The 288,358-nt window shown below is 45.9% G+C and overlaps 3 protein-coding genes across 6 annotated transcripts in view; 2 read left to right on the top strand and 1 right to left on the bottom strand.

Annotated features, from left to right (window-relative positions):
- Nucleotides 1–78,510: 78,510 nt before the first annotated feature.
- On the bottom strand, nt 78,511–170,093 carry tmcc1b (transmembrane and coiled-coil domain family 1b). 3 transcript variants are annotated; one of them, XM_067999030.1, is made up of 5 exons: nt 170,005–170,093; nt 166,816–167,562; nt 94,840–95,765; nt 87,025–87,160; nt 78,511–81,491 (listed from the first exon to the last, which is right to left on the bottom strand). In XM_067999030.1, exons 2-5 carry the CDS (start codon nt 167,380–167,382, stop codon nt 81,177–81,179), a joined length of 1,944 nt encoding a protein of 647 aa, XP_067855131.1. In that variant the 5' UTR covers nt 167,383–167,562; nt 170,005–170,093; the 3' UTR covers nt 78,511–81,176. The 3 variants fall into 3 exon arrangements, with proteins under 3 accessions (XP_067855131.1, XP_067855132.1, XP_067855133.1); XM_067999031.1 differs by lacking the exons at nt 166,816–167,562; nt 170,005–170,093 and adding an exon at nt 130,157–130,457; XM_067999032.1 differs by lacking the exons at nt 166,816–167,562; nt 170,005–170,093 and adding an exon at nt 116,046–116,131.
- Nucleotides 170,094–170,847: 754 nt separating this feature from the next.
- abhd14a (abhydrolase domain containing 14A) lies at nt 170,848–274,251 on the top strand. 2 transcript variants are annotated; one of them, XM_067999029.1, is made up of 6 exons: nt 170,882–170,967; nt 182,332–182,604; nt 262,512–262,797; nt 265,852–265,967; nt 271,258–271,493; nt 273,265–274,251. In XM_067999029.1, exons 3-6 carry the CDS (start codon nt 262,535–262,537, stop codon nt 273,445–273,447), a joined length of 798 nt encoding a protein of 265 aa, XP_067855130.1. In that variant the 5' UTR covers nt 170,882–170,967; nt 182,332–182,604; nt 262,512–262,534; the 3' UTR covers nt 273,448–274,251. The 2 variants fall into 2 exon arrangements, with proteins under 2 accessions (XP_067855129.1, XP_067855130.1); XM_067999028.1 differs by lacking the exon at nt 182,332–182,604 and having other exon boundaries at nt 170,848–170,967.
- Nucleotides 274,252–286,819: 12,568 nt separating this feature from the next.
- rpl32 (ribosomal protein L32) overlaps nt 286,820–288,358 on the top strand; it is an 8,000-nt gene continuing 6,461 nt past the window's right edge. Inside the window, exon 1 of the mRNA XM_067999026.1 lies at nt 286,820–286,922. The gene's annotated coding sequence lies outside the window, so the exon portion shown is untranslated. The remainder of the gene's footprint in view (nt 286,923–288,358) is intronic.

Here is a 288,358-nt window from a genome sequence, read left to right as displayed (position 1 = left end):
TGTGGTTACATCTTGAAAACACAGAGATTAGGACTTGGAGTTAGAAATTCCAGTCTGCAGCCCTGCGTACATCTGTATGTGGGAGAGACAGTGTTTATTTCAGACAGGCTGCGTGCTTCAGAGAGAGAGCAAGAGTGGAACTAGGCAATTTCTCTCTCCTGTTTTGTTTTCTAAATTTGTTTCGGGTAAAGGGATTATTCCTTTGGATAAATAAATAATAAATGAAGATTTGACAAATTAATCACTTGGGCTCTCAAGAAGAGCCGCAATGGATTTTCTGTTTCTTTTAAAACAGGTGACCCTGGTTTTTTTTTTGGGACCACGTGAGTGTTGATGGTGCAGGATTACCAAGAGTAGTTACAAAGTTACGGTGCAACCTTTGCTGGAGAAATTTGGTGCAGGAAACGATCCAGTGGTGTTAAAGATTTAAGACTTTAGCTGCAGACATCAGCGGATACCAAATGTCACAGCGTGGTGATATCAACCTGATTCTCTTCTTTTGAAAACATTTTGATTTGTTTTGTTTTAACCTATTTGTTGTCTTCCGAGACAGAGTGCTCGAGGTGGGGAGATATGGGAATTTCTCTAAAGTCATTGAATTGGGCATGATAAAAAAATCAATCTGGCATAAATATACAATCTAGTGGAAGTCAGGAAAGTGTAGTTGAGAATAGTAAATTGATAGCTTTCTCGTGGAGATATTTGTGTCCTTGCCTATAATGAATAATGAGAAAGCTACACTCAATAGCCTGGCCACTACCCTGACATCGGGACCATGCAGGGGGAGATAAGCACTCTAGACACCCCTGATCTTTTTGATAAGATAACCTGAAAACCTAAGAGTGGCTACAGTGGACATAAAAGATACAAATGTATGTTGCCATCATCTGAAACGGAGATCAGGATGAAGAACATGATTACAAAGCTATTGCAACCACTCTTTAAACAAACCAGTTGCTTTTACAGGACTGAATCCTGCAGGACATACGATGTGTGCCATGGAAAATGTTCGGAAATACCATGAGGAAGAAGAGACTGGCCAGCAGAAAGTTAATATCCAAGAACACTAAGCTCATTCCTATGAGATGCTGCTAGTATGCGGAGATACATGAAGAAGATACAGTGAAGAATGAGTCTCAGACAGGCTCAGTTACTTGACAACAGCACAATAGGAAAATGGTTAATGTGGTCCAGGCGAGTGAGAAATCCTTTTAAACAAGGCACTGACACATGGTCCATAGAGAAACCAACTAATTAATGAAACAATCAGGAAACACTGGTATCAATCAAAAGGACTGAAATTAAAGTAAAGAGGGACACAGTAATTTGGATTTCCAAAATTCAGGGTTAGGTTCCCATCAGTTAACAATAAAATTGGGAGAAACAATATTTAGAAGATATCCGCACGATGGATACAAAATTACAAGATTATGAGGGGCCCAGATAAAGTAGACAGGAAGTACCTGTTTCCCCTAGCAGAGGGTTCAAGAACTCGAGGACGTAGATTTAAGCTGATTGGCTGGAACAAAATTAAAGGGATGTGTTACTAGACATGCTGTCACTGTGTGTCCACATAGTGTTGGACACAGCCTAGAAGCACAGTGTGGGTTTAATAATACCGGTACCAATCCGGATATTAACTGTACCATGGAGGCCCTAGAGGCGGATCTAAAACCCACTTAAGTGGTATATGCCGGAGAGGGCGAATACTGTGTTACAACTAATTTGAAAACGTTTAAATATGCCAATCTAACTTGTGATATTTTAAGTCCAGAGTTCTACTCCATTTCTGAAGTCCTGGTTCGGATTGGACCCGAGGAACTGGTAGAGATACACCGGCATAACCTCACCACCTTACAAGTTTCTGAGAATGTCCGAAAGGACTTCAAAGAATATCAGGACACATTTGGGTATCTGACACCCCTGTTGCCTAAATATTTGAAAGCATTGCGAATGGAGATACGCCTCTCCCAGAAGGTTTATTATAACCTACAACAGGACAATAAAAAAAATATTAAGCATGACATTGACCAAATTACAGTCACCACCTGGTGAAATGACCTCTGGAATTTGGGACTGAATATACAGATCCATCCTTGGATTAGATTCATTTCATATGTATTAGTCGTAGTGCAGTTTGTTGTAATGTGCTTCTTGATTTTCATTGCATGTAATAAATGTAAGCAGAGGATGAAGGGTTTGGCAAAGATAGTAAAACAGAGCCTGGGTGAGAATGTCCCCATTGTCTCTGTGGTTTCAACTAAGAAAACATCTTAATGGTACCAAGAGTAGCACCCGCTGGGGTAAGGTGCATGTAAAAGGGAAGACAATTATAGTTTGATAGGATTATCAGATGCTCTGCCTCTCTTCCACCCGGACTGGTGGCCAACACGAAGGGAACCTGGTTATGATGAGGAACAGCATCTAACGGGATATTGTAGGGAGAATTTGGATTAAGGGATATAATGGGGAGGGCACCAATTCACAGGTGTAAAATGGTCTGAAAGGTACCATTCAGTCTAGTTAGGCTGGAAACAAAATATAAAGCACCATAGGATATTTGACTATGTTAGCCTTTTCAAACTAACATGAATAGGTTTAGCTGACCAAGGACATTCGCAGCCTACTTGAGAGATGTTTAGAAGGAGTCTGTTCCTGAGAACAGATAAGATACAAAGGCGTATTGATGAAACATGTCTCTGTTCTATTGGGACTTCTCTAGTTCAGGGGCTAGTCATATTCATTGTTATAACTCTTATAGTTTATTGCTTACTTAAATGTTGCTGCGCTGCAGAACCTGCAGAACCAGTGAGCACCGTAATAATTGGTTATCATGAAATGATAAAAGGGGGGAATGAGAATCCCTACGTGGTCAGTTTTCGGTAAAATATTAAAATGCCTACGTGGCAAAGAAGCAGAATGCAAAATGGTTAGAAAGGGTTAATTAGTTAGTAACTGAGATTGGTACAGGTGGCCTGGCCTCCTGCTGGGCCATATGTTTGTGTAGTCAGCAGGTTTGCATGGTCTTAGCAATGTAGAGTCTTTGATGTGATTCAAGGACTGGTCTGAATGGCTCCATGTTTATGGTAGATCAATATAGGTAACGAGCTTAGCCAAAGTTGAAAGACATTCCAGGTTGGGAGATAAGGAACAGAAGGGACAGGGAAGAACATTCCAAGTTGGAAGGTGAGGAAGTATTCCCTTTGATGTCTAACAGCAACATGGTCAGCACATGGATGATTTATGATTGGCCGGAAATAATGTAACCTCGCATGGCAACCTATGCCCGGCTTATGATTGGTGTTGACCCTCGTTAAGTATGTTCTAACCCTATTGATTTGTATAAAAACGTGTGGATTTCTGTATGTTTTTGTTCTTGCTCTGCCAGCATAGAGGGACTCTATCAGGAGTCCAAATCAATGCTGCAGACTAAGAACCCTGCTATTAAAGATGTGTTGAACTTTAAAATGTATTCGACTTCAGTTTTTACTGAACCAGACTGAGGGGAAAGAATCCGGATCGTCACGTGCAGGAGTGACGTTAGGAAATGCTTCTACATGCAAAGGGTGGGAGATGTTTGGAACGCTCTTCTGCAGACGGCAGTTGATGCTAGCTCACTTGTGAAAGTTAAATCTAAGATTGATAGATTTCTGTGAACCAAGGGTATTAAGGGATATGGGGCTAAGGCGGGTATATGGAGTTAGGTCACAGGTCCACCATGATCTCACTGAATGGTGGAACAGCCACTGCCACTTGCTGCCTCCTGCTATGCGCCACCTTCTCCTGCAAGAAAGCGGGACGTGTGTCTGGGTGATGTGCCTGTCATGGTTGAATAGCTGCCAGTGTGTGTGGCCTGTGAGTTGTGAGTGGGCGGCTTGAAAAAGTGGTAATGTGTGAGGGTGAGAGGAAGCATCTGATTGGAAGAGTTGAGTACTGATGGAAGGAGTTTATTGGTATGTGGGTGATGGGGGTGCAGTGTGTGGAGCAGTTGGTCGGAGACGCCACTTGACAGTTGACCTCACTCACCTTGACTACTCATGTCAAAGCATTGAACTTCTTCCTGCACTGGCAGCTATTCAACCATGAGGAAACTCACATCCTGTCCGTGCCCAAAAACAGCCCTTATCCATTTTTGCCCCCTCTATGCCCTGTGGTTCCTACCAGTCGCGGAAGGCCCCAAAACACGGGCATTGCCTGTTAGTGCCGGGTATTGTACAATAAGATGAGGACTAAACAGGTTAAATTATAAGGGCAGGTTGCATAGATTGAAAATTTCAAAACTGATATTGATAAATTTTTGTATCTTAACTCTTTTACCTGTCTTGGTTCTGTAACCCTCGATACTCTTGTCTAACTAAAATCTATCAATCTCTGTTTTGAAATTTTCAATTGACCCCCAGACTCAATAGCTTTTTTGGGGGAGAGAGCTCCAGATTCCCACTCCCCTTTGTGTGAAGAAGTGTTTCCTGACATCACCCCTGAACGGTCTAGCTCTAATTTTAAGGTTATGCCCCTTGTTCTGGACTCCCTCACCAGAGGAAATAGTTTCTCTCTATCTACCCTATCAAATCCTTTTATTTATCTTAAACCCCTCAATTAGATCACCCCTTAATCTTCTATAAGGACCCAATGGTTTCCACCCCAGGGTATGACAAGTAGGTGGGGAAATTGTAGATGTGTTAGTCATGATCTTCCAAAACTCTCTCCATTCAGGAATTGTCCCTTGGATTGGAAAATTGCCAATGTCACCCCATTATTTAAGAAGGGTAGAAGAGATAAACTAGGAAAATATAGACCTAGTCGTCTAACGTCAGTTGTGGGGAAGTTACTACAATCTGTTTTCAGGGACAGAGTGACTGAGCACTTGGACAAAGATGAACAGATCAGAGAGAGTCAGCATGGATTTGTGAAGGGTAAGTCATGTCTAATGTACCGAGTTACATATTTTGAGGAGGTAACTAACGTGGTAGATAAGGGAGTGTCCATGGATGTTATTTATTGGGACTTCCAGAAGGCGTTCGATAAGGTTCCACATAAGAGATTATTGGCAAAAATGAAAGGACATGGAATTGGAGGCAATCTATTGACATGGGTTGGGAATTAATTGGGAGGTAGGAGACAGAGATTAGGGATAATGGAAATGTATTCATAGAATCATAGAATCATAGAACATTTACAGCACAGAAGGAGGCCATTCGGCCCATCGTGTCCGCTCCGGCTGAGAAACGAGCCACCCAGCCTAATCCCACTTTCCCGCATTTGGTCCGTAGCCCTGCAGGTCACGGCTCTTCAGGGGCAGATCCAGGTATTTTTTTAATGAGTTGAGGGTTCCTGCCTCTCCCACCCTTTCAGGCAGTGAGTTCCAAACCCCCACCACCCTCTGGGTGAAAATATTTCTCCTCAGCTCCCCTCTAATCCTTCTACCAATCACTTTAAATCTATGCCCCCTGGTCACTGACCCCCCCCCCCCTGCTAAGGGAAATAGGTCCTTCCTATCCACTCTATCTCGGCCCCTCATCATTTTATACACCTCAATTAAATCTCCCCTCAGCCTCCTCTGTTCAAAGGAAAACAACCCCAGCCTATCCAATCTTTCCTCATTGCTAAAATTCTCCAGTCCTGGCAACATCCTCGTAAATCTCCTCTGTACCCCCTCCAGTGCAATCACATCTTTCCTGTAATGTGGTGACCAGAACTGTACACAGTACTCAGGCTGTGGCCTAACTGGTGTTTTATACAGTTCTAGCATAACCTCCCTGCTCTTATATTCTATGCCTCGGCTAATAAAGGAAAGTATTCCATATGCCTTCTTAACCACCTTATCTACCTGTCCTGCTACCTTCAGGGATCTGTGGACATGCACTCCAAGGCCCCTCTGTTCCTCTACACCTCTCAGTATCCTCCCATTTATTGTGTATTCCCTTGCCTTGTTTTCCCTCCCCAAATGCATTACCTCACACTTCTCCAGATTGAATTCCATTTGCCACTTTTCTGCCCATCTGACCAGTCCATTGATATCTTCCCGCAGTCTACAGCTTTCCTCCTCACTATCAATCACACGGCCTATCTTTGTATCATCCGCAAATTTCTTAATCATGCCCCCTACGTTTAAGTCCAAATCGTTAATGAATACCACAGAAAGCAAAGGACCGAGTACCGAGTCCTGCGGCACCCCACTGGAAACAGCCTTCTGCTTGGTAGGATGTGATAAGTAGTGTCCCCCTGGGGATCTGTACTGCGGCCTCAGTTTTCCACTATATATATTAATGACAGATGATGGAACAGAACATTGCATATCCAAATTTGCAGATGATACTAAGGAGGCACAGTAAGTTGTGTAGATGGGAACAGGAAGTTACAAAGAGATGGACAGACTAAGTGAATGTGCAAAACCATGGCGGATGGAGCAATGTGGGAAGTGGGAAGTATGAGGTCATTCACTTTGGAGCCGAGAAAGAAAATCGGAATATTTTTTAAACGGTGAGAAACTAGGAGCTGGGGAGCAGCAAAGCGATTTGGGTGTCCAAATACATCACTAAAAGCTAGAGCATAGATACAAAAAGAAATCATAGAATCATACGCTACAGCATGGAAGATGGCCATTCAGCCCATCCGGTGCATAGATACCAAAAGAAATCATAACGGATAATGGAATGTTGGCCTATACCTCGGGGGCTGGAGTATAAAAGTGAAGAAGTTTTGCTTCAGTTGTACAGAGCTCTGCTCAGGCCCCGTCTGGAGACTGGGTTCAGTTCTGGGCACCGCCCCTCAGGAAGGATATATTGGTCTTGGAGGGGGTGCAGCACAGATTCACCAGAATGATATCAAGGTTAAAAGGGGTACATTATGAGGACAGGTTATAGAATCATAGAATCATAGAAGTTACAACATGGAAACAGGCCCTTCGGCCCAACATGTCCATGTCGCCCAGTTTATACCACTAAGCTAGTCCCAATTGCCTGCACTTGGCCCATATCCCTCTATACCCATCTTACCCATGTAACTGTCCAAATGCTTTTTAAAAGACAAAATTGTACCCGCCTCTACTACTGCCTCTGGCAGCTCGTTCCAGACACTCACCACCCTTTGAGTGAAAAAATTGCCCCTCTGGACCCTTTTGTATCTCTCCCTCTCACCTTAAATCTATGCCCCCTCCTTATAGACTCCCCTACCTTTGGGAAAAGATTTTGACTATCGACCTTATCTATGCCCCTCATTATTTTATAGACTTCTATAAGATCACCCCTTAACCTCCTACTCTCCAGGGAATAAAGTCCCAGTCTGTCTAACCTCTCCCTGTAAGTCAAACCATCAAGTCCCGGTAGCATCCTAGTAAATCTTTTCTGCACTCTTTCTAGTTTAATAATATCCTTTCTATAATAGGTTGTATAAACTTGGCCTGTATTCCTTTGAGTTTATATTGAGGTGTTAAAAAGCTAGGCCATTTAGGAATGAAATCAGGAAACACTTTTTCAAAAAAAGGGGAGTGGAATTCTGGAACTCTCTCCCCCAAAAAGCTGTGGATGTTGCATCAGTGAAAATGTTCAACACTGAGACCAATAGATTTTTGTTATGAAGCTGATGGCTGATCTGCACCTCAACTCCATTTACCCATGATCGAATTGAATGGTGGAACAGGCTCGAGGGGCTGAATGGCCTTCTCCTGGTCCTCTGGTACTCAGCTGTATCTGGAAAGTGCTGTTTCTGAAGAATGAATTGTGCGATGTGATCAGGGAATACAACAGCGCTGGGAACCACAGTGGTGTGTTTACTGAGAGGTGTGTTTACTGTGTTTACTGAGAGGTGTGTTTACTGTGTTTACTGAGAGGAGTGTTTACTGTGTTTACTGAGAGGAGTGTTTACTGTGTTTACTGAGAGGTGTGTTTACTGTGTTTACTGAGAGGAGTGTTTACTGTGTTTACTGAGAGGTGCGTTTACTGTGTTTACTGAGAGGAGTGTTTACTGTGTTTACTGAGAGGTGTGTTTACTGTGTTTACTGAGAGGTGCGTTTACTGTGTTTACTGAGAGGTGTGTTTACTGTGTTTACTGAGAGGTGTGTTTACTGTGTTTACTGAGAGGTGCGTTTACTGTGTTTACTGAGAGGTGTGTTTACTGTGTTTACTGAGAGGTGCGTTTACTGTGTTTACTGAGAGGTGCGTTTACTGTGTTTACTGAGAGGTGTGTTTACTGTGTTTACTGAGAGGTGTGTTTACTGTGTTTACTGAGAGGTGTGTTTACTGTGTTTACTGAGAGGTGCGTTTACTGTGTTTACTGAGAGGTGTGTTTACTGTGTTTACTGAGAGGTGTGTTTACTGTGTTTACTGAGAGGTGTGTTTACTGTGTTTACTGAGAGGTGTGTTTACTGTGTTTACTGAGAGGAGTGTTTACTGTGTTTACTGAGAGGAGTGTTTACTGTGTTTACTGAGAGGTGTGTTTACTGTGTTTACTGAGAGGTGCGTTTACTGTGTTTACTGAGAGGTGCGTTTACTGAGAGGTGTGTTTACTGTGTTTACTGAGAGGTGTGTTTACTGTGTTTACTGAGAGGTGTGTTTACTGTGTTTACTGAGAGGTGCGTTTACTGTGTTTACTGAGAGGTGCGTTTACTGTGTTTACTGAGAGGTGTGTTTACTGTGTTTACTGAGAGGTGCGTTTACTGTGTTTACTGAGAGGTGCGTTTACTGTGTTTACTGAGAGGTGTGTTCACTGAGAGGTGTGTTTACTGTGTTTACTGAGAGGTGTGTTTACTGTGTTTACTGAGAGGTGTGTTTACTGTGTTTACTGAGAGGTGCGTTTACTGTGTTTACCGAGAGGTGTGTTTACTGAGAGGTGTGTTTACTGTGTTTACTGAGAGGTGTGTTTACTGTGTTTACTGAGAGGTGTGTTTACTGAGAGGTGTGTTTACTGTGTTTACTGAGAGCTGTGTTTACTGAGAGGTGTGTTTACTGTGTTTACTGAGAGGTGCGTTTACTGAGAGGTGCGTTTACTGTGTTTACTGAGAGGTGTGTTTACTGAGAGGTGCGTTTACTGTGTTTACTGAGAGGTGTGTTTACTGTGTTTACTGAGAGGTGCGTTTACTGTGTTTACTGAGAGGTGTGTTTACTGTGTTTACTGAGAGGTGTGTTTACTGAGAGGTGCGTTTACTGAGAGGTGTGTTTACTGAGAGGTGTGTTTACTGTGTTTACTGAGAGGTGTGTTTACTGAGAGGTGCGTTTACTGTGTTTACTGAGAGGTGTGTTTACTGTGTTTACTGAGAGGTGTGTTTACTGAGAGGTGCGTTTACTGAGAGGTGTGTTTACTGAGAGGTGCGTTTACTGTGTTTACTGAGAGGTGTGTTTACTGTGTTTACTGAGAGGTGCGTTTACTGTGTTTACTGAGAGGTGTGTTTACTGAGAGGTGTGTTTACTGAGAGGAGTGTTTACTGTGTTTACTGAGAAGTGCGTTTACTGTGTATACTGAGAGGTGCGTTTACTGTGTTTACTGAGAGGTGTGTTTACTGAGAGGTGCGTTTACTGTGTTTACTGAGAGGTGTGTTTACTGAGAGGTGTGTTTACTGAGAGGTGAGTTTACTGTGTTTACTGAGAGGTGTGTTTACTGAGAGGTGCGTTTACTGTGTTTACTGAGAGGTGTGTTTACTGTGTTTACTGAGAGGTGTGTTTACTGAGAGGTGCATTTACTGAGAGGTGTGTTTACTGAGAGGTGCGTTTACTGTGTTTACTGAGAGGTGTGTTTATTGTGTTTACTGAGAGGTGTGTTTACTGTGTTTACTGAGAGGTGTGTTTACTGTGTTTACTGAGAGGTGTGTTTACTGTGTTTACTGAGAGGTGCGTTTACTGAGAGGTGCGTTTACTGTGTTTACTGAGAGGTGCGTTTACTGTGTTTACTGAGAGGTGCGTTTACTGTGTTTACTGAGAGGTGTGTTTACTGAGAGGTGTGTTTACTGAGAGGTGTGTTTACTGTGTTTACTGAGAGGTGCGTTTACTGTGTTTACTGAGAGGTGCGTTTACTGTGTTTACTGAGAGGTGTGTTTACTGTGTTTACTGAGAGGTGCGTTTACTGAGAGGTGCGTTTACTGTGTTTACTGAGAGGTGTGTTTACTGTATTTACTGAGCGGTGTATTTACTGTATTTACTGAGCGGTGTAATTACTGTTTTTACTGAGCGGTGTATTTACTGTATTTACTGAGCGGTGTATTTACTGAGCGGTGTATTTACTGTATTTACTGAGCGGTGTATTTACTGTATTTACTGAGTGGTGTATTTACTGTATTTACTGAGCAGTGTATTTACTGTATTTACTGAGCGGTGTATTTACTGTATTTACTGAGCGGTTTATTTACTGATTGGTGTATTTACTGTATTTACTGAGCGGTGTCTTTACTGTGTTTACTGAATGGTTCATTTATTGTGCGGTGTATTTACTGTGTTTACTGAGCAGTGTATTCACTGTATTTACTGAGCGGTGTATTTACTGTATTTACTGAGCAGTGTATTTACTGTATTTACTGAGTGATGTATTTACTATATTTACTGAGCGGTATATTTACTGTATTTACTTAGCGGTGTATTTACTGTATTTACTGAGCGGTGTATTTACTGAGCGGTGTATTTACTGTATTTACTGAGCGGTGTATTTACTGAGTGGTGTATTTACTGTATTTAGTGAGCGGTGTATTTACTGTATTTACTGAGCGGTGTATTTACTGAGCGGTGTATTTACTGAGCGGTGTATTTACTGAGCGGTGTATTTACTGAGAGGTGTATTTACTGTATTTACTGAACGGTGTATTTACTGAGCGGTGTATTTACTGAGAGGTGTATTTACTGCATTTACTGAACGGTGTATTTACTGAGCGGTGTATTTACTGAGCGGTGTATTTACTGTATTTACTGAGCTGTGTATTTACTGTATTTACTGAGCGGTGTATTTACTGAGCGATGCATTTACTGTGTTTACTGAGCAGTGTATTTACTGAGTGGTGTATTCACTGTATTTACTGAGCAGTGTATTCACTGAGCACTGTATTTACTGAGCGGTGTATTTACTGAGCGGTGTATTTACTGAGCGGTGTATTTACTGTATTTACTGAGCGGTGTATTTACTAAGTGGTGTATTTACTGTATTTACTGAGTGGTGTATTTACTGTATGTACTGAGCAGTGTATTTACTGTATTTACTGAGTGGTGTATTTACTGTATTTACTGAGTGGTGTATTTACTGAGCGGTGTATTTACTGTATTTACTGAGCGGTGTATTTACTGAGCGGTGTATTTACTGTATTTACTGAGCGGTGTATTTACTGAGTGGTATATTTACTGTATTTACTGAGCAGTGTATTTACTGTATTTACTGAGTGGTGTATTTACTGTATTTACTGAGCAGTGTATTTACTGAGTGGTATATTTACTGTATTTACTGAGCAGTGCATTTACTGTATTTACTGAGCAGTGTATTTACTGCATTTACTGAGTGGTGTATTTACTGTATGTACTGAGCAGTGTATTTACTGTATTTACTGAGTGGTGTATTTACTGTGTTTACTGAGCGGTGTATTTATTGAGCGGTGTATTTACTGAGCGGTGTATTTATTGAGCGGTGTATTTACTCTGTTTACTGAGCGGTGTATTTACTGAGTGGTGTATTTACTGTGTTTACTGAGCGGTGTATTTACTGAGCGGTGTATTTACTCTGTTTACTGAGCGGTGTACTTACTGAGTGGTGTATTTACTGTGTTCACTGAGCGGTGTATTTACTCTGTTTTCTGAACGGTGTTTTTACTGTGTTTTCTGAGCGGTGTATTTACTGACTGGTGTATTTACTGTGTTTACTGAATGGTTCATTTATTGAGCGGTGTATTTACTGACCGGTGTATTTACTGTGTTTACTGAGCGGTGTATTTACTGTATTTACTGAGTGGTGTATTTACTGAGTTTACTGAGTGGTGTATTTCCTGAGCGGTGTATTTACTGTGTTTACTGAGAGTTGTTTTTACTGTGTTTACTCAGCGGTGTATTTACTGTATTTACTGAGCGGTGTAATTATTGCATTTACTGAGCGGTGTAATTACTGTTTTTACTGAGCGGTGTATTTGCTGAGCTGTGTATTTACTGTATTTACTGAGCGGTGTATTTGCTGAGCGGTGTATTTACTGTATTTACTGAGCGGTGTATTTGCTGAGCGGTGTATTTACTGTATTTACTGAGCGGTGTATTTACTGTATTTACTGAGCGTTGTATTTACTGAGCTGTGTATTTACTGTATTTACTGAGCGGTGTATTTGCTGAGCGGTGTATTTACTGTATTTACTGAGCGGTGTATTTACTGAGTGGTGTATTTACTGTATTTACTGAGTGCTGCATTTACTGAATTTTCTGTGCGGTGTATTTACTGTATTTACTGAGCGGTGTATTTACTGATTGGTGTATTTACTGTATTTACTGAGCGGTGTCTTTACTGTGTTTACTGAATGGTTCATTTATTGAGCCGTGTATTTACTGTGTTTACTGAGCAGTGTATTTACTGAGCTGTGTATTTACTGTATTTACTGAGCGGTGTATTTACTGAGCGGTGTATTTACTGAGTGGTATATTTACTGTATTTACTGAGCAGCGTATTCACTGTATTTACTGAGCAGTGTATTTACTGAGCAGTGTATTTACTGAGTGGTATATTTACTGTATTTACTGAGCGGTGTATTTACTGTATTGACTGAGCAGTGTATTTACTGTATTTACTGAATGGTGTATTTACTGAGCGGTGTATTTACTGTATTTACTGAGTGGTGTATTTACTGTCTTTACTGAGTGGTGTATTTACTGAGCGGTGTATTTACTGTATTTACTGAGCGGTGTATTTACTGAGCGGTGTATTTACTGAGCGGTGTATTTACTGTATTTACTGAGCGGTGTATTTACTGAGCGGTGTATTTAATGAGTGGTATATTTACTGTATTTACTGAGCAGTGTATTTACTGTATTTACTGAGCGGTGTATTTACTGAGTGGTATATTTACTGTATTTACTGAGCGGTGTATTTCCTGTATTTACTGAGCAGTGTATTTACTGAGCGGTGTATTTACTGTATTTACTGAGCGGTGTATTTACTGTATTTACTGAGCGCTGTATTTACTGTGTTTACTGAGCGGTGTATTTACTGAGCGGTGTCTTTACTGTGTTTACTGAATGGTTCATTTATTGAGCGGTGTATTTACTGAGCAGTGTATTTACTGTGTTTACTGAGCGGTGTATTTACTGAGCGGTGTGTTTACTGTGTTTACTGAATGGTTCATTTATTGAGCGGTGTATTTACTGAGCAGTGTATTTACTGTGTTTACTGAGCGGTGTATTTACTGAGCGGTGTGTTTACTGAGCGGTGTATTTACTGAGCGGTGTATTTATTGAGCAGTGTATTTATTGAGCAGTGTATTCACTGTATTTACTGAGCAGTGTATTTACTGAGCGATGTAATTACTGTATTTACTGAGCGGTGTGTTTACTGAGCGGTGTATTTACTCTGTTTACTGAGCGGTGTATTTACTGAGTGGTGTATTTACTGTGTTCACTGAGCGGTGTATTTACTCTGTTTTCTGAACGGTGTTTTTACTGTGTTATCTGAGCGGTGTATTTACTGACTGGTGTATTTACTGTGTTTACTGAATGGTTCATTTATTGAGCGGTGCATTTACTGACCGGTGTATTTACTGTGTTTACTGAGCGGTGTATTTACCGAGCTGTGTATTTATTGTATTTACTGAGTGGTGTATTTTCTGAGCGGTGTATTTACTGTGTTTACTGAGAGTTGTTTTTACTGTGTTTACTCAGCGGTGTATTTACTGTATTTACTGAGCAGTGTATTTACTGTATTTACTGAGTGGTGTATTTACTGAGTTTACTGAGTGGTGTATTTCCTGAGCGGTGTATTTACTGTGTTTACTGAGAGTTGTTTTTACTGTGTTTACTCAGCGGTGCATTTACTGAGCGGTGTAATTATTGCATTTACTGAGCGGTGTAATTACTGTTTTTACTGAGCAGTGTATTTACTGTATTTACTGAGCGGTGTATTTACTGTGTTTACTGAGAGTTGTTTTTACTGTGTTTACTCAGCGGTGCATTTACTGAGCGGTGTAATTATTGCATTTACTGAGCAGTGTATTTACTGTATTTACTGAGCGGTGTATTTACTGTATTTACTGAGCGATGTATTTACTGTATTTACTGAGCGGTGCATTTACTGAGCGGTGTAATTACTGTTTTTACTGAGCGGTGTATTTACTGTATTTACTGAGCGGTGTATTTACTGTATTTACTGAGCGGTGTATTTACTGAGCGGTGTATTTACTGTATTTACTGAGCGGTGTCTTTACTGTGTTTACTGAATGGTTCATTTATTGAGCGGTGTATTTACTGTGTTTACTGAGCAGTGTATTTACTGAGCGGTGTATTTACTGTATTTACTGAGCAGTGTATTCACTGTATTTACTGAGTGGTGTATTTACTGTATTTACTGAGTGATGTATTTACTATATTTACTGAGCGGTATATTTACTGTATTTACTGAGTGGTGTATTTACTGTATTTACTGAGCGGTGTATTTACTGAGCGGTGTATTTACTGTATTTACTGAGCGGTGTATTTACTGAGTGGTGTATTTACTGTATTTACTGAGTGGTGTATTTACTGTATTTAGTGAGCGGTGTATTTACTGTATTTACTGAGCGGTGTATTTACTGAGCGGTGTATTTACTGAGAGGTGTATTTACTGTATTTACTGAACGGTGTATTTACTGAGCGGTGTATTTACTGAGAGGTGTATTTACTGCATTTACTGAACGGTGTATTTACTGAGCGGTGTATTTACTGAGCGGTGTATTTACTGTATTTACTGAGCGGTGTATTTACTGAGCTGTGTATTTACTGTATTTACTGAGCGGTGTATTTACTGAGCGATGCATTTACTGTGTTTACTGAGCAGTGTATTTACTGAGTGGTGTATTCACTGTATTTACTGAGCAGTGTATTTACTGAGCACTGTATTTACTGAGCGGTGTATTTACTGTATTTCCTGAGCGGTGCATTTACTGTATTTACTGAGTGGTGTATTTACTGTATTTACTGAGCGGTGTATTTACTGAGCTGTGTATTTACTGTATTTACTGAGCGGTGTATTTCCTGAGTGGTATATTTACTGTATTTAATTAGTGGTGTATTTACTGTATTTACTGAGCATTGAATTTACTGTATTTACTGAGCGGTGTATTTACTGAGCGGTGTATTTACTGTATTTACTGAGTGGTGTATTTACTGAGCGGTGTATTTACTGTATTTACTGAGCGGTGTATTTACTGAGCGGTGTATGTTCTGTATTTACTGAGCAGTGTATTTACTGAGCGGTGTATTTACTGTATTTACTGAGCGGTGTATTTACTGTCTTTACTGAGTGGTGTATTTACTGTCTTTACTGAGTTGTCTATTTACTGTATTTACTGAGCGGTGTATTTACTGAGCGGTGTATTTACTGTATTTACTGAGCGGTGTATTTACTGTATTTACTGAGTGGTATATTTACTGTCTTTACTGAGTTGTCTATTTACTGTATTTACTGAGCGGTGTATTTACTGAGCGGTGTATTTACTGTATTTACTGAGCGGTGTATTTACTGTATTTACTGAGTGGTGTATTGACTGTATTTACTGAGCGGTGTATTTACTGAGCGGTGTATTTACTGTATTTCCTGAGCGGTGCATTTACTGTATTTACTGAGTGGTGTATTTACTGTATTTACTGAGCGGTGTATTTACTGAGCTGTGTATTTACTGTATTTACTGAGCGGTGTATTTCCTGAGTGGTATATTTACTGTATTTAATTAGTGGTGTATTTACTGTATTTACTGAGCATTGTATTTACTGTATTTACTGAGCGGTGTATTTACTGTATTTACTGAGCGGTGTATTTACTGAGCGGCGTATTTACTGAGTGGTATATTTACTGTATTTAATGAGTGGTGTATTTACTCTCTTTACTGAGCGATGTATTTACTGTATTTACTGAGCGATGTATTTACTGAGTGGTATATTTACTGTATTTAATGAGTGGTGTATTTACTCTCTTTACTGAGCGATGTATTTACTGTATTTACTGAGCGGTGTATTTACTGAGTGGTATATTTACTGTATTTAATGAGTGGTGTATTTACTCTCTTTACTGAGCGATGTATTTACTGTATTTACTGAGCGGTGTATTTACTGAGTGGTATATTTACTGTATTTAATTAGTGGTGTATTTACTCTCTTTACTGAGCGATGTATTTACTGTATTTACTGAGCGGCGTATTTACTGAGTGGTATATTTACTGTATTTAATGAGTGGTGTATTTACTGTATTTACTGAGCATTGTATTTACTGTATTTACTGAGCGGTGTATTTACTGTGCGGTGTATTTACTGAGCGGCGTATTTACTGAGTGGTATATTTACTGTATTTAATGAGTGGTGTATTTACTCTCTTTACTGAGCGATGTATTTACTGTATTTACTGAGCGATGTATTTACTGAGCGGTGTATTTACTGTATTTACTGAGTGGTGTATTTACTGAGCGGTGTATTTACTGTATTTACTGAGCGGTGTATTTACTGAGCGGTGTATGTTCTGTATTTACTGAGCAGTGTATTTACTGAGCGGTGTATTTACTGTATTTACTGAGCGGTGTTTTTACTGTATTTACTGAGCGGCGTTTTTACTGTGTTTCCTGAGCGGTATTTTTACTGTGTTTACTGAGCGGTGTTTTTACTGTGTTTACTGAGCGGTGTTTTTACTGTGTTTACTGAGCGGTGTTTTTACTGTGTTTACTGAGCGGTGTTTTTACTGTGTTTACTGAGCGGTGTTTTTACTGTGTTTACTGAGCGGTGTTTTTACTGTGTTTACTGAGCGGTGTTTTTACTGTGTTTACTGAGCGGTGTTTTTACTGTGTTTACTGAGCGGTGTTTTTACTGTGTTTACTGAGCGGTGTTTTTACTGTGTTTACTGAGCGGTGTTTTTACTGTGTTTACTGAGCGGTGTTTTTACTGTATTTACTGAGCGGTGTATTTACTGTATTTACTGAGCGGTGTTTTTACTGTATTTACTGAGCGGCGTTTTTACTGTGTTTCCTGAGCGGTATTTTTACTGTGTTTACTGAGCGGTGTTTTTACTGTGTTTACTGAGCGGTGTTTTTACTGTATTTACTGAGCGGTGTTTTCACTGTGTTTACTGAGCGGTATATTTGCTGTGTTTACTGAGCGGTGTATTTACTGTGTTTGCTGAGCGGTGTATTTACTGAGTGGTGTATTTACTGTGTTTACTGAGCGGTGTATTTACTGAGTGGTGTATTTACTGTGTTTACTGAGCGGTGTATTTACTGAGTGGTGTATTTACTGTGTTTACTGAGCGGTGTATTTACTGAGTGGTGTATTTACTGTATTTACTGAGCGGTGTATTTGCTGTGTTTACTGAGCGGTGTATTTACTGAGCGGTGTATATACTGTATTTACTGAGCGGTGTATTTACTGTATTTACTGAGCGGTGTATTTACTGAGCGGTGTATTTACTGTATTTACTGAGCGGTGTATTTACTGCATTTACTGAGCGGTGTATTTACTGAGCGGTGTATTTACTGACTGGTGTATTTACTGCATTTACTGAGCGGTGTATTTACTGAGCGGTGTATTTACTGCATTTACTGAGCGGTGTATTTACTGTATTTACTGAGCGGTGTATTTACTGTATTTACTGAGCGGTGTATTTACTGAGCGGTGTATTTACTGCATTTACTGAGCGGTGTATTTACTGACTGGTGTATTTACTGCATTTACTGAGCGGTGTATTTACTGAGCGATGTATTTACTGCATTTACTGAGCGGTGTATTTGCTGAGCGGTGTATTTACTGTATTTACTGAGCGGTGTATTTACTGCATTTACTGAGCGGTGTATTTACTGACTGGTGTATTTACTGCATTTACTGAGCGGTGTATTTACTGAGCGGTGTATTTACTGCATTTACTGAGCGGTGTATTTACTGTATTTACTGAGCGGTGTATTTACTGTATTTACTGAGCGGTGTATTTACTGAGCGGTGTATTTACTGCATTTACTGAGCGGTGTATTTACTGACTGGTGTATTTACTGCATTTACTGAGCGGTGTATTTACTGAGCGATGTATTTACTGCATTTACTGAGCGGTGTATTTGCTGAGCGGTGTATTTACTGTATTTACTGAGTGGTGTATTTACTGTGTTTACTGAGCGGTGTATTTACTGTGTTTACTGAGCGGTGTATTTACTGTGTTTACTGAGCGGTGTATTTACTGAGCGGTGTATTTACTGAGCGGTGTATTTACTGTGTTTACTGAGCGGTGTATTGACTGTGTCGAGGAGAGGGAGGATTTAGCTAAGGAGCGACAAGAGGGAAGAATTCAGAGGAATTTTGACTGTATCAATATCCATAAAGTAGAGACAGAAAAGACTTCCTTCGAGAGAAAAGAGGGATCGATTATCAGACCACAAGTATTTTGAAGGGTGAGGGAGGGGTTCGGGGACAGCCTCCCCCTTTTTTCCCCCCAAATATGTAGTGAGGCTTCCGACTCTTGCTCATGAGAGAGTTAAGGGGGAAGGAAATATCATCAAAGAGGATGCAGAGCGACTCGGAGACAGCGTCAGATGGAGGTTGAGTGGAATGAAGACCAGGAGATGGAGTATTTGCAATGTGCTCTTTATTAACTTGTATTGGTTCTAAATCTGCTCGATCAGACCTGAGCAGGGAAGCTGCATTGGAGTGCAGACAATAGGAAGGTTTTTAAAAAAGCATTCAGACTTTAAAAACAATGGGAAGTCCTAGAGACCTGGGCTGCTGAGCTGAATATAATAATGTACAATATCCTCACAACATGGCAGTTTAGGAGTCTTACTGTCGGACTCTTACGGTTTTACCACAAAGCTCAGGTCGGAATGATTCGCCCTGTTCAAATATTCGCCACACAGTTGAAAAGTTCCACTATTTTATATCGCTTGGACTTGTTTTGGTTTTAAAATCTTGGGTCTTAAAACCTCGACACAATCAGTTCATTTGGAAGATGCAGCTTGGACGCGATGTGCCAGCCTCCTGCTTGCTCGATCTTGCGGAGCTGGGGTTTTATGCAGGGGCCACCTGGCTGGAGGAGACAGAGGAAGCCTCTGTCTTGCTGGCACTGGCCGAGGTGGACTCTTCCTCTTCGAATGGATTCTTGCCACAGCAAAGGGTGGTGATCATGCAGTTACGGAACTAGGAGAGAAAAAGAAACAGAGTCACTCTCGGTCTGAGCAGGCGTACGGCTAAAGGAAATTACAGAGTCACTCTCGGTCTGAGCAGGCGTACCACCAAAGGAAATTACAGAGTCACTCTCGGTCTGAGCAGGCGTACAACTAAAGGAAATTACAGAGTCACTCTCGGCCTGAGCAGGCGTACAACTAAAGGAAATTACAGAGTCACTCTCGGTCTGAGCAGGCGTACAACTAAAGGAAATTACAGAGTGACTCTCGGTCTGAGCAGGCGTACAACTAAAGGAAATTACAGAGTCACTCTCGGTCTGAGCAGGCGTACAACTAAAGGAAATTACAGAGTCACTCTCGGTCTGAGCAGGCGTACAACTAAAGGAAATTACAGAGTCACTCTCGGTCTGAGCAGGCGTACGGCTAAAGGAAATTACAGAGTCACTCTCGGTCTGAGCAGGCATACAACTAAAGGAAATTACAGAGTCACTCTCGGTCTGAGCAGGCGTACCACTAAAGGAAATTACAGAGTCACTCTCGGTCTGAGCAGGCGTACCACTAAAGGAAATTACAGAGTCACTCTCGGTCTGAGCAGGCGTACCACTAAAGGAAATTACAGAGTCACTCTCGGCCTGAGCAGGCGTACAACTAAAGGAAATTACAGAGTCACTCTCGGTCTGAGCAGGCGTACAACTAAAGGAAATTACAGAGTGACTCTCGGTCTGAGCAGGCGTACAACTAAAGGAAATTACAGAGTCACTCTCGGTCTGAGCAGGCGTACAACTAAAGGAAATTACAGAGTCACTCTCGGTCTGAGCAGGCGTACAACTAAAGGAAATTACAGAGTCACTCTCGGTCTGAGCAGGCATAGAACTAAAGGAAATTACAGAGTCACTCTCGGTCTGAGCAGGCAAACAACTAAAGGAAATTACAGAGTCACTCTCGGTCTGAGCAGGCGTACAACTAAAGGAAATTACAGAGTCACTCTCGGTCTGAGCAGGCGTAAAACTAAAGGAAATTACAGAGTCACTCTCGGTCTGAGCAGGCGTACAACTAAAGGAAATTACAGAGTCACTCTCGGTCTGAGCAGGCGTACCACTAAAGGAAATTACAGAGTCACTCTCGGTCTGAGCAGGCGTACAACTAAAGGAAATTACAGAGTGACTCTCGGTCTGAGCAGGCGTACCACTAAAGGAAATTACAGAGTCACTCTCGGTCTGAGCAGGCGTACAACTAAAGGAAATTACAGAGTCACTCTCGGTCTGAGCAGGCGTACAACTAAAGGAAATTACAGAGTCACTCTCGGTCTGAGCAGGCGTACAACTAAAGGAAATTACAGAGTCACTCTCGGTCTGAGCAGGCGTACAACTAAAGGAAATTACAGAGTCACTCTCGGTCTGAGCAGGCGTACAACTAAAGGAAATTACAGAGTCACTCTCGGTCTGAGCAGGCGTACCACTAAAGGAAATTACAGAGTCACTCTCGGTCTGAGCAGGCGTACAACTAAAGGAAATTACAGAGTCACTCTCGGCCTGAGCAGGCGTACCACTAAAGGAAATTACAGAGTCACTCTCGGTCTGAGCAGGCGTACAACTAAAGGAAATTACAGAGTCACTCTCGGTCTGAGCAGGCGTACAACTAAAGGAAATTACAGAGTCACTCTCGGTCTGAGCAGGCGTACAACTAAAGGAAATTACAGAGTCACTCTCGGTCTGAGCAGGCGTACCACTAAAGGAAATTACAGAGTCACTCTCGGTCTGAGCAGGCGTACAACTAAAGGAAATTACAGAGTCACTCTCGGTCTGAGCAGGCATAGAACTAAAGGAAATTACAGAGTCACTCTCGGTCTGAGCAGGCATACAACTAAAGGAAATTACAGAGTCACTCTCGGTCTGAGCAGGCGTACAACTAAAGGAAATTACAGAGTCACTCTCGGTCTGAGCAGGCGTACAACTAAAGGAAATTACAGAGTCACTCTCGGTCTGAGCAGGCGTACAACTAAAGGAAATTACAGAGTCACTCTCGGTCTGAGCAGGCGTACAACTAAAGGAAATTACAGAGTCACTCTCGGTCTGAGCAGGCGTACGGCTAAAGGAAATTACAGAGTCACTCTCGGTCTGAGCAGGCGTACAACTAAAGGAAATTACAGAGTCACTCTCGGTCTGAGCAGGCGTACAACTAAAGGAAATTACAGAGTCACTCTCGGTCTGAGCAGGCGTACCACTAAAGGAAATTACAGAGTCACTCTCGGTCTGAGCAGGCGTACAACTAAAGGAAATTACAGAGTCACTCTCGGTCTGAGCAGGCGTACCACGAAAGGAAATTACAGAGTCACTCTCGGTCTGAGCAGGCGTAAAACTAAAGGAAATTACAGAGTCACTCTCGGTCTGAGCAGGCGTACAACTAAAGGAAATTACAGAGTCACTCTCGGTCTGAGCAGGCGGACCACTAAAGAAAATTACAGAGTCACTCTCGGTCTGAGCAGGCGTACAACTAAAGGAAATTACAGAGTGACTCTCGGTCTGAGCAGGCGTACCACTAAAGGAAATTACAGAGTCACTCTCGGTCTGAGCAGGCGGACAACTAAAGGAAATTACAGAGTCACTCTCGGTCTGAGCAGGCGGACAACTAAAGGAAATTACAGAGTCACTCTCGGTCTGAGCAGGCGTACAACTAAAGGAAATTACAGAGTCACTCTCGGTCTGAGCAGGCGTACAACTAAAGGAAATTACAGAGTCACTCTCGGTCTGAGCAGGCGTACAACTAAAGGAAATTACAGAGTCACTCTCGGTCTGAGCAGGCGTACAACTAAAGGAAATTACAGAGTCACTCTCGGTCTGAGCAGGCGTACCACTAAAGGAAATTACCGAGTCACTCTCGGTCTGAGCAGGCGTACAACTAAAGGAAATTACAGAGTCACTCTCGGCCTGAGCAGGCGTACCACTAAAGGAAATTACAGAGTCACTCTCGGTCTGAGCAGGCGTACAACTAAAGGAAATTACAGAGTCACTCTCGGTCTGAGCAGGCGTACAACTAAAGGAAATTACAGAGTCACTCTCGGTCTGAGCAGGCGTACAACTAAAGGAAATTACAGAGTCACTCTCGGTCTGAGCAGGCGTACCACTAAAGGAAATTACAGAGTCACTCTCGGTCTGAGCAGGCGTACAACTAAAGGAAATTACAGAGTCACTCTCGGTCTGAGCAGGCATAGAACTAAAGGAAATTACAGAGTCACTCTCGGTCTGAGCAGGCGTACAACTAAAGGAAATTACAGAGTCACTCTCGGTCTGAGCAGGCGTACAACTAAAGGAAATTACAGAGTCACTCTCGGTCTGAGCAGGCGTACAACTAAAGGAAATTACAGAGTCACTCTCGGTCTGAGCAGGCGTACAACTAAAGGAAATTACAGAGTCACTCTCGGTCTGAGCAGGCGTACAACTAAAGGAAATTACAGAGTCACTCTCGGTCTGAGCAGGCGTACGGCTAAAGGAAATTACAGAGTCACTCTCGGTCTGAGCAGGCGTACAACTAAAGGAAATTACAGAGTCACTCTCGGTCTGAGCAGGCGTACAACTAAAGGAAATTACAGAGTCACTCTCGGTCTGAGCAGGCGTACCACTAAAGGAAATTACAGAGTCACTCTCGGTCTGAGCAGGCGTACAACTAAAGGAAATTACAGAGTCACTCTCGGTCTGAGCAGGCGTACAACTAAAGGAAATTACAGAGTCACTCTCGGTCTGAGCAGGCGTACCACTAAAGGAAATTACAGAGTCACTCTCGGTCTGAGCAGGCGTACAACCAAAGGAAATTACAGAGTCACTCTCGGTCTGAGCAGGCGTACCACTAAAGGAAATTACAGAGTCACTCTCGGTCTGAGCAGGCGTACCACTAAAGGAAATTACAGAGTCACTCTCGGTCTGAGCAGGCGTACAACTAAAGGAAATTACAGAGTCACTCTCGGTCTGAGCAGGCGTACAACTAAAGGAAATTACAGAGTCACTCTCGGTCTGAGCAGGCGTACAACTAAAGGAAATTACAGAGTCACTCTCGGTCTGAGCAGGCGTACCACTAAAGGAAATTACAGAGTCACTCTCGGTCTGAGCAGGCGTACAACTAAAGGAAATTACAGAGTCACTCTCGGTCTGAGCAGGCGTACAACTAAAGGAAATTACAGAGTCACTCTCGGTCTGAGCAGGCGTACAACTAAAGGAAATTACAGAGTCACTCTCGGTCTGAGCAGGCGTACAACTAAAGGAAATTACAGAGTCACTCTCGGTCTGAGCAGGCGTACCACTAAAGGAAATTACAGAGTCACTCTCGGTCTGAGCAGGCGTACCACTAAAGGAAATTACAGAGTCACTCTCGGTCTGAGCAGGCGTACCACTAAAGGAAATTACAGAGTCACTCTCGGGCTGAGCAGGCGTACCACTAAAGGAAATTACAGAGTCACTCTCGGTCTGAGCAGACGTACCACTAAAGGGAATTACAGAGTGACTCTCGGCCTGAGCAGGCGTACCACTAAAGGAAATTACAGAGTCACTCTCGGTCTGAGCAGGCGTACAACTAAATGGAATTACAGAATGACTCTCGGCCTGAGCAGGCGTACCACTAAAGGAAATTACAGAGTGACTCTCGGTCTGAGCAGGCGTACAACTAAAGGAAATTACAGAGTCACTCTCGGTCTGAGCAGGCGTACCACTAAAGGAAATTACAGAGTCACTCTCGGTCTGAGCAGGCATAGAACTAAAGGAAATTACAGAGTCACTCTCGGCCTGAGCAGGCGGACAACTAAAGGAAATTGCAGAGTCACTCTCGGTCTGAGCAGGCGTACCACTAAAGGAAATTACAGAGTCACTCTCGGTCTGAGCAGGCGTACAACTAAAGGAAATTACAGAGTCACTCTCGGTCTGAGCAGGCGTACAACTAAAGGAAATTACAGAGTCACTCTCGGTCTGAGCAGGCGTACAACTAAAGGAAATTACAGAGTCACTCTCGGTCTGAGCAGGCGTACAACTAAAGGAAATTACAGAGTGACTCTCGGTCTGAGCAGGCGTACCACTAAAGGAAATTACAGAGTCACTCTCGGTCTGAGCAGGCGCACAACTAAAGGAAATTACAGAGTCACTCTCGGCCTGAGCAGGCGTACAACTAAAGGAAATTACAGAGACACTCTCGGCCTGAGCAGGCGTACAACTAAAGGAAATTACAGAGTCACTCTCGGTCTGAGCAGGCATAGAACTAAAGGAAATTACAGAGTCACTCTCGGCCTGAGCAGGCGTACAACTAAAGGAAATTACAGAGTCACTCTCGGTCTGAGCAGGCATAGAACTAAAGGAAATTACAGAGTCACTCTCGGTCTGAGCAGGCGTACCACTAAAGGAAATTACAGAGTCACTCTCGGTCTGAGCAGGCGTACGGCTAAAGGAAATTACAGAGTCACTCTCGGTCTGAGCAGGCATAGAACTAAAGGAAATTACAGAGTCACTCTCGGCCTGAGCAGGCGTACAACTAAAGGAAATTACAGAGTCACTCTCGGTCTGAGCAGGCATGGAACTAAAGGAAATTACAGAGTCACTCTCGGCCTGAGCAGGCGTACAACTAAAGGAAATTACAGAGTCACTCTCGGTCTGAGCAGGCATAGAACTAAAGGAAATTACAGAGTCACTCTCGGTCTGAGCAGGCGTACCACTAAAGGAAATTACAGAGTCACTCTCGGTCTGAGCAGGCGTACGGCTAAAGGAAATTACAGAGTCACTCTCGGTCTGAGCAGGCATACAACTAAAGGAAATTACAGAGTCACTCTCGGTCTGAGCAGGCGTACCACTAAAGGAAATTACAGAGTCACTCTCGGTCTGAGCAGGCGTACCACTAAAGGAAATTACAGAGTCACTCTCGGTCTGAGCAGGCGTACCACTAAAGGAAATTACAGAGTCACTCTCGGCCTGAGCAGGCGTACAACTAAAGGAAATTACAGAGTCACTCTCGGTCTGAGCAGGCGTACAACTAAAGGAAATTACAGAGTCACTCTCGGTCTGAGCAGGCGTACCACTAAAGGAAATTACAGAGTCACTCTCGGTCTGAGCAGGCGTACAACTAAAGGAAATTACAGAGTCACTCTCGGTCTGAGCAGGCGTACAACTAAAGGAAATTACAGAGTGACTCTCGGTCTGAGCAGGCGTACAACTAAAGGAAATTACAGAGTCACTCTCGGTCTGAGCAGGCGTACAACTAAAGGAAATTACAGAGTCACACTCGGTCTGAGCAGGCGTACCACTAAAGGAAATTACAGAGTCACTCTCGGTCTGAGCAGGCATAGAACTAAAGGAAATTACAGAGTCACTCTCGGCCTGAGCAGGCGTACAACTAAAGGAAATTACAGAGTCACTCTCGGCCTGAGCAGGCGTACCACTAAAGGAAATTACAGAGTCACTCTCGGCCTGAGCAGGCGTACCACTAAAGGAAATTACAGAGTCACTCTCGGTCTGAGCAGGCGTACAACTAAAGGAAATTACAGAGTCACTCTCGGTCTGAGCAGGCGTACCACTAAAGGAAATTACAGAGTCACTCTCGGTCTGAGCAGGCGTACAACTAAAGGAAATTACAGAGTCACTCTCGGTCTGAGCAGGCGTACAACTAAAGGAAATTACAGAGTCACTCTCGGTCTGAGCAGGCGTACAACTAAAGGAAATTACAGAGTCACTCTCGGTCTGAGCAGGCGTACAACTAAAGGAAATTACAGAGTCACTCTCGGTCTGAGCAGGCGTACCACTAAAGGAAATTACAGAGTCACTCTTGGTCTGAGCAGGCGTACCACTAAAGGAAATTACAGAGTCACTCTCGGTCTGAGCAGGCGTACAACTAAATGGAATTACAGAATGACTCTCGGCCTGAGCAGGCGTACCACTAAAGGAAATTACAGAGTGACTCTCGGTCTGAGCAGGCGTACAACTAAAGGAAATTACAGAGTCACTCTCGGTCTGAGCAGGCGTACCACTAAAGGAAATTACAGAGTCACTCTCGGTCTGAGCAGGCGTACAACTAAAGGAAATTACAGAGTCACTCTCGGCCTGAGCAGGCGTACAACTAAAGGAAATTACAGAGTCACTCTCGGTCTGAGCAGGCGTACAACTAAAGGAAATTACAGAGTCACTCTCTGTCTGAGCAGGCGTACAACTAAAGGAAATTACAGAGTGACTCTCGGTCTGAGCAGGCGTACCACTAAAGGAAATTACAGAGTCACTCTCGGTCTGAGCAGGCGCACAACTAAAGGAAATTACAGAGTCACTCTCGGCCTGAGCAGGCGTACAACTAAACGAAATTACAGAGACACTCTCGGCCTGAGCAGGCGTACAACTAAAGGAAATTACAGAGTCACTCTCGGTCTGAGCAGGCATAGAACTAAAGGAAATTACAGAGTCACTCTCGGCCTGAGCAGGCGTACAACTAAAGGAAATTACAGAGTCACTCTCGGTCTGAGCAGGCATAGAACTAAAGGAAATTACAGAGTCACTCTCGGTCTGAGCAGGCGTACCACTAAAGGAAATTACAGAGTCACTCTCGGTCTGAGCAGGCGTACGGCTAAAGGAAATTACAGAGTCACTCTCGGTCTGAGCAGGCATACAACTAAAGGAAATTACAGAGTCACTCTCGGTCTGAGCAGGCGTACCACTAAAGGAAATTACAGAGTCACTCTCGGTCTGAGCAGGCGTACAACTAAAGGAAATTACAGAGTCACTCTCGGCCTGAGCAGGCGTACAACTAAAGGAAATTACAGAGTCACTCTCGGTCTGAGCAGGCATGGAACTAAAGGAAATTACAGAGTCACTCTCGGTCTGAGCAGGCGTACGGCTAAAGGAAATTACAGAGTCACTCTCGGTCTGAGCAGGCATACAACTAAAGGAAATTACAGAGTCACTCTCGGTCTGAGCAGGCGTACCACTAAAGGAAATTACAGAGTCACTCTCGGTCTGAGCAGGCGTACCACTAAAGGAAATTACGGAGTCACTCTCGGTCTGAGCAGGCGTACCACTAAAGGAAATTACCGAGTCACTCTCGGCCTGAGCAGGCGTACAACTAAAGGAAATTACAGAGTCACTCTCGGTCTGAGCAGGCGTACAACTAAAGGAAATTACAGAGTCACTCTCGGTCTGAGCAGGCGTACCACTAAAGGAAATTACAGAGTCACTCTCGGTCTGAGCAGGCGTACAACTAAAGGAAATTACAGAGTCACTCTCGGTCTGAGCAGGCGTACAACTAAAGGAAATTACAGAGTGACTCTCGGTCTGAGCTGGCGTACAACTAAAGGAAATTACAGAGTCACTCTCGGTCTGAGCAGGCGTACAACTAAAGGAAATTACAGAGTCACACTCGGTCTGAGCAGGCGTACCACTAAAGGAAATTACAGAGTCACTCTCGGTCTGAGCAGGCGTACCACTAAAGGAAATTACAGAGTCACTCTCGGTCTGAGCAGGCGCACAACTAAAGGAAATTACAGAGTCACCCTCGGCCTGAGCAGGCGTACAACTAAAGGAAATTACAGAGTGACTCTCGGTCTGAGCAGGCGTACAACTAAAGGAAATTACAGAGTCACTCTCGGTCTGAGCAGGCGTACCACTAAAGGAAATTCCAGAGTCACTCTCGGTCTGAGCAGGCATAGAACTAAAGGAAATTACAGAGTCACTCTCGGCCTGAGCAGGCGTACAACTAAAGGAAATTACAGAGTCACTCTCGGTCTGAGCAGGCGTACCACTAAAGGAAATTACAGAGTCACTCTCGGTCTGAGCAGGCGTACAACTAAAGGAAATTACAGAGTCACTCTCGGTCTGAGCAGGCGTACCACTAAAGGAAATTACAGAGTCACTCTCGGTCTGAGCAGGCGTACAACTAAAGGAAATTACAGAGTCACTCTCGGTCTGAGCAGGCGTACAACTAAAGGAAATTACAGAGTCACTCTCGGTCTGAGCAGGCGTACAACTAAAGGAAATTACAGAGTCACTCTCGGTCTGAGCAGGCGTACAACTAAAGGAAATTACAGAGTCACTCTCGGTCTGAGCAGGCGTACCACTAAAGGAAATTACAGAGTCACTCTCGGTCTGAGCAGGCGTACAACTCAAGGAAATTACAGAGTCACTCTCGGTCTGAGCAGGCGTACAACTAAAGGAAATTACAGAGTCACTCTCGGTCTGAGCAGGCGTACAACTAAAGGAAATTACAGAGTCACTCTCGGTCTGAGCAGGCGTACAACTAAAGGAAATTACAGAGTGACTCTCGGTCTGAGCAGGCGTACCACTAAAGGAAATTACAGAGTCACTCTCGGTCTGAGCAGGCGCACAACTAAAGGAAATTACAGAGTCACTCTCGGCCTGAGCAGGCGTACAACTAAAGGAAATTACAGAGACACTCTCGGCCTGAGCAGGCGTACAACTAAAGGAAATTACAGAGTCACTCTCGGTCTGAGCAGGCATAGAACTAAAGGAAATTACAGAGTCACTCTCGGCCTGAGCAGGCGTACAACTAAAGGAAATTACAGAGTCACTCTCGGTCTGAGCAGGCATAGAACTAAAGGAAATTACAGAGTCACTCTCGGTCTGAGCAGGCGTACCACTAAAGGAAATTACAGAGTCACTCTCGGTCTGAGCAGGCGTACGGCTAAAGGAAATTACAGAGTCACTCTCGGTCTGAGCAGGCATACAACGAAAGGAAATTACAGAGTCACTCTCGGTCTGAGCAGGCGTACCACGAAAGGAAATTACAGAGTCACTCTCGGTCTGAGCAGGCGTACAACTAAAGGAAATTACAGAGTCACTCTCGGCCTGAGCAGGCGTACAACTAAAGGAAATTACAGAGTCACTCTCGGTCTGAGCAGGCATGGAACTAAAGGAAATTACAGAGTCACTCTCGGCCTGAGCAGGCGTACAACTAAAGGAAATTACAGAGTCACTCTCGGTCTGAGCAGGCATAGAACTAAAGGAAATTACAGAGTCACTCTCGGTCTGAGCAGGCGTACCACTAAAGGAAATTACAGAGTCACTCTCGGTCTGAGCAGGCGTACGGCTAAAGGAAATTACAGAGTCACTCTCGGTCTGAGCAGGCATACAACTAAAGGAAATTACAGAGACACTCTCGGTCTGAGCAGGCGTACCACTAAAGGAAATTACAGAGTCACTCTCGGTCTGAGCATGCGTACCACGAAAGGAAATTACAGAGTCACTCTCGGTCTGAGCAGGCGTACCACTAAAGGAAATTACAGAGTCACTCTCGGTCTGAGCAGGCGTACAACTAAAGGAAATTACAGAGTCACTCTCGGTCTGAGCAGGCGTACAACTAAAGGAAATTACAGAGTCACTCTCGGTCTGAGCAGGCGTACCACTAAAGGAAATTACAGAGTCACTCTCGGTCTGAGCAGGCGTACAACTAAAGGAAATTACAGAGTCACTCTCGGTCTGAGCAGGCGTACAACTAAAGGAAATTACAGAGTGACTCTCGGTCTGAGCAGGCGTACAACTGAAGGAAATTACAGAGTCACTCTCGGTCTGAGCAGGCGTACAACTAAAGGAAATTACAGAGTCACACTCGGTCTGAGCAGGCGTACCACTAAAGGAAATTACAGAGTCACTCTCGGTCTGAGCAGGCATAGAACTAAAGGAAATTACAGAGTCACTCTCGGCCTGAGCAGGCGTACAACTAAAGGAAATTACAGAGTCACTCTCGGTCTGAGCAGGCGTACCACTAAAGGAAATTACAGAGTCACTCTCGGTCTGAGCAGGCGTACAACTAAAGGAAATTACAGAGTCACTCTCGGTCTGAGCAGGCGTACCACTAAAGGAAATTACAGAGTCACTCTCGGTCTGAGCAGGCGTACAACTAAAGGAAATTACAGAGTCACTCTCGGTCTGAGCAGGCGTACAACTAAAGGAAATTACAGAGTCACTCTCGGTCTGAGCAGGCGTACAACTAAAGGAAATTACAGAGTCACTCTCGGTCTGAGCAGGCGTACAACTAAAGGAAATTACAGAGTCACTCTCGGTCTGAGCAGGCGTACCACTAAAGGAAATTACAGAGTCACTCTTGGTCTGAGCAGGCGTACCACTAAAGGAAATTACAGAGTCACTCTCGGTCTGAGCAGGTGTACCACTAAAGGAAATTACAGAGTCACTCTCGGTCTGAGCAGACGTACCACTAAAGGGAATTACAGAGTGACTCTCGGCCTGAGCAGGCGTACCACTAAAGGAAATTACAGAGTCACTCTCGGTCTGAGCAGGCGTACAACGAAATGGAATTACAGAATGACTCTCGGCCTGAGCAGGCGTACCACTAAAGGAAATTACAGAGTGACTCTCGGTCTGAGCAGGCGTACAACTACAGGAAATTTCAGAGTCACTCTCGGTCTGAGCAGGCGTACCACTAAAGGAAATTACAGAGTCACTCTCGGTCTGAGCAGGCATAGAACTAAAGGAAATTACAGAGTCACTCTCGGCCTGAGCAGGCGGACAACTAAAGGAAATTACAGAGTCACTCTCGGTCTGAGCAGGCGTACCACTAAAGGAAATTACAGAGTCACTCTCGGTCTGAGCAGGCGTACAACTAAAGGAAATTACAGAGTCACTCTCGGTCTGAGCAGGCGTACAACTAAAGGAAATTACAGAGTCACTCTCGGTCTGAGCAGGCGTACAACTAAAGGAAATTACAGAGTCACTCTCGGTCTGAGCAGGCATAGAACTAAAGGAAATTACAGAGTCACTCTCGGCCTGAGCAGGCGTACAACTAAAGGAAATTACAGAGTCACTCTCGGTCTGAGCAGGCATAGAACTAAAGGAAATTACAGAGTCACTCTCGGTCTGAGCAGGCGTACAACTAAAGGAAATTACAGAGTCACTCTCGGTCTGAGCAGGCGTACGGCTAAAGGAAATTACAGAGTCACTCTCGGTCTGAGCAGGCATACAACTAAAGGAAATTACAGAGTCACTCTCGGTCTGAGCAGGCGTACCACGAAAGGAAATTACAGAGTCACTCTCGGTCTGAGCAGGCGTACAACTAAAGGAAATTACAGAGTCACTCTCGGCCTGAGCAGGCGTACAACTAAAGGAAATTACAGAGTCACTCTCGGTCTGAGCAGGCATGGAACTGAAGGAAATTACAGAGTCACTCTCGGCCTGAGCAGGCGTACAACTAAAGGAAATTACAGAGTCACTCTCGGTCTGAGCAGGCATAGAACTAAAGGAAATTACAGAGTCACTCTCGGTCTGAGCAGGCGTACCACTAAAGGAAATTACAGAGTCACTCTCGGTCTGAGCAGGCGTACGGCTAAAGGAAATTACAGAGTCACTCTCGGTCTGAGCAGGCATACAACTAAAGGAAATTACAGAGTCACTCTCGGTCTGAGCAGGCGTACCACTAAAGGAAATTACAGAGTCACTCTCGGTCTGAGCAGGCGTACCACTAAAGGAAATTACAGAGTCACTCTCGGTCTGAGCAGGCGTACCACTAAAGGAAATTACAGAGTCACTCTCGGCCTGAGCAGGCGTACAACTAAAGGAAATTACAGAGTCACTCTCGGTCTGAGCAGGCGTACAACTAAAGGAAATTACAGAGTCACTCTCGGTCTGAGCAGGCGTACCACTAAAGGAAATTACAGAGTCACTCTCGGTCTGAGCAGGCGTACAACTAAAGGAAATTACAGAGTCACTCTCGGTCTGAGCAGGCGTACAACTAAAGGAAATTACAGAGTGACTCTCGGTCTGAGCAGGCGTACAACTAAAGGAAATTACAGAGTCACTCTCGGTCTGAGCAGGCGTACAACTAAAGGAAATTACAGAGACACACGCGGTCTGAGCAGGCGTACCACTAAAGGAAATTACAGAGTCACTCTCGGTCTGAGCAGGCATAGAACTAAAGGAAATTACAGAGTCACTCTCGGCCTGAGCAGGCGTACAACTAAAGGAAATTACAGAGTCACTCTCGGTCTGAGCAGGCGTACCACTAAAGGAAATTACAGAGTCACTCTCGGTCTGAGCAGGCGTACAACTGAAGGAAATTACAGAGTCACTCTCGGTCTGAGCAGGCGTACCACTAAAGGAAATTACAGAGTCACTCTCGGTCTGAGCAGGCGTACAACTAAAGGAAATTACAGAGTCACTCTCGGTCTGAGCAGGCGTACAACTAAAGGAAATTACAGAGTCACTCTCGGTCTGAGCAGGCGTACAACTAAAGGAAATTACAGAGTCACTCTCGGTCTGAGCAGGCGTACAACTAAAGGAAATTACAGAGTCACTCTCGGTCTGAGCAGGCGTACCACTAAAGGAAATTACAGAGTCACTCTTGGTCTGAGCAGGCGTACCACTAAAGGAAATTACAGAGTCACTCTCGGTCTGAGCAGGCGTACCACTAAAGGAAATTACAGAGTCACTCTCGGTCTGAGCAGACGTACCACTAAAGGGAATTACAGAGTGACTCTCGGCCTGAGCAGGCGTACAACTAAAGGAAATTACAGAGTCACTCTCGGTCTGAGCAGGCGTACAACTAAATGGAATTACAGAATGACTCTCGGCCTGAGCAGGCGTACCACTAAAGGAAATTACAGAGTGACTCTCGGTCTGAGCAGGCGTACAACTAAAGGAAATTACAGAGTCACTCTCGGTCTGAGCAGGCGTACCACTAAAGGAAATTACAGAGTCACTCTCGGTCTGAGCAGGCATAGAACTAAAGGAAATTACAGAGTCACTCTCGGCCTGAGCAGGCGGAAAACTAAAGGAAATTACAGAGTCACTCTCGGTCTGAGCAGGCGTACCACTAAAGGAAATTACAGAGTCACTCTCGGTCTGAGCAGGCGTGCAACTAAAGGAAATTACAGAGTCACTCTCGGTCTGAGCAGGCGTACAACTAAAGGAAATTACAGAGTCACTCTCGGTCTGAGCAGGCGTACAACTAAAGGAAATTACAGAGTCACTCTCTGTCTGAGCAGGCGTACAACTAAAGGAAATTACAGAGTGACTCTCGGTCTGAGCAGGCGTACCACTAAAGGAAATTACAGAGTCACTCTCGGTCTGAGCAGGCGCACAACTAAAGGAAATTACAGAGTCACTCTCGGCCTGAGCAGGCGTACAACTAAAGGAAATTACAGAGACACTCTCGGCCTGAGCAGGCGTACAACTAAAGGAAATTACAGAGTCACTCTCGGTCTGAGCAGGCATAGAACTAAAGGAAATTACAGAGTCACTCTCGGCCTGAGCAGGCGTACAACTAAAGGAAATTACAGAGTCACTCTCGGTCTGAGCAGGCATAGAACTAAAGGAAATTACAGAGTCACTCTCGGTCTGAGCAGGCGTACCACTAAAGGAAATTACAGAGTCACTCTCGGTCTGAGCAGGCGTACGGCTAAAGGAAATTACAGAGTCACTCTCGGTCTGAGCAGGCATACAACTAAAGGAAATTACAGAGTCACTCTCGGTCTGAGCAGGCGTACCACTAAAGGAAATTACAGAGTCACTCTCGGTCTGAGCAGGCGTACAACTAAAGGAAATTACAGAGTCACTCTCGGCCTGAGCAGGCGTACAACTAAAGGAAATTACAGAGTCACTCTAGGTCTGAGCAGGCATGGAACTAATGGAAATTACAGAGTCACTCTCGGCCTGAGCAGGCGTACAACTAAAGGAAATTACAGAGTCACTCTCGGTCTGAGCAGGCATAGAACTAAAGGAAATTACAGAGTCACTCTCGGTCTGAGCAGGCGTACCACTAAAGGAAATTACAGAGTCACTCTCGGTCTGAGCAGGCGTACGGCTAAAGGAAATTACAGAGTCACTCTCGGTCTGAGCAGGCGTACAACTAAACGAAATTACAGAGTCACTCTCGGTCTGAGCAGGCGTACCACTAAAGGAAATTACAGAGTCACTCTCGGTCTGAGCAGGCGTACCACTAAAGGAAATTACAGAGTCACTCTCGGTCTGAGCAGGCGTACCACTAAAGGAAATTACAGAGTCACTCTCGGCCTGAGCAGGCGTACAACTAAAGGAAATTACAGAGTCACTCTCGGTCTGAGCAGGCGTACAACTAAAGGAAATTACAGAGTCACTCTCGGTCTGAGCAGGCGTACCACTAAAGGAAATTACAGAGTCACTCTCGGTCTGAGCAGGCGTACAACTAAAGGAAATTACAGAGTCACTCTCGGTCTGAGCAGGCGTACAACTAAAGGAAATTACAGAGTGACTCTCGGTCTGAGCAGGCGTACAACTAAAGGAAATTACAGAGTCACTCTCGGTCTGAGCAGGCGTACAACTAAAGGAAATTACAGAGTCACACTCGGTCTGAGCAGGCGTACCACTAAAGGAAATTACAGAGTCACTCTCGGTCTGAGCAGGCGTACCACTAAAGGAAATTACAGAGTCACTCTCGGTCTGAGCAGGCGCACAACTAAAGGAAATTACAGAGTCACTCTCGGCCTGAGCAGGCGTACAACTAAAGGAAATTACAGAGTGACTCTCGGTCTGAGCAGGCGTACAACTGAAGGAAATTACAGAGTCACTCTCGGTCTGAGCAGGCGTACCACTAAAGGAAATTACAGAGTCACTCTCGGTCTGAGCAGGCATAGAACTAAAGGAAATTACAGAGTCACTCTCGGCCTGAGCAGGCGTACAACTAAAGGAAATTACAGAGTCACTCTCGGTCTGAGCAGGCGTACCACTAAAGGAAATTACAGAGTCACTCTCGGTCTGAGCAGGCGTACAACTAAAGGAAATTACAGAGTCACTCTCGGTCTGAGCAGGCGTACCACTAAAGGAAATTACAGAGTCACTCTCGGTCTGAGCAGGCGTACAACTAAAGGAAATTACAGAGTCACTCTCGGTCTGAGCAGGCGTACAACTAAAGGAAATTACAGAGTCACTCTCGGTCTGAGCAGGCGTACAACTAAAGGAAATTACAGAGTCACTCTCGGTCTGAGCAGGCGTACAACTAAAGGAAATTACAGAGTCACTCTCGGTCTGAGCAGGCGTACCACTAAAGGAAATTACAGAGTCACTCTCGGTCTGAGCAGGCGTACAACTAAAGGAAATTACAGAGTCACTCTCGGTCTGAGCAGGCATAGAACTAAAGGAAATTACAGAGTCACTCTCGGTCTGAGCAGGCGTACAACTAAAGGAAATTACAGAGTCACTCTCGGTCTGAGCAGGCGTACAACTAAAGGAAATTACAGAGTCACTCTCGGTCTGAGCAGGCGTACAACTAAAGGAAATTACAGAGTCACTCTCGGTCTGAGCAGGCGTACAACTAAAGGAAATTACAGAGTCACTCTCGGTCTGAGCAGGCATAGAACTAAAGGAAATTACAGAGTCACTCTCGGTCTGAGCAGGCGTACAACTAAAGGAAATTACAGAGTCACTCTCGGTCTGAGCAGGCGTACAACTAAAGGAAATTACAGAGTCACTCTCGGTCTGAGCAGGCGTACAACTAAAGGAAATTACAGAGTCACTCTCGGTCTGAGCAGGCGTACCACTAAAGGAAATTACAGAGTCACTCTCGGTCTGAGCAGGCGTACCACTGAAGGAAATTACAGAGTCACTCTCGGTCTGAGCAGGCGGACAACTAAAGGAAATTACAGAGTCACTCTCGGTCTGAGCAGGCGTACCACTAAAGGAAATTACAGAGTCACTCTCGGTCTGAGCAGACGTACCACTAAAGGGAATTACAGAGTGACTCTCGGCCTGAGCAGGCGTACCACTAAAGGAAATTACAGAGTCACTCTCGGTCTGAGCAGGCGTACAACTAAAGGGAATTACAGAATGACTCTCGGCCTGAGCAGGCGTACCACTAAAGGAAATTACAGAGTGACTCTCGGTCTGAGCAGGCGTACAACTAAAGGAAATTACAGAGTCACTCTCGGTCTGAGCAGGCGTACCACTAAAGGAAATTACAGAGTCACTCTCGGTCTGAGCAGGCATAGAACTAAAGGAAATTACAGAGTCACTCTCGGCCTGAGCAGGCGTACAACTAAAGGAAATTACAGTCACTCTCGGTCTGAGCAGGCGTACCACTAAAGGAAATTACAGAGTCACTCTCGGTCTGAGCAGGCGTACAACTAAAGGAAATTACAGAGTCACTCTCGGTCTGAGCAGGCGTACAACTAAAGGAAATTACAGAGTCACTCTCGGTCTGAGCAGGCGGACAACTAAAGGAAATTACAGAGTCACTCTCGGTCTGAGCAGGCGTACAACTAAAGGAAATTACAGAGTGACTCTCGGTCTGAGGAGGCGTACCACTAAAGGAAATTACAGAGTCACTCTCGGTCTGAGCAGGCGCACAACTAAAGGAAATTACAGAGTCACTCTCGGCCTGAGCAGGCGTACAACTAAAGGAAATTACAGAGTCACTCTCGGCCTGAGCAGGCGTACAACTAAAGGAAATTACAGAGTCACTCTCGGTCTGAGCAGGCATAGAACTAAAGGAAATTACAGAGTCACTCTCGGCCTGAGCAGGCGTACAACTAAAGGAAATTACAGAGTCACTCTCGGTCTGAGCAGGCATAGAACTAAAGGAAATTACAGAGTCACTCTCGGTCTGAGCAGGCGTACCACTAAAGGAAATTACAGAGTCACTCTGGGTCTGAGCAGGCGTACGGCTGAAGGAAATTACAGAGTCACTCTCGGTCTGAGCAGGCATACAACTAAAGGAAATTACAGAGTCACTCTCGGTCTGAGCAGGCGTACCACTAAAGGAAATAACAGAGTCACTCTCGGTCTGAGCAGGCGTACCACTAAAGGAAATTACAGAGTCACTCTCGGTCTGAGCAGGCGTACCACTAAAGGAAATTACAGAGTCACTCTCGGCCTGAGCAGGCGTACAACTAAAGGAAATTACAGAGTCACTCTCGGTCTGAGCAGGCGTACAACTAAAGGAAATTACAGAGTCACTCTCGGTCTGAGCAGGCGTACCACTAAAGGAAATTACAGAGTCACTCTCGGTCTGAGCAGGCGTACAACTAAAGGAAATTACAGAGTCACTCTCGGTCTGAGCAGGCGTACAACTAAAGGAAATTACAGAGTGACTCTCGGTCTGAGCAGGCGTACAACTAAAGGAAATTACAGAGTCACTCTCGGTCTGAGCAGGCGTACCACTAAAGGAAATTACAGAGTCACTCTCGGTCTGAGCAGGCGTACAACTAAAGGAAATTACAGAGTCACACTCGGTCTGAGCAGGCGTACAACTAAAGGAAATTACAGAGTCACTCTCGGCCTGAGCAGGCGTACCACTAAAGGAAATTACAGAGTCACTCTCGGTCTGAGCAGGCGTACCACTAAAGGAAATTACAGAGTCACTCTCGGTCTGAGCAGGCGTACAACTAAAGGAAATTACAGAGTCACTCTCGGTCTGAGCAGGCATAGAACTAAAGGAAATTACAGAGTCACTCTCGGTCTGAGCAGGCATACAACTAAAGGAAATTACAGAGTCACTCTCGGTCTGAGCAGGCGTACAACTAAAGGAAATTACAGAGTCACTCTCGGTCTGAGCACGCGTACAACTAAAGGAAATTACAGAGTCACTCTCGGTCTGAGCAGGCGTACAACTAAAGGAAATTACAGAGTCACTCTCGGTCTGAGCAGGCATAGAACTAAAGGAAATTACAGAGTCACTCTCGGTCTGAGCAGGCGTACAACTAAAGGAAATTACAGAGTCACTCTCGGTCTGAGCAGGCGTACAACTAAAGGAAATTACAGAGTCACTCTCGGTCTGAGCAGGCGTACAACTAAAGGAAATTACAGAGTCACTCTCGGTCTGAGCAGGCGTACCACTAAAGGAAATTACAGAGTCACTCTCGGTCTGAGCAGGCGTACCACTCAAGGAAATTACAGAGTCACTCTCGGTCTGAGCAGGCGTACAACTAAAGGAAATTACAGAGTCACTCTCGGTCTGAGCAGGCGTACCACTAAAGGAAATTACAGAGTCACTCTCGGTCTGAGCAGACGTACCACTAAAGGGAATTACAGAGTGACTCTCGGCCTGAGCAGGCGTACCACTAAAGGAAATTACAGAGTCACTCTCGGTCTGAGCAGGCGTACAACTAAAGGGAATTACAGAATGACTCTCGGCCTGAGCAGGCGTACAACTAAAGGAAATTACAGAGTGACTCTCGGTCTGAGCAGGCGTACAACTAAAGGAAATTACAGAGTCACTCTCGGTCTGAGCAGGCGTACCACTAAAGGAAATTACAGAGTCACTCTCGGTCTGAGCAGGCATAGAACTAAAGGAAATTACAGAGTCACTCTCGGCCTGAGCAGGCGTACAACTAAAGGAAATTACAGTCACTCTCGGTCTGAGCAGGCGTACCACTAAAGGAAATTACAGAGTCACTCTCGGTCTGAGCAGGCGTACAACTAAAGGAAATTACAGAGTCACTCTCGGTCTGAGCAGGCGTACAACTAAAGGAAATTACAGAGTCACTCTCGGCCTGAGCAGGCGTACAACTAAAGGAAATTACAGAGTCACTCTCGGCCTGAGCAGGCGTACAACTAAAGGAAATTACAGAGTCACTCTCGGTCTGAGCAGGCGTACCACTAAAGGAAATTACAGAGTCACTCTCGGCCTGAGCAGGCGTACAACTAAAGGAAATTACAGAGTCACTCTCGGTCTGAGCAGGCATAGAACTAAAGGAAATTACAGAGTCACTCTCGGTCTGAGCAGGCGTACCACTAAAGGAAATTACAGAGTCACTCTCGGTCTGAGCAGGCGTACGGCTGAAGGAAATTACAGAGTCACTCTCGGTCTGAGCAGGCATACAACTCAAGGAAATTACAGAGTCACTCTCGGTCTGAGCAGGCGTACCACTAAAGGAAATTACAGAGTCACTCTCGGTCTGAGCAGGCGTACCACTAAAGGAAATTACAGAGTCACTCTCGGCCTGAGCAGGCGTACAACTAAAGGAAATTACAGAGTCACTCTCGGTCTGAGCAGGCGTACCACTAAAGGAAATTACAGAGTCACTCTCGGTCTGAGCAGACGTACAACTAAAGGGAATTACAGAGTGACTCTCGGCCTGAGCAGGCGTACCACTAAAGGAAATTACAGAGTCACTCTCGGTCTGAGCAGGCGTACAACTAAAGGGAATTACAGAATGACTCTCGGCCTGAGCAGGCGTACAACTGAAGGAAATTACAGAGTGACTCTCGGTCTGAGCAGGCGTACAACTAAAGGATTTACAGAGTCACTCTCGTTCTGAGCAGGCGTACCACTAAAGGAAATTACAGAGTCACTCTCGGTCTGAGCAGGCATAGAACTAAAGGAAATTACAGAGTCACTCTCGGCCTGAGCAGGCGTACAACTAAAGGAAATTACATTCACTCTCGGTCTGAGCAGGCGTACCACTAAAGGAAATTACAGAGTCACTCTCGGTCTGAGCAGGCGTACAACTAAAGGAAATTACAGAGTCACTCTCGGTCTGAGCAGGCGTACAACTAAAGGAAATTACAGAGTCACTCTCGGCCTGAGCAGGCGTACAACTAAAGGAAATTACAGAGTCACTCTCGGTCTGAGCAGGCGTACCACTAAAGGAAATTACAGAGTCACTCTCGGCCTGAGCAGGCGTACAACTAAAGGAAATTACAGAGTCACTCTCGGTCTGAGCAGGCACAGAACTAAAGGAAATTACAGAGTCACTCTCGGTCTGAGCAGGCGTACCACTAAAGGAAATTACAGAGTCACTCTCGGTCTGAGCAGGCGTACGGCTGAAGGAAATTACAGAGTCACTCTCGGTCTGAGCAGGCGTACGGCTAAAGGAAATTACAGAGTCACTCTCGGTCTGAGCAGGCGTAAAACTAAAGGAAATTACAGAGTCACTCTCGGTCTGAGCAGGCGTACCACTAAAGGAAATTACAGAGTCACTCTCGGTCTGAGCAGGCGTACCACTAAAGGAAATTACAGAGTCACTCTCGGCCTGAGCAGGCGTACAACTAAAGGAAATTACAGAGTCACTCTCGGTCTGAGCAGGCGTACAACTAAAGGAAATTACAGAGTCACTCTCGGTCTGAGCAGGCGTACCACGAAAGGAAATTACAGAGTCACTCTCGGTCTGAGCAGGCGTACAACTAAAGGAAATTACAGAGTGACTCTCGGTCTGAGCAGGCGTACAACTAAAGGAAATTACAGAGTGACTCTCGGTCTGAGCAGGCGTACAACTAAAGGAAATTACAGAGTCACTCTCGGTCTGAGCAGGCGCACCACGAAAGGAAATTACAGAGTCACTCTCGGTCTGAGCAGGCGTACAACTAAAGGAAATTACAGAGTCACTCTCGGTCTGAGCAGGCGTAGAACTAAAGGAAATTACAGAGTCACTCTCGGTCTGAGCAGGCGTACAACTAAAGGAAATTACAGAGTCACTCTCGGTCTGAGCAGGCGTACAACTAAAGGAAATTACAGAGTCACACTCGGTCTGAGCAGGCGTACCACGAAAGGAAATTACAGAGTCACTCTCGGTCTGAGCAGGCGTACCACTAAAGGAAATTACAGAGTCACTCTCGGTCTGAGCAGGCGTGCAACTAAAGGAAATTACAGAGTCACTCTCGGTCTGAGCAGGCATAGAACTAAAGGAAATTACAGAGTCACTCTCGGTCTGAGCAGGCATACAACTAAAGGAAATTACAGAGTCACTCTCGGTCTGAGCAGGCGTACAACTAAAGGAAATTACAGAGTCACTCTCGGTCTGAGCAGGCGTACAACTAAAGGAAATTACAGAGTCACTCTCGGTCTGAGCAGGCGTACAACTAAAGGAAATTACAGAGTCACTCTCGGTCTGAGCAGGCATAGAACTAAAGGAAATTACAGAGTCACTCTCGGTCTGAGCAGGCGTACAACTAAAGGAAATTACAGAGTCACTCTCGGTCTGAGCAGGCGTACAACTAAAGGAAATTACAGAGTCACTCTCGGTCTGAGCAGGCGTACCACTAAAGGAAATTACAGAGTCACTCTCGGTCTGAGCAGGCGTACCACTAAAGGAAATTACAGAGTCACTCTCGGTCTGAGCAGGCGTACAACTAAAGGAAATTACAGAGTCACTCTCGGTCTGAGCAGGCGTACCACTAAAGGAAATTACAGAGTCACTCTCGGTCTGAGCAGACGTACCACTAAAGGGAATTACAGAGTGACTCTCGGCCTGAGCAGGCGTACCACTAAAGGAAATTACAGAGTCACTCTCGGTCTGAGCAGGCGTACAACTAAAGGGAATTACAGAATGACTCTCGGCCTGAGCAGGCGTACCACTAAAGGAAATTACAGAGTGACTCTCGGTATGAGCAGGCGTACAACTAAAGGAAATTACAGAGTCACTCTCGGTCTGAGCAGGCGTACCACTAAAGGAAATTACAGAGTCACTCTCGGTCTGAGCAGGCATAGAACTAAAGGAAATTACAGAGTCACTCTCGGCCTGAGCAGGCGTACAACTAAAGGAAATTACAGAGTCACTCTCGGTCTGAGCAGGCATAGAACTAAAGGAAATTACAGAGTCACTCTCGGTCTGAGCAGGCATACAACTAAAGGAAATTACAGAGTCACTCTCGGTCTGAGCAGGCGTACAACTAAAGGAAATTACAGAGTCACTCTCGGTCTGAGCAGGCGTACCACTAAAGGAAATTACAGAGTCACTCTCGGTCTGAGCAGGCGTACAACTAAAGGAAATTACAGAGTCACTCTCGGTCTGAGCAGGCATAGAACTAAAGGAAATTACAGAGTCACTCTCGGTCTGAGCAGGCGTACAACTAAAGGAAATTACAGAGTCACTCTCGGTCTGAGCAGGCGTACAACTAAAGGAAATTACAGAGTCACTCTCGGTCTGAGCAGGCGTACAACTAAAGGAAATTACAGAGTCACTCTCGGTCTGAGCAGGCGTACCACTAAAGGAAATTACAGAGTCACTCTCGGTCTGAGCAGACGTACCACGAAAGGGAATTACAGAGTGACTCTCGGCCTGAGCAGGCGTACCACTAAAGGAAATTACAGAGTCACTCTCGGTCTGAGCAGGCGTACAACTAAAGGGAATTACAGAATGACTCTCGGCCTGAGCAGGCGTACCACTAAAGGAAATTACAGAGTGACTCTCGGTCTGAGCAGGCGTACAACTAAAGGAAATTACAGAGTCACTCTCGGTCTGAGCAGGCGTACCACTAAAGGAAATTACAGAGTCACTCTCTGTCTGAGCAGGCATAGAACGAAAGGAAATTACAGAGTCACTCTCGGCCTGAGCAGGCGTACAACCAAAGGAAATTACAGTCACTCTCGGTCTGAGCAGGCGTACCACTAAAGGAAATTACAGAGTCACTCTCGGTCTGAGCAGGCGTACAACTAAAGGAAATTACAGAGTCACTCTCGGTCTGAGCAGGCGTACAACTAAAGGAAATTACAGAGTCACTCTCGGTCTGAGCAGGCGTACAACTAAAGGAAATTACAGAGTCACTCTCGGTCTGAGCAGGCGTACAACTAAAGGAAATTACAGAGTGACTCTCGGTCTGAGCAGGCGTACCACTAAAGGAAATTACAGAGTCACTCTCGGTCTGAGCAGGCGCACAACTAAAGGAAATTACAGAGTCACTCTCGGCCTGAGCAGGCGTACAACTAAAGGAAATTACAGAGTCACTCTCGGCCTGAGCAGGCGTACAACTAAAGGAAATTACAGAGTCACTCTCGGTCTGAGCAGGCATAGAACTAAAGGAAATTACAGAGTCACTCTCGGCCTGAGCAGGCGTACAACTAAAGGAAATTACAGAGTCACTCTCGGTCTGAGCAGGCATAGAACTAAAGGAAATTACAGAGTCACTCTCGGTCTGAGCAGACGTACCACTAAAGGGAATTACAGAGTGACTCTCGGCCTGAGCAGGCGTACCACTAAAGGAAATTACAGAGTCACTCTCGGTCTGAGCAGGCGTACAACTAAAGGGAATTACAGAATGACTCTCGGCCTGAGCAGGCGTACCACTAAAGGAAATTACAGAGTGACTCTCGGTCTGAGCAGGCGTACAACTAAAGGAAATTACAGAGTCACTCTCGGTCTGAGCAGGCGTACCACTAAAGGAAATTACAGAGTCACTCTCGGTCTGAGCAGGCATAGAACTAAAGGAAATTACAGAGTCACTCTCGGCCTGAGCAGGCGTACAACTAAAGGAAATTACAGAGTCACTCTCGGTCTGAGCAGGCGTACCACTAAAGGAAATTACAGAGTCACTCTCGGTCTCAGCAGGCGTACAACTAAAGGAAATTACAGAGTCACTCTCGGTCTGAGCAGGCGTACAACTAAAGGAAATTACAGAGTCACTCTCGGTCTGAGCAGGCGTACAACTAAAGGAAATTACAGAGTCACTCTCGGTCTGAGCAGGCGTACAACTAAAGGAAATTACAGAGTGACTCTCGGTCTGAGCAGGCGTACCACTAAAGGAAATTACAGAGTCACTCTCGGTCTGAGCAGGCGCACAACGAAAGGAAATTACAGAGTCACTCTCGGCCTGAGCAGGCGTACAACTAAAGGAAATTACAGAGTCACTCTCGGCCTGAGCAGGCGTACAACTAAAGGAAATTACAGAGTCACTCTCGGTCTGAGCAGGCGTACAACTAAAGGAAATTACAGAGTCACTCTCGGTCTGAGCAGGCGCACAACTAAAGGAAATTACAGAGTGACTCTCGGTCTGAGCAGGCGTACCACTAAAGGAAATTACAGAGTCACTCTCGGTCTGAGCAGGCGCACAACTAAAGGAAATTACAGAGTCACTCTCGGCCTGAGCAGGCGTACAACTAAAGGAAATTACAGAGTGACTCTCGGTCTGAGCAGGCGTACAACTAAAGGAAATTACAGAGTCACTCTCGGTCTGAGCAGGCGTACCACTAAAGGAAATTACAGAGTCACTCTCGGTCTGAGCAGGCATAGAACTAAAGGAAATTACAGAGTCACTCTCGGCCTGAGCAGGCGTACAACTAAAGGAAATTACAGAGTCACTCTCGGTCTGAGCAGGCATAGAACTAAAGGAAATTACAGAGTCACTCTCGGCCTGAGCAGGCGTACAACTAAAGAAAATTACAGAGTCACTCTCGGTCTGAGCAGGCACAGAACTAAAGGAAATTACAGAGTCACTCTCGGTCTGAGCAGGCGTACCACCAAAGGAAATTACAGAGTCACTCTCGGTCTGAGCAGGCGTACGGCTAAAGGAAATTACAGAGTCACTCTCGGTCTGAGCATGCATACCACTAAAGGAAATTACAGAGTGACTCTCGGTCTGAGCAGGCGTACCACTAAAGGAAATTACAGAGTCACTCTCGGTCTGAGCAGGCGTACCACTAAAGGAAATTACAGAGTCACTCTCGGTCTGAGCAGGCGTACCACGAAAGGAAATTACAGAGTCACTCTCGGCCTGAGCAGGCGTACAACTAAAGGAAATTACAGAGTCACTCTCGGTCTGAGCAGGCGTACAACTAAAGGAAATTACAGAGTCACTCTCGGTCTGAGCAGGCGTACCACTAAAGGAAATTACAGAGTCACTCTCGGTCTGAGCAGGCGTACAACTAAAGGAAATTACAGAGTCACTCTCGGTCTGAGCAGGCGTACAACTAAAGGAAATTACAGAGTGACTCTCGGTCTGAGCAGGCGTACCACTAAAGGAAATTACAGAGTCACTCTCGGTCAGAGCAGGCGCACAACTAAAGGAAATTACAGAGTCACTCTCGGCCTGAGCAGGCGTACAACTAAAGGAAATTACAGAGTCACTCTCGGTCTGAGCAGGCGTACAACTAAAGGAAATTACAGAGTCACTCTCGGTCTGAGCAGGCGTACAACGAAAGGAAATTACAGAGTCACTCTCGGTCTGAGCAGGAGTACAACTAAAGGAAATTACAGAGTCACTCTCGGTCTGAGCAGGCATAGAACTAAAGGAAATTACAGAGTCACTCTCGGCCTGAGCAGGCGTACAACTAAAGGAAATTACAGAGTCACTCTCGGTCTGAGCAGGCGTACCACTAAAGGAAATTACAGAGTCACTCTCGGTCTGAGCAGGCGTACAACTAAAGGAAATTACAGAGTCACTCTCGGTCTGAGCAGGCGTACCACTAAAGGAAATTACAGAGTCACTCTCGGTCTGAGCAGGCGTACAACTAAAGGAAATTACAGAGTCACTCTCGGTCTGAGCAGGCGTACAACTAAAGGAAATTACAGAGTCACTCTCGGTCTGAGCAGGCGTACCACTAAAGGAAATTACAGAGTCACTCTCGGTCTGAGCAGGCGTACAACTAAAGGAAATTACAGAGTCACTCTCGGTCTGAGCAGGCGTACAACTAAAGGAAATTGCAGAGTCACTCTCGGCCTGAGCAGGCGTACAACTAAAGGAAATTACAGAGTCACTCTCGGTCTGAGCAGGCGTACAACTAAAGGAAATTACAGAGTCACTCTCGGTCTGAGCAGGCGTACCACTAAAGGAAATTACAGAGTCACTCTCGGTCTGAGCAGGCATACAACTAAAGGAAATTACAGAGTCACTCTCGGTCTTAGCAGGCGTACAACTAAAGGAAATTACAGAGTCACTCTCGGTCTGAGCAGGCGTACAACTAAAGGAAATTACAGAGTCACTCTCGGTCTGAGCAGGCGTACAACGAAAGGAAATTACAGAGTCACTCTCGGTCTGAGCAGGCGTACCACTAAAGGAAATTACAGAGTCACTCTCGGTCTGAGCAGGCGTACAACTAAAGGAAATTACAGAGTCACTCTCGGTCTGAGCAGGCGTACCACTAAAGGAAATTACAGAGTCACTCTCGGTCTGAGCAGGCGTACAACTAAAGGAAATTACAGAGTCACTCTCGGTCTGAGCAGGCATACAACTAAAGGAAATTACAGAGTCACTCTCGGTCTGAGCAGGCGTACAACTAAAGGAAATTACAGAGTCACTCTCGGTCTGAGCAGGCGTACAACTAAAGGAAATTACAGAGTCACTCTCGGTTTGAGCAGGCGTACAACTAAAGGAAATTACAGAGTCACTCTCGGTCTGAGCAGGCGTACCACTAAAGGAAATTACAGAGTCACTCTCGGTCTGAGCAGGCGTACAACTAAAGGAAATTACAGAGTCACTCTCGGTCTGAGCAGGCGTACCACTAAAGGAAATTACAGAGTGACTCTCGTTCTGAGCAGGCGTACAACTAAAGGAAATTACAGAGTCACTCTCGGTCTGAGCAGGCGTACCACTAAAGGAAATTACAGAGTCACTCTCGGTCTGAGCAGGCATAGAACTAAAGGAAATTACAGAGTCACTCTCGGCCTGAGCAGGCGTACAACTAAAGGAAATTACAGAGTCACTCTCGGTCTGAGCAGGCGTACCACTAAAGGAAATTACAGAGTCACTCTCGGTCTGAGCAGGCGTACAACTCAAGGAAATTACAGAGTCACTCTCGGTCTGAGCAGGCGTACAACTAAAGGAAATTACAGAGTCACTCTCGGTCTGAGCAGGCGTACAACTAAAGGAAATTACAGAGTGACTCTCGGTCTGAGCAGGCGTACAACGAAAGGAAATTACAGAGTCACTCTCGGTCTGAGCAGGCGTACAACTAAAGGAAATTACAGAGTCACTCTCGGTCTGAGCAGGCATAGAACTAAAGGAAATTACAGAGTCACTCTCGGCCTGAGCAGGCGTACAACTAAAGGAAATTACAGAGTCACTCTCGGTCTGAGCAGGCGTACCACTAAAGGAAATTACAGAGTCACTCTCGGTCTGAGCAGGCGTACAACTAAAGGAAATTACAGAGTCACTCTCGGTCTGAGCAGGCGTACCACTAAAGGAAATTACAGAGTCACTCTCGGTCTGAGCAGGCGTACAACTAAAGGAAATTACAGAGTCACTCTCGGTCTGAGCAGGCGTACAACTAAAGGAAATTACAGAGTCACTCTCGGTCTGAGCAGGCGTACCACTAAAGGAAATTACAGAGTCACTCTCGGTCTGAGCAGGCGTACAACTAAAGGAAATTACAGAGTCACTCTCGGTCTGAGCAGGCGTACAACTAAAGGAAATTACAGAGTCACTCTCGGTCTGAGCAGGCGTACAACTAAAGGAAATTACAGAGTCACTCTCGGTCTGAGCAGGCGTACAACTAAAGGAAATTACAGAGTCACTCTCGGTCTGAGCAGGCGTACCACTAAAGGAAATTACAGAGTCACTCTCGGTCTGAGCAGGCATACAACTAAATGAAATTACAGAGTCACTCTCGGTCTTAGCAGGCGTACAACTAAAGGAAATTACAGAGTCACTCTCGGTCTGAGCAGGCGTACAACTAAAGGAAATTACAGAGTCACTCTCGGTCTGAGCAGGCGTACAACTAAAGGAAATTACAGAGTCACTCTCGGTCTGAGCAGGCGTACCACTAAAGGAAATTACAGAGTCACTCTCGGTCTGAGCAGGCGTACAACTAAAGGAAATTACAGAGTCACTCTCGGTCTGAGCAGGCGTACCACTAAAGGAAATTACAGAGTCACTCTCGGTCTGAGCAGGCGTACAACTAAAGGAAATTACAGAGTCACTCTCGGTCTGAGCAGGCGTACAACTAAAGGAAATTACAGAGTCACTCTCGGTCTGAGCAGGCGTACAACTAAAGGAAATTACAGAGTCACTCTCGGTCTGAGCAGGCGTACAACTAAAGGAAATTACAGAGTCACTCTTGGTTTGAGCAGGCGTACAACTAAAGGAAATTACAGAGTCACTCTCGGTCTGAGCAGGCGTACCACTAAAGGAAATTACAGAGTCACTCTCGGTCTGAGCAGGCGTACAACTAAAGGAAATTACAGAGTCACTCTCGGTCTGAGCAGGCGTACCACTAAAGGAAATTACAGAGTGACTCTCGTTCTGAGCAGGCGTACAACTAAAGGAAATTACAGAGTCACTCTCGGTCTGAGCAGGCGTACCACTAAAGGAAATTACAGAGTCACTCTCGGTCTGAGCAGGCATAGAACTAAAGGAAATTACAGAGTCACTCTCGGCCTGAGCAGGCGTACAACTAAAGGAAATTACAGAGTCACTCTCGGTCTGAGCAGGTGTACCACTAAAGGAAATTACAGAGTCACTCTCGGTCTGAGCAGGCGTACAACTCAAGGAAATTACAGAGTCACTCTCGGTCTGAGCAGGCGTACAACTAAAGGAAATTACAGAGTCACTCTCGGTCTGAGCAGGCGTACAACTAAAGGAAATTACAGAGTGACTCTCGGTCTGAGCAGGCGTACCACTAAAGGAAATTACAGAGTCACTCTCGGTCTGAGCAGGCGCACAACTAAAGGAAATTACAGAGTCACTCTCGGCCTGAGCAGGCGTACAACTAAAGGAAATTACAGAGTCACTCTCGGTCTGAGCAGGCGTACAACTAAAGGAAATTACAGAGTCACTCTCGGTCTGAGCAGGCGTACAACTAAAGGAAATTACAGAGTCACTCTCGGTCTGAGCAGGCGTACAACTAAAGGAAATTACAGAGTCACTCTCGGTCTGAGCAGGCATAGAACTAAAGGAAATTACAGAGTCACTCTCGGCCTGAGCAGGCGTACAACTAAAGGAAATTACAGAGTCACTCTCGGTCTGAGCAGGCGTACCACTAAAGGAAATTACAGAGTCACTCTCGGTCTGAGCAGGCGTACAACTAAAGGAAATTACAGAGTCACTCTCGGTCTGAGCAGGCGTACCACTAAAGGAAATTACAGAGTCACTCTCGGTCTGAGCAGGCGTACAACTAAAGGAAATTACAGAGTCACTCTCGGTCTGAGCAGGCGTACAACTAAAGGAAATTACAGAGTCACTCTCGGTCTGAGCAGGCGTACCACTAAAGGAAATTACAGAGTCACTCTCGGTCTGAGCAGGCGTACAACTAAAGGAAATTACAGAGTCACTCTCGGTCTGAGCAGGCGTACAACTAAAGGAAATTACAGAGTCACTCTCGGTCTGAGCAGGCGTACAACTAAAGGAAATTACAGAGTCACTCTCGGTCTGAGCAGGCGTACAACTAAAGGAAATTACAGAGTCACTCTCGGTCTGAGCAGGCGTACCACTAAAGGAAATTACAGAGTCACTCTCGGTCTGAGCAGGCATACAACTAAAGGAAATTACAGAGTCACTCTCGGTCTTAGCAGGCGTACAACTAAAGGAAATTACAGAGTCACTCTCGGTCTGAGCAGGCGTACAACTAAAGGAAATTACAGAGTCACTCTCGGTCTGAGCAGGCGTCCAACTAAAGGAAATTACAGAGTCACTCTCGGTCTGAGCAGGCGTACAACTAAAGGAAATTGCAGAGTCACTCTCGGCCTGAGCAGGCGTACAACTAAAGGAAATTACAGAGTCACTCTCGGTCTGAGCAGGCGTACAACTAAAGGAAATTACAGAGTCACTCTCGGTCTGAGCAGGCGTACCACTAAAGGAAATTACAGAGTCACTCTCGGTCTGAGCAGGCATACAACTAAAGGAAATTACAGAGTCACTCTCGGTCTTAGCAGGCGTACAACTAAAGGAAATTACAGAGTCACTCTCGGTCTGAGCAGGCGTACAACTAAAGGAAATTACAGAGTCACTCTCGGTCTGAGCAGGCGTACAACGAAAGGAAATTACAGAGTCACTCTCGGTCTGAGCAGGCGTACCACTAAAGGAAATTACAGAGTCACTCTCGGTCTGAGCAGGCGTACAACTAAAGGAAATTACAGAGTCACTCTCGGTCTGAGCAGGCGTACCACTAAAGGAAATTACAGAGTCACTCTCGGTCTGAGCAGGCGTACAACTAAAGGAAATTACAGAGTCACTCTCGGTCTGAGCAGGCATACAACTAAAGGAAATTACAGAGTCACTCTCGGTCTGAGCAGGCGTACAACTAAAGGAAATTACAGAGTCACTCTCGGTCTGAGCAGGCGTACAACTAAAGGAAATTACAGAGTCACTCTCGGTTTGAGCAGGCGTACAACTAAAGGAAATTACAGAGTCACTCTCGGTCTGAGCAGGCGTACCACTAAAGGAAATTACAGAGTCACTCTCGGTCTGAGCAGGCGTACAACTAAAGGAAATTACAGAGTCACTCTCGGTCTGAGCAGGCGTACCACTAAAGGAAATTACAGAGTGACTCTCGTTCTGAGCAGGCGTACAACTAAAGGAAATTACAGAGTCACTCTCGGTCTGAGCAGGCGTACCACTAAAGGAAATTACAGAGTCACTCTCGGTCTGAGCAGGCATAGAACTAAAGGAAATTACAGAGTCACTCTCGGCCTGAGCAGGCGTACAACTAAAGGAAATTACAGAGTCACTCTCGGTCTGAGCAGGCGTACCACTAAAGGAAATTACAGAGTCACTCTCGGTCTGAGCAGGCGTACAACTCAAGGAAATTACAGAGTCACTCTCGGTCTGAGCAGGCGTACAACTAAAGGAAATTACAGAGTCACTCTCGGTCTGAGCAGGCGTACAACTAAAGGAAATTACAGAGTGACTCTCGGTCTGAGCAGGCGTACAACGAAAGGAAATTACAGAGTCACTCTCGGTCTGAGCAGGCGTACAACTAAAGGAAATTACAGAGTCACTCTCGGTCTGAGCAGGCATAGAACTAAAGGAAATTACAGAGTCACTCTCGGCCTGAGCAGGCGTACAACTAAAGGAAATTACAGAGTCACTCTCGGTCTGAGCAGGCGTACCACTAAAGGAAATTACAGAGTCACTCTCGGTCTGAGCAGGCGTACAACTAAAGGAAATTACAGAGTCACTCTCGGTCTGAGCAGGCGTACCACTAAAGGAAATTACAGAGTCACTCTCGGTCTGAGCAGGCGTACAACTAAAGGAAATTACAGAGTCACTCTCGGTCTGAGCAGGCGTACAACTAAAGGAAATTACAGAGTCACTCTCGGTCTGAGCAGGCGTACCACTAAAGGAAATTACAGAGTCACTCTCGGTCTGAGCAGGCGTACAACTAAAGGAAATTACAGAGTCACTCTCGGTCTGAGCAGGCGTACAACTAAAGGAAATTACAGAGTCACTCTCGGTCTGAGCAGGCGTACAACTAAAGGAAATTACAGAGTCACTCTCGGTCTGAGCAGGCGTACAACTAAAGGAAATTACAGAGTCACTCTCGGTCTGAGCAGGCGTACCACTAAAGGAAATTACAGAGTCACTCTCGGTCTGAGCAGGCATACAACTAAATGAAATTACAGAGTCACTCTCGGTCTTAGCAGGCGTACAACTAAAGGAAATTACAGAGTCACTCTCGGTCTGAGCAGGCGTACAACTAAAGGAAATTACAGAGTCACTCTCGGTCTGAGCAGGCGTACAACTAAAGGAAATTACAGAGTCACTCTCGGTCTGAGCAGGCGTACCACTAAAGGAAATTACAGAGTCACTCTCGGTCTGAGCAGGCGTACAACTAAAGGAAATTACAGAGTCACTCTCGGTCTGAGCAGGCGTACCACTAAAGGAAATTACAGAGTCACTCTCGGTCTGAGCAGGCGTACAACTAAAGGAAATTACAGAGTCACTCTCGGTCTGAGCAGGCGTACAACTAAAGGAAATTACAGAGTCACTCTCGGTCTGAGCAGGCGTACAACTAAAGGAAATTACAGAGTCACTCTCGGTCTGAGCAGGCGTACAACTAAAGGAAATTACAGAGTCACTCTTGGTTTGAGCAGGCGTACAACTAAAGGAAATTACAGAGTCACTCTCGGTCTGAGCAGGCGTACCACTAAAGGAAATTACAGAGTCACTCTCGGTCTGAGCAGGCGTACAACTAAAGGAAATTACAGAGTCACTCTCGGTCTGAGCAGGCGTACCACTAAAGGAAATTACAGAGTGACTCTCGTTCTGAGCAGGCGTACAACTAAAGGAAATTACAGAGTCACTCTCGGTCTGAGCAGGCGTACCACTAAAGGAAATTACAGAGTCACTCTCGGTCTGAGCAGGCATAGAACTAAAGGAAATTACAGAGTCACTCTCGGCCTGAGCAGGCGTACAACTAAAGGAAATTACAGAGTCACTCTCGGTCTGAGCAGGTGTACCACTAAAGGAAATTACAGAGTCACTCTCGGTCTGAGCAGGCGTACAACTCAAGGAAATTACAGAGTCACTCTCGGTCTGAGCAGGCGTACAACTAAAGGAAATTACAGAGTCACTCTCGGTCTGAGCAGGCGTACAACTAAAGGAAATTACAGAGTGACTCTCGGTCTGAGCAGGCGTACCACTAAAGGAAATTACAGAGTCACTCTCGGTCTGAGCAGGCGCACAACTAAAGGAAATTACAGAGTCACTCTCGGCCTGAGCAGGCGTACAACTAAAGGAAATTACAGAGTCACTCTCGGTCTGAGCAGGCGTACAACTAAAGGAAATTACAGAGTCACTCTCGGTCTGAGCAGGCGTACAACTAAAGGAAATTACAGAGTCACTCTCGGTCTGAGCAGGCGTACAACTAAAGGAAATTACAGAGTCACTCTCGGTCTGAGCAGGCATAGAACTAAAGGAAATTACAGAGTCACTCTCGGCCTGAGCAGGCGTACAACTAAAGGAAATTACAGAGTCACTCTCGGTCTGAGCAGGCGTACCACTAAAGGAAATTACAGAGTCACTCTCGGTCTGAGCAGGCGTACAACTAAAGGAAATTACAGAGTCACTCTCGGTCTGAGCAGGCGTACCACTAAAGGAAATTACAGAGTCACTCTCGGTCTGAGCAGGCGTACAACTAAAGGAAATTACAGAGTCACTCTCGGTCTGAGCAGGCGTACAACTAAAGGAAATTACAGAGTCACTCTCGGTCTGAGCAGGCGTACCACTAAAGGAAATTACAGAGTCACTCTCGGTCTGAGCAGGCGTACAACTAAAGGAAATTACAGAGTCACTCTCGGTCTGAGCAGGCGTACAACTAAAGGAAATTACAGAGTCACTCTCGGTCTGAGCAGGCGTACAACTAAAGGAAATTACAGAGTCACTCTCGGTCTGAGCAGGCGTACAACTAAAGGAAATTACAGAGTCACTCTCGGTCTGAGCAGGCGTACCACTAAAGGAAATTACAGAGTCACTCTCGGTCTGAGCAGGCATACAACTAAAGGAAATTACAGAGTCACTCTCGGTCTTAGCAGGCGTACAACTAAAGGAAATTACAGAGTCACTCTCGGTCTGAGCAGGCGTACAACTAAAGGAAATTACAGAGTCACTCTCGGTCTGAGCAGGCGTCCAACTAAAGGAAATTACAGAGTCACTCTCGGTCTGAGCAGGCGTACGACTAAAGGAAATTACAGAGTCACTCTCGGTCTGAGCAGGCGTACAACTAAAGGAAATTACAGAGTCACTCTCGGTCTGAGCAGGCGTACCACTAAAGGAAATTACAGAGTCACTCTCGGTCTGAGCAGGCGTACAACTAAAGGAAATTACAGAGTCACTCTCGGTCTGAGCAGGCATACAACTAAAGGAAATTACAGAGTCACTCTCGGTCTGAGCAGGCGTACAACTAAAGGAAATTACAGAGTCACTCTCGGTCTGAGCAGGCGTACCACTAAAGGAAATTACAGAGTCACTCTCGGTTTGAGCAGGCGGACAACTAAAGGAAATTACAGAGTCACTCTCGGTCTGAGCAGGCGTACCACTAAAGGAAATTACAGAGTCACTCTCGGTCTGAGCAGGCGTACAACTAAAGGAAATTACAGAGTCACTCTCGGTCTGAGCAGGCGTACCACTAAAGGAAATTACAGAGTGACTCTCGTTCTGAGCAGGCGTACAACTAAAGGAAATTACAGAGTCACTCTCGGTCTGAGCAGGCGTACCACTAAAGGAAATTACAGAGTCACTCTCGGTCTGAGCAGGCATAGAACTAAAGGAAATTACAGAGTCACTCTCGGCCTGAGCAGGCGTACAACTAAAGGAAATTACAGAGTCACTCTCGGTCTGAGCAGGCGTACCACTAAAGGAAATTACAGAGTCACTCTCGGTCTGAGCAGGCGTACAACTCAAGGAAATTACAGAGTCACTCTCGGTCTGAGCAGGCGTACAACTAAAGGAAATTACAGAGTCACTCTCGGTCTGAGCACGCGTACAACTAAAGGAAATTACAGAGTGACTCTCGGTCTGAGCAGGCGTACCACTAAAGGAAATTACAGAGTCACTCTCGGTCTGAGCAGGCGCACAACTGAAGGAAATTACAGAGTCACTCTCGGCCTGAGCAGGCGTACAACTAAAGGAAATTACAGAGTGACTCTCGGTCTGAGCAGGCGTACCACTAAAGGAAATTACAGAGTCACTCTCGGTCTGAGCAGGCGCACAACTAAAGGAAATTACAGAGTCACTCTCGGCCTGAGCAGGCGTACAACTAAAGGAAATTACAGAGTGACTCTCGGTCTGAGCAGGCGTACAACTAAAGGAAATTGCAGAGTCACTCTCGGTCTGAGCAGGCGTACAACTAAAGGAAATTACAGAGTCACTCTCGGTCTGAGCAGGCGCACAACTAAAGGAAATTACAGAGTGACTCTCGGTCTGAGCAGGCGTACCACTAAAGGAAATTACAGAGTCACTCTCGGTCTGAGCAGGCGCACAACTAAAGGAAATTACAGAGTCACTCTCGGCCTGAGCAGGCGTACAACTAAAGGAAATTACAGAGTGACTCTCGGTCTGAGCAGGCGTACAACTAAAGGAAATTACAGAGTCACTCTCGGTCTGAGCAGGCGTACAACTAAAGGAAATTACAGAGTCACTCTCGGTCTGAGCAGGCATAGAACTAAAGGAAATTACAGAGTCACTCTCGGCCTGAGCAGGCGTCCAACTAAAGGAAATTACAGAGTCACTCTCGGTCTGAGCAGGCGTACCACTAAAGGAAATTACAGAGTCACTCTCGGTCTGAGCAGGCATAGAACTAAAGGAAATTACAGAGTCACTCTCGGCCTGAGCAGGCGTACAACTAAAGGAAATTACAGAGTCACTCTCGGTCTGAGCAGGCATAGAACTAAAGGAAATTACAGAGTCACTCTCGGCCTGAGCAGGCGTACAACTAAAGGAAATTACAGAGTCACTCTCGGTCTGAGCAGGCATAGAACTAAAGGAAATTACAGAGTCACTCTCGGTCTGAGCAGGCGTACCACTAAAGGAAATTACAGAGTCACTCTCGGTCTGAGCAGGCATACAACTAAAGGAAATTACAGAGTCACTCTCGGTCTGACCAGGCATACAACTAAAGGAAATTACAGAGTCACTCTCGGTCTGAGCAGGCGTACAACTAAAGGAAATTACAGAGTCACTCTCGGTCTGAGCAGGCGTACCACTAAAGGAAATTACAGAGTTACTCTCGGTCTGAGCAGGCGTACAACTAAAGGAAATTACAGAGTCACTCTCGGTCTGAGCAGGCGTACCACTAAAGGAAATTACAGAGTCACTCTCGGTCTGAGCAGGCGTACAACTAAAGGAAATTACAGAGTCACTCTCGGTCTGAGCAGGCGTACGGCTAAAGGAAATTACAGAGTCACTCTCGGTCTGAGCAGGCGTACAACTAAAGGAAATTACAGAGTCACTCTCGGTCTGAGCAGGCGTACAACTAAAGGAAATTACAGAGTCACTCTCGGCCTGAGCAGGCGTACGGCTAAAGGAAATTACAGAGTCACTCTCGGTCTGAGCAGGTGTACAACTAAAGGAAATTACAGAGTCACTCTCGGTCTGAGCAGGCATAGAACTAAAGGAAATTACAGAGTCACTCTCGGCCTGAGCAGGCGTACAACTAAAGGAAATTACAGAGTCACTCTCGGTCTGAGCAGGCGTACCACTAAAGGAAATTACAGAGTCACTCTCGGTCTGAGCAGGCGTACAACTAAAGGAAATTACAGAGTCACTCTCGGTCTGAGCAGGCGTACAACTAAAGGAAATTACAGAGTGACTCTCGGTCTGAGCAGGCGTACAACTAAAGGAAATTACAGAGTCACTCTCGGTCTGAGCAGGCGTACAACTAAAGGAAATTACAGAGTCACTCTCGGTCTGAGCAGGCGTACAACTAAAGGAAATTACAGAGTCACTCTCGGTCTGAGCAGGCGTACAACTAAAGGAAATTACAGAGTCACTCTCGGTCTGAGCAGGCGTACAACTAAAGGAAATTACAGAGTCACTCTCGGCCTGAGCAGGCGTACAACTAAAGGAAATTACAGAGTCACTCTCGGTCTGAGCAGGCGTACAACTAAAGGAAATTACAGAGTCACTCTCGGTCTGAGCAGGCGTACAACTAAAGGAAATTACAGAGAGAGAGAGAGAGAGCGAGAGAGACTGAGAGAGAGAGAGAGCGAGAGAGGCTCAGAGAGAGACATGGAGAGAGAGAGACATAGAGAGAGAGAGAGACTGAGAGAGAAAGAGACTGAGAGAGAGAGAGAGAGACTGAGAGAGAGAGAGACTGAGAGAGAGAGAGACTGAGAGAGCGAGAGAGACATAGAGAGAGAGACTGAGAGAGAGAGAGAGAGACTGAGAGAGAAAGAGACTGAGAGAGAGAGAGACTGAGAGAGAGAGAGACTGAGAGAGAGAGAGACTGAGAGAGCGAGAGAGACATAGAGAGAGAGCGAGAGAGAGGGGGAGAGAGAGAGAGAGACATAGAGAGAGAGAGATAGAGAGAGACTGAGAGAGAGACATAGAGAGAGCGAGAGAGAGAGACATAGAGAGAGAGAGAGAGAGACTGAGAGAGAGAGCTAGAGAGACTGAGAGAGGGAGAGAGACATAGAGAGAGCGAGAGAGAGAGAGGCATGGAGAGAGAGACAGAGAGAGAGAGAGAGACATGGAGAGACATAGAGAGAGAGACAGAGGTGGACAGAGATCGAGAGCAGGACAGAGAGAGTGACAGAGATAGAAAGAAAAACAGAGACAGAAAGAGAGAGAGACAGAGATGGACAGGTAGAGAGAGAGAGTGAGAAGGACAGAGAGAAGACAGACAGTAAGAGACAGAGAGATAGTGACTGATAGATAGAGACACAGACAGAAAGAAACAGTGACAGAGACAGAGATAGAGAGGGAATCAGAGACTGATAGATAGAGAAACTGATAGGGAGAGACAGGTAGAAAGAAATAGAGATAGAGAGAAACAGGGACTGATATGAGAGAGAGAGAGAGAGAGAGAGAGACTGAGCCCTGGTTCTGCTGCTCCCACCCCCAGGACAGAGAGGTGAGAGGAGCTGGGACCAGCCTGCGCATTGCCTGGTGTGGACCACCAGCTCGTGGAAGGAGCTGGTAATGACAGTCCAGCCCACATTTCTCAATCCACAGGCAGCCCACAGTCGCCACCTGCAGGGATTGTGCTCCTGAACCCCGGGGGCTTTTCCCTCTTTGTCCCTCCCATTGCCGTGCCACAAGATGGATCGTTTCACACCTTGCTGCAGCAAACATGGTCAAGAGAAAAAGTATTATACATGTTCGAAATATAAAATCAAACCAGACTGTGCAGGAATTCAGTGCAGTTTTGCAGGTATCTCCACATAAAGAAAATTAACCTTCAGGTTGGGACGCGGAGATCGTTAAAGACAGATGCTCAACCTGTATCTGTTACATATTTCACCAGTCCATCACATGGCATTGTACACAGCCAGTCAGGGAACAAGACACTCTCCCGGTCTCTGATAACTCCCTGTCCCTTCAAATTATTCCCTCCCCTTCACTCTGCTTTTTCCTTCTCCCTCACTCTCTGCATCACTCTGTCTTTCTCTGCTCCACTCCATTCCAGTGGGAGGTGATGGGTGGGGTGGGACATGATGATGGGGAAAGGAGTCAAGCTGCACTCGGGAACAATGTGTCGCGCAGCAGAACCCCCGCACTCCCTCTGTCACTCTGACTGTTCCCCATCCCTCGCTCCCCCGTCACTCCGACTGTTCCCCATCCCTAGCTCACCCGTCACTCCGACTGTTCCCCATCCCTCGCTCCCCCGTCACTCCGACTGTTCCCCATCCCTCGCTCCCCCATCACTCCGACTGTTTGCCATCCCTCACTCACCCGCTCCCCCGTCACTCCGACTGTTCCCCATCCCTCACTCACCCGCTCCCCCGTCACTCCGACTGTTCGCCATCCCTCACTCCCCCGTCACTCCGACTGTTCCCCATCCCTCACTCACCCGCTCCCCCGTCACTCCGACTGTTCGCCATCCCTCGCTCCCCCGTCACTCCGACTGTTCCCCATCCCTCGCTCCCCCGTCACTCCGACTGTTCCCCATCCCTCACTCACCCGCTCCCCCGTCACTCCGACTGTTCCCCATCCCTCACTCACCCGTTCCCCCGTCACTCCGACTGTTCCCCATCCCTCACTCACCCGCTCCCCCGTCACTCCGACTGTTCCCCATCCCTCACTCACCCGCTCCCCCGTCACTCTGACTGTTCCCCATCCCTCACTCACCCGCTCTCCGGTCACTCCGACTGTTCCCCATCCCTCACTCACCCGCTCCCCCGTCACTCCGACTGTTCCCCATCCCTCACTCACCCGCTCCCCTGTCACTCTGACTGTTCCCCATCCCTCACTCACCCGCTCCCCCGTCACTCCGACTGTTCCCCATCCCTCACTCACCCGCTCTCCGGTCACTCCGACTGTTCCCCATCCCTCACTCACTCGCTCTCCGGTCACTCCGACTGTTCGCCATCCCTCACTCACCCACTCCCCCGTCACTCCGACTGTTCCCCATCCCTCACTCACCCCCTCCCACAGTCACTCCGACTGTTCGCCATCCCTTACTCACCGCTCCCCCGTCACTCCGACTGTTCGCCATCCCTCACTCTTCCAGGTTCTGTGGCCAGAGGCAAGGAGTCCTCTCGCTCTCCACCAGTTTCCCGTCATAGTTCCACCCTCCCTTCTCTTCCCCGTCTTTCGATCCATCCCTGTTTCTGTAAACAGCTCCGTTCAGTCTGAGCAGAAGCAGTATACCGAAGTACCCAGGTTGCATCAATATCATCCTGTCAGCTGGACTAAGGGGATATTTCCCTCCACCTTTTGCACTGCCGGTCCTTCAACTAATCGGTGAGAAAAAATTAGATTCCCTGTAACACACGGTGTGAGATTCTATAATATATATAGGAGACACTATTCCCTGTAACACACGGTGTGATATTCTATAATATATATAGGAGACACTATTCCCTGTAACACACGGTGTGATATTCTATAATATATATAGGAGACACTATTCCCTGTAACACACGGTGTGATATTCTATAATATATATAGGAGACACTATTCCCTGTAACACACGGTGTGCTATTCTATAATATATACAGGAGACACTATTCCCTGTAACACACGGTGTGATATTCTATAATATATATCGGAGACACTATTCCCTGTAACACACGGTGTGATATTCTATCATATATATAGGAGACTCTATTCCCTATAACACACGGTGTGATATTCTATAATATATATAGGAGACACTATTCCCTGTAACACACGGTGTGATATTCTATAATATATATCGGAGACACTATTCCCTGTAACACACGGTGTGATATTCTATAATATATATAGGAGACATTATTCCCTGTAACACACGGTGTGATATTCTATAATATATATAGGAGACACTATTCCCTGTAACACACGGTGTGATATTCTATAATATATATCGGAGACACTATTCCCTGTAACACACGGTGTGATATTCTATAATATTTCTAGGAGACACTATTCCCTGTAACACACGGTGTGATATTCTATAATATATATAGGAGACACTATTCCCTGTAACACACGGTGTGATATTCTATAATATATATAGGAGACACTATTCCCTGTAACACACGGTGTGATATTCTATAATATATATCGGAGACACTATTCCCTGTAACACACGGTGTGATATTCTATAATATATATAGGAGACACTATTCCCTGTAACACACGGTGTGATATTCTATAATATATATAGGAGACTCTATTCCCTGTAACACACGGTGTGATATTCTATAATATATATAGGAGACACTATTCCCTGTAACACACGGTGTGATATTCTATAATATATATAGGAGACTCTATTCCCTGTAACACACGGTGTGATATTCTATAATATATATAGGAGACTCTATTCCCTGTAACACACGGTGTGATATTCTATAATATATATAGGAGACACTATTCCCTGTAACACACGGTATGATATTCTATAATATATATAGGAGACACTATTCCCTGTAACACACGGTGTGATATTCTATAATATATATAGGGGACTCTATTCCCTGTAACACACGGTGTGATATTCTATAATATATATAGGGGACTCTATTCCTTGTAACACACGGTGTGATATTCTATAATATATATAGGGGACTCTATTCCCTGTAACACACGGTGTGATATTCTATAATATATACAGGAGACTCTATTCCCTGTAACACACGGTGTGATATTCTATAATATATATAGGAGACTCTATTCCTTGTAACACACGGTGTGATATTCTATAATATATATAGGAGACTCTATTCCCTGTAACACACGGTGTGATATTCTATAATATATATAGGAGACTCTATTCCTTGTAACACACGGTGTGATATTCTATAATATATACAGGAGACTCTTTTCCTTGTAACACACGGTATGATATTCTATAATATATATAGGAGACACTATTCCCTGTAACACACGGTGTGATATTCTATAATATATATAGGAGACTCTTTTCCTTGTAACACACGGTATGATATTCTATAATATACACAGGAGACTCTTTTCCTTGTAACACACGGTATGATATTCTATAATATATATAGGAGACACTATTCCCTGTAACACACGGTGTGATATTCTATAATATATATAGGAGACAATATTCCCTGTAACACACGGTGTGATATTCTATATTATATATAGGAGACACTATTCCCTGTAACACACGGTGTGATATTCTATAATATATATAGGAGACTCTATTCCCTGTAACACACGGTGTGATATTCTATAATATATATAGGAGACACTATTCCCTGTAACACACGGTGTGATATTCTATAATATATATAGGAGACACTATTCCCTGTAACACACGGTGTGATATTCTATAATATATATAGGAGACACTATTCCCTGTAACACACGGTGTGATATTCTATATTATATATAGGAGACACTATTCCCTGTAACACACGGTGTGATATTCTATAATATATATAGGAGACACTATTCCCTGTAACACACGGTGTGATATTCTATAATATATATAGGAGACACTATTCCCTGTAACACACGGTGTGATATTCTATAATATATATAGGAGACTCTATTCCCTGTAACACACGGTGTGATATTCTATAATATATATAGGAGACTCTATTCCCTGTAACACACGGTGTGATATTCTATAATATATATCGGAGACACTATTCCCTGTAACACACGGTGTGATATTCTATAATATATATAGGAGACTCTATTCCCTGTAACACACGGTGTGATATTCTATAATATATATAGGAGACACTATTCCCTGTAACACACGGTGTGATATTCTCTAATATATACAGGAGACACTATTCCCTGTAACACACGGTGTGATATTCTAGAATATATATAGGAGACACTATTCCCTGTAACACACGGTGTGATATTGTATCATATATATAGGAGACACTATTCCCTGTAACACACGGTGTGATATTCTCTAATATATACAGGAGACACTATTCCCTGTAACACACGGTGTGATATTCTATAATATATATCGGAGACACTATTCCCTGTAACACACGGTGTGATATTCTATAATATATATAGGAGACACTATTCCCTGTAACACACGGTGTGATATTCTATAATATATATCGGAGACACTATTCCCTGTAACACACGGTGTGATATTCTATAATATATATAGGAGACACTATTCCCTGTAACACACAGTGTGATATTCTATAATATATATAGGAGACACTATTCCCTGTAACACACGGTGTGATATTCTATAATATATATAGGAGACACTATTCCCTGTAACACACGGTGTGATATTCTATAATATATATAGGAGACACTATTCCCTGCAACACACGGTGTGATATTCTATAATATATATAGGAGACACTATTCCCTGTAACACACGGTGTGATATTCTATAATATATATAGGAGACACTATTCCCTGTAACACACGGTGTGATATTCTATAATATATATAGAAGACACTATTCCCTGTAACACACAGTGTGATATTCTATAATATATATAGGAGACTCTATTCCCTGTAACACACGGTGTGATATTCTATAATATATATAGGAGACACTATTCCCTGTAACACACGGTGTGATATTCTATAATATATATAGAAGACACTATTCCCTGTAACACACAGTGTGATATTCTATAATATATATAGGAGACTCTATTCCCTGTAACACACGGTGTGATATTCTATAATATATATAGGAGACACTATTCCCTGTAACACACGGTGTGATATTCTATAATATATATAGAAGACACTATTCCCTGTAACACACAGTGTGATATTCTATAATATATATAGGAGACTCTATTCCCTGTAACACACGGTGTGATATTCTATAATATATATAGGAGACACTATTCCCTGTAACACACGGTGTGATATTCTATAATATATACAGGAGACTCTATTCCCTGTAACACACGGTGTGATATTCTATCATATATATAGGAGACTCTATTCCCTGTAACACACGGTGTGATATTCTATAATATATATAGGAGACACTATTCCCTGTAACACACGGTGTGATATTCTATAATATATATAGGAGACACTATTCCCTGTAACACACGGTGTGATATTCTATAATATATATAGGAGACTCTATTCCCTGTAACACACGGTGTGATATTCTATAATATATATAGGAGACACTATTCCCTGTAACACACGGTGTGATATTCTATAATATATACAGGAGACACTATTCCCTGTAACACACGGTGTGATATTCTATAATATATCGGAGACTCTATTCCCTGTAACACACGGTGTGATATTCTATAATATATATAGGAGACTCTATTCCCTGTAACACACGGTGTGATATTGTATAATATATATAGGAGACTCTATTCCCTGTAACACACGGTGTGATATTCTATAATATATATAGGAGACTCTATTCCCTGTAACACACGGTGTGATATTCTATAATATATATAGGAGACACTATTCCCTGTAACACACGGTGTGATATTCTATAATATATATAGGAGACACTATTCCCTGTAACACACGGTGTGATATTCTATAATATATATAGGAGACACTATTCCCTGTAACACACGGTGTGATATTCTATAATATATATAGGAGACTCTATTCCCTGTAACACACGGTGTGATATTCTATAATATATATAGGAGACACTATTCCCTGTAACACACGGTGTGATATTCTATAATATATATAGGAGACTCTATTCCCTGTAACACACGGTGTGATATTCTATAATATATATAGGAGACACTATTCCCTGTAACACACGGTGTGATATTCTATAATATATACAGGAGACACTATTCCCTGTAACACACGGTGTGATATTCTATAATATATCGGAGACTCTATTCCCTGTAACACACGGTGTGATATTCTATAATATATATAGGAGACTCTATTCCCTGTAACACACGGTGTGATATTGTATAATATATATAGGAGACTCTATTCCCTGTAACACACGGTGTGATATTCTATAATATATATAGGAGACTCTATTCCCTGTAACACACGGTGTGATATTCTATAATATATATAGGAGACACTATTCCCTGTAACACACGGTGTGATATTCTATAATATATATAGGAGACACTATTCCCTGTAACACACGGTGTGATATTCTATAATATATATAGGAGACACTATTCCCTGTAACACACGGTGTGATATTCTATAATATATATAGGAGACACTATTCCCTGTAACACACGGTGTGATATTCTATAATATATATAGGAGACACTATTCCCTGTAACACACGGTGTGATATTCTATAATATATATAGGGGACACTATTCCCTGTAACACACGGTGTGATATTCTATAATATATATAGGAGACACTATTCCCTGTAACACACGGTGTGATATTCTATAATATATATAGGGGACACTATTCCCTGTAACACACGGTGTGATATTCTATAATATATATAGGGGACTCTATTCCTTGTAACACACGGTGTGATATTCTATAATATATATAGGGGACTCTATTCCCTGTAACACACGGTGTGATATTCTATAATATATACAGGAGACTCTATTCCCTGTAACACACGGTGTGATATTCTATAATATATATAGGAGACTCTATTCCTTGTAACACACGGTGTGATATTCTATAATATATATAGGGGACTCTATTCCCTGTAACACACGGTGTGATATTCTATAATATATACAGGAGACTCTATTCCCTGTAACACACGGTGTGATATTCTATAATATATATAGGAGACTCTATTCCTTGTAACACACGGTGTGATATTCTATAATATATATAGGAGACTCTATTCCCTGTAACACACGGTGTGATATTCTATAATATATATAGGAGACTCTATTCCTTGTAACACACGGTGTGATATTCTATAATATATACAGGAGACTCTTTTCCTTGTAACACACGGTATGATATTCTATAATATATATAGGAGACACTATTCCCTGTAACACACGGTGTGATATTCTATAATATATATAGGAGACTCTTTTCCTTGTAACACACGGTATGATATTCTATAATATACACAGGAGACTCTTTTCCTTGTAACACACGGTATGATATTCTATAATATATATAGGAGACACTATTCCCTGTAACACACGGTGTGATATTCTATAATATATATAGGAGACAATATTCCCTGTAACACACGGTGTGATATTCTATATTATATATAGGAGACACTATTCCCTGTAACACACGGTGTGATATTCTATAATATATATAGGAGACTCTATTCCCTGTAACACACGGTGTGATATTCTATAATATATATAGGAGACACTATTCCCTGTAACACACGGTGTGATATTCTATAATATATATAGGAGACACTATTCCCTGTAACACACGGTGTGATATTCTATAATATATATAGGAGACACTATTCCCTGTAACACACGGTGTGATATTCTATATTATATATAGGAGACACTATTCCCTGTAACACACGGTGTGATATTCTATAATATATATAGGAGACACTATTCCCTGTAACACACGGTGTGATATTCTATAATATATATAGGAGACACTATTCCCTGTAACACACGGTGTGATATTCTATAATATATATAGGAGACTCTATTCCCTGTAACACACGGTGTGATATTCTATAATATATATAGGAGACTCTATTCCCTGTAACACACGGTGTGATATTCTATAATATATATCGGAGACACTATTCCCTGTAACACACGGTGTGATATTCTATAATATATATAGGAGACTCTATTCCCTGTAACACACGGTGTGATATTCTATAATATATATAGGAGACACTATTCCCTGTAACACACGGTGTGATATTCTCTAATATATACAGGAGACACTATTCCCTGTAACACACGGTGTGATATTCTAGAATATATATAGGAGACACTATTCCCTGTAACACACGGTGTGATATTGTATCATATATATAGGAGACACTATTCCCTGTAACACACGGTGTGATATTCTCTAATATATACAGGAGACACTATTCCCTGTAACACACGGTGTGATATTCTATAATATATATCGGAGACACTATTCCCTGTAACACACGGTGTGATATTCTATAATATATATAGGAGACACTATTCCCTGTAACACACGGTGTGATATTCTATAATATATATCGGAGACACTATTCCCTGTAACACACGGTGTGATATTCTATAATATATATAGGAGACACTATTCCCTGTAACACACAGTGTGATATTCTATAATATATATAGGAGACACTATTCCCTGTAACACACGGTGTGATATTCTATAATATATATAGGAGACACTATTCCCTGTAACACACGGTGTGATATTCTATAATATATATAGGAGACACTATTCCCTGTAACACACGGTGTGATATTCTATAATATATATAGGAGACACTATTCCCTGTAACACACGGTGTGATATTCTATAATATATATAGGAGACACTATTCCCTGTAACACACGGTGTGATATTCTATAATATATATAGAAGACACTATTCCCTGTAACACACAGTGTGATATTCTATAATATATATAGGAGACTCTATTCCCTGTAACACACGGTGTGATATTCTATAATATATATAGGAGACACTATTCCCTGTAACACACGGTGTGATATTCTATAATATATATAGAAGACACTATTCCCTGTAACACACAGTGTGATATTCTATAATATATATAGGAGACTCTATTCCCTGTAACACACGGTGTGATATTCTATAATATATATAGGAGACACTATTCCCTGTAACACACGGTGTGATATTCTATAATATATATAGGGGACTCTATTCCCTGTAACACACGGTGTGATATTCTATAATATATATAGGAGACACTATTCCCTGTAACACACGGTGTGATATTCTATAATATATATAGGAGACTCTATTCCCTGTAACACACGGTGTGATATTCTATAATATATATAGGAGACACTATTCCCTGTAACACACGGTGTGATATTCTATAATATATATAGGAGACACTATTCCCTGTAACACACGGTGTGATATTCTACAATATATATAGGAGACACTATTCCCTGTAACACACGGTGTGATATTCTATAATATATATAGGAGACACTATTCCCTGTAACACACGGTGTGATATTCTATAATATATATAGGAGACTCTATTCCCTGTAACACACGGTGTGATATTCTATAATATATATAGGAGACACTATTCCCTGTAACACACGGTGTGATATTCTATAATATATATAGGAGACTCTATTCCCTGTAACACACGGTGTGATATTCTATAATATATACAGGAGACTCTATTCCCTGTAACACACGGTGTGATATTCTATAATATATATAGGAGACACTATTCCCTGTAACACACGGTGTGATATTCTATAATATATATAGGAGACTCTATTCCCTGTAACACACGGTGTGATATTCTATAATATATATAGGAGACACTATTCCCTGTAACACACGGTGTGATATTCTATAATATATATAGGAGACACTATTCCCTGTAACACACGGTGTGATATTCTATAATATATATAGGAGACTCTATTCCCTGTAACACACGGTGTGATATTCTATAATATATATAGGAGACACTATTCCCTGTAACACACGGTGTGATATTCTATAATATATATAGGAGACTCTATTCCCTGTAACACACGGTGTGATATTCTATAATATATATAGGAGACACTATTCCCTGTAACACACGGTGTGATATTCTATAATATATACAGGAGACACTATTCCCTGTAACACACGGTGTGATATTCTATAATATATCGGAGACTCTATTCCCTGTAACACACGGTGTGATATTCTATAATATATATAGGAGACTCTATTCCCTGTAACACACGGTGTGATATTGTATAATATATATAGGAGACTCTATTCCCTGTAACACACGGTGTGATATTCTATAATATATATAGGAGACTCTATTCCCTGTAACACACGGTGTGATATTCTATAATATATATAGGAGACACTATTCCCTGTAACACACGGTGTGATATTCTATAATATATATAGGAGACACTATTCCCTGTAACACACGGTGTGATATTCTATAATATATATAGGAGACACTATTCCCTGTAACACACGGTGTGATATTCTATAATATATATAGGAGACACTATTCCCTGTAACACACGGTGTGATATTCTATAATATATATAGGAGACACTATTCCCTGTAACACACGGTGTGATATTCTATAATATATATAGGGGACACTATTCCCTGTAACACACGGTGTGATATTCTATAATATATATAGGAGACACTATTCCCTGTAACACACGGTGTGATATTCTATAATATATATAGGAGACACTATTCCCTGTAACACACGGTGTGATATTCTATAATATATATAGGAGACTCTATTCCCTGTAACACACGGTGTGATATTCTATAATATATATAGGAGACACTATTCCCTGTAACACACGGTGTGATATTCTATAATATATATAGGAGACACTATTCCCTGTAACACACAGTGTGATATTCTATAATATATATTTCGGAGACTCTATTCCCTGTAACACACGGTGTGATATTCTATAATATATATCGGAGACTCTATTCCCTGTAACACACGGTGTGATATTGTATAATATATAAAGGAGACTCTATTCCCTGTAACACACGGTGTGATATTCTATAATATATATAGGAGACACTATTCCCTGTAACACACGGTGTGATATTCTATAATATATATAGGAGACTCTATTCCCTGTAACACACGGTGTGATATTCTATAATATATATAGGAGACTCTATTCCCTGTAACACACGGTGTGATATTCTATAATATATATAGGAGACTCTATTCCCTGTAACACACGGTGTGATATTCTATAATATATATAGGAGACACTATTCCCTGTAACACACGGTGTGATATTCTATAATATATATAGGAGACTCTATTCCCTGTAACACACGGTGTGATATTCTATAATATATATCGGAGACACTATTCCCTGTAACACACGGTGTGATATTCTATAATATATATCGGAGACTCTATTCCCTGTAACACACGGTGTGATATTGTATAATATATAAAGGAGACTCTATTCCCTGTAACACACGGTGTGATATTCTATAATATATATAGGAGACACTATTCCCTGTAACACACGGTGTGATATTCTATAATATATATAGGAGACTCTATTCCCTGTAACACACGGTGTGATATTCTATAATATATATAGGAGACTCTATTCCCTGTAACACACGGTGTGATATTCTATAATATATATAGGAGACTCTATTCCCTGTAACACACGGTGTGATATTCTATAATATATATAGGAGAGACTATTCCCTGTAACACACAGTGTGATATTCTATAATATATATAGGAGACACGATTCCCTGTAACACATGGTGTGATATTCTATAATATATATAGGAGACACTATTCCCTGTAACACACGGTGTGATATTGTATAATATATAAAGGAGACTCTATTCCCTGTAACACACGGTGTGATATTCTATAATATATATAGGAGACACTATTCCCTGTAACACACGGTGTGATATTCTATAATATATATCGGAGACACTATTCCCTGTAACACACGGTGTGATATTCTATAATATATATCGGAGACACTATTCCCTGGAACACACGGTGTGATATTCTATAATATATATAGGAGACACTATTCCCTGTAACACACGGTGTGATATTCTATAATATATATAGGAGACTCTATTCCCTGTAACACACGGTGTGATATTCTATAATATATATAGGAGACTCTATTCCCTGTAACACACGGTGTGATATTCTATAATATATATAGGAGACTCTATTCCCTGTAACACACGGTGTGATATTCTATAATATATATAGGAGAGACTATTCCCTGTAACACACAGTGTGATATTCTATAATATATATAGGAGACACGATTCCCTGTAACACATGGTGTGATATTCTATAATATATATAGGAGACACTATTCCCTGTAACACACGGTGTGATATTGTATAATATATAAAGGAGACTCTATTCCCTGTAACACACGGTGTGATATTCTATAATATATATAGGAGACACTATTCCCTGTAACACACGGTGTGATATTCTATAATATATATCGGAGACACTATTCCCTGTAACACACAGAGTGATATTCTATAATATATATCGGAGACACTATTCCCTGGAACACACGGTGTGATATTCTATAATATATATCGGAGACACTATTCCCTGTAACACACGGTGTGATATTCTATAATATATATAGGAGACTCTATTCCCTGTAACACACGGTGTGATATTCTATAATATATATAGGAGACACTATTCCCTGTAACACACGGTGTGATATTCTATAATATTTCTAGGAGACACTATTCCCTGTAACACACGGTGTGATATTCTATAATATATATAGGAGACACTATTCCCTGTAACACACGGTGTGATATTCTATAATATATATAGGAGACACTATTCCCTGTAACACACGGTGTGATATTCTATAATATATATAGGAGACACTATTCCCTGTAACACACGGTGTGATATTCTATAATATATATCGGAGACTCTATTCCCTGTAACACACGGTGTGATATTCTATAATATATATAGGAGACACTATTCCCTGTCACACACGGTGTGATATTCTATAATATATATAGGAGACTCTATTCCCTGGAACACACGGTGTGATATTCTATAATATATATAGGAGACTCTATTCCCTGTAACACACGGTGTGATATTCTATAATATATATAGGAGAGACTATTCCCTGTAACATACGGTGTGATATTCTATAATATATACAGGAGACACTATTCCCTGTAACACACGGTGTGATATTCTATAATATATATAGGAGACTCTATTCCCTGTAACACACGGTGTGATATTCTATAATATATATAGGAGACACTATTCCCTGTAACACACGGTGTGATATTCCATAATATATATAGGAGACACTATTCCCTGTAACATACGGTGTGATATTCTATAATATATATAGGAGACTCTATTCCCTGTAACACACGGTGTGATATTCTATAATATATATCGGAGACTCTATTCCCTGTAACACACGGTGTGATATTGTATAATATATAAAGGAGACTCTATTCCCTGTAACACACGGTGTGATATTCTATAATATATATAGGAGACACTATTCCCTGTAACACACGGTGTGATATTCTATAATATATATAGGAGACTCTATTCCCTGTAACACACGGTGTGATATTCTATAATATATACAGGAGACACTATTCCCTGTAACACACGGTGTGATATTCTATAATATATACAGGAGACTCTATTCCCTGTAACACACGGTGTGATATTCTATAATATATATAGGAGACACTATTCCCTGTCACACACGGTGTGATATTCTATAATATATATAGGAGACACGATTCCCTGTAACACATGGTGTGATATTCTATAATATATATAGGAGACTCTATTCCCTGGAACACACGGTGTGATATTCTATAATATATATAGGAGACTCTATTCCCTGGAACACACGGTGTGATATTCTATAATATATATAGGAGACTCTATTCCCTGGAACACACGGTGTGATATTCTATAATATATATAGGAGACTCTATTCCCTGGAACACACGGTGTGATATTCTATAATATATATAGGAGACACGATTCCCTGTAACACATGGTGTGATATTCTATAATATATATAGGAGACACTATTCCCTGTAACACACGGTGTGATATTCTATAATATATATAGGAGACACGATTCCCTGTCACACACGGTGTGATATTCTATAATATATATAGGAGACTCTATTCCCTGGAACACACGGTGTGATATTCTATAATATATATAGGAGACACTATTCCCTGTAACACATGGTGTGATATTCTATAATATATATAGGAGACACTATTCCCTGTAACACACGGTGTGATATTCTATAATATATATAGGAGACACGATTCCCTGTAACACACGGTGTGATATTCTATAATATATATAGGAGACACTATTCCCTGTAACACACGGTGTGATATTGTATAATATATAAAGGAGACTCTATTCCCTGTAACACACGGTGTGATATTCTATAATATATATAGGAGACACTATTCCCTGTAACACACGGTGTGATATTCTATAATATATATCGGAGACACTATTCCCTGTAACACACAGTGTGATATTCTATAATATATATCGGAGACACTATTCCCTGGAACACACGGTGTGATATTCTATAATATATATCGGAGACACTATTCCCTGTAACACACGGTGTGATATTCTATAATATATATAGGAGACTCTATTCCCTGTAACACACGGTGTGATATTCTATAATATATATAGGAGACACTATTCCCTGTAACACACGGTGTGATATTCTATAATATTTCTAGGAGACACTATTCCCTGTAACACACGGTGTGATATTCTATAATATATATAGGAGACACTATTCCCTGTAACACACGGTGTGATATTCTATAATATATATAGGAGACACTATTCCCTGTAACACACGGTGTGATATTCTATAATATATATAGGAGACACTATTCCCTGTAACACACGGTGTGATATTCTATAATATATATCGGAGACTCTATTCCCTGTAACACACGGTGTGATATTCTATAATATATATAGGAGACACTATTCCCTGTCACACACGGTGTGATATTCTATAATATATATAGGAGACTCTATTCCCTGGAACACACGGTGTGATATTCTATAATATATATAGGAGACTCTATTCCCTGTAACACACGGTGTGATATTCTATAATATATATAGGAGAGACTATTCCCTGTAACATACGGTGTGATATTCTATAATATATACAGGAGACACTATTCCCTGTAACACACGGTGTGATATTCTATAATATATATAGGAGACTCTATTCCCTGTAACACACGGTGTGATATTCTATAATATATATAGGAGACACTATTCCCTGTAACACACGGTGTGATATTCCATAATATATATAGGAGACACTATTCCCTGTAACATACGGTGTGATATTCTATAATATATATAGGAGACTCTATTCCCTGTAACACACGGTGTGATATTCTATAATATATATCGGAGACACTATTCCTTGTAACACACGGTGTGATATTCTATAATATATATCGGAGACACTATTCCTTGTAACACACGGTGTGATATTCTATAATATATATAGGAGACTCTATTCCCTGTAACACACGGTGTGATATTCTATAATATATATAGGAGACACTATTCCCTGTAACACACGGTGTGATATTCTATAATATATATAGGAGACACTATTCCCTGTAACACACGGTGTGATATTCTATAATATATATAGGAGACTCTATTCCCTGTAACACACGGTGTGATATTCTATAATATATATAGGAGACACTATTCCCTGTAACACACGGTGTGATATTCTATAATATATATAGGAGACACTATTCCCTGTAACACACGGTGTGATATTCTATAATATATATAGGAGACACTATTCCCTGTAACACACGGTGTGATATTCTATAATATATATAGGAGACACTATTCCCTGTAACACACGGTGTGATATTCTATAATATATATAGGAGACACTATTCCCTGTAACACACGGTGTGATATTCTATAATATATATAGGAGACACTATTCCCTGTAACACACGGTGTGATATTCTATAATATATATAGGAGACACTATTCCCTGTAACACACGGTGTGATATTCTATAATATATATAGGAGACTCTATTCCCTGTAACACACGGTGTGATATTCTATAATATATATAGGAGACTCTATTCCCTGTAACACACGGTGTGATATTCTATAATATATATAGGAGACACTATTCCCTGTAACACACGGTGTGATATTCTATAATATATATAGGAGACACTATTCCCTGTAACACACGGTGTGATATTCTATAATATATATAGGAGACACTATTCCCTGTAACACACAGTGTGATATTCTATAATATATATAGGAGACACTATTCCCTGTAACACACAGTGTGATATTCTATAATATATATAGGAGACACTATTCCCTGTAACACACGGTGTGATATTCTATAATATATATAGGAGACACTATTCCCTGTAACACACGGTGTGATATTCTATAATATATATAGGAGACACTATTCCCTGCAACACACGGTGTGATATTCTATAATATATATAGGAGACACTATTCCCTGTAACACACGGTGTGATATTCTATAATATATATAGGAGACACTATTCCCTGCAACACACGGTGTGATATTCTATAATATATATAGGAGACACTATTCCCTGTAACACACAGTGTGATATTCTATAATATATATAGGAGACACTATTCCCTGTAACACACGGTGTGATATTCTATAATATATATAGGAGACTCTATTCCCTGTAACACACGGTGTGATATTCTATAATATATATAGGAGACACTATTCCCTGCAACACACGGTGTGATATTCTATAATATATATAGGAGACACTATTCCCTGTAACACACAGTGTGATATTCTATAATATATATAGGAGACTCTATTCCCTGTAACACACGGTGTGATATTCTATAATATATATAGGAGACTCTATTCCCTGTAACACACGGTGTGATCTTCTATAATATATATAGGAGAGACTATTCCCTGTAACACACAGTGTGATATTCTATAATATATATAGGGGACACTATTCCCTGTAACACACGGTGTGATATTCTATAATATATATAGGAGACACTATTCCCTGTAACACACGGTGTGATATTCTATAATATATATAGGAGACTCTATTCCCTGTAACACACGGTGTGATATTCTATAATATATATAGGAGACACTATTCCCTGTAACACACGGTGTGATATTCTATAATATATACAGGAGACACTATTCCCTGTAACACACGGTGTGATATTCTATAATATATATAGGAGACACTATTCCCTGTAACACACGGTGTGATATTCTATAATATATATAGGAGACTCTATTCCCTGTAACACACGGTGTGATATTCTATAATATATACAGGAGACACTATTCCCTGTAACACACGGTGTGATATTCTATAATATATACAGGAGACTCTATTCCCTGTAACACACGGTGTGATATTCTATAATATATATAGGAGACTCTATTCCCTGTAACACACGGTGTGATATTCTATAATATATATAGGAGACACTATTCCCTGTAACACACGGTGTGATATTCTATAATATATATAGGAGACACTATTCCCTGTAACACACGGTGTGATATTCTATAATATATATAGGAGACACTATTCCCTGTAACACACGGTGTGATATTCTATAATATATATAGGAGACACTATTCCCTGTAACACACGGTGTGATATTCTATAATATATATAGGAGACTCTATTCCCTGTAACACACGGTGTGATATTCTATAATATATATAGGAGACACTATTCCCTGTAACACACGGTGTGATATTCTATAATATATATAGGAGACACTATTCCCTGTAACACACGGTGTGATATTCTATAATATATACAGAAGACACTATTCCCTGTAACACACGGTGTGATATTCTATAATATATATAGGAGACACTATTCCCTGTAACACACGGTGTGATGTTCTATAATATATATAGGAGACACTATTCCCTGTCACACACGGTGTGATATTCTATAATATATATAGGAGACACTATTCCCTGTAACACACGGTGTGATATTCTATAATATATACAGGAGACACTATTCCCTGTAACACACGGTGTGATATTCTATAATATATACAGGAGACTCTATTCCCTGTAACACACGGTGTGATATTCTGTAATATATATAGGAGACACTATTCCCTGTAACACACGGTGTGATATTCTATAATATATATAGGAGACACTATTCCCTGTACACACTATGTGATATTGTATAATATATATAGGAGACACTATTCCCTGTAACACACGTTGTGATGTTCTATAATATATATAGGAGACACTATTCCCTGTAACACACGGTGTGATATTCTATAATATATATCGGAGACACTATTCCCTGTAACACACGGTGTGATATTCTATAATATATATAGGAGACTCTATTCCCTGTAACACACGGTGTGATATTCTATAATATATATAGGAGACACAATTCCCTGTAACACACGGTGTGATATTCTATAATATATATAGGAGACTCTATTCCCTGTAACACACGGTGTGATATTCTGTAATATATATAGGAGACACTATTCCCTGTAACACACGGTGTGATATTCTATAATATATATAGGAGACACTATTCCCTGTACACACTATGTGATATTGTATAATATATATAGGAGACACTATTCCCTGTAACACACGTTGTGATGTTCTATAATATATATAGGAGACACTATTCCCTGTAACACACGGTGTGATATTCTATAATATATATCGGAGACACTATTCCCTGTAACACACGGTGTGATATTCTATAATATATATAGGAGACTCTATTCCCTGTAACACACGGTGTGATATTCTATAATATATATAGGAGACACAATTCCCTGTAACACACGGTGTGATATTCTATAATATATATCGGAGACACTATTCCCTGGAACACACGGTGTGATATTCTATAATATATATAGGAGACACTATTCCCTGTAACACACGGTGTGATATTCTATAATATATATAGGAGACACTATTCCCTGTAACACACGGTGTGATATTCTATAATATATATTGGAGACACTATTCCCTGTAACACACGGTGTGATATTCTATAATATATATAGGAGACACTATTCCCTGTAACACACGGTGTGATATTCTATAATATATATAGGAGACACTATTCCCTGTAACACACGGTGTGATATTCTATAATATATATAGGAGACACTATTCCCTGTAACACACGGTGTGATATTCTGTAATATATATAGGAGACTCTATTCCCTGTAACACACGGTGTGATATTCTATAATATATATAGGAGACACTATTCCCTGTAACACACGGTGTGATATTCTATAATATATATAGGAGACACTATTCCCTGTAACACACGGTGTGATATTCTATAATATATATAGGAGACTCTATTCCCTGTAACACACGGTGTGATATTCTATAATATATATAGGAGACACTATTCCCTGTAACACACGGTGTGATATTCTATAATATATATAGGAGACTCTATTCCCTGTAACACACGGTGTGATATTCTATAATATATATCGGAGACACTATTCCCTGTAACACACGGTGTGATATTCTATAATATATATAGGAGACACTATTCCCTGTAACACACGGTGTGATATTCTATAATATATATAGGAGACTCTATTCCCTGTAACACACGGTGTGATATTCTATAATATATATAGGAGACACTATTCCCTGTAACACACGGTGTGATATTCTATAATATATATAGGAGACTCTATTCCCTGTAACACACGGTGTGATATTCTATAATATATATAGGAGACACTATTCCCTGTAACACACGGTGTGATATTCTATAATATATATAGGAGACACTATTCCCTGTAACACACGGTGTGATATTCTATAATATATATAGGAGACTCTATTCCCTGTAACACACGGTGTGATATTCTATAATATATATAGGAGACACTATTCCCTGTAACACACGGTGTGATATTCTATAATATATATAGGAGACACTATTCCCTGTAACACACGGTGTGATATTCTATAATATATATAGGAGACACTATTCTCTGTAACACACGGTGTGATATTCTATAATATATATAGGAGACACTATTCTCTGTAACACACGGTGTGATATTCTATAATATATATAGGGGACACTATTCCCTGTAACACACGGTGTGATATTCTATAATATATATAGGAGACTCTATTCCCTGTAACACACGGTGTGATATTCTATAATATATATAGGAGACTCTATTCCCTGTACACACTATGTGATATTGTATAGAATATACTGGGGGTTTTATTCCACACTGTACCTGTTCTCAGTCTCCCCGATATTTATACTCTATCCCCCCCCCCCCCCCCCCCGTGTTCTGTGTCCCGCTCCTGTCCCACTCGGTTCGTTTCCCCACTCCCCTCACTCGTGCTGGGGTAGGGGTTTTCCTGAGTCCAAGCCGCTCTCTGCACCTCAGACCGTGGCCATTCTTGGATTAGCGGTGTGTCGAGTGGGTGTGAGCAGGATGGGAGCAGCCTGTTCTCCCCCAGTGTTCACAGCTCGTTCCCAGCTTGTCACAGGTACTGACTGGGAGTGGGGCTCTGGCCAATCCCCTCCCAGCCAAGAGACACTGAGGCCGATCGCAGCACTTCCATCACCACAGCTAACTGGGGAGGCAGGAACTCAAAGTGGGGCTTTGCTGGTGTGGTGAGTGCGACAGTGGGAAATGTGTCTCTCAGTAATGCAGCACATCCATTGGCGCAAGGACTGGTGGTGGAATCAAGCCTGGATTTGAAAGAGCAGTGAGACCCAGTCAATCGTTCACAAGGACCATTAATGACCGAAGGGTTGATTAATAGCTGAGGTCTTTATTTAATGTACAGTACAGTAACTGCAGCTGAAAGTCTGCAACAATCAACAAGACATGAATGTAATTGGATGGGGAAAAGCAGCTGCAATCTAAACTAGTGTTAATTCCACAAGGGTCACTCGGAGCTCTCCCACACCCATTCACACCCGTTTCACTGAGGCTGTCCTGGTTCTGTCAATGGCTATCACTATGCACCACTCACACACACAATAAACCACTGCAGCCTGGGCTGCCAGGCACCTTCAGACCAGCAAACCATCTTGCCACAAACTGGGCTTACGGTGAACATAAAACTCACCGTGGGGCAGTGCTTTGCATTTCACATTGACCAAACCAATCTCATTCTGAAAGGACGTGTACTCTACCAAACTGCCTCTTAATCCCCATTTATGAAGGGAGATTTACAGCTGGACTGTCCCTGGTGTGTCGGTGGTCCCCTTGCTTTCTCTCTGCTTCACAGCAGGTGGTTCAAGAGACTCTGTTCTACGGAGAGTTTGAGCTGTTTCATCGGGAAGTTCCAGTCCAATCAGATCAGGTATGGAGGGAGTCCGCAACCAATCACCCCTCACACAGACCCCACAACCAACCAATCACCCCTCACACAGACCCCACAACCAACCAATCACCCCTCACACAGACCCCACAACCAACCAATCACCCCTCACACAGACCCCACAACCAACCAATCACCCCTCACACAGACCCCACAACCAACCAATCACCCCTCACACAGACCCCACAACCAACCAATCACCCCTCACACAGACCCCACAACCAACCAATCACCCCTCACACAGACCCAACCAACCAATCACCCCTCACACAGACCCAACCAACCAATCACCCCTCACACAGACCCAACCAACCAATCACCCCTCACACAGACCCAACCAACCAATCACCCCTCACACAGACCCCACAACCAACCAATCACCCCTCACACAGACCCCACAACCAACCAATCACCCCTCACACAGACCCCATGTGCGGGAGAATTTGTCCATCGGCCTCTAACCAACTGTAAAGTAGAAAACCCTGCAGCAGGAAGCAATAGAGACCACCCGAAATATACAGGGGCTTCTCCAAATCTCAGCAATCGTCTGGCAGCTTAGTAGACTACACGCTCCTGTGAGTAAAGCGGGAATGCCTCACTTCACATCAAAGGGAAATGGAGGGGAGGGAAAGGCAGTGGCACTCTCAGGAGATATCCATCAGCAAACTTATAAAAAACGGATTTGGTCGGCGATAGGATGGGCCGGATTCAGTCGGTGATGGGCCGGACTCAGCGATGGGCCGGGCCGGACTCACTGTGTGTTACTTCATTGACTATTTTAAAACATTTTTAAAAATTATTTAAATTAACAAGTTCCACTGCTAAAAATTATATCTATTTTAGAAACAGTAAGGAAGCACTGAGACGCTTTTGAGTGTTACACTCTTCAAGTACGTTAGTTGATGTGTGTGGGGTGGGGGGAGGGGCGGAGTGTGAGGGGGTGGAGTGTGAGGGGGGCGGGGGCGGAGTGTGAGGGGGGCGGGGGTGGAGTGTGAGGGGGGCGGGGGCGGAGTGTGAGGGGGGCGGGGGCGGAGTGTGAGGGGGGCGGGGGTGGAGTGTGAGGGGGGCGGGGGCGGAGTGTGAGGGGGGCGGGGGCGGAGTGTGAGGGGGGCGGGGGCGGAGTGTGAGGGGGGCGGGGGCGGAGTGTGAGGGGGGCGGGGGTGGAGTGTGAGGGGGGCGGGGGCGGAGTGTGAGGGGGGCGGGGGCGGAGTGTGAGGGGGGCGGGGGTGGAGTGTGAGGGGGTGGGGGTGGAGTGTGAGGGGGTGGGGGTGGAGTGTGAGGGGGTGGAGTGTGAGGGGGTGGAGTGTGAGGGGGTGGAGTGTGAGGGGGTGGAGTGTGAGGGGGTGGAGTGTGAGGGGGGCGGGGGTGGAGTGTGAGGGGGTGGAGTGTGAGGGGGTGGAGTGTGAGGGGGTGGAGTGTGAGGGTTTGAAGGCGGGGAGGAGATGACCCTCCAGAAGTCGCGGCACTATCACTATCACTATCACTATCACTCCGCACTTTACCGTCCCCATCAGGCCATGCTCTGGAGGAGGCCGTGACCTACGGCATTAAATTCAAGTTTGTCCCAATGTGGAGTCTCTCAATACACATCATTGTGGCCAGTTCGACAGATCCGAATTAATTTAAAACCCGGAATCCATTCCCTAGAAGGTGGAATGTGCTCTTATTTCACAGTTAGATACTTCTCAATACCGCAGGACCGGGTCAAGTCAAATAAAATACAAAATATTTCTTTTAAAAAAAACAAAGTACGCTGTGCACTAAATTTTAGGCAATTTGTTATTGTTCCCCCCGCTCCCCCGAGAGAGGTTTGGAGATGGAGGAGGGTTAGTATTGGACCGTACAGCAAACTCTCAGTCCCTCTCGCTGCCTCTCCTCCCTCAGTTGTACCTGTGCTGGAGGACAGTACTCATGCAGTCATTACACAAATCACCAATCAATTCGATTCGATCTTCAAATACTATCACCAAGTGTCAGTCAGGGAAAGGCAAGGTGTCGTCTTCATATGTAAACAAATCCACTCTGTGTCCATGTGCACTCCATTATAATGTCTTGTACTTCACGGTGGGCCCCCGAGTCCCAGGCTCGGTGTCATGTTGGGGGCGGAACAAATCTCCCGGCGTAGCCACTGATCATCTGCCAGTTCCTCCACGCCACGCCCACAAAGATCAGAAGGAACAAAGTGCTGAACGTCCTGCTCCGCGTCTTCATCAGTGGCACCAGGCAGTTAGCCAGCGTCGACACAAAGACCAGGAGCACGGCCATCACTGCCAGCAGTATATTGATTAGCTTGCCCAGTAAGGTGCGGGCCGTGCCATTGTCCAGACCCTCCAGCTGCACCACCTGTTGCTGCTGTTGCTGCAGCTCCATCTTGGAGATACGGGTCTGACAGGCTTCCAGGGCCTCCTGCGAGAGTCACAACATCGCTCGTGAGTTACCGGGCTCGAGACGGGAATCACAACATCGCTCGTGAGTTACCGGGCTCGAGACGGGAATCACAACATCGCTCGTGAGTTACCGGGCTCGAGACGGGAATCACAACATCGCTCGTGAGTTACCGGGCTCGAGACGGGAATCACAACATCGCTCGTGAGTTACGGGAAGCGGGACATCTCAGTTATGGGACGCAGGATGCGAGTTACACGTGAGTCAGAGGGGGAAGGGGAACTGGAGGGATCGGAGAGGGGGAGGGGGAAAGCGAGAGGGGGAGGGGGAAAGCGAGAGGGGGAGGGGGAAAGCGAGAGGGGGAGGGGGAAAGCGAGAGGGGGAGGGGAGGGGGAAAGCGAGAGGGGGAGGGGAGGGGGAAAGCGAGAGGGGGAGGGGAGGGGGAAAGCGAGAGGGGGAGGGGAGGGGGAAAGCGAGAGGGGGAGGGGGAAAGCGAGAGGGGGAGGGGGAAAGCGAGAGGGGGAGGGGGAATGGGAGAGGGGGAATGGGAGAGGGGGAATGGGAGAGGGGGAATGGGAGAGGGGGGATGGGAGAGGGGGGAATGGGAGAGGGGGGAATGGGAGAGGAGCAGGGGGATTCATAGAAAGGTTACTGCACGGAAGGAGGCCATTCGACCCATCAAGTCCGCGCTGGCTCTATGCAAGAGCAATCCAGCTACTCCCACTCCCCCATCCTATCCCCATAGCCTTGCAAATTTTTTCCTTTCAAGTAGTTATCCAGTTCCCTTTGGAAGGCCATGATTGAATCTGCCTCCACCACCCCCTCAGGCAGTGCATTCCAGATCACAACCACTCGCTGTGTAAAAAAGTTTTTCCTCATGTCACCTTTGGTTCTTTTGCAATCACCTTAAATCTATGTCCTCTGGTTCTTGACCCTTCCACCAATGGGAACAGTTTCTCTCTAACTAGACCCTTCACGATTTTGAACACCTCTATCAAATCTCCTCTCAACCTTCCCTGTTCCAAGGAGAACAACCCCAGCTTCTCCAGTCTATCCACGTAACTAAAGTCCCTCATCCCCGGAATCATTCCAGTAAATCTTTTCTGCACCCTCTCTAAGGCCTTCACATATTTCCTAAAGTGTGGTGCCCAGAACTGGACACAATACTCCAGTTGTGGTCAAACCAGTGTTTTATAAAGGTTCATCATGACTTCCTTCCTTTTGTACTCTGTGCCTCGATTTATAAAGCCCAGGGTCCCATATGCTTTTTTAACCACTTTCTCAACCTGCCCTGCCACCTTCATCGATTTGTGCACATATACCCCCAGATCTCTCTGTTCCTGTACCCCTTTTAGAGTTGTGCCCTCTAGTTTATACTGCCTCTCTTCATTCTTCCCACCAAAATGTATCACCTCACATTTTTCTGCGTTAAATTTCATCTTTATTTTATTCGTTCATGGGATGTGGGCGTCGCTGGCGAGGCCAGCATTTATTGCCCATCCCTAATTGCCCTTGAGAAGGTGGTGGCGAGCCGCCTTCTTGAACCGCTGCAGTCCGTGTGGTGACGGTTCTCCCACAGTGCTGTTGGGAAGGGAGTTCCAGGATTTTGACCCAGCGACGATGAAGGAACGGCGATATATTTCCAAGTTGGGATGGTGTGTGAATTGGAGGGGAATGTGCAAGTGGTGTTGTTCCCATGTGCCTGCTGCTCTTGTCCTTCTAGGTGGTAGAGGTCGTGGGTTTGGGAAGTGCTGTCGAAGAAGCCTTGGCAAGTTGCTGCAGTGCATCCTGTAGATGGGACACACTGCAGCCACTGTGCGCCAGTGGTGAAGGGAGTGAATGGGGTGCCAATCAAGCGGGCTGCTTTGTCCTGGATGGTGTCGAGCTTCTTGAATGTTGTTGGAGCTGCACTCATCCAAGCAAGTGGAGAGCATTCCATCACACTCCTGACTTGTGCCTTGTGGATGGTGGAAAGGCTTTGGGGAGTCAGGAGGTGAGTCACTCGCCGCAGAATACCCAGCCTCTGACCTGCTCTCGTAGCCACAGTATTTATATGGCTGGTCCAGTTAAGTTTCTGGTCAATGGTGACCCCCAGGATGTTGATGGTGGGGGATTCGGCGATGGTAATGCCGTTGAATGTCAAGGGGAGGTGGTTAGACTCTCTCTTGTTGGAGATGGTCATTGCCTGGCACTTATCTGGCGCGAATGTTACTTGCCACTTATGAGCCCAAGCCTGGATGTTGTCCAGGTCTTGCTGCATACAGGCTCGCACTGCTTCATTATTTGAGGGGTTGCGAATGGAACTGAACATTGTGCAATCATCAGCGAACATCCCCATTTCTGACCTTATGATGGAGGGAAGGTCATTGATGAAGCAGCTGAAGATGGTTGGGCCTAGGACACTGCCCTGAGGAACTCCTGCAGCAATGCCCTGGGGTTGAGATGATTGGCCTCCAACAACCACTACCATCTTCCTTTGTGCTGGGTATGACTCCAGCCACTGGAGAGTTTTCCCCCTGATTCCCATTGACTTCAATTTTACTCGGGCTCCTTGGTGCCACACTCGGTCAAATGCTGCCTTGATGTCAAGTGCAGTCACTCTCACCTCACCTCTGGAATTCAGCTCTTTTGTCCATGCTTGGACCAAGGCTGTAATGAGGTCTGGAGCCGAGTGGTCCTGGCGGAACCCAAACTGAGCATCGGTGAGCAGGTTATTGGTGAGTAAGTGCCGCTTGATAGCACTGTCGAAGACACCTTTCATCACTTTGCTGATGATTGAGAGTAGATTGATGGGGCGGTAATTGGCCGGATTGGATTTGTCCTGCTTTTTGTGGACAAGACATACCTGGGCAGTTTTCCACATTGTCAGGTAGATGCCAGTGTTTTAGCTGTACTGGAACAGCTTGGCTGGAGGCGCAGCTAGTTCTGGAGCACAAGTCTTCAGCACTACAGCTGGGATGTTGTCAGGGCCCATCGCCGTTGCTGTATCCAGTGCACTCAGCCGTTTCTTGATATCACGTGGAGTGAATCGAATTGGCTGAAGACTGGCTTCTGTGATGGTGGGGATATCGGGAGGAGGCCGAGATGGATCATCCACTCGGCACTTCTGCCTGAAGATGGTTGCAAACGCTTCAGCCTTGTCTTTTGCACTCATGTGCTGGACTCCGCCATCATTGAGGATGGGGATGTTTGCAGAGCCTCCTCCTCCCGTTGTTTAATTGTCCACCACCATTCACGACTGGATGTGGCAGGACTGCAGGGCTTTGATCTGATCCGTTGGTTGTGGAATCGCTTAGCTCTGTCTATAGCATGTCGCTTCCACTGTTTAGCATGCATGTAATCCTGAGTTATAGCTTCACCAGGTTGGCACCTCATTTGTAGGTACACCTGGTGCTGCTCCTGGCATGCTCTTCTACACTCCTCATTGAACCAGGGTTGATCCCCTGGCTTGTTCCATTCCACCAGCCTGTCTATATCCTCTTAAAGTCAATCACTATCCTCCTCACTGTTCACTACTCTTCCAAGTGTTGAGTCATCTGCAAATTTTGAAGTTGTGCCCTGTACACCCAAATCCAAGTCATTAATATATATCAAGAAAAGCAGTGGTCCCAGCACTGACCCCTGGGGAATACCACTGTACACCTCCCTCCAGTCTGAAAAACCGTTCACCACTACTCTCTGTTTCCTGTCCCTTAGCCAATTCTGTATCCATTCTGCTACTGCCCCCTTTCATGGGCTTGAATCTTGATGATAAGCCTATATGCGGCACTTTTTGAAAGTTCATATACACCACATCAGCTGCATTGCCCTCATCTACCCTCTCTGTTACCTCATCAAAAAACTCTATCAGATTAGTTAACCACGATTTGCCTTTAACAAATCTGTGCTGGCTTTCCCGAATCAATCCACACTTGTCCAAGTGACTGTTAATTCTGTCCCAGATTATGGTTTCTAAAAGTTTCCCCATCACTGAGGTTAAACTGACTGGCCTATAGTTGCTGGGTTTATCCTTACACCCTTTTTTGAACAAGGGTGTAACATTTGCAATTCTCCAGTCCTCTGGCACCACCCCCGTATCTCCGGATGATTGGAAGATTATGGCCAGGACCTCCGCAATTTCCACCCTTACTTCCCTCAGCAACCTAGGATGCATCCCATCCAGACCGGGTGACTTATCTACTTTAAGTACAGCCAGCCTTTCTAGTACCTCCTCTTTATCAATTTTTAGCCCATCCAGTATCTCAACTTCATCTTCTTTTACTGAGACTTTGGCAGCATCTTCTTCCTTGGTAAAGACAGATGCAAAGTACTCATTTAGTACCTTGGCCATCCCCTCTGCCTCCATGAGTAGATTTTTTTGGTCCCTAATCGGCCCCACCCCTCCTCTTACTACCCGTTTACTATTTACATGCCTATAGAAGACTTTTGGATTCCCTTTTATGTTGGCCACCAGTCGATTCTCAGACTCTCTCTTTGCCCCTCTTATTTCCTTTTTCACTTCCCCTCTGAACTTTCTATATTCAGCCTGGTTCTCACTTGTGTTATCAACCTGACATCTGTCATACGCCCTTTTTTCCATTTCATCTTACTCACTATCTCTTTTGTCATCCAGGGAGCTCTGGTTTTAGTTGCCCTCCCTTTCCCCCTTGTGGGAATGTACCTAGACTGTACCCGATCCATCTCCTCTTTAAAGGCCGCCCACTGTTCAATTACAGTTTTGCCTGTCAATCTTTGATTCTAATTTACCCGGGCCAGATCTGTTCTCATCCCACTGAAATTGGCCCTCCTTCAATTGAATATTTTTACTTTAGAGTGATCCGTGTCCTTTTCCATAGCTATTCTAAACCTTATGATACTATGATCTCTGCTTCCTAAATGTTCCCCCATTGACACTTGCTCCATTTGACCCACCTCATTCCCCAGAACCAGATCCAGCAATGCCTCCTTCCTCATTGGGCTGGAAACATACTGATCAAGAAAGTTCTCCTGAACACACTTCAGAAATTCCTCCCCCTCTCTTCCCTTTACACTATTACTGTCCCAGTCTATATTAGAATAGTTGAAATCCCCCATTATCACTACTCTATGGCTTTTGCACCTCTCTGTAATTTCCCTGAAAATTTGCTCCTCTATATCCTTCCCACTATTTGGTGGCCTATAACTACACCCAGTAATGTAATGGCACCTCTATTGTTCCTTAACTCTAACCAAATAGATTCTGTCCTTGACCCCTCCAAGATACCCTCACTCTCCAGCACTGCAATATTCTCCTTAATCAATACTGCCACAACCCCACCCACCCCGCCTCCATTCTTTCCTTCCCTATCTTTGGGAATGGGAGAGGGGGAATGGGAACTGTAGAGTGTCTGGATTAACTGGAGCCCAGACATCACATTCTGGGATGGGAGTGGCTGGTGTAGAATCCAATGAGAGGCCCCTCAAACTCCCAACGTCCTATCTGAAGAAACTGCTGGCTGAGATCGGAAAGAATTTTTTGGACGTGCTCAGGAGTAAACTACAAGGAATGAGTGTGAGACTGGCCCTGTGGACTGACCTGGATGTCCCGTGCTCGCTCGTAAGACTGGTAGGCAATTTTCTCCTCCATGCTCGCCAGCTCCTGCTTGAGGTTCAGGATCTCGTTTTGGTGAAGCTCTGTCAGGTCATTGAACTGATCCTCCAGCCTCTCACACCTGTCACAGGCAACGCAACACGTCAGTCACCAGATTGGTGCACTTTCCACCGTAAAATAGCAAAGGACACCTCAATTTGAATTAATTTTAAAGGTGGGCTGGGCAGACCGTACGGTGTGAGAAGAAAGGGTAGAGTATCACTGGGGCCCAAAATTCACCACACAAGGACACAATGACCAGATGTGCTGGGGAGTGGTTGAATACAGGTGAGGCACTTCCAAACTCAGGCGAGAGCCATCCCAAGGAAAAGGCTTCCCAGAGCACTGAGTTCAATTGTAGGCGACTTGACTGAGGACAACGAGATGAGTAGAGGGCAGGGACCGAACCTCAGGCTGCCCTGCTCACACAGTGATCCACTGGGTACCTTCTTTGGGGTTCAGCCCACAGCATATAGCATTGCCGAGATTAGAAACTCAGTGGGGCGCGGCACCTCCCCCCCCCCCCGGGTCTGGGGGCACGGCACCCCCCCCCCCACTCCCCGGTCTGGGGGCGCGGCACCTCCCCCCCCGGTCTGGGGGCACGGCACCTCCCCCCCCCCGGGTCTGGGGGCGCGGCACCTCCCACTCCCCGGTCTGGGGGCGCGGCACCTCCCCCCTCGGTCTGGGGGCGCGGCACCTCCCACTCCCCGGTCTGGGGGCGCGGCACCTCCCACTCCCCGGTCTGGGGGCGCGGCACCTCCCACTCCCCGGTCTGGGGGCGCGGCACCTCCCACTCCCCGGTCTGGGGGCGCGGCACCTCCCACTCCCCGGTCTGGGGGCGCGGCACCTCCCCCCTCGGTCTGGGGGCGCGGCACCTCCCACTCCCCGGTCTGGGGGCGCGGCACCTCCCACTCCCCGGTCTGGGGGCGCGGCACCTCCCCCCTCGGTCTGGGGGCGCGGCACCTCCCACTCCCCGGTCTGGGGGCGCGGCACCTCCCACTCCCCGGTCTGGGGGCGCCTCACCTCCCCCCTCGGTCTGGGGGCGCGGCACCTCCCCCCTCGGTCTGGGGGCGCCTCACCTCCCCCCTCGGTCTGGGGGCGCCTCACCTCCCCCCTCGGTCTGGGGGCGCCTCACCTCCCCCCTCGGTCTGGGGCCGCGGCACCTCCCCCCTCGGTCTGGGGGCGCCGCACCTCCCCCCTCGGTCTGGGGGCGCCTCACCTCCCCCCTCGGTCTGGGGGCGCCTCACCTCCCCCCTCGGTCTGGGGGCGCCTCACCTCCCCCCTCGGTCTGGGGGCGCCTCACCTCCCCCCTCGGTCTGGGGGCGCCTCACCTCCCCCCTCGGTCTGGGGGCGCCTCACCTCCCCCCTCGGTCTGGGGGCGCCTCACCTCCCCCCTCGGTCTGGGGGCGCCTCACCTCCCCCCTCGGTCTGGGGGCGCCTCACCTCCCCCTTGGTCTGGGGGCGCCTCACCTCCCCCCTCGGTCTGGGGGCGCCTCACCTCCCCCCTCGGTCTGGGGGCGCCTCACCTCCCCCCTCGGTCTGGGGGCGCCTCACCTCCCCCCTCGGTCTGGGGGCACCTCACCTCCCCCCTCGGTCTGGGGGCACCTCACCTCCCCCCTCGGTCTGGAGTTGGGTACAGCACCTCTCTCACAGTCTGTGCTTTTGATGGTGCCTGGAGGTCAGATTGGGGAGCTTTATAATAATTACTATTTCAAGCCATATACGGAGAAAGAAACAGAGACAGTGCACAGGGATAGGGAGCACAACAAGTGAGGCAGAGAGCACGAGAGAAAGTGGGAGAAAGCACAAGAGAATGTACATGGAGAGGGGAAAAAGCAGTGAGAAATCAAGAGCCCAGAAAAAGCAGAAAGGAGAAGGGGCAAAACAGAGAGATTAAAAGGGAGAGCAGAATGAGAGGAGGAGAGAGTAGAGCAGGTAGAGTGAGTGAGCAGAATGCTGAGGGAGTGCATAGAGCAGGGACAGAGTCAGGGGTGGGAGAGAGAGTACATTTATGATATATTGACAATTCCAGAACAAGTACTCAGTCCCTGAAAGCAATCTGTGTGGTGACGTTAACAACATTTGCAATATCAGGAAACTAAACACTCGGACTGAAAATCTGCATCTTAAAAGCACATTCCAACCTTGTGCAGAGGATCAAGGAAAATAAATGATTCATTGTGAAAAGTGCCTGACTCTGGCTGTAACATAATCCAGAGTATTCGAATCTGGAGAAGGGATTATCTTCAGCAAAGCACTCTCTGTATTACAGAAAGTTACCCACGCAGCACAGGGGGGGAGGGGGGGCGGTAGAGCTCTGAGTGACCTTCACAAACAAGCTGCACACCAACTCCACATGGCCACAACACTCAGGGCCACCAATTAATGCACAGCCCAAAACATCAGCTGCAGCTTGCTGCGACAGCTTGTTTAACAGGCAGCTTCATCAACAATTACTTTCAAGTAACAGTGTTACAAACGTGGAGGGGCAAGTGTGGGTGAGGCAGAGGTGATAAGGGGTGTGAGAATGCAGGTTTGATTTAAAATCACACCAAGTCCTGTTCTCCCATCACCCCTGTGCTCACTGACCTACATTGGCTCCCGGTCCGGCAATGCCTCGATTTTAAAATTCTCATCCTTGTTTTCAAATCCCTCCATGGCCCTCGCCCCTCCCTATCTCTGTAACCTCCTACAACCCTCCGAGATCTCTGCGCTCCTCCAGTTCTTGCCTCTTGCGCACCCCCGATTTTAATCACTCCACCACTGGCGGCCGTGCCTTCTGCTGTCTAGGCCCTGAGCTCTGGAATTCCCTCCCTAAACCTCTCTGTCTCTCTCTCCTCCTTTAAGTCATTTCTTAAAACCTACCTCTTTGACCAGGCTTTTGGTCACCTGTCCTAATATTTCCTTATGTGGCTCGGTGTCAAATTTTGTCTGATAATCGCTCCTGTGAAGAGCCTTGGGACGTTTTACTATGTAATTGCAAGTTATTGTTGTTAGAAGAGTTGCATTTATATAGCGCCTTTCATGGCCTCAGGATGTCCCAAAGCGTTTAACAGCCACTGAAATACTTTTGAAACGTAGTCACTGTGTAGGAAATGTGACAGCCGAGCTCCCAGAAACAGCAATGAAATAAATGACCAGATAATCTGTTTTAGTGATAAATATCGGCCAGGACACCAGGAGAACTCCCCGCCTCATCAAATAGTGCCGTGGAATCTTTTACGTCCACCTGAGAGGACAGACGGGCCTCGCTTTAACATCACATCCGAAAGACGGCACCTCCGACAGTGCAGCACTCCCTCAGTACTGACACCGCGAGTGTCAGCCTGGATTTTGTGCTCAAGTCTCTGGAGTGGGGCCTGAGCCCACGATCTTCTGACTCACAGGGGAGAGTGTTACCCACTGAGTCAAGGCTGACACCTTAAACACAGTCACGATGATGTGAATGGGAAGTGGTCTGGGTGCCAGTACCTGAGCTGACAGTCAGACATGCTGCCCTGGGACACAGACAGGGTCCTTTGACACAGAGTGCTTTAGCCCGTCCTGTCACCGTGAGGAGCTCACCGGCAAGCACTGTGTAAACAGGACCTGTCTGAACATAGAAACCAAAAGTGGGAGAGATTCTTTACAAATAATCATCAAAAACAGGACCAGGTGGGCACACACCCCGGACACCACACACACACACACCCTGCCAATGGGCAAAACAGGACCAGGTGGGCACACACACCCCGGACACCACACACACACACCCTGCCAATGGGCAAAACAGGACCAGGTGGGCACACACCCCGGACACCACACACACACACACCCTGCCAATGGGCAAAACAGGACCAGGTGGGCACACACACCCTGGACACCACACACACACACCCTGCCAATGGGCAAAACAGGACCAGGTGGGCACACACACCCCGGACACCACACACACACACCCTGCCAATGGGCAAAACAGGACCAGGTGGGCACACACACCCCGGACACCACACACACACACCCTGCCAATGGGCAAAACAGGACCAGGTGGGCACACACCCCGGACACCACACACACACACCCTGCCAATGGGCAAAACAGGACCAGGTGGGCACACACACCCCGGACACCACACACACCCTGCCAATGGGCAAAACAGGACCAGGTGGGCACACACACCCCGGACACCACGCACACACACCCTGCCAATAGGCAAAACAGGACCAGGTGGGCACACACACCCCGGACACCACGCACACACACCCTGCCAATGGGCAAAACAGGACCAGGTGGGCACACACACCCCGGACACCACGCACACACACCCTGCCAATGGGCAAAACAGGACCAGGTGGGCACACACACCCCGGACACCACACACACACACCCTGCCAATGGGCAAAACAGGACCAGGTGGGCACACACACCCCGGACACCACACACACACACCCTGCCAATGGGCAAAACAGGACCAGGTGGGCACACACACCCCGGACACCACACACACACACCCTGCCAATGGGCAAAACAGGACCAGGTGGGAACACACACCCCGGACACCACACACACACACCCTGCCAATGGGCAAAACAGGACCAGGTGGGCACACACCCCGGACACCACACACACACACCCTGCCAATGGGCAAAACAGGACCAGGTGGGCACACACACCCCGGACACCACGCACACACACCCTGCCAATAGGCAAAACAGGACCAGGTGGGCACACACACCCCGGACACCACACACACACACCCTGCCAATGGGCAAAACAGGACCAGGTGGGCACACACAGGACATAAATGAAATGTAATCAAACCAGATGCAAATCAACAGCAACTTTAACCAAACTAGATTCAAAGAATCATAAAAAGGTTAGAATCATAGAAAGTTACGGCAAGCAGGCCATTCGGTCCATCGTGTCCGTGCCGGCCAAAAAAGAGCTATCCAGCTTAATCTCACTTTCCAGCTCTTGGTCTGTAGCCCTGTAGGTTACAACACTTCAGGTGCACATCCAGGTACTTTTTAAATGAGTTGAGGGTTTCTGCCTCTACCACCCTTTCAGGCAGTGAGTTCCAGACCCCCACCACCGTCTGGGTGAAAAAATTCTCCCCAGCTCCCCTCTAATCCTTCTACCAGTTACTTTAAATCTATGCCCCCTGGTTATTGATCCCCCTGCTAAGGGAAATAGGTCCTTCCTATCCACTCTATCTATTCCTGTCATAATTTTATACACCTCAATTAAATCTCCCCTCAGCCTCCTCTGTTCCAAAGAAAACAACCCCAGCCTATCCAATCTTTCCTCATAGCTAAAATTCTGCAGCCTTGGCAACATGCTCGTAAATCTCCTCTGCACCCTCTCTATGCAATCACATCTTTCCTGTAATGTGGTGACCAGAACTGTACACAGTACTCAGGCTATGGCCTAACCAATGTTTTATGCAGTTCTAGTATAACCTCCCTGCTCTTATATTCTATGCCTCAGCTAATAAAGGAAAGTATCCCGTTTGCCTTTTTAATTACCTTATCTACCTGTCCTGCTACCTTCAGGGATCTGTGGACATGCACTCCAAGGTCCCTCTGTTCCTCTACACCTCTCAGTATCCTCCCATTTATTGTGTATTCCTTGCCTTGTTTGCCCTCCCCAAATGCATTACCTCACACTTCTCCGGACTGAATTCCATTTGCCACTTTTCTGTCCACCTGACCAATCCATTGATATCTTCCTGCAATCTATCACCACCAACCACATGGCCAATTTTATATCATCTGCAAACTTCTTGATCAAGCCCCCTACATTCAAGTCCAAATCATTAATATATATCACAAAAAGCAAGGATCCTAGTACTGAGCCTTGTGGAACTCCACTGGAAACAGCCTTCCAGTTACAACAACACCTGCCGACCTTTGCTTCCTGCCACTGAGCCAATTTTGGATCCAACTAGTCACTTTCCCTTGGATCCCATGGGCTTTTGACCAGTCTGCCATGTGGGACCTTGTCAAAAGCCTTGCTAAAATCCATGTCCACTACATCAAACGCATTACCCTCATCAACCCTCCATGTTACCTGCTCAAAAAATTCAATCAAGTTAGTCAGTCATGACCTTCCCTTAACAAATCCATGCTGACTGTCTTTGATTAACCCGTGCCTTTCTAAAAGACGATTTATGCTGTCCCTCAGAACGGATTCCAATAATATGCCCACCACCAAGGTTAGACTGACTGGCCTGTAATTACTCGGTCTATCTCTTTCTCCCTTTTTAAACAATGGTACAACGTTAGCAGTCCTCCAATCCTACGGCACCACGTCTGCATCCAGTGAGGATTGGAAAATGATGGTCAGAGCCTCTGCTATTTCCTCCCGAACCATCTCCTCTTTAAAGGCCACCCATTGTTTGATTACAGTTTTGCCTGTCAATCTTTGATTCCAGTTTACCCGGGCCAGATCCATTCTCATCCCTCTGAAATTGGCCCTCCTCCAATTGAGTATTTTTACTCTAGAGTGGTCCGTGTCCTTTTCCATAGCTATTATAAACCTTATGATACCACAATCACTACTCCCTAAATGTTCCTCCACTGACACTTGCTCCATTTGACCCACGTCATTCCCCAGAACGAGATCCAGCAATGCCTCCTTCCTCATTGGGCTGGAAACATACTGATCAAGAAAGTTCTCCCGAACACTTCAGAAATTCCTCCCCCTCTCTGCCCTTTACACTATTACTATCCCAGTCTATATTACGATAGTTGAAGTTCCTCATTATCACTACACTATGGCTTTTGCACCTCTCTGTAATTTCCCTGAAAATTTGCTCCTCTATATCCTTGCCACTAGTTGGTGGCCTATAGAATACCCCCAGTAGTGTAATGGCACCTCTATTGTTTCTTAACTCTAACCAAATAGACCCCTCCAGGACATCCTCTCTCTCCAGCACTGCAATATTCTCCTTAATCAATACTGCCACCCCTCCCCCCTCCTTTCTTTCCTTCCCTATCTTTCCTGAACACCTTGTATCCAGGAATATTTAGTACCCAATCTTGCCCTTTTTTGAGCCATTATTACCACAACATCATATTCCTATGTGGCTATTTGCGCCTGCAGCTCACCAAACTTGTTCACCACACTTCATGCGTTTACACTAGTGAACAGTAAACCTATCTTAGACCTTCTTGTATTTTCTCTTAGTCCGATCCCACCTAATACTGTACTATTTCTTACTCTAGTGCTATCTACCTCTCCCAATTCTTTGTGCACCTTGTTTCTTCTTTCCAATACTACATCCTGGTGCCCATCCCCCTGCCAAATTAGTTTAAGCTCCCCCCAACAGCACTAGTGAACCTCCCCGCGAGGAAATTGGTCCCAGCTCTGATGAGGTGCAACCGGTCCGTCTTGAAAAGGTCCCTCCTGCCCCAGATCTGAAGCCCTCCCTCTTGCCCTGTGTCTCTAGCCAGGCATTAGCCTGCCTTATCTTCCTATTTCTGTACTCACTAGGACGTGGCACTGGGAGTAATCCAGAAATCATTACCTTTGAGGTCCTGCTTTTTAACTTCCTCCCTAACTCCTGAAACTCTGACCGCAGGACCTTATCCCTTTTCTTTCCCATGTCGTTGGTACCGACATGAGCCACGACTTCTGACTGTTCCTCTTCCCCCCACAGAATGTTCTGCATCCTCTCTGTGATGTCCTTTACCCTGGCACCTGGGAGGCAACACACCAACTAGAAATGTAACAGGAGGGGAGAGAGTGGGTGTAGCAGGCAGTTCCCAGCCATGAATGTACCTGTATCGCTCTTCCTGTAGTGTTTGTAACATGAGTGTATAATCCCTCTGATAGTGAGATTTCAGAGTCTCAAATGATTCTTCCAATCGGGCCTGTGTCTCCTTCACTTGGTGCAGTTCCTGGAATATTCCATCGATTCCTGAGCTGGTGAGGTCCAGCGTGTTGCTTTTGGAGGTGGAGGGTCCCAGGGGTGCCCCTGACATGCTGTTGGCTCCCGATCCCGAGGTGCCACTCGAGCAGTCTTCCTCGCTGCCGTACCTGGGGCTGGACTGCAGGTTGCCACAGATGCTCAGGCCCTTGAGGCATTCCTCATCCGGAGCTTCGTCCAGCGAGTCCTTGAGGCCGGGGATGTTGTCAACGCTGCCGAACCTGTTGCGGAAGAGTGAAGCGATCTCCCGTGGCTTGGAGACCACTGCGCCGGCGGCTGAGTGGGTGGCCTGGGAAAAGCTGGAGAGCCCGCCCCGTACACTGCCCACCACGCCCTCGCTGAAGCCTGTCACCTTGGCCCCCACACCCTTCAGGCCCTGCTGCATGTCCCGCAGCACATCCTTGGGCTGTCGGGGGATCCCGTTGTGCTCGATCTCACGCAGCTTACGGTGGTAGTGCTCCAACTTACGCTGCAGCTGCAGGATTGTCTGAGCCGACTTCTGGTTCTTCTTCTCAAAGACCTGTTTGATGCGGGAGCCCTGCTGCCGGTCTGCGTTGTTGGCCAGCTTGAGATACTCCGCCACATTGTCGTCCCGGGCCGTCTGCTCCACCTTCAGCTGCTCCGTCAGCTTCAGGACCTTCTGCTGCAGATGGGCGATGGCAGCTTTCGTCCTCTGAGGGTCCAGGGCACCATCCAGGCTATCCACGCTAATCCCGCCATCCGAACTTGAGGCAATCACACTCGATGGGGCCAAGCTGTTCACTTCCAGGCGTTCAATCTACAACACAGAACCAAAGGTCAACAAATTGTGCACATTAAGTAGCACAAACGGCGAGAACTCTAAATCAGATTGATTATTAGAAATGGTCTAATCCTCCCAACAGCTTTCCTGTTCCAACCTACACTGGTACAAGAGGTTCAGCAGGGGCCTGTTGCTTGCTACAGCGATCAGGGGAAGTCATTTACTCCCACTTTATGTCGCAGTTACCAACAGTGCAGTTTTATGCTGGACACAGTCCACAACACCAGTGGGAACACAAGCACGGGACTCACACTCAGCGCATTCAAACTGAGAAACAGAGACTTTCAGCCCGGCTGCAGGCCCAACCTGTGGCTGCAAAATCCTCCATTTCCCTACGGCTGCAGACCCGCTCCCAAAGGCTGCGGAAGGTCCACACAGGCTGGCGAGGAAGAAATTCCCTCACTAACCTGCACAGGCAGGTTCTGTGGCCAGCCAGCAGTGGGCAGAAGGCGACATGCCTCATATTGCCATCCCTTCATCGTCGCTGGGTCAAAATCCCAGAACTCCCTTCCTAACAGCACTGTGGGAGAACCGTCACCACACGGACTGCAGCGGTTCAAGAAGGCGGCTCACCACCACCTTCTCAAGGGCAATTAGGGATGGGCAATAAATGCCGGCCTCGCCAGCGATGCCCATATCCTATGAATGAATAAAAAAAATACTGGTACCAGGGGGTACAGCTCTTCCCAAAGGATTCTCTTTCTGCGGTTCTCTGCCTCACCAACATCAACCCGTTAAATTACAGCAACTGAGGCTGAAAGTGGGGCAGCAGAGTCCTGCTGGGCCAGTCTCACACCAGATGCAAGCAGCCACTCTGAGACTGGCAGGTGTCCCCTCCTCCACTTTCCAGGTTATAGACAACGTGCAGCAACAGGAAGAAAATATCTTAAAAACTTTCGACAAAGTGGGTACGGTAGTGTCGTAGTTCTGTTACTGGGCTAGTAATCCAGGAGGCTGGAATAACAATCCAGAGAACGTGAGTTCAAATCCCACCACGGCAGTTTGAGAATTTGAATTCAGTTTTAGAAAGCTGGTATCAGTAAATGTGACCATGAAGCTGTCAGATTGTCGTAAATACCCAACTAGTTCATTAATGTCCTTAGGAAAGGAAACCTGCCATCCTTACCCGGTCTGGCCTATATGTGACTCCAGTCCCCACTTCAACGTGGTTGATTCTTAACTGCCCTCTGAAGGGGCCTAGCAAACTACTCTGCTGTGTCAAACTGCTCAAGAAGGCGGCCCACCACCACCTTCTCTGGGGCAACTAGGGGTGGACAATAAATAACGCCCACATCCCAAGACTGAACAAAAAAAAGCACCTAAGTTTGTTTGACATAATAAAAACGTACAGCCCCAAAACATGGTCCCTGAATTTAACACAACTGTTACATTTTCTATGGCAGTATATGTACACAGTGTACCTGCTGCTTCTCGAAAGGATGAGAGAGGGGAAATCAGCCAGGGTTCCTGCTCCTGATCACTGTCCAGTGACCCCTGGGTTAGAGAGAGGGGAAATCAGCCAGGGTTCCTGCTCCTGATCACTGTCCACTGATCCCTGGGTTAGAGAGAGGGGAAATCAGCCAGGGTTCCTGCTCCTGATCACTGCCCAGTGACCCCTGGGTTAGAGAGAGGGGAAATCAGCCAGGGTTCCTGCTCCTGATCACTGCCCAGTGACCCCCAGGTTAGAGAGAGGGGAAATCAGCCAGGGTTCCTGCTCCTGATCACTGTCCAGTGACCCCCAGGTTAGAGAGAGGGGAAATCAGCCAGGGTTCCTGCTCCTGATCACTGTCCACTGACCCCTGGGTTAGAGAGAGGGGAAATCAGCCAGGGTTCCTGCTCCTGATCACTGTCCAGTGACCCCTGGGTTAGAGAGAGGGGAAATCAGCCAGGGTTCCTGCTCCTGATCACTGTCCAGTGACCCCTGGGTTAGAGAGAGGGGAAATCAGCCAGGGTTCCTGCTCCTGATCACTGTCCAGTGACCCCTGGGTTAGAGAGAGGGGAAATCAGCCAGGGTTCCTGCTCCTGATCACTGTCCAGTGACCCCTGGGTTAGAGAGAGGGGAAATCAGCCAGGGTTCCTGCTCCTGATCACTGTCCAGTGACCCCTGGGTTAGAGAGAGGGGAAATCAGCCAGGGTTCCTGCTCCTGATCACTGTCCACTGAGCCTGGGTTATAGAGAGGGGAAATCAGCCAGGGTTACTGCTCCTGATCACTGTCCACTGACCCCTGGGTTAGAGAGAGGGGAAATCAGCCAGGGTTCCTGCTCCTGATCACTGTCCAGTGACCCCTGGGTTGGAGAGAGGGGGAATCAGCCAGGGTTCCTGCTCCTGATCACTGTCCAGTGACCCCTGGGTTAGAGAGAGGGGAAATCAGCCAGGGTTCCTGCTCCTGATCACTGTCCAGTGACCCCAGGGTTCATAGAATCATAGAATTTTACAACATGGAAACAGGCCCTTCGGCCCAACATGTCCATGTCGCCCAGTTTATACCACTAAGCTAGTCCCAATTGCCTGCACTTGGCCCATATCCCTCTATACCCATCTTACCCATGTAACTGTCCAAATGCTTTTTAAAAGACAAAATTGTACCCGCCTCTACTACTGCCTCTGGCAGCTCGTTCCAGACACTCACCACCCTTTGAGTGAAAAAATTGCCCCTCTGGACCCTTTTGTATCTCTCCCCTCTCACCTTAAATCTATGCCCCCTCGTTATAGTCTCCCCTACCTTTGGGAAAAGATTTTGACTATCTACCTTATCTATGCCCCTCATTATTTTATAGACTTCTATAAGATCACCCCTAAACCTCCTACTCTCCAGGGAAAAAAGTCTCAGTCTATCCAACCTCTCCCTATAAGTCAAACCATCAAGTCCCGGTAGCATCCTAGTAAATTTTTTCTGTACTCTTTCTAGTTTAATAATATCCTTTCTATAATAGGGTGACCAGAACTGTACACAGTATTCCAAGTGTGGCCTCACCAATGCCCTGTACAACTTCAACAAGACATCCCAACTCCTGTATTCAATGTTCTGACCAATGAAACTAAACATGCTGAATGCCTTCTTCACCACCCTATCCACCTGTGACTCCACTTTCAAGGAGCTATGAACCTGTACTCCTAGATCTCTTTGTTCTATAACTCTCCCCACTGGCCCAATTTATCAAGATCCCGTTGCAATCCTAGATAACCTTCTTCACTGTCCACAATGCCACCAATCTTGGTGTCATCTGCAAACTTACTAACCATGCCTCCTAAATTCTCATCCAAATTGTTAATATAAATAACAAATAACAGCGGACCCAGCACCGATCCCTGAGGCACACCGCTGGTCACAGGCCTCCAGTTTGAAAAACAACCCTCTACAACCACCCTCTGTCTTCTGTCGTCAATCCAATTTTGTATCCAATTGGCTACCTCACCTTGGATCCCGTGAGATTTAACCTCATGTAACAACCTACCATGCGGTACCTTGTCAAAGGCTTTGCTAAAGTCCATGTAGACCACGTCTACTGCGCAGCCCTCATCTATCTTCTTGGTTACCCCTTCAAAAAACTCAATCAAATTCGTGAGACATGATTTTCCTCTCACAAAACCATGCTGACTGTTCCTAATCAGTCCCTGCCTCTCCAAATGCCTGTAGATCCTGTCTCTCAGAATACCCTCTAACAACTTACCCACTACAGATGTCAGGCTCACCGGTCTGTGGTTCCCAGGCTTTTCCCTGCCGCCCTTCTTAAACAAAGGCACAACATTTGCTACCCTCCAATCTTCAGGCACCTCACCTGTAGCTGTCGATGATTCAAATATCTCTGCTAGGGGACCCGCAATTTCCTCCCTAACCTCCCATAACGTCCTGGGATACACTTCATCAGGTCCCGGAGATTTATCTACCTTGATGTGCGTTAAGACTTCCAGCACCTCCCTCTCTGTAATATGTACACTCCTCAAGACATCACTATTTATTTCCCCAAGTTCCCTAACATCCATGCCTTTCTCAACCGTAAATACCGATGTGAAATATTCATTTAGGATCTCACCCATCTCTTGTGGTTCCGCACATAGATGACCTTGTTGATCCTTAAGAGGCCCTACTCTCTCCCTAGTTACTCTTTTGCCCTTTATGTATTTGTAGAAGCTCTTTGGATTCTCCTCTGCCTTATCTGCCAAAGCAGAGAGAGGGGAAATCAGCCAGGGTTCCTGCTCCTGATCACTGTCCAGTGACCCCTGGGTTAGAGAGAGGGGAAATCAGCCAGGGTTCCTGCTCCTGATCACTGTCCACTGACCCCTGGGTTAGTGAGAGGGGAAATCAGCCAGGGTTCCTGCTCCTGATCACTGTCCAGTGACCCCTGGGTTAGAGAGAGGGGAAATCAGCCAGGGTTCCTGCTCCTGATCACTGTCCACTGACCCCTGGGTTAGTGAGAGGGGAAATCAGCCAGGGTTCCTGCTCCTGATCACTGTCCAGTGACCCCTGGGTTAGAGAGAGGGGAAATCAGCCAGGGTTCCTGCTCCTGATCACTGTCCAGTGACCCCTGGGTTAGAGACAGGGGAAATCAGCCAGGGTTCCTGCTCCTGATCACTGTCCAGTGACCCCTGGGTTAGAGAGAGGGGAAATCAGCCAGGGTTCCTGCTCCTGATCACTGTCCACTGACCCCTGGGTTAGAGAGAGGGGAAATCAGCCAGGGTTCCTGCTCCTGATCACTGTCCAGTGACCCCTGGGTTAGTGAGAGGGGAAATCAGCCAGGGTTCCTGCTCCTGATCACTGTCCAGTGACCCCTGGGTTAGAGAGAGGGGAAATCAGACAGGGTTCCTGCTCCTGATCACTGTCCAGTGACCCCTGGGTTAGAGAGAGGGGAAATCAGCCAGGGTTCCTGCTCCTGATCACTGTCCAGTGACCCCTGGGTTAGAGAGAGGGGAAATCAGCCAGGGTTCCTGCTCCTGATCACTGTCCAGTGACTGCTGCAGCGAATGCAGGGGGTGGGCTCCACCTGTTGAGATGTAGAGGACGTCTGGCAGTAACCTAATTTGGATGGGGGGGGGGAGGGTCAGCGCGAGGGTGGCATTTTGAATTTTACAGACTTACAACACACAGGGCCTGAAAGTACAAAGTGGTCACTCAGGAGTTAAACAAACAAAATCAAACTCACCCTTAAGTAAGCAGACTTCCTGCAGCGCTCCTGGCTCGATCTCACCTTGCTACACCTCCATTGCAACCGTTCCTTCCAGTACATGGCTGCCCATGAAAGGGCCTCTCATCCTCAGCCCAATGCAGCACCTAACCACACTGTCCATTCACCGCTGCCACACAAACTACAACACTTCCAAAACAAGGCAGGCTGATTCAGAGTCGTCGGAAACTGTGGAACGCCCACAAACATCCGACCTGCCCCCGCCCTGCAGGTAAATGATGTCACCCAGATACTGAGCCAAGAAAACACTGTCACCTCAGGCTCAGCAAAGATTGGGAGTTGAAAACTGGCTCAGCGGCCTGCAAGGGGGCGGGGCCAGGCACCAGACTGGCACTGGGACAGGCACCAGACTGGCACTGGGACAGGCACCAGAGTGGCACTGGGACAGGCACCAGACTGGCACTGGGACAGGCACCAGACTGGCACTGGGACAGGCACCAGGCTGGCACTGGGACAGGCACCAGACTGGCACTGGGACAGGCACCAGACTGGCACTGGGACAGGCACCAGAGTGGCACTGGGACAGGCACCAGAGTGGCACTGGGACACTGTACTCAGCAGACAGACCATACCCCAGGATCACTGGTATGTGCATGCTGTATCCAATAGTGTTATTTTGCCAACACTGTTCACTTGTACAGAGTTCGGGATACTTTTCCCCTCCCCTGGGTCTCGCTGTGAGACGTACGCTCTCCCTTGCATGCTATGCCACAGTGCTGAGGCAGAGCAACTCACAGCTTCCATCGCTCACACTGCTGTAGGGAGGAAAAAAACCTCGAGTCTGCCTTTCTACCATGAGATACTGAATCAGAGCAGACCTGGCCTGGCCATGCGTGGATGTCAGTCAATTGCCCTCTCAGCCGTGAGGTGTGCACGGCCTGGGAAAGTAAAGTGAATAAGCCAGGGTGTTAGTAGAATAGATAAACAGCAGTCCCCCGCCATGAATTCCTGAAAATACAGCTCATTCTCAGCTGTACTGAGTGGTAAATCATCACGTTGAGTCAGTGCCAATTACAAAAGACCAATTAATCATTCACCATTTACGGATGTGCAAATGAGAAAGGCTCTTTTCAGATACGCAAATCAAACAAGGCAGCACTGACTCACCGCTGAGAGAGCAGTCAAAATTACATCCAGTCTCACCAGTTGGATCATTTCCACAACATGTGGGGTGTGTGCACGTTTTTCAAATAAGAGATCGAGTCCCATCTCCAATCTGGCGTGCGCCATCTATAACCTGCAGGGTGGGTTACCCTCACCCACCCAGGCCTCTGCCAATCCCGCTCTGAAGGTAGCATTAGAATCATAGAATGGTTACAGCACAGAAGGAGGCCATTCAGCCCATCGAGTCCGTGCCGGCTCTTCGCAATTGCAATCCAGCTAGTCCCACTCCACCGCCCTATCCCCGTACCCCTACAAATTTTTTCCCTTCAAGTGCTTACCTAGTTCCCTTTTGAAGGCCATGATTGAATCTGCCTCCACCAACCCCTCGGGCACTGCATTCCAGATCCTAACCACTCGTTGTGTAAAAAAGTTTTTCCTCATGTCACCTTTGGTTCTTTTGCCAATCACCTTAAATCTATACCCTCTGGTTCTTGACCCTTCTGCCAATGGGAACAGTTTCTCTCTATCTACTCTGTCTGGACCCTTCATGATTTTGAATACATCTATCAAATCTCCTCTCAACCTTCTCTGTTCCAAGGAGAACAACCCCAGCTTCTCCAGTCTATCCACATAACCAAAGTCCCTCATCCCTGGAATCATTCGAGTAAATCTCTTCTGCACCTTTCAAGCACAGTTGGCTAGGTACTTGCCTCAAGGGTCGCCAACTCTGGTTGGACGCAATCTAGGAGATTTTATCACATGACCTCCTGCCTCCAACCGCCCCACCCCCCACTCTCCCGCCATTGGTCACCCGACATGCCCATCCTCACAGAACCCCGCCTTCCCACAGAAAGCAGACTCTTCATTACCCAATTGACTGACAGTCAAGAATCATCCAAACAGCTTTTTCTCCTATCTCCAATATTCTTGTAACCAATAAACAAAAAGCGTTCAAAGAAAATGAAAATAAACCCAGGGGTAGATGTTGACTTTGAGCGATGGTGTGAAATGGGTGACAGTGAATCACAGCCCTGTTTCACATCTCTTCATTGCTTTCAATGGAAATAAAAATGGGGAGAGATGTGAATCGGGCTGTTGACTCGCCATCACCCATTTTACACTATCGCAGAGTCACAATCTACCCCACAGTTTATTTTAATGCCCTGATGGTTTTTCTCCCAGCAGTGTCCTGGAGATTAATCTTCAATTCCTGGGGAGTTGGTAACCTTTCTTGTATCTGCTGGCTGGACAGGTCTGAACTGCTCTGCTACAAACAGCAGCATGACTTTTACTGAGTGTGTCAAAACCCAGAGAGTCAGATTAAGGGAGTTGAACTAGTTATACAAAACACTCCTCTTGACCAGGACTGTTCCCGGAGAAGGACACACCCTTCTTCCTCAAAGAGCGATCTGTGAACATCCATGGTGTAACAGGGGCCCTACCCCTATGGTTAGTCTAAGCCTGCCTCACTTCAAATTACTGCCTTGGGCTTCCCTAAAATGTCTTCTCAAGGAACTTACACATAGCATTACACTGTTTGGAATCCATGTGGGAGTACACTCCAGTGCAGTGCTGAGGGAGTGCTGCATTGTCTTTCAGATGAGACATTAAACTGACTGCCTGCTCAGGTGAATCTAAAAGATATTTGATTAAAGCAGGGGGTTTCCCCCGGTACCCTGGCCAATATTTATACCTCACCAACATCACTAAATCAGACTAACTGCTCACTGATCTGATTGCTGTGTATAGGGCCTTGCTCTGTGTGAAATGGCTGCTGCATTTATCTTCATTATAACAGTAACTACACTTCAAAGTACTTCAATGGCGGTGAAATGCTTTGAGACGTCCCTAGGGCGCTGTATAAATGCAAGTTTGTTCTTTTTTCTATAGCTGGGAAGGTGTCCAGTAATGGCCGACACTGGGAAGTTCCTACCTCAGGGAAGTCCTGTGACAATAGAATAGTCCTGATCTCCTGGAAGGAGTGGGTGTAGTTTGCAATTGGGTCAACAAGAAGTTTCCAATACCGGGGCACATTTCTCAATCCTTCAGGTTGGAGGCACTCGAGCACCCCCATGTTGGTCAATGTTGAATTCTCAGCCCGGCCACTGGTGGTGTGTGTTCAGCAATGGCTAACTTTGTGTAAACACACACATGAGTGTGAGCATCAGTGATCATGAATGGACTGTTGCATTTTGCACAATTGTCAAAGCTGTTCACAGCTTTTATCATATAACCTAATTCAGTGAAGCACTGAGCTTGTTTTTGATACATGTATTAGTCGCAGCTCAGTGGGTAGCACTCTCGCCTCTGGGTCAGAAGGTTCGTAGGTTCAAGTCCCACTCCAGAGACTTGAGCACATAATGCGGGCTCCAAGGCAGTACTGAGGGAGTGCTGCACTGTCGAAATGCCGTCTTTTGGATGTGACGTTAAACCGAGGCCCCATCTGCCCTCCCAGGTTGATGTAAAAGATCCCATGACACTATTTGAAAAAGAGCAGGAGTGTCCTGGCCACTACTTATCCCTCAACCAATATCACTAAAATAGATTATCTGGTCATTAACTCATTGAAGTCAATGGGAATCAGGGGGAAAACTGTCAAGTGGTTGGAGTCGTACCAAGCACAAAAGAAGATGGTAGTGGTTGTTGGAGGCCAATCATCTCAGTCCCAGGACATTGCTGCAGGAGTTCCTCAGGGCAGTGTCCTAGGCCCAACCATCTTCAGCTGCTTCAACAATGACCTTCCCTCCATCATGAGGTCAGAAATGGGGATGTTCGCTGACGATTGCACAGTGTTCAGTTCCATTCGCAACACCTCAGATAATGAAGCAGTCCGAGCCCGCATGCAGCAAGACCTGGACAACATCCAGGTTTGGGCTGATAAATGGCAAGTAACATTCGCGCCAGACAAATGCCAGGCAATGACCATCTCCAACAAATGTAAACAATCTTACAACACCAAGTTATAGTCCAACAATTTTATTTGAAAATCACAAGCTTTTGGAGGCTTCCTCCTTCGTCAGGTGAATGTCAGGAAATCCTTGAACGTTTCGCATATTTATATTCAGAGAACAATACCTGGTGATTACAGATAATCATTCCAACTGCCCGTTGTCAAGGCAATCAAGGTGTTCAGACAGAGAGGTGTTACCCGTTGTCGCAGTGTCTGCATGGTCTCGCCAATGTACCATGCTCCGGGGCATCCTTTGCTGCAACGTATGAGGAAGACTACGGATGAACGGACACCGCGCAACAATCGCCAGACAGGAGGGTTCCCTCCCAGTCGGGGAACACTTCAGCAGTCAAGGACATTCAGCCACCGATCTTCGGGTAAGCGTACTCCAAGGCGGCCTTCGAGACACACGACAACGCAAAATCGTCGAGCAGAAATTGATAGCCAAGTTCCGCACCCATGAGGACGGTTTCAACCGGGATCTTGGGTTCATGTCACGCTACACGTAACCCCACCAGCGAATAAAAGTTATCTGTTTTTAATTCAACGGGTCATTTTCTGTCTTTCTCTTCCTTTCGGATGTTTCTCCCTCTCTCTCTCTGCTTTGTGTTCTGGCCGTTTGTATATTCGGTGGTCCTGTAGGTAACACCTCTCTGTCTGAACACCTTGATTGCCTTGACAACGGGCAGTTGGAATGATTATCTGTAATCACCAGGTATTGTTCTCTGAATATAAATACGAAAGGTTCAAGGATTTCCTGACGAAGGAGGAAGCCTCCGAAAGCTTGTGATTTTCAAATAAAATTGTTGGACTATAACTTGGTGTTGTAAGATTGTTTACATTTGTCAACCCCAGTCCATCACCGGCATCTCCACATCATCTCCAACAAGAGAGAGTCTAACCACCTCCCCTTGGCATTCAACGGCATTACCATCACCGAATCCCCCACCATCAACATCCTGGGGGTCACCATTGACCAGAAACTTAACTGGACCAGCCACATAAATACTGTGGCTACAAGAGCAGGTCAGAAGCTGGGTATTCTGTGGCGAGTGACTCCCCAAAGCCTTTCAACCATCCACAAGGCACAAGTCAGGAGTGTGATGGAATACTCTCCACTTGCTTGGATGAGTGCAGCTCCAACAACATTCAAGAAGCTCGACACCATCCAGGACAAAGCAGCCCGCTTGATTGGCACCCCATCCACCACCCGAAACATTCACACCTTTCACCACCGGCGCACTGTGGCTGCAGTGTGCACCATCCACAGGATGCACTGCAGCAACTCGCCAAGGCTTCTTCAACAGCACCTCCCAAACCCGCGACCTCTACCACCTAGAAGGACAAGGGCAGCAGGCACATGGGAACAACATCACCTGCACGTTCCCCTCCAAGTCACACACCATCCCGACTTGGAAATATATCACCGTTCCTTCATTGTTGCTGGGTCAAAATCCTGGAACTCCCTTCCTAACAGCACTGTGGGATAACCTTCACCACACAGACTGCAGCGGTTCAAGAAGGCGGCTCACCACCACCTTCTCAAGGACAATTAGGGATGGGCAATAAATGCTGGCCTTGCCAGCGACGCCCAAAACCCATGAACGAATAAAAAAAATGTAGAGAAATGGCAGGCAATTATCATCAGTACTTCAAAAGTACTGATGATATTCTAAGGTCTATGGGACAAAAATGGATTTTCGTCCCCAATGAACTTGTTAAAACTTATATTTCTGTGCTGCCAGAATCAACATGCAAGGGGTTATATGCCCAGTGTTAGATCCCAATTTGTGCTTCAGCCCCTTGTAGGTTCACACTCATTTATTTCTGAAGCTTTATTCACTCTTTAGTCGGTTTAGGGAGCCTATGATTGACTGTGCTGAGCCGGTCTGGGTCAGGGTCTCTCCTGTGGGATTGATTTCAATGTCTGACTGGATGGAGCGTGGAATCATAGAATCATACAATCATAGAAGATGGAGATGAGGGCAGAGGTGATTTTTTTGGCGTGGGGGAGCAAGAGACAAAAAGGAACAATGTTACTTTACGGAACAACATGTCCCTGCCCCTCCCTTCTGGTAAGTGAACACGCATGTGCACACCGGCGGAGGCCTCTGTAGATCAGTGACAACCCCTGTGTATATCCGTGAAGACCCCTGTAAATATCCGTGAAGACCCCTGTGTATATCCGTGAAGACCCCTGTGTACATGATAGTGACAACCCATCTATAAGGAAAGATTGAGCAGGCCAGGATGCTCTTTTCTCTAGCAAAGAGTGACCTAATTGAGGTTGTTAAATTATGAAGTAGTTTGATAGGGTAGACATCGAGAAAATGTTTCCACTTGTGGGGGAGACCAGAACTAGGGTCAAAACTTCTTTACCCAAAGAGTGGTAAGAATGTGGAACTCGCTACCACACGGAGTAGTTGAGGCGACTCGCATAGATGCATTTAAGGGGAAGCTGGATAAACACATGAGGGAGAAAGGAATAGAAGGATATGCTGATAGGGTGAGATGAAGAGCAGTGGGAGGAGGCTGGTGTGCAGCATAAACACTGGCATAGAGCAGTTGGGTCGAATGTCCTGTTTCTGTGCTGAACATTCCATGTAACTCCGGTGAATAATAAACAAAGACACCCGATTAGATTAGGGCACATTTTAGAAAGATGAGTGAGTGAGCTAGCTGAGGTGAAGTGGAAAGAGAAATTAGTGCACAGGACTATAGAGCAACAGGGGGATATATTTAGTGACTCACCATCACCTGGGACAGTGCGGTACAGTGACTCACCATCACTCTGGGACAGTGCGGTACAGTGACTCACCAACACTCTGGGACAGTGCGGTACAGTGACTCACCAACACTCTGGGACAGTGCGGTGCAGTGACTCACTAACACTCTGGGACAGTGCGGTACAGTGACTCACCAACACTCTGGGACAGTGCGGTACAGTGACTCACCAACACTCTGGGACAGTGCGGTACAGTGACTCACCAACACTCTGGGACAGTGCGGTACAGTGACTCACCATCACTCTGGGACAGTGCGGTACATTAACTCACCAACACTCTGGGACAGTGCGGTACAGTGACTCACCAACACTCTGGGACAGTGCAGTACAGTGACTCACCAACACTCTGGGACAGTGCGGTACAGTGACTCACCATCACCTGGGACAGTGCGGTACAGTGACTCACCAACACTCTGGGACAGTGCGGTACATTAACTCACCAACACTCTGGGACAGTGCGGTACAGTGACTCACCAACACTCTGGGACAGTGCGTAACAGTGACTCACCAACACTCTGGGACAGTGCGGTACAGTGACTCACCAACACTCTGGGACAGTGCGGTACAGTGACTCACCATCACCTGGGACAGTGCGGTACAGTGACTCACCAACACTCTGGGACAGTGCGGTACATTAACTCACCAACACTCTGGGACAGTGCGGTACAGTGACTCACCAACACTCTGGGACAGTGCGGTACAGTGACTCACCAACACTCTGGGACAGTGCGGTACAGTGACTCACCAACACTCTGGGACAGTGCGGTACAGTGACTCACCATCACCTGGGACAGTGCGGTACAGTGACTCACCAACACTCTGGGACAGTGCGGTACAGTGACTCACCAACACTCTGGGACAGTGCGGTACAGTGACTCACCAACACTCTGGGACAGTGCGGTACAGTGACTCACCATCACTCTGGGACAGTGCGGTACAGTGACTCACCAACACTCTGGGACAGTGCGGTACAGTGACTCACCAACACTCTGGGACAGTGCGGTACAGTGACTCACCAACACTCTGGGACAGTGCGGTACAGTGACTCACCATCACTCTGGGACAGTGCGGCACATTAACTCACCAACACTCTGGGACAGTGCGGTGCATTAACTCACCAACACTCTGGGACAGTGCGGTACAGTGACTCACCAACACTCTGGGACAGTGCGGTACATTAACTCACCAACACTCTGGGACAGTGCGGTACTGTGACTCACCAACACTCTGGGACAGCGTGGTACAGTGACTCACCATCACTCTGGGACAGTGCGGTACAGTGACTCACCATCACTCTGGGACAGTGCGGTGCATTAACTCACCATCACTCTGGGACAGTGCGGTACAGTGACTCACCAACACTCTGGGACAGTGCGGTACAGTGACTCACCATCACTCTGGGACAGTGCGGTACAGTGACTCACCAACACTCTGGGACAGTGCGGTACAGTGACTCACCAACACTCTGGGACAGTGCGGTACAGTGACTCACCAACACTCTGGGACAGTGCGGTACAGTGACTCACCAACACTCTGGCACAGTGCGGTACAGTGACTAACCATCACTCTGGGACAGTGCGGTACATTAACTCACCAACACTCTGGGACAGTGCGGTACATTAACTCACCAACACTCTGGGACAGTGCGGTACAGTGACTCACCAACACTCTGGGACAGTGCGGTACAGTGACTCACCAACATTCTGGGACAGTGCAGTACATTAACTCACCAACACTCTGGGACAGTGCGGTACAGTGACTCACCAACACTCTGGGACAGCGTGGTACAGTGACTCACCATCACTCTGGGACACTGCGGTACAGTGACTCACCAACACTCTGGGACAGTGTGGTACAGTGACTCACCAACACTCTGGGACAGCGTGGTACAGTGACTCACCATCACTCTGGGACAGTGCGGTACAGTGACTCACCAACACTCTGGGACAGTGCGGTACAGTGACTCACCAACACTCTGGGACAGTGCGGTACAGTGACTCACCATCACTCTGGGCAGTGCGGTGCATTAACTCACCAACACTCTGGGACAGTGCGGTACAGTGACTCACCAACACTCTGGGACAGTGCGGTACAGTGACTCACCATCACCCTGGCACAGTGCGGTACAGTGACTCACCATCACTCTGGCAGAGTGCGGTACAGTGACTCACCAACACTCTGGGACAGTGCAGTGCATTAACTCACCAACACTCTGGGACAGTGCGGTACAGTGACTCACCAACACTCTGGGACAGTGCGGTGCATTAACTCACCAACACTCTGGGACAGTGCGGTACAGTGACTCACCAACACTCTGGGACAGTGCGGTACAGTGACTCACCAACACTCTGGGACAGTGCGGTACATTAACTCACCAACACTCTGGGACAGTGTGGTACAGTGACTCACCAACACTCTGGGACAGTGCGGTACAGTGACTCACCAACACTCTGGGACAGTGCGGTACAGTGACTCACCAACACTCTGGGACAGCGTGGTACAGTGACTCACCATCACTCTGGGACAGTGCGGTACAGTGACTCACCAACACTCTGGGACAGTGCGGTACAGTGACACACCAACACTCTGGGACAGTGCGGTACAGTGACTCACCATCACTCTGGGACAGTGCGGTGCATTAACTCACCATCACTCTGGGACAGTGCGGTACAGTGACTCACCAACACTCTGGGACAGCGTGGTACAGTGACTCACCATCACTCTGGGACAGTGCGGTACAGTGACTCACCAACACTCTGGGACAGTGCGGTACAGTGACTCACCAACACTCTGGGACAGTGCGGTACAGTGACTCACCATCACTCTGGGACAGTGCGGTGCATTAACTCACCATCACTCTGGGACAGTGCGGTACATTAACTCACCAACATTCTGGGACAGTGCGGTACAGTGACTCACCAACACTCTGGGACAGTGCGGTACAGTGACTCACCATCACCCTGGCACAGTGCGGTACAGTGACTCACCATCACTCTGGCACAGTGCGGTACAGTGACTCACCAACACTCTGGGACAGTGCGGTACAGTGACTCACCACCACTCTGGGACAGTGCGGTACAGTGACTCACCAACACTCTGGGACAGTGCGGTGCATTGACTCACCAACACTCTGGGACAGTGCAGTGCATTAACTCACCAACACTCTGGGACAGTGCGGTACATTAACTCACCATCACTCTGGGACAGTGCGGTGCATTAACTCACCATCACTCTGGGACAGTGCGGTGCATTAACTCACCAACACTCTGGGACAGTGCGGTACATTAACTCACCAACACTCTGGGACAGTGCGGTGCATTGACTCACCAACACTCTGGGACAGTGCAGTGCATTAACTCACCAACACTCTGGGACAGTGCGGTACATTAACTCACCATCACTCTGGTACAGTGCGGTGCATTAACTCACCATCACTCTGGGACAGTGCGGTGCATTAACTCACCAACACTCTGGGACAGTGCGGTACATTAACTCACCAACACTCTGGGACAGTGCGGTGCATTGACTCACCAACACTCTGGGACAGTGCGGTGCATTGACTCACCAACACTCTGGGACAGTGCAGTGCATTAACTCACCAACACTCTGGGACAGTGCGGTACATTAACTCACCATCACTCTGGGACAGTGCGGTGCATTAACTCACCATCACTCTGGGACAGTGCGGTGCATTAACTCACCAACACTCTGGGACAGTGCGGTACAGTGACTCACCAACACTCTGGGACAGTGCGGTGCATTGACTCACCAACACTCTGGGACAGTGCAGTGCATTAACTCACCAACACTCTGGGACAGTGCGGTACATTAACTCACCATCACTCTGGGACAGTGCGGTGCATTAACTCACCATCACTCTGGGACAGTGCGGTGCATTAACTCACCAACACTCTGGGACAGTGCGGTACAGTGACTCACCAACACTCTGGGACAGTGCGGTACAGTGACTCACCAACACTCTGGGACAGTGCGGTACAGTGACTCACCATCACTCTGGGACAGTGCGGTGCATTAACTCACCATCACTCTGGGACAGTGCGGTACATTAACTCACCAACACTCTGGGACAGTGCGGTACAGTGACTCACCAACACTCTGGGACAGCGTGGTACAGTGACTCACCATCACTCTGGGACAGTGCGGTACAGTGACTCACCATCACTCTGGGACAGTGCGGTACAGTGACTCACCATCACTCTGGGACAGTGCGGTACAGTGACTCACCATCACTCTGGGACAGTGCGGTACAGTGACTCACCATCACTCTGGGACAGTGCGGTACAGTGACTCACCATCACTCTGGGACAGTGCGGTACAGTGACTCACCATCACTCTGGGACAGTGCGGTACAGTGACTCACCAACACTCTGGGACAGTGCGGTACAGTGACTCACCATCACTCTGGGACAGTGCGGTACAGTGACTCACCATCACCGCACCTGGAGCCAATGTAAGTCAGCGAGTACAGGGGTAATGGGTGAATGGGACTTGGTGCGGGTTAGGATACTAGCAGCAGAGTTTTGGACGAGCTCAGATTTATGGAGGATGGAAGATGGGAGGCCGGCCAAGAATGCAATGAAACCCTCCAATCAGCATTAACACAGAAATCATTTTTTAACTTGTGTTTCAATCATTAAATATTAAGAGCAGGTCAAAACTTTGTATGTAGATGAGATGGAGACAGAAAGCCAACGTACAATTTAAAGAGACTGACTAATGTTACGTGGATAGACTGGAGAAGCTGGGGTTGTTCTCCTTGGAACAGAGACGGTTGAGAGGAGATTTGATCGAGGTATTCAAAATCATGAAGGGTCCAGACAGAGTAGATAGAGAGAAACTGTTCCCATTGGCGGAAGGGTCAAGAACCAGAGGGTATAGATTTAAGGTGATTGGCAAAAGAACCAAAAGGTGACATGAGGAAAATCCTTTTTACACAGCGAGTGGTTAGGATCTGGAATGCACTGCCTGAGGGGGTGGTGGAGGCAGATTCAATCATGGGCTTCAAAAGGGAACTGGATAAGTACTTGAAAGGAACTATATGCATGGCTACAGGGATAGGGTGGGGGAGTGGAACTAGTTGGATTACTCTTGCAAAGAGCCAGCATGGACTCGATGGGCTGAATGGCCTCCTTCCGTGCTGTAACTTTTCTATGATTCTATGAACCCTAATCTCTTTTGTAAACCTATAAATAGTAAAAAGGTAGTCAAAGGAAGGGTGGGACCGATTCGGGACAAAAAAGATCTTCTTATGGAGGCAGAGGACATGGCTGAGGTACTAAATGAATACTTCACATTGGTCTTCACTGGAGAAGAGGAAGTTGCCAATGTAGCAGTAAAGGAGGAGGTAGTAGCGATACCGGATAGGATCAAAATAGACAAAGAGGAGGTACTTAAAAGATTGGCAGTACTCAAAGTAGAAAAGTCACCTGGTCCAGATGGGATACATCCTCGGTTACTGAGGGAAGTAAGGGTGGAAATTGCAGAGGCTCTGGCCACAATCTTCCAATCCTCCTTAGATATGGGGACGGTGCCAGAGGACTGGAGGATTGCAAATGTTTCACCCCTGTTCAAAAAAGGGGAGGGGGATAAACCTGGCAATTACAGGCCAGTCAGCCTAACGTTAGTGGTGGGGAAACTTTTAGGGACAATAATCTGGGACAAAATTAATTGGCACTTGGAAAAATATGGGCTAATAAATGAAAGTCAGCACGGATTTGTTAAAAGAAATCGCGTTTGATTAACTTGATTGAGTTCTTTGATGAAGTAACGGAGAGGGTTGATGAGGGTAGTGGGGTTGATGTTGTGTCGATGGACTTTCAAAAGGCATTTGATAAAATACCGCATAATAGACTTGTTAGCAAAATTAAAGCCCATGGGATTAAAGGGGCAGTGGCAGTGTGGATACAAAATTGGCTAAAGGACAGAAAGCAGAGAGTAGTGGTGAACAGTTGTTTTTCAGACTGGAGGGAAGTATACAGTGGTGTTCCCCAGGGGTCAGTATTAGGACCACTGCTCTTTTTAATATATATTATTGACCTGGACTTGGGTATAGAGGGTATAATTTCAAAGTTTGCAGATGACACAAACCCTGGAAATGTAGTAAACAATATGGAGGATAGTAAGGCCTTCAGGAGGACATGGACAGACTGGTGAAATGGGCAGACACATGACAGATACAATTTAACACAGAGAAATGTTAAGTGATGCATTTTGGTAGAAAGAATGAGGAGAGGCATTATAAACTAAATGGTACAATTTTAATGGGAGTGCAGGAACAGAGAGACCTGGGAGTGTATGTACATAAATCTTTGAAGGTGGCAGGACAAGTTGAGAAGGCTGTTAAAAAAGCATATGGGATCCTGGGCTTTATTAATAGAGGCATAGAGTACAAAAGCAAGGAAGTTATGCTAAACCTTTATAAAACACTGGTTAGGCCTCAGCTGTAATACTGTGCTCAATTCTGGGCACCACACTTTAGGAAGGATGTCACGGTCTTAGAGAGGGTGCAGAAGAGATTTACTAGAATGGTATCAAGGATGGGTGACTTCAGTTATGTGGAGAGACTGGAGAAGCTGGGGTTGTTCTCCTTTCAGCAGAGAAGGTTAAGGGGAGATTTGATGGAGGTGTTCAAAATCATGAACGGTTTTGAAAGAGTAAATAAGGAGAAACTGTTTCCAGTGGCAGAAGGGTCAGTAACCAGAGGACACAGATTTAAGGTGATTGGCAAAAGAACCAGAGGCGACATGAGGAAACATTTTTTACGCAGCGAGTTGTTATGATCTGGAATGCACTGCCTGAAAGGGCGATGGAAGCAGATTCAACAGTAACTTTCAAAAGGGAATTGGATAAATACTCAAAGGGAAAAAAATTGCAGGGCTATGGGGAAAGAGCAGGGGAATGGGACTAATTGGATAGCTCTTCAAAAAGCTGGCACAGGCAGGATGCGCCAAATGGCCTCGTCTTGTGTTGTACCTACTATGATACTGTAATAGGTGATCTCAGCCAGGGTAGCAGTATCAGCCTTCGAGTCAACGTCAGATCCCCGGGGCTAGGGAAGGTAATAATATCCCAGGCAGAGCTCCCTCTCCTGATCACTGGATAAGGCCAGAACAGGGCGAGCTCAGCCCCTCCTCTCTCCTGATCGCTGGATAAGGCCAGAACAGGGCGAGCTCAGCCCCTCCTCTCTCCTGATCGCTGGATAAGGCCAGAACAGGGCGAGCTCAGCCCCTCCTCTCTCCTGATCGCTGGATAAGGCCAGAACAGGGCGAGCTCAGCCCCTCCTCTCTCCTGATCGCTGGATAAGGCCAGAACAGGGCGAGCTCAGCCCCTCCTCTCTCCTGATCACTGGATAAGGCCAGAACAGGGCGAGCTCAGCCCCTCCTCTCTCCTGATCGCTGGATAAGGCCAGAACAGGGCGAGCTCAGCCCCTCCTCTCTCCTGATCGCTGGATAAGGCCAGAACAGGGCGAGCTCAGCCCCTCCTCTCTCCTGATCGCTGGATAAGGCCAGAACAGGGCGAGCTCAGCCCCTCCTCTCTCCTGATCACTGGATAAGGCCAGAACATGGCGAGCTCAGCCCCTCCTCTCTCCTGATCGCTGGATAAGGCCAGAACAGGGCGAGCTCAGCCCCTCCTCTCTCCTGATCGCTGGATAAGGCCAGAACAGGGCGAGCTCAGCCCCTCCTCTCTCCTGATCGCTGGATAAGGCCAGAACAGGGCGAGCTCAGCCCCTCTCCCCACCACATGCATAGAATCTACAGCTCACAAACAGGCCATTTGGCCCAACTGCTCTATGCCAATATTTAGTCTCTGCATGAGCCCCCTCCCACACTAAATACCTCTTTCCACATTGTCCCTATATCCCTCTATTCCCTTCTCCCTCATGTATGCATCAATCCTCCTCATAAATGCACCAATACTATCTGCTTCAAGCACTCCATGTGGCAGCAAGTTCCACATTCTCACCACTCTCTATTGCACAGTTAAATAGTCTGACAATACACACATTAGCAGTGTCAGAAGAGGAAAGGAGGAGAAAGAGGGAGTCTGATTAAGGGGGACATGGGCGAAGGGTTAACATTGCAACAGCTTTCTATTAAATCAGCAGGGGAATTAACAACGTGGCGACAGAGGGGAATCAACTTTGCTCTAATAACGATACAGACACAGCAGCAGATGTCTGTGTCGGAGAGAGGGAGCATTGTCGATGCCTTACCAGTGTGAGCAGGGGCATCCAGAACACGACCCTCCAGCTCCTGCTGTCCGAGTGACTCCAGTTACGACGAGTGACTCTGTGCTATTTTGAAGCTGTGCACCATGAAGCTAGGCAGCTGAAATATGAAACAAGAAGCTCGAAAATCTCACACAGCCCCTCCGCCCCCAATGCTATCTGTTCCAGAAACACAGTTTGTAAAGGGCCTGCTGCTGACTCACATCAACTATTCTGGAACAGGCTGATAAAGCGCCACAGAAACACAGTAAAACAATGCGTTCCACTGAATGACCAGCCTCCCCACTGCTTCAGGCCAGTCACATGCCACCTCTACCCACAGCCTGCCACCTGCTGCCTTGGCACCTCTACTCACAGTCCTGGAATCTCGTGGAAGGGCCCGGGGTAAGTGCAAAGCTTGAGCAGTCCATGTCTGTTATCGTGCCTCCTCCCTACCAACAGAGAAACAATTGCTTACCTTGGCAGCTTCATGTAAATGGTGTGTCCAAACACTGTCAAATTCACAACGCTGGGCCCAGCTGGTTAGCTTACCATTCATCACCCATTGAACAAACCGCATGCAGTTTTGAGAAACAGCCACGTAAATGTGAAGAGGGAAAGGAACAAAAGCAGTCCCAGCTCTGGAGAATGGCCTCAATTGTGATGGGCAGTGTTGGGGCTTTCTTCTCCCAGTGAACTGATAACCAGTAGGGTAGCCAAGCTGTTCCAGTACAGCTACAACACTGGCATCTACCCGACAATGTGGAAAATTGCCCAGGTATGTCTTGTCCACAAAAAGCAGGACAAATCCAATCCGGCCAATTACCGCCCCATCAGTCTACTCTCAATCATCAGCAAAGTGATGGAAGGTGTCGTCGACAGTGCTATCACTGTCTCACCAATAACCTGCTCATCAATGCTCAGTTTGGGTTCCGCCAGGACCACTCGGCTCCAGACCTCATTACAGCCTTGGTCCAAACATGGACAAAAGAACTGAATTCCAGAGGTGAGGTGAGAGTGACTGCCCTTGACATCAAGGCAGCATTTGACCGAGTATGGCACCAAGGAGCCCTCGTAAAATTGAAGTCAATGGGAATCAGGGGGAAAACTCTCCAGTGGCTGGAATCATACCTAGCACAAAGGAAGATGGTAGTGGTTGTTGAAGGCCAATCATCTCAGCCCCAGGACATTGTCCTAGGCCCAACCATCTTCAGCTGCTTCATCAATGACCTTCCCTCCATCATAAGGTCAGAAATGGGGATGTTCGCTGATGACTGCACAGTGTTCAGTTCCATTCGCAACCCCTCAGATAATGAAGCAGTCCGAGCCCGCGTGCAGCAAGACCTGGACAACATCCAGGCTTGGACTCATAGTGGCAAGTAACATTTGCGCCAGACAAGTGGCAGGCAATGACCATCTCCAACAAGAGAGAGTCTAACCACCTCCCCTTGACATTCAATGGCATTACCATCGCTGAATCCCCCAACAGCTATCCAATTAGTCCCATTCCCCATCAACATCCTGGGGGTCACCATTGACCAGAAACTTAACTGGACCAGCCATATAAATACTGTGGCTACAAGAGCAGGTCAGAGGCTGGGTATTCTGCGGCAAGTGACTCACCTCCTGATTCCCAAAGCCTTTCCACCATCTACAAGGCACAAGTCAGGAGTGTGATGGAATACTCTCCACTTGCCTGGATGAGTGCAGCTCCAACGACACTCAAGAAGCTCGACACCATCCAGGACAAAGCAGCCCGCTTGATTGGCACCCCATCCACCACCCTAAACATTCACTCCCTTCACCACCGGCGCACAGTGGCTGCAGTGTGTACCATCCACAGGATACACTGCAGCAACTCGCCAAGGCTTCTTCGACAGCACCTCCCAATCCCGCGACCTCTACCACCTAGAAGGACAAGAGCAGCAGGTACATGGGAACAACACCACCTGCACGTTTCCCTCCAAGTCACACACCATCCCGACTTGGAAATATATCGCCGTTCCTTCATCATCGCTGGGTCAAAATCCTGGAACTCCCTTCCTAACAGCACTGTGGGAGAACCTTCACCACACGGACTGCAGCGGTTCAAGAAGGCAGCTCACCATCACCTTCTCAAGGGCAATTAGGGATGGGCAATAAATGCTGGCCTCGCCAGCGACGCCCACATCCCATGAACGAATAAAAAAAAAATATTGCTGTTAGTGCCAGTGACCATTCAGCTCGGTTCATGGGGCAAGTCTGGGTCTTTAAAAACATGCCCCACCTAGGAAGCTAGAAGTAGGTGAGGCCTTGCTTGTGCTCCGCACCCAGACATCTCTTCAGTACCAGATTATGGATTCATCAGCACATAGACGGAGAGCAGGAACTGTGAGCAAGTCACAAGTAAATCAAGCTGTCATGCAGCACCACTATTGCACCTCACTGAGGATACAATGCCCAGTACCTACAAACAGTCCAGGTGCTGGAGCTGTATAAACATTCGACCAGCCTTGTTTCTATCAGTCTCACATGCCCCTTGTACAATACAAGTTTCAGATAATCCACAACAAACTGCATCTCCCCTCGATTTGTTTACAAGGTCATGTGCCAGCGAGCCCCCCTCCATTGTTGAAAGGCCACCTCGCCGCTCATGTACTTGATAACACACACTGATGTACCATGGCTTATTACCACTTTGCAAAACAGCAGCCTATTGTTGGTGGGAGGGGGTTGTGACTCCTGTGTGCTGTTATCAGTCGGGTGTTTGCTCTGGGGAAGTTCCAGGGTGCAGCTAACAGAAACCCCAACTAGTGTATTCGCTGGCTGGCTGCCATGAAAGCCCCCCTTTTTGCTTGAATTTCCTGGTGGTCGAATTTGGAGAATGTGACTGGTGCTGAGTGGGGTTCCAGCCCATGGAGCGAGACCCAGGGACCTGCTCCGTGCCCAGTTAGCCCACCTCAGGCAGTGTGGAACTCAACCACACGGACCGGAGGCTGCCAGATTCAATCCCTGTTCCATGCTGAGATCGCTGATCTTAAGACGGGGCTGCAAAGTGGGGGAAATACAATTAGCCTTTAGTGCCTCTGGGCTTGGGGCAGGGGAAGGAAAAAGATTCAGCCACTCTTGATCACAGGTGTGTTACAGGAGTGAGTTTTGTGAATCTGAGGTCTAATCGTGGGCAGTGGGTGGTTAGTGAAGGAGGTGGACTTGGTGCAGTGCAATAATGCAGCAGATCGGTTCTCTGTGGTTTCTATCAATAAGGCCACAGAACGCATCGTAACAACTCCAGCAGGGTGGGCAAGCTTCCTGTCTTCACGGGCCACATGGAGCCCCAGCGTGGCATGGATAAACTTCAATCCCAGTCCGCATTCGTTTGCTTGTATTTCAAGTTTATGATACTAACAGATCTCGGTGTTCTGATTTGGGATTTACCCACTAATGAGGTAACAGCACTAAGAACAGCCCTTTCTCAAATCTCCAGATCCACAGAATTCACACTGAACTGAGCAGCTAGAATTGAGCTGCGTGGAGTTACAGGCCAAGTGCTCGGGGGTGCACGGGTTTCAGTCGGAGCGTACACTCTTGGACTCGCCGTCTTGGGTCTAATAAAGGCAGCACAGAACTGGAGAGCTAGGCAGTGACACCAGGTGGTGAGGGATCTGCACACAGGGCTATCGACAGGAATGATGCAGGAATCCAGCTCATTGTACAGGGCCGTCAGTACAAGAAAGACACACAACAACTTGCATTTATATAGCGCCTTTAACATAGTAAAATGTTCCAAGGCACTATACAGGAGCGTCATAAGACAAAACTTAACACCGAGCCACATAAGGAGATATTAGGACAGCTGACCAAAAGCTTGGTCAGAGGTAGGTTTTAAGAGGCCAGAATTAAAGGTGGGCAGAGATCTCGGAGAGTTGTAGAGCAGGAGGAGGTTACAGAGATAGGGAGGGGCGAGGCCATGAAAGGGTTTGAAAACAAGGATGAGAATTTTAAAATCGAGGCATTGCTGGACCGGGAGCCAATGTAAGTCAGCAAGTACAGGGGTGATGGGTTAACTGGACTTGGTGCGAGTTAGGATATGGGCAGCAGAGTTTTGGATGACACACTCTGACTCAACATGCACATTTGTTGCCTGCACAAGTACCTGACTGGAAAGACATGCCACTGCAGCAGGAATTTATTACAGTCCGTCCAAGTACACATTAAACATACATAGCCCGAGGTACAGTATATCATCCCTACTCTAGAGGTTACAGATCACACACAGAGCGTTCAAAGTCAGCAAAAATATCAGCACCGATGTTAATGGTCGGAGGAAAGATACTAATTAACAACCCATTAAAAAGATCTGGAGTCACTGTTCATTTTAAATGTGTCATACATCAAGAAATGAACCCAAAATGAGAGGCTATTATTCCTAATAAGAGGCTTTAGTGTCAGCCTTGGTTCAGTGGGCAGCACTCTCACCTCTGAGTCAGAAAGTTGTGGGTTTGAGTCCCAATCCAGAGACTGGAGCCCATAATCCAGGCTGACACTCCCAGTGCAGTAGTGAGGGATTGCTGCACTGTCGGATGAGATGTTAAACTGAGGCACCCGTCTGCCCTCTCAGGTCGATGTTAAAATCCCCTTCTCACCATTCGATTAAGAGTAGGGGAGTTCTCCCAGTGTCCTGGGACCAATATTTAGCCCTCAAGCAACATCACTAAAAACAGATTATCGGGTCATTTATTTTATTGCTGTTTGTGGGATCTTGCTATGCATAAATTGGCAACTGTGTTTCCTACATTACAACAGTGACTACAATTCCAAAGTGCTTTGCAGCCAAAGAAGTATTTTGGGACCTCCTGAGGCTGTCAGAGGTCTTGTATAAATGCAAGTTCGTTCTTTTCTACGAAGGTTGGTGCTTGGACGCTAACATGAGGCACACATCACTCCACATCCCCAGGACAATTAAGCAGGCTAAGAGCTTCAAATCCCACCCTACACTGCTTGTAGGCTGAGAAGCAGACATAGATTAAAGGGCAGAACACGCTGCAGGCAGCAGACATGGGCTAAGGCCGTCAGAGGGGAAGGGCAGGACAGTGAGGGACAGGACAACCATCAGAGGGGGAGGGTGGGACAGTGAGGGACAGGACAACCATTAGAGGGGGAGGGTGGGACAGTGAGGGACAGCACAGTCATCAGAGGGGGAGGGTGGGACAGTGAGGGACAGGACAGCCATCAGAGGGGGAGGGTGGGACAGGACAGCTATCAGAGGGGGAGGTCGGGACAGTGAGGGACAGGACAGCCATCAGAGGGGGAGGGTGGGACAGGACAGCTATCAGAGGGGGAGGTCGGGACAGTGAGGGACAGGACAGCCATCAGAGGGGGAGGGTGGGACAGGACAGCTATCAGAGGGGGAGGTCGGGACAGTGAGGGACAGGACAGCCATCAGAGGGGGAGGGTGGGACAGTGAGGGACAGGACAGTCATCAGAGGGGGAGGGTGGGACAGGACAGCTATCAGAGGGGGAGGTCGGGACAGTGAGGGACAGGACAGCCATCAGAGGGGGAGGGTGGTACAGTGAGGGACAGGACAGCAATCAGAAGGGGGAGGGTGGGACAGTGAGGGACAGGACAGGCATTAGAGGGGGAGGGTGGGACAGTGAGGGACAGCACAACCATCAGAGGGGAGGGTGGGGCAGTGAGGGACAGCACAACCATCAGAGGGGAGGGTGGGACAGTGAGGGACAGGACAGGCATTAGAGGGGGAGGGTGGGACAGTGAGGGACAGCACAACCATCAGAGGGGAGGGTGGGGCAGTGAGGGACAGGACAACCATTAGAGGGGGAGGGTGGGACAGTGAGGGACAGGACAACCATTAGAGGGGGAGGGTGGGACAGTGAGGGACAGGACAGGCATCAGAGGGGGAGGGTGGGACAGTGAGGGACAGCACAACCATCAGAGGGGAGGGTGGGACAGTGAGGGACAGGACAACCATTAGAGGGGAGGGTGGGGCAGTGAGGGACAGCACAGCCAACAGAGGGGAGGGTGGGACAGTGAGGGACAGGACAGCCATCAGAGGGGGAGGGTGGGACAGTGAGGGACAGGACAGCTTTCAGAGGGGGAGGGTGGGACAGTGAGGGACAGGACAGGCATTAGAGGGGGAGGGTGGGACAGTGAGGGTCAGCACAACCATCAGAGGGGAGGGTGGGGCAGTGAGGGACAGGACAGCTTTCAGAGGGGGAGGGTGGGACAGTGAGGGACAGGACAGCCATCAGAGGGGGAGGGTGGGACAGTGAGGGACAGCACAACCATCAGAGGGGAGGGTGGGACAGTGAGGGACAGGACAGCTTTCAGAGGGGGAGGGTGGGACAGTGAGGGACAGGACAGCCATCAGAGGGGGAGGGTGGGACAGTGAGGGACAGCACAACCATCAGTGAACTTCCAACACACAACAAACCGCTCATTTACATGTCTCTATCTCCTTCCTCAGGAGCAGGTGCATCAGAACTAAGGGTCTCCCACCAGACACATCTGGTGCTGCCACTGACTGGCCACCAGCGTAGTGAACAGACTGACACACAGACCCACGCCCCTCGACCCTGACCCCACTCAGGGCTGGGCTAACTGTCCTGGAGACAAGTGTCCCTGTTTTCACACAGCAGTCCATTGAAAATGGATTGACAGCGGTGCAAACAGCTGACTGTGTGGTCAGCACAGATAGCAGCTCCAAGGCAGAATACCCTCATTGTATTCCTCGACAAGGAAGTGCCCAGAATGTACACACTGTTCCATTCCCAATTAATAATACACCTGCCAGACTGCAAACAGTGTGTGCTGAGACCATTGAGCTGAAGGGTGATCGACTGATGAGCTCCAGACCGACCCTGTCACCACCCTTCAACTCCAGCCCTCCACCCTCCCGTCCTGTCCTTATAATGGGTTGTAGGGCTGGAGGAAGTTACAGAGATAGGGAGGGGCGAGACCATGGAGGGATTTGAAAACAAGGATGGTAATTTTAAATCTGAGGTGTTGCCGGACCGGGAATTTCTTGGTAATATCCTTTGCAAGCTGTGCCGCAGGTTTGCCTTTGACCATCGATCCGCTTCCTGACGTTCCTTCAGCTTAACTTTCTCGAAATCCAGCACTCTGACCTGTAGGTCAGCGAGCACAGGGGTGATGGGTGAATGGGATTTGGTGCGAGTTAGGATACGGGCAGCAGTTTTGGGTGAGCTCAAGTTTACAGAGGGTGAAAAGTGGGAGGCCGGCTCGGAGAGCATTGGATTAGTCCAGTCTGGAGGCAACGTCTTGTGACGTGTGGGAACTCCAGGATGCTTCTCGTGTCCTGGTCAACCACATGTGTAGGAACTGTCATCAGCTGCAGGAGCTCGAGCTCCGTGTTTCGGAGCTTGAGCAGCGGCTGGTGTCACTGCAGTGGGTCCACGAGGCTGAGAGCTATGTGGGAAGCACGTTTCTGGAGGTGGTCACCCCACAGCTGAAGAGAGTGCCTGGGTGACCGCCAGGCAGACAAGGAGGGCCAAGCAGGGAGTGCAGGAGACCCCTCAGTGGATCTTGCTCTCTAACCAGTATTCTGAAAACTGGTGAGGGCGATGGTTCCTCTGGGAAGTGCAGCCAAAGCCAAGTCCACAGCAACATGGGTGGCTCAGCTGTACAGGGGAGGAGGAGAAAGGTCAGGAGAGTGATAGTGATAGGGGATTCAATAGTTGGGGGAACAGACAGGCGTTTCTGCAGCCGCAGATGTGAGTCCATGATGCTATGTTGCCTCCCTGGTGCCAGGGTCATGGATGTCACCGAGTGGCTGCAGAACAGCCAGAGGCTGTGGTCGACATCGGTATCAATGGCATAGGTAGAAAGGGATGAGGTCCTGCAGGCAGATTTTAGGGAGCTAGGAAAGAGATAAATATGCAGGACCTCAAAGGTAGTAATCTCCGGATTACTCCCGGTACCACGTGCTAGCGAGTATAGAAATAGGAGGATAGAGCAGATGAATGCATGGCTGGAGAGATGGTGTAGGAGGGAGGGCTTTAGATTCCTGGGGCATTGGGACCAGTTCTGGGGGAAGTGGGACGTGTGCAGGCCGGACCGGTTGCCCCTCAACAGAGCTGGGACCAATGTTCTCGCGAGAAGGTTCAGTAGTGCTGTGGGGGAGGGTTTAAACTAATTTTGCAGTGGGATGGGCACCAGAATGTAGCATTGGAAAGGAAAACATAAGAACATAAGACATAGGAGCAGGAGTAGACCATCCGGCTCCTCGAGCCTGCTCCGCCATTCAATCAGATCATGGCTGATCTTCTACCTCAACGCCATTTTCCTGAATCATCCCCATATCCCTTGATGCCTTTAATATCGAGAAATCTATCGATCTCTGTTTTGAATGTACTCAATGACTGAGCCTCCACAGCCCTCTGGGGTAGAGGATTCCAAAGATTCACCACTCTGAGTGAAGAAATTTCTCCTCATCTCAGTCCTAAATTGCCTACCCCTTATTCTGAGACTGTGACCCCTGGTTCTAGACTCCCCAGACAGGGGAAACATCCTTTTGTTTTTATTCGTTCATGGGATGTGGGCATCGCTGGCGGGGCCGGCATTTATTGCCCATCCCTAATTGCCCTTGAGAAGGTGGTGGTGAGCCGCCTTTTTGAACCACTGCAGTCCGTGTGGTGACGGTTCTCCCACAGTGCTGTTAGGTAGGGAGTTCCAGGATTTTGACCCAGCGACAATGAAGGAACGGCGATATATTTCCAAGTCGGGATGGTGTGTGACTTGGAGGGGAACATGCAGGTGGTGTTGTTCCCATGTGCCTTCTGCCCTTGTCCTTCCAGGTGGTAGAGGGTTTGGGAGTTGCCTTGGTGAGTTGCTGCAGTGCATCCTGTGGATGGTACACACTGCAGCCACTGTGCGCCGGTGGTGAAGGGAGTGAATGTTTGGGGTGGTGGATGGGGTGCCAATCAAGCGGGCTGCTTTGTCCTGGATGGTGTCGAGTTTCTTTAGCGTTGTTGGAGCTGCACTCATCCAGGCAAGTGGAGAGTATTCCATCACACTCCAGACTTGTGCCTTGTAGATGGTGGAAAGGCTTTGGGGAGTCAGGAGGTGAGTCACTCGCCGCAGAATACCCAGCCTCTGACCAGCTCTTGTAGCCACAGTATTTATGTGGCTGGTCTAGTTAAGTTTCTGGTCAATGGTGATCCCCAGGATGTTGATGGTGGGGATTCGGCAATGGTAATGCCATTGAATGTCAAGGGGAGGTGGTTAGACTCTCTCTTGTTGGAGATGGTCATTGCCTGGCACGAATGTTACTTACCACTTATCAGCCCAAGCCTGGATGTTGTCCAGGTCTTGTTGCGCGCGGGCATGGGCTGCTTCACTATCTGAGGGGCTTGTGAATGGAACTGAACACTGTGCAATCATCAGCGAACATCCCCATTTCTGACCTTATGATGGAGGGAAGGTCATTGATGAAGCAGTTGAAGATGGTTGAGCCTAGGACACTGCCGAGGAACTCCTGCAGCAATGTCCTGGAGCTGAGATGATTGGCCTCCAACAACCACCACCACCTTCCTTTGTGCTGGGTATGACTCCAGCCACTAGAGAGTTTTCCCCCTGATTCCCATTGACTTCAATTTTACTAGGGCTCCTTGGTGCCACACTCGGTCAAATGCTGCCTTGATGTCAAGGGCAGTCACTCTCACCTCACCTCTGGAATTCAGCTCTTTTGTCCATGTTTGGACCAAGGCTGTAATGAGGTCTGGAGCCGAGTGGTCCTGGCGGAACCCAAACTGAACATCGGTGAGCAGGTTATTGGTGAGTAAGTGCTGCTTGATAGCACTGTCGACGACACCTTCCATCACTTTGAGAGTAGGCTGATGGGGCGGTAATTGGTCGGATTGGATTTGTCCTGCTTTTTATGGACAGGACACACCTGGCATCCTCCTTGCATCTACCCTGTCGAGCCCTGTAAGAATTTTGTATGTTTCAATGAGATCACCTCTCATTCTTCTAAACTCTAGAGAATACAGGCCTAAGTGTACAAAGGATTGGGAGAGAAAGTTAGCACTGGAGCAAGAAATAGTACAGTATTAGGTGGGATCAGACTAAGAGAGAATACGAGAAGGTCTAGGATAGGTTTACAGTGCATGTGTGTAAACGCACGAAGCATGGCAAATAAGATTGGTGAACTGAAGGCACAAATATCCACACGGGAGTGTTGTGTCATGGCAATAACGGAGACCTGGCTCAAAAAAGGGCAGGATTGGGTACTAAATATTCCTGAATACAAGGTGTTCAGGAACGATAGGGAAGGAAAGAAAGGAGGCGGTGGCAGTATTGATTAAGGAGAATATTGCAGTGCTGGAGAGAGAGGATGTCCTGGAGGGGTCGAGGACAGAATCCATTTGGTTAGTATTAAGAAACAATAGAGGTGTCATTACACTACTGGGTGTATTCTATAGGTCACCAACTAGTGGAAAGGTAACAAAAACATGGATGTTGGTTTCAGCAGTAGGTGAGCTGAGGCAGGGGCAGTCAACAGCCATGTTACGGAGGTGGAAGTGGGTGGTCTTGGTGATGGAGCGGATATGCGGTTGCTAGCTGAGCTCAGAATAGGATGCCGAGGTTGGGAATGGTGACAATGCTTCTGCATTTCCTCCTCTTCCCAATACCTTGCATTGAGAATAATAATTAAACTGGTCTCAAGTTATTGAACACACAAAGAATGAGGCACTTTCAAATACTGACAAGAAGTGAGGCTGGAGCCACTGCTCTGTGTCTTACTGAACTCTACCACACGAGAGTTTGGCTCTCTAATTATACCTTTTAAGATTGTTATTTGCTTTCCTAAACCCCAGTTTTGTCACAGAAGTTTCACACTTCTCAGTTTAGGAATAGTGACACCAGTCTAAGCCACATCAAGGGCTTTCGTCCTGCTTACTGAGCAGCACTTCCAACGGCAGAACAGATGGGGAAGAGTCACTAAGGTCAAGGTGCCACACTGGAAATTCACTGAAAATTCACCTCAATTCCAAACCAGCTCAATACAGGAACAGTAATACACACTGCCTGTACACCAATATAGGATCAGTAATACGCACCGCCTGTACACCAATATAGGATCAGTAATACGCACCGCCTGTACACCAATATAGGATCAATAATACGCACCGCCTGTACACCAATATAGGATCAGTAATACGGACCGCCTGTACACCAATATAGGATCAGTAATATGCACCGCCTGTACACCAATACAGGATCAGTAATACGCACCGCCTGTACACCAATATAGGATTAGTAATACGCACCACCTGTACACCAATACAGGATCAATAATACGGACCGCCTGTACACCAATACAGGATCAGTAATATGCACCGCCTATACAACAGGATAAATAATACGCACCGCCTGTACAATACAGGATCAGTAATACCCACCGTCTGTACAACAATACAGGATCAGTAATACCCACCGTCTGTACAACAATACAGGATCAGTAATGCGCACCACCTGTACAACAGGCTCAGTATTACGCACCGCCTGTACACCAATATAGGACAGTAATATGCACCGCCTGTACAACAATACAGGATCAGTAATACGCACCGCCTGTACAACAATGCAGGATCAGTAATACACACCACCTGTACAACAATACAAGATCAGTATTACGCACCGCCTGTACACCAATATAGGACAGTAATATGCACTGCCTGTACAACAATGCAGGATCAGTAATACGCACTGCCTGTACAACAATACAGGATCAGTAATACGCACCGCCTGCACAACAATACAAGATCAGTAATATGCACCGCCTGTACAACAATATAGGATCAGTAATACACACCGCCTGGACACCAATACAGGAACAGTGATACCCACTGCCTGTATGCCAGCATAAGATCAGTAGAACATACCGCCTGCACAACAATATAGGAGCAGTGGTACACACTGCCTATACACCAATATAGGATCAGTAATATGCACTGCCTGACCAGCAATACAGGAACAGTAATGCGCACTGCCTGTACACCAGTATAGGAGTAATAGAACGGGGACTGAGTGTAAGTGTGTCCAGTATACTGCTAGAGAACGATTAACACTACCCTGTCCACCACTGTCACAGCACAATGGCTGAGCATGAGTGTGTCCAATACACAACTAAAGAACGATTATCACTACCCTGTCCACCACTGTCACAGTACGATGGCTCAGTGTGAGTGTGTCCAGTACACTGCTGGAGGAAGATTATTTAACATGTGGGATTAGACTCAGCTTTGAACATAAGAACATAAGAAATAGGAGCAGGAGTAGGCCAATCGGCCCCTCGAGCCTGCTCCGCCATTCAATAAGATCATGGCTGATCTGATTCTAACCTCAAATCTAAATTCATGTCCAATTTCCTGCCCGCTCCCCGTATCCCCTAATTCCCTTTACTTCTAGGAAACTGTCTATTTCTGTTTTAAATTTATTTAATGATGTAGCTTCCACAGCTTCCTGTAGCAGCAAATTCCACAGACCTACCACCCTCTGAGTGAAGAAGTTTCTCCTCATCTCAGTTTTGAAAGAGCAGCCCCTTATTCTAAGATTATGCCCCCTAGTTCTAGTTTCACCCATCCTTGTGAACATCCTTACCGCATCCACCCGATCAAGCCCCTTCACAATCTTATATGTTTCAATAAGATCGCCTCTCATTCTTCTGAATTCCAATGAGTAGAGTCCCAATCTACTCAACCTCTCCTCATATGTCCACCCCCTCATCCCCGGGATTAACCGAGTGAACCTTCTTTGTACTGCCTCGAGAGCAAGTATGTCTTTTGTCTGAAGTGCGTCTGAGTGAGCTCCAGCCTCACTTGCTGTCAGTATTTGAAAGTGCCCCATTCTTTGTGTGTTCAATAACTTGAGACCAGTTTAATTATTGTTCTCAATGCAAGGTATTGGGAAGAGGAGGAAATGATTCCCTCACTGCTTCGCAGGTTCACCACAGCTGTCCCACTGATATATACCAAACGGGATGTACACACTCCTACTCTGGGAGGTGGCCTGTCCAAATGATACTGAAGTGCAAGCTGAGGTCTCCCAGTGAGAAGCGACAGGGATGGTATATTATACTGCTGAAACTGAGACCTTCATTACATGGATTGGAGTGGACAGGTTTGTGTCAATAATCCTGCCTCTGAGGGGGTTCTTTTATGGATCGCTTTGAGTGCATTCTACCAAAAGGTGTTATTTTATTTTCATGCTTTATTATTTGCTGGAAGGGCAGACTGATTCCATTGCCCTTAGCCAGTATTAACACCGCTGCTGAATCAGGCACTAGCTTGGGTTGAGGCTTGGGAGGGGGGCGCGGGGCTGACCCGGGACCGATCCCGGGAGGGGGGCGCGGGGCCGACTCGGCTATCTGGGTACGACTCATGCCTCCCCTCCATTTCCCCATGGGGAAGCAGCTATGCTGCACTGTACAGGCCCCTCCCTAAACAACGTACAGTTGACATCTAAAGTAACCGATCATTGGACACGGTAACCCTCCATTCATAACTAATGGTGCTTCATATCTACAGCATAATGGGACAATATTAACCATCACACAGCAACCAAGAACCGGGATGAGATTGTCACAGCTTGATCCCTGGCACTCGGAGCACTGACCACAGCCCTAGCCCTCTGTGTACAGCACCCAACATCCCAACATGCAAGGAGACCAACACGCACTGCAGTCAGGTGTGTGACAATAGAGGGGGAGTGAGGGCCTCCTGAACCAACAAGTCTGCGTTTTACATCCAGCTGACCGTGGATCAATTGCAAAGTGTAAAAAGGTCACCAATATAATTTTGGACAAGATCATCGACTCTTCGACAGCTAAACACCTGCAAAAACAGAGGAAACTTTCTCCAATAACGCAAAAAGACACAAGTGCTGGGAACTGGAGGTTTTTGTGGAGTAATGTGTCGCTGAGAAGCCCCCTCCTCACTTCTCAGTCACCGAGTGAGGCTGAGCCCAACAGGACTTCAAACTTCAAAGATCAGAAATACCATTTTAAATAAATGATCCAATTTAGACGTGGCCTGCCAGAGATTGCAGCCTGCGTCCACTGCCGTTGGATTGCACGATCGGAGGAGCTTCACAAACTCACCTTAGAGAACTGTCGCCTCAAACTGAAGCGCTGAACCATCGTCAGTCAGCAGGAACAAAGCTGGACCTTCACCCGACCAATCCAGCTCACTGCGGGCAAGTAACAAGTATAAAGACTGGTACACTCACTACATCCCAAGCACAATCTTCCGCAGACACTCTGTCCCTTTCAAACCCTCCTGCCTTTGAGAGGAGAGGGCTCCTTAGCGAAGCAAGGGTTCCCTCAGCACAGCACCATCCGAACCCAAGCTGAAGGGCAGCACATCCTGACGCCGAGTACACAGTTATACCCAGGGTCCTGACGGAACTTCTCCTGATGTCGGCAAAGCCTCGGCAGCCACCTGATCAGATTAGCATAGCTGAACTCCAGACTCCCAGTCAGGCAGGCAGGGTGTGGCCTGCTCTGCTCTGCTCTGCCTAACAGCAGAAGCCCTACAGAGTCTGCCCAGCCCCCACTCGCTTCAGCACAGCAGTTATTTAAAGGAACAGCGGCCTTTCAATCAATGCTGTTAAAGGTGGAGCAACTCGCCCTGCGAGTCCTAACCAACTGTAATTTAAACACAGCCATTTCTATTTAAATCTCAGGGACCACAGCTCTCTCACAGCTTTGCCTTTAGCCAGCAGTTTGAAGCTCGACAACATTGGCTAGACAGCAGGCCCTCCCTCCATAACTGATTGGGTTCGGCACTCCACACAGAAACAGCACGCCCTCCAGACATGAAGCCGGGATATGGCCCAGTTACACTGCAGAATCTGTCCGTCACCCCAGTTACACTGCAGAATCTGTCCGTCACCCCAGTTACACTGCAGAATCTGTCCGTCACCCCATTTACACTGCAGAATCTGTCCGTCACCCCATTTACACTGCAGAATCTGTCCGTCACCCCAGTTACACTGCAGAATCTGTCCGTCACCCCAGTTACACTGCAGATTCTGTCCGTCACCCCAGTTACACTGCAGAATCTGTCCGTCACCCCAGTTACACTGCAGAATCTGTCCGTCACCCCATTTACACTGCAGATTCTGTCTGATCTGGATTAACCCCATTTACACTGCAGAATCTGTCTGATCTGGATTAACCCCGTTTACACTGCAGATTCTGTCTGATCTGGATTAACCACATTTACACTGCAGATTCTTTCTGATCTGGATTAACCACATTTACACTGTAGAGTCTGTTAGTGATTTGGATTAACTCCATTTATACTATAGATTGTGTGTGTTATCTGGATTAACTCCATTTATACTGCAGATTCTGTTTGCAATCTAGATTCACCCATTTACAATGGAACAACAACTTGCATTTATATAGCACCTTTAACGTAGTAAAACATCCTTTCACCCTTCACAGGAGCGATAGCAGACAAAATTTGATACGAGGCACATAAAGAGATGTTAGGACAGGCGTCTAAAATCTTGGTTAAAAAGGTAGGTTTTAAGGAGCGATTTAAAGGAGCAGAGAGAGGTTGAAAAGCCGACACCTTTAGAGAGGGATTTCCAGAGCTGAGGGTCTAAGCAGCTGAAGGCACGGCTGCCAATGGTGGAGAGAAGGATATCGGGGATGTGCAAAAGGCCAGAATTGGAGGAGCGCAGAGGTCTTGGAGGGTTGTGGGGTTGGAGAAGGGTTCGGAGATAGGGAGGGGCGAGGCCATGGAGGGATTTGAATACAAGGATGAGAATTTTATAATCAAGGCATTTCCAGACCGGGAGCCAATGTAGGTCAGTGAGCACGGAGCTGATGAGTGAACTGGACTTCCTGCGAGTTAGGATACGGGCAGCAGAGTTCTGGATGAGCTCAAGTTTACAGAGGGTGGAACCTGAGGTCGTATTTTCGGATGATGTTGCCAAGGGGCAGCACGAAGATGAGAAATAGGAGGGGGGCCAAGGATAGATCCTAGGGGGACTCCAGAGGTAATGGTGTGGGAGCGGGAAGAGAAGCCATTGCAGGAGATTCTCTGGCTATGACTGGATAGATGGGAATGGAACCAGATGAGCACAGTCCCACCCAGCTGGACGATGGAGGAGGATGGTGTGGTCAACCGTGTCAAAGGCTGCAGACAGGTTGAGAAGTATGAGGAGGGACAGACTTTGATAAGTGCCATTTCAGTACTAGAATCATAGAAAGGTTACAGCACGGAAGGAGGCCATTCGGCCCATCGAGTCCGTGCCAGTTCTACGCAAGAGCAATCCAGCTAGTCCCACTCCCCTGGCCCTATCCCCATATGTCCTGCAATTTTTTTCCTTTAAAGTACTTATCCAGTTCCCTTTGAAAGCCATGATTGAATCTGCCTCCACCACCCCCTCGGGCAGTGCATTCCAGATCACAACCCCTCTCTGTATAAAAAAGTTTTTTCTCATGTCACCTTTGGTTCTTTTGCCAATCACCGTAAATCTATGTCCTCTGGTTCTTGTCCCTTCCGCCAATGGGAACAGTTTCTCTCTGTCTAGATCCTTCATGATTTTGAATACCTCGATCAAATCTCCTCTCAACCTTCTCTATTCCAAGGAGAACAACCCCAGCTTCTCCAGTCTATCCACGTAACTAAAGTCCCTCATCCCTGGAATCATTCTAGTAAATCTTTTCTGCACCCTCTCTAAGGCCTTCACATCTTTCCTAAAGTGCAGTGCCCAGAACTGGACATAATATTCCAGTTGTGGTTGAACCAGTGTATTATAAAGGTTCATCATGACTTCCTTGCTTTTGTACTCTGTGCCTCTATTTATAAAACCCAGGATCCCGTACGCTTTTTTAAAACGTTTTCTCAACCTGCCCTGCCACCTTCAACGATTTGTGCACATATACCCCCAGATCTCTCTGTTCCTCCACCCTTTTAGAGCTGTACACTCCAGTTTTTATTGCTTCTCCTCATTCTTCCTACCGAAATGTATCACATCGCATCTTTCTGTGTTAAATTTCATCTGCCACATGTCTGCCCATTCCACCAGCCTGTCTATATCCTCTTGAAGTCTATCACTATCCTCCTTACTGTTTCTTCCAAGTTTTGTGTCATCTGCAAATTTGGAAATCTGCCCTGTACACCCAAGTCCAAGTCATTAATATATATCAAGAAAAGCAGTGGTCCCAGCACTGACCCCTGGGGAACACCACTGTACACCTCCCTCCAGTCCGAAAAACAACCGTTCACCACTACTCTCTGTTTCCTGTCACTTAGCCAATTATGTATCCATGTTGCTACTGCCCCCTTTATTCCATGGGCTTCAATCTTGATGACAAGCCTATTATGCGGCACTTTATCAAACGCCTTTTGAAAGTCCATATACACCACATCAACTGCATTGCCCTCATCAACCCTCCCTGTTACCTTCTCAAAAAACTCTATCAAGTTAGTTAAACACAATTTGCCTTTAACAAATCCGTGCTGGCTTTCCCTAATCAATCCACACTTATCCAAGTGACTGTTAATTCTGTCCCGGATTATCGTTTCTAAAAGTTTCCACCGAGGTTAAACTGACTGGCCTGTAGTTGCTGGGTTTATCCTTACACCCTTTTTTGAACAAGGATGTAACATTTGCAATTCTCCAGTCCTCTGGCACAACCCCCATATCTAAGGATGATTGGAAAATTGTGGCCAGTATTTCTGCAATTTCCACCCTTACTTCCCTCAGCAACCTAGGATGCATCCCATCCGGACCGGGTGACTTATCTACTTTAAGTACAGCCAGCCTTTCTAGTACCTCTTCTTGATCAATTTTTAGCCCATCCAGTATCTCAACTTCATCTTCCTTTACTGAGACTCTGGCAGCATCTTCTTCCTTGGCACTTGTTGTTGGAGGTGAGGGTGGAGGAGACAGGGGAGAGGGGTTTAAGAAGACAGGGGAGAGGGGTTGTAGTGCAGAAGAGAAGCCGGGGGTTATCTTTGCATTCCAGGATGGAATAGTGAACAGTTTTGGCAGAGGAGAGCAGGATCCAATAGTGCTTTATGTGGTCCAGCCAGCGATGAATGGCTAAACCAGTTGTCCGCCATGAACGTTCAAGTCTGCGTCCCTTGGACTTAAGGGAGCAGAGGTGGGGGCCGTACCAGGAGGAATGACCAGGGTAAGACAGATTAAGGGCTTTACTGGGGACAAGGGCATTAAAGGTGGAGGTGAGGGTGTGATTGAGCAGATCGGTAGCTGCAAAAACGTCATGGTGAATGGAGGGCCAAAGGCTGACAGTTGGGAATTTGAAAATGCCGTTGTAAGTGACTTGGGGGACAGTTTTTTCCAGGGGCGAACACAGAAGTGGAGCTCGGAGGGGGAAGGGGGATGTGGGTGAAGGGGGATACAAGGAAGTGATCAAAGATGGCCTTATCCGTAATTGACATGATTGGAGTAGAGAGGCCACGTGAGATGGCAAGGTCGAGGGGGTGGCCATGAATATGGGTTGGGGAGTTTATATGGAGGGAGATTAAGGGAGAATAGGAGGGCAGTGAACTCAGGAGAGAGGCCATGATGAGTTGCGATGGAGGTTGAAATCATCGAGGATGAGAAGTCGCTCGATGCAGAGGCTGAGGGAGGAAAGCAGTGAAGATATCTCGGTGAGATACTTGGCATGGTACTTGGGTGGGGGGTAGACAACAAGGATTTTAAAGGAGAGGTGAGAGGGGTGGAACAAGGTGAGATACTCAAAGGAGACAAAGGTGCCGGAGGGGTAGGGGGACAGACCAAAGTGTCATGTGGTGATAAGCGCCACAAAACCACTTCGGCGGTCTGGGCGGGGCAATTGGTGGAAGATAAAGCCAGGCGAGGGAGACTTCATTAAGGGGGAAGGTGTCATCACTCGTCAGTCAGGTTTCCGTCAAGGCCATGATGTCGATACTATCATCCACAATAAGCGAGGGCCTTGTTCAGAAGAGAACGGACATTCTGGAGGGAGATGCGGAGAGGGGTGGTGATAGATGATCCGCTGGAAGAGTCTACAGGGTCAGCGCTGGGAGGAGTGAGTGAATGGGAAGGAGATTGGCAAGATTAGCCCCCAGCAGGTGTGCTGGGTGGGAAGGTCGGTGAGAGAGTAGGATAGGGCAGTTGGGGTTGCTGCTCGTAAGGAGGCAGTGACGAGTGCCTCGATGGGCCCTTCGGAGGTTGCCAAGAGAGGGACAGAGGGAAGGTGTAGGAATATCTAAGAGGGAATCAAGCCTGGGATGGCAGTCGGATGGTCAAGCAGTACGGAAGGGTTGGGGTGGGGATATGATGGGGCAGAGTACTAGTGCAAAGAGGCCTAAGAGACACAAAGAGAAGAGAAGAAAAAGGGGAAATGCAGATTCTATTGGTGATTGGGGAGGGTTTAAACTAATTTAGCTGGGGAAGGGGCACCAGGGTGAATCATTAGAGAGGAGAAACAAGGTGCACAGAGGTCTGGGAGGGACAAACATCATTAGAATAAAGAACAGTTCAGAAATAGGAGGGATCAGACTGGGATGGGTTTAGAGTGCATGTGCGTAAATGCACGGAGCATGGTAAATAAGGTTGGTGAGCTGCAGGCACAAATTGCCATGTGGGATTATGATATAGTGGCAATAATAAAGACCTGGCTCAAACAAGGAGGATTGGGAACTTAATATTCCTGGCTACAAGGAATTCAGGAAAGATAGGGAAGGAAAAAAGGAGGGGGGTGACAGTATTGTTCAAAGAAACTGTTATAGCACCAGAAAGAGATGATATAGTTGAGGGGTCAATGACAGAATCTATTTGGTTAGAATTAAGGAACAATAGAGGAGCTATTATGTTACTGGGTTTATACTATAGGGCACAAAATAGCGGGAAGAAGATAGAGATAAATTTGCAGACAAACTGCAGAAAGATACAAGAACTATAGTGATAATGGGGGACTTCAATTATCCCAATATAGACTGTGATAGTAACAATGTTGAGGGCAAAGAGGGGGAGAAATTTCTGAAATCTGTACAAGAGAACTTTCTTGATCAGTGTGTTTCCAGCCCAACGAGGAAGGAAGCAGTGCTGGATCTAGTTCTAGGGAATGAAATGGGGCAAGTGGAGCATGTTTCAGTGGGGGAGCATTTGGCAAACAGCGATCACAATATCATCAGGTTTAGAGTAGTTGTGGAAAAGGACAAGAAACAATCAAATGTGAAAATACTCAACTGGAGGACGACTAATTACACTGAGTTGAAAAGGGATCTGACCCAGGTGGATTGGAATCAAAGATTGGCAGGTAAAACAGAAAATGAGCAATGGGAGGACTTCAAAGAGGAGACAGTTTGGGAACAGACTAGATACATTCCCATGAGTGAGAAAGGAATAGTTTCCAAAGCTGGAGCTCCCTGGATGACCAGAAGTATAGAGATTAAAATGAATCTGGTTCATAATACAGTAGAGAACCAGGCTGAATACAGAAAGTACAGAGGAGATCTGAAAAAGGAAACAAGAGGGGCAGAGAGAGAGGATGAGAATAGACTGACGGCCAACATAAAAGGGAACACTAAGTTTTTAGTAAACACATAAATAGTAAAAGGGTCGTCAAAGGAAGGGTGGGGCCGATTAGAGACCAAAAGTAGATCTTCTTGTGGTGGCAGAGGGTTAGGGTTAGGTACTAAATAAGTACTTTGCATCTGTCTTCACAAAGCAAGAGGATGCAGCCAATGTCACAGTAAAGGAGGAGGTAGAGAAATTGTAATCCAAGACAAAATTAATTGTCACTTGGAAAAATATGGATTACTAAATGACAGCCAGCATGGATTTGTTAAAACCGTGTTTGACTAACTTGATTAAGTTCTTTGATGAAGTAACAGAGAGGGTTGATGAGGGTAGTGCGGTTGATGTTGTGTATGTGGACTTTCATAAGACATTTCATAAAGTACCACATAATAGACTTGTTAGTAAAATTAAAGCCCATGGGATTAAAGGGACAGTGGCAGCGTGGATACAAAATTGGCTAAAGGACAGAAAGCAGAGAGTAGTGGTGAACGGTTGTTTTTCAGACTGGAGGGAAGTATACAGTGGTGTCCCCCAGGGGTCAGTATTAGGACCACTGCTCTTTTTGATAAATATTAATGACCTGGACTTGGGTATAGAGGGTATAATTTCCAAGTTTGCAGATGACACGAAACTTGGAAATGTAGTAAACAATGTGGAGGATAGCAGCGTCTTCAGGACATAAACAGACTGGTGAAACGGGCAGACACATGGCAGATGAAATTTAACACCGAGAAATGCGAAATGATACATTTTGGTAGGAAGAATGAGTGGAGGCATTATAAACTAAATGATGCAATTTTAAAGAGGCTGCAGGAACAAAGAGACCTGGGGGCGTATGTTCACAAATTTTTGAAAGTGGCAGGACAAGTTGAGAAGGGTGCTAAAAAAGCATACGGGATCCTGGGCTTTATAAACAGAGACAGAGTACAAAAGCAAGGCAGTTATGCTAAACCTTTATAAATCACTGGTTAGGCCCCAGATGGAGTATTATGTCCAATTCTGGGCACCACACTTTAGGATGGATGTGAAGGCCTTAGAGAGGGTGCAGGAGAGATTTACTAGAATAGTGACTATTCTAATACCAGGGATGAGGGACATCAGTTATGTGGAGAGACTGGAGAAGCTGGGGTTGTTCTCCTTAGAGAAGAGAAGGTTAAGTGGAGATTTGATAGAAGTGTTCAAAATCATGAACGGTTTTGATAGAGTAAATAAGGAAAAACTGTTTCAGTGGCAGAAGGGTCAGTAACCAGAGGACACAGATTTAAGGTGATTGGCAAAAGAGCCAGAGGTGACATGAGGAAACATTTTTTTACGCAGCAAGTTGTAATGATCTGGAATTCACTGCCTGAAAGGGAGGTGGAAGCAGATTTAATAGTAACTTTCAAAAGGGAATAGGATAAATAATTGAAGGGGGAAAAGAGCAGGGGAATGGGACTAATTGGATAGCTCTTTCAAAGAGCCAGTATAGGCACAATGGGCCGAATGGCCTCCTTCTGTTCTGTATCATTCTACGATTCTATCTGGATTCACCCCATTTACACTAACTCCCTCCCCTCAGTCCCTCTGCACCAGGCACTGCTCCCCTCCCCTCAGTCTCTGCACCAGGCACTGCTCCCCTCCCCTCAGTCTCTGCACCAGGCACTGCTCCCCGCCCCTCAGTCTCTCTATTTGGCACCGCTCCCCTCCCCTCAATCTCTCCGTATCCGGCACCGCTCCCCTCCCCTCAATCTCTCCGTATCCGGCACCGCTCCCCTCCCCTCGGTCTCTCTGTATCTGACACCGCTCCCCTCCCCAGTCTCTGTATCTGGCACCGCTCCCCTCCCCTCGGTCTCTCAGTATCTGGCACCGCTCCCCTCCCCTCGGTCTCTCTGTATCTGACACCGCTCCCCTCCCCTCGGTCTCTCTGTATCTGACACCGCTCCCCTCCCCAGTCTCTGTATCTGGCACCGCTCCCCTCTCCTCAGTCTCTCCGTACGCGGCACTGCTCCCCTCCCCTCAGTCTCTCCGTACGCGGCACCGCTCCCCTCCCCTCGGTCTCTCCGTATCCGGCTCCGCTCCCCTCCCCTCAGTCTCTCCGTACGCGGCACCGCTCCCCTCCCCTCGGTCTCTCCGTATCTGGCACCGCTCCCCTCCCCTCAGTCTCTCCGTATCCGGCTCCGCTCCCCTCCCCTCAGTCTCTCCGTACGCGGCACCGCTCCCGTCCCCTCGGTCTCTCCGTATCTGGCACCGCTCCACTCCCCTCGGTCTCTCCGTATCTGGCACCGCTCCCCTCCCCTCGGTCTCTCTGTATCTGACACCGCTCCCCTCCCCTCGGTCTCTCTGTATCCGGCATTGCTCCCCTCCCCTCGGTCTCTCTGTATCTGACACCGCTCCCCTCCCCTCGGTCTCTCTGTATCTGGCACCGCTCCCCTCCCCTCAGTCTCTCCGTATCCGGCTCCGCTCCCCTCCCCTCAGTCTCTCCGTACACGGCAACACTCCCCTCCCCTCGGTCTCTCAGTATCTGACACCGCTCCCCTCCCCTCGGTCTCTCTGTATCTGACACCGCTCCCCTCCCCAGTCTCTGTATCCGGCACCGCTCCCCTCTCCTCAGTCTCTCCGTACGCGGCACTGCTCCCCTCCCCTCAGTCTCTCCGTACGCGGCACCGCTCCCCTCCCCTCGGTCTCTCCGTATCCGGCTCCGCTCCCCTCCCCTCAGTCTCTCCGTACGCGGCACCGCTCCCCTCCCCTCGGTCTCTCCGTATCTGGCACCGCTCCCCTCCCCTCGGTCTCTCCGTATCTGGCACCGCTCCCCTCCCCTCGGTCTCTCCGTATCTGGCACCGCTCCCCTCCCCTCGGTCTCTCCGTATCTGGCACCGCTCCCCTCCCCTCAGTCTCTCCGTATCTGACACCGCTCCCCTCCCCTCGGTCTCTCTGTATCTGACACCGCTCCCCTCCCCTCAGTCTCTCCGTATCTGGCACCGCTCCCCTCCCCTCGGTCTCTCCGTACACGGCAACACTTCCCTCCCCTCGGTCTCTCCGTACGCGGCACCGCTCCCCTCCCCTCGGTCTCTCCGTATCTGGCACCGCTCCCCTCCCCTCGGTCTCTCCGTATCCGGCTCCGCTCCCCTCCCCTCAGTCTCTCCGTACACGGCAACACTTCCCTCCCCTCGGTCTCTCCGTATCCGGCACTGCTCCCCTCCCCTCGGTCTCTCCGTATCCGGCACCGCTCCCCTCCCCTCAGTCTCTCCATATGCGGCACCGCTCCCCTCCCCTCGGTCTCTCCGTATCTGGCACCGCTCCCCTCCCCTCGGTCTCTCCATATCCGGCACCGCTCCCCTCCCCTCAGTCTCTCCATATGCGGCGCCACTCCCCTCCCCTCAGTCTCTCCATATCTGGCACCGCTCCCCTCCCCTCGGTCTCTCCATATCTGGCACCGCTCCCCTCCCCTCAGTCTCTCCGTATCTGGCACCGCTCCCCTCCCCTCAGTCTCTCCGTATCCAGCATTGCTCCCCTCCCCTCAGTCTCTCCATATGCGGCACCGCTCCCCTCCCCTCGGTCTCTCCGTATCTGGCACCGCTCCCCTCCCCTCGGTCTCTCCATATCCGGCACCGCTCCCCTCCCCTCAGTCTCTCCATATGCGGCGCCACTCCCCTCCCCTCAGTCTCTCCATATCTGGCACCGCTCCCCTCCCCTCGGTCTCTCCATATCTGGCACCGCTCCCCTCCCCTCGGTCTCTCCATATCTGGCACCGCTCCCCTCCCCTCGGTCTCTCCATATCTGGCACCGCTCCCCTCCCCTCGGTCTCTCCATACGCGGCACCACTCCCCTCCCCTCGGTCTCTCCGTATCCGGCTCCGCTCCCCTCCCCTCAGTCTCTCCGTATCCAGCATTGCTCCCCTCCCCTCGGTCTCTCCGAACACAGCGACGCTCCCCTCCCCTTGGTCTCTCCGTATCTGGCACCGCTCCCCTCCCCTTGGTCTCTCCGTATCTGGCACCGCTCCCCTCCCCTCAGTCTCTCCGTATCCAGCATTGCTCCCCTCCCCTCAGTCTCTCCGTATCTGGCACCGCTCCCCTCCCCTCGGTCTCTCCGTATCCAGCATTGCTCCCCTCCCCTCAGTCTCTCTGCACTTGAGTACATTGGATAATTGGGAAATCCATTGGGAAAGATAGAGGATGAGCCTCTAACGGAGTGAAGTGCTAACAGAGTAAGGACTTTCACCTGGGAATTTGGTGAGTGTGGGAACTCATTAGTAAGTAGTAAATGTGTTTTATTTTTATCAAACTGAAATTCAGCTTAGTTTAAACTTAGTTTACTAACTTTAAAAAGCTGCAGGTCAGTGCTGTGACATGACCTGTCATCTCACCGTCTGGCATAAGTCCCAAAGGAGAGCTTTCGAGGCGGGAGTCCTCCCTTACACCATTGGGGATCTGGAGCGGAGGGTGCTGTACACAACGGTCGCAACAAATGAGTTTTTAAATCACTTCACGGACTCTCAGGCCATCTGTAACTTTTGCGGCCTGGATGAGTCCATGCTCCATGTATACACAGAGTATGAGAGGTTGCAGCCCCTCTTCCACTATTTGAAGGGGCTGCTCCTCAACTTCTGGCTGGACCTCAGTCCCATGCTCCTGATCTTTAGCTGCCCGATGCGGAGAGGGGCAGGTAAGTCGGGGGATCTCCTCGTGGGTCTGCTCCTGGGCCTGGCCAATGTGGCCATGGGGGTGGTCGCTCTGGCTGCCTGCCTCTCTTCCGCGGCTTTCTCCCGCCCGGGTGACCCTGGTAAAGGATCATCCACCTGTATGTTTGAGGCCTTCCGCAATCAGTAGGCATCGCAGGGACTGGAGTGCATGCTTGATAGTGGAAATAATATTGGGATTTGATAAGTTTCCTTTGTCCCTTTTTTATGATTTGGATATTTATTGTTTTTGCCCCTCTAAAAAGGGGGCACTTTTGTTAAGTTTATTTGGGTTGATAATGCTGGGACAACCCAATGTCTCCTAATGGGTTAAATTAAAAGAGTAATAATTAACAATCAGCTGTAAGTCCCAGACTCGGTGTTAATTATTGTGGCTGGAAGTTGACTAACCGATTATAACGAGGGAGTATCAGACAGGTATATATTACAAGGATCTTTGCAAAAGCACAGAGGTTAGTAAAGACAAAGAGTGAAGACTTTTGACTGGGAATTTGGTGAGTGTGGGCATTAAGTGCAGAGGGGGGAAGGAGGTGCTAAGTGATTTAAACTAATGGACTATAAACTAATTATCAACTTTTAAAACTTAAATTTTAAAAAATATGAAATAGAAAAGACTAAGTAATTATTTTGAAATCAAGCTCAATCCATTTACTAACTATAATCTAGATTTCAAGTGATTCTATTAATCCTAGAAATAAATGTCCAATAAATAAATAAATATAATCTAGAAATGGCAGTACAGGCTGTGTGTGGGAGTTTGTGGACTCCCAAACTCCCACTTAAAGACTGTCCCAGATTGCCACATAGGCAATAAATGTCTTTGGCTTGAGATACTCCAGCTCAGTCTTTGAGCTTGAGTGAGTTAGAGACACTCCAACATAAAAGGGAGGGGGAGGTAGAGGAGGTCCCACAGACACTGGTCCTATCCAACAGGTACGAGGTACTTGATAGCTGTGAGGATAAGGATGAAGGCTGCAGGGAGGATGGCCAGAATGATAACCATGGCACTGTGGAACAGGAGGCAGTTCAAGGTGGGGGGAGGATCAGAATAGAAAGGTTGTAGTCATAGAGGATTCTATAATCAGGGGGTTGGATAGCATTCTCTGCAGTGGTGACCGAGAGTCCAGGAGGGTGAATTGCCTACCTGGTGCAAAGGTAAAGGATATCTCTGAGCAACTGGAGAGGAACTTGGAAAGGGAGGGGGAAAATTTAGTTGTCATGGTCCATGTTGGCACCGATAACATAAGAAAGAACTTTTGTAAACAATTTTACAACACCAAGTTATAGTCCAGCAATTTTATTTTAAATTCACAAGCTTTCGGAGATTTTCTCCTTCCTCAGGCAAAACATTTGCCTGAGGAAGGAGAAAATCTCCGAAAGCTTGTGAATTTAAAATAAAATTGCTGGACTATAACTTGGTGTTGTAAAATTGTTTACAATTGTCAACCCCAGTCCATCACCGGCATCTCCACATCATAAGAAAGAACAGAGGAGGTCCTGCTCAGGGACTATCAGAAGCTTGGAACTAAATTAAGAAGCAGGATCTCATGAGTAGTAATCTCAGAATTACTACCCAAGCCATGTGCTCATTGGCATAGGGATAGGAAGGTGAACATGTGACTGAAAGACTGGTGTGGGAAGGAGGGGTTCCATTTCATGGGACACTGGCACCAGTACTGGGACAGGAAGGAGCTGTACCACAGGGATGGGCTCCAACTCAACTGGAATGGGACCAGAGTCCTCGTGGAAAGGATAAATAGGGCAGTGGATCAGGCTTTAAACTAGCAGGATGGGGGGAGGGATCTGGTAGCAATAACAAAAGCTTAAAGATAAGAGAAACAGGAGACGAGTGTATAGGTCAGACCAGGGTAAGGAATAAAGATATCATAAACAGTCAAAGAACAAATAGAGTTATAAAAGATCTGTTAAAGATAAAGTAAAAGGAACAGCTATCAAAGATGAATTAAACTACCTGTTCAGCAATTTAAACAGTGTCCAAAATAAACCAGGGGCACTGGAGTCAATAATCTGTAATGAAGAACCAGATGTAGTCAGAATAACTGAAACATAGCTACATAAAGAACAGGACCGGCAACTAAATATTGCAGGTTATAACACAATCAGAAAGGATAGGGAAAGTAGGGGGTGGAGTATCTGTACTATTTAGAGATGATGTGGAGATGCCGGTGATGGACTGGGGTGGACAAATGTAAGGAATCTTACAACACCAGGTTATAGTCCAACAAATTTATTTTAAAATCACAAGCTTTCGGAGATTATCTCCTTCGTCAGATGAATGAATGAAAAGGTTCTCAAATCCTATTTAGAGATAACAGAGGGCAGTAGAAAAAAGGACATAACTTTTTTTTTTATTCGTTCATGGGATGTGGGCATCGCTGGCAAGGCCAGCATTTATTGCCCATCCCTAATTGCCCTCGAGAAGGTGGTGGTGAGCCACCTTCTTGAACCGCTGCAGTCCATGTGGTGAAGGTTCTCCCACAGTGCTGTTAGGAAGGGAGTTACTGGATTTTGACCCAGCGACGATGAAGGAACGGCGATATATTTCCAAGTCGGGATGGTGTGTGACTTGGAGGGAAACGTGCAGGTGGTGTTGCTCCCATGTGCCTGCTGCTCTTGTCCTTCTAGGTGGTAGAGGTCGCGGGTTTGGGAGGTGCTGTCGAAGAAGCCTTTGCAAGTTGCTGCAGTGCATCCTGTGGATGGTACACACTGCAGCCACTGTGCGCCAGTGACGAAGGGAGTGAATTTTTAGGGTGGTGGATGGGGTGCCAATCAAGCGGGCTGCTTTGTCCTAGATGGTGTCGAGTTTCTTGAGTGTTGTTGGAGATGCACTCATCCAGGTAAGTGGAGAGTATTCCATCACACTCCTGACTTGAGCCTTGTAGATGGTGGAAAGGCTTTGGGGAGTCAGGAGGTGAATTACTCATTGCAGAATACCCAGCCTCTGACCTGCTCTTGTAGCCACAGTATTTATGTGGCTGGTCCAGTTAAGTTTCTGGTCAATGGTGACCCCCAGGATGTTGATGGTGGGGGATTTGGCGATGGTAATGCTGTTGAATGTCAAGATGACCATTGGTGGTCATCTTCCAAAATTCTATAGACTCTGAAAAAGGTCCTACAGATTGGAGGGTAGCAAATGTAACCCCACTATTTAAAAAAGGAGGGAGAGGAAAAAAAACAGGGAATTACAGACCAGTTAGCCTAACATCAGTAGTGGGGAAAATGCTAGTGTCTATTATAAAAGACGTGATAACAGAATACTTGGAAGGCATTAATGGGATTGGACAGTCAGCATAGGTTTATGAAAGGGAAATCATGCTTAACAAATCTACTAGAGTTTTTTGAGGATGTAACGAGTAGAATAGATAGGGGAGAACCAGTGGATGTGGTGTACTTGGATTTTCAGAAGGCTTTTGATAAGCTCCCACACAGGAGGTGAGTGTGCATAATTAAAGAACATGGGATTGGGGGGAATATACTGGCATGGATTGAGAATTGGTTGAAAAACAGGAAACAGAGAGTGGGAATAAATGGGTCTTTTTCTGGGTGGCAGGCAGTGACTTGTGGGGTACCGCAGGGATCAGTGCTTGGGCCCCAGCTGTTCACATAAGAACATAAGAAATAGGAGCAGGAGTAGGCCAATCGGCCCCTCGAGCCTGCTATGCCATTCAATAAGATCATGGCTGATCTGATCCTAACCTCAAATCTAAATTCATGTCCAATTTCCTGCCCGCTCCCCGTAACCCCTAATTCCCTTTACTTCTAGGAAACTGTCTATTTCTGTTTTAAATTTATTCAATGATGTAGCTTCCTGGGGCAGCAAATTCCACAGACCTACTACCCTCTGAGTGAAGATGTTTCTCCTCATTTCAGTTTTGAAAGAGCATCCCCTTATTCTAAGATTATGCCCCCTAGTTCTAGTTTCACCCATCCTTGGAAACATCCTTACCGCCTCCACCCGATCAAGCCCCTTCACAATCGTATATGTTTCAATAAGATCGCCTCTCATTCTTCTGAACTCCAATGAGTAGAGTCCCAATCTACTCAACCTCTCCTCATACGTCTGCCCCCTCATCCCCGGGATTAACCGAGTGAACCTTCTTTGTACAGCCTCGAGAGCAAGTATGTCTTTTCTTAAGTATGGGAATATATATCAATGATTTGGATGAGGGAACTAAATGTAACATTTCTAAGTTTGCAGACGACACAAAGCTGGGGTGGAATGTGAGCTGTGAGGAGGATGCAAAGAGGCTCCAATGTGATTTAGACAAGTTGGGTGAGTGGGCAAGAACATGGCAGATGCAGTATAACGTGGATAAATGAGGTTATCCACTTTAGTTGTAAAAACAGAAAAGCAGATTATTATCTGAATGGTGATAAATTGGGAAAAGGGGAGGTGCAACTTGTCCACCAGTCGCTGAAAGCGAGCATTCAGGTGCGCAAGCAGTTAGGAAGGCGAATGAAATGTTGGCCTTCATTGCAAGAGGATTTGAGTACAGGAGCAGGGATGTCTTACTGCAGTTATACAGGGCCTTGGTGAGACCACATCTGGAGTATTGTGTGCAGTTTTGGTCTCCTTATCTGAGGAAGGATGTCCTTGCCATGGAGGGAGTGCAACGAAGGTTTACCAGACTGATTCCTGGGATGGCAGGACTGACTTATGAGGAGAGATTGGGTCGACGAGACCTATATTCACTAGAGTTTAGAAGAATGAGAGGTGATCTCATCAAAACATATAAAATTCTAACAAGATTAGACAGACTAGATGCAGGGAGGATGTTCCCGATGGCTGGGGAGTCCAGAACCAGGGGTCACCGTCTCAGAATATGGGGTATGCCATTTAGAACAGTGATGAGGAGGAATTTCTTCACTCAGAGGGTGGTGAACCTGTGGAATTCTCTACCACAGAAGGCAGTGGAGGCCAAGTCATTAAATATATTCAAGAAGGAGATAGACGTTAAAGGGATCAAGGGATATGGGGAAAAAGCGGGAACAGGGTATTGAGTTACACGATCAGCCATGATCATTTTGAATGGCCTACTCTTGCTCCTACTTTCTATGTTTCCAAGTTAGACTCTCTCTTGTTCGAGATGGTCATTGCCTGGCACTTGTCTGGCGCGAATGTTACTTTCCACTTATCAGCCCAAGGCGGGCTCGGACTGCTTCATTATCTGAGGGGTCGCGAATGCAACTGAACACTGTGCAATCATCAGCGAACATCCCCATTTCTGACCTTATGATGGAGGGAAGGTCATTGATGAAGCAGTTGAAGATGATAGGGCCTAGGACACTGCCCTGAGGAACTCCTGCAGCAATCTCCTGGGGCTGAGATGATTGGCCTCCAACAACCACTACCATCTTCCTTTGCGCTAGGTATGACTCCAGCCACTGGAGAGTTTTCCCCCTGATTCCCATTGACTTCAATTTCACTCGGGCTCCTTGGTGCCACGCTCGGTCAAATGCTGCCTTGATGTCAAGGGCAGTCACTCTCACCTCACCTCTGGAATTCAGCTCTTTTGTCCATGTTTGGACCAAGGCTGTAATGAGGTCTGGAGCCGAGTGGTCCTGGCGGAACCCAAACTGAGCATCGGTGAGCAGGTTATTGGTGAGTAAGTGCCGCTTGATAGCACTGTCGACAACACCTTCCATCACTTTGCTGATGATTGAGAGTAGACTGATGGGGCGGTAATTGGCCGGATTGGATTTGTCCTGCTTTTTGTGGACAGGACATACCTGGGCAATTTTCCACATTGTCGAGTAGATGCCAGTGTTGTAGCAGTACTGGAACAGTTTGGCTAGAGGCGCGGCTAGTTCTGGAGCACAAGTCTTCAGCACTACAGCCGGGATGCTGTCTGGGCCCAAAGCCTAACAGAAGGATAGAAATAAAATCCACATGGATTGAAATAAAAGATAAGGAGGGATTGATCATGCTAATAGGGGATACTACAGACCACCTAATAATGGAAAGGAGGTGGAGGAAGAAATATGAAATCAAATATGCAAAATGAGTAAAATCTCTCATTATTTTTATTCCACCCCAAATAAACTGGCAAGAAGATGTAGGTTAAGGGGTACAAGGAATGGAGTTTTTACAATGTGTGCATTGACTCCTTCTTACCCAGTGTGTAAAATGCCCAACAAGAGGAAGCACTGCTGGATCTAATAATGGGAAATGAACCAGGACAAATAAGAGAATTAAGCATAGAGGAACTTCTAGGCAATAGTGATCACAACATAATAAGGTTTAAGATAAAGGTTGAGAGGGACATAAGAATGACAAAGACCAAAGTAATAAATTGGGGAAAAAAACTTATTTTAATGGGATGAGAATGGAATGAGGAAAAATAAACTGGAAAAATTTACTGATAAACAAAGAGTCCAGGAGAAATATATCCCACTAAAAAGCAAGAACAAACTAGCCAATAATGGTACTTACACTAAGTACATAGGCAATAAAGGAAAGGATGACAAAAGGGAATAGTGAAAGGTTTGGCAAGAAGTCAAAAAAACAATTAGGAAAGCGAAGAGAAACTATAAAATTAAATTATCAAGGAATATAAAAAGAAATAGTAAAGTATTCTACAGACAAATAACAAAAGAAAAATCAGGATAGGGATAGGGCCACAAGATAAACTCACAGGTAATGACAGCGAAATGGCCAAAATATTAACTAGCAACTCTGCCTTGGTATTTACCAGGGAGACTAACATGGTGGGCGTGACATTAGAAGAAGAGATCAAAAAAGATATAAAGACATTTAAGATAGAAAGGGGGGAGATCATTGATAAACTAATCAAACTTAGAGAGGATAAAAGCCCTGGTCCAGATGGACTGCATCCGCGCATATTAAAAGAAGTTAGGGAAGAGATAGCAGAGGCACTATTACATATATATAAAAAATCATTAGAAAAGGGAATAGTGCCAGAGGACTGGCGGACAGCTAATGTTATTCCTATATTTAAAAAGGGAAATAGAATCAGTCCAGAGAACTATAGACCAATTAGTTTAACATCAGTGATAGGGAAGATAATGGAATCTTTACTCAAAGATCTAATAGAAAAACATCTAGAAACCAAAAGAATAATCAGCATGGATTTCAAAAGGGAAGGTCATGTTTGACCAACCTTACTGAATTCTTTGAAGTAACAAAGAGTAGACAAGGGTAATGTAGTAGATGTAATATATTTGGATTTTCAAAAGGCCTTCGATAAGGTACCACATGGTAGACTCATGACTAAGGTCAGAGCATGTGGAGTCAGGGGACGAGTAGCAGAACGGATAGCAAACTGGCTACAAAACAGAAAACAGAGTCGGGGTTAAGCGTAGCTACTCAGACTGGCAAAAGGTGGGAAGTGGTTTTCTACAGGGATCGGTTTTTTTACTTAATCGACTTGGACTTGGGAATCAGAAGTACAATTTCAAAATTTGCAGGCGACACCAAATTGTGGGTATCGTTAATACTGAGGAGGACTGCAATAAAATACAGGAAGACATTAACAAACTTGCAGAATTGGCAAATGAATTTCAAGATAGTTAAGTATGAGATGGTGCATTTTGGTAGGAAGAATAAAGAGGCCACATACTCCTTGGAAAATAGGAGTCTAAATGGGGCAGAGGAGCAGAGGGATCTAGGGATAGTTACATTAGCAAGGAAATCATAGAATCATAGAAGTTACAACATGGAAACAGGCCCTTCGGCCCAACATGTCCATGTCGCCCAGTTTATACCACTAAGCTAGTCCCAATTGCCTGCACTTGGCCCATATCCCTCTATACCCATCTTACCCATGTAACTGTCCAAATGCTTTTGAAAAGACAAAATTGTACCCACCTCTACTACTGCCTCTGGCAGCTCGTTCCAGACACTCACCACCCTTTGAGTGAAAAAATTGCCCCTCTGGATCCTTTTGTATCTCTCCCCTCTCACCTTAAATCTATGCCCCCTCGTTATAGTCTCCCCTACCTTTGGGAAAAGATTTTGACTATCGACCTTATCTATGCCCCTCATTATTTTATAGACTTCTATAAGATCACCCCTTAACCTCCTACTCTCCAGGGAAAAAAGTCCCAGTCTGTCTAACCTCTCCCTATAAGTCAAACCATCAAGTCCCGGTAGCATCCTAGTAAATTTTTTCTGCACTCTTTCTAGTTTAATAATATCCTTTCTATAATAGGGTGACCAGAACTGTACACAGTATTCCAAGTGTGGCCTCACCAATGCCCTGTACAACTTCAACAAGACATCCCAACTCCTGCATTCAATGTTCTGACCAATGAAACCAAGCATGCCGAATGCCTTCTTCACCACCCTATCCACCTGTGACTCCACTTTCAAGGAGCTATGAACCTGTCCTCCTAGATCTCTTTGTTCTATAACTCTCCCCAACGCCCTACCATTAACGGAGTAGGTCCTGGCCCGATTCGATCTACCAAGATGCATCACCTCACATTTATCTAAATTAAACTCCATCTGCCATTCATCGGCCCACTGGCCCAATTTATCAAGATCCCGTTGCAATCCTAGATAACCTTCTTCACTGTCCACAATGCCACCAGTCTTGGTGTCATCTGCAAACTTACTAACCATGCCTCCTAAATTCTCATCCAAATCATTAATATAAATAACAAATAACAGCGGACCCAGCACCGATCCCTGAGGCACACCGCTGGTCACAGGCCTCCAGTTTGAAAAACAACCCTCTACAACCACCCTCTGTCTTCTGTCGTCAAGCCAATTTTGTATCCAATTGGCTACCTCACCTTGGATCCCGTGAGATTTAACCTTATGTAACAACCTACCATGCGGTACCTTGTCAAAGGCTTTGCTAAAGTCCATGTAGACCACGACTACTGCACAGCCCTCATCTATCTTCTTGGTTACCCCTTCAAAAAACTCAATCAAATTCGTGAGACATGATTTTCCTCTCTCAAAACCATGCTGACTGTTCCTAATCAGTCCCTGCCTCTCCAAATGCCTGTAGATCCTGTCCCTCAGAATACCCTCTAACAACTTACCCACTACAGATGTCAGGCTCACCGGTCTGTAGTTCCCAGGCTTTTCCCTGCCGCCCTTCTTAAACAAAGGCACAACATTTGCTACCCTCCAATCTTCAGGCACCTCACCTGTAGCGGTGGATGATTCAAATATCTCTGCTAGGGGACCCGCAATTTCCTCCCGAACCTCCCATAACGCCCTGGGATACATTTCATCAGGTCCCGGAGATCTATCTACCTTGATGCGCGTTAAGACTTCCAGCACCTCCCTCTCTGTAATATGTACACTCCTCAAGACATCACTGTTTATTTCCCCAAGTTCCCTAACATCCATGCCTTTCTCAACTGTAAATACCGATGTGAAATATTCATTCAGGATCTCACCCATCTCTTGTGGTTCCGCACATGGGTCGCCAATTTTTGATTTCTTCCCTCTCCCCCTTCCGCTTGTAGATGAGGGTGATGACTCCTTTCTTCATGGACTCTGACATGCTGCCTGCCAGAAGCATAGCCCCGTGGGACTGGGCCTATCCAGTCTCACAGAGCCGAGTGCAACTTGACAGTAAGCCGTCGCTTCTGGGAGTTCTACTCTTCTCGAAGGACCGGACCGCCTTTGTCAGCTTGTCCAAGGTCAGTGGCCAATCCATGCTCTCCACCTTTGTGTGTGGCTGCCTCAGGATTTGTGTAGAGCCCCAGTACGCAAACACCAAGTGTCACTACATGTTGAGTTTTTACCGGTCCAACACACTGAGAAGGCTGGGTCTGGCCACGCTGGCCGAGCCGTCCAGCAGGACCACCCCCTCCGCACCTGTCCCAGGTGGAGAAGTTCCTGAGGAGGAACTCCTTCAACCACAAGGCCGTCAGACAATGGTCAATATGAAACGTTCTGAGAATCCTGCAAGGAAAGGAGGGTGGACTCGATCGGGTTCTTCCCTGACCAGACGGTTGATGTCATTTGGTAGATCTTCTCGTCCCCAGAACTGACCAACAGGTACCAGGATGTGGCCTGCATGGTGGTGAAAAAGGCCCTTCCCAGTGCGGTGCTTCCAACATGCATGGAGTCTCAGTGCCCCGCGAGCTGCCCTCGAGGCTGCGACGGGGAGGAGACTGTTGTCCACCTCCTGATGGGTTGCCCCTTCACACAGTGGGTGTGGAGAGAGATGGTATCTGTCCCGGTTCATCCCAAACAGTTCGGTAACACAGGACGCTGTGCTCTATGGGCTGTTCCCCGGGACGCACACCGAGACAGATATTAACTGCGGCTGGAAGACCATGAACTCTGTAAAGGAGGCCCTTTGGTCCGCCCGAAACCTGCTAATCTTCCAGCTGAAGGAGCTGTCCACGATCAAGTGTTGCCGACTGGCACACTCCAAGGTCAAGGAGTACGTGCTGCGGGACGCACTGAAGCGAGGTGCAACCTACACAAAGGCTCTACGGGGAAAGGCCACCCCACCTTGTATTGTACAACATGAGTCAAAAGAAATACTGTGTTTGATTTGTAATATTGAGATCGCTATGTGTACGATGTGTAGTGTTTTGGTTTGAATTATATTGGTTTGGAATTGTGATATTTACATTGAACTGTGAGTATCTTTAAATTCTATGAAATAAAGTATATTTTGAAATTAAAAAAATCTAGGGGTACAGATACACTAATCACTAAAAGTAGCAATGCAGGTTAATAAGGCCATAAAAAAAGCAAATCAAGCACTGGGGTTCATTTCTAGAGGGATAGAATTGAAAAGCGGGGAAGTTACGTTAAACTTGTACAGAACCTTGGTTAGACCACATTTGGAGTATTGTGAACAGTTCTGGCCTCCATATAAGAACATAAAAGAGATAGGAGTGGGCCATTTGGCCCTTCGAGCCTGCTCCGCCATTCAATGAGATCATGGCTGATCTTATTCTGGCCTCAACTCCACTTTCCCACCCTTTCCCCATATCCTTTGACTCCCTTGCTAATCAAAAATTTGTCTAACTCAGCCTTGAATGTATTCAATGACTCAGCCTCCACCAGTCTTTGGGGCAAAGAATTCCAAAGGTTCACAACCCTCTGAGAAAAGAAATTTCTCCTCATCTTATAAAAAGGATATAAGGCACTGGAGAAGGTGCAAAAAAGATGATACTGGAACTGAGAGGTTATACCCATCAGGAAAGATTGAGCAGGCTGGGGCTCCTTTCCCTAGAAAAGAGAAGACTGAGGGGTGACCTGATAGTGGCCTTTAAGATTATGAAGGGGTTTGATAGGGTAAACGTAGAGAAGACGTTTTCACTTGCAGGGGAGACCAGAACTAGGGGCCATAAATATAAGATAGTCACTAATAAACCCAATAGGGAATTCAGGAGAAACTTCTTTACCCAGAGAGTGGTGAGAATGTGGAATTCGCTACCAAAAGGAGAAGTTGAGACCACTAGTGTGAATGCATTTAAGGGGAAGCTAGATAAACATGAGGGAGAAAGGAATAGAAGGATATGCTGATAGGGTGAGATGAAGTAGGGCAGGAGGAGGCTCGTGTGGAGCACAAACCTGTTGGGCCGAATGGCCTGTTTCTGTGCTATATATTCTATGCACCAGGCACTGCTCCCCTCCCCGCAGCCAACCTTTGCTCTGCTACTGTGCAGTGAGTCATTCCAGTGCCATGCACAAGGTTAACCCTTGGTTACTGGTCTGAAACCACACACAAACTCACACAACAGAATTACATAAACTCAAACAGAGAGACACACACCAACGTTCTTTGATTTACAGCTACTCTGAATTCTCCTTCCAAGTGGCCCTGCCTTATTCCATCTCGCATCACAACTACCTTCTCTGATTGCTGCCTTCAGTCACCTCTTCAAACTCCTGGCTCGTATAACATGTTGGCACACTAAACGTGCTGTACACTCAGATGTTCAAATGTCAGCCTCAGCTCAGTGGTGCACGCTCCCCTCAGTCATAATCCAGGTTGTCACTCCAGTGCAGTACTGAGGGAGTACTGCACTGTCAGTGGTGTCTTTCGGATGAGATGTTAAACTGTCCTCTCAGGTGGATGTAAAAGATCCCATGACACTATTTTGAAGAAGAGCGGGTGAGTTCTCCTGGTGTCCTGGCCAATATTTATCCCTCAACCAACATCACTAAAACAGATTATCTGGTCAATATCTCATAACTGTTAGTGGGATCTTGCTGTGTGCAAATTGGCATTTACAGCAATCATCCAAGTGTTTTGGATGTCCTGGGGGTGTGAAAGGTGCTTTATAATTACAAGTTTATTCCTTTTATTCAGCTACCGATTGTTGTTTTGGGCTCCAAATCTGAGGGTTCACGGGGCCCGATCTTGTCTTATTTTTATTCATTCAGGATTTGGGCGTCACTGGCAAGGCCGACATTTATTGCCCATCCCTAGTTGTCAGAAGGTGGTGATGGGCCTTCTTCTTGAACTGCTGCAATCCATGATGTTAGGTAGGGAGTTCCAGGATTTTGACCCAGTGACTATGAAGAAATGGCAATATATGTCCAAGTCAGGAAGATGTGTGACTAGGAGGGGAGCTTGGAGGTGGTGGTGTTCCTATGTGCCTGCTGCCCTCGTCCTTCTAGATGGTGGAGGTCGGGTTTGGAAGGTGCTATCGAATGAACTGCCAATCAAGCGAGCTGCTTTGTTCTGGATGGTGTCGAGCTTCTTGAGTGTTGTTGGAGCTGCACTCATCCAGGCAAGTGGAGAGTATTCCATCACACTCCTGACTTGTGCCTTGTAGATGGTGGAAAGACTTTGGGGAGTCAGGAGGTGAGTCACTCGCCGCAGAATACCCAGCCTCTGACCTGCTCTTGTAGCCACAGTATTTATATGGCTGGTCCAGTTAAGTTTCTGGTCAATGGTGACCCCCAGGATGTTGATGGTGGGGGATTCGGTGATGGTAATGCCATTGAATGTCAAGGGGAGGTGGTTAGACTCTCTCTTGTTGGAGATGGTCATTGTCTGGCACTTGTGTGGTACAAATGTTACTTGCCACTTATCAGCCCAAGCCTGGATGTTGTCCAGGCCTTGCTGCATGCGGGCACGGACTGCTTCATTATCTGAAGATGCACTGAGCCCAATCGTATTCAAGCCCAACCGATATCAATGTTTCATTTCTTAGTCTTGTTTTAATTTATCCTCTCAGGCCCAATCATTTGTTTTTCTAAACAACACATTTTACTCCAGAGTGTTTTCTTAACTTAAGAGGGCTCAACAGGTTTAAAGGCATTTCACCCGTTCTTCTCCCCCCTTCCTCCTTCCAGTTCACCCGTTCTTCTCCCCCCTTCCTCCTTCCAGTTCACCCGTTCTTCTCCCCCCTTCCTCCTTCCAGTTCACCCGTTCTTCTCCCCCCTTCCTCCTTCCAGTTCACCCGTTCTTCTCCCCCCTTCCTCCTTCCAGTTCACCCGTTCTTCTCCCCCCTTAGTTCTAAGTTTTAAATCAAACCCTTGTCTCAGTGCTGATTTCTTTCTCCCTTTTTATTTTAATTGTGGAGCTAGTTTAGAAAAGCGAGTCCCATATTCAATTTCAACACCTTTTTGGACCAAGGGTTCACCCTGAATCCAATCATCACTTCTGCCCAGAATTTGGGGAATGTCTCTCCCTTCCTACATAAATCCATGTGTTTCTAAGTAGGGGTCCCACGATATAAGTGCCCAGCAGCAGTTACTGGCCAGATCTGACGCTGTAATGCTGGTTTAGAGGCTTAACACATGACTTCTCTCATGTTCTCTATGATTACTGGCATCAGAGATCAGCTAATTATCACAACCTGGTGGACTGCATATTAAATCCCTCCACGGCCTCGCTCCTCTCTCTATCTCTGTAATCTCCTCCAGCCCTACAACCCTCCAAGATCTCTGCGCTCCTCCAGTTCTGGTCTCTTACACATCCCTGATTTCCTTCGCCCCTCCATTGGTGGCTATGCCTCCAGCTGTTAAGACCCTAAGCTCTGGAATTCCCTCCCTAAACCTCTCGACCTCTCTCTTAAGATGCTCCTTAAAACTGGTGTCAAATTTTGTCTGATAATGCTCCTGTGAAGCGCCCTGGGATGTTTTACTAAAGCACCTAAAAGGTGATTTATAAATGCAAGATGGTGTTGGTTCTATCTTTATGTTTAAGTTGACCTCCTGATGGCTCAGTAACAGCACATAGACCTGGAGATCTGTGGTTCTATTCTCCAGGTTGCCCTGATTTAGCTGATCTCAGCCAGGGTGGCTACAACTGGTCTCGGTGCCCGTGGGCGAGCGAAAGGGGTCAGTCAACACTGATGCTCCTGATTGCGTGTGCGTGTGCGTAGACCTGCATTTATATAGTGCCTTTCACGACCCAAAGCGCTTTACAGCCAATGAAGTACTTTTGAAGTGCAGTCACTGTTATAATGTAGGAAACGCGGTAGCCAATTTGCGAGATAAATGACCAGATAATCTGTTTGTTTTTTTAAGTGATGTTGGTTGAGGGATAAACATTGGCCAGGACACCAGGGAAAATCCTCCCACTCTTCTTCGAATACGACTATGGGATCTTTTATGTCCACCTGAGAGGGCAGACAGGGCCTCGGATTGACATCTCATCCGAAAGACGGCAACCCCGACAGTGCAGCACTCCCTCAGTACTGCACTGGAGCGTCAGCCTAGATCATGTGCTCAAGTCTCTGGGGTGGGTCTTGAACCCACTGAGCTACATGTATACACACGCGCATGTATGTGTGTGGATGTCAGCTGAAGACAGAATCCAGTTGTGCTGTTAGTGCCTCTGTGGTTGAACACTCTGCGTCTCGGCTCAAACCAGAGAAATGATCAAGTGGCACTGGAAGATGAGCAGTGTACATGGAGCTGTACCCAGCACAATTCTGTCTCTTCAGGACAGGCAAGGAGAGAATTGGCCACGTAACCTATAGCGGCATCTCGGCCCCTTATCTTGGATCAGGCTAAGCTGCCATTTTGTTTACATCAGAAACTTTCTTTTACAGGTCTTCACAAAATGTGCTGAGCAGAGTTAGCAGCCTCTGGAACACACCTCAAGTCTCCCATCTAAGATCCAGTGATGGGTCAGTCTCTGGCCAGCTGCTGACAATTGGGGCCGGGATCCATATCCATCCTGCTCCTGGATAAAACCAAGTGCAGTACTGGCCATGATGCACCAATCTCAGACCAGCAACTAACTACCCAGAATCACAAACCGATCGAAACTTGAGTCCATAAAAATAAGCTGATACCAAAGAGATTTGAAGGCTGCACAACCATTAATAGAGCTGGATTGGCACTTTCACATTTGAACTTTGAGATTAGATTAGAATGCTGCAGTCAAGCCCTGCTAGTCATTCTTATACCAGCAGCTAAGGAAATGTATTCCTGGGCACAAAGGAAATTAAACCTCTGCTCGCATCATGCCCGGCCTCAGAAAGCAGGCAGTGATACCCATGGGCCTTCCCAGGAATGGCACCTCAACTGGCAGGAGCAACCTCAATCAGTGCTCGAAACAATGCAGAACAATCAGATACACTGAGCTGGCATAACCACAGCTGAGGGACTGAGCAGTTTACAGCAATAGTTTTAGCAGTTGGTGTTCAGCATCACTGAATCACTTGACTCCCTTTGCTTCATGCCACCCTTGTCTCTTCAACACAAGAGCCTGCTGTCAGTTGCTGAGTGTGTCACAATATGAGGAGCCTGATTTGACCGCTGGTATCCGAGTCCAACTTTGCTGAGTCTTTCTGTGCTCTCAGTACCCGTGCTACAGTTGCCACAGTGCTACGATGCCTCAAATAAGACACTGTTCAGACTTGAGTGACTGAACAACTGCAGTCACAGGCTACACTCAATTCAAATTATTCAATAATCTATCAGCAGAAAATTCCTACTTTATTCACATTGCTGAATTCAAATTACTGGATAATTCAAATAGTGCAAAAGACTGTCACGTTCGATAATGTGCGCTGTAAAGAGAAGGCAGGAAGAGCACTTTAAATCCCCAATCAGTGCTGAGGGCAAACCACCTGTTTCTGTCACTGTGCTCAGAACCCAGTGTCTGATTAACAAACTGATGGGGTGCTCTATACATCAAGTTGAATGGCTCCTGCTGTTCTCTCTGTTCCTGGACTAAGGTTTTTTGTTGGGGAGGGGTTGCTGATTTTGTATTTTGCTCTCCTCCGTTCATGGGTACGGTAGCATAGTGGTTATGTTACTGGACTAGTAATCCAGAGGCCTGGACTAAAATCCAGAGTCATGAGTTCAAATCCCGCCATGGCAGCTGGCGAATTTAAATTCAATTAATTAAATAAAAATCTAGAATTAAAATACTAGTATCAGTAATGATGGCCATGAAACAACCAGATTGTCGTAAAAACCCATCTGGTTCACTAATGTCCTTTAGGGAAGGAAACCTGCCGTCCTTACCCGGTCTGGCCTATATGTGACTCCAGACCCACAGCAATGTGGTTGATTCTTAATTGCCCTCTGAAATGGCCTAGCAAGATACTCAGTTGTAAAATCTCGCTACGAAAAGTCATAATAAGAATAAAACCGGACGGACCACCCGGCATCAGACCACTCGGTACCGGACACGACAACGGCAAAACACCAAGCCCAGTCGACCCTGCAAGGTCCTCCTTACTAACATCTGGGGACTTGTGCCAAAATTGGGAGAGTTGTCCCACAGACTAGTCAAGCTGAGAATCCCTATGTGGTCAGTTTTCGGTAAAATATTAAGATGCCTACGTGGTAAAGAAGCAGAATGCAAAATGGTTAGAAAGGGTTAATTAGTTAGTAACTGAGATTGGTACAGGTGGCCTGGCCCTCCTGCTGGGCCATATGTTTGCGTAGTCAGCAGGTTTGCATGGTCTTAGCAATGTAGAGTCTTTGATGTGATTCAAGGACTGGTCTGAATGTCTCCATGTTTATGGCAGATCAATATAGGTAACGAGCTTAGCCAAAGTTGAAAGACATTCCAGGTTGGAAGATAAGGAACAAAAGGGACAGGGAAGAACATTCCAAGTTGGAAGGTGAGGAAGTATTCCCTTTGATGTCCAACAGCAACATGGTCAGCACATGATTATTCATGATTGGCCGGAAATAATGTAACCTCGCATGGCAACCGATGCCCGGCTTATGATTGGTGTTGACCCTCGTTAAGTATGTTCCAACCCTATTCATCTGTATAAAAACGTGTGGATTTCTGTATGTTTTTGTTCTTGCTCTGCCAGCATAGAGGGACTCTATCAGGAGTCCAAATCAATGCTGCAGACTAAGAACCCTGCTATTAAAGTTGTGCTGAACTTTAAAATGTATTCGACTTCAGTTTTTACTGAACCAGACTGAGGGGAAAGAATCCGGATCGTCAAAGCAACAGCCTGACATAGCCATACTCACAGAATCATACCTTTCAGCCAATGTCCCAGACTCTTCCATCACAATCCCTGGGTATGTCCTGTCCCACCGGCAGGACAGACCCACCAGAGGTGGCGGTACAGTGATATACAGTCAGGAGGGAGTGGCCCTGGGAGTCCTCAACATTGACTCTGGACCCCATGAAATCTCATGGCATCAGGTCAAACATGGGCAAGGAAACCTCCTGCTGATTACCACCTACCATCCTCCCTCAGCTGATGAATCAGTCCTCCTCCATGTTGAGCACCACTTGGAGGAAGCACTGAGGGTAGCAAGGGCACAGAATGTACTCTGGGTGGGGGACTTCAATGTCCATCACCAAGAGTGGCTCGGTAGCACCACCACTGACCGAGCTGGCCGAATCCTGAAGGACATAGCTGCTGGACTGGGCCTGCAGCAGGTGGTGAGCGAACCATCACGAGGGAAAAACTTACTTGACCTCGTCCTCACCAATCTACCTGTCGCAAATGCATCTGTCCCTGACAGTATTGGTAGGAGTGACCACCGCCCAGTCCTCGTGGAGATGAAGTCCCGTCTTCGCACTGAGGACACCATCCAACGTGTTGTGTGGCACTACCACCGTGCTCAATGGGATAGATTCAGAACAGATCTCGCAGCTCAAAACTGGGCATCCATGAGGCGCTGTGGGCCATCAGCAGCAGCAGAATTGTATTCCACCACAATCTGTAACCTCATGGCCCGGCATATTCCTCACTCTACCATTACCAACAAGCCAGGGGATCAACCCTGGTTCAATGAGGAGTGTAGAATAGCATGCCAGGAGCAGCACCAGGTGTACCTAAAAATTAGGTGCCAACCTGGTGAAGCTACAATTCAGGACTACATGCATGCAAAACAGCGGAAGCAACATGCTAGAGACAGAGCTAAGCGATTCCACAACCAACGGATCAGATCAAAGCTCTGCAGTCCTGCCACATCCAGTCGTGAATGGTGGTGGACAATTAAACAACTAATGGGAGGAGGAGGCTCTGCAAACATCCCCATCCTCAATGATGGCGGAGTCCAGCACGTGAGTGCAAAAGACAAGGCTGAAGCGTTTGCAACCATCTTCAGCCAGAAGTGCCGAGTGGACGATCCATCTCGGCCGCCTCCCGATATCCCCACCATCACGGAAGCCAGTCTTCGGCCAATTCGATTCACTCCACGTGATATCAAGAAACGGCTGAGTGCACTGGATACAGCAAAGGCTATGGGCCCCGGCAACATCCCAGCTGTGGTGCTGAAGACTTGTGCTCCAGAACTAGCTGCGCCTCCAGCCAAGCTGTTCCAGTACAGCTACAACACTGGCATCTACCCAACAATGTGGAAAATTGCCCAGGTATGTTCTGTCCACAAAAAGCAGGACAAATCCAATCCGGCCAATTACCGCCCCATCAGTCTACTCTCAATCATCAGCAAAGTGATGGAAGGTGTCGTCGACAGTGCTATCAAGCAGCACTTACTCACCAATAACCTGCTCACCGATGCTCAGTTTGGGTTCCGCCAGGACCACTCGGCTCCAGACCTCATAACGGCCTTGGTCCAAACATGGACAAAAGAGCTGAATTCCAGAGGTGAGGTGAGAGTGACTGCCCTTGACATCAAGGCAGCATTTGACCGAGTGTGGCACCAAGGAGCCCTAGTAAAATTGAAGTCAATGGGAATCAGGGGGAAAACTCTCCAGTGTCTGGAGTCATACCTAGCACAAAGGAAGATGGTAGTGGTTGTTGGAGGCCAATCATCTCAGCCCCAGGACATTACTGCAGGAGTTCCTCAAGGCAGTGTCCTCGGCCCAACCATCTTCAGCTGCTTCATCAATGACCTTCCCTCCATCATAAGGTCAGAAATGGGGATGTTCGCTGATGATTGCACAGTGTTCAGTTCCATTCGCAACCCCTCAAATAATGAAGCAGTCCGAGCCCGCATGCAGCAAGACCTGGACAACATCCAGGCTTGGGCTCATAAGTGCCAGGCAATGACCATCTCCAACAAGAGAGAGTCTAACCACATCCCCTTGACATTCAACGGCATTACCATCGCCGAATCCCCCACCATCAACATCCTGGGAGCCACCATTGACCAGAAACTTAACTGGACCAGCCATATAAATACTGTGGCTACGAGAGCAGGTCAGAGGCTGGGTATTCTGCGGCGAGTGACTCACCTCCTGACTCCACAAAGCCTTTCCACCACCTACAAGGCACAAGTCAGGAGTGTGATGGAATATTCTCCACTTGCTTGGATGAGTGCAGCTCCAACAACACTCAAGAAGTTCGACACCATCCAAGATAAAGCAGCCCGCTTGATTGGCACCCCATCCACCACCCGAAACATTCACTCCCTTCACCACCGGCGCACTGTGGCTGCAGTGTGTACCATCCACAGGATGCACTGCAGCAACTCGCCAAGGCTTCTTCGACAGCACCTCCAAAACCCGCGACCTCTACCACCTAGAAGGACAAGAGCAGCAGGCACATGGGAACATCACCACCTGCATGTTCCCCTCCAAGTTACACAGCATCCCGACTTGGAAATATATCGCCGTTCCTTCATTGTCGCTGGGTCAAAATCCTGGAACTCCCTTCCTAACAGCACTGTGGGAGAACCGTCACCACACGGACTGCAGCGGTTCAAGAAGGCGGCTCACCACCACCTTCTCAAGGGCAATTAGGGATGAGCAATAAATGCTGGCCTCACCAGCGACGCCCACATCCCATGAACGAATAAAAAAAAAATATCAAGTCAATTAAAATAAAAGGCAGTTTACTCAGCCAGAAGTGGCTACGTTCTCTGGTGCTGAATGGCAAACACTCACTTACAACTATAGACAGGCAAACTTCAGAGGGCTGGACTTACTGCAGACTGCCAGGCAATCTGTCGAGGATCAATATATCTCCTTCAAACACAAGTGGGATATGCAGGACAAAGGGAAAAAACACACCAAAATGGATCAATGGAGAAATCAAAAAAGGTTAGAAAAATAAGAATGTTTACAAAGCTTGAGGGGAGAGGGCGAGCACTGGATTATACAGAAATTGGTCAAAAAAGATTGGAGGCCAAGAGGGAGTAAGACAGTGATGTAACAGCGGAGAGAAAACATAATGGCAAAATCCGCATCCACTGCTAGAACAAGAGGGTATTCAGGGAGGAGGTCAAACCCCTGGGGATCCAAATGGAATCGAATATGGGGATGAGCAGGAGACGGATGATGTGGTAAATTAATCATTCTTTAAGGTTTCGATCAGGGACTACAGTAACAGCGTTGTATCCAACATCACATACATGCTGTGTGCACCCCAGAACTTTGATGTGAAGCAGAGGTTCCAGGCAGACTGGAGGGGCTGAAAACCAACAGATCCTCCAGGATAGATTAACTACACACAGGGTATTTAGAAAGGCAAGATCTGTGAAGCACAGAAGGTCTTTGAGTGATTAAATGAACACTGAAGGTTCCAATAGAACAGAGAGCAAAATATCACTATGTGTCCCTAACAGGCGCGGTTCCGCTAAGTACAAACATAGATACTACATACGAACTAAGAGCAGGAGTAGGCCATTCGGCCCCTCGAGCCTGCTCTCCCATTTGATAAGGTCATGGCTGATCTGATTGTGACCTCAACCCTACTTTCCCGTCTACCTACTATAACCTTTGACTCCCTTGTTAATCAGGAATCTGTCTAACTCAGCCTTAAAAATATTCAGTGACCCTGCCTCCACCGCTCTCCAGGGAAGGGAGTTCCACAGACTCACGACCCTCAGAGAAAATATTTCTCCTCATCTCCGTCTTAAATGGGAGACCCCTTATTTTTAAACTGTGGCCCCTAGTTCTAGTCTCTCCCACAAGGGGAAACATCCTCTCAGCATCTACCCCTTCTAGTCCCCTCAGGATCTTATATATTTCAATAAGATCACCTCTCATTCTTCTAAACTCCAGTGTATACAGGCCCAACTTGTCCAACCTTTCCTCATAAGATAACCCCCTCATCCCAGGAATCAGTCGAGTGAACCTTCTCTGAACCACCTCCAAAGCAATTATGTCCTTTCTTAAATAAGGAGACCAAAACTGCACAGTGTTCTAGATGTGGTCTCACCAATGCCCTGTCCAACTGTAGCAAAACATCTCTACTTTTATATTCCATTCTCCTTGCAGTAAATGACAACATTCCATTTGCCTTCCTAATCACTTCCTGTACCTGCATACTAACTTTTTGTGATTCATGTACTCGGACACCCAGATCCCTCTGTACCTCAGAGTTCTGCAATCTCTCTCCATTTAAACAATATACTGCTTTTCTATTCCTCCTGCCAAAGTGGACAAGTTCACATTTTCCCACATTATACTCCATCTGCCAAATTTTTGCTCACTCACTTAACCTATCTATATCCCTTTGCAGACTCCTTATGTTCTCTTCACAACTTACTTTCCAACCTACCTTTGTGTCATCAGCAAATTTAGCAACCATACATTCAGTCCCTTCATCCAAGTCATTGATATAGATTGTAAATAGTTCAGGCCCAAGCACTGATCCCTGTGGCACTCCACTCGTTACATCTTGCCAACCTGAAAATGACCCATTTATGCCTACTCTCTGTTTCCTGTTAGCTAACCAATCCTTTATCCATGCTAATATGTCACCCCCTACACCATGACCTCTTATTTTGTGTAGTAGCCTTTGATGTGGCACCTTGTCAAAAGCCTTCTGGAAATCCAAGTACACCACATCCACAGGATCCCCTTTATCCACGTTGCTTGTTACTTCCTCAAAGAACTTGAATAAATTAGTCAAACACGATTTCCCTTTCACAAAGCCGTGTTGACGCTGCCTGATTGCATTGAGATTTTCTAAGTGCCCTGCTATAACCTCCTTAATAATAGATTCTAGCATTTTCCCTATGACAGATGTTAAGCTAACTGGCCTGTAGTTTCCTGCTTTCTGCCTCCCTCCTTTCTTGAATAGAGGAGTTACATTCGCTATTTTCCAATCTGATGGGACCCTTCCAGAATCTAGGGAGTTTTGGAAAATTAATACCAATGCATCTACTATCTCTGCAGTCACTTCTTTTAAGACCCTAGGATGAAGTCCATCAGGACCTGGGGACTTGTCAGCTTTTCGTTCTAAAATTTTTTTCGGAACTCTTTCCCTCGTGATTGTAAATGTTTTAAGTTCCTCCCTCTCTAACCGGCGCAGTTCCTGTATGCGTCTCTAGCCGGCGCGGTCCCGCCGTGGGCCACTAGCCGGCGCGGTCCCGCCGTGGGCCACTAGCAGGAGCGGTCCCGCCGTGGGCCACTAGCAGGAGCGGTCCCGCCGTGGGCCACTAGCCGGCGCGGTCCCGCCGTGGGCCACTAGCCGGAGCGGTCCCGCCGTGGGCCACTAGCAGGAGCGGTCCCGCCGTGGGCCACTAGCAGGAGCGGTCCCGCCGTGGGCCACTAGCAGGAGCGGTCCCGCCGTGGGCCACTAGCAGGAGCGGTCCCGCCGTGGGCCACTAGCAGGAGCGGTCCCGCCGTGGGCCACTAGCAGGAGCGGTCCCGCCGTGGGCCACTAGCCGGAGCGGTCCCGCCGTGGGCCACTAGCCGGAGCGGTCCCGCCGTGGGCCACTAGCAGGAGCGGTCCCGCCGTGGGCCACTAGCCGGAGCGGTCCCGCCGTGGGCCACTAGCAGGCGCGGTCCCGCCGTGGGCCACTAGCCGGAGCGGTCCCGCCGTGGGCCACTAGCAGGCGCGGTCCCGCCGTGGGCCACTAGCCGGAGCGGTCCCGCCGTGGGCCACTAGCAGGCGCGGTCCCGCCGTGGGCCACTAGCCGGAGCGGTCCCGCCGTGGGCCACTAGCCGGCGCGGTCCCGCCGTGGGCCACTAGCCGGAGCGGTCCCGCCGTGGGCCACTAGCAGGAGCGGTCCCGCCGTGGGCCACTAGCAGGCGCGGTCCCGCCGTGGGCCACTAGCCGGCGCGGTCCCGCCGTGGGCCACTAGCCGGAGCGGTCCCGCCGTGGGCCACTAGCAGGAGCGGTCCCGCCGTGGGCCACTAGCCGGAGCGGTCCCGCCGTGGGCCACTAGCAGGCGCGGTCCCGCCGTGGGCCACTAGCAGGCGCGGTCCCGCCGTGGGCCACTAGCCGGCGCGGTCCCGCCGTGGGCCACTAGCCGGAGCGGTCCCGCCGTGGGCCACTAGCCGGAGATGTCACATAGACCCTGTTTATACAATGTAAGTGGAGTTTCCGCCTATCACCTGTTGAAATTACAGCAGCTGATGGACATAGCTCCCTGGTGGACATGCACACGTGGATCTCAGGTGAGGACAGTGTGACTTGGCTGTGATGCCTTCCTCTGCAGAAACTCATGGGTTGGGCATGAAGGACTTGAGGGCAACCGGCTGCCATAGAACTGAACCCAGCAAGAAATCAATCAGCTCACAGGGTGGGGGGGATAAATTGCTCGGGAAAGTATGGGGAAAAGGAGGATCAGGGGAAATGTAACTGCCCTTCAGTCAGAAAGCCACCGGGACACCTGAAAGAGTTTTAATGTTTCTTTTCCACCTCAAAGATTGCATTTCAAGAATCTTATTGCACTCCTGAAACAGCGGACTCACTGGAAGTAGGTACATTAGAGATTTTCCTTCAGTCTAACATTCGAATATCAGGGGGAAGAGTGTTCTTCTGATTACTCGTGGCCAGACTTGCACTCGAGCATTCAGGAACCGGACAAGGAGAGGCAGGCCTGAGACTACCAATCACAGCTCCCTGAAAGAATTCAAAGACAGCCCCTCAATAAAGCACCCTAGAAATGTACCAAGAAATCTCGATCGAGCACATACCCCTCTTTCTCCTCCCGCCGCTACTCTGGAGCTCTCTCGAATGCACAGTCACACTGTACAATATGAGGGAGGGCTGCAGTATCATTCTATTAAAGTGTCCTTTATACCAAACTCACAATCCAAAGCTCAGATAGACTTATTCTCTGCCACATGATGTAGCCCTCTGAAATATAGCAAACCAATAATCAAAGAAAAACCACAATCTTCACAGGATCACATCGTCCAAACCACTTCATAATTACAAAGTAGGAGCAGGAACATTGAAAGAAATGTGATGAGATCAGAGGAATAGTACTGGCACAGTAGTGAGGCTGGGAGAGAGCCACCAGAAATCCAGAAATCATCCAGCATCAAATCACATAGAAATTCAATTACAATCTGGATAAAAGGGGCTCAACAAACCAGTCTGTGCTGACATTTACCCTCCACATGAGCAGTATCCTAATCCTGTGTACCTATATCCCTTTATCCTCCTTTCCTTCAACCATCTATCTAACCTATTCTTAAATGTTGACGTGGTCTCTGCTTCAATCACTAACTCTGGTAGTGTGTTCCACAGCCTCACAGCCCTCTGTGGAAAAAAGTTTCTCATGCGCTCTCACATTTAATCTTGTTTCTATGTCCCCTCATTTTACAGCCCTCAATCACTGGAAACAACCAGTTTCTATTTACTCTGTCCCATCCCTTCACAATATTAAACACCTCCATCAAATCGCCTCATAATCTCCTCCAACAAAAACAGCCCCAATTTTCCATGTCTTTCTTTGTATTAGTATTTCCTCGTACCAGGCAGCATCCTTGTGAATCTGCACTGTACCCTCTCTATTGCCTCCATACCCTCCCAAATCTGCACTCAGTACTTCACTATGGTTGCACTGTGCTTTTATATAGATTCACCATTACATCTCAACTTTCATATTCTATACCTCTTACCATAAAACCCAGTATTCCGTTAGCTTTTGTTATGACCAATTCGGCTCCTTCACATCAGGCTTAGTAACTCCTCCAAGCTAGCACCCCAATGAAATCACCAGCATGCACTGTTTCCCAACAACAAGACTCCCCTTTAAGAGAAAACCTTCAGGAAATTGTATTGAGTAGAAAATCATCCACTGTGAACAATGAGTCCTGGACATAATCAACAAAACCAACGGACCCACTGGAGGACCAGCTCCAGCACATGGTCTGTGCAGAGACTGGTGGCCCACTCCCAATCACCCAACACATTCAGCTACTCCAAACACAACGCGTTTTCAAAGTGTGCCATAGGAAGGTCTATAGTATTCAGCAACAAACCCAGAGTCTCTGACAGGTCAGGCATTTATACATTTAAAAAGAAATGCAAGCAATTACCCGATCCAGCTCATCCCCTGAATGAGGACTGAAGTTCAGCGGCTCGACAAACGATGAGGTCGGGGCGTCGGTGGTCGAGGAGGACCGGGGTCTGCCAGAGTGTAGCAGGAGACCACTTATACCATCCGGAGCTGACTTGCGAGATATCTGTGGGCTTCCCCTGGGAAAATCCGACTTTCTCCGGTTCTGTAGGCTCGTGCCCCGTTTCATCATGGGAGCCACTCGGATCTGCTGAAGGACCCTGTTGAGAGTGGTGGGCTGGGCAGGGGTGTGATGGGCTGGGGGGGTCCAGTCCAGCTCAGTGGCTGGGGTGGAGTTGTCCGGACTGAGGGGCTCCTGGTCGGCCTGAGCCTGGACACCATCTTGGGGAGACACGGACGATCGGCGTCGCTGGTGATGGAAGAGCTGCTTTAAACCCTGGCCTAGGGAGCCGAAGTTCTCCAAAGCATTGTGTGTTATCTTGGAGAAGGAGTGTTCGGATTCGGTCTGCTTCCTGCACTCAGTATCTGTGGGTCTGCTGCTGCTGTCTAGGTCATTAAGTGAAGGGTCATTATTAGTCTGCTCCATTTGAAGCTTTTTCTTTGATTTTTAAATTCATATATAATATATATATATATTTACGGATATATATATATAGCACAGGTCTCTTTAAATAATCGTTTCGCCTGGCGGTCTAGCTTCTGCATAGCCGTGCAGTCACGTTAGGTCTCAGCATGCACGCAACTGTCAATGTCACTTCATGCTCGTCTGACGTAAAAAGAAAAAAAGCAAACATTACATTTCATGCATATTTCAATGAGAAAGTAAAGAGCTTTACTAGCTTAAACATTTCTGATCTCTGTGCACACCTGCCGGTTAAAATCTAGGAGCCCACAATACATTACAAAGACGAGGCTCACCTGCTCTATGCAGGTCAATGGCCTGTGTAACTGCAGTTAAAATTTCATTTAAAGCTAAGAGTTGATTTACTCATCGGTTTGATCTTTCCAAAAGTGCCACTTCTCAAATAAGGCTGTACAGCCTCATGATATTCAATATTTACACACTGCTGCATGGTCCACAGGAAAACCATCCCAAGTATCAACAGGGTCAAGTTATCAGCTTCGGACCACAAAGACAATTAAGGCCTTTAAATCTCTGGAAAATAATTATTTGCCCATTTTATCTACCACACAGATCACGGAACAGACAGAAAGCAGGTGTGCTCAGTTTGCGGCAATCTGCACCCAGAGTCAAATAGGAGTCACATTAACAGATCATACACACAAGAGTGAACACTGAAAGATCAGAAATCCTTTACTTGCACATTTAGCACTCAAAATTAGATTAGAAGCGATAATTAAAGATAGCAACAGCACTGGCAACAGTGACACCGGCAGCAGCAACAACACTGGCAGCAGCAAAACTAGCTGAAATGTACTAGTACTAAAACTAGCAGTGATTCTAACTAATAAAGCTGGTCTAAAACCAGCAATATTTCTAAAAGCAAAAGAGAATAGTAAAAAAACAGCAAAAGCAGCAGTTTCCTTAATACAACAGTAAGAACATCAAAGATGATCAGTGCTGTCACTCGGATTTCAGTTAAGTACAACAGCTGGCTTGTGACCTTATCATACTGTGTCCATTGAAACTGTGTTACAATTCGGGACCCTGCGAGGAGAGCGCGTTTTGAGCTGTCAAACACTAGGGTGAAGTATTGCTGGGTATAGGAAGTGGTGGGAGCAACATGACGTCATCATGACACGCTGCCTCTCATTACAGTGTCAGCTTCAATAAGTATGGCACTGACATCTAGCTATCCCTCCTCATCACCATCCTTCATTCCAAAACCAATCACAACACCAAGCCAGAGGCTTCTGCAGCTTAAACACTGGCAAGACCAAAGCTCCTCTTGGAAACTTTGCACCTTAGGCCCAATCTCATCTGCCTTCCTTGCTGCTCAACCTGACACATGCATCCTCAGCGTTGTGCTTACTCCTGAGCTGAGTTTCAATTCCCACACCCAGTACATCACCAAGACCTCTTACTTCCACCTCCAAGGCATTGTCTACACTCAGACCTCACCCCATCACCACTGAAAGCCTCATACCTAACTCATCATCTCCAAGCTCCACCCTACAACTCCGACTCTACAGAACTCCTGTCTGCACCAGTCTCCCATCGCTCTGTCAATACACTGACTTCAAGTTCCTCAACATCCTCATGTACCAATTCTTCCACCCTATTCCTGCAACAGCCTCCGACCCTGCCCTCCAGCTCACAGCCTCCTTTTTTCCTACTCCAGTCTACATTGTGTTCCCCGCCCACTCCTAAACTATACTGGTGACAGGGCTTTCAGCCAACTGGCCCCCAAACTCCCCTCAAATACTCTCCTCAAACCCATCCACCATGTTACATCTGTCCCCGGCTTCCAAGGCCTCCATCAAGCCCCTCGCAGCCAACTCCGTCCCCCAAATATGAAGCACCTGGGGACATTTTGCTACCTTCAAAGATGACTGGATTGACCTGAGCTGCTGAATTAAGCACAATACTGACACAGCATTAGCTCTTGCTAGTGTCGCGGCAACACCGATAACTAACAGAAACTGCAGCAGTGACAACACTAATAGTGGGACTTTTCAGCACGTTTCCTGCCTCCAGGAGGAGCTGAGCCTGCTGGGGGTCAGGAGTGCTGTCACCCCTGAGTACCTGGCCCTCGCCAGGGCCATCGACAGAGAGGGCCATCAGAGTCCAGCCCAAGCCCAAGCCCAAGCCCATCCTCAGCTCACACCTTCCCGCAGGCTCACTGGATCAGGGTTGGGATCACCAGATTTCACCAAATCAGGGGTTACCAGGTCAGATATCACCACATCAGGTCAGGGGTCACCAGGTCAGATATCACCACATCAGGTCAGGGGTCACCAGGTCAGATATCACCACATCAGGTCAGGGGTCACCAGGTCAGATATCACATCAGGTCAGGGGTCACCAGGTCAGATATCACCACATCAGGTCAGGGGTCACCAGGTCAGATATCACCACATCAGGTCAGGGGTCACCAGGTCAGATATCACCACATCAGGTCAGGGGTCACCAGGTCAGAAGTAACGGGATCAGCTGCAGTGCCGCGGCCCCCCGGCCCGTTCTGTGCGGGGGCTGCGCTTCAGCGACAGGAAGGCCAGAGACCGGCTGTGCAGAGCTGCTACCTACCGCGGTCCGTGTACTGTACACCCGGGGAGCGGCCGGGCCGGGCCGGCGCACGGCCTCGGGTCCGGGTCCGCCCGGCCGCAGCTCTGGGCCACCGCGATCGGCCAGTAAGGCTGCCGAGCGGACGGAACCAAACACGAGGAGTAAGCCCAGGGCCTCAAGGCTGCGGCTCCGAGTGCGTGAACCAGCCGCAGGAGACCCCACGTCAAGAGGCGCAGCTGCGGCGCTGTCACCCGTCGGGCTCCCGGCTCCGCTCCCTCCGCCGCCCCGGCCCCGGACCTGCCCCGCCCACCACGTCAAGCGCGTCATGACGTCAGCACACCTGAAGCGCGGTGTGAGGACGCAGCGAGCGGCTGAGAGTTCGGCCAATCAGAGGCCAGGCTTCTCCTCCGTCAGCTGTTGCTGGGGAGCGCGTTTGAGGCGGGGGCGGACCGAGCCGAGGAGAGCCGAGGAGAGCCGAGCGGCGGGGGCGGGCCGAGGAGAGCCGAGCGGCGGGGGCGGGCCGAGGAGAGCCGAGCGGCGGGGGCGGGCCGAGGAGAGCCGAGCGGCGGGGGCGGGCCGAGGAGAGCCGAGCGGCGGGGGCGGGCCGAGGAGAGCCGAGCGGCGGGGGCGGGCCGAGGAGAGCCGAGCGGCGGGGGCGGGCCGAGGAGAGCCGAGCGGCGGGGGCGGGCCGAGGAGAGCCGAGCGGCGGGGGCGGGCCGAGCGGAGCCGATGAGAGCCGAGCGGCGGCGGCGGGCCGAGGAGAGCCGAGCGGCGGCGGCGGGCCGAGGAGAGCCGAGCGGCGGGGGCGGGCCGAGGAGAGCCGAGCGGCGGGGGCGGGCCGAGGAGAGCCGAGCGGCGGGGGCGGGCCGATGAGAGCCGAGCGGCGGCGGCGGGCCGAGGAGAGCCGAGTGGCGGGGGCGAGCCGAGCCGAGGAGAGCGGCTGGCCGAGTGGCGCCTTTCGGGCCTTTGAAAGGGAGCGGCAAGGTAGGGCTCCTGCTGGCGTCTCCATGGAGACGGGTTACCTGCCACGGGGAGCCGCTGGTGCTGGGTGGGCCCTCGGGGCAGTGTAACCGGGTAAAGTGGCCCCTCAGAATGAGCATCTCATGTGCAGGACTGTCGGCTCGTTCACCCGGTGGAGTGCAATCCCATGTCGGGTGCGCAGTTCTTGTTGAGATTCTTGGCTGTGCTCGCCTGTCACCTTGACCCCTGTTTGATAACAGTTCCCATTCAATTTTGATATGTCAACAGTCACGGTGCGGTTGCGGCCTCTTCACTCTAGATGGCGCTCTGTTGCCCTCTGTAAAAATGTCAGCCATGGCTCAGTGGGAGAGTCAGTACTGAGCGGGTGCTGCACTGTCAGAGGTGCTGGCCTTCAGATGAGACAGTAAACCAAGGCCCTGTCTGCCTTCTCAGGTGGACGTAAAAGATCCCATGGCATGATTTGAATAATAAGAGCAGGAGAGTTCTGCCCAATATTTATCTCTCAACCAACATCACTTAAAAATATATCTGGTCATTTATCTCGTTGGTGTTTGTGGGGTCTTGCTTTGTGAAAATTTGGCTACCGCGTTTCCTACATTACAACTTCAAATGTACTTCATTGGCTGTAAAGTGCATTGAGACGTCCTATGGTGAAAGGCATTTCTTTGCTAATAGTCTAAAATTTAGAGGAAATTTCTTCCTGCAATCTTTTGAGATAACTTATATGGAACAGCTTCAGGATTTGTCCTGGTGTATCAGCTTTGCCTACCCAATGCCCCTGAGCTTCCCTTTTCTCAAAATCTTTGAATTTCTCTCCCCTGGGTTTTCTGAGATTTCCCTTGCCAAAGTGCTACTAATATCCTGTTCTAGAATCTCTAAAATCCCCTCCTCAGGCCTGCAGTCTATTTGGTAGCTATGGAGCTCCCATTCCTAATGGGTACATTACCCATTCCAACTGGTATATGTCTCATGTGTTTGATGTCAGCATGGATTAGTTCAGGGAAGGTCATGCCTTACAAATCTGATTCAATTCTTTGAGGCAGTGACAACGAGGATTGATGAGGGTAGTGCAGTGGATGTTGTCTACATGGATTTTAGTAAGGCATTTGACAAGGTCCCACATGGCAGACTGGTCAGAAAGGTAAAAACCCATGGGATACAGGGAAATGTGGTGAATTGGATCCAAAATTGGCTCAGTAACAGGGTAAAAGTCGATGGATGTCTTCGCAAATGGAAATCCGTTTCCAGTGATGTGCCACAGGGCTCAGTATTGGGTCCCTTGCTGTTTGTGGTATATATTAAAGATTTGGACTTGAATGTAGGGGGCATGATTGGCAAATTTACAAACAACACAAAAATTGGCCGTGCAGTTGATAGTGAAGAGGATAGCTGTAGACTCCAAGAAGATATCAATGGGTTGGCGGAGTGGGTGGAAAAGTGGCAAATGGAGTTCAACCCAGAGAAATGTGAGGTAATGCACTTAGGGAGGGCATAGAAACATAGAAAATAGGAGCAAGAGTAGGCCATTCAGCCTATCGGGCCTGCTCCACCGTTCAAAATGATCATGGCTGATCGTCTAACTCAGTACCCTGTTCCCGCTTTTTCCCCATATCCCTTGATCCCTTTAGCATTAACATATATATCTATCTCCTTCTTGAATACATCTAATGACTTGGCCTCCAGAGAATTCCACAGGTTCACCACCCTCTGAGTGAAGAAATTCCTCCTCATCTCGGTTCTAAATGGCATACCCCGTATCCTGAGACTGTGACCCTGGTTCTGGACTCCCCAGCCATCAGGAACATCCTCCCTGCATCTAGTCTGTCTAGTCTTGTTAGAATTTTATGTGTTTCGATGAGATCACCTCTCATTCTTCTTAACTCTAGTGAATATAGGCCTAGTCGACCCAATCTCTCCTTATACATCAGTCCTGCCATCCCAGGAATCAGTCTGGTAAACCTTTGTTGCACTCCCTCCATGGCAAGGACATCCTTCCTCAGATAAGGAGACCAAAACTGCACACAATACTCCAGATGTGGTCTCACCAAGGCCCTATATAACTGCAGTAAGACATCCCTGCTCCTGTACTCAAATCCTCTTGCAATGAAGGCCAACATACCATTCGCCTTCCTAACTGCTTGCGGGGGCTCTGACACATATATTCAGAACCTCTCTGGCCACAGGGGATGTGCCAGAGGACTGGAGAACCGCTAATGTAATACCATTATTCAAGAAGGGGAGTAGGGAAAAACCGGGGAACTACAGGCCAGTGAGCCTAACATCAGTGGTAGGAAAATTATTGGAAAAAATTCTGAAGGACCAAAATTAGTCTCCACTTGGAGAAGCAAGGATTAATCAGGGATAGTCAACATGGCTTTGTCAAGGGAAGATCATGTCTGACTAATTTGATTGAATTTTTTGAGGGGGTGACTAGGCGTGTGGATGAGGGTAACGCAGTGGATGTGGTATACATGGATTTCAGTAAGGCCTTCGATAAAGTCCCCCACAGGAGACTGGTCAAGAAGGTACGAGCCCATGGAATCCAGGGTGCCTTGGCACTTTGGATACAAAACTGGCTTAGTGGCAGAAGGCAGAGGGTGATGGTCGAAGGTTGTTTTTGTGACTGGAAGCCTGTGGCCAGTGGGGTACCACAGGGATCGGTGCTGGGTCCCTAGCTGTTTGTGGTCTACATTAATGACTTGGATATGAATGTAAAAGGTATGATCAGTAAGTTCGCTGATGATACAAAGATTGGTAGGGTGGTAAATAGCGAGGAGGATAGCCTCAGTCTGCAGGACGATATAGATGGGTTGGTCAGATGGGCGGAACAGTGGCAAATGGAATTTAACCCGGAAAAGTGCGAGGTGATGCACTTTGGAGGGACTAATAAGGCAAGGGAATACACAATGAATGGGAGGACCCTAGGCAAGACAGAGGGTCAGAGGGATCTTGGTGTGCAAGTTCACAGATCCCTGAAGGTGGCGGAACAGGTAGATAAGGTGGTAAAGAAGGCATATGGGATACTTGCCTTTATTAGCCGAGGCATAGAATATAAGAGCAAGGAGGTTATGATGGAGCTGTATAAAACACTGGTTAGGCCACAGCTGGAGTACTGTGTGCAGTTCTGGTCGCCACACTACAGGAAGGATGTGATCGCTTTGGAGAGGGTGCAGAGGAGATTCACCAGGATGTTACCAGGGCTGGAGCGCTTCAGCTATGAAGAGAGACTGGGAAGATTGGGTTTGTTTTCCTTGGAGCAGAGGAGGCTGAGGGGAGACATGATTGAGGTGTACAAAATTATGAGGGGCACAGATAGGATGGATACTCAGGAGCTTTTTCCCTTCGTTGAGGGTTCTATAACAAGGGGACATAGATTCAAGGTAAAAGGCGGGAGGTTTAGAGGGGATTTGAGAAAGAACTTTTTCACCCAGAGGGTGGTTGGAGTCTGGAACTCACCGCCTGAAAGGGTTGTGGAGGCAGGAACCCTCACAACATTCAAGAAGCATTTGGATGAGCACTTGAAATGCCATAGCATACAAGGCTACGGACCAAATGCTGGAATATGGGATTAGAGTAGACAGGGCTGATGGCCGGCGCGGACACGATGGGCCGAAGGGCCTCTATCCGTGCTGTATGACTCTATGACCTGAATGCTCGCTTTTAGCGACTGGTGTACAAGGACACCCAGGTCTCGTTGCACCTCCCCTTTTCCCAATCTATCACCATTCAGATAATAATCTGCTTTTCTGTTTTTACAACCAAAGTGGATAACCTCACATTTATCCATGTTATACTGCATCTGCCATGTTCTTGCCCACTCACCCAACTTGTCTAAATCACATTGGAGCCTCTTTGCATCCTCCTCACAGCTCACATTCCACCCCAGCTTTGTGTCGTCTGCAAACTTGGAAATGTTACATTTAGTTCCCTCATCCAAATCATTGATATATATTGTGAATAGCTGGGGCCCAAGCACTGATCCCTGCGGTACCCCACTAGTCACTGCCTGCCACCTGGAAAAAGACCCGTTTATTCCTATTCTCTGTTTCCTGTCTGTCAACCAATTCTCAATCCATGCCAGTATATTCCCCCCAATCCAATGTACTTTAATTTTGCACACTAACCTCTTGTGTGGGACCTTATCAAAAGCCTTCTGAAAATCCAAATACACCACATCCACTGGTTCTCCCCTATCTATTCTACCAGTTACATCCTAAAAAAACTCCAGTAGATTTGTTAAGCATGATTTCCCTTTCATAAACCCATGCTGACTTTGTCCAATCCCGTTAATACCCTCCAAGTGTTCTGTTATCACATATTTTATAATAGACTAGCATTTTCCCCACTACTGATGTTAGGCTAACTGGTCTGCAATTCCCTGTTTTTTCTCTCCCTCCTTTTTTAAATAGTGGGATTACATTTGCCACCCTCCAATCTGTAGGAACTGTTCCAGAGCCTATAGAATTTTGGAAGATGATCACCAATGCATCCACTATTTCCAGGGCCACTTCCTTTAGTACTCTGGGATGTAGATTATCAGGCCCTGGGGATTTGTCAGCCTTTCGCCCCATTAATTTCCCTAGCACTATTTTTTTACAAATACTGGTTTCCTTCAGTTTCTCCCTCTCACTAGACCCTTGGTTCCCTAACATTTCTGGTAGGTTTTTTGTGTCCTCCTTTGTGAAGACAGAACCAGAGTATATGTTTAATTGTTCTGCCATTTCTTTATTCCCCATTATAATTTCCCCCTTTTCTGACTGTAAGGGACCTACATTTGTCTTCACTAATCTTTTTCTCTTGACATATTTATAGAAGCTTTTACAGTCAGTTTTTATGTTCCCTGTTAGTTTATTCTCATACTCTATTTTCCCCCTCTTAATCAATCTCTTTGTCCTCCTTTGCTGAATTCTGAACTGCTCCCAATCCTCAGGCTTGCTGCTTTTTCTGGCAATTTTATATGTCTCCTCTTTGGATCTAATATTATCCCAATTTCTTTTGTAAGCCACGGTTGAGCCACCTTTCCTGTTTTATTTTTGTGCCAGACAGGAATGAATAATTATTGTAATTCCTGCACACGTTCTTTAAATATTAGCCATTGCCTATCCACCACCATCCCTTTTAGTAAAGTTCCCCAATCTATCATAGCAAACTCGCACCTCATACTTTCGAAATTTCCTTTATTTAGATTCAGGACCCCAGTTTCAGATTCAACTACTTCACTCTCCATCTTAATGAGGAATTCTATCATGTTATGGTCGCTCTTCCCTGAGGGACCCCGCACGACAAGATTGTTAATTAATCCTTTCTCATTGCACAATACCTGGTCTAGGATCACCTGTTCTCTAGTTGGTTCCTCAACATGTTGGTCTGGAAAACCATCACATACACACTCCAGGAATTCCTCCCCCACAGTATTATTGCTAATTTGGTTTGACCAATTTATATGTAGATTAAAGTCACCCATGATTATAGTTGTACCCTTCTTGCATGTGTCTCTAATTTCCTGTTTAATGCCCTCCCCTACATCTCCACTACTGTTTGGGGGCCTATAGACAACCCCCACCAACGTTTTCTGCCCCTTGGTGTTTCTTAGCTCCACCCATACAGATTCCACATCGTGATTTTCCGAGCCAATATCCTTCCTCACTATTGCATTGATTTCCTCCTTTACTAACAACACTACCCCACCTCCTTTCCCTTTTTGCCTGTCCTTCCTAAATATTGAATACCCCTGGATGTTCAGTTCCCATCCTTGGTCACCCTGCAGGCATGTCTCCGTAATCACAACTATATCATAACCGTTAATATCTATCTGCGCTGTTAATTCATCTACCTTATTGCGAATGCTCCACGCATTAAGACACAATGCCTTTAGACTTGTCTTTTTAAGATTGCTAGTCACCTTAGGGCCATAGTGCAAAATAAAACTATTTGTTTTTCGCCCTTGTCTTCTCTGCCTTCCACTATTGCTTCTTCCCTTTCTGTCTTTTGTTTCTATCCTTGTTTCCCCCTCCTCTGTCTCCCCGCTCAGGTTCCCATTCCCCTGCCCTTCTAGTTTAAACCTTCCCCAACAGCACTAGGAAACACCCCCGCGAGGACATTGGTCCCGATCCTGCTCGGGTGTAACCCGTCCCGCTTGTACAGGTCCCACCTTCCCCAGAACCGGTCCCAATGTCCCAGGAATCTAAATCCCTCCCTCCTAAACCATCCCTGCAGCCACGCATTCATCCGGTCTATTCTCCTGTTCCTATACTCACTAGCACGTGGCACTGGTAGTAATCCTGAGATCACTACTTTTGAGGTCCTGCTTTTTAATTTATCTCCTAACTCCTTAAATTCACCTTGCAGGACCTCATCCCTTTTTTTACCTATGTCGTTGGTACGGATATGGACCACGACTACTGGCTGTTCAAACAGGGCAAACAGTAAAAGGGAATATGCAGTAAACGGGAATATATTGAGAGGGGCAGAGGAAGTGAGAGACCTTGGAGTGCATGTGCACAGGTCCCTGAAGGTGGCAGTACAGGTAGATAAGGTTGTGAAGAAGGCATACGGAATGCTCTCCGTTATTAGCCGAGGTATAGAATACAAAAGCAGGGATGTAATGATGGAACTGTATAAAACGCTGGTAAGGCACAGCTGGAGTATTGTGTGCAGTTCTGGTCAACACATTACAGGAGGACGTAATTGCTCTGGAGAGAGTGCAGGGAAGATTTACAAGAATGTTGCCAGGGCTTGAAAATTGCAGCTAAGAGGAGAGATTGGATAGGATGGGGTTGTTTTCCTTGGAGCGGAGGAGGCTGAGGGGAGACTTGATTGAGGTGTACAAAATTATGAGAGGCCCAGATAGAGTAGACAGGAAGTACCTGTTTCCCCTAGCGGAGAGTTCAAGAACTAGAGGACATAGATTTAAGCTGATTGGTGGAAGGATTAGAGGGGACATGAGGAAAAACTTTTTTACCCGGAGGGTGGTGGGTGTATGGAATTCGCTGCCCGAATTGGTGGTAGAGGCAGGGACCCTCAATTCTTTTTAAAAAGTACCTGGACCTGCACCTAAAGTACTGTAAGCTGCAGGGCTACGGACCGGGTGCTGGAAGGTGGGATTAGAATGGGCACCTGGTTGTTCTTCGAGCCGGCGCGGACACAATGGACTGAATGGCCCCCTTCTGTGCTGTATCTTTTTTATGGTTCTTTGTGGGAAGGGTTGCACTTTGCAATGGGAGAGGAATGCATCTTGTGGTTAGCAGTGACATTTCCACTGGCTTGATGTTAACAGGGGAGGCTGTTCTCTAGTGGGTAGTACAATGGACATTGCTCGGCTGCCTGCTATTCAGAAGAACTGAAAATGGGGGCACGACTCAGAGCAAGTGTAGCAACATGCCTGTGCAGCATCTGTGGGGTACGGTACACTCAATGTTTTATCTTATGCCTGCCCTTGTGTTCTACTGCAGATGATAGTTAACATAGAAACATAGAAAACAGAGAAAATAGGAGCAAGAGTAGGCCATTCGGCCCTTCGGGCCTGCTCCGCCATTCAAACTGATCATGGCTGATCATCTATCTCAGTACCCTGTTCCCGCTTTTTCCCCATATCCCTTGATCCCTTTAGCATTAAGAAATATATCGATCTCCTTCTTGAATACATCCAATGTCTTGGCCTCCACTGCCTTCTGTGATAGAGAATTCCACAGGTTCACCACCCTCTGAGTGAAGAAATTTCTCCTCATCTCGGTTCTAAATGGCATACCCCGTATCCTGAGACTGTGACCCCTGGTTCTGGACTCCCCAGCCAGTGGGAACATCCTCCCTGCATCTAGTCTGTCTAGTCCTGTTAGAATTTTATATGTTTCAATGAGATCACCTCTCATTCTTCTAAACTCTAGTGAATATAGGCCTAGTCGACCCAATCTCTCCTCATACATCAGTCCTGCCATCCCAGGAATCAGTCTGGTAAACCTTCGTTGCACTCCCTCCATGGCAAGAACATCCTTCCTCAGATAAAGAGACCAAAACGGCATACCATTCGCCATCCTAACTGCATGCTGCACCTGAATGCTCGCTTTCAGCGACTGGTGTACTAGGACCCTCCCCCTCCAGAATGCCCTGCAGCCGCTCCGTGACATCCTTGACCCTAGCACCAGAGAGGCAACATACCATCCTGGAGTCACGTTTGCAGCCGCAGAAACGCCTATCTGTTCCCCTTACAATTGAATCCCCTATCACTATAGCCCTGCCACTCTTCTTCCTCCCCTCCTGTGCAGCAGAGCCACCCGTGGTGCCCCGAACCTGGCTCTTGCTGCTTTCCCCTGATAAGCCATCTCCCCCAACAGTATCCAAAGCAGAATATCTGTTTGAGAGGGAGATGGCCCCAGGGGACTCCTGCTCTACCTGCCTAGTCCTTTTACTCTGTCTGGTGGTCACCCATTTCCTTTCTGCCTGCGTAATCTTTACCTGCGGTGTGACCGCCTCACTGAACGTGCTATCCACGATAGTCTCAGCATCGCGGATGCTCCACAGTGAATCCACCCGCAGCTCCAGCTCCGAAATGCGGTTAGCCAGTAGCTGCAGCTGGACACACCTCCTGCACACATGGTCGCCAGGAACACCTGTAGTGTCCATGACTTCCCACATAGTGCAGGAGCATATCACAGGTGCGAGCTCTGCTGCCATGACTTGCCTTAGATTTACACTGCGTTCACCTCTCGGACTCTCTTCCCGCTCTCGGGACTCTCCTTTTACACTGCGCTCACCTCTCAGAACTCTGCTTTTACACTGCGCTCACCTCTCGGACTCTCCTCCCCCGCTCTCGGACTCTCCTCCCCCGCTCTCGGACTCTCCTCCCCCGCTCTCGGACTCTCCTCCCCCGCTCTCGGACTCTCCTCCCCCGCTCTCGGACTCTCCTCCCCCGCTCTCGGACTCTCCTCCCCCGCTCTCGGACTCTCCTCCCCCGCTCTCGGACTCTCCTCCCCCGCTCTCGGACTCTCCTCCCCCGCTCTCGGACTCTCCTCCCCCGCTCTCGGACTCTCCTCCCCCGCTCTCGGACTCTCCTCCCCCGCTCTCGGACTCTCCTCCCCCGCTCTCGGACTCTCCTCCCCCGCTCTCGGACTCTCCTGCCCCGCTCTCGGACTCTCCTCCCCCGCTCTCGGACTCTCCTGCCCCGCTCTCGGACTCTCCTGCCCCGCTCTCGGACTCTCCTGCCCCGCTCTCGGACTCTCCTGCCCCGCTCTCGGACTCTCCTGCCCCGCTCTCGGACTCTCCTGCCCCGCTCTCGGACTCTCCTGCCCCGCTCTCGGACTCTCCTCCCCCGCTCTCGGACTCTCCTCCCCCGCTCTCGGACTCTCCTCCCCCGCTCTCGGACTCTCCTCCCCCGCTCTCGGACTCTCCTCCCCCGCTCTCGGACTCTCCTCCCCCGCTCTCGGACTCTCCTCCCCCGCTCTCGGACTCTCCTCCCCCGCTCTCGGACTCTCCTCCCCCGCTCTCGGACTCTCCTCCCCCGCTCTCGGACTCTCCTCCCCCGCTCTCGGACTCTCCTCCCCCGCTCTCGGACTCTCCTCCCCCGCTCTCGGACTCTCCTCCCCCGCTCTCGGACTCTCCTCCCCCGCTCTCGGACTCTCCTCCCCCGCTCTCGGACTCTCCTCCCCCGCTCTCGGACTCTCCTCCCCCGCTCTCGGACTCTCCTCCCCCGCTCTCGGACTCTCCTCCCCCGCTCTCGGACTCTCCTCCCCCGCTCTCGGACTCTCCTCCCCCGCTCTCGGACTCTCCTCCCCCGCTCTCGGACTCTCCTCCCCCGCTCTCGGACTCTCCTCCCCCGCTCTCGGACTCTCCTCCCCCGCTCTCGGACTCTCCTCCCCCGCTCTCGGACTCTCCTCCCCCGCTCTCGGACTCTCCTCCCCCGCTCTCGGACTCTCCTCCCCCGCTCTCGGACTCTCCTCCCCCGCTCTCGGACTCTCCTCCCCCGCTCTCGGACTCTCCTCCCCCGCTCTCGGACTCTCCTCCCCCGCTCTCGGACTCTCCTCCCCCGCTCTCGGACTCTCCTCCCCCGCTCTCGGACTCTCCTCCCCCGCTCTCGGACTCTCCTCCCCCGCTCTCGGACTCTCCTCCCCCGCTCTCGGACTCTCCTCCCCCGCTCTCGGACTCTCCTCCCCCGCTCTCGGACTCTCCTCCCCCGCTCTCGGACTCTCCTCCCCCGCTCTCGGACTCTCCTCCCCCGCTCTCGGACTCTCCTCCCCCGCTCTCGGACTCTCCTCCCCCGCTCTCGGACTCTCCTCCCCCGCTCTCGGACTCTCCTCCCCCGCTCTCGGACTCTCCTCCCCCGCTCTCGGACTCTCCTCCCCCGCTCTCGGACTCTCCTCCCCCGCTCTCGGACTCTCCTCCCCCGCTCTCGGACTCTCCTCCCCCGCTCTCGGACTCTCCTCCCCCGCTCTCGGACTCTCCTCCCCCGCTCTCGGACTCTCCTCCCCCGCTCTCGGACTCTCCTCCCCCGCTCTCGGACTCTCCTCCCCCGCTCTCGGACTCTCCTCCCCCGCTCTCGGACTCTCCTCCCCCGCTCTCGGACTCTCCTCCCCCGCTCTCGGACTCTCCTCCCCCGCTCTCGGACTCTCCTCCCCCGCTCTCGGACTCTCCTCCCCCGCTCTCGGACTCTCCTCCCCCGCTCTCGGACTCTCCTCCCCCGCTCTCGGACTCTCCTCCCCCGCTCTCGGACTCTCCTCCCCCGCTCTCGGACTCTCCTTTTACACTGCGCTCACCTTTCGGACTCGGAGCTATGAGAGTCTCTTCGACTGGTTTCCCTGAGTAGGCAAGAAACCATCTCAAACACCTTCAACTCATGCACAATCTTAATTAGACCCAGGCCATTCAGGAGTGAAATCAGGAAGCACTTTTTCACACAGAGGAAATTAAGTAGAAATCCGAATTCTCCACCAAAAGGCTGCGGATGCTCGGTTAATTGAAACTTTCAGACTGAGAGCGACAAATTTATTAGGTATGGGTGTCAGGAGATAGGGATCAAAGGTGGATAAATGGAGCTGTGGTACACATCATCTAATTGAATGGTGGAACAGGCTCAAGGGGCTGAATGTCGTGCTCCTCTTCCTATGTAACCATGAATCTTTAACAGACTGGAAATATCCTATAGTAGCAATGACAACAGCCTCAGCTGGGTCTGTCTCCATACCCCTCTCCATTCCCTTTCAGATTTTCTGTCTGTACTTTCAATCTGGAGGTGAACATGGAATATAGGGGTAGAGACTTGATTATAGGAGCTCGGCCGGCTTAGATTGGAGTTTTTGGAACGTAGCTAGGTCTTACAGGAACTGTTTAATTTGGAGGTAGAGAAGTAGATAATTTTCATGTTTTTGAGTATTGCAGATACATTCTCAGGTTCAGCCTCATTGTCCACTCATAGAAGCGGACCTGTGACCCCCTATGATCCAGAGTGCACCTTTTTATGTCCAATATCCGGATAATCGAGAGCGAGACCGAGGGATCACAACTGGCTACTGCAACGTATCACGTGCCACCCTGTGGTTCTCCTGACTCTCCTGTGGACTGACTATATCAGAGTTAACCTGACTAAGACTCAGGCTCTGAATCGACAATGGTGTTATTTATAGAAGACAGATGACATCCGATGTGACCATGGTAAACTATCCCTCCTCATCCTTCTCATCTTTTTTGCAGCTGTAACCTCCTCCAGCCCTACAACCCTCCGAGATCTCTGCGCTCCTCCAATTCTTGCCTCTCGCGCATCCCCGATTTTAATCACTCCACTATTGGTGGCTGTGCTTTCAGCTGCCTAGGCCCTGGAATTCCCTCCCTGAACCTCTCCATCTCTCTTTCTCCTACTTTAAGAGCTCCTTAAAACTTATCTCTTTGACCAAGCTTTTGGTCACCGGTCCTTATATCTCCTTATGTGGCTCGGTGTCAAATTTTGTTTGATGACACTCCTGTGAAGCGCCTTGGGACTCTTTACTATATTAAAGAGGCTATATAAATGCAAGTTGTTGTTGTTGTGATTGAACAGTAAACAGCACATACATGGAAAAATACAATGCTTTCCTCAATACATAGAAATAATAGATGCTACACACTTTCTCTGTAAACAGAAATTTCCCTGCTGTAAGTTCAGTCTTACCTACCTCTTCTACTGAGCCAGCATCAACATCAAGACAGAGCTCTTGGACTTCTGGCTGAAAAGCTGAAACTGACTGAGATACAACGCCCAATATAAACCTGGAGACTCCTGCCCACTGAACTGTCCAGCAAATAGGACCACAGCCAAGTGATTTCCTTCCCCTTCTCAAAGGTCTCAGATACAGTTGTCAATCAAACCCAATACTCCAAGCTGGGCGAGATTCTTTCATTTGTGTCTAGGTGACTTGGGGACATCACTGTAGACATGCTTACCCACAGGAAGTTGATCTGAACCCCTGTGAAGTTCTACTGAAGAAAAAGGCAGTGGAGAAATGGCATCTCATTAATCTGGATCAATAGGTCCATCAAAATTGAATGTTAGCCAATCATTGACAATGGCCAGGATGTTTGTGATTGAATGTGATGTCCCTGGTCAATTAAACATTAATATTTCAGACACCCTATTGCACATGCCTAGGAAATTCGCATGTTGTGAGCCAGATCCTAAGCTGATCGAATACTTCCTCAACAGAAAGTTGTGCAATGGTGAGGTGAGATTTGCCAGCTGTTGGGCAGGCATAATGTGGCCTCTGTCAAGAGTTGGCCTAGCCTGATGATATCTTTCTGTTGTCTGGTTCGGAAGCTGCCCATGGTGAATATGACTGTGATTTTCCTATTGCACCAGGTTGGGAACAGAGATTTTCAGAGATGTGAGGGCCACCTTCTGGGTTGACAGCATCATTGATGCTGTAGGCTTTTTCAGACTGGATGAGCTGAAAATGTTTGAGATGTATGCATGGTTTATTGCTTGCCCCAGAACATGGAGGTTCACATGCTGTGATCATGGCATTCTGAGCTGGGACTCTGAGTGGTAGCCTCTGAAAAATGTAGAGCAGGCATGAGAGAACCTCCATATGTTGTGCTAGCCCTTCTCAGGAAAGATATGGGCAGCTTATTCTAACTGTCCAGGTCATTGTGTGTCCTGGCCATCATTTGGGGATAGGCAAAGTTTCTTCTGTACAAGTTAGAGACTTTGATTACTGTTACCTCCCCCCAGTACTTGTAGCCAGATATTGATGTACAAGTAAGTGTGGGAATGTCCTTTGTGACACACATGCTCTCAGTTTTGGGCTAGTGGAGCTTGTTTTCTGGGAGTTTTCCCAACTCCTTGCTTTGTTGCAGCAGTACACCACACCCAATAGCCCCAGTAAGGCCTGATTGGTCAGTGTGGACTAAACCCCGGGCCACTGTTGTCCAATACATTAACCTCTGGCCACGTGGGTAATTTGGAATCCAGATGTGGCTAATTGCATTTCTGATTAGTAACTAGGGGAAGCTAGATAAGTACCCGAGGGAGACAGGAATAGGAGGATATGCTGATAGGGTTAGATGGAGTACGGTGGGAGGAGGCTCATGTAGAGTATCAACATCGGCAGAGAGCAGTAGGGCCGAATTACCTGTTTCTGTGCTGTACATTCTATGTAATAAAAAATGAGTAATAGGCACCTTCGTTGGGCATGTGATCTTAATACTCATTCACGTGGCGTAGACAGTACCTGTGAACTTTAACCTTTTTGTGTGTTTGGTAAGATGGTGAGACGTAAAGCAGAGTAGGAGTGTCATCGTTTTGAGTGATCTTCCTTGGTTACTAACTGGTGGTAGATGTTTGTTAGGTAAATATGCAAATATGAAATACATTTGATAGAGGTGTTCAAAATCTTGAAGGGTTTTGATAGAGTAAACAAGGAGAAACCGTTTCCAGTGGCAGAAGGGTCGGTAACCAGAGGACACAGATTTAAGATGATTGGTAAAAGAGCCGGAGGCGACATGAGGAAACATTCTTTTACACAGCGAGTTGTGATGATCTGGAATTCACTACCTGAAAGGACGGTGGAAGCAGATTCAATAGTAGCTTTCAAAAGGGAATTGGATAAATACTTGAAGGGAAAAAATTGCTGGGCTTTGGGGAAAGAGCAGGGGAATGGGACTAATTGGATGGTTCTTTCAAAGAGTCGGCACAGGCTTGATGGGCTGAATGACCTCCTCCTGTGCTGTACCAAACCTTGACACTATGATTTACCTCTATTGCGTTAGCGTATTAAGGTGTTTTCTACTAAAATTAGTACATGTAGCAAAAACGGTGTCGCTGTAGCCACAGCTGTGGCGAGTCAGTGATTTCTATCGGACAACACGGTGCGAGTAGTATCCTAATCAGTGTGCGTTAGTTGGTATTGCTCAGGAGTATGGGCCTGTCGGATGAATAGGGTGGGGGGGAATTGGTCTCTTGCCCTTTTTGTCCCAGGCAGTTACACACAGTAAATAGACTTTACATGGGTTTATTAACCACCAGCAGACGTATCAACCATCAGGATTGTAATACAAGTATTAACCCATTTATTGTTAATATAATTAAAACAGGCAGACAGGAATGTCACAGAAACTTATATGTGAATATACGAGAAAGGATGGAAAAAGACCATTGACTCCAAGCCCACCCGCACCAGACAGAGTGCAGCCTCGTACACCATCGCTCCCCCACCCCCGCCTCAGGCGATGAACTCTCCTGAGAGCAATCCCAAAGCCGTTTGAGGAAAAAACTGTAGGAAATTCCTCTCTGACCCACCCCTCCCTCCCTCCCCCCAACCAGGAAATAAAGCAAACGCCAGGGGATTGTGGTAATTTCTGAGCCTCGAACCCCCAGCCACCGACCAGGCAGTACAACTTGAAATGTCAGCCTGGTTGTGCAGCTTGTTCAATTGCCCGTTGGAGGGATGCAGTGAATTCACACTCACTGCCACTTCACCATCCTGCTCCAGAGGGCGACAAGTCTCCGTGAACAGACTTCTTGGCTTCGAATCTGCCTCTTTGCCTTTGAATTTTGTTCCAAGATCCCTGAGTTGTCCCATCTGTCGAGCTCACATTACTCATTCAGCCGTACAAAATAAACTCCCTTATTATTTTAAAAACCTCAATAATGACTCCGAAACATGTTTACTATAATTTATACAATGTGAGCCCCACAAACATGTTCACTGTGATTTGTACAGTGAGCCCCACAAACATGTTTACTGTAATTTGTACAGTGTGAGCCCCACAAACATGTTTACTGTGATTTGTATATTGTGAGCCTCACAAACATGTTTACTGTAATTTGTACAGTGTGCCCCACAAACATGTTTACTGTGATTTGTACAGTGTGAGCCTCACAAACATGTTTACTGTGATTTGTACAGTGTGAGCCCCACAAACATGTTTACTGTGATTTGTACAGTGTGAGCCCCACAAACATGTTTACTGTGATTTGTACAGTGTGAGCCTCACAAACATGTTCACTGTAATTTGTACAGTGTGCCCCACAAACATGTTTACTGTGATTTGTACAGTGTGAGCCTCACAAACATGTTCACTGTAATTTGTACAGTGTGAGCCCCACAAACATGTTTACTGTGATTTGTACAGTGTGAGCCCCACAAACATGTTTACTGTGATTTGTACAGTGTGAGCCTCACAAACATGTTCACTGTAATTTGTACAGTGTGCCCCACAAACATGTTTACTGTGATTTGTACAGTGTGAGCCTCACAAACATGTTTACTGTGATTTGTACAGTGTGAGCCCCACAAACATGTTTGCTGTAATTTCTACAGTGTGAGCCCCACAAACATGTTTACTGTAATTTGTACAGTGTGAGCCTCACAAACATGTTTACTGTAATTTGTACAGTGTGAGCCCCACAAACATGTTTACTGTAATTTGTACAGTGTGAGCCCCACAAACATGTTTACTGTAATTTGTACAGTGTGAGCCCCACAAACATGTTTACTGTAATTTGTACAGTGTGAGCCCCACACAAACATGTTTGCTGTAATTTGTACAGTGTGAGCCCCACAAACATGTGGACTGTAATTTGTACAGTGTGAGCCCCACACAAACATGTTTGCTGTAATTTGTACAGTGTGAGCCTCACAAACATGTTCACTGCAATTTGTACAGTGTGCCCCACAAACATGTTTATTGTGATTTGTACAGTGTGAGCCCCACAAACATGTTTACTGTGATTTGTACAGTGTGAGCCTCACAAACATGTTTACTGTGATTTGTACAGTGTGAGCCTCACAAACATGTTTACTGTAATTTGTACAGTGTGAGCCCCACAAACATGTTTACTGTAATTTGTACAGTGTGAGCCCCACAAACATGTTTACTGTAATTTGTACAGTGTGAGCCCCACAAACATGTTTACTGTAATTTGTACAGTGTGAGCCCCACAAACATGTTTACTGTAATTTGTACAGTGTGAGCCCCACAAACATGTTTACTGTAATTTGTACAGTGTGAGCCCCACAAACATGTTTGCTGTAATTTGTACAGTGTGAGCCCCACACGAACATGTTTGCTGTAATTTGTACAGTGTGAGCCCCACAAACATGTTGACTGTAATTTGTACAGTGTGAGCCCCACACAAACATGTTTGCTGTAATTTGTACAGTGTGAGCCCCACAAACATGTTTACTGTATTTTGTACAGTGTGAGCCCCACAAACATGTTTACTGTAATTTGTACAGTGTGAGCCCCACAAACATGTTCACTGTAATTTGTACAGTGTGAGCCCCACAAACATGGTTACTGTAATTTGTACAGTGAGCCCCACAAACATGTTTACTGTAATTTGTACAGTGTGAGCCCCACAAACATGGTTACTGTAATTTGTACAGTGTGAGCCCCACAAACATGGTTACTGTAATTTGGACAGTGTGTGCCCCACAAACATGTTCACTGTAATTTGTACAGTGTGAGCCCCACAAACATGTTCACTGTAATTTGTACAGTGTGAGCCCCACAAACATGTTTACTGTAATTTGTACAGTGTGAGCCCCACAAACATGTTTACTGTAATTTGTACAGTGTGAGCCCCACAAACATGGTTACTGTAATTTGTACAGTGTGAGCCCCACAAACATGTTTACTGTAATTTGTACAGTGTGTGCCCCACAAACATGTCCACTGTAATTTGTACAGTGTGAGCCCCACAAACATGTCCACTGTAATTTGTACAGTGTGAGCCCCACAAACATGTTTACTGTAATTTGTACAGTGTGAGCCCCACAAACATGTTTACTGTAATTTGTACAGTGTGAGCCCCACACAAACATGTTTGCTGTAATTTGTACAGTGTGAGCCCCACAAACATGTGGACTGTAATTTGTACAGTGTGAGCCCCACACAAACATGTTTGCTGTAATTTGTACAGTGTGAGCCTCACAAACATGTTTACTGTGATTTGTACAGTGTGAGCCTCACAAACATGTTTACTGTAATTTGTACAGTGTGAGCCCCACAAACATGTTTACTGTAATTTGTACAGTGTGAGCCCCACAAACATGTTTACTGTAATTTGTACAGTGTGAGCCCCACAAACATGTTTACTGTAATTTGTACAGTGTGAGCCCCACAAACATGTTTACTGTAATTTGTACAGTGTGAGCCCCACAAACATGTTTACTGTAATTTGTACAGTGTGAGCCCCACAAACATGTTTACTGTAATTTGTACAGTGTGAGCCCCACACGAACATGTTTGCTGTAATTTGTACAGTGTGAGCCCCACAAACATGTTGACTGTAATTTGTACAGTGTGAGCCCCACACAAACATGTTTGCTGTAATTTGTACAGTGTGAGCCCCACAAACATGTTTACTGTATTTTGTACAGTGTGAGCCCCACAAACATGTTCACTGTAATTTGTACAGTGTGAGCCCCACAAACATGTTCACTGTAATTTGTACAGTGTGAGCCCCACAAACATGGTTACTGTAATTTGTACAGTGAGCCCCACAAACATGTTTACTGTAATTTGTACAGTGTGAGCCCCACAAACATGGTTACTGTAATTTGTATAGTGTGAGCCCCACAAACATGTTTACTGTAATTTGTACAGTGTGAGCCCCACAAACATGTTTACTGTAATTTGTACAGTGTGAGCCCCACAAACATGGTTACTGTAATTTGTACAGTGTGAGCCCCACAAACATGGTTACTGTAATTTGTACAGTGTGTGCCCCACAAACATGTTCACTGTAATTTGTACAGTGTGAGCCCCACCAACATGTTCACTGTAATTTGTACAGTGTGAGCCCCACCAACATGTTTACTGTAATTTGTACAGTGTGAGCCCCACAAACATGTTTACTGTAATTTGTACAGTGTGAGCCCCACAAACATGGTTACTGTAATTTGTACAGTGTGAGCCCCACAAACATGTTTACTGTAATTTGTACAGTGTGAGCCCCACAAACATGTCCACTGTAATTTGTACAGTGTGAGCCCCACAAACATGTCCACTGTAATTTGTACAGTGTGTGCCCCACAAACATGTTTACTGTAATTTGTACAGTGTGAGCCCCACCAACATGTTTACTGTAATTTGTACAGTGTGAGCCCCACAAACATGTCCACTGTAATTTGTACAGTGTGTGCCCCACAAACATGTTTACTGTAATTTGTACAGTGTGAGCCCCACAAACATGTTTACTGTAATTTGTACAGTGTGAGCCTCACAAACATGTTTGCTGTAATTTGTACAGTGAGCCTTACACAGGTTTACTGTTATTTGTACAGTGTGAGCCCCACAAACAGTTTTACTGTAATTTGTACGGTGTGAGCCCCACAAACAGATCTACTGTAATTTGTACAGTGTGAGCCCCACAAACATGTTTACTGTAATTTGTACAGTGTGAGCCTCACAAAAATTTTTGCTGTGATTTGTACAGTGTGAGCCTCACAAACATGTTCACTGTAATTTGTACAGTGTGCCCCACAAACATGTTTACTGTGATTTGTACAGTGTGAGCCTCACAAACATGTTTACTGTGATTTGTACAGTGTGAGCCCCACAAACATGTTTACTGTAATTTGTACAGTGTGAGCCCCACAAACATGTTTACTGTAATTTGTACAGTGTGAGCCCCACAAACATGTTTACTGTAATTTGTACAGTGTGAGCCCCACACAAACATGTTTGCTGTAATTTGTACAGTGTGAGCCTCACAAACATGTTCACTGTAATTTGTACAGTGTGCCCCACAAACATGTTTACTGTGATTTGTACAGTGTGAGCCCCACAAACATGTTTACTGTGATTTGTACAGTGTGAGCCTCACAAACATGTTTACTGTGATTTGTACAGTGTGAGCCTCACAAACATGTTTACTGTAATTTGTACAGTGTGAGCCCCACAAACATGTTTACTGTAATTTGTACAGTGTGAGCCCCACAAACATGTTTACTGTAATTTGTACAGTGTGAGCCCCACAAACATGTTTACTGTAATTTGTACAGTGTGAGCCCCACAAACATGTTTACTGTAATTTGTACAGTGTGAGCCCCACCAACATGTTTGCTGTAATTTGTACAGTGTGAGCCCCACACAAACATGTTTGCTGTAATTTGTACAGTGTGAGCCCCACAAACATGTTGACTGTAATTTGTACAGTGTGAGCCCCACAAACATGTTTACTGTAATTTGTACAGTGTGAGCCCCACAAACATGTTCACTGTAACTTGTACAGTGTGAGCCCCACAAACATGGTTACTGTAATTTGTACAGTGAGCCCCACAAACATGTTTACTGTGATTTGTACAGTGTGAGCCTCACAAACATGTTTACTGTAATTTGTACAGTGTGAGCCCCACAAACATGTTTACTGTAATTTGTACAGTGTGAGCCCCACAAACATGTTTACTGTGATTTGTACAGTGTGAGCCTCACAAACATGTTTACTGTGATTTGTACAGTGTGAGCCCCACAAACATGTTTACTGTAATTTGTACAGTGTGAGCCCCACAAACATGTTTACTGTAATTTGTACAGTGTGAGCCCCACAAACATGTGGACTGTAATTTGTACAGTGTGAGCCCCACACAAACATGTTTGCTGTAATTTGTACAGTGTGAGCCTCACAAACATGTTCACTGTAATTTGTACAGTGTGCCCCACAAACATGTTTACTGTGATTTGTACAGTGTGAGCCCCACAAACATGTTTACTGTGATTTGTACAGTGTGAGCCTCACAAACATGTTTACTGTGATTTGTACAGTGTGAGCCTCACAAACATGTTTACTGTAATTTGTACAGTGTGAGCCCCACAAACATGTTTGCTGTAATTTGTACAGTGTGAGCCCCACAAACATGTTGACTGTAATTTGTACAGTGTGAGCCCCACAAACATGTTTACTGTAATTTGTACAGTGTGAGCCCCACAAACATGTTCACTGTAACTTGTACAGTGTGAGCCCCACAAACATGGTTACTGTAATTTGTACAGTGAGCCCCACAAACATGTTTACTGTAATTTGTACAGTGTGACCCCCACAAACATGGTTACTGTAATTTGTACAGTGTGAGCCCCACAAACATGTTTACTGTAATTTGTACAGTGTGAGCCCCACAAACATGTTTACTGTAATTTGTACAGTGTGAGCCCCACAAACATGGTTACTGTAATTTGTACAGTGTGAGCCCCACAAACATGTTTACTGTAATTTGTACAGTGTGTGCCCCACAAACATGTTTACTGTAATTTGTACAGTGTGAGCCCCACAAACATGTTCACTGTAATTTGTACAGTGTGAGCCCCACAAACATGTTCACTGTAATTTGTACAGTGAGCCCCACAAACATGGTTACTGTAATTTGTACAGTGTGAGCCCCACAAACATGGTTACTGTAATTTGTACAGTGTGAGCCCCACAAACATGTTTACTGTAATTTGTACAGTGTGTGCCCCACAAACATGTTTACTGTAATTTGTACAGTGTGAGCCCCACAAACATGTCCACTGTAATTTGTACAGTGTGAGCCCCACAAACATGTCCACTGTAATTTGTACAGTGTGTGCCCCACAAACATGTTTACTGTAATTTGTACAGTGTGAGCCCCACAAACATGTTTGCTGTAATTTGTACACTGTGAGCCTCACAAACATGTTTACTGTGATTTGTACAGTTTGAGCCTCACAAACATGTTTACTGTGATTTGTACAGTGTGAGCCTCACAAACATGTTTACTGTAATTTGTACAGTGTGAGCCCCACAAACATGTTTACTGTAATTTGTACAGTGTGAGCCCCACAAACATGTTTACTGTAATTTGTACAGTGTGAGCCCCACAAACATGTGGACTGTAATTTGTACAGTGTGAGCCCCACACAAACATGTTTGCTGTAATTTGTAAAGTGTGAGCCTCACAAACCTGTTCACTGTAATTTGTACAGTGTGAGCCCCACAAACATGTTTACTGTAATTTGTACAGTGTGAGCCCCACACAAACATGTTTGCTGTAATTTGTACAGTGTGAGCCCCACAAACATGTGGACTGTAATTTGTACAGTGTGAGCCCCACACAAACATGTTTGCTGTAATTTGTACAGTGTGAGCCTCACAAACATGTTCACTGTAATTTGTACAGTGTGAGCCGCACAAACATGTTTACTGTGATTTGTACAGTGTGAGCCCCACAAACATGTTTACTGTAATTTGTACAGTGTGAGCCTCACAAAATTTTTTGCTGTGATTTGTACAGTGTGAGCCTCACAAACATGTTCACTGTAATTTGTACAGTGTGCCCCACAAACATGTTTACTGTGATTTGTACAGTGTGAGCCTCACAAACATGTTTGCTGTAATTTGTACAGTGTGAGCCCCACAAACATGTTTACTGTGATTTGTACAGTGTGAGCCTCACAAACATGTTTACTGTGATTTGTACAGTGTGAGCCTCACAAACATGTTTACTGTGATTTGTACAGTGTGAGCCTCACAAACATGTTTACTGTAATTTGTACAGTGTGAGCCCCACAAACATGTTTACTGTAATTTGTACAGTGTGAGCCCCACAAACATGTTTACTGTAATTTGTACAGTGTGAGCCCCACAAACATGTTTACTGTAATTTGTACAGTGTGAGCCCCACACAAACATGTTTGCTGTAATTTGTACAGTGTGAGCCCCACACAAACATGTTTGCTGTAATTTGTACAGTGTGAGCCCCACAAACATGTGGACTGTAATTTGTACAGTGTGAGCCCCACACAAACATGTTTGCTGTAATTTGTACAGTGTGAGCCTCACAAACATGTTCACTGTAATTTGTACAGTGTGCCCCACAAACATGTTTACTGTGATTTGTACAGTGTGAGCCCCACAAACATGTTTACTGTGATTTGTACAGTGTGAGCCTCACAAACATGTTTACTGTGATTTGTACAGTGTGAGCCTCACAAAAATGTTTACTGTAATTTGTACAGTGTGAGCCCCACAAACATGTTTATTGTAATTTGTACAGTGTGAGCCCCACAAACATGTTTACTGTAATTTGTACAGTGTGAGCCCCACAAACATGTTTACTGTAATTTGTACAGTGTGAGCCCCACACAAACATGTTTGCTGTAATTTGTACAGTGTGAGCCCCACAAACATGTTTACTGTAATTTGTACAGTGTGAGCCCCACACAAACATGTTTGCTGTAATTTGTACAGTGTGAGCCCCACAAACATGTTTACTGTATTTTGTACAGTGTGAGCCCCACAAACATGTTTACTGTAATTTGTACAGTGTGAGCCCCACAAACATGTTCACTGTAATTTGTACAGTGTGAGCCCCACAAACATGGTTACTGTAATTTGTACAGTGAGCCCCACAAACATGTTTACTGTAATTTGTACAATGTGAGCCCCACAAACATGGTTACTGTAATTTGTACAGTGTGAGCCCCACAAACATGTTTGCTGTAATTTGTACAGTGTGAGCCTCACAAACATGTTTGCTGTAATTTGTACAGTGTGAGCCCCACAAACATGTTTACTGTAATTTGTACAGTGTGAGCCTCACAAAAATTTTTGCTGTGATTTGTACAGTGTGAGCCTCACAAACATGTTCACTGTAATTTGTACAGTGTGCCCCACAAACATGTTTACTGTGATTTGTACAGTGTGAGCCTCACAAACATGTTTACTGTGATTTGTACAGTGTGAGCCCCACAAACATGTTTACTGTAATTTGTACAGTGTGAGCCCCACAAACATGTTTACTGTAATTTGTACAGTGTGAGCCCCACAAACATGTTTACTGTAATTTGTACAGTGTGAGCCCCACAAACATGTGGACTGTAATTTGTACAGTGTGAGCCCCACACAAACATGTTTGCTGTAATTTGTACAGTGTGAGCCTCACAAACATGTTCACTGTAATTTGTACAGTGTGCCCCACAAACATGTTTACTGTGATTTGTACAGTGTGAGCCCCACAAACATGTTTACTGTGATTTGTACAGTGTGAGCCTCACAAACATGTTTACTGTGATTTGTACAGTGTGAGCCTCACAAACATGTTTACTGTAATTTGTACAGTGTGAGCCCCACAAACATGTTTACTGTAATTTGTACAGTGTGAGCCCCACAAACATGTTTACTGTAATTTGTACAGTGTGAGCCCCACAAACATGTTTACTGTAATTTGTACAGTGTGAGCCCCACAAACATGTTTACTGTAATTTGTACAGTGTGAGCCCCACCAACATGTTTGCTGTAATTTGTACAGTGTGAGCCCCACACAAACATGTTTGCTGTAATTTGTACAGTGTGAGCCCCACAAACATGTTGACTGTAATTTGTACAGTGTGAGCCCCACAAACATGTTTACTGTAATTTGTACAGTGTGAGCCCCACAAACATGTTCACTGTAATTTGTACAGTGTGAGCCCCACAAACATGGTTACTGTAATTTGTACAGTGAGCCCCACAAACATGTTTACTGTAATTTGTACAGTGTGAGCCCCACAAACATGGTTACTGTAATTTGTACAGTGTGAGCCCCACAAACATGTTTACTGTAATTTGTACAGTGTGAGACCCACAAACATGTTTACTGTAATTTGTACAGTGTGAGCCCCACAAACATGGTTACTGTAATTTGTACAGTGTGAGCCCCACAAACATGTTTACTGTAATTTGTACAGTGTGTGCCCCACAAACATGTTTACTGTAATTTGTACAGTGTGAGCCCCACAAACATGTTCACTGTAATTTGTACAGTGTGAGCCCCACAAACATGTTCACTGTAATTTGTACAGTGAGCCCCACAAACATGGTTACTGTAATTTGTACAGTGTGAGCCCCACAAACATGGTTACTGTAATTTGTACAGTGTGAGCCCCACAAACATGTTTACTGTAATTTGTACAGTGTGAGCCCCACAAACATGTCCACTGTAATTTGTACAGTGTGAGCCCCACAAACATGTCCACTGTAATTTGTACAGTGTGAGCCCCACAAACATGTCCACTGTAATTTGTACAGTGTGTGCCCCACAAACATGTTTACTGTAATTTGTACAGTGTGAGCCCCACAAACATGTTTGCTGTAATTTGTACACTGTGAGCCTCACAAACATGTTTACTGTGATTTGTACAGTTTGAGCCTCACAAACATGTTTACTGTGATTTGTACAGTGTGAGCCTCACAAACATGTTTACTGTAATTTGTACAGTGTGAGCCCCACAAACATGTTTACTGTAATTTGTACAGTGTGAGCCCCACAAACATGTTTACTGTAATTTGTACAGTGTGAGCCCCACAAACATGTGGACTGTAATTTGTACAGTGTGAGCCCCACACAAACATGTTTGCTGTAATTTGTACAGTGTGAGCCTCACAAACATGTTCACTGTAATTTGTACAGTGTGAGCCCCACAAACATGTTTACTGTAATTTGTACAGTGTGAGCCCCACACAAACATGTTTGCTGTAATTTGTACAGTGTGAGCCCCACAAACATGTGGACTGTAATTTGTACAGTGTGAGCCCCACACAAACATGTTTGCTGTAATTTGTACAGTGTGAGCCTCACAAACATGTTCACTGTAATTTGTACAGTGTGAGCCGCACAAACATGTTTACTGTGATTTGTACAGTGTGAGCCCCACAAACATGTTTACTGTAATTTGTACAGTGTGAGCCTCACAAAATTTTTTGCTGTGATTTGTACAGTGTGAGCCTCACAAACATGTTCACTGTAATTTGTACAGTGTGCCCCACAAACATGTTTACTGTGATTTGTACAGTGTGAGCCTCACAAACATGTTTGCTGTAATTTGTACAGTGTGAGCCCCACAAACATGTTTACTGTGATTTGTACAGTGTGAGCCTCACAAACATGTTTACTGTGATTTGTACAGTGTGAGCCTCACAAACATGTTTACTGTGATTTGTACAGTGTGAGCCTCACAAACATGTTTACTGTAATTTGTACAGTGTGAGCCCCACAAACATGTTTACTGTAATTTGTACAGTGTGAGCCCCACAAACATGTTTACTGTAATTTGTACAGTGTGAGCCCCACAAACATGTTTACTGTAATTTGTACAGTGTGAGCCCCTCACAAACATGTTTGCTGTAATTTGTACAGTGTGAGCCCCACACAAACATGTTTGCTGTAATTTGTACAGTGTGAGCCCCACAAACATGTGGACTGTAATTTGTACAGTGTGAGCCCCACACAAACATGTTTGCTGTAATTTGTACAGTGTGAGCCTCACAAACATGTTCACTGTAATTTGTACAGTGTGCCCCACAAACATGTTTACTGTGATTTGTACAGTGTGAGCCCCACAAACATGTTTACTGTGATTTGTACAGTGTGAGCCTCACAAACATGTTTACTGTGATTTGTACAGTGTGAGCCTCACAAAAATGTTTACTGTAATTTGTACAGTGTGAGCCCCACAAACATGTTTATTGTAATTTGTACAGTGTGAGCCCCACAAACATGTTTACTGTAATTTGTACAGTGTGAGCCCCACAAACATGTTTACTGTAATTTGTACAGTGTGAGCCCCACACAAACATGTTTGCTGTAATTTGTACAGTGTGAGCCCCACAAACATGTTGACTGTAATTTGTACAGTGTGAGCCCCACACAAACATGTTTGCTGTAATTTGTACAGTGTGAGCCCCACAAACATGTTTACTGTATTTTGTACAGTGTGAGCCCCACAAACATGTTTACTGTAATTTGTACAGTGTGAGCCCCACAAACATGTTCACTGTAATTTGTACAGTGTGAGCCCCACAAACATGGTTACTGTAATTTGTACAGTGAGCCCCACAAACATGTTTACTGTAATTTGTACAGTGTGAGCCCCACAAACATGGTTACTGTAATTTGTACAGTGTGAGCCCCACAAACATGTTTGCTGTAATTTGTACAGTTTGAGCCTCACAAACATGTTTACTGTGATTTGTACAGTGTGAGCCTCACAAACATGTTTACTGTAATTTGTACAGTGTGAGCCCCACAAACATGTTTACTGTAATTTGTACAGTGTGAGCCCCACAAACATGTTTACTGTGATTTGTACAGTGTGAGCCCCACAAACATGTTTACTGTAATTTGTACAGTGTGAGCCTCACAAAATTTTTTGCTGTGATTTGTACAGTGTGAGCCTCACAAACATGTTCACTGTAATTTGTACAGTGTGCCCCACAAACATGTTTACTGTGATTTGTACAGTGTGAGCCTCACAAACATGTTTGCTGTAATTTGTACAGTGTGAGCCCCACAAACATGTTTACTGTGATTTGTACAGTGTGAGCCTCACAAACATGTTTACTGTGATTTGTACAGTGTGAGCCTCACAAACATGTTTACTGTGATTTGTACAGTGTGAGCCTCACAAACATGTTTACTGTAATTTGTACAGTGTGAGCCCCACAAACATGTTTACTGTAATTTGTACAGTGTGAGCCCCACAAACATGTTTACTGTAATTTGTACAGTGTGAGCCCCACAAACATGTGGACTGTAATTTGTACAGTGTGAGCCCCACACAAACATGTTTGCTGTAATTTGTACAGTGTGAGCCTCACAAACATGTTCACTGTAATTTGTACAGTGTGCCCCACAAACATGTTTACTGTGATTTGTACAGTGTGAGCCCCACAAACATGTTTACTGTGATTTGTACAGTGTGAGCCTCACAAACATGTTTACTGTGATTTGTACAGTGTGAGCCTCACAAAAATGTTTACTCTAATTTGTACAGTGTGAGCCCCACAAACATGTTTATTGTAATTTGTACAGTGTGAGCCCCACAAACATGTTTACTGTAATTTGTACAGTGTGAGCCCCACAAACATGTTTACTGTAATTTGTACAGTGTGAGCCCCACACAAACATGTTTGCTGTAATTTGTACAGTGTGAGCCCCACAAACATGTTTGCTGTAATTTGTACAGTGTGAGCCCCACACAAACATGTTTGCTGTAATTTGTACAGTGTGAGCCCCACAAACATGTTTACTGTATTTTGTACAGTGTGAGCCCCACAAACATGTTTACTGTAATTTGTACAGTATGAGCCCCACAAACATGTTCACTGTAATTTGTACAGTGTGAGCCCCACAAACATTGTTACTGTAATTTGTACAGTGAGCCCCACAAACATGTTTACTGTAATTTGTACAGTGTGAGCCCCACAAACATGTTTACTGTAATTTGTACAGTGTGAGCCCCACAAACATGTTTGCTGTAATTTGTACAGTGTGAGCCTCACAAACATGTTTACTGTGATTTGTACAGTTTGAGCCTCACAAACATGTTTACTGTGATTTGTACAGTGTGAGCCTCACAAACATGTTTACTGTAATTTGTACAGTGTGAGCCCCACAAACATGTTTACTGTAATTTGTACAGTGTGAGCCCCACAAACATGTGGACTGTAATTTGTACAGTGTGAGCCCCACACAAACATGTTTGCTGTAATTTGTACAGTGTGAGCCTCACAAACATGTTCACTGTAATTTGTACAGTGTGAGCCCCACAAACATGTTTACTGTGATTTGTACAGTGTGAGCCCCACAAACATGTTTACTGTAATTTGTACAGTGTGAGCCTCACAAAATTTTTTGCTGTGATTTGGACAGTGTGAGCCTCACAAACATGTTCACTGTAATTTGTACAGTGTGCCCCACAAACATGTTTACTGTGATTTGTACAGTGTGAGCCCCACAAACATGTTTACTGTAATTTGTACAGTGTGAGCCCCACAAACATGTTCACTGTAATTTGTACAGTGTGAGCCCCACAAACATGGTTCCTGTAATTTGTACAGTGAGCCCCACAAACATGTTTACTGTAATTTGTACAGTGTGAGCCCCACAAACATGGTTACTGTAATTTGTACAGTGTGAGCCCCACAAACATGTTTACTGTAATTTGTACAGTGTGAGCCCCACAAACATGTTTACTGTAATTTGTACAGTGTGAGCCCCACAAACATGTTTACTGTAAATTGTACAGTGTGAGCCCCACAAACATGGTTACTGTAATTTGTACAGTGTGAGCCCCACAAACATGTTTACTGTAATTTGTACAGTGTGAGCCCCACAAACATGTTTACTGTAATTTGTACAGTGTGAGCCCCACAAACATGGTTACTGTAATTTGTACAGTGTGAGCCCCACAAACATGTTTACTGTATTTTGTACAGTGTGAGCCCCACAAACATGTTTACTGTAATTTGTACAGTGTGAGCCCCACAAACATGTTCACTGTAATTTGTACAGTGTGAGCCCCACAAACATGGTTACTGTAATTTGTACAGTGAGCCCCACAAACATGTTTACTGTAATTTGTACAGTGTGAGCCCCACAAACATGGTTACTGTAATTTGTACAGTGTGAGCCCCACAAACATGTTTACTGTAATTTGTACAGTGTGAGCCCCACAAACATGTTTACTGTAATTTGTACAGTGTGAGCCCCACAAACATGTTTACTGTAATTTGTACAGTGTGAGCCCCACAAACATGGTTACTGTAATTTGTACAGTGTGAGCCCCACAAACATGTTTACTGTAATTTGTACAGTGTGAGCCCCACAAACATGTTTACTGTAATTTGTACAGTGTGAGCCCCACAAACATGTTCACTGTAATTTGTACAGTGTGAGCCCCACAAACATGTTCACTGTAATTTGTACAGTGTGAGCCCCACAAACATGTTCACTGTAATTTGTACAGTGAGCCCCACAAACATGTTTACTGTAATTTGTACAGTGTGAGCCCCACAAACATGTTTACTGTAATTTGTACAGTGTGAGCCCCACAAACATGTTTACTGTAATTTGTACAGTGTGAGCCCCACAAACATGTTTACTGTAATTTGTACAGTGTGAGCCCCACAAACATGTTTACTGTAATTTGTACAGTGTGTGCCCCACAAACATGTTTACTGTAATTTGTACAGTGTGTGCCCCACAAACATGTTTACTGTAATTTGTACAGTGTGAGCCCCACAAACATGTTTACTGTAATTTGTGCAGTGTGAGCCCCACAAACATGATTACTGTAAATTGTACAGTGAGCCTTACACAGGTTTACTGTAACTTGTACAGTGTGAGCCCCACATAAACAGGTTTACTGTAATTTGTACAGTGTGAGCCTCACAAACATGATTACTGTAATTTGTACAGTGAGCCTTACACAGGTTTACTGTAATTTGTGCATTGTGTGCCCCACAAAAAAATTCACTGTCATTTGTACAGTGTGTGCCCCACAAACATAATTACTGTAATTTGTACAGTGAGCCTTACACAGTTTTACTGTAATTTGTACAGTGTGAGCCTCACAAACATGTTTGCTGTAATTTGTACAGTGAGCCTCACACAGGTTTACTGTTATTTGTACAGTGTGAGCCCCACACAAACATGTTTGCTGTAATTTGTACAGTGTGAGCCCCACAAACATGTTTACTGTATTTTGTACAGTGTGAGCCCCACAAACATGTTTACTGTAATTTGTACAGTGTGAGCCCCACAAACATGTTGACTGTAATTTGTACAGTGTGAGCCCCACACAAACATGTTTGCTGTAATTTGTACAGTGTGAGCCCCACAAACATGTTGACTGTAATTTGTACAGTGTGAGCCCCACACAAACATGTTTGCTGTAATTTGTACAGTGTGAGCCCCACAAACATGTTTACTGTATTTTGTACAGTGTGAGCCCCACAAACATGTTTACTGTAATTTGTACAGTGTGAGCCCCACAAACATGTTCACTGTAATTTGTACAGTGTGAGCCCCACAAACATGGTTACTGTAATTTGTACAGTGAGCCCCACAAACATGTTTACTGTAATTTGTACAGTGTGAGCCCCACAAACATGGTTACTGTAATTTGTACAGTGTGAGCCCCACAAACATGTTTGCTGTAATTTGTACAGTTTGAGCCTCACAAACATGTTTACTGTGATTTGTACAGTGTGAGCCTCACAAACATGTTTACTGTAATTTGTACAGTGTGAGCCCCACAAACATGTTTACTGTAATTTGTACAGTGTGAGCCCCACAAACATGTTTACTGTGATTTGTACAGTGTGAGCCCCACAAACATGTTTACTGTAATTTGTACAGTGTGAGCCTCACAAAATTTTTTGCTGTGATTTGTACAGTGTGAGCCTCACAAACATGTTCACTGTAATTTGTACAGTGTGCCCCACAAACATGTTTACTGTGATTTGTACAGTGTGAGCCTCACAAACATGTTTGCTGTAATTTGTACAGTGTGAGCCCCACAAACATGTTTACTGTGATTTGTACAGTGTGAGCCTCACAAACATGTTTACTGTGATTTGTACAGTGTGAGCCTCACAAACATGTTTACTGTGATTTGTACAGTGTGAGCCTCACAAACATGTTTACTGTAATTTGTACAGTGTGAGCCCCACAAACATGTTTACTGTAATTTGTACAGTGTGAGCCCCACAAACATGTTTACTGTAATTTGTACAGTGTGAGCCCCACAAACATGTGGACTGTAATTTGTACAGTGTGAGCCCCACACAAACATGTTTGCTGTAATTTGTACAGTGTGAGCCTCACAAACATGTTCACTGTAATTTGTACAGTGTGCCCCACAAACATGTTTACTGTGATTTGTACAGTGTGAGCCCCACAAACATGTTTACTGTGATTTGTACAGTGTGAGCCTCACAAACATGTTTACTGTGATTTGTACAGTGTGAGCCTCACAAAAATGTTTACTCTAATTTGTACAGTGTGAGCCCCACAAACATGTTTATTGTAATTTGTACAGTGTGAGCCCCACAAACATGTTTACTGTAATTTGTACAGTGTGAGCCCCACAAACATGTTTACTGTAATTTGTACAGTGTGAGCCCCACACAAACATGTTTGCTGTAATTTGTACAGTGTGAGCCCCACAAACATGTTTGCTGTAATTTGTACAGTGTGAGCCCCACACAAACATGTTTGCTGTAATTTGTACAGTGTGAGCCCCACAAACATGTTTACTGTATTTTGTACAGTGTGAGCCCCACAAACATGTTTACTGTAATTTGTACAGTATGAGCCCCACAAACATGTTCACTGTAATTTGTACAGTGTGAGCCCCACAAACATTGTTACTGTAATTTGTACAGTGAGCCCCACAAACATGTTTACTGTAATTTGTACAGTGTGAGCCCCACAAACATGTTTACTGTAATTTGTACAGTGTGAGCCCCACAAACATGTTTGCTGTAATTTGTACAGTGTGAGCCTCACAAACATGTTTACTGTGATTTGTACAGTTTGAGCCTCACAAACATGTTTACTGTGATTTGTACAGTGTGAGCCTCACAAACATGTTTACTGTAATTTGTACAGTGTGAGCCCCACAAACATGTTTACTGTAATTTGTACAGTGTGAGCCCCACAAACATGTGGACTGTAATTTGTACAGTGTGAGCCCCACACAAACATGTTTGCTGTAATTTGTACAGTGTGAGCCTCACAAACATGTTCACTGTAATTTGTACAGTGTGAGCCCCACAAACATGTTTACTGTGATTTGTACAGTGTGAGCCCCACAAACATGTTTACTGTAATTTGTACAGTGTGAGCCTCACAAAATTTTTTGCTGTGATTTGGACAGTGTGAGCCTCACAAACATGTTCACTGTAATTTGTACAGTGTGCCCCACAAACATGTTTACTGTGATTTGTACAGTGTGAGCCCCACAAACATGTTTACTGTAATTTGTACAGTGTGAGCCCCACAAACATGTTCACTGTAATTTGTACAGTGTGAGCCCCACAAACATGGTTCCTGTAATTTGTACAGTGAGCCCCACAAACATGTTTACTGTAATTTGTACAGTGTGAGCCCCACAAACATGGTTACTGTAATTTGTACAGTGTGAGCCCCACAAACATGTTTACTGTAATTTGTACAGTGTGAGCCCCACAAACATGTTTACTGTAATTTGTACAGTGTGAGCCCCACAAACATGTTTACTGTAAATTGTACAGTGTGAGCCCCACAAACATGGTTACTGTAATTTGTACAGTGTGAGCCCCACAAACATGTTTACTGTAATTTGTACAGTGTGAGCCCCACAAACATGTTTACTGTAATTTGTACAGTGTGAGCCCCACAAACATGGTTACTGTAATTTGTACAGTGTGAGCCCCACAAACATGTTTACTGTATTTTGTACAGTGTGAGCCCCACAAACATGTTTACTGTAATTTGTACAGTGTGAGCCCCACAAACATGTTCACTGTAATTTGTACAGTGTGAGCCCCACAAACATGGTTACTGTAATTTGTACAGTGAGCCCCACAAACATGTTTACTGTAATTTGTACAGTGTGAGCCCCACAAACATGGTTACTGTAATTTGTACAGTGTGAGCCCCACAAACATGTTTACTGTAATTTGTACAGTGTGAGCCCCACAAACATGTTTACTGTAATTTGTACAGTGTGAGCCCCACAAACATGTTTACTGTAATTTGTACAGTGTGAGCCCCACAAACATGGTTACTGTAATTTGTACAGTGTGAGCCCCACAAACATGTTTACTGTAATTTGTACAGTGTGAGCCCCACAAACATGTTTACTGTAATTTGTACAGTGTGAGCCCCACAAACATGTTCACTGTAATTTGTACAGTGTGAGCCCCACAAACATGTTCACTGTAATTTGTACAGTGTGAGCCCCACAAACATGTTCACTGTAATTTGTACAGTGAGCCCCACAAACATGTTTACTGTAATTTGTACAGTGTGAGCCCCACAAACATGTTTACTGTAATTTGTACAGTGTGAGCCCCACAAACATGTTTACTGTAATTTGTACAGTGTGAGCCCCACAAACATGTTTACTGTAATTTGTACAGTGTGAGCCCCACAAACATGTTTACTGTAATTTGTACAGTGTGTGCCCCACAAACATGTTTACTGTAATTTGTACAGTGTGTGCCCCACAAACATGTTTACTGTAATTTGTACAGTGTGAGCCCCACAAACATGTTTACTGTAATTTGTGCAGTGTGAGCCCCACAAACATGATTACTGTAAATTGTACAGTGAGCCTTACACAGGTTTACTGTAACTTGTACAGTGTGAGCCCCACATAAACAGGTTTACTGTAATTTGTACAGTGTGAGCCTCACAAACATGATTACTGTAATTTGTACAGTGAGCCTTACACAGGTTTACTGTAATTTGTGCATTGTGTGCCCCACAAAAAAATTCACTGTCATTTGTACAGTGTGTGCCCCACAAACATAATTACTGTAATTTGTACAGTGAGCCTTACACAGTTTTACTGTAATTTGTACAGTGTGAGCCTCACAAACATGTTTGCTGTAATTTGTACAGTGAGCCTCACACAGGTTTACTGTTATTTGTACAGTGTGAGCCCCACAAACAGTTTTACTGTAATTTGTATGGTGTGAGCCCCACAAACAGATCTACTGTAATTTGTACAGTGTGAGCCCCACAAACATGTTTACTGTAATTTGTACAGTGTGAGCCTCACAAAAATTCTTGCTGTAATTTGTACAGTGTGAGCCCCACAAACAGATTTGCTATAATTTGTACAGTGAGCCCCACACAAACTTGTTTACTGTAATTTGTACAGTGTGAGCCTCACAAACATGATTACTGTAATTTGTACAGTGAGCCTTACACAGGTTTACTGTAATTTGTACAGTGAGCCCCACAAACAGGTTTACTGTAATTTGTACGGTGTGAGCCTCACAAACATGATTACTGTAATTTGTACAGTGAGCTTTACACATTTTTACTGTAATTTGGACAGTGTGAGCCTCACAAACATGATTACTGTAATTTGTACAGTGAGCCTTACACAGTTTTACTGTAATTTGTACAGTGTGAGCCTCACAAACATGTTTGCTGTAATTTGTACAGTGTGAGCCGCACATACATGTTTGCTGTAATTTGTACAGTGAGCCCCACAAACATGGTTACTGTAATTTGTACAGTGAGCCCCACAAACATGTTTACTGTAATTTGTACAGTGTGAGCCCCACAAACATGGTTACTGTAATTTGTACAGTGTGAGCCTCACAAACATGTTGACTGTAATTTGTACAGTGTGAGCCTCACAAACATGTTGACTGTAATTTGTACAGTGTGAGCCTCACAAACATGTTGACTGTAATTTGTACAGTGAGCCCCACAAACATGTTTATTGTAATTTGTACAGTGTGAGCCCCACAAACATGGTTACTGTAATTTGTACAGTGTGAGCCCCACAAACATGTTTACTGTAATTTGTACAGTGTGAGCCCCACACAAACATGTTTGCTGTAATTTGTACAGTGTGAGCCCCACAAACATGTTGACTGTAATTTGTACAGTGTGAGCCCCACACAAACATGTTTGCTGTAATTTGTACAGTGTGAGCCCCACAAACATGTTTACTGTATTTTGTACAGTGTGAGCCCCACAAACATGTTTACTGTAATTTGTACAGTATGAGCCCCACAAACATGTTCACTGTAATTTGTACAGTGTGAGCCCCACAAACATGGTTACTGTAATTTGTACAGTGAGCCCCACAAACATGTTTACTGTAATTTGTACAGTGTGAGCCCCACAAACATGTTTACTGTAATTTGTACAGTGTGAGCCCCACAAACATGTTTGCTGTAATTTGTACAGTGTGAGCCTCACAAACATGTTTACTGTGATTTGTACAGTTTGAGCCTCACAAACATGTTTACTGTGATTTGTACAGTGTGAGCCTCACAAACATGTTTACTGTAATTTGTACAGTGTGAGCCCCACAAACATGTTTACTGTAATTTGTACAGTGTGAGCCCCACAAACATGTGGACTGTAATTTGTACAGTGTGAGCCCCACACAAACATGTTTGCTGTAATTTGTACAGTGTGAGCCTCACAAACATGTTCACTGTAATTTGTACAGTGTGAGCCCCACAAACATGTTTACTGTGATTTGTACAGTGTGAGCCCCACAAACATGTTTACTGTAATTTGTACAGTGTGAGCCTCACAAAATTTTTTGCTGTGATTTGGACAGTGTGAGCCTCACAAACATGTTCACTGTAATTTGTACAGTGTGCCCCACAAACATGTTTACTGTGATTTGTACAGTGTGAGCCCCACAAACATGTTTACTGTAATTTGTACAGTGTGAGCCCCACAAACATGTTCACTGTAATTTGTACAGTGTGAGCCCCACAAACATGGTTCCTGTAATTTGTACAGTGAGCCCCACAAACATGTTTACTGTAATTTGTACAGTGTGAGCCCCACAAACATGGTTACTGTAATTTGTACAGTGTGAGCCCCACAAACATGTTTACTGTAATTTGTACAGTGTGAGCCCCACAAACATGTTTACTGTAATTTGTACAGTGTGAGCCCCACAAACATGTTTACTGTAAATTGTACAGTGTGAGCCCCACAAACATGGTTACTGTAATTTGTACAGTGTGAGCCCCACAAACATGTTTACTGTAATTTGTACAGTGTGAGCCCCACAAACATGTTTACTGTAATTTGTACAGTGTGAGCCCCACAAACATGGTTACTGTAATTTGTACAGTGTGAGCCCCACAAACATGTTTACTGTATTTTGTACAGTGTGAGCCCCACAAACATGTTTACTGTAATTTGTACAGTGTGAGCCCCACAAACATGTTCACTGTAATTTGTACAGTGTGAGCCCCACAAACATGGTTACTGTAATTTGTACAGTGAGCCCCACAAACATGTTTACTGTAATTTGTACAGTGTGAGCCCCACAAACATGGTTACTGTAATTTGTACAGTGTGAGCCCCACAAACATGTTTACTGTAATTTGTACAGTGTGAGCCCCACAAACATGTTTACTGTAATTTGTACAGTGTGAGCCCCACAAACATGTTTACTGTAATTTGTACAGTGTGAGCCCCACAAACATGGTTACTGTAATTTGTACAGTGTGAGCCCCACAAACATGTTTACTGTAATTTGTACAGTGTGAGCCCCACAAACATGTTTACTGTAATTTGTACAGTGTGAGCCCCACAAACGTGTTCACTGTAATTTGTACAGTGTGAGCCCCACAAACATGTTCACTGTAATTTGTACAGTGTGAGCCCCACAAACATGTTCACTGTAATTTGTACAGTGAGCCCCACAAACATGTTTACTGTAATTTGTACAGTGTGAGCCCCACAAACATGTTTACTGTAATTTGTACAGTGTGAGCCCCACAAACATGTTTACTGTAATTTGTACAGTGTGAGCCCCACAAACATGTTTACTGTAATTTGTACAGTGTGAGCCCCACAAACATGTTTACTGTAATTTGTACAGTGTGTGCCCCACAAACATGTTTACTGTAATTTGTACAGTGTGTGCCCCACAAACATGTTTACTGTAATTTGTACAGTGTGAGCCCCACAAACATGTTTACTGTAATTTGTGCAGTGTGAGCCCCACAAACATGATTACTGTAAATTGTACAGTGAGCCTTACACAGGTTTACTGTAACTTGTACAGTGTGAGCCCCACATAAACAGGTTTACTGTAATTTGTACAGTGTGAGCCTCACAAACATGATTACTGTAATTTGTACAGTGAGCCTTACACAGGTTTACTGTAATTTGTGCATTGTGTGCCCCACAAAAAAATTCACTGTCATTTGTACAGTGTGTGCCCCACAAACATAATTACTGTAATTTGTACAGTGAGCCTTACACAGTTTTACTGTAATTTGTACAGTGTGAGCCTCACAAACATGTTTGCTGTAATTTGTACAGTGAGCCTTACACAGGTTTACTGTTATTTGTACAGTGTGAGCCCCACAAACAGTTTTACTGTAATTTGTATGGTGTGAGCCCCACAAACAGATCTACTGTAATTTGTACAGTGTGAGCCCCACAAACATGTTTACTGTAATTTGTACAGTGTGAGCCTCACAAAAATTCTTGCTGTAATTTGTACAGTGTGAGCCCCACAAACAGATTTGCTATAATTTGTACAGTGAGCCCCACACAAACTTGTTTACTGTAATTTGTACAGTGTGAGCCTCACAAACATGATTACTGTAATTTGTACAGTGAGCCTTACACAGGTTTACTGTAATTTGTACAGTGAGCCCCACAAACAGGTTTACTGTAATTTGTACGGTGTGAGCCTCACAAACATGATTACTGTAATTTGTACAGTGAGCCTTACACATTTTTACTGTAATTTGTACAGTGTGAGCCTCACAAACATGATTACTGTAATTTGTACAGTGAGCCTTACACAGTTTTACTGTAATTTGTACAGTGTGAGCCTCACAAACATGTTTGCTGTAATTTGTACAGTGTGAGCCGCACATACATGTTTGCTGTAATTTGTACAGTGAGCCCCACAAACATGGTTACTGTAATTTGTACAGTGAGCCCCACAAACATGTTTACTGTAATTTGTACAGTGTGAGCCCCACAAACATGGTTACTGTAATTTGTACAGTGTGAGCCCCACAAACATGTTTACTGTAATTTGTACAGTGTGAGCCCCACAAACATGTTTACTGTAATTTGTACAGTGTGAGCCCCACAAACATGTTTACTGTAATTTGTACAGTGTGTGCCCCACAAACATGTTTACTGTAATTTGTACAGTGTGAGCCCCACAAACATGTTCACTGTAATTTGTACAGTGTGAGCCCCACAAACATGTTCACTGTAATTTGTACAGTGAGCCCCACAAACATGTTTACTGTAATTTGTACAGTGTGAGCCCCACAAACATGGTTACTGTAATTTGTACAGTGTGAGCCCCACAAACATGTTTACTGTAATTTGTACAGTGTGTGCCCCACAAACATGTCCACTGTAATTTGTACAGTGTGAGCCCCACAAACATGTCCACTGTAATTTGTACAGTGTGAGCCCCACAAACACGTCCACTGTAATTTGTACAGTGTGTGCCCCACAAACATGTTTACTGTAATTTGTACAGTGTGAGCCCCACAAACATGTTTACTGTAATTTGTACAGTGTGAGCCCCACAAACATGTTCACTGTAATTTGTACAGTGTGAGCCCCACAAACATGTTTACTGTAATTTGTACAGTGTGAGCCCCACAAACATGATTACTGTAAATTGTACAGTGAGCCTTACACAGGTTTACTGTAACTTGTACAGTGTGAGCCCCACATAAACAGGTTTACTGTAATTTGTACAGTGTGAGCCTCACAAACATGATTACTGTAATTTGTACAGTGAGCCTTACACAGGTTTACTGTAATTTGTGCATTGTGTGCCCCACAAACAGTTTTACTGTAATTTGTACGGTGTGAGCCCCACAAACAGATCGACTGTAATTTGTACAGTGTGAGCCCCACAAACATGTTTACTGTAATTTGTACAGTGTGAGCCTCACAAACATGTTTGCTGTAATTTGTACAGTGAGCCTTACACAGGTTTACTGTTATTTGTACAGTGTGATCCCCACAAACAGTTTTACTGTAATTTGTACGGTGTGAGCCCCACAAACAGATCGACTGTAATTTGTACAGTGTGAGCCCCACAAACATGTTTACTGTAATTTGTACAGTGTGAGCCTCACAAAAATTTTTGCTGTGATTTGTACAGTGTGAGCCTCACAAACATGTTCACTGTAATTTGTACAGTGTGCCCCACAAACATGTTCACTGTGATTTGTACAGTGTGAGCCTCACAAACATGTTTGCTGTAATTTGTACAGTGTGAGCCCCACAAACATTTTACTGTGATTTGTACAGTGTGAGCCTCACAAACATGTTTCCTGTGATTTGTACAGTGTGAGCCTCACAAACATGTTTACTGTAATTTGTACAGTGTGAGCCCCACAAACATGTTTACTGTAATTTGTACAGTGTGAGCCCCACAAACATGTTTACTGTAATTTGTACAGTGTGTGCCCCACAAACATGTTTACTGTGATTTGTACAGTGTGAGCCTCACAAACATGTTTGCTGTAATTTGTACAGTGTGAGCCCCACAAACATGTTTACTGTGATTTGTACAGTGTGAGCCTCACAAACATGTTTACTGTGATTTGTACAGTGTGAGCCCCACAAACATGTTTACTGTAATTTGTACAGTGTGAGCCCCACACAAACATGTTTGCTGTAATTTGTACAGTGTGAGCCGCACACAAACATGTTTGCTGTAATTTGTACAGTGTGAGCCCCACAAACATGTGGACTGTAATTTGTACAGTGTGAGGCCCACACTAACATGTTTGCTGTAATTTGTACAGTGTGAGCCTCACAAACATGTTCACTGTAATTTGTACAGTGTGCCCCACAAACATGTTTACTGTGATTTGTACAGTGTGAGCCCCACAAACATGTTTACTGTGATTTGTACAGTGTGAGCCTCACAAACATGTTTACTGTAATTTGTACAGTGTGAGCCCCACAAACATGTTTACTGTAATTTGTACAGTGTGAGCCCCACAAACATGTTTACTGTAATTTGTACAGTGTGTGCCCCACAAACATGTCTACTGTAATTTGTACAGTGTGAGCCTCACAAACATGATTACTGTAATTTGCACAGTGAGCCTTACACAGTTTTACTGTAATTTGTACAGTGTGAGCCCCACAAACATGTTTACTGTAATTTGTACAGTGTGAGCCTCACAAACATGATTACTGTAATTTGTACAGTGAGCCTTACACAGTTTTACTGTAATTTGTACAGTGTGAGCCTCACAAACATGTTTGCTGTAATTTGTACAGTGTGAGCCGCACATACATGTTTGCTGTAATTTGTACAGTGAGCCCCACAAACATGGTTACTGTAATTTGTACAGTGAGCCCCACAAACATGTTTACTGTAATTTGTACAGTGTGAGCCCCACAAACATGGTTACTGTAATTTGTACAGTGTGAGCCCCACAAACATGTTTACTGTAATTTGTACAGTGTGAGCCCCACAAACATGTTTACTGTAATTTGTACAGTGTGAGCCCCACAAACATGGTTACTGTAATTTGTACAGTGTGAGCCCCACAAACATGTTCACTGTAATTTGTACAGTGTGAGCCCCACAAACATGTTTACTGTAATTTGTACAGTGTGAGCCTCACAAACATGATTACTGTAAATTGTACAGTGAGCCTTACACAGGTTTACTGTAACTTGTACAGTGTGAGCCCCACATAAACAGGTTTACTGTAATTTGTACAGTGTGAGCCTCACAAACATGATTACTGTAATTTGTACAGTGAGCCTTACACAGGTTTACTGTAATTTGTGCATTGTGTGCCCCACAAAAAAATTCACTGTCATTTGAACAGTGTGTGCCCCACAAACATAATTACTGTAATTTGTACAGTGAGCCTTACACAGTTTTACTGTAATTTGTACAGTGTGATCCCCACAAACAGTTTTACTGTAATTTGTACGGTGTGAGCCCCACAAACAGATCGACTGTAATTTGTACAGTGTGAGCCCCACAAACATGTTTACTGTAATTTGTACAGTGTGAGCCTCACAAACATGTTTGCTGTAATTTGTACAGTGAGCCTTACACAGGTTTACTGTTATTTGTACAGTGTGATCCCCACAAACAGTTTTACTGTAATTTGTACGGTGTGAGCCCCACAAACAGATCGACTGTAATTTGTACAGTGTGAGCCCCACAAACATGTTTACTGTAATTTGTACAGTGTGAGCCTCACAAAAATTTTTGCTGTGATTTGTACAGTGTGAGCCTCACAAACATGTTCACTGTAATTTGTACAGTGTGCCCCACAAACATGTTCACTGTGATTTGTACAGTGTGAGCCTCACAAACATGTTTGCTGTAATTTGTACAGTGTGAGCCCCACAAACATTTTACTGTGATTTGTACAGTGTGAGCCTCACAAACATGTTTCCTGTGATTTGTACAGTGTGAGCCTCACAAACATGTTTACTGTAATTTGTACAGTGTGAGCCCCACAAACATGTTTACTGTAATTTGTACAGTGTGAGCCCCACAAACATGTTTACTGTAATTTGTACAGTGTGTGCCCCACAAACATGTTTACTGTGATTTGTACAGTGTGAGCCTCACAAACATGTTTGCTGTAATTTGTACAGTGTGAGCCCCACAAACATGTTTACTGTGATTTGTACAGTGTGAGCCTCACAAACATGTTTACTGTGATTTGTACAGTGTGAGCCCCACAAACATGTTTACTGTAATTTGTACAGTGTGAGCCCCACACAAACATGTTTGCTGTAATTTGTACAGTGTGAGCCCCACACAAACATGTTTGCTGTAATTTGTACAGTGTGAGCCCCACAAACATGTGGACTGTAATTTGTACAGTGTGAGGCCCACACTAACATGTTTGCTGTAATTTGTACAGTGTGAGCCTCACAAACATGTTCACTGTAATTTGTACAGTGTGCCCCACAAACATGTTTACTGTGATTTGTACAGTGTGAGCCCCACAAACATGTTTACTGTGATTTGTACAGTGTGAGCCTCACAAACATGTTTACTGTAATTTGTACAGTGTGAGCCCCACAAACATGTTTACTGTAATTTGTACAGTGTGAGCCCCACAAACATGTTTACTGTAATTTGTACAGTGTGTGCCCCACAAACATGTCTACTGTAATTTGTACAGTGTGAGCCTCACAAACATGATTACTGTAATTTGTACAGTGAGCCTTACACAGTTTTACTGTAATTTGTACAGTGTGAGCCCCACAAACATGTTTACTGTAATTTGTACAGTGTGAGCCTCACAAACATGATTACTGTAATTTGTACAGTGAGCCTTACACAGTTTTACTGTAATTTGTACAGTGTGAGCCTCACAAACATGTTTGCTGTAATTTGTACAGTGTGAGCCGCACATACATGTTTGCTGTAATTTGTACAGTGAGCCCCACAAACATGGTTACTGTAATTTGTACAGTGAGCCCCACAAACATGTTTACTGTAATTTGTACAGTGTGAGCCCCACAAACATGGTTACTGTAATTTGTACAGTGTGAGCCCCACAAACATGTTTACTGTAATTTGTACAGTGTGAGCCCCACAAACATGTTTACTGTAATTTGTACAGTGTGAGCCCCACAAACATGGTTACTGTAATTTGTACAGTGTGAGCCCCACAAACATGTTTACTGTAATTTGTACAGTGTGAGCCCCACAAACATGTTTACTGTAATTTGTACAGTGTGAGCCTCACAAACATGATTACTGTAATTTGTACAGTGAGCCTTACACATTTTTACTGTAATTTGTACAGTGTGAGCCTCACAAACATGATTACTGTAATTTGTACAGTGAGCCTTACACAGTTTTACTGTAATTTGTACAGTGTGAGCCTCACAAACATGTTTGCTGTAATTTGTACAGTGTGAGCCGCACATACATGTTTGCTGTAATTTGTACAGTGAGCCCCACAAACATGGTTACTGTAATTTGTACAGTGAGCCCCACAAACATGTTTACTGTAATTTGTACAGTGTGAGCCCCACCAACATGTTTACTGTGATTTGTACAGTGTGAGCCCCACAAACATGGTTACTGTAATTTGTACAGTGTGAGCCCCACAAACATGTTTACTGTAATTTGTACAGTGTGAGCCCCACAAACATGTTTACTGTAATTTGTACAGTGTGTGCCCCACAAACATGTTTACTGTAATTTGTACAGTGTGAGCCCCACAAACATGTTCACTGTAATTTGTACAGTGTGAGCCCCACAAACATGTTCACTGTAATTTGTACAGTGAGCCCCACAAACATGTTTACTGTAATTTGTACAGTGTGAGCCCCACAAACATGGTTACTGTAATTTGTACAGTGTGAGCCCCACAAACATGTTTACTGTAATTTGTACAGTGTGTGCCCCACAAACATGTCCACTGTAATTTGTACAGTGTGAGCCCCACAAACATGTCCACTGTAATTTGTACAGTGTGAGCCCCACAAACACGTCCACTGTAATTTGTACAGTGTGTGCCCCACAAACATGTTTACTGTAATTTGTACAGTGTGAGCCCCACAAACATGTTTACTGTAATTTGTACAGTGTGAGCCCCACAAACATGTTCACTGTAATTTGTACAGTGTGAGCCCCACAAACATGTTTACTGTAATTTGTACAGTGTGAGCCCCACAAACATGATTACTGTAAATTGTACAGTGAGCCTTACACAGGTTTACTGTAACTTGTACAGTGTGAGCCCCACATAAACAGGTTTACTGTAATTTGTACAGTGTGAGCCTCACAAACATGATTACTGTAATTTGTACAGTGAGCCTTACACAGGTTTACTGTAATTTGTGCATTGTGTGCCCCACAAAAAAATTCACTGTCATTTGAACAGTGTGTGCCCCACAAACATAATTACTGTAATTTGTACAGTGAGCCTTACACAGTTTTACTGTAATTTGTACAGTGTGATCCCCACAAACAGTTTTACTGTAATTTGTACGGTGTGAGCCCCACAAACAGATCGACTGTAATTTGTACAGTGTGAGCCCCACAAACATGTTTACTGTAATTTGTACAGTGTGAGCCTCACAAACATGTTTGCTGTAATTTGTACAGTGAGCCTTACACAGGTTTACTGTTATTTGTACAGTGTGATCCCCACAAACAGTTTTACTGTAATTTGTACGGTGTGAGCCCCACAAACAGATCGACTGTAATTTGTACAGTGTGAGCCCCACAAACATGTTTACTGTAATTTGTACAGTGTGAGCCTCACAAAAATTTTTGCTGTGATTTGTACAGTGTGAGCCTCACAAACATGTTCACTGTAATTTGTACAGTGTGCCCCACAAACATGTTCACTGTGATTTGTACAGTGTGAGCCTCACAAACATGTTTGCTGTAATTTGTACAGTGTGAGCCCCACAAACATTTTACTGTGATTTGTACAGTGTGAGCCTCACAAACATGTTTCCTGTGATTTGTACAGTGTGAGCCTCACAAACATGTTTACTGTAATTTGTACAGTGTGAGCCCCACAAACATGTTTACTGTAATTTGTACAGTGTGAGCCCCACAAACATGTTTACTGTAATTTGTACAGTGTGTGCCCCACAAACATGTTTACTGTGATTTGTACAGTGTGAGCCTCACAAACATGTTTGCTGTAATTTGTACAGTGTGAGCCCCACAAACATGTTTACTGTGATTTGTACAGTGTGAGCCTCACAAACATGTTTACTGTGATTTGTACAGTGTGAGCCTCACAAACATGTTTGCTGTAATTTGTACAGTGTGAGCCCCACAAACATGTTTACTGTGATTTGTACAGTGTGAGCCCCACAAACATGTTTACTGTAATTTGTACAGTGTGAGCCCCACACAAACATGTTTGCTGTAATTTGTACAGTGTGAGCCCCACACAAACATGTTTGCTGTAATTTGTACAGTGTGAGCCCCACAAACATGTGGACTGTAATTTGTACAGTGTGAGGCCCACACTAACATGTTTGCTGTAATTTGTACAGTGTGAGCCTCACAAACATGTTCACTGTAATTTGTACAGTGTGCCCCACAAACATGTTTACTGTGATTTGTACAGTGTGAGCCCCACAAACATGTTTACTGTGATTTGTACAGTGTGAGCCTCACAAACATGTTTACTGTAATTTGTACAGTGTGAGCCCCACAAACATGTTTACTGTAATTTGTACAGTGTGAGCCCCACAAACATGTTTACTGTAATTTGTACAGTGTGTGCCCCACAAACATGTCTACTGTAATTTGTACAGTGTGAGCCTCACAAACATGATTACTGTAATTTGTACAGTGAGCCTTACACAGTTTTACTGTAATTTGTACAGTGTGAGCCCCACAAACATGTTTACTGTAATTTGTACAGTGTGAGCCTCACAAACATGATTACTGTAATTTGTACAGTGAGCCTTACACAGTTTTACTGTAATTTGTACAGTGTGAGCCTCACAAACTTGTTTGCTGTAATTTGTACAGTGTGAGCCGCACATACATGTTTGCTGTAATTTGTACAGTGAGCCCCACAAACATGGTTACTGTAATTTGTACAGTGAGCCCCACAAACATGTTTACTGTAATTTGTACAGTGTGAGCCCCACAAACATGGTTACTGTAATTTGTACAGTGTGAGCCCCACAAACATGTTTACTGTAATTTGTACAGTGTGAGCCCCACAAACATGTTTACTGTAATTTGTACAGTGTGAGCCCCACAAACATGTTTACTGTAATTTGTACAGTGTGAGCCCCACAAACATGTTTACTGTAATTTGTACAGTGTGTGCCCCACAAACATGTTTACTGTAATTTGTACAGTGTGAGCCCCACAAACATGTTCACTGTAATTTGTACAGTGTGAGCCCCACAAACATGTTCACTGTAATTTGTACAGTGAGCCCCACAAACATGTTTACTGTAATTTGTACAGTGTGAGCCCCACAAACATGGTTACTGTAATTTGTACAGTGTGAGCCCCACAAACATGTTTACTGTAATTTGTACAGTGTGTGCCCCACAAACATGTCCACTGTAATTTGTACAGTGTGAGCCCCACAAACATGTCCACTGTAATTTGTACAGTGTGAGCCCCACAAACATGTCCACTGTAATTTGTACAGTGTGTGCCCCACAAACATGTTTACTGTAATTTGTACAGTGTGAGCCCCACAAACATGTTTACTGTAATTTGTACAGTGTGAGCCCCACAAACATGTTTACTGTAATTTGTACAGTGTGAGCCCCACAAACATGTTCACTGTAATTTGTACAGTGTGAGCCCCACAAACATGATTACTGTAAATTGTACAGTGAGCCTTACACAGGTTTACTGTAACTTGTACAGTGTGAGCCCCACATAAACAGGTTTACTGTAATTTGTACAGTGTGAGCCTCACAAACATGATTACTGTAATTTGTACAGTGAGCCTTACACAGGTTTACTGTAATTTGTGCATTGTGTGCCCCACAAAAAAATTCACTGTCATTTGAACAGTGTGTGCCCCACAAACATAATTACTGTAATTTGTACAGTGAGCCTTACACAGTTTTACTGTAATTTGTACAGTGTGAGCCTCACAAACATGTTTACTGTAATTTGTACAGTGTGAGCCTCACAAACATGTTTGCTGTAATTTGTACAGTGAGCCTTACACAGGTTTACTGTTATTTGTACAGTGTGATCCCCACAAACAGTTTTACTGTAATTTGTACGGTGTGAGCCCCACAAACAGATCGACTGTAATTTGTACAGTGTGAGCCCCACAAACATGTTTACTGTAATTTGTACAGTGTGAGCCTCACAAAAATTTTTGCTGTGATTTGTACAGTGTGAGCCTCACAAACATGTTCACTGTAATTTGTACAGTGTGCCCCACAAACATGTTCACTGTGATTTGTACAGTGTGAGCCTCACAAACATGTTTGCTGTAATTTGTACAGTGTGAGCCCCACAAACATTTTACTGTGATTTGTACAGTGTGAGCCTCACAAACATGTTTACTGTGATTTGTACAGTGTGAGCCTCACAAACATGTTTACTGTAATTTGTACAGTGGGAGCCCCACAAACATGTTTACTGTAATTTGTACAGTGTGAGCCCCACAAACATGTTTACTGTAATTTGTACAGTGTGTGCCCCACAAACATGTTTACTGTGATTTGTACAGTGTGAGCCTCACAAACATGTTTGCTGTAATTTGTACAGTGTGAGCCCCACAAACATGTTTACTGTGATTTGTACAGTGTGAGCCTCACAAACATGTTTACTGTGATTTGTACAGTGTGAGCCCCACAAACATGTTTACTGTAATTTGTACAGTGTGAGCCCCACACAAACATGTTTGCTGTAATTTGTACAGTGTGAGCCCCACACAAACATGTTTGCTGTAATTTGTACAGTGTGAGCCCCACAAACATGTGGACTGTAATTTGTACAGTGTGAGGCCCACACTAACATGTTTGCTGTAATTTGTACAGTGTGAGCCTCACAAACATGTTCACTGTAATTTGTACAGTGTGCCCCACAAACATGTTTACTGTGATTTGTACAGTGTGAGCCCCACAAACATGTTTACTGTGATTTGTACAGTGTGAGCCTCACAAACATGTTTACTGTGATTTGTACAGTGTGAGCCTCACAAACATGTTTACTGTGATTTGTACAGTGTGAGCCCCACAAACATCTTTACTGTAATTTGTACAGTGTGAGCCCCACAAACATGTTTACTGTAATTTGTACAGTGTGAGCCCCACAAACATGTTTACTGTAATTTGTACAGTGTGAGCCCCACAAACATGTTTACTGTAATTTGTACAGTGTGAGCCCCACACAAACATGTTGACTGTAATTTGTACAGTGTGAGCCCCACACAAACATGTTTGCTGTAATTTGTACAGTGTGAGCCCCACAAACATGTTTACTGTATTTTGTACAGTGTGAGCCCCACAAACATGTTTACTGTAATTTGTACAGTGTGAGCCCCACAAACATGTTCACTGTAATTTGTACAGTGTGAGCCCCACAAACATGGTGACTGTAATTTGTACAGTGAGCCCCACAAACATGGTTACTGTAATTTGTACAGTGTGAGCCCCACAAACATGTTTACTGTAATTTGTACAGTGTGAGCCCCACAAACATGTTTACTGTAATTTGTACAGTGAGCCCCACAAACATGGTTACTGTAATTTGTACAGTGTGAGCCCCACAAACATGTTTACTGTAATTTGTACAGTGTGTGCCCCACAAACATGTTTACTGTAATTTGTACAGTGTGAGCCCCACAAACATGTTCACTGTAATTTGTACAGTGTGAGCCCCACAAACATGTTCACTGTAATTTGTACAGTGAGCCCCACAAACATGTTTACTGTAATTTGTACAGTGTGAGCCCCACAAACATGGTTACTGTAATTTGTACAGTGTGAGCCCCACAAACATGTTTACTGTAATTTGTACAGTGTGTGCCCCACAAACATGTTTACTGTAATTTGTACAGTGTGAGCCCCACAAACATGTCCATTGTAATTTGTACAGTGTGAGCCCCACAAACATGTCCACTGTAATTTGTACAGTGTGAGCCCCACAAACATGTTTACTGTAATTTGTACAGTGTGAGCCCCACAAACATGTTTACTGTAATTTGTACAGTGTGAGCCCCACAAACATGTTTACTGTAATTTGTACAGTGTGAGCCCCACAAACATGTTTACTGTAATTTGTACAGTGTGAGCCCCACAAACATGTTTACTGTAATTTGTACAGTGTGTGCCCCACAAACATGTTCACTGTAATTTGTACAGTGTGTGCCCCACAAACATGTTTGCTGTAATTTGTACAGTGTGAGCCCCACAAACATGATTACTGTAAATTGTACAGTGAGCCTTACACAGGTTTACTGTAACTTGTACAGTGTGAGCCCCACATAAACAGGTTTACTGTAATTTGTACAGTGTGAGCCTCACAAACATGATTACTGTAATTTGTACAGTGAGCCTTACACAGGTTTACTGTAATTTGTGCATTGTGTGCCCCACAAAAAAATTCACTGTCATTTGTACAGTGTGTGCCCCACAAACATAATTACTGTAATTTGTACAGTGAGCCTTACACAGTTTTACTGTAATTTGTACAGTGTGAGCCTCACAAACATGTTTACTGTAATTTGTACAGTGTGAGCCTCACAAACATGTTTGCTGTAATTTGTACAGTGAGCCTTACACAGGTTTACTGTAACTTGTACAGTGTGAGCCCCACATAAACAGGTTTACTGTAATTTGTACAGTGTGAGCCTCACAAACATGATTACTGTAATTTGTACAGTGAGCCTTACACAGGTTTACTGTAATTTGTGCATTGTGTGCCCCACAAAAAAATTCACTGTCATTTGTACAGTGTGTGCCCCACAAACATAATTACTGTAATTTGTACAGTGAGCCTTACACTGTTTTACTGTAATTTGTACAGTGTGAGCCTCACAAACATGTTTACTGTAATTTGTACAGTGTGAGCCTCACAAACATGTTTGCTGTAATTTGTACAGTGAGCCTTACACAGGTTTACTGTTATTTGTACAGTGTGAGCCCCACAAACAGTTTTACTGTAATTTGTACGGTGTGAGCCCCACAAACAGATCTACTGTAATTTGTACAGTGTGAGCACCACAAACATGTTTACTGTAATTTGTACAGTGTGAGCCTCACAAAAATTTTTGCTGTAATTTGTACAGTGTGAGCCCCACAAACAGATTTGCTATAATTTGTACAGTGAGCCCCACACAAACTTGTTTACTGTAATTTGTACAGTGTGAGCCTCACAAACATGATTACTGTAATTTGTACAGTGAGCCTTACACAGTTTTACTGTAATTTGTACAGTGAGCCCCACAAACAGTTTTACTGTAATTTGTACAGTGTGAGCCTCACAAACATGATTACTGTAATTTGTACAGTGAGCCTTACACAGTTTTACTGTAATTTGTACAGTGTGAGCCTCACAAACATGATTACTGTAATTTGTACAGTGAGCCTTACACAGTTTTACTGTAATTTGTACAGTGTGAGCCTCACAAACATGTTTGCTGTAATTTGTACAGTGTGAGCCGCACATACATGTTTGCTGTAATTTGTACAGTGAGCCCCACAAACATGTTTACTGTAATTTGTACAGTGTGTGCCCCTCACAAACATGATTACTGTAATTTGCACAATGAGCCTTACACAGGTTTACAGTAATTTGTACAGTGTCTCTCCATCAGGTTTACTGTAACTTGTACAGTGTGAGCCCACCTAAACAGGTTTACTGTAATTTCTTCATTGTGTGCCCCACAAACAGGTTCACTGTCATTTGTACTGTGAGCCGCACAAACATGTTTACTGTAATTTGTACAGTGTGAGCCTCACAAACATGTTTACTGTAATTTGTACAGTGTGAGCCTCACAAACATGTTTGCTGTAATTTGTACAGTGAGCCTTACACAGGTTTACTGTAACTTGTACAGTGTGAGCCCCACAAACAGTTTTACTGTAACTTGTACAGTGTGAGCCCCACAAACAGTTTTACTGTAACTTGTACAGTGTGAGCCCCACAAACAGTTTTACTGTAACTTGTACAGTGTGAGCCCACCTAAACAGGTTTACTGTAATTTCTTCATTGTGTGCCCCACAAACAGGTTCACTGTCATTTGTACTGTGAGCCGCACAAACATGTTTACTGTAATTTGTACAGTGTGAGCCTCACAAACATGTTTACTGTAATTTGTACAGTGTGAGCCTCACAAACATGTTTGCTGTAATTTGTACAGTGAGCCTTACACAGGTTTACTGTTATTTGTACAGTGTGAGCCCCACAAACAGTTTTACTGCAATTTGTACAGTGTGAGCCCCACAAACAGTTTTACTGTAACTTGTACAGTGTGAGCCCCACAAACAGTTTTACTGTAACTTGTACAGTGTGAGCCCACCTAAACAGGTTTACTGTAATTTCTTCATTGTGTGCCCCACAAACAGGTTCACTGTCATTTGTACTGTGAGCCTCACAAACATGTTTACTGTAATTTGTACAGTGTGAGCCTCACAAACATGTTTACTGTAATTTGTACAGTGTGAACCCCACAAACATGTTTACTGTTATTTGTACAGTGTGAGCCCCACAAACAGTTTTACTGTAATTTGTACAGTGTGAGCCTCACAAAAATTTTTGCTGTAATTTGTACAGTGTGAGCCCCACAAACATGTTTACTGTAATTTGTACAGTGTGAGCCTCACAAACATTTTTGCTGTAATTTGTACAGTGTGAGCCCCACAAACATGTTTACTGTAATTTGTACAGTGTGTGCCCCTCACAAACATGATTACTGTAATTTGCACAATGAGCCTTACACAGGTTTACAGTCATTTGTACAGTGTCTCTCCATCAGGTTTACTGTAACTTGTACAGTGTGAGCCCACCTAAACAGGTTTACTGTAATTTCTTCATTGTGTGCCCCACAAACAGGTTCACTGTCATTTGTACTGTGAGCCGCACAAACATGTTTACTGTAATTTGTACAGTGTGAGCCTCACAAACATGTTTACTGTAATTTGTACAGTGTGAGCCTCACAAACATGTTTGCTGTAATTTGTACAGTGAGCCTTACACAGGTTTACTGTTATTTGTACAGTGTGAGCCCCACAAACAGTTTTACTGTAATTTGTACAGTGTGAGCCCCACAAACAGTTTTACTGTAATTTGTACAGTGTGAGCCCCACAAACAGTTTTACTGTAACTTGTACAGTGTGAGCCCCACAAACAGTTTGACTGTAACTTGTACAGTGTGAGCCCACCTAAACAGGTTTACTGTAATTTCTTCATTGTGTGCCCCACAAACAGGTTCACTGTCATTTGTACTGTGAGCCGCACAAACATGTTTACTGTAATTTGTACAGTGTGAGCCTCACAAACATGTTTACTGTAATTTGTACAGTGTGAGCCTCACAAACATGTTTGCTGTAATTTGTACAGTGAGCCTTACACAGGTTTACTGTAACTTGTACAGTGTGAGCCCCACAAACAGTTTTACTGTAACTTGTACAGTGTGAGCCCCACAAACAGTTTTACTGTAACTTGTACAGTGTGAGCCCCACAAACAGTTTTACTGTAACTTGTACAGTGTGAGCCCACCTAAACAGGTTTACTGTAATTTCTTCATTGTGTGCCCCACAAACAGGTTCACTGTCATTTGTACTGTGAGCCGCACAAACATGTTTACTGTAATTTGTACAGTGTGAGCCTCACAAACATGTTTACTGTAATTTGTACAGTGTGAGCCTCACAAACATGTTTGCTGTAATTTGTACAGTGAGCCTTACACAGGTTTACTGTTATTTGTACAGTGTGAGCCCCACAAACAGTTTTACTGTAATTTGTACAGTGTGAGCCCCACAAACAGTTTTACTGTAACTTGTACAGTGTGAGCCCCACAAACAGTTTTACTGTAACTTGTACAGTGTGAGCCCACCTAAACAGGTTTACTGTAATTTCTTCATTGTGTGCCCCACAAACAGGTTCACTGTCATTTGTACTGTGAGCCGCACAAACATGTTTACTGTAATTTGTACAGTGTGAGCCTCACAAACATGTTTACTGTAATTTGTACAGTGTGAGCCTCACAAACATGTTTGCTGTAATTTGTACAGTGAGCCTTACACAGGTTTACTGTTATTTGTACAGTGTGAGCCCCACAAACAGTTTTACTGTAATTTGTACAGTGTGAGCCCCACAAACAGTTTTACTGTAATTTGTACAGTGTGAGCCCCACAAACAGTTTTACTGTAACTTGTACAGTGTGAGCCCCACAAACAGTTTTACTGTAACTTGTACAGTGTGAGCCCACCTAAACAGGTTTACTGTAATTTCTTCATTGTGTGCCCCACAAACAGGTTCACTGTCATTTGTACTGTGAGCCGCACAAACATGTTTACTGTAATTTGTACAGTGTGAGCCTCACAAACATGTTTACTGTAATTTGTACAGTGTGAGCCTCACAAACATGTTTGCTGTAATTTGTACAGTGAGCCTTACACAGGTTTACTGTAACTTGTACAGTGTGAGCCCCACAAACAGTTTTACTGTAACTTGTACAGTGTGAGCCCCACAAACAGTTTTACTGTAACTTGTACAGTGTGAGCCCCACAAACAGTTTTACTGTAACTTGTACAGTGTGAGCCCACCTAAACAGGTTTACTGTAATTTCTTCATTGTGTGCCCCACAAACAGGTTCACTGTCATTTGTACTGTGAGCCGCACAAACATGTTTACTGTAATTTGTACAGTGTGAGCCTCACAAACATGTTTACTGTAATTTGTACAGTGTGAGCCTCACAAACATGTTTGCTGTAATTTGTACAGTGAGCCTTACACAGGTTTACTGTTATTTGTACAGTGTGAGCCCCACAAACAGTTTTACTGTAATTTGTACAGTGTGAGCCCCACAAACAGTTTTACTGTAACTTGTACAGTGTGAGCCCCACAAACAGTTTTACTGTAACTTGTACAGTGTGAGCCCACCTGAACAGGTTTACTGTAATTTCTTCATTGTGTGCCCCACAAACAGGTTCACTGTCATTTGTACAGTGTGAGCCTCACAAACATGTTTACTGTAATTTGTACAGTGTGAGCCTCACAAACATGTTTACTGTAATTTGTACAGTGTGAACCCCACAAACATGTTTACTGTTATTTGTACAGTGTGAGCCCCACAAACAGTTTTACTGTAATTTGTACAGTGTGAGCCTCACAAAAATTTTTGCTGTAATTTGTACAGTGTGAGCCCCACAAACATGTTTACTGTAATTTGTACAGTGTGAGCCTCACAAACATTTTTGCTGTAATTTGTACAGTGTGAGCCCCACAAACATGATTACTGTAATTTGTACAGTGTGAGCCCCACAAACAGGTTTACTGTAATTTGTCCAGTATGTGCCCCACACAAACATGTCTACTGTAATTTGTACAGTGTGAGCCCCATAAACACGTCAACTGTAATTTGTACAGTCAGTGCCCCACAAACAGATTTACTGTCATTTGTTCAGTGTGCGCCCCACAAAAAGATTTACTGTAATTTGTACAGTATGTGCCCCACACAAACATGTCTACTGTAATTTGTACAGTGTGAGCCCCATAAACACGTCAACTGTAATTTGTACAGTCAGTGCCCCACAAACAGATTTACTGTAATTTGTACAGTGTGCGCCCCACAAACAGATTTACTGTAATTTGTACAGTGTGCGCCCCACAAAAAGATTTACTGTAATTTGTACAGTGTGAGCCCCACAAACATGTTTACTGTAATTTGTCGAGTGTGTGCCCCACAAACATGTTTACTGTAATTTGTATAGTGTGTGCCCCACATACAGGTGACTGTAATTTGTACAGTGTGAGCCCCACAAACATGTTTACTGTAATTTGTACAGTGTGAGCCCCACAAACATGTTGACTGTAATTTGTACAGTGTGTGCCCCACAAACATGTTGACAGTAATTTGTGCAGTGTGAGCCCCACAAACATGTTGACAGTAATTTGTACAGTGTGTGCCCCACAAACATGTTGACAGTAATTTGTACAGTGTGAGCCCCACAAACATGTTGACTGTAATTTGTACAGTGTGAGCCCCACAAACATGTTTACTGTAATTTGTACAGTGTGTGCCCCACAAACATGTTTACTGTAATTTGTGCAGTGTGAGCCCCACAAACATGTTGACAGTAATTTGTACAGTGTGCCCCACAAACATGTTTACTGTAATTTGTACAGTGTGAGCCCCACAAACATGGTTACTGTAATTTGTACAGTGTGAGCCCCACAAACATGTTTACTGTAATTTGTACAGTGTGTGCCCCACAAACATGTTCACTGTAATTTGTACAGTGTGAGCCCCACAAACATGTCCATTGTAATTTGTACAGTGTGAGCCCCACAAACATGTCCACTGTAATTTGTACAGTGTGTGCCCCACAAACATGTTTACTGTAATTTGTACAGTGTGAGCCCCACAAACATGGTTACTGTAATTTGTACAGTGTGAGCCCCACAAACATGTTTACTGTAATTTGTACAGTGTGAGCCCCACAAACATGTTTACTGTAATTTGTACAGTGTGTGCCCCACAAACATGTTTACTGTAATTTGTACAGTGTGTGCCCCACAAACATGTTCACTGTAATTTGTACAGTGTGAGCCCCACAAACATGTTTACTGTAATTTGTACAGTGTGAGCCCCACAAACATGATTACTGTAAATTGTACAGTGAGCCTTACACAGGTTTACTGTAACTTGTACAGTGTGAGCCCCACATAAACAGGTTTACTGTAATTTGTACAGTGTGAGCCTCACAAACATGTTTACTGTAATTTGTACAGTGTGAGCCCCACAAACATGTTTACTGTTATTTGTACAGTGTGAGCCCCACAAACAGTTTTACTGTAATTTGTACAGTGTGAGCCTCACAAAAATTTTTGCTGTAATTTGTACAGTGTGAGCCCCACAAACATGTTTACTGTAATTTGTACAGTGTGAGCCTCACAAACATTTTTGCTGTAATTTGTACAGTGTGAGCCCCACAAACATGATTACTGTAATTTGTACAGTGAGCCTTACACAGGTTTACAGTAATTTGTACAGTGTGAGCCCCACAAACAGGTTTACTGTAATTTGTACAGTATGTGCCCCACACAAACATGTCTACTGTAATTTGTACAGTGTGAGCCCCATAAACACGTCAACTGTAATTTGTACAGTCAGTGCCCCACAAACAGATTTACTGTAATTTGTACAGTGTGCGCCCCACAAACAGATTTACTGTAATTTGTACAGTGTGCGCCCCACAAAAAGATTTACTGTAATTTGTACAGTGTGAGCCCCACAAACATGTTTACTGTAATTTGTCGAGTGTGTGCCCCACAAACATGTTTACTGTAATTTGTATAGTGTGTGCCCCACATACAGGTGACTGTAATTTGTACAGTGTGAGCCCCACAAACATGTTTACTGTAATTTGTACAGTGTGAGCCCCACAAACATGTTGACTGTAATTTGTACAGTGTGTGCCCCACAAACATGTTGACAGTAATTTGTGCAGTGTGAGCCCCACAAACATGTTGACAGTAATTTGTACAGTGTGTGCCCCACAAACATGTTGACAGTAATTTGTACAGTGTGAGCCCCACAAACATGTTGACTGTAATTTGTACAGTGTGTGCCCCACAAACATGTGGACAGTAATTTGTACAGTGTGAGCCCCACAAACATGTTGACAGTAATTTGTACAGTGTGAGCCCCACAAACATGTTTACTGTAATTTGTAAAATGTGAGCCCCACAAACATGTTGACTGTAATTTGTACAGTGTGTGCCCCACAAACATGTTTACTGTAATTTGTGCAGTGTGAGCCCCACAAACATGTTGACAGTAATTTGTACAGTGTGTGCCCCACAAACATGTTGACAGTAATTTGTGCAGTGTGTGCCCCACAAACATGTTTACTGTAATTTGTACAGTGTGAGCCTCACAAACATGTTTGCTGTAATTTGTACAGTGAGCCTTACACAGGTTTACTGTTATTTGTACAGTGTGAGCCCCACAAACAGTTTTACTGTAATTTGTACAGTGTTAGCCCCACAAACCGATCTACTGTATTTTGTACAGTGTGAGCCCCATAAACATGTTTACTGTAATTTGTACAGTGTGAGCCCCACAAACATGTTCACTGTAATTTGTACAGTGAGCCCCACAAACATGTTTACTGTAATTTGTACAGTGTGAGCCCCACAAACATGTCCATTGTAATTTGTACAGTGTGAGCCCCACAAACATGTCCACTGTAATTTGTACAGTGTGTGCCCCACAAACATGTTTACTGTAATTTGTACAGTGTGAGCCCCACAAACATGTTTACTGTAATTTGTACAGTGTGAGCCCCACAAACATGTTTACTGTAATTTGTACAGTGTGAGCCCCACAAACATGTTTACTGTAATTTGTACAGTGTGTGCCCCACAAACATGTTCACTGTAATTTGTACAGTGTGAGCCCCACAAACATGTTTACTGTAAATTGTACAGTGAGCCTTACACAGGTTTACTGTAATTTGTACAGTGTGAGCCTCACAAACATGATTACTGTAATTTGTACAGTGAGCCTTACACAGGTTTACTGTAATTTGTGCATTGTGTGCCCCACAAAAAAATTCACTGTCATTTGTACAGTGTGTGCCCCACAAACATAATTACTGTAATTTGTACAGTGAGCCTTACACAGTTTTACTGTAATTTGTACAGTGTGAGCCTCACAAACATGTTTACTGTAATTTGTACAGTGTGAGCCTCACAAACATGTTTGCTGTAATTTGTACAGTGAGCCTTACACAGGTTTACTGTTATTTGTACAGTGTGAGCCCCACAAACAGTTTTACTGTAATTTGTACGGTGTGAGCCCCACAAACAGATCTACTGTAATTTGTACAGTGTGAGCACCACAAACATGTTTACTTTAATTTGTACAGTGTGAGCCTCACAAACATGTTTACTGTAATTTGTACAGTGTGAGCACCACAAACATGTTTACTGTAATTTGTACAGTGTGAGCCTCACAAAAATTTTTGCTGTAATTTGTACAGTGTGAGCCCCACAAACAGATTTGCTATAATTTGTACAGTGAGCCCCACACAAACTTGTTTACTGTAATTTGTACAGTGTGAGCCTCACAACCATGATTACTGTAACTTGTACAGTGAGCCTTACACAGTTTTACTGTAATTTGTACAGTGAGCCCCACAAACAGGTTTACTGTAATTTGTACAGTGTGAGCCTCACAAACATGATTACTGTAATTTGTACAGTGAGCCTTACACAGTTTTACTGTAATTTGTACAGTGTGAGCCTCACAAACATGTTTGCTGTAATTTGTACAGTGTGAGCCGCACATACATGTTTGCTGTAATTTGTACAGTGAGCCCCACAAACATGTTTACTGTAATTTGTACAGTGTGTGCCCCTCACAAACATGATTACTGTAATTTGCACAATGAGCCTTACACAGGTTTACAGTAATTTGTACAGTGTCTCTCCATCAGGTTTACTGTAACTTGTACAGTGTGAGCCCACCTAAACTGGTTTACTGTAATTTCTTCATTGTGTGCCCCACAAACAGGTTCACTGTCATTTGTACTGTGAGCCGCACAAACATGTTTACTGTAATTTGTACAGTGTGAGCCTCACAAACATGTTTACTGTAATTTGTACAGTGTGAGCCTCACAAACATGTTTGCTGTAATTTGTACAGTGAGCCTTACACAGGTTTACTGTTATTTGTACAGTGTGAGCCCCACAAACAGTTTTACTGTAATTTGTACAGTGTGAGCCCCACAAACAGTTTTACTGTAACTTGTACAGTGTGAGCCCCACAAACAGTTTTACTGTAACTTGTACAGTGTGAGCCCACCTAAACAGGTTTACTGTAATTTCTTCATTGTGTGCCCCACAAACAGGTTCACTGTCATTTGTACTGTGAGCCGCACAAACATGTTTACTGTAATTTGTACAGTGTGAGCCTCACAAACATGTTTACTGTAATTTGTACAGTGTGAGCCTCACAAACATGTTTGCTGTAATTTGTACAGTGAGCCTTACACAGGTTTACTGTTATTTGTACAGTGTGAGCCCCACAAACAGTTTTACTGTAATTTGTACAGTGTGAGCCCCACAAACAGTTTTACTGTAACTTGTACAGTGTGAGCCCCACAAACAGTTTTACTGTAACTTGTACAGTGTGAGCCCACCTAAACAGGTTTACTGTAATTTCTTCATTGTGTGCCCCACAAACAGGTTCACTGTCATTTGTACTGTGAGCCGCACAAACATGTTTACTGTAATTTGTACAGTGTGAGCCTCACAAACATGTTTACTGTAATTTGTACAGTGTGAGCCTCACAAACATGTTTGCTGTAATTTGTACAGTGAGCCTTACACAGGTTTACTGTTATTTGTACAGTGTGAGCCCCACAAACAGTTTTACTGTAATTTGTACAGTGTGAGCCCCACAAACAGTTTTACTGTAACTTGTACAGTGTGAGCCCCACAAACAGTTTTACTGTAACTTGTACAGTGTGAGCCCACCTAAACAGGTTTACTGTAATTTCTTCATTGTGTGCCCCACAAACAGGTTCACTGTCATTTGTACTGTGAGCCCCACAAACATGTTTACTGTAATTTGTACAGTGTGAGCCTCACAAACATGTTTACTGTAATTTGTACAGTGTGAGCCCCACAAACATGTTTACTGTTATTTGTACAGTGTGAGCCCCACAAACAGTTTTACTGTAATTTGTAAAGTGTGAGCCTCACAAAAATTTTTGCTGTAATTTGTACAGTGTGAGCCCCACAAACATGTTTACTGTAATTTGTACAGTGTGAGCCTCACAAACATTTTTGCTGTAATTTGTACAGTGTGAGCCCCACAAACATGATTACTGTAATTTGTACAGTGAGCCTTACACAGGTTTACAGTAATTTGTACAGTCAGTGCCCCACAAACAGATTTACTGTAATTTGTTCAGTGTGCGCCCCACAAAAAGATTTACTGTAATTTGTACAGTATGTGCCCCACACAAACATGTCTACTGTAATTTGTACAGTGTGAGCCCCATAAACACGTTAACTGTAATTTGTACAGTCAGTGCCCCACAAACAGATTGACTGTAATTTGTACAGTGTGCGCCCCACAAACAGATTTACTGTAATTTGTACAGTGTGCGCCCCACAAAAAGATTTACTGTAATTTGTACAGTGTGAGCCCCACAAACATGTTTACTGTAATTTGTCGAGTGTGTGCCCCACAAACATGTTTACTGTAATTTGTATAGTGTGTGCCCCACATACAGGTGACTGTAATTTGTACAGTGTGAGCCCCACAAACATGTTTACTGTAATTTGTACAGTGTGAGCCCCACAAACATGTTGACTGTAATTTGTACAGTGTGTGCCCCACAAACATGTTGACAGTAATTTGTGCAGTGTGAGCCCCACAAACATGTTGACAGTAATTTGTACAGTGTGTGCCCCACAAACATGTTGACAGTAATTTGTACAGTGTGAGCCCCACAAACATGTTGACAGTAATTTGTACAGTGTGAGCCCCACAAACATGTTGACAGTAATTTGTACAGTGTGAGCCCCACAAACATGTTGACTGTAATTTGTACAGTGTGTGCCCCACAAACATGTTTACTGTAATTTGTGCAGTGTGAGCCCCACAAACATGTTGACAGTAATTTGTACAGTGTGTGCCCCACAAACATGTTGACAGTAATTTGTGCAGTGTGTGCCCCACAAACATGTTTACTGTAATTTGTTCAGTGTGAGCCCCACAAACATGTTTACTGTAATTTGTACAGTGTGTGCCCCACAAACATGTTGACAGTAATTTGTACAGTGTGAGCCCCACAAACATGTTGACAGTAATTTGTACAGTGTGAGCCCCACAAACATGTTTACTGTAATTTGTACAGTGTGAGCCCCACAAACATGTTTACTGTAATTTGTACAGTGTGAGCCCCACAAACATGTTGACTGTAATTTGTACAGTGTGTGCCCCACAAACATGTTTACTGTAATTTGTGCAGTGTGAGCCCCACAAACATGTTGACAGTAATTTGTACAGTGTGTGCCCCACAAACATGTTGACAGTAATTTGTGCAGTGTGTGCCCCACAAACATGTTTATTGTAATTTGTACAGTGTGAGCCCCACAAACATGTTTACTGTAATTTGTACAGTGTGAGCCCCACAAACATGTTTACTGTAATTTGTACAGTGTGTGCCCCACAAACATGTTTACTGTAATTTGTACAGTGTGTGCCCCACAAACATGTTTACTGTAATTTGTACAGTGTGTGCCCCACAAACATGTTTACTGTAATTTGTACAGTGTGAGCCCCACAAACATGTTTACTGTAATTTGTACAGTGTGAGCCCCACAAACATGGTTACTGTAATTTGTACAGTGTGAGCCCCACAAACAGGTTTACTGTGATTTGTACAGTGCGAGCCCCACAAACATGTTGACTGTAATTTGTCGAGTGTGAGCCCCACAAACAGGTTTACTGTGATTTGTACAGTGAGCCTTACACAGGTTTACAATACTTTGTACATTGTGTGTCCCACCATCAGGTTTACTGTAACTTGTACAGTGTGAGCCCCACAAACAGATTCACTGTCATTTGTACAGTGTGTGCCCCACAAACTGGTTTACTGTAATTTTTACAATGTGCCCCACACAAACTGATTTACTGTAATTTGTGCAGTGTGAGCCCCACAAACATGTTTACTGTAATTTGTACAGTGTGAGCCCCACACAAACTGATTTACTGTAATTTGTACAGTGAGAGCCCCACACCAACAGGTTTACTGTAATTTGTACAGTGTGAGCCCCACAAACATGTTTACTGTAATTTGTACAGTGTGTGCCCCACACAAACATGTTTACTGTAATTTGTACAGTGTGAGCCCCACACAAACTGATTTACTGTAATTTGTGCAGTGTGAGCCCCACACAAACTGATTTACTGTAATTTGTACAGTGTGAGCCCCACACCAACATGTTCACTGTAATTTGTACAGTGTGAGCCCCACAAACAGTTTTACTGTAACTTGTACAGTGTGAGCCCCACAAACATGTTTACTGTAATTTGTACTGTGAGCCCCACAAACATGTTTACTGTAATTTGTACAGTGTGAGCCCCACAAACATGTTTACTGTAATTTGTACAGTGTGAGCCCCACAAACATGTTTACTGTTATTTGTACAGTGTGAGCCCCACAAACAGTTTTACTGTAATTTGTACAGTGTGAGCCTCACAAAAATTTTTGCTGTAATTTGTACAGTGTGAGCCCCACAAACATGTTTACTGTAATTTGTACAGTGTGAGCCTCACAAACATTTTTGCTGTAATTTGTACAGTGTGAGCCCCACAAACAGATTTGCTATAATTTGTACAGTGAGCCCCACACAAACTTGTTTCCTGTAATTTGTACAGTGTGCCCCAGAAACAGGTTGACTCCAATTTATACAGCGTGTGCCCCACAAACATGATTACTGTAATTTGTACAGTGAGCCTTACACAGGTTTACAGTAATTTGTACAGTGTGAGCCCCACAAACAGGTTTACTGTAATTTGTACAGTATGTGCCCCACACAAACATGTCTACTGTAATTTGTACAGTGTGAGCCCCATAAACACGTCAACTGTAATTTGTACAGTCAGTGCCCCACAAACAGATTTACTGTAATTTGTACAGTGTGCGCCCCACAAAAAGATTTACTGTAATTTGTACAGTGTGAGCCCCACAAACATGTTTACTGTAATTTGTCGAGTGTGTGCCCCACAAACATGTTTACTGTAATTTGTATCGTGTGTGCCCCACATACAGGTGACCGTAATTTGTACAGTGTGAGCCCCACAAACATGTTTACTGTAATTTGTACAGTGTGAGCCCCACAAACATGTTGACTGTAATTTGTACAGTGTGTGCCCCACAAACATGTTGACAGTAATTTGTGCAGTGTGAGCCCCACAAACATGTTGACAGTAATTTGTACAGTGTGTGCCCCACAAACATGTTGACAGTAATTTGTACAGTGTGAGCCCCACAAACATGTTGACTGTAATTTGTACAGTGTGTGCCCCACAAACATGTTGACAGTAATTTGTACAGTGTGAGCCCCACAAACATGTTGACAGTAATTTGTACAGTTTGAGCCCCACAAACATGTTTACTGTAATTTGTACAGTGTGTGCCCCACAAACATGTTTACTGTAATTTGTACAGTGTGAGCCCCACAAACATGTTTACTGTAATTTGTACAGTGTGAGCCCCACAAACATGTTTACTGTAATTTGTACAGTGTGAGCCCCACAAACATGTTTACTGTAATTTGTACAGTGTGAGCCCCACAAACATGTTTACTGTAATTTGTACAGTGTGAGCCCCACAAACATGTTTACTGTAATTTGTACAGTGTGAGCCTCACAAACATGATTACTGTAATTTGTACAGTGAGCCTTACACAGGTTTACTGTAATTTGTGCATTGTGTGCCCCACAAAAAAATTCACTGTCATTTGTACAGTGTGTGCCCCACAAACATAATTACTGTAAGTTGTACAGTGAGCCTTACACAGTTTTACTGTAATTTGTACAGTGTGAGCCTCACAAACATGTTTATTGTAATTTGTACAGTGTGAGCCTCACAAACATGTTTGCTGTAATTTGTACAGTGAGCCTTACACAGGTTTACTGTTATTTGTACAGTGTGAGCCCCACAAACAGTTTTACTGTAATTTGTACGGTGTGAGCCCCACAAACAGATCTACTGTAATTTGTACAGTGTGAGCCCCACAAACATGTTTACTGTAATTTGTACAGTGTGAGCCTCACAAAAATTTTTGCTGTAATTTGTACAGTGTGAGCCCCACAAACAGATTTGCTATAATTTGTACAGTGAGCCCCACACAAACTTGTTTACTGTAATTTGTACAGTGTGAGCCTCACAAACATGATTACTGTAATTTGTACAGTGAGCCTTACACAGTTTTACTGTAATTTGTACAGTGTGAGCCCCACAAACAGGTTTACTGTAATTTGTACAGTGTGAGCCTCACAAACATGATTACTGTAATTTGTACAGTGAGCGTTACACAGTTTTACTGTAATTTGTACAGTGTGAGCCTCACAAACATGTTTGCTGTAATTTGTACAGTGTGAGCCGCACATACATATTTGCTGTAATTTGTACAGTGAGCCCCACAAACATGTTTACTGTAATTTGTACAGTGTGTGCCCTCACAAACATGATTACTGTAATTTGTACACTGTGAGCCTCACAAACATGTTTACTGTAATTTGTACAGTGTGAGCCTCACAAACATGTTTGCTGTAATTTGTACAGTGTGAGCCTCACAAACAGTTTTACTGTAATTTGTACAGTGTGAGCCCACCTAAACAGGTTTACTGTAATTTCTTCATTGTGTGCCCCACAAACAGGTTCACTGTCATTTGTACTGTGAGCCCCACAAACATGTTTACTGTAATTTGTACAGTGTGAGCCTCACAAACATGTTTCCTGTAATTTGTACAGTGTGAGCCTCACAAACATGTTTGCTGTAATTTGTACAGTGAGCCTTACACAGGTTTACTGTTATTTGTACAGTGTGAGCCCCACAAACAGTTTTACTGTAACTTGTACAGTGTGAGCCCCACAAACAGTTTTACTGTAACTTGTACAGTGTGAGCCCACCTAAACAGGTTTACTGTAATTTCTTCATTGTGTGCCCCACAAACAGGTTCACTGTCATTTGTACTGTGAGCCTCACAAACATGTTTACTGTAATTTGTACAGTGTGAGCCCCACAAACATGTTTACTGTTATTTGTACAGTGTGAGCCCCACAAACAGTTTTACTGTAATTTGTACAGTGTGAGCCTCACAAACATTTTTGCTGTAATTTTTACAGTGTGAGCCCCACAAACAGGTTTACTGTAATTTGTACAGTATGTGCCCCACACAAACATGTCTACTGTAATTTGTACAGTGTGAGCCCCATAAACACGTCAACTGTAATTTGTACAGTCAGTGCCCCACAAACAGATTTACTGTAATTTGTTCAGTGTGCGCCCCACAAAAAGATTTACTGTAATTTGTACAGTATGTGCCCCACACAAACATGTCTACTGTAATTTGTACAGTGTGAGCCCCATAAACACGTCAACTGTAATTTGTACAGTCAGTGCCCCACAAACAGATTTACTGTAATTTGTACAGTGTGCGCCCCACAAACAGATTTACTGTAATTTGTACAGTGTGCGCCCCACAAACAGATTTACTGTAATTTGTACAGTGTGCGCCCCACAAACATGTTTACTGTAATTTGTCGAGTGTGTGCCCCACAAACATGTTTACTGTAATTTGTACAGTGTGTGCCCCACAAACATGTTGACAGTAATTTGTGCAGTGTGAGCCCCACAAACATGTTGACAGTAATTTGTACAGTGTGTGCCCCACAAACATGTTGACAGTAATTTGTACAGTGTGAGCCCCACAAACATGTTGACAGTAATTTGTACAGTGTGAGCCCCACAAACAGGTTGACTGTAATTTGTACAGTGTGTGCCCCACAAACATTTTGACAGTAATTTGTACAGTGTGAGCCCCACAAACATGTTGACAGCAATTTGTACAGTGTGAGCCCCACAAACATGTTTACTGTAATTTGTACAGTGTGTGCCCCACAAACATGTTTACTGTAATTTGTACAGTGTGAGCCCCACAAACATGTTTACTGTAATTTGTACAGTGTGAGCCCCACAAACATGTTGACTGTAATTTGTACAGTGTGTGCCCCACAAACATGTTTACTGTAATTTGTGCAGTGTGAGCCCCACAAACATGTTGACAGTAATTTGTACAGTGTGTGCCCCACAAACATGTTGACAGTAATTTGTGCAATGTGTGCCCCACAAACATGTTTGCTGTAATTTGTACAGTGTGAGCCCCACAAACATGTTTACTGTAATTTGTACAGTGTGTGCCCCACAAACATGTTTACTGTAATTTGTACAGTGTGTGCCCACAAACATGTTGACAGTAATTTGTACAGTGTGTGCCCCACAAACATGTTTACTGTAATTTGTACAGTGTGAGCCCCACAAACAGGTTTACTGTGATTTGTCGAGTGTGAGCCCCACAAACATGTTGACTGTAATTTGTCGAGTGTGAGCCCCACAAACAGGTTTACTGTGATTTGTACAGTGAGCCTTACACAGGTTTACAATACTTTGTACATTGTGTGTCCCACCATCAGGTTTACTGTAACTTGTACAGTGTGAGCCCCACAAACAGATTCACTGTCATTTGTACAGTGTGTGCCCCACAAACTGGTTTACTGTAATTTTTACAATGTGCCCCACACAAACATGTTTACTGTAATTTGTACAGTGTGAGCCCCACAAACATGTTTACTGTAATTTGTACAGTGTGAGCCCCACAAACATGTTTACTGTAATTTGTACAGTGTGTGCCCCACACAAACATGTTTACTGTAATTTGTACAGTGTGAGCCGCACACAAACTGATTTACTGTAATTTGTACAGTGTGAGCCCCACACCAACAGGTTTACTGTAATTTGTGGTGTGAGCCCCACAAACAGGTTCACTGTAATTTGTACAGTGTGTGCCCCACACAAACATGTTTACTGTAATTTGTACAGTGTGTGCCCCACACAAACATGTTTACTGTCATTTGTACAGTGTGAGCCCCACAAATATGTTTACTGTAATTTGTACAGTGTGAGCCCCACACAAACTGATTTACTGTAATTTGTACAGTGTGTGCCCCACAAACATGTTTACTGTAATTTGTGCAGTGTGAGCCCCACAAACATGTTTACTGTAATTTGTACAGTGTGTGCCCCACACAAACATGTTTACTGTAATTTGTACAGTGTGAGCCCCACACAAACTGATTTACTGTAATTTGTACAGTGTGAGCCCCACACCAACAGGTTTACTGTAATTTGTACAGTGTGAGCCCCACAAACATGTTTACTGTAATTTGTACAGTGTGTGCCCCACACAAACATGTTTACTGTAATTTGTACAGTGTGAGCCCCACACAAACTGATTTACTGTAATTTGTACAGTGAGCCCCACACAAACTGATTTACTGTAATTTGTACAGTATGAGCCCCACACCAACAGGTTTACTGTAATTTGTACAGTGAGCCCCACAAACATGTTTACTGTAATTTGTACAGTGTGAGCCCCACAAACAGTTTTACTGTAACTTGTACAGTGTGAGCCCCACAAACAGTTTTACTGTAACTTGTGCAGTGTGAGCCCACCTAAACAGGTTTACTGTAATTTCTTCATTGTGTGTCCCACAAACAGGTTCACTGTCATTTGTACTGTGAGCCCCACAAACATGTTTACTGTAATTTGTACAGTGTGAGCCTCACAAACATGTTTACTGTAATTTGTACAGTGTGAGCCTCACTAACATGTTTACTGTAATTTGTACAGTGTGAGCCCCACAAACATGTTTACTGTTATTTGTACAGTGTGAGCCCCACAAACAGTTTTACTGTAATTTGTACAGTGTGAGCCTCACAAAAATTTTTGCTGTAATTTGTAGTGTGAGCCCCACAAACATGTTTACTGTAATTTGTACAATGTGAGCCTCACAAACATTTTTGCTGTAATTTGTACAGTGTGAGCCCCACAAACAGATTTGCTATAATTTGTACAGTGAGCCCCACACAAACTTGTTTACTGTAATTTGTACAGTGTGCCCCAGAAACAGGTTGACTCCAATTTATACAGCGTGTGCCCCACAAACATGATTACTGTAATTTGTACAGTGAGCCTTACACAGGTTTACAGTAATTTGTACAGTGTGAGCCCCATAAACACGTTAACTGTAATTTGTACAGTCAGTGCCCCACAAACAGATTTACTGTAATTTGTACAGTGTGAGCCCCACAAAAAGATTTACTGTAATTTGTACAGTGTGAGCCCCACAAACATGTTTACTGTAATTTGTCGAGTGTGTGCCCCACAAACATGTTTACTGTAATTTGTATAGTGTGTGCCCCACATACAGGTGACTGTAATTTGTACAGTGTGAGCCCCACAAACATGTTTACTGTAATTTGTACAGTGTGAGCCCCACAAACATGTTGACTGTAATTTGTACAGTGTGTGCCCCACAAACATGTTGACAGTAATTTGTGCAGTGTGAGCCCCACAAACATGTTGACAGTAATTTGTACAGTGTGTGCCCCACAAACATGTTTACTGTAATTTGTACAGTGTGAGCCCCACAAACATGTTGACAGTAATTTGTACAGTGTGAGCCCCACAAACATGTTGACAGTAATTTGTACAGTGTGAGCCCCACAAACATGTTGACTGTAATTTGTACAGTGTGCCCCACAAACATGTTGACAGTAATTTGTACAGTGTGAGCCCCACAAACATGTTGACAGTAATTTGTACAGTGTGAGCCCCACAAACATGTTTACTGTAATTTGTACAGTGTGTGCCCCACAAACATGTTTACTGTAATTTGTACAGTGTGTGCCCCACAAACATGTTTACTGTAATTTGTACAGTGTGAGCCCCACAAACATGTTTACTGTAATTTGTACAGTGTGAGCCCCACAAACATGTTGACTGTAATTTGTACAGTGTGTGCCCCACAAACATGTTTACTGTAATTTGTACAGTGTGAGCCCCACAAACATATTTACTGTAATTTGTACAGTGTGAGCCCCACAAACATGTTTACTGTAATTTGTACAGTGTGAGCCCCACACAAACATGTTTACTGTAATTTGTACAGTGTGAGCCCCACACAAACTGATTTACTGTAATTTGTACAGTGTGACCCCCACACCAACAGGTTTACTGTAAATTGTGGTGTGAGCCCCACAAACAGGTTCACTGTAATTTGTACAGTGTGTGCCCCACACAAACATGTTTACTGTAATTTGTACAGTGTGAGCCCCACCAACATGTTTACTGTAATTTGTACAGTGTGAGCCCCACAAACATGTTTACTGTAATTTGTACAGTGTGAGCCCCACAAACATAATTACTGTAATTTGTACAGTGAGCCTTACACAGTTTTACTGTAATTTGTACAGTGAGCCCCACAAACAGGTTTACTGTAATTTGTACAGTGTGAGCCCCACATTAACAAGTTTACTGTAATTTGTGCATTGTGTGCCCCACAAAAAAATTCACTGTCATTTGTACAGTGTGCCCCACAAACATAATTACTGTAATTTGTACAGTGAGCCTTACACAGTTTTACTGTAATTTGTACAGTGAGCCCCACAAACTGGTTTACTGTAATTTGCACAGTGTGAGCCTCACAAACATAATTACTGTAATTTGTACAGTGAGCCTTACACAGTTTTACTGTAATTTGTACAGTGAGCCCCACAAACAGGTTTACTGTAATTTGTACAGTGAGCCTCACAAACATGATTACTGTAATTTGTACAGTGAGCCTTACACAGTTTTACTGTAATTTGTACAGTGAGCCCCACAAACAGTTTTACTGTAATTTGTACAGTGTGAGCCCCACAAACATGTTTGCTGTAATTTGTACAGTGAGCCCCACAAACATGTTTCCTGTAATTTGTACAGTGTGAGCCCCACAAACATGTTGACAGTAATTTGTACCGTGTATGCCCCACAAACATGTTGACAGTAATTTGTACCGTGTGTGCCCCACAAACGTGTTGACAGTAATTTGTACCGTGTGTGCCCCACAAACATGTTGACAGTAATTTGTACAATGTGTGCCCCCACAAACATGTTTACTGTAATTTGTACAGTGTGCCCCCACAAACATGTTTACTGTAATTTGAAGAGTGTGTGCCCCTCACACACATGATTACTGTAATTTGTTCATTGAGCCTTACACAGGTTTACAGTAATTTGTACAGTGTCCCACCATCAGGTTTACTGTAACATGTACAGTGTGCCCCACATAAACAGGTTTACTGTAATTTGTGCATTGTGTGCCCCACAAACAGGTTCACTGTCATTTGTACAGTGTGTGCCCCACACAGATTTACTGTAATGTGTACAGTGTGAGCCCCACACAAACATGTTTACTGTAATTTGTACAGTGTGTGCCCCACAAACATGTTTACTGTAATTTGTACAGTGTGTGCCCCACAAACATGTTTACTGTAATTTGTACAGTGTGAGCCCCACAAACATGTTTACTGTAATTTGTACAGTGAGCCCCACAAACATGTTTACTGTAATTTGTGCAGTGTGAGCCCCATAAACATGTTTACTGTAATTTGTACAGTGTGAGCCCCATAAACATGTTTACTGTAATTTGTACAGTGTGAGCCCCACAAACATGGTTACTGTAATTTGTACAGTGTGTGCCCCACACAAACGTTGACTGTAATTTGTACAGTGAGCCCCACAAACAGGTTGACTGTAATTTGTACAGTGTGAGCCCCACAAACATGTTGACTGTAATTTGTACAGTGTGAGCCCCACAAACATGGTTACTGTAATTTGTACAGTGTGTGCCCCACACAAACGTTGACTGTAATTTGTACAGTGAGCCCCACAAACAGGTTGACTGTAATTTGTACAGTGTGAGCCCCACAAACAGGTTGACTGTAATTTGTACAGTGTGAGCCCCACAAACATGGTTACTGTAATTTGTACAGTGTGTGCCCCACACAAACGTTGACTGTAATTTGTACAGTGAGCCCCACAAACAGGTTGACTGTAATTTGGACAGTGTGAGCCCCCCCAAAAACAGGTTTACTGTAATTTGTACATTGTGAGCCCCACATACATGTTTACTGTAATTTGTACAGCGTTCCCCACAAACATGTTTACTGTAATTTGAAGAGTGTGTGCCCCTCACACACATGATTACTGTAATTTGTTCATTGAGCCTTACACAGGTTTACAGTAATTTGTACAGTGTCCCACCATCAGGTTTACTGTAATTTGTCCAGTGTGAGCCCCACAAACATGTTTACTGTAATTTGTACAGTGTGAGCCCCACAAACAGGTTTACTGTAATTTGTGCTTTGTGTGCCCTACAAACAGGTTTACTGTAATTTGTACAGTGTGCCCCACAAACAGGTTTACTGTAATTTGTACAGTGTGAGCCCCTCACATAAGGTTTACTATAATTTACACTGTGAGCCTCACACAAACAGGTTTACTGTAATTTTTGTATTGTGTGCCCCACAGACAGGTTGACTGTGATTTGTACTGTGTGTGCCCCTCAAAAACATGATTACTGTAATTTGTAGTATGCCCCACAAACAGGTTTAATGTAATTTATACATTGTGTGCCCCTCAGAAACATGATTGCTGTAATTTGTACAGTGTGAGCCCCATACATAGTTTTGCTGTAATTTGTGCAGTGTGAGCCCCTCAAACATGTTGACTGTAATTTGTACAGTGTGAGCCCCACACAATCATGATTACTGTAATTTGTACAGTGTGTGCCCCACACAAAAATGTCTGCTGTAATTTGTAGTGTGCCCCTATAGACATGGTTACTGTAATTTGTATAGCGTACCCCACAAACATGGTTACTAAAATTTGTACAGTATGTGCCCGCCACAAACATGATTCCTGTAATTTGTACAGTGAGCCTTACACAGGTTTACTGTAGTTTGTACAGTGTGTGCCCACAAACAGGTTTACTATAATTTACACAGTATGATCCTCACACAAACAGCTTCACTGTAATTTGTGCATTGTGTGCCCCACAGACAGCTTTACTGTTATTTGTACTGTGTGCCCCTCAAAAACATGATTGCTGTAATTTGTACAGTGTGAGCCCCATAGTTTTGCTGTAATTTTTACAGTGAGCCCCACAAACATGTTTACTGCAATTTGTACAGTGAGCCCCACAAACATGTTTCCTGTAATTTGTACAGTGTGAGCCCCACAAACATGTTTACTGTAATTTGTACAGTGTGAGCCCCACAAACATGTTTACTGTAATTTGTACAGTGTGAGCCCCACAAACATGTTTACTGTAATTTGTACAGTGAGCCCCACAAACATGTTTACTGTAATTTGTACAGTGAGCCCCACAAACATGTTTACTGTAATTTGTACAGTGAGCCCCACAAACATGTTTACTGTAATTTGTGCAGTGTGAGCCCCATAAACATGTTTACTGTAATTTGTACAGTGTGAGCCCCATAAACATGTTTACTGTAATTTGTACAGTGTGAGCCCCACAAACATGGTTACTGTAATTTGTACAGTGTGTGCCCCACACAAACGTTGACTGTAATTTGTACAGTGAGCCCCACAAACAGGTTGACTGCAATTTGTACAGTGAGCCCCACAAACAGGTTGACTGTAATTTGTACAGTGTGAGCCCCACAAACATGTTTACTGTAATTTGTACAGTGTGAGCCCCACAAACATGGTTACTGTAATTTGTACAGTGTGTGCCCCACACAAACGTTGACTGTAATTTGTACAGTGAGCCCCACAAACAGGTTGACTGTAATTTGGACAGTGTGAGCCCCCCAAAAAACAGGTTTACTGTAATTTGTACATTGTGAGCCCCACATACATGTTTACTGTAATTTGTACAGCGTTCCCCACAAACATGTTTACTGTAATTTGAAGAGTGTGTGCCCCTCACACACATGATTACTGTAATTTGTTCATTGAGCCTTACACAGGTTTACAGTAATTTGTACAGTGTCCCACCATCAGGTTTACTGTAACATGTACAGTGTGCCCCACATAAACAGGTTTACTGTAATTTGTGCATTGTGTGCCCCACAAACAGGTTCACTGTCATTTGTACAATGTGTGCCCCACACAGATTTACTGTAATGTGTACAGTGTGAGCCCCACACAAACATGTTTACTGTAATGTGTACAGTGTGTGCCCCACAAACATGTTTACTGTAATTTGTACAGTGTGTGCCCCACAAACATGTTTACTGTAATGTGTACAGTGTGTGCCCCACAAACATGTTTACTGTAATTTGTACAGTGTGAGCCCCACAAACGTTGACTGTAATTTGTACAGTGTGTGCCCCACACAAACATGTTTATTGTAATTTGTACAGTGTGAGCCCCACAAACGTTGACTGTAATTTGTACAGTGTGAGCCCCACAAACATGTTTACTGTAATTTGTACAGTGTGCCCCACAAACATGTTTACTGTAATTTGTACAGTGAGCCCCACAAACATGTTTACTGTAATTTGTACAGTGTGCCCCACAAACATGTTTACTGTAATTTGTACAGTGAGCCCCACAAACAGATTTACTGTAATTTGTACAGTGTGAGCCCCACAAACATGTTTACTGTAATTTGTACAGTGTGCCCCACAAACATGTTTACTGTAATTTGTACAGTGAGCCCCACAAACAGGTTTACTGTAATTTGTACAGTGTGAGCCCCACAAACATGTTTACTGTAATTTGTACAGTGTGTACCCCACAAACATGTTTACTGTAATTTGTACAGTGTGAGCCCCACACAAACATGTTTGCTGTAATTTGTAGTGTGAGCCCCACAAACAGGTTTACTGTAATTTGTACAGTGTGAGCCCCACACAAACATGTTTCCTGTAATTTGTACAGTGTGAGCCCCACAAACGTTTCCTGTAATTTGTACAGTGTGAGCCCCACAAACAGGTTTACTGTAATTTGTACAGTGTGAGCCCCACAAACAGGTTTACTGTAATTTGTACAGTGTGAGCCCCACAAACATGTTGACTGTAATTTGTACAGTGTGAGCCCCACAAACAGGTTTACTGTAATTTGTACATTGTGAGCCCCACAAACATGTTGACTGTAATTTGTACAGTGTGAGCCTCACAAACATGTTGACTGTAATTTGTACAGTGTGTGCCCCACTAACATTTTGACTGTAATTTGTACAGTGTGAGCCCAAGAAACATGTTTACTGTAATTTGTAGTGTGAGCCCAAGAAACATGTTTCCTGTAATTTGTACAGTGTGAGCCCCCAAAGACATGTTTACTGTAATTTGTACAGTGTTAGCCCCACAAACATATTTACTGTAATTTATTAAGTGTGAGCCCCACACAAACAGGTTTACTGTAATTTATTAAGTGTGAGCCCCACACAAACAGGTTTACTGTAATTTGTGCAGTGTGAGCCCCACACAAACATGTTTACTGTAATTTGCACAATGTGTGCCCCCCAAAGACATGTTTACTGTAATTTGTACAGTGTGTGCCCCACATACATGTTTACTGTAATTTGTACAGTGTGAGCCCCACAAACATGTTTACTGTAATTTGTACAGTGAGCCCCACAAACATGTTTACTGTAATTTGTACAGTGTGCCCCACAAACATGTTTACTGTCATTTGTACAGTGAGCCCCACAAACATGTTTACTGTAATTTGTACAGTGTGCCCCACAAACATGTTTACTGTAATTTGTACAGTGAGCCCCACAAACATGTTTACTGTAATTTGTACAGTGTGCCCCACAAACATGTTTACTGTAATTTGTACAGTGTGAGCCCCACAAACATGTTTCCTGTAATTTGTACAGTGTGAGCCCCCAAAGACATGTTTACTGTAATTTGTACAGTGTTAGCCCCACAAACATATTTACTGTAATTTATTAAGTGTGAGCCCCACACAAACAGGTTTACTGTAATTTGTGCAGTGTGAGCCCCACACAAACATGTTTACTGTAATTTGCACAATGTGTGCCCCCCAAAGACATGTTTACTGTAATTTGTACAGTGTGCCCCACAAACATGTTTACTGTAATTTGTACAGTGAGCCCCACAAACATGTTTACTGTAATTTGTACAGTGTGCCCCACAAACATGTTTACTGTAATTTGTACAGTGAGCCCCACAAACATGTTTACTGTAATTTGTACAGTGAGCCCCACAAACATGTTTACTGTAATTTGTACAGTGAGCCCCACAAACATGTTTACTGTAATTTGTACAGTGAGCCCCACAAACATGTTTACTGTAATTTGTACAGTGTGCCCCACAAACATGTTTACTGTAATTTGTACAGTGAGCCCCACAAACATGTTTACTGTAATTTGTACAGTGAGCCCCACAAACATGTTTACTGTAATTTGTACAGTGTGAGCCCCACAAATATGTTTTAATTTATTCGTTCATGGGATGTGGGCGTCGCTGGCAAGGCTGGCATTTATTGCCCATCCCTAATTGCCCTTGAGAAGGTGGTGGTGAGCCGCCTTCTTGAACCGCTGCAGTCCGTGTGGTGACGGTTCTCCCACAGTGCTGTTAGGAAGGGAGTTCCAGGATTTTGACCCAGCGACGATGAAGGAACGGCGATATAATTCCAAGTCGGGATGGTGTGTGACTTGGAGGGGAACGTGCAGGTGGTGTTGTTCCCATGTGCCTGCTGCTCTTGTCCATCTAGGTGGTAGAGGTCGCGGGTTTGGGAGGTGCTGTCGAAGATACCTTGGCAAGCTGCTGCAGTGCATCCTGTGGATGGTACACACTGCAGCCACAGTGCGCCGGTGGTGAAGGGAGTGAATGTTTCGGGTGGTGGATGGGGTGCCAATCAAGCGGGCTGCTTTATCTTGGATGGTGTCAAGCTTCTTGAGTGTTGTTGGAGCTGCACTCATCCAAGCAAGTGGAGAACATTCCATCACACTCCTGACTTGTGCCTTGTAGATGGTGGAAAGGCTTTGGGGAGTCAGGAGGTGAGTCACTCGTCGCAGAATACCCAGCCTCTGACCTGCTCTCGTAGCCACAGTATTTATATGGCTGGTCCAGTTAAGTTTCTGGTCAATGGTGACCCCCAGGATGTTGATGGTGGGGGATTCGGCGATGGTAATGCCATTGAATGTCAAGGGGATGTGGTTAGACTCTCTCTTGTTGGAGATGGTCATTGCCTGGCATTTATCTGGCGCGAATGTTACTTGCCACTTGTGAGCCCAAGCCTGGATGTTGTCCAGGTCTTGCTGCATGCGGGCTCGGACTGCTTCATTATTTGAGGGGTTGCGAATGGAACTGAACACTGTGCAATCATCAGCAAACATCCCCATTTCTGACCTTATGATGGAGGGAAGGTCATTGATGAAGCAGCTGAAGATGGTTGGGCCGAGGACACTGCCCTGAGGAACTCCTGCAGCAATGTCCTGGGGCTGAGATGATTGGCCTCCAACAACCACTACCATCTTCCTTTGTGCCATATATGACTCCAGCCACTGGAGAGTTTCCCCCTGATTCCCATTGATTTCAATTTTACTCGGGCTCCTTGGTGCCACACTCGGTCAAATGCTGCCTTGATGTCAAGGGCAGTCACTCTCACCTCACCTCTGGAATTCAGCTCTTTTGTCCATGCTTGGACCAAGGCTGTAATGAGGTCTGGAGCCGAGTGGTCCTGGCGGAACCCAAACTGAGCATCGGTGAGCAGGTTATTGGTGAGTAAGTGCCGCTTGATAGCACTGTCGACGACACCTTCCATCACTTTGCTGATGATTGAGAGTAGACTGATGGGGCGGTAATTGGCCGGATTGGATTTGTCCTGCTTTTTGTGGACAGGACATACCTGGGCAATTTTCCACATTGTCGGGTTGATGCCAGTGTTGTAGCTGTACTGGAACAGTTTGGCTAGAGGCGCAGCTAGTTCTGGAGCACAAGTCTTCAGCACTACAGCCGGGATGTTATCGGGGCCCATAGCCTTTGCTGTATCCAGTGCACTCAGCCGTTTCTTGATATCATGTGGAGTGAATCGAATTGGCTGAAGACGAGCTTCTCTGATGGTGGGGATATCGGGAGGCGGCCGAGATGGATCATCCACTCGGCACTTCATAGCCTTTGCTGTATCCTTTATTTACTGTAATTTGTACAGTGTGAGCCCCACAAACATGTTTACTGTAAATTGTACAGTGTGAGCCCCACAAACAGTTTTACTGTAATTTGTAGTGAGTCCCACACAGTTTTACTGTAAATTGTAGTGTGTGCCCCACAAACAGTTTTACTGTAAATTGTACAGTGTGAGCCCCACAAACAGTTTTACTGTAATTTGTAGTGAGTCCCACACAGTTTTACTGTAAATTGTAGTGTGTGCCCCACAAACAGTTTTACTGTAATTTGTACAGTGTGAGCCCCACAAACATGTTTACTGTAATTTGTACAGTGTGAGCCCCACAAACAGCTTTACTGTAATTTGTACAGTGTGAGCCCCACAAACATGTTTACTGTAATTTGTAGTGTGAGCCCCACAAACACGTTTGCTGTAATTTGACACGTGTGCGCCCCAAACAGACTTACTTTAATTTGTACAGTGTGAGCCTCACACAAACATGTTTACTGTAATTTGTACAGTGTGCCTCACAAACATGTTTACTGTAATTTGTACAGTGTGAGCCCCACAAACATGGTTACTGTAATTTGTACAGTGTGAGCCTCACAAACATGTTGACTGTAATTTGTACAGTGTGAGCCTCACAAACATGTTGACTGTAATTTGTACAGTGTGAGCCTCACAAACATGTTGACTGTAATTTGTACAGTGAGCCCCACAAACATGTTTATTGTAATTTGTACAGTGTGAGCCCCACAAACATGGTTACTGTAATTTGTACAGTGTGAGCCCCACAAACATGGTTACTGTAATTTGTACAGTGTGCCCCACAAACAGGTTTACTGTAATTTGTAGTGTGAGCCCCACAAACAGGTTTACTGTAATTTGTATAGTGTGAGCCCTGCAAACTTGTTTACTGTAATTTGTGCAGTGTGCCCCCCACAAACATGTTTACTGTAATTTGTACAGTGTGCCCCCCACAAACATGTTTACTGTAATTTGTACAGTGTGCCCTCCACACAGGTTTACTGTAATTTGTACAGTGTGAGCCCCACACAAACAGGTTTACTGTAATTTGTACAGTGCCCCACAAACATGTTTGCTGTAATTTTTAGTGCGAGCCCCACAAACATATTTACTGTAATTTGTAGTGTGTGCCCCACAGTTTTACTGTAATTTGTACAGTGAGTCCCACAAACAGTTTTACTGTAATTTGTACAGTGACCCCCACAAACATGTTTACTGTAATTTGAACAGTGTGAGTCCCTTAAAAACATGTTTACTGTAATTTGTACAGTGTGAGTCCCTCACAAACATGATTACTGTAATTCGTACAGTCAGCCCCACAAATATGTTTACTGTAATTTGTACAGTGTGAGCCCCACAAACATTTTGACTGTAATTTGTACAGTGTGAGCCCCACAAACACGTTTGATGTAATTTGACACGTGAGCCCCAAACAGATTTACTGTAGAATCATAGAAGTTTACGACATGGAAACAGGCCCTTCGGCCCAACATGTCCAGGTCGCCCACTTCATACCACTAAGCTAGTCCCAATTGCCTGCACTTGGCCCATATACCTCGATACCCATCTTACCCATGTAACTGTCCAAATGCTTTTTAAAAGACAAAATTGTACCCGCCTCTACTACTGCCTCTGGCAACTCGTTCCAGACACTCAACACCCTTTGAGTGAAAAAATTTCCCCTCTGGACCCTTTTGTATCTCTCCCCTCTCACCTTAAATCTATGCCCCCTCGTTATAGACTCCCCTACCTTTGGGAAAAGATTTTGACTATCGACCTTATCTGTGCCCCTCATTATTTTATAGACTTCTATAAGATCACCCCTAAACCTCCTACTCTCCAGGGAAAAAAGTCTCAGTCCATCCAACCTCTCCCTATAAGTCAAACCATCAAGTCCCGGTAGCATCCTAGTAAATCTTTTCTGCACTCTTTCTAGTTTAATAATATCCTTTCTATAATAGGGTGACCAGAACTGTACACAGTATTCCAAGTGTGGCCTTACTAATGTCTTGTACAACTTCAACAAGACATCCCAACTCCTGTATTCAGTGTTCTGACCAATGAAACCAAGCATGCTGAATGCCTTCTTCACCACCCTATCCACCTGTGACTCCACTTTCAAGGAGCTATGAACCTGTACTCCTAGATCTCTTTGTTCTATAACTCTCCCCAACGCCCTACCATTAACGGAGCAGGTCCTGGCCCGATTCGATCTACCAAAATGCATCACCTCACATTTATCTAAATTAAACTCCATCTGCCATTCATCGGCCCACTGGCCCAATTTATCAAGATCCCGTTGCAATCCTAGATAACCTTCTTCACTGTCCACAATGCCACCAATCTTGGTGTCATCTGCAAACTTACTAACCATGCCTCCTAAATTCTCATCCAAATCATTAATATAAATAACAAATAACAGCAGACCCAGCACCGATCCCTGAGGCACACCGCTGGTCACAGGCCTCCAGTTTGAAAAACAACCCTCTACAACCACCCTCTGTCTTCTGTCGTCAATCCAATTTTGTATCCAATTGGCTACCTCACCTTGGATCCCGTGAGATTTAACCTTATGTAACAACCTGCCATGCGGTACCTTGTCAAAGGCTTTGCTAAAGTCCATGTAGACCATGTCTACTGCACAGCCCTCGTCTATCTTCTTGGTCACCCCTTCAAAAAACTCAATCAAATTCGTGAGACATGATTTTCCACTCAAAACCATGCTGACTGTTCCTAATCAGTCCCTGCCTCTCCAAATGCCTGTAGATCCTGTCTCTCAGAATACCCTCTAACAACTTACCCACTACAGATGTCAGGCTTTTCCCTGCCGCCCTTCTTAAACAAAGGCACAACATTTGCTACCCTCCAATCTTCAGGCACCTCACCTGTAGCTGTCGATGATTCAAATATCTCTGCTAGGGGACCCACAATTTCCTCCCTAGCCTCCCATAACATCCTGGGATACATTTCATCAGGTCCCGGAGATTTATCTACCTTGATGCGCGTTAAGACTTCCAGCACCTCCCTCTCTGTAATATGTACACTCCTCAAGACATCACTATTTATTTCCCCAAGTTCCCTAACATCCATGCCTTTCTCAACCGTAAATACCGATGTGAAATATTCATTTAGGATCTCACCCATCTCTTGTGGTTCCGCACATAGATGACCTTGTTGATCCTTAAGAGGCCCTACTCTCTCCCTAGTTACTCTTTTGCACTTTATGTATTTGTAGAAGCTCTTTGGATTCTCCTTTGCCTTATCTGCCAAAGCAATCTCATGTCCCCTTTTTGCCCTCCTGATTTCTCTCTTAACTCTACTCCGGCAATCTCTATACTCTTCAAGGGATCCACTTGATTCCAGCTGCCTATGCATGTCATATGCCTCCTTCTTCTTTTTGACTAGGGCCACAATCTCCCGAGTCACCCAAGGTTCCCTACTTCTACCAGCCTTGCCCTTCACTTTATAAGGAATGTGCTTACCCTGAACCCTGGTTAACACACTTTTGAAAGCCTCCCACTTACCAGACGTCCCTTTGCTTGCCAACAGACTCTCCCAATCAACTTCTGAAAGTTCCTGTCAAATACCATCAAAATTGGCCTTTCCCCAATTTAGAATTTTAACTTTTGGGCCAGACCTATCATTCTCCATAGCTATCTTAAAACTAATGGAATTATGATCACTGGTCCCAAAGTGATCCCTCACTAACACTTCTGTCACCTGCCCTTCCTTATTTCCCAAGAGGAGGTCAAGTTTTGCCCCCTCTCTAGTCGGGCCATCCACATACTGAATGAGAAATTCCTCCTGAATACACTCAACAAATTTCTCTCCATCCAAGCCCCTAATGCTATGGCTGTCCCAGTCAATGTTGGGAAAGTTAAAGTCCCCTACTATTACCACCCTATTTTTCTTGCAGCTGTCTGTAATCTCCTTACATATTTGCTCCTCAATTTCCCGTTGACTATTTGGGGGTCTGTGGTACAATCCTATCAAAGTGATCTCTCCCTTCTTATTTTTCAGTTCTACCCATATAGACTCAGTGGGCGAACCCTCGGATATATCCCCTCTCACTACTGCCGTGATGTTCTCCCCAATCAAGAACGCAACTCCCCCTCCTCTCTTACCTCCTGCTCTATCTTTCCTATAGCATCTGTACCCTGGAACATTGAGCTGCCAGTCCTGCCCCTCCCTTAGCCATGTTTCAGCAATAGCTATAACATCCCAGTCCCATGTACCCATCCATGCCCTGAGTTCATCTGCCTTGCCCATCAGACTTCTTGCATTGAAATAAATGCAGTTTAATCTAGACTTCCCTTGGTCTTTGCCCTGCTTTCTCAGACCATCTGTCCGGTCATGTTTTGTACACTGTCCCTTACTGCCTTTTGTTTCTGTCACCACTTTACTTCCCACTGACTTCCTGCATCGGTTCCCATCCCCCTGCCACATTAGTTTAAACCCTCCCCAACAGCACTAGCAAACACTCCCCCTCGGACATTGGTTCCAGTCCTGCCCAGATGCAGACCGTCCAATTTGTACTGGTCCCACCTCCCCCAGAACCGGTTCCAATGGCCCAGGAATTTGAATCCCTCCCTCTTGCACCATCTCTCAAGCCACGTATTCATCCTAGCTTTCCTGTCATTCCTACTCTGACTAGCCCATGGCACTGGTAGCAATCCTGAGATTACTACCTTTGAGGTCCTACTTTTTAGTTTAATTCCTAACTCCCTAAATTCAGCTTGTAGGACCTCATCCCGTTTTTTACCTATATCGTTGGTACTTATATGCACCACGACAACTGGCTGTTCACCCTCCCCCTCCAGAATGTCCTGCAGCCGCTCCGAGACATCCCTGACCCTTGCACCAGGGAGGCAACATACCATCCTGGAGTCTCGGTTGCGTCCGCAGAAACGCCTGTCTATTCCCCTTACAATCGAGTCCCCTATCACTATAGCTCTGCCACTCTTTTTCCTGCCCTCCTGTGCAGCAGAGCCAGCCACGGTGCCATGAACCTGGCCGCTGCCACCTTCCCCTGGTGAGCCATCACCCCCAACAGCATCCAAAACGGTATACCTGTTTGAGAGGGGGATGGCCACAGGGGACCCCTGCACTACCTGCCTGCACCTCTTACTCTGTCTGGTGGTCACCCATTCACTTCCTGCCTGTACTCCCTTTACCTGCGGTGTGACCAACTCGCTAAATGTGCTATCCACGAGTTTCTCTGCATCGCGGATGCTCCACAGTGAGTCCACCCGCAGCTCCAGCTCCGAGATACGATCGGTCAGTAGCTGCAGGTGGACACACTTCCTGTACACATGGTCAGCAGGGACACTGGTAGTGTCCATGACTTCCCACATCTTGCAGGAGGGGCATATCACGGGTGCGAGGTCTGCTGCCATGACTTGCCTTAGCTTAGTTACCCCTTTAAATTACATTGAAATTAGAAAATGTTAACTATACTGGGGACCTAGGTTCACTTTAAAAAAAACACTACCTGCTATAAAACCTGCAGACCTTAAGTTTAGTTAATTATAAATGTGGTTATGTTACCTGGTTTTATTGTAACTTAGCCCACAGTTCTAAGAAAAAGAAATACTCACCACCAACCACCCTCCTGCTTTACCTGTGACGTCACTCTTCGATTTTTTTGATCAGAACCCGGTTGGTCCGCTCTCGCTCTGCGCTGTTTTTATCCCCGCTCCGCTCTCACTGTTTCCCGCCGCTCTGGTCCGCTCTCGCTCTGCGCTGTTTTTATCCCCGCTCCGCTCTCACTGTTTCCCGCCGCTCTGGTCCGCTCTCGCTCTGCGCTGTTTTTATCCCCGCTCCGCTCTCGCTGTTTCCCTTCGCTCTGGTCCGCTCTCGCTCTGCGCTGTTTTTATCCCCGCTCCGCTCTCACTGTTTCCCTTCGCTCTGGTCCGCTCTCGCTCTGTGCTGTTTTTATCCCCGCTCCGCTCTCACTGTTTCCCTTCGCTCTGGTCCACTCTCGCTCTGCGCTGTTTTTATCCCCGCTCCGCTCTCACTGTTTCCCTTCGCTCTGGTCCGCTCTCGCTCTGCGCTGTTTTTATCCCCGCTCCGCTCTCACTGTTTCCCGCCGCTCTCGCTGTTTCCCACCGCTCTGGTGAGCTCTTGCTCTGCGCTGTTTTTATCCCCGCTCCGCTCTCACTGTTTCCCGCCGCTCTCGCTGTTTCCCGCCGCTCTGGTCCGCTCTCTCCCTGCGTTGTTTTTATCCCCGCTCCGCTCTCGCTGTTTCCCGCCGCTCTGGTGAGCTCTCTCCCTGCGTTGTTTTTATCCCCGCTGCTCTCGCTGTTTCCCGCCGCTCTGGTGAGCTCTCTCCCTGCGTTGTTTTTATCCCCGCTCCGCTCTCGCTGTTTCCCGCCGCTCTGGTGAGCTCTCTCCCTGCGTTGTTTTTATCCCCGCTGCTCTCGCTGTTTCCCGCCGCTCTGGTCCGCTCTCTCCCTGCGTTGTTTTTATCCCCGCTCCGCTCTCGCTGTTTCCCGCCGCTCTGGTGAGCTCTCTCCCTGCGTTGTTTTTATCCCCGCTGCTCTCGCTGTTTCCCGCCGCTCTGGTGAGCTCTCTCCCTGCGTTGTTTTTATCCCCGCTGCTCTCGCTGTTTCCCGCCGCTCTGGTGAGCTCTCTCCCTGCGTTGTTTTTATCCCCGCTCCGCTCTCGCTGTTTCCCGCCGCTCTGGTGAGCTCTCTCCCTGCGTTGTTTTTATCCCCGCTGCTCTCGCTGTTTCCCGCCGCTCTGGTGAGCTCTCTCCCTGCGTTGTTTTTATCCCCGCTGCTCTCGCTGTTTCCCGCCGCTCTGGTGAGCTCTCTCCCTGCGTTGTTTTTATCCCCGCTCCGCTCTCGCTGTACAGTGTGAGCCTCACACAAACAGATTTACGATAATTTGTACACTGTGCCCCACAAACAAGTTTACTGTAATTTGTACATCATGTGCCCATCAAACATGTTTACTGTGATTTGTGCAGTGTATGCCCCACAAACAGGTTTAATATAATTTGTACAGTGTGAACCCCACAAACATGTTTACTGCTATTTGTATAGTGTGAGCCCCTCTCAAACATGATTACTGTAATTTGTACATCATGTGCCCTACAACAGGTTTATTGTAATTTGTACAGTGTGAGCCCCTCACAAACACGTTTACTGTAATTTGTACATCATGTGCCCCTCAAACATGTTTACTGTTATTTGTGCAGTGTATGCCGCACAAACAGGTTTAATATAATTTGTACAGTGTCAACCCCACAAACATGTTTACTCCTATTTGCACAGTGTGTGCCCCTTTCAAACAAGATTACTGTAATTTGTGCAGTTTGTGCCCTACAACAGGTTTACTGTAATTTGTACAGTGTGTGCCCCACAAACATGTTTACTGGAATTTCTACAGTGAGCCCCTCAAACATGATGACTGCCATTTGTACAGTGTGAGCCCCTCACAAACATGATTACTGTAATTTGTGCAGTTTGTGCCCTACAACAGGTTTACTGTAATTTGTAGTGTGAGACCCACAAACAGGTTTACTGTAATCTGTCCAGAGTGCCACAAACATGTTTACTGTAATTTATGCGACATGCGCTCTCTTTCCCCATCGCGCGCGCTTTCTCCCGATGTTGCACATGCGCGGGCTCTCCCGGTGTCGCGCCCTCTCTCTCTCCCTGTGTCGCGCCCTCTCTCTCTCCCGGTGTCGCGCCCTCTCTCTCTCCCGGTGTCGCGCCCTCTCTCTCTCCCTGTGTCGCGCCCTCTCTCTCTCCCTGTGTCGCGCCCTCTCTCTCTCCCGGTGTCGCGCCCTCTCTCTCTCCCGGTGTCGCGCCCTCTCTCTCTCCCTGTGTCGCGCCCACCCTCTCTCTCCCTGTGTCGCGCCCTCTCTCTCTCCCGGTGTCGCGCCCTCTCTCTCTCCCGGTGTCGCGCCCTCTCTCTCTCCCGGTGTCGCGCCCTCTCTCTCTCCCGGTGTCGCGCCCTCTCTCTCTCCCTGTGTCGCGCCCACCCTCTCTCTCCCTGTGTCGCGCCCACCCTCTCTCTCCCTGTGTCGCGCCCTCTCTCTCTCCCGGTGTCGCGCCCTCTCTCTCTCCCGGTGTCGCGCCCTCTCTCTCTCCCTGTGTCGCGCCCTCTCTCTCTCCCTGTGTCGCGCCCTCTCTCTCTCCCTGTGTCGCGCCCTCTCTCTCTCCCTGTGTCGCGCCCTCTCTCTCTCCCTGTGTCGCGCCCACCCTCTCTCTCCCTGTGTCGCGCCCTCTCTCTCTCCCTGTGTCGCGCCCTCTCTCTCTCCCGGTGTCGCGCCCACCCTCTCTCTCCCTGTGTCGCGCCCTCTCTCTCTCCCTGTGTCGCGCCCTCTCTCTCTCCCTGTGTCGCGCCCTCTCTCTCTCCCCGTGTCGCGCCCACCCTCTCGCTCCCCGTGTCGCGCCCACCCTCTCGCTCCCCGTGTCGCGCCCACCCTCTCGCTCCCCGTGTCGCGCCCACCCTCTCGCTCCCCGTGTCGCGCCCACCCTCTCGCTCCCCGTGTCGCGCCCACCCTCTCGCTCCCCGTGTCGCGCCCACCCTCTCGCTCCCCGTGTCGCGCCCACCCTCTCGCTCCCCGTGTCGCGCCCACCCTCTCGCTCCCCGTGTCGCGCCCACCCTCTCGCTCCCCGTGTCGCGCCCACCCTCTCGCTCCCCGTGTCGCGCCCACCCTCTCGCTCCCCGTGTCGCGCCCACCCTCTCGCTCCCCGTGTCGCGCCCACCCTCTCGCTCCCCGTGTCGCGCCCACCCTCTCGCTCCCCGTGTCGCGCCCACCCTCTCGCTCCCCGTGTCGCGCCCACCCTCTCGCTCCCCGTGTCGCGCCCACCCTCTCGCTCCCCGTGTCGCGCCCACCCTCTCGCTCCCCGTGTCGCGCCCACCCTCTCGCTCCCCGTGTCGCGCCCACCCTCTCGCTCCCCGTGTCGCGCCCACCCTCTCGCTCCCCGTGTCGCGCCCACCCTCTCGCTCCCCGTGTCGCGCCCACCCTCTCGCTCCCCGTGTCGCGCCCACCCTCTCGCTCCCCGTGTCGCGCCCACCCTCTCGCTCCCCGTGTCGCGCCCACCCTCTCGCTCCCCGTGTCGCGCCCACCCTCTCGCTCCCCGTGTCGCGCCCACCCTCTCGCTCCCCGTGTCGCGCCCACCCTCTCGCTCCCCGTGTCGCGCCCACCCTCTCGCTCCCCGTGTCGCGCCCACCCTCTCGCTCCCCGTGTCGCGCCCACCCTCTCGCTCCCCGTGTCGCGCCCACCCTCTCGCTCCCCGTGTCGCGCCCACCCTCTCGCTCCCCGTGTCGCGCCCACCCTCTCGCTCCCCGTGTCGCGCCCACCCTCTCGCTCCCCGTGTCGCGCCCACCCTCTCGCTCCCCGTGTCGCGCCCACCCTCTCGCTCCCCGTGTCGCGCCCACCCTCTCGCTCCCCGTGTCGCGCCCACCCTCTCGCTCCCCGTGTCGCGCCCACCCTCTCGCTCCCCGTGTCGCGCCCACCCTCTCGCTCCCCGTGTCGCGCCCACCCTCTCGCTCCCCGTGTCGCGCCCACCCTCTCGCTCCCCGTGTCGCGCCCACCCTCTCGCTCCCCGTGTCGCGCCCACCCTCTCGCTCCCCGTGTCGCGCCCACCCTCTCGCTCCCCGTGTCGCGCCCACCCTCTCGCTCCCCGTGTCGCGCCCACCCTCTCGCTCCCCGTGTCGCGCCCACCCTCTCGCTCCCCGTGTCGCGCCCACCCTCTCGCTCCCCGTGTCGCGCTCCCACCCCCCCCCCCCCCCCCCCGCGCGCTCCCACCCCCCCTCTCCCCCCGGGTCGCGCGCGCTCCCCCCCCCCCCTCTCCCCCCGGGTCGCGCGCGCTCCCCCCCCCCCCTCTCCCCCCGGGTCGCGCGCGCTCCCCCCCCCCCCTCTCCCCCCGGGTCGCGCGCGCTCCCCCCCCCCCCTCTCCCCCCGGGTCGCGCGCGCTCCCCCCCCCCCTCTCCCCCCGGGTCGCGCGCGCTCCCCCCCCCCCCTCTCCCCCCGGGTCGCGCGCGCTCCCCCCCCCCCCTCTCCCCCCGGGTCGCGCGCAGCTCTCCCTCCCCCTGTTCCGCGCGCGCGCAGCTCTCCCTCCCCCTGTTCCGCGCGCGCGCAGCTCTCTTCCCCCCCCCTCTTTCGCTCAGTTTCGCACGCTCTTTCCGTGCACATTAAAAGAAGTTAGAGAAGAGTTAGCAGAGGCACTATTACATATATATAAAAAATCATTCGAAAAGGGACTGGGGAAAGCTAATGTTATTCCTATATTTGAAAAGGGAGATAGAATCAGTCCAGGGAACTATAGACCAATTAGCTTAATGTTGGTGATAGGAAAGATAATGGAATCTTTACTCAAAGATGTAATAGAAAAACATCTAAAAAACAAAATAAAGAATAATCAGCACAGATTTCTGAAGGGAAGGTCATGTTTGACCAACCTTATTAAATTATTTGAAGTAACAGAAAGAGTAGACAAGGGTGATGTAGTAGATGTAATATATTTGGATTTTCAAAAGGCCTTCTATAAGGTACCACATTGTAGACTCATGACTAAGGTCAGAGCATGTGGAGTCAGGGGACGAGTAGCAGAATGGATAGCAAGCTGGCTACAAAACAGAAAACAGAGAGTAGGTATTAAGCGTAGCTACTGAGACTGGCAAAAGGTGGGAAGTGGTGTTCCACAAGGATCGATCTGAGGCCACTGTTGTTCACCATTTACATTAAAGATTTGGGCTCAGGAATCGTGAATAGAATTTCAAAATTTGCAGACATCAGGAAATTAGGGGTGTAGTTAATACCAAAGAAAAAGGTGTTAAAATGCAAGAAGACATTAATAAACTTGCAGAATGGGCGTGTAATTGGCAAATGAATTTCAATATAGGTGGTGCATTTTGGTAGGAAGAATAAGGAGGCCGCATATTGCTTGGATAATAAGAGTCTAAATGGGGTAGAGGAGCAGAGGGATACAGATACACAAATCACTAAAAGTAGCGACACAGGTTAATGAGACCTTAAAAAAGCAAACCAAGCACTGGGGTTCATTTCCAGAGGGTTAGAATTGAAAAGCAGGGAAGTTATGTTAAACTTGTATAGAACCTTGGTTAGATCACACTTGGAGTATTGTGAACAGTTCTGGTCTCCATGTTATAAAAAGGATATAGAGGCACTGGAGAAGGTGCAAAAAAGATTCACAAGGATGATACCAGAACTGAGGGGATATCCTTATCTGGAAAGATTAAACAGGCTGGGGCTCTTTTCTCTCGAAAAGAGAAGACTGAGGGGTGACCTGATAGAGGTCTTTAAGATAGGGTAGACATAGAGAAAATGTTTCCACCAAAACTAGGGGTCATAAAATTTTTTTTATTCGTTCATGGGATGTGGGCGTCGCTGGCGAGGCCAGCATTTATTGCCCATCCCTAATTGCCCTTGAGAAGGTGGTGGTGAGCCGCCTTCTTGAACCGCTGCAGTCCGTGTGGTGAAGGTTTTCCCACAGTGCTGTTAGGAAGGGAGTTCCAGGATTTTGACCCAGCGATGATGAAGGAACGGCGATATATTTCCAAGTCGGGATGGTGTGTGACTTGGAGGGGAACGTGCAGGTGGTGTTGTTCCCATGTACCTGCTGCTCTTGTCTTTCTAGGTGGTAGAGATCGCGGGTTTGGGAGGTGCTGTCGAAGAAGCCTTGGCGAGTTGCTGCAGTGCATCCTGTGGATGGTACACACTGCAGCCACTGTGCGCTGGTGGTGAAGGGAGTGAATGTTTAGGGTGGTGGATGGGGTGTCAATCAAGCGGGCTGCTTTGTCCTGGATGGTGTCGAGCTTCTTGAGTGTTGTTGGAGCTGCACTCATCCAGGCAAGTGGAGAGTATTCCATCACACTCCTGACTTGTGCCTTGTAGATGGTGGGTCACTCGCCGCAGAATACCCAGCCTCTGACCTGCTCTTGTAGACACAGTATTTATATGGCTGGTCCAGTTAAGTTTCTGGTCAATGGTGACCCCCAGGATGTTGATGGTGGGGGATTCGGCGATGGTAATGCCATTGAATGTCAAGGGGAGGTGATTAGACTCTCCCTTGTTGGAGATGGTCATTGCCTGGCACTTGTCTGGCGCGAATGTTACTTGCCACTTATCAGCCCAAGCCTGGATGTTGTCATTATCTGAGGGGTTGCGAATGGAACTGAACACTGTGCAATCATCAGCGAACATCCCCATTTCTGACCTTATGATGGAGGGAAGGTCATTGATGAAGCAGCTGAAGATGGTTGGGCCGAGGACACTGCCCTGAGGAACTCCTGCAGCAATGACCTGGGGCTGAGATGATTGGCCACCAACAACCACTACCATCTTCCTTTGTGCTAGGTATGACTCCAGCCACTGGAGAGTTTTCCCCCTGATTCCCATTGACTTCAATTTTACTAGGGCTCCTTGGTGCCACACTCGGTCAAATGCTGCCTTGATGTCAAGGGCAGTCACTCTCACCTCACCTCTGGAATTCAGCTCTTTTGTCCATGTTTGGACCAAGGCTGTAATGAGGTCTGGAGCCGAGTGGTCCTGGCGGAACCCAAACTGAGCATCAGTGAGCAGGTTATTGGTGAGTAAGTGCCGCTTGATAGCACTGTCGACGACACCTTCCATCACTTTGATGATCGAGAGTAGACTGATGGGGCGGTAATTGGCCAGATTGGATTTGTCCTGCTTTTTGTGAACATACGTGGGCAATTTTCCACATTGTCGGGTAGATGCCAGTGTTGTAGCTGTACAGGAACAGCTTGGCTAGAGGCGCAGCTAGTTCTGGAGCACAAGTCTTCAGCACTACAGCCAGGATGTTGTCGGGGCCCATAGCCTTTGCTGTATCCAGTGCACTCAGCCGTTTCTTGATATCACGAGGAATGAATCGAATTGGCTGAAGACTGGCTTCTGTGATGGTGGGGATATCGGGAGGAGGCCGAGATGGACCATGCATTCGGCACTTCTGGCTGAAGATGGTTGCAAACGCTTCAGCCTTGTCATTTGCACTCGTGCTGGACTCCGCCATCGTTGAGGATGGGGATGTTTACAGAGCCTCCTCCTCCCGTTAATTGTTTAATTGTCCACCACCATGTTTCGCATGCATGTAGTCCTGAGCTGTAGCTTCACCAGGTTGGCACCTCATTTTTAGGTATGCCTGGTGCTGCTCCTGGCATGCTCTTCTGCACTCCTCATTGAACTAGGGTTGATCCCCTGGCTTGTTGGTAATGGTAGAGTGAGGAATATGCCGGGCCATGAGGTTACAGATTGTGCTGGAATACAATTCTGCTGCTGCTGATGGCCCACAGCGCCTCATGGATGCCCAGTTTTGAGCTGCTCGATCTGTTCTGAATCTGTCCCATTTAGCACGGTGGTAGTGCCACACAACACGTTGGATGGTGTCCTCTGTGCGAAGACGGGACTTCATCTCCACGAGGACTGTGCGGTGGTCACTCCTACCAATACTGCCATGGACAGATGCATCTGCGACAGGTAGATTGGTGAGGACGAGATCAAGTAAGTTTTTCCCTCGTGTTGGTTCGCTCACCACCTGCCGCAGGCCCAGTCTAGCAGCCACGTCCTTCAGGATTCGGCCAGCTCTGTCAGTAGTGGTGCTACCGAGCCACTCTTGGTGATGGACTTTGAAGTCCCCCACCCAGAGTGCATTCTGTGCCCTTGTTACCCTCAGTGCTTCCTCCAAGTGGTGTTCAACATGGAGGAGGACTGATTCATCAGCTGAGGGAGGGCGGTAGGTGGTAATCAGCAGGAGGTTTCCTTGCCCATGTTTGACCTGATGCCATGAGATTTCATGGGGTCCAGAGTCAATGTTGAGGACTCCCAGGGCCACTCCCTCCTGACTGTATATCACTTTACCGCCACCTCTGGTGGGCCTGTCCTGCCGGTGGAACAGGACAGACCCAGGGATGGTGATGGAAGAGTCTGGGACGTTGGCTGAAAGGTATGATTCTGTGAGTATGGCTATGTCAGGCTGTTGCTTGACTAGTCTGTGGGACAGCTCTCCCAATTTTGGTACAAGTCCCCAGATGTTAGTGAGGAGGACTTTGCAGGGTCGACTGTGCTTAGTTTGCCTTTGTCGTGTCCGGTGCCTAGTGGTCCGATGCCAGTGGCCGTCCGGTTTTATTCTTATTGTGACTTTTTTTAGCGAGATTTTACAACTGAGTGGCTTGCTAGGCCATTTCAGAGGGCAATTAAGAATCAACCACATTGCTGTGGGTCTGGAGTCACTAAAGGACATTAGTGAACCAGATGGGTTTTTACGACAATCCGGTAGTTTCATGGCCACCATTACTGATACTCGTATTTTAATTCCAGATTTTATTTAATTAATTGAATTTAATTAATTGAATTTAAATTCCCCAGCTGCCGTGGCGGGATTTGAACTCATGACTCCGGATTATTAGTCCAGGCCTCTGGATTATTAGTCCAATAACATAACCACTATGCTACCGTACCCTAAATAGAAATATAAGATAGTCACTAATAAATCCAGTAGGGAATTCAGGAAAAACTTCTTTACTGGTGAAAATGGAGTGGTTAGAATGTGGAATGCACTACCACAAGGAGTAGTTGAGGCAAATAGCATAGATGCATTTCAGGGGAAGGAGAAAGGAATAGAAGGATATGCTGATGTGGGTTTACTCGCAAGGACATAGTGTACTCGGACTCAGCTACAGAGTAATCTAAGATACTCACAGGGACACAGTATGTAAGGATTTACCGACAGAATAACCGAAGATACTCACCAATCTAAGATACTCACCAGAACTTAACCTGCTAGGACTCAGCTACAGAGTAATCTAAGATACTCGCAGGGATACAGTGTACTCGGACTCCGACACAGTAATCTAAGTTACTTGCAGGGACACAATATATTTGCAATGCCATATATCCAGATATCTAGTGCAGATGGGGAAATCAACAACAACATGCATTTATTTCGGGCCTTTAAAGTAGTAAAAACATCCCAAGGTACTTCACAGGAGCAAACCAGAGAACATTTGACACCGAGCCTCATAAAGAGATCAGGTGATCAAAAGCTGAAAACGTGAAATGTTCAGAATTAAGAAAATCCGATGTTAAGTGATGTCCCTGATCTATATGCCGTTGGGTTTTTATGCCCCTTTGTTGTCATTCCAGGTATCTCCTTTGTCAGGAAGAATATGCATACCTGTTTGTTTAATCGGAACAGACTGCTGGCCCTCCTGCTTGTTATTGGTGTCATACTTGTGGTCTATTATTTGCTTCCCCCCAACCAACTGGACAACACTGTCCCCTGGCCGCAAGCTCAGAGACTCGGCATGGCCAACACTAAACTACTAACAGTCAATGTCACTGTGCAAGAAACCCAAAATACAGGAACCTTCAATATTTTCTACCGGGAAACACTACCCCCAGCAAAGGATGGAGAAAGCATCCCACCTAGGTAAATGGGAACTGTCACTGTCCAGTTAGAGACTGAAACACAGCCCAGTTATACAGGAACTGTCACTGTCCAGTTAGAGTCTGAAACACAGTCCAGTTATACAGAAACTGTTACTGACCAGTCAGAGACTGAAACACAGTCCAGTTATACAGGAACTGTTACTGACCAGTCAGAGACTGAAACACAGTCCAGTTATACAGGAACTGTTACTGACCAGTCAGAGACTGAAACACAGTCCAGTTATACAGGAACTGTTACTGACCAGTCAGAGACTGAAACACAGCCCAGTTATACAGGAACTGTTACTGACCAGTCAGAGACTGAAACACAGTCCAGTTATACAGGAACTGTTACTGTCCAGTTAGAGTCTGAAACACAGCCCAGTTATACAGGAACTGTTACTGTCCAGTTAGAGTCTGAAACACAGCCCAGTTATACAGGAACTGTTACTGTCCAGTTAGAGTCTGAAACACAGCCCAGTTATACAGGAACTGTTACTGACCAGTTAGAGACTGAAACACAGTCCAGTTATACAGGAACTGTTACTGTCCAGTTAGAGTCTGAAACACAGCCCAGTTATACAGGAACTGTTACTGTCCAGTTAGAGTCTGAAACACAGCCCAGTTATACAGGAACTGTTACTGACCAGTTAGAGTCTGAAACACAGTCCAGTTTCCAGGAACTGTTACTGACCAGTTAGAGACTGAAACACAGCCCAGTTATACAGGAACTGTTACTGTCCAGTTAGAGTCTGAAACACAGCCCTGTTATACAGGAACTGTTACTGTCCAGTTAGAGTCTGAAACACAGTCCAGTTATACAGGAACTGTTACTGTCCAGTTAGAGTCTGAAACACAGTCCTGTTATACAGGAACTGTTACTGTCCAGTTAGAGTCTGAAACACAGTCCAGTTATACAGGAACTGTTACTGTCCAGTTAGAGTCTGAAACACAGTCCAGTTATACAGGAACTGTTACTGACCAGTTAGAGTCTGAAACACAGTCCAGTTATACAGGAACTGTTACTGTCCAGTTAGAGTCTGAAACACAGTCCAGTTATACAGGAACTGTTACTGTCCAGTTAGAGTCTGAAACACAGCCCAGTTATACAGGAACTGTCACTGTCCAGTTAGAGACTGAAACACAGTCCAGTTATACAGGAACTGTTACTGACCAGTTAGAGTCTGAAACACAGCCCAGTTATACAGGAACTGTTACTGACCAGTTAGAGTCTGAAACACAGTCCAGTTATACAGGAACTGTTACTGTCCAGTTAGAGACTGAAACACAGCCCAGTTATACAGGAACTGTTACTGACCAGTTAGAGTCTGAAACACAGTCCAGTTATACAGGAACTGTTACTGACCAGTTAGAGTCTGAAACACAGTCCAGTTATACAGGAACTGTTACTGTCCAGTTAGAGACTGAAACACAGCCCAGTTATACAGGAACTGTTACTGTCCAGTTAGAGTCTGAAACACAGTCCAGTTATACAGGAACTGTTACTGTCCAGTTAGAGTCTGAAACACAGTCCAGTTATACAGGAACTGTTACTGTCCAGTTAGAGTCTGAAACACAGCCCAGTTATACAGGAACTGTTACTGTCCAGTTAGAGACTGAAACACAGCCCAGTTATACAGGAACTGTCACTGTCCAGTTAGAGTCTGAAACACAGTCCAGTTATACAGGAACTGTTACTGACCAGTTAGAGTCTGAAACACAGCCCAGTTATACAGGAACTGTTACTGACCAGTTAGAGTCTGAAACACAGTCCAGTTATACAGGAACTGTCACTGTCCAGTTAGAGTCTGAAACACAGTCCAGTTATACAGGAACTGTTACTGACCAGTTAGAGTCTGAAACACAGTCCAGTTATACAGGAACTGTTACTGTCCAGTTAGAGACTGAAACACAGCCCAGTTATACAGGAACTGTCACTGTCCAGTTAGAGTCTGAAACACAGTCCAGTTATACAGGAACTGTTACTGACCAGTTAGAGTCTGAAACACAGTCCAGTTATACAGGAACTGTCACTGTCCAGTTAGAGACTGAAACACAGCCCAGTTATACAGGAACTGTCACTGTCCAGTTAGAGTCTGAAACACAGTCCAGTTATACAGGAACTGTTACTGACCAGTTAGAGTCTGAAACACAGCCCAGTTATACAGGAACTGTTACTGACCAGTTAGAGTCTGAAACACAGTCCAGTTATACAGGAACTGTCACTGTCCAGTTAGAGTCTGAAACACAGCCCAGTTATACAGGAACTGTCACTGTCCAGTTAGAGTCTGAAACACAGTCCAGTTATACAGGAACTGTTACTGTCCAGTTAGAGACTGAAACACAGCCCAGTTATACAGGAACTGTTACTGACCAGTTGGAGTCTGAAACACAGTCCAGTTATACAGGAACTGTTACTGTCCAGTTAGAGACTGAAACACAGCCCAGTTTACAGGAACTGTTACTGACCAGTTAGAGACTGAAACACAGCCCAGTTATACAGGAACTGTTACTGACCAGTTAGAGTCTGAAACACAGCCCAGTTATACAGGAACTGTTACTGACCAGTTAGAGTCTGAAACACAGCCCAGTTATACAGGAACTGTTACTGACCAGTTAGAGTCTGAAACACAGCCCAGTTATACAGGAACTGTTACTGACCAGTTAGAGTCTGTAACACAGCCCAGTTATACAGAAACTGTTACTGTCCAGTTAGAGTCTGTAACATACACAGTCTCCCACAGAAGACCCTCCAGGAGATGAGGTGATGGCTTTTGTTTCTATGACCTGATGTTCCCAAACCTTGCGATGGGCAGCAGGTACCAAACCTTTTGTCTTCCTCGGTGATCCTCAATAAGTACAGAGAGGTGACAGGGAGGATATAAATATCCCTCTTTAAAAGATCCATTTCATTTTGGGTAGGAGTTCCTAAACTGATGCGTAGTTTCATCACATTGTATTTCCCAAACGACTCAAGCTTTAATGGTTGTGCATCTTATCCTCGCTCCTCTAGCATAACATTTCATTGATACCTTGCACTATTCTCCTTGTTCAGATTGGAGGTACTACTGCTACATGGACAGGCCTTCAGCTCCAAGACCTGGGAGGATCTGGGAACGCTCCACCTGCTAGCGCAACAAGGATACAGAGCTGTAGCCGTGGACTTACCAGGTAAGGCATCTCCTGACTTTGGTTTCTGATCCTCAAAGTCTTGTGAAGGTGGTTTTGTACAAGGCCTTCTGCATTGCCAAGTATGCAAAATATTCTTGTAATTGGACACTCAGCATTTCTCTGAGCTCACTTCCTGTGCTACATTAGATTATCCCCTCCCCCAGGATTACTTACCGATTGCTACCCTCTGCATCGATTTCTAACTTCCCCCGAAGCAGCAGCTGTAATGTGACTGTCGTCTGACACAAGAATCTGCAAAATCTCACAATACCGTTGGCATGATCAAGCCCATCCCTTCACCAGGATTTTAAAACTTGTTATGGATAGATGATACCCACATAGTCATAATCAACCAAAATCTGGTGCTGGTTTTAGGCTGGGAAATGATAGCAAATTTGCTTTTCTCTTTAAACGCTCTCCTCCAAGCCCAGAGAGTCTGGGCTTTGATTTCTGGTCTTCCCTGACTTAGTTGATCTCAGACAGACGACATCCCTGGACTAGGAAGGTGAGAACTGGCAGGATTCCCTCCTCTGTTTGCTATTCTGAACCATGCTGGAACATCCATGTGTGTGGGCGTCGATTAAGGCAGGATTGGATTTCTGCATTTGGCCAAGAAGGGATTTTTGATTTAAGCTATAATATGGTTCAGATATAAAATAAGAAACAGGATTCAGGTGTTTGATTCTCCAGAACATTTTTTTTTAACTTGACAAAGGAAGAAAAAGTCCGGAGAGTTTAAAGCACCCTCTCTTTGGCTGAGTGTTTTGTATATAGTGTTCCTACCTGGCTACAATCACCTAACTCAACACTCAGTGGGCCTAAAATCTTGGAAGCTTAGCTACTCGTTGCCTTAACCAGCTGATGTACTGGAGAATCCAGCCTTGCCTGGGTTTGGACTCCACATCTGGCTCCTGCTGTCCACTATTATCCCCTCATGTACACAAATGCTTATCGACAATTTAAATATCACTGTGACTGGTGGGTTCAGACTCTCTGCATCCAAATACAAGGGCAAATCTCTATCAATGTGATCTTCAATCTGCTATTGGTCGTACAACAATCATGGAGAATCTTCAATTGCATGAGGTAGAGGCGATACCTGTGAGCTCTTCAGTGAGATACATCTACACCTCTGTTCATTAGAGACCAACATCACTGTGTTCTTAGTCCAAGTCGACCCAGAAGGGTTTTGATAGAGTAAATAAGGAGAAACTTTTTCCAGTGGCAGGACAGTCGGTAACCAGAGGACACAGATTTAACGTAATTGGTAAAAGAACCAGAGGTGAGATGAGGAGAATTTTTTTTACTCAGCAAGTGATTACGATCTGGAATGCACTGACTGAAAGGGTGGTGGAAGCAGATTCAATAAGGGAATTGGATAAATACTTGAAGGGGAAAAATTTACAGGGCTATGGGGAAAAAGCAGGGGAATGGGACTAATTGGATAGCTCTTCAAAGAGCCAGCAGAGGCACAATGGGCCGAATAGCTGCCTCCTGTGTTGTAAGATTCTATGATAAGACCCTTGAGATATTTTGTATCTGTCTTCACAGTAAAAGACACAAAAAACAAACCGGAAATAGCGAGGAACCAATGAGAGTGAGTCTAATGAGAGTGAGGAACTTAAAGTAAATAATATTAGTAAAGAAAAAGTACTGGAGAAACTAATGGGACTGAGCCAATAAATCCCCTGGACCTGATGGCCCACATCCGAGGGTTCTAAAAGAGGTGGCTGCAGAGATAGTGGATGCATTGGCTATGATCTTCCAAAATTCCCTAGATTCTAGAACGGTCCCAGTGGATTGGAAGGTGGCAAATGTAACCCCGCTATTCAAGAAAGGAGGGAGAGAGAAAACAGGGAACTACAGGCCAGTTAGCCTGACGTCAGTCATTGGGAAAATGCTGGAATCCATTATTAAGGTAGTGGTAACAGGGCAGTTAGAAAATTATATGATTAGGCAGAGTCAACACGGTTTTATGAAAGGGAAATCATGTTTGACAAATCTATACGAGTTTTTTGAGGACGTAACCAGCAGGGTAGATAAAGGGGAACCAGTGGATGTCGTATATTTGGATTTTCAAAAGGCAGTTGATAAGGTGCCACACGAAGTGTTATTACACAAGATAAGGGCTCATGGAGTTGGGGGTAATATATTAGCATGAATAGAGGATTGGTTAAAGGACAGAAAACAGAGTGGGGAAAAAAGGGTCATTTTCAGGCTGGCAGACTATAACTAGTGGGGTACCGCAAGGATCAGTGCTGAGGCCTCAGCTATTTACAATCTATATTAATGACTTAGATGAAAGGGACCGAGTGTAATGTATCCAAGTTTGCTGATGATACAAAGCTAGGTGGGAAAGTAAACTGTGAGGAGGACACAAAGAGTCTGCAAAGGGATACAGACAGGTTAAGTGAGTGGGCAAGAAGGTGGCAGATGGAGTATAATGTGGGGAAATGTGAGGTTATTCACTTTGGTGGGAAGAATAGAAAAACAGAATATTTTAAATGGTGAGAAACTATTAAATGTTGGTGTTCAGTAAGATTTGGGTGTCCTGGTACAAGAAACACAAAAAGTTAGTATGCAGGTACAGCAGGCAATTAGGAAGGCAAATGGCATGTTGGCCTTTATTGCAAGAGAGTTGGAATACAAGAGTAAGAAAGTCTTGCTGCAATTGTACAGGGCATTGGTGAGACCTCACCTGGAGTAGTGCATACAGTTTTCGTCTCCTTACCTAAGGAAGGATATACTTGCCTTAGCAGCGGTGCAACGAAGGTTCACGAGATTGATACTTGGGATGAGAGCGTTGTCCTGTGGTGAGAGGTTGAGTAGAATGGGTATATATTCACTGGAATTTAGAAGAATGAGAGGTAATCTAATTGAAACATATAAGATTCTGAGGGGGCTTGACAGGGTAGATGCTGAGAGGTTGTTTCCCCTGGCTGGAGAGTCTAGAACTAGGGGCATAGTCTCAGGATAAGGGATCGGCTATTCAAGACTGAGATGAGGAGAAATTTCTTCACTCAGTGGGCTGTGAATCTTTGGAATTCTCTACCCCAGAGGGCTGTGGATGGACATTTGTTGAGGACATTCAAAACAGTGAACGATAGATTTTTGGACATTAAGGGAATCAGGGGATATGGGGATCGGGCAGGAAAGTGGAGTTGAGGTTGAAGATCAGCCATGATCTTATGGAATGGCAGAGCAGGCCCGAGGGGCCGTATGGCCTACTCCTGTTCCTATTTCTTATTATGTTCTTATGTTCTTAAAATCGAGGGTCTCAATTGCCTGCTCCTAAGTAAAAGGCTAGAGGGGTTGAATGGCCTCCCCCGGTTATTATGTTTGTGTAACAGGCCGAGACACTGGATGGCCTCCTCCTGTTCGTATGTTCTTATGTAACAGGTTTGAGGGGCTGAATGGCTGACTTGTGGTCATAAGAACATAAGAAATAGGAGCAGGAGTAGGCCATACAGCCCCTCAAGTCTGCTCCGCCATTCCATAAGATCGTAGGTGATCTTCGATCTCAACTCTACTTTCCCGCCCGATCCCCGTAGCCCTTGATTCCCTTAGTTTCCAAAAATCTATCGATCTCAGCCTTGAATATACTCAACGACTGAACATCCACAGCCCTCTGGGGAGAGAATTCCAAAGATTCTCAACCCTCTGAGGGAAGAAACTTTTCCTCATTGGTCCTAAATGGCCAACTCCTTGCAATAAAGGCTAATGTACCATTTACCTTCCTAATAGCTCACTGTACCTGCATGTTAACTTTTTGTGATTTGTGTACAAGGACACCCAAATCCCTCTGACTACCAACATTTCTTCATCTCTGCTTTTCTGCTTTTCTATTCTTGTATTCATATGTAACAAGTTCGAGGGGCTGAATGGCCTCGTCCTGTTCCTATCTTCCTATGCAACAGACTCAATGCGTTGAATGGCCGACTCTTGTTCCTATTTAACAGGCTCATAGGGCTGAATGGCCTCTCCTGGTCCTTTGTTACAGGCTCGAGGGGTTGAATGGCCTACTCCTATTCCTGTGATCCTATGTAACAGGCTAGAGGGGCTGAATGGCCTACTTGTGTTCATAAGAACATAAGAAATAGGAGCAGGAATAGGCCTTACGGCCCCTTGAGCCTGCTCCGCCATTAAATAAGATCATGGCTGATCTTCGGCCTCAACTCCACTTTCCCGCCCGATCCCCATACCCCTTGATTCCCTTAGTTTCCAAAAATCTATCCATCTCAGCCTTGAATATGTTCAACGACTGAGCACCCACAGCCCTCTGGGATAGAGAATTCCAAAGGTTCACAACTCTGAGTGAAGAAATTTTTCCTCATCTCGGTCCTAAATGGCCGACTCCTTATCCTGAGACTATGCCCCCTAGTTCTAGACTCTCCAGCCAGGGGAAACAGCCTCTCAGCATCTACCCTGTCAAGTCCCTCAGAATCTTATATGTTTCAATGAGATCATCTCTCATCCTTCTAAACTCCAGAGAGTATAGGCCCATTCTACTCAATCTCTCCTCATAGGACAACTCTCTCATCCCAGGAATCAATCTAGTGAACCTTTGTTACGCCGCCTCTAAGGCAAGTATATCCTTCCTTTGGTAAGGAGACCAAAACTGTACGCAGTACTCCAGGTGTGGTCTCTAGAGCCCTATATAATTGCAGCAAGACCTCCTTACTCTTATACTGCAATCCCCTTGCGATAAAGGTTAACATATATCATTTGCCTTCCTAATTGCTTGCTGTACCTGCATGTTAACTTTTTGTGATTTGTGTGCAAGAACATCCAAATCCCTCTGAATACCGACATTTCTTCATCTCTCATCTTTTAAAAAAATATTCTGCTTTTCTATTCTTGTATTCATATGTATCAAGTTTGAGGGGCTGAATGGCCTCTTCACGTTCCCATGTAACAGGCTCGAGGGGCTGAATGGCCTCTTCACGTTCCCATGTAACAGGCTCGAGGGGCTGAATGGCCTCTTCACTTTCCCATGTAACTAGCTCGAGGGGCTGAATGGGCATCCCCTGTTCCTATGTTGATATGTAACAGGTTCAAGCTGATGAATGGCCTCATTCTGTTCCTATGTAATAGACTCAATACTCTTTTTCTTATATAACAGGCTAGAGGGGTTGAATGGTCTCCCCTGTTCCTATATAACAGGCTAGAGGGGCTGAATGACCTCTTGTTCCTATGTAACTGGCTTGGAGTTGAATGGCGTCCTCCTGTTCCTATGTTCCCAGTAAACAGCTCCTTCCTGTGGGTGACTAATTATTCTCTTGTTTGATAGGGTTTGGGAATACCCCACACGTGGAGATTGGGAAAGCAGACAAGGACAGAGCTGACTTCCTGTTAGCATTCCTGAACGGTGTGGGACTGCAGACCCCAGTGCTGGTCAGCCCATCGATGAGTGGTCGCTTCTCCATTTCATTCCTCATGTTTCATAACCAGCGAGTGAAGGGCTTCATCCCTATTGCACCTGTTGGAACAAATGACTACAGTGCTGAGCAGTATCGGAAAATCCAGGTAAACTGCCTTCCTTCATATCCCTGTCATTCATGGTTAATCTCTTCTTCACCCCTGTAGTCTAGGTGAGTAGTAACCTTCAAATCTACCATAATCACCCCCTCCTCAAAAAAAATCCACCCTTACCCCTCTCTCCTTGCAAACCCCCTACCGCCCCATCTCTAACCTCCCTTTCCTCTCCAAAGTCCTTGAGCGTGTTGTCACCTCCCAAATCCCTGCCCATCGTTCCCGCAACTCCATGTTTGAATCCCTCCAATCAGGTTTCCACCCCTGCCACAGTACTGAAACGGCCCTTATCAAAGTCACAAATGACATCCTGTGTGACTGTGACCGTGGTAAACTGTCCCTCCTCATCCTTCTCGACCTGTCTGCAGCCTTTGACACGGTTGACCACACCATCCTCCTCCACCGTCTACCCTCCATTATCTGGCTATGACTGGATAGATGGGAATGGAACCAGGGGTTCCAATTGTAGCCAGAGAATCTCCTGCAATGGCTTCTCTTCCTGCTCTTGCACTGTTACCTCTGGAGTCCCCCTAAGATCTATCCTTGGCCCCCCTCCTATTGATGAATAAAAATTTCCTTCAATTAAACATTGGGAAGGCCGAAGCCGTTGTCTTCAGCCTCTGCAGTGTTTTGCTTTTTATTTTATTGTATTTTGAAAGCTGATGAAGGATGATAATCACTTCTGTTCAGCAGAATACTACTCAAAATTGTTGTATTTAATTATTCAAAAATGCCAGTTCCAAATTGACCCGCTCCAGTGGAGAATGTAGATTGGTGTTGGACCTCTCTGGGACCAGGCGGAAAAAGTCTCTCTGACATTTTCCATTAATTGTCTGCATATGTTCGGATAGTTCATCCACAGTTTGCAGTTCAAGTCTCAGTACACATTTTGTCTCCTCCTTTTTCCTCAGAAAATATCTTATTCCTGGCCATTCCCAGACGGGACTAAGAGAGCCAAAATGTGGGAGAAAGTGAGATAGATCAACATTGTGGCATCTGAGGCAACCATTCACAGAACTTGGGCGAGTAACTTTCAGCCCTTGCCGCTGCAGCGTAAAACCTGCAGGTCGAGGCCCGTTATAGAAACCGCACGATTTTCCTTCGAGCCCGACCCAAAAGGCCAGGTTTACATTCCAGCGATGAGGTGAAAATTATTCCCAGGGTCTTCAGTTAAAAGGAGGTCCAATCACCGCATTATCAAGTTAGGATCACTGTTGGCAAGTGTCAGCCTAGCACAGTTAGTAATACACGCCACTGGGTCAGAAGGCCGTGGGCTCAGGCCCCACTCCAGAGACTTTAGCACATGATCTAGACTACATTCCAGTGCAGTACTGAGGGAGTGCTGCACTGTCGGAGGTGCCGTCTTTCGAATGAGATGTTAAACCGAGGCCTTGTCTGCCCTCTCAGGTGGACATGAAAGATTCCACAGCCACTATTTGAAGATGAGCAGGGGATTTCTCCCGGTGTCCTGGGCCAATATTTCTCCCTCAACCAGCATCACAAAACCAGATGATCTGGTCATTTATCTCATTGCTGTTTGTGGGACCTTGCTGTGCACAAATTGGCTGCCGTGTTTCCTACATTACAACATTGATTACACTTCAAAAGTAGTTTGTTGGCTGTAAAGCGCATTGGAACATCCTGAGGTTGTGAAAGGTGTTATATAAATGGAACTTCTCTTTCTGTGTGTCTTGGCAGGATTGTGCTGAGAGGGGTGCTCCCTACTGTTTCACACTGGGAACTAAACCTGTGCTTCTGTTCACAGACCCCAACCCTGATTGTATTTGGAGAATTGGACACAAATCTGGGTGTGCAGTCCCTGAAGAATTTCAGACACCTTCCGCATCGCACTGTCTTCAAAATACCAGCAGCTCATCACGCTTGTTACCTCGATGAGCCACACAAGTTCCATAACGCTTTACTGGACTTCCTAACTAAATTTCAGTGACGAGAGTACGCTACTGATGCTACTGCGCATCATCTCCTCGCAGAACACTCAAGATCAGCACGAAACCAACTTCCTCACCAGTTGAATTTATTAACTTTTTCCATTCTTAAGGCAAGAGACTGCAACATGGACCCTTTTGAAAATAAACCTGTAAAGAATTCAGATTACTATTTTAAAAATATTTTCCTATGTGTTATTCTTTTTAATAATTATTTTAAACTGTGTACCTTGCTGCGTGTGAAGTTCCAGCAAAGATTAGTTAAAGCGGAAAAATTTACTGAAATTGAACAAAAATACCTGACTTTTTTTAAAAAGTGAAATGGTGGATTAAAGGGGTAAACCCACCACCCGGTGTGGGGCACACAGAGCAGGAAAGGCCCAGGCTCCAACCCCGGCCTGTCCTGAGTGAGCTGATCCCAGCCAAGAGAGCAGTACGAATGCTGGGAGTAGTGGCAGTGCCCTTACCCCGTGGAGTAGAGAATTCCTCCAGGCCTCCTGTTCACAATTGCTATCCAGTGATCCTTTCCAAAAGCACCATTCTTTGCCATTCTGGAGAATAAGGGAATTTATTTTTCACACTTTACTTTTCAAGTGAATAGAACCCACCTGGATCATTAAGATTGGTGCGACTCGCACCTTTTATGTGCCTTTTATCTGTCACACTGACTGCTGTCGTTACAAGCTCAGGCCACCAGGTGGCATTTTATTAGTTTTTTTGCCCCACAAAACTGCTCAATGTACTTTCAGAAATACTTTTCATCCGCCATTTTCCTCTCAGTAATAAAATTCTAATGTTCAAAATAAGGGTTCAAACAAAATTCTAAATAATTTCATATTTCACAATATATGTTTATCATAGTGTATTTTAAAGGTTTGACTTGAACCTGTCAGCCCCTCTCGGGCGTGGATGTGATATTTTTGCTCAGAGCTTTGATGCTATGAGCTGAATTTGGACTGACATGCAGTGTATCTAATTTCCCACCAGTACCAATCAGCTGTAACTTATTTCAAAAAAAGTTGTTTTGTGTTCTTCAGAAAATATATTAAGCTGAGAGAGAGAGTTACCTCATGTTGACGAACGGTCTTCGACCTGAAACATTAACTGTGTTTCTTTCTCCCCAGGTGCTGCCTCACTTGCTGAGTTTCTCCAGTATTTTCTGTTTTTATTTCTTACCTCATGCTAATGAGCTGTTTGGGGGAAAAAAATAATTTTGAAGCCAACTAATTATTTCCCCGTGTTTTGTTGAAAAAAGTAAATGTTATTGCTTATGTCTGCAAGATTGGTAGTCAGTGTCTTTCATAGGAATATGTGAGTAGGCCATTCAGCCCCTCTAATGTGCTCCGGCATTCAATGAGATCTGTATCTTGAGTCCAGAGACCCGCCATTTCTCCATATCCCTTGATACCCTTAACTAACAAAAAGTGAAAGTTTCAATTGACCCCGAGCATCCTCAGAGTTTTGGGGGAGAGAGTTCCAGATCTCCACCAGCCTTTGTGCGAAAGGGTGCTTCCTGACTTCACTCCTAAATGGCCTTGGTCTAATTTAAAGTTTGTGCCCTCTTGTTTTGGATTCTCCCAACAGAGGAAATAGTTTCTCTGCATTGAACCTATTGAATTCCTTCATCATTTTAAAGAACTGGATTAGATCACACCTCAATCTTCCAAACTCAATCTCATTCATTTTTTTCTTTTTTTAAAAAAAAGTTAAACTTTGACAAAACTCCTCTGAGGGAAATGAATAGCAAGGGAGATGGAGGACCCACAGGGCAGGAATGGAGAGGAAGGGAGATGGGCGACCCAGGGGGCAGGAATGGAGAGGAAGGGAGATGGAGGACACAGGGCTCAGGAATGGAGAGGAAGGGAGATGGAGGACACACAGGGCAGGAATGGAGAGGAAGGGAGATGGAGGACCCACAGGGCAGGAATGGAGAGGAAGGGAGATGGAGGACCCACAGGGCAGGAATGGAGAGGAAGGGAGATGGAGGACACAGGGCAGGAATGGAGAGGAAGGGAGATGGAGGACCCACAGGGCAGGAATGGAGAGGAAGGGAGATGGGCGACCCAGGGGGCAGGAATGGAGAGGAAGGGAGATGGAGGACACACAGGGCAGGAATGGAGAGGAAGGGAGATGGAGGACCCACAGGGCTCAGGAATGGAGAGGAAGGGAGATGGAGGACCCACAGGGCAGGAATGGAGAGGAAGGGAGATGGGCGACCCAGGGGGCAGGAATGGAGAGGAAGGGAGATGGAGGACACACAGGGCAGGAATGGAGAGGAAGGGAGATGGAGGACACACAGGGCAGGAATGGAGAGGAAGGGAGATGGAGGACACACAGGGCAGGAATGGAGAGGAAGGGAGATGGAGGACACACAGGGCAGGAATGGAGAGGAAGGGAGATGGAGGACACACGGGTCAGAAACAGGTTGAGGGTAAGGGGACTCTGGCTTCCTGTCTTTGGGGAAACTGGGTGGAGGGTTATGGATGAAGTAAGTGACAACGGAACTGCGGGGATTTTCAGATACAGGGGTTGAGTGGGTAGGTCAAAGGGGAAGAGGTAGTGATGGGAGTGAGGGGTCAAACAGAATGTTGCGGTTACAAACCGTTTGGTTCAGCATCAGACAGTAACCAAGCAGGAGGGGTGCAGTCAACGAGATGGGCATGGAGTTTGTGATGGGGCCGAAGACAATGGCTTCAGTATTTTGAATTATATACATTGTGAGAATACAGCCCCTGTAAATATACATAGCGTGATGGGTTACAGCCCCTGTATATACACAGTGTGATGGGTTACAGCCCCAGTATATACACAGTGTGATGGGTTACAGCCCCTGTATATACACAGTGTGAGGGGTTACAGACCCTGTATATACACAGTGTGATGGGTTACAGTCCCTGTATATACACAGTGTGATGGGTTACAGTCCCTGTATATACACAGTGTGAGGGGTTACAGACCCTGTATATACACAGTGTGATGGGTTACAGTCCCTGTATATACACAGTGTGATGGGTGACAGACCCTGTATATACACAGTGTGAGGGGTTACAGACCCTGTATATACACAGTGTGAGGGGTTACAGACCCTGTATATACACAGTGTGAGAGGTTACAGACCCTGTATATACACAGTGTGAGAGGTTACAGACCCTGTATATACACAGTGTGATGGGTTACAGCCCCTGTATATACACAGTGTGATGGGTTACAGACCCTGTATATACACAGTGTGAGAGGTTACAGACCCTGTATATACACAGTGTGAGGGGTTACAGCCCCTGTATATACACAGTGTGAGAGGTTACAGACCCTGTATATACACAGTGTGAGGTTACAGACCCTGTATATACACAGTGTGATGGGTTACAGACCCTGTATATACACAGTGTGAGGTTACAGACCCTGTATATACACAGTGTGATGGGTTACAGCCCCTGTATATACACAGTGTGAGGGGTTACAGACCCTGTATATACACAGTGTGAGGTTACAGACCCTGTATATACACAGTGTGATGGGTTACAGTCCCTGGATATACACAGTGTGAGAGGTTACAGACCCTGTATATACACAGTGTGATGGGTTACAGCCCCTGTATATACACAGTGTGAGGGGTTACAGACCCTGGATATACACAGTGTGAGAGGTTACAGACCCTGTATATACACAGTGTGAGAGGTTACAGGCCCTGTATATACACAGTGTGAGAGGTTACAGCCCCTGTATATACACAGTGTGAGAGGTTACAGACCCTGTATATACACAGTGTGAGGGGTTACAGACCCTGTATATACACAGTGTGAGAGGTTACAGGCCCTGTATATACACAGTGTGAGAGGTTACAGACCCTGGATATACACAGTGTGAGAGGTTACAGACCCTGTATATGCACAGTGTGATGGGTTACAGACCCTGTATATACACAGTGTGATGGGTTACAGCCCCTGTATATACACAGTGTGAGAGGTTACAGACCCTGTATATACACAGTGTGAGAGGTTACAGACCCTGGATATACACAGTGTGAGAGGTTACAGACCCTGTATATGCACAGTGTGAGAGGTTACAGACCCTGTATATACACAGTGTGAGGGGTTACAGACCCTGTATATACACAGTGTGAGGGGTTACAGACCCTGTATATACACAGTGTGAGAGGTTACAGCCCCTGTATATACACAGTGTGAGAGGTTACAGACCCTGTATATACACAGTGTGATGGGTTACAGCCCTTGTATATACACAGTGTGATGGGTTACAGCCCCTGTATATACACAGTGTGAGAGGTTACAGGCCCTGGATATACACAGTGTGAGAGGTTACAGACCCTGGATATACACAGTGTGAGAGGTTACAGACCCTGGATATACACAGTGTGAGAGGTTACAGGCCCTGGATATACACAGTGTGAGAGGTTACAGACCCTGGATGTACACAGTGTGAGAGGTTACAGGCCCTGTATATGCACAGTGTGAGAGGTTACAGTCCCTGTATATACACAGTGTGAGAGGTTACAGACCCTGTATATACACAGTGTGAGGTTACAGACCCTGTATATACACAGTGTGAGAGGTTACAGACCCTGTATATACACAGTGTGAGAGGTTACAGACCCTGTATATACACAGTGTGAGAGGTTACAGACCCTGTATATACACAGTGTGAGAGGTTACAGACCCTGTATATACGCAGGGTGGCGGTACAGTGATATACAGTCAGGAGGGAGTGGCCCTGGGAGTCCTCAACATTGACTCCTGACCCCATGAAATCTCATGGTATCAGGTCAAACATGGGCAAGGAAACCTCCTGCTGATCATCACCTACCGCCCTCCCTCAGCTGATGAATCAGTCCTCCTCCATGTTGAGCACCACTTGGAGGAAGCACTGAGGGTAGCAAGGGCCAGAATGTACTCTGGGTGTGGGACTTCAATGTCCATCACCAAGAGTGGCTCGGTAGCACCACTACTGACCGAGCTGGCCGCGTCCTGAAGGACATAGCTGCCAGACTGGACCTGCGGCAGATGGTGAGCAAACCAACACGAGGGGAAAACTTACTTGACCTCGTCCTCACCAATCTACCTGTCGCAAATGCATCTGTCCATGACAGTATTGGTAGGAGTGACCATCGCACAGTCCTCGTGGAGATGAAGTCCCTTCTTCGCACTGAGGACACCATCCAACGTGTTGTGTGGCACTACCACCGTGCTCAATGGGATAGATTCAGAACAGATCTAGCAGCTCAAAACTGGGCATCCATGAGGCGCTGTGGGCCATCAGCAGCAGCAGAATTGTATTGCAGCACAATCTGTAACCTCATGGCCCGGCATATTCCTCACTCTACCATTACCAACAAGCCTGGGGATCAACCCTGGCTCAATGAGGAGTGTAGAAGAGCATGCCAGGAGCAGCACCAGGCACACCTAAAAATGAGGTGCCAACCTGGTGAAGCTACAACTCAGGACTACATGCATGCTAAACAGCGGAAGCAACATGCTATAGACAGAGCTAAGCGATTCCACAACCAACGGATCAGATCAAAGCTCTGCAGTCCTGCCACGTCCAGTCGTGAATGGTGGTGGACAATTAAAAAACTAACGGGAGAAGGAGGCTCTGCAAACATCCCCATCCTCAATGATGGCGGAGTCCTGCACGTGAGTGCAAAAAACAAGGCTGAAGCATTTGCAACCATCTTCAGCCAGAAGTGCCGAGTGGATGATCCATCTCAGCCTCCTCCCGATATCCCCACCATCACAGAAGCCAGTCTTCAGCCAATTCGATTCACTCCACGTGACATCACAGTGTACATACACAGTGTGAGAGGTTACAGTCCCTGTATATACACAGTGTGAGAGGTTACAGACCCTGTATATACACAGTGTGAGAGGTTACAGACCCTGTATATACACAGTGTGAAGGGTTACAGACCCTGTATATACACAGTGTGAGAGGTTACAGACCCTGTATATACACAGTGTGAGAGGTTACAGACCCTGTATATACACAGTGTGAGGTTACAGACCCTGTATATACACAGTGTGAGAGGTTACAGACCCTGTATATACACAGTGTGAGAGGTTACAGACCCTGTATATACACAGTGTGAGAGGTTACATTCCCTGTATATACACAGTGTGAGGTTACAGACCCTGTATATACACAGTGTGAGAGGTTACAGACCCTGTATATACACAGTGTGAGAGGTTACAGACCCTGTATATACACAGTGTGAAGGGTTACAGACCCTGTATATACACAGTGTGAGAGGTTACAGACCCTGTATATACACAGTGTGAGAGGTTACAGACCCTGTATATACAGTGTGAGAGGTTACAGACCCTGTATATACACAGTGTGAGAGGTTACAGACCCTGTATATACACAGTGTGAGAGGTTACAGTCCCTGTATATACACAGTGTGAGAGGTTACAGACCCTGTATATACACAGTGTGAGGTTACAGACCCTGTATATACACAGTGTGAGAGGTTACAGACCCTGTATATACACAGTGTGAGAGGTTACAGACCCTGTATATACACAGTGTGAGGTTACAGACCCTGTATATACACAGTGTGAGAGGTTACAGACCCTGTATATACACAGTGTGAGAGGTTACAGTCCCTGTATATACACAGTGTGAGAGGTTACAGACCCTGTATATACACAGTGTGAGGGGTTACAGACCCTGTATATACACAGTGTGAGAGGTTACAGTCCCTGGATATACACAGTGTGAGAGGTTACAGTCCCTGTATATACACAGTGTGAAGGGTTACAGACCCTGTATATACACAGTGTGATGGGTTACAGTCCCTGTATATACACAGTGTGAGAGGTTACAGACCCTGTATATACACAGTGTGAGAGGTTACAGTCCCTGTATATACACAGTGTGAGAGGTTACAGACCCTGTATATACACAGTGTGAGAGGTTACAGACCCTGTATATACACAGTGTGAGAGGTTACAGTCCCTGTATATACACAGTGTGAGGGGTTACAGTCCCTGGATATACACAGTGTGAGAGGTTACAGACCCTGTATATACACAGTGTGAGAGGTTACAGACCCTGGATATACACAGTGTGAGAGGTTACAGACCCTGTATATACACAGTGTGAGAGGTTACAGACCCTGTATATACACAGTGTGAGAGGTTACAGCCCCTGTATATACACAGTGTGAGAGGTTACAGACCCTGTATATACACAGTGTGAGAGGTTACAGACCCTGTATATACAGTGTGAGAGGTTACAGACCCTGTATATACACAGTGTGAGAGGTTACAGCCCCTGTATATACACAGTGTGAGAGGTTACAGCCCCTGTATATACACAGTGTGAGAGGTTACAGCCCCTGTATATACACAGTGTGAGAGGTTACAGACCCTGTATATACACAGTGTGATGGGTTACAGACCCTGTATATACACAGTGTGAGAGGTTACAGACCCTGTATATACACAGTGTGAGAGGTTACAGACCCTGTATATACACAGTGTGATGGGTTACAGTCCCTGTATATACACAGTGTGAGAGGTTACAGACCCTGGATATACACAGTGTGAGAGGTTACAGACCCTGTATATACACAGTGTGAGAGGTTACAGACCCTGTATATACACAGTGTGAGAGGTTACAGTCCCTGTATATACACAGTGTGAGAGGTTACAGACCCTGGATATACACAGTGTGAGAGGTTACAGACCCTGTATATACACAGTGTGAGAGGTTACAGACCCTGGATATACACAGTGTGAGAGGTTACAGACCCTGTATATACACAGTGTGAGAGGTTACAGACCCTGTATATACACAGTGTGAGAGGTTACAGCCCCTGTATATACACAGTGTGAGAGGTTACAGACCCTGTATATACACAGTGTGAGAGGTTACAGACCCTGTATATACACAGTGTGAGAGGTTACAGTCCCTGTATATACACAGTGTGAGAGGTTACAGACCCTGTATATACACAGTGTGAGAGGTTACAGACCCTGTATATACACAGTGTGAGAGGTTACAGACCCTGTATATACACAGTGTGAGAGGTTACAGACCCTGTATATACACAGTGTGAGAGGTTACAGTCCCTGTATATACACAGTGTGAGGGGTTACAGACCCTGTATATACACAGTGTGAGGGGTTACAGACCCTGTATATACACAGTGTGAGGGGTTACAGACCCTGTATATACACAGTGTGAGGGGTTACAGACCCTGTATACACACAGTGTGAGAGGTTACAGACCCTGTATATACACAGTGTGAGGGGTTACAGACCCTGTATATACACAGTGTGAGAGGTTACAGACCCTGGATATACACAGTGTGAGGGGTTACAGACCCTGTATATGCACAGTGTGAGAGGTTACAGTCCCTGTATATACACAGTGTGAGAGGTTACAGTCCCTGTATATACACAGTGTGAGAGGTTACAGACCCTGTATATACACAGTGTGAGAGGTTACAGTCCCTGTATATACACAGTGTGAGAGGTTACAGACCCTGGATATACACAGTGTGAGAGGTTACAGACCCTGTATATACACAGTGTGAGAGGTTACAGCCCCTGTATATACACAGTGTGAGGGGTTACAGTCCCTGTATATACACAGTGTGAGGGGTTACAGTCCCTGTATATACACAGTGTGAGAGGTTACAGACCCTGTATATACACAGTGTGAGAGGTTACAGACCCTGTATATACACAGTGTGAGAGGTTACAGTCCCTGTATATACACAGTGTGAGAGGTTACAGTCCCTGGATATACACAGTGTGAGAGGTTACAGACCCTGTATATACACAGTGTGAGGGGTTACAGACCCTGTATATACACAGTGTGAGAGGTTACAGACCCTGTATATACACAGTGTGAGAGGTTACAGTCCCTGTAGAGACACAGTGTGAGAGGTTACAGTCCCTGGATATACACAGTGTGAAGGGTTACAGCCCCTGTATATACACAGTGTGAGAGGTTACAGCCCCTGTATATACACAGTGTGAGAGGTTACAGTCCCTGGATACACACAGTGTGAGAGGTTACAGACCCTGTATATACACAGTGTGAGGGGTTACAGACCCTGGATATACACAGTGTGAGAGGTTACAGACCCTGTATATACACAGTGTGAGAGGTTACAGACCCTGTATATACACAGTGTGAGGGGTTACAGACCCTGTATATACACAGTGTGAGAGGTTACAGACCCTGTATATACACAGTGTGAGAGGTTACAGACCCTGTATATACACAGTGTGAGGGGTTACAGACCCTGTATATACACAGTGTGAGAGGTTACAGACCCTGTATATACACAGTGTGAGAGGTTACAGACCCTGTATATACACAGTGTGAGAGGTTACAGACCCTGGATATACACAGTGTGAGAGGTTACAGACCCTGTATATACACAGTGTGAAGGGTTACAGACCCTGTATATACACAGTGTGAAGGGTTACAGACCCTGTATATACACAGTGTGAGAGGTTACAGACCCTGTATATACACAGTGTGAGGGGTTACAGACCCTGTATATACACAATGTGAGAGGTTACAGACCCTGTATATACACAGTGTGAGAGGTTACAGACCCTGTATATACACAGTGTGAGAGGTTACAGACCCTGTATATACACAGTGTGAGAGGTTACAGACCCTGTATATACACAGTGTGAGAGGTTACAGACCCTGTATATACACAGTGTGAGAGGTTACAGACCCTGTATGTACACAGTGTGAGAGGTTACAGACCCTGTATATACACAGTGTGAGAGGTTACAGTCCCTGTATATACACAGTGTGAGAGGTTACAGACCCTGTATATACACAGTGTGAGAGGTTACAGACCCTGTATATACACAGTGTGAGAGGTTACAGACCCTGTATATACACAGTGTGAGAGGTTACAGACCCTGTATATACACAGTGTGAAGGGTTACAGACCCTGTGTATACACAGTGTGAGAGGTTACAGACCCTGTATATACACAGTGTGAGAGGTTACAGTCCCTGTATATACACAGTGTGAGAGGTTACAGACCCTGTATATACACAGTGTGAGAGGTTACAGACCCTGTATATACACAGTGTGAGAGGTTACAGACCCTGTATATACACAGTGTGAGAGGTTACAGACCCTGTATATACACAGTGTGAGAGGTTACAGACCCTGTATATACACAGTGTGAGAGGTTACAGACCCTGTATATACACAGTGTGAGAGGTTACAGACCCTGTATATACACAGTGTGAAGGGTTACAGACCCTGTATATACACAGTGTGAGGGGTTACAGACCCTGTATATACACAGTGTGAGAGGTTACAGACCCTGTATATACACAGTGTGAAGGGTTACAGACCCTGTATATACACAGTGTGAAGGGTTACAGACCCTGTATATACACAGTGTGAAGGGTTACAGACCCTGTATATACACAGTGTGAGAGGTTACAGACCCTGTATATGCACAGTGTGAGAGGTTACAGACCCTGGATATACACAGTGTGAGAGGTTACAGACCCTGTATATACACAGTGTGAGAGGTTACAGACCCTGTATATACACAGTGTGAGAGGTTACATTCCCTGTATATACACAGTGTGAGAGGTTACAGACCCTGTATATACACAGTGTGAGAGGTTACAGCCCCTGTATATACACAGTGTGAGAGGTTACAGACCCTGTATATACAGTGTGAGAGGTTACAGACCCTGTATATACACAGTGTGAGAGGTTACAGACCCTGTATATGCACAGTGTGAGAGGTTACAGACCCTGTATATGCACAGTGTGAGGGGTTACAGACCCTGTATATACACAGTGTGAGAGGTTACAGACCCTGTATATACACAGTGTGAAGGGTTACAGACCCTGTATATACACAGTGTGAAGGGTTACAGACCCTGTATACACACAGTGTGAGAGGTTACAGACCCTGTATATACACAGTGTGAAGGGTTACTGACCCTGTGTATATACAGTGTGAGGGGTCACAGCCCGTGTGCGTGTCGACAGTGAGGGGTGTCACAGCCCGTGTGCGTGTAGACGGTGAGGGGTCACAGCCCATGTGCGTGTCGACGGTGAGGGGTCACAGCCCGTGTGCGTGTAGACGGTGAGGGGGTGTCACAGCTCGCGTGCGTGTAGACGGTGAGGGGGTGTCACAGCTCGCGTGCGTGTAGACGGTGAGGGGGTGTCACAGCTCGCGTGCGTGTAGACGGTGAGGGGGTGTCACAGCTCGCGTGCGTGTAGACGGTGAGGGGGTGTCACAGCTCGCGTGCGTGTAGACGGTGAGGGGGTGTCACAGCTCGCGTGCGTGTAGACGGTGAGGGGGTGTCACAGCCCATGTGCGTGTAGACGGTGAGGGGGTGTCACAGCTCGCGTGCGTGTAGACGGTGAGGGGGTGTCACAGCTCGCGTGCGTGTAGACGGTGAGGGGGTGTCACAGCCCGTGTGCGTGTAGACGGTGAGGGGGTGTCACAGCTCGCGTGCGTGTAGACGGTGAGGGGGTGTCACAGCTCGCGTGCGTGTAGACGGTGAGGGGTCACAGCCCGTGTGCGTCTAGATGGTGAGGGGGGTCACATCCCGTGTGCGTGTAGACGGTGAGGGGTCACAGCCCGTGTGCGTGTAGACGGTGAGGGGGTGTCACAGCCCGTGTGCGTGAAGACGGTGAGGGGTCACAGCCCGTGTGCGTGTAGACGGTGAGGGGGGGTCACAGCCCGTGTGCGTGTAGACGGTGAGGGGTCACAGCCCGTGTGCGTGTAGACAGTGAGGGGTCACAGCCCGTGTGCGTCTAGATGGTGAGGGGGGGTCACATCCCGTGTGCGTGTAGACGGTGAGGGGTCACAGCCCGTGTGCGTGTAGACGGTGAGGGGTCACAGCCCGTGTGCGTGTCGACGGTGAGGGGTCACAGGTCCTGCGTTCGTGTATGTCTGTCTATAGATAGACAGATAGATGGTCGGTTGGTCGTGAGGTGTATATGGACTTTCAAAAGGCGTTTGATAAAGTGCTGCATGGTAGGTTTATCATCAAGATTGCGACCCATGGAATAAAGGGGGCAGTAGCAACGTGGATACAGAATTGGGTAAGTGACAGGAAAAAGAGAGTAGTGGTGAATGGTTGTTTTTCGGACTGGAGGGAGGTGTACAGTGGTGTTCCCCAGGGGTCGGTGCTGGGACCACTGCTTTTCTTGATATATGTTAATGACTTGGACTTGGGTGTACAGGGCAGATTTCAAAGTTTACAGATGACACAAAACTTGTAAGTGTAGTGAACAGTGAGGAGGATAGTGATAGAGTTCAAGAGGATATAGACAGGCTGGTGGAATGGGCGGACACGTGGCAGAAGAAATTTAACGCAGAAAAATACGAAGTGACACATTTCAGTAGGAAGAACGGGGAGAGGCAATATAAACTAGAGGGCACAATTCTAAAAGGGTGGAGGAACAGAGAGATCTGGGGGTATATGTGCACAAATCGTTGAAAGTGGCAGGGCAGGTTGAGAAAGCGGTTTCTGGGAATCCTGGGCTTATAAATAGAGGCATGGAGTACAAAAGCAAGGAATTAATAATGAACCTTCATAAAACACTGGTTCGACCATAGCTGGAGAATTGTGTCCAGTTCTGCGCACTGCATTTTAGGAAAGATGTGAAAGCCTTAGAGAGGGTGCAGAAGAGATTTACTGGAATGATTCCGGGGATGAGGGACTTTAGTTACGTGGATAGACTGGAGAAGCTGGGGTTTTTCTCCTCGGAACAGAGAAGGTTGAGAGGAGATTTGATAGAGGTATTCAAAATCATGAAGGGTCCAGACAGAGTAGATAGAGAGAAACTGTTCCCATTGGCGGAAGGGTCAAGAACCAGAGGACATAGATTTAAGGTGATTGGCAAAAGAACCAAAGATGACATGAGGAAAAACTTTTTTACACAGCGAGTGGTTATGATCTGGAATGCACTGCCCGAGGGGGTGGTGGAGGCAGATTCAATCATGGCCTTCAAAAGGGAACTGGATAAGTACTTGAAAGGAAAAAAATTGTAGGGCGATGGGGATAGGGTGGGGGAGTGGGACTTGCTGGATTGCTCTTGCAGAGAGCCGGCCTGGACTCGACGGGCCGAATGTCCTCCTCCTGGGCTCAACCTCTCTCTGATTCTGGGAGTGAGGCCCCGCCCACTGGACCCACATCCGGGAACGTCGGCCGGTGTTGTTTCCGTGGCAACGCTGCGGGGAAGCCGGAAGTGGAAGGCCGTGTTTATTGCGATGGCCCGGGGGGCGGGGCCGGCGGGCGGACCGCCTCCTTTATTCACTGATTGGCTCATTTTATCAGTTTAATGAATGAAGCCGGCAGTTGGTTGAAACGGCGACGGCGTGATTGACGCTTCCGGCGGGACGTTCTCCGTCACTTCCGGCCGCCGAGCCCCGCCTTTATATGTCCCGGCGGCTCGCGCGGCACTTTCTCTTCCGCCGAGGGCCGCGCGGCGACAGGTGAGCGCCGTCCGCCTCCATCCGCCTCCATCCGCCGCCGTCCGCCTCAATCCGCCGCCGTCCGCCTCAATCCGCCTCCATCCGGCTCCATCCGCCTCAATCCGCCGCCGTCCGCCTCCATCCGCCGCCATCCGCCGCAATCCGCCGCCATCCGGCTCCATCCGCCGCCATCCGGCTTAATCCGCCTCCATCCGCCGCACCCTCCCTCCCCACCGCCCTGTATCGGGGCTCCATCGGCAGCTAGGGGCCTCTCTGGCCCGGCCTCGACTGGATGTGCGGGCCCGGGGGAGGCTGCGGGCCCTCCAGCCTGGGCCTCGATCCTCGCGTTCCAATGCTGCGGGGGCCCGGAGAAGGGCTGCTCGGCGTGGAGGCAGCCTGGTGTCCAGTGAGCTTCGGGCAATGTGCACGTTCTCCCCGGCGGCTGACACCGGGCCCTGGGCCCTGGGCGGGCTCCAGCCTGGACCTGGCTGTTGTCTGAATGCTCCGTCCACCGATCGGTTGGGCCCATTAGGATCGACCCTGCTCCGTCCTCCCCACACCGCCGCTTCACCTCCTCCCCTCTCCCGCCGAGCTGTGTGTGGCCTTCGGGGTTCAGGGAGGAGGGAGAGTGCTGCAGAGCGAGAGCCCATTCCAATCCCAGCTCAGCCCAGCAGGCAGCGAATGGAGGCCGGTCTGCGGCGGTGCTTGACCTGCATTTCCATCATCTGGACCATGTACAGACCGAGCAATCCATGGACTTCAATCAGCTCAACTGGGGATGATTAAAGCTAACAGATCATTTACAGGGTTTGTGGCAGGAGCTGAAGGCAGTGGCTTCAGTCTTCCCAGGTGTTTAACAGGAGAAATTTGTGGCATCTCGGATGGACGTCAGGCAAGCGGTCTGACAGTGGAGGGGTAGAGCTGTCATCAGCGTGGAATCTGACCTTGTGTCTTCATATAGTGTTGGTGAGGAAGAGAAGTGGGTCACGGGGGGGGGGGACTCCAGAGAACCACAGGTCCGAGGGGAACCCAGGCCAATCCCCCTGGGCTGGACAGTGCAGGGGTGGAGGGTGGTGGTGTAAACTGTGTCAAAGGCTGCAGGGATAGTTTGAGAAAGGGGATGATGGCAGATTTGAAAGGGAGGGGGCAGTACGTGAGGAGAGGAACCTGTTAACGATATCAGCTAACAGTGGGGACAAGAAGGGGAGTTGGGTGGTCAGCATGGGGTGGAGAGCAGGAGGTGGGTCCCATGGACACAGTGAGGGCATGAGTGGAGAAACGAGAGAAGTTTAGGTTTTATAAATAGGGCCTTAGAATGCAAGAGTAGTAATAAATTTGAACACATTGGTTAGGCCATAGTTGGAGCACTGTGTGTGGGTTCAACAAGTTGGGACACTATACTTAGGATGAGAGTTGATGCTGGAGCGATGGTTCAGAGCATATAAATGATGGGCATA

Source organism: Heptranchias perlo, chromosome 17, assembly GCF_035084215.1.
Source record: "Heptranchias perlo isolate sHepPer1 chromosome 17, sHepPer1.hap1, whole genome shotgun sequence".
Classification (NCBI taxonomy): Eukaryota; Metazoa; Chordata; class Chondrichthyes; order Hexanchiformes; family Hexanchidae; genus Heptranchias; species Heptranchias perlo.
Note: the sequence above shows the minus strand (reverse complement) of the source record. Positions and strands in the feature narration are given on the sequence as shown.

Bases quoted from the DNA above. Each gene is read 5' to 3' on its own strand.
- tmcc1b (XM_067999030.1), bottom strand. From the start codon at position 167,382: ATGGAGCAGACTAATAATGACCCTTCACTTAATGACCTAGACAGCAGC. The intron at 95,766-166,815 runs GTAATTGCTTGC...TCTGTGTTGTAG, and splicing joins CAGGGGATGAGCTGGATCGG to ATTGAACGCCTGGAAGTGAA. The intron at 87,161-94,839 runs GTACATTCATGG...TGCCTGTGACAG, and splicing joins CTACAGGAAGAGCGATACAG to GTGTGAGAGGCTGGAGGATC.
- abhd14a (XM_067999028.1), top strand. From the start codon at position 170,853: ATGAGAGCCGAGCGGCGGCGGCGGGCCGAGGAGAGCCGAGTGGCGGGG. The intron at 265,968-271,257 runs GTAAGGCATCTC...CTTGTTTGATAG, and splicing joins TGTAGCCGTGGACTTACCAG to GGTTTGGGAATACCCCACAC. The intron at 271,494-273,264 runs GTAAACTGCCTT...TTCTGTTCACAG, and splicing joins AGCAGTATCGGAAAATCCAG to ACCCCAACCCTGATTGTATT.